Below are 288358 nucleotides of genomic sequence, written 5' to 3' on the forward strand. Positions count from 1 at the left end.
TCATCCTGAACTGCCTGACCACTGTAGCATTCAACAACATGGTGAGTTTTTTATTTTCAATTACTAATCTTTACTGCACAGGATACTATGTAAGATTGTGTGCATGTAGTGTGTCTTCTCTGAGTAATTGGTTAGCTGTCAGGGAACAAGAAAAAAAATCAATAATACCAACAATTTTTAGCTCTTAAATTCTGAATTAAATGTTTGTTGTATTAAGCACATGTCATTATATATACGGCTCTGTATGGGTATTTTGTTTTGATTGCATTTACTTTCTCAGTGGTTTCCTTATATTTAAAGAAGTTATCAAAGGCCCATTGCATTGTTTAGGTTTCAAAAGATCTTGAGTCCAACTATTAACCCAGTACTACCAAGTCCACCTCTAAACCACATCCTTGAGTGCCGCATCCACACATCTTTTAAAAACCTCCAGGACTGGGGACTCAACCACTTCCCTGGGAGCCTGTACCAATGCTTGACAATCTTTCCCGTGAAGAAATTTTTCCTGTTATCAAATCTAAACTTCCCCTGGCACAACTTGAGGCCATTTCCTCTGGCCATGTCGCATGTCCGTAAGGAGAAGAAACTGATTTTCACCTCATTACAACCTCCTTTCAGGTACTTAAAAAGAGCAAAAAGGTCTGCCCTCAACCTCCTTTTCTGCAGGCTAAACACCTCCAACTTCCTCAGCTGTTCCTCATAAGCTTTGTGCTCCAGACCCTTTGCCAGCTCTGTCACCCTTCTCCAGACACGCTCCAGCATCTGTGTCCTTCTTGTAGTGAGGCACCCAGAACTGAAGACGGGTTTCGAAACGTGGCCTCGAAGTGCTGAGAACAGGAGTATTATTCCCTCCCTAGTCCTGCTGGCCACACTATTTCTGATACAATCCAGGATTCTTGGCCACCTGGTCCACACTGACTCATGTTCAGCTGCTGCCGACCAGCACCTCCAGGTCCTTTTCCACCAGGCAGCTTTCCAGCTGCCCTGCCCCATTGTGTGGCATTGTTGTGACCCAGGTGCTGGATCCAGCACTTGGTCTTGTTGAACCTCATCCAATTGGCCTCAACCTATTGATCCAGCCAGTCCAGATCCTTCTTCCAAGCCTTCCTGCCCTTCAACAGATCAACATTCTCACCTAACTTGTTGTCATCTCCAAACTGACTGAGGGTGCACTTGGTCACCTTGTACAGAACATTGATAAAGGTAGTAAACAGGACTGGCCCCAACACAGAGCCCTGGGCAACAACCTGTTCTGTTCCTCCCAAAACTCTGCCACTTAGGGAGGAGTTCCTCCACCTGGTGGCACTTCCCACAGGGGTTCTGAGAGCAGGGCACAGCCCTGCAGCTGGCACAGGGATGGCAGCCTGGTTTCACCAGAGCTGCATCTGGGCAGCTGCATTAGCCCTTCCTGTGTGACCTTCCAGACTGATTACTTTCTGGAAACACATACCTGGCATAAATTGAATTATCTGGTTTCAGCTTAGATTAAGTGTTTGATTAGTAACTAAAATCCAAATGTAAAACAAATCGAGAATGACAAATGCAGTTTATTGAATCAGTAGACAACTGCTTTCCTGTTCTGTCTCCAATGCAGTTCCATTTGATTTACTAATTATATGCAAACTATTGTTATGTTGTGGTTGTTCGTAACAATTTTGGTATTTCAGCAGAAGTCCTTCTTGGTTAGAATGACTGAAATGGCTCAGTGGAGTAATTTGTATCATTACAGTTACTGATAAATTGTATTGCTACACAGTCTGCCAGACTGTTTGTTTCATATATGTTTGAGAAATAAAAACCTATTTATTTTCTGTGAGGAAATCTTGAATAAATTTAAAGCTTTGTTTTTTACCAAGATATGATATGGTATTCTTTTCTAACTTTACAAAATATCTTGTGCTGAGCAGCTGGACCTCTGTGCAGAAGGAGGAAAAATTTCTGACTTTGAAATATTACTAGTATTGGTTACCCTTCTAAATGCATAATATTATCTTATGGCCTTATTCATAGCTATAGCAGTACTAAAACAAGGGAAGATACATGAGGCATGAATGATGTGTTGTCTTCTTACACGGAAACAGAATGCAAATTTCTGGCATATTTTTCAAACTTGAATTATTTATACATCAAATATTATTCTGGCAAATCCTGATTAAACTTAGATGAATTCTCTTAATCTCTTCAAAAGTTTGCCCTGCAGTTTTTTGTAATCTTCCTGACTTCACCAAAATCTATGAAAGATAAGACTTCCATATACGGGACTGAATAAATATTATTTAGATCCCTAAATCTCTGTAGCTATATTGATATATATTCCTTTTTTAATCATAAAAAAATCTTATTATAGCTAGGAAAATAATGTGTTATTTTGGTGCAGAACCTGTTCAATTGGTTAATTATAAAAACTCAGCAATAACACAATAAAACATCTGATTCAGATAATCTTTTTTGTTCAGTGTTGCAGGTATGAAACCTGCACTGTGCAAAATACAAAAGATAAATTCACCCTTACAGAGTAGTAAAAGTCTGACCAAGGTACCTTAGTAACGTCTTCCAACTCAGTGGTAAGTAATTACACAAAGTAGTTACACTTTCGAGTGTGAGGAATGATGTGAGGGTCCTGAAAGTGGACGGATCTTCAAGGCGACATGTACTGTTTATGGCAATTTTAGAGGGACAGTAGGTGTCTCAGTAAGGCAGTTTTGTTGCAGGTGACAAAGCTTGAGTGATCAGTGTCTCTGTTAACAGCTAAGAGTGGAGTCTGCAGTGTTTGAAACACCTCTGGGAAATGGGAAGACTTATGGGCTACTAATAGCCTTTAATTGCTTGCACTGTTGCCATTAAATCCAGATGTTTGACAGCACTCAATTAATACTGTGTTTCTGCTATTGCTGATTTCCATTGGCATGCTTGTCTCTCATGCTGTACTGTGGGCTCATGGCTGAGGAAGTAATTTATTTGATAAAACCAAAGAAAGCTCTCTCTACAGGGAGTGGGATTCTCTGGGAAATCTATTGCCGAGCGCCATTAATTCTCACCTGCCATCATCACTTAGCCCTCAAATAGATTGTGTCAACGCTAATGTTGCAATTTTTGTTTTCAGGTGTGTTAGCTGACCTTCTGCTTGGGGGTAATGTAAAGGCTGGCAGAGATGTCTACTCACTGGGAAGGGTGTTAACTCAGAAATTATTTTTCTTTGGATAGCTAAGGATCATCTATTTATCTAAGCATGAATGAGTATTAAATTGGGCTAGAAATGTAATTGACAAATGTTATTGCTTACTACAGCATGTTGTTAATTTTGTCACAATTTAAATTATGTGCTACCAAGAAATTGTAGTGATGGCTGCATAATAATCCCTCCTTTAAGTATTTTTCTTCTATGCATATGTTATCTTTTCCTGTAAATGAGCTACCTTTTTTGTTCAAATGTGATGGCACTACCTATTGCACCAATTCTGAAATGACTATTTAATAGCAGTCACAAGTTTATTTTGCTGCCTTATAGATACTCTTTAATGACTTTCATGATTTAGTTTTCATTCTCAATTCACATTCTCAAATCCTTTTCACAAGTGGCATTAGTCAGGGTGCTAAGGATGAGTAAATGTCACCCAAGGTAACCTATCCAAAATTAGTGGTTTAGTCTAGATAGTTGCCTGGGGTCTCTCCTAGGCTGTGGAAATAGCAGCAAAAAAAAATGTTTTTGACTAAATCCCTAAATGATGAGGACAGATTACCTTACTCCCACCTCTAGATGTGCCACTCTCTCCAATGCTAGAGGAATCACTGGCATCAGGCTGAGATCAGGTGATTGATTTTTTAATTTTTTTTTTTTTTAATGAATGAGAGTCTTTTAAATTACTGTTATTCAATAGTAGGCTGGTTTTTTGTAGAGCAGAAATAAGAACATTTGGTTAAGCACAGAACTTATTTTTTGGTTGTGTGTGGCTTTCCAATATGAGTTACATTATGTAATATTTTCATCCATTTATTCTTGAATGAATAAAGAAATACAACCTCACAAGAATCCACCTGAAAGCAGTTTACCTCAGTAGGAGAAAATCGTCTTTCATTCCCTTTGGTTGTTCTCAAAACAGAAGTTAAAAAAGCCAGTCAGATCCACAGTATCAATGTTTTACACTACTCATGTTCTTTAGAATAGAAATATTAAGAATATTTAATTTTTTCACAGTCAGTCATATTTCTCAAAACCTTTTTTAGTCCATGCAAAGTACTCGAAGGCTTGTACTGTAATATATGGTGCACATCTGCAAACCCTGGTTTGTGACATTAAATGACAGCATCTACAAAGTATTCTTCATATGTCTTCTTTCTCCTCTGTGTGGTTTAAACAAGCGGTTTTTCTTCATTGAGGTACCTCCTCAGTGTGTGATTTTATGCTTTTGAGAAGAGGAAGGTGTTTGGTAGGCATTTTACTTATGTACTTTCCCCTTGGCCTGAAAGACCCCATTTACCTATTATGCTTCTGCTTTCCATCCTCCTTCATTTTCAGGAGCTAAGGACTATGGACAAAGTGCTACCAGTCTCAGGAGAGACTCCTTGAACTGCTTGTGTCTGGCAGCAAATACTTTTTCCTACTCTCTTTTCACTTCATCCCAGTAGGGATGATTCTTTCCCTAGAAAAGGATTATCTGGCTTACGAAATTTATCCTGTAGCCAGACCTAGCAGCAAGAGAATCGCCTGTCCTTGATTATAGGGACAGGAGAAATGGGTTTGCAGAAGACCAGAGCTTTTGCCATTGCTTCAGCCTGTTACATAACAGAATTCAGGGTTGCCTTTTTATGGCAGAAAACAGATTTTAAGGGGAAGCCCACATTACCTGTTTAGCAAGAGTAAATTTAGTTATAATACAGGAATAGCTGGACTTCAGCAAGGTAAAAAGACTACCAGATCTTTCTTTAAAAATCCTCCTTCTTAAAAGGCAATTTACTATACAGAAGTGCAAGTCTGGTAGTTTTCTGAAGTGCAGTGAACTATTTCTTAACACATAGTATTAATAGTCCTAAGAACCTGCAATGCAGAGTACACTCTTCCAGTAATCACCCCTTTTTTAATTACTAATATAAAGTAATACAAAATTTCACCTTTTACATTATTGCTATGTAATCTCAGACTAAAAAACTATTATACGCATTTTTCATAATATTTGTGTTTGCAGACCACTTCAACTTACAGGAGGAAATATTGCTACCAAATATGTGATATATTATTTGTTCTGAAAATTACATAACTTGACAGACTATATTAGTCAAACTACTGCTGATGTGGGATCGAAGTGCTTCATAGGCCTTGGAATGGATCTGGAAGGTGCTGGGCAGGAGGCTGTGCTGGGGCATGAAGTTCACTTGACTTCCATTTAGCAGATTCTTTTATTTTCTGGAGTTTCATACTAGAAAAACCAAGGCATGTGAAGACTACTTCTGTTTGGAAAATATATTCTGTAGAGCTAGGTTTTCATTATTAATATTTTATACTGGGATTTTTCTTACTGGTGCTTTTTGTCTTTTCATTATAGAGTGGAACCTATGTGAAAACATACTAAAGCAGTTGTGTATTGGTTATGAATATAGAACAACTTGTAATTTGGGCCTAAAAACTAGGACACCTTTTCAGTCTGTGCAAAATTAATAATTATTATAATTTTTGACCAACAATCCAGAAAAACCCATTTGTGCATAAGTAAAGGCATCCTACTTTTTCATTTTTAACTCGGTGTTTGTTTTGTTTCTATGTATTTTGTAACAACTCAAGCATAGATTGTTTTGTAACCTTCTAACTAGCAGAGAGGCAAGAAAAAAGGATTTATACATACTATCTAATGTATACCTTTAATGTATACAGGTGTGTTATGTGTAGTGTCCTATTTAGGTTGCAGTGCCTAATCTTTTCTAATCATTCTCTTCTCTCTATTTTCCATATTATCACAGTTTGGATACCAAATGTCACACTTCTGCAACATGCAACCAGTCAACATGCCTGCAACTATATTTAGCCATTTCACAAGTCCCAAGTTAAATGCATACTTAGTGAATGTGTTAATAAAAAAGTGAAAATAATTACAGGATAGCAACAGGGAATAAACTGAGGAGTGAAAGTCACACAGAGCCTTTTCATATCAATGTTCTGTCATGTTAGGGATTAAATGTATCGCCTTTATTGTTTGGCTGCACCATTCCCACAGAAGATAAGAATCTGCTTTTAACTGTTTCGTGCAGTTAATGATAGTCTTTGATGGTCTTCAAGGAATTAATTTGACGGTTTGATAATGTTTGCTTGCAGAGTAAAGCCTTCTAGCAACTGTAAATGTAGATTCCAAGTAAATTGTTACTGTTGTTTTGTTAGTGTCTTTGGAAAGGCACAAATACTTGAAGGTACTGCTTTAATTTTGGGCAGATGTTTTGTAGACTTTGTATCAAGAATAAATTCTTGATTGAATGCATACAGTCTTGATACATTGCATGTTTATGAAAAAATCCTTCAGTTGAAATATCAGCTGTAATTCCTCGAGTTCTATCACTGTTCACTGACTTTTATTTTGCTTCTTAAATCATTTTCTCTACAGTGGTTCTACCTAAAGGGACTATTAAAATTCAGAGTCATTGAATCATGCAGAGCAAGAATGTTTATGCATGTGCTGTGCAAGTTAATAAGCAAGAAAGTTTGTACAAGCAAAGACTGTCTTGTTTTATATGGATGTAGAGAGCTTTTTCAAAGCACAGCTCATTCGTTTCCACTTCACAGTAGAATCTATGTTGTGATTAATCAATTATGAAAGTATTAGATAAAAACTTCTAAAAAGAGTAATTATTCATTAATAATGTTGTTTTGCAACTTCAGATTACTATGCATTGAAAAATATAACCTGGAATACACAGTCAGTGAAAATAGAGCTGGGGGAGTGATACCATACTGCCATAGACTGAGAACTAGGAAAGCTCTGGAGAGGTAGGAAAGCTAAAAAAAAGAAAGCATCTTGCCTGATTAACATGTTTTATAACTTTTTGTCCTCACTAGGCAATCAACTTACGTTCATTTGAGAAGTGTGTTGTTTGTCAAGTTTGATAAGCATGATATACTATCATATCATATCATATCATATCATATCATATCATATCATATCATATATATCGTTATGATATACTAACAAAAAATAATAGAATGTTAAGGGTTGGAAGGGACCTTAAAGATCATCTAGTCCCAACCCTCCCCTGCCATGGGCAGAGACACCTCTCAGTAGAATCATAGAATCAGAGAATCATAGAATGATTTAGGTTGGAAGGGACCCTAAGGATCATCTAGCTCCAAAACCCACCTTGCCGTGGGCAGGGATGTCACCTGCTAGATAAGGTTGCTCAGGTTCCCATCCAACCTGACCTTGAACACTTGGACAACTTTTGGCAACCTCTTCTAGTGCTCCATTACCCTAACAATAAAGAATTTCTTCCTAATATCTAGTATAAATTTCCTTTATTTTAGTTTAAAACCATACCCCTTGTTTAATCACCATCTCCCCCTTTTTTACGCCTCCTTAAAGTACTGGAATGTCACAATAATGTGTCCACAAACCCTTCTCTTCTCCAGGCTGAACAACCCAAAGTCTCTCAGCCTGTCTTTATGGGAGAGGTGCTCCAGACCTCTGATAACCTTTGTGACTCTTCTCTAGACCCTCTACAACAAGTACACATCTTTCTCATGCTGAGGACTCCGGGGCTGGACACAGTACTTCAGTTGGGGTCTCACAAGATCAGAGTAGAGGGGCAGAATCACCTCCCTCAACTGCTAGCCATGCTGCTTTTGAAGCAGCCCAGGATGCAGTTGGGTTTCTGGGCTGTTGAGTGCATACTGTCGGCCCATGCCCAACTTTTCATCCACAAGAACCCCCCAAGCCCTTTTCTGCAGGGCTGCTCTTAATGAGTTCTTCTCCCAGTCTGTGCTCGTGTCTGGGATTGTCCTGAACCATGTGCAGGACCTTTCTCTTGGACTTTTTGAACTTCATGAGGTTCTCAAGCTTGTCCAAGTGCCTCTGGATGGCATCCCATCCCTCCACTGTGCCAACCACACCACTCAGCTTGGTGCCAGCTGAAAACTTGCTGAGGGTGCACTCGATCCCACTCTGTGTGTCACTGACAAAGATATTGAAGAGCATCAGTCCCAGCACAAAGCCCTGAGAGACACCACTTGTCACTGGACTCCATCTGGATGTAGAGCCATTGACCGTAACTCCCTGGCTGCATCCGTCCAACCAATTCCCTATCCACTGAATAGTCCACCCTTCAAATCCATGTCTCTCCAATTTGGAAATAAGGATGTCATGTGGCACTGTGTCAAAAGCCTTACAGAAGGCTAGGTAGATGGCATCGATCAGTCTTCCCTTGTTGACCATTGCAGTCACTCCATCATAGAAGGCCACCAGGCTGGTCAAGCACAATTTGCCCTTAGTGAAGCCATGCCGGCTGACTTCAATTGCCTCCTTGTCTTGCATGTGCTTTAGCATTGCTTCCATGAGTATCTGCTCCGTGATCTTCCCATGCACAGAGGTGAGGTTCACTGGCCTGTATTTCCCCAGGTCTTCTTTTCTCCCGTTTTTAAAAACAGGAGTAATGTTTCCCTTTTTCCAGTGACTGGGGACTTTGCCTAACTACCTTGACTTTTCAAACATGATGGAGAGTGGCTTGGCAGCAACATCACCCAGTTCCTTCAGAACCCTGGGATGCATCTCATCAGGCCACTTAGATTTGTAGATATTCAGTTTCATCAAGTACTCCCAAACCTGCTCTTCAGATAGAGTGGGAAAGACTTCGCTCCCCCAAGCCCTACCTAGAGTTTCAGGGACTTAAGAGATATGGGAAACGTGATGCCAGTGAAAAATAAGGTAGAGTCCTCAGACTTCTCCATATCCATAGTCACCAGTTCCCCCTGCTCATTTAACAGGAGACACACTCTCCTTGGCTTTTCTTTTTTGACCTATGTATTATAAATTCCCTTCTTGTTATTCTTCACTTCCCTTGCCAAGTCCATTCCATCTGTGCCCTAGCTTTCCTGATCCCATTCCTACACTTCTGAACCATATCCCTGTACTCTACTCAGGTCACCTGCCCCTGCTTCCTCTGGCTGTGCATTGCCTTCTTACTCCTCATTGTGAGTGCCAGATCCTAGCTCAGTCATATTGTTTTCCAGTCTGCCTTGCTTGAATTTTTACACATCAGGATGGCGATCTCTTGTCCTCTAAGAACTTGTGGATAAAGCAAATTGTTTGGAGTCATTAAGTGTGTAAGGACGGAATAAGTAAGGTTCATTTAAGTATATTAATACAATTTAGGTAGCAGTTATTCAATATATTGCCTGGAAACTTGGAGACTCGCCTTTGCAAACTGAAAACAGATTGGGATAGCCCATTTCCTAAAGAAAATCAGAGATTCTAGGATCTGGAAAAATAAAAAAAACACCCCAGATCCTCACTCAAAATGAGAATGGTAAGATCACAGCTAAGGTAATGTGGTCTGAACATTGATTGACATAAACCCTTATCAGGAATATTTATTAAAATAAATAGTCAGTCTCCAAGGTTTAGTGCTTTCATTGTCAGCAAATGAAGAAAATTTGTTCTTACATAGCAATCCCTCTTTCTTAGGCCTTGTAAATGTAAAAAGCCGTGTGCTGATGTTCCGCTAAGTCATGAGTGTCATTCCATGTCAGTACCCTTGTTTTTCTCTACTTACATGGCTTAAAATCAGTGAGTGAAGGTCATGAATAATTTGGTGTGTATTTGATATTTCTTGGAATGAAAATAAGTGTATGTCAGAAAGAAGGAAAAGAGTCTCTAAACCTGTAAGAATTATGTGTATCTTAGTAATCTTAATGTTTTCACATTGTTTCTTAAAAAGGACCCTTGTGACAGTAGGTTATGTTAATCCCACAGTGCAAATATTCAGTTTGTTTGTGAATGAGAACTAGATGGGTAAGGCTGAAAATTAAAGAAGTAATTTTTGGAATTTACTGTAATGAACACATTTTTCTCATGTAAGAGTCACATAAAATTACTGTATTTGTAGATGTCATCTGCATTATCTTCCAGGTTTGGTCTGGAAACCTGTGAATTTCAAGCAGTCTGCCCCAGAAAACAAAAGCTCACTGAAATACATAAAAATAACTTTTGTTTAAATATTAAATGTGCAGTAAATTGGTTGAAGCCTAACTCAAAATGGGATACTGGCACATTTTCTATCTAAAAAACACTGGTACAATGGCAGCATTATGAATCCATAGATTATTTTTGTTAAAAAATTGTATATGTAGTCAGAACCTTAAATTTCAACATTGAGAATTGTCATCTGGTTGCCCAGCTATTGGGATGTCTTGCATCCTACATAAGAAAAGACATTGAGGTGCTGGAGTGTGTCTAAAGAACAGCCAAGCTGTGAAGGATCTGGAGAATAAGTCTTACGAGGAGTGACTGAGGGAATGGGGGTTGTTTAACCTGGAGGAAGGAAGGGTCAGGGGGAGACCTTATTGCTCTCTACTACTACCTGAAAGGAGGATGTAGTGAGCTGGAGGTTGATCTCTTCTCCAAGATAAACAAGGGATAGGACAAGAGGAAATGGCCTCAAGTTGTGCCAAGGAAGGTTTGGATTAGATTTTAGGAAAATGTTCTTTATCAGAAGGGTTGTCAAGCACTGTAATGGGCTCCTCAGGGAATGGTTGAGTCTCCATCCCTGGAAGTATTTAAAAGATGTGTAAATATGGCACTCGGGGATGTGGTTAATGGTGGACTTGGAAGTCCTAGGTTAACGGTTGGACCTGACAGTCTTTTCCAACCTAAATGATTCTAAGATTCCATGATTTTGGAAACTGTGTTCCCAGAAGTAACTTCTCCAATATGGAAGTGAGAATCTACATTGGCACTTTAGGGGGAGCAATGTCTCAGGGCAGAACCCTTCTATATTAACGTAAACACTTCTTTAACTATATAATACAAAGAGGTGTTACATATTTAAAATCCTTTTAAACTCTGTGGAACCAAATACAGCAGTTACTAATACAATATTTTTTAAAGGCAACAAACCTCTGGTTTTTCATCTGCCAGGGTCTTTTGCTTCCTTCAGCACATGGCAATTCTGGCTCATTTCTCATTCTGACTCTTTAAGTTTTTGCTGATCATCTTATTTGCTGCTGCCATAGCTGAAGTCAAGCATGACCTAACTTTTCTGTGCCTTTCATGCATGCTCAAAAAAATGTTAATTTTTACTGATTTAAGGGTTTTCTTGTATCATTTTACACTGGGGTTTCTGCAGTTTACAAGAGGAGTTGCTGCTAGATGTATAATGTTTGGAATGTTATATTTCATTCATGAATCTTACTCTTCTTTGCATTTCTTCTCAAAATTTACCTCTATCATAAAATACACATATAACTTCTATCACATAAAACTTAGAGGGTTGCTAGGTTGCTCTTAAGTCTGTAGTTTTTAAGGGCATTCATAAACTTTTTTCTTCTGTGTCTTACCATTCTTGAGTCCAGAAGTGACTGAATTCACTTGTTAGTAATGCCAGTATTTTTCCAGGTTGTGTTTTGTCTTTCCTTGAGCATCTTGTTCAGCTGCTGCAGGATAAGACCTTTGATAGTATGGGGAAGGACTGGGGTGATGCTTTAAGAATCATACATACTTCATATTGAATAGCTTTACAAAGTAATTTCTTCACTTTCTATCCCTTTTAGTGCTATTACACTGTCACCATTTCCTTCAATTTTAACGTTCACCAATTTCAGGTGCACTCTCACCCTTGTTCAAATAGCAGCAATCCTTTGACTACTCATTGAAGTTTCAGAAGTGGAGCTTTGGCTGGGGAGTTGAGGCAGTGCAAGTCCAGCAAAGATGTGGAAAGGCAGGGAGTCAGATCAGTTTAGTTCCCCTGAACTCTTCTATAGGCAGCTGCTGCTACAAATGTGGAAAAGACCTCCTACATGCAAGCAGTCACTGACTCCCCTCTGCTGGTGCATGGCTTTGCATGCAAAATTTTGGAAAAGTCCTAGAGAGACAATTCAGTTGTCATTCTCACTTGTATAGAGATATTATGAGACACCTTAAGTTGTTGTAGATCAAGGATGAAGTCTGAAAACTTAGGAGGAAAGTTTTTGGCCAAATCCTTCAACCACAACCTGTTTTCGTAAGGCTGGCTGGCTTAGGGAAGAGCAGTGAAAGCTGTTCAGTACCTATTTGTGGAGGGCTGTGGCCCCTGCTAGCAATACCTATCCACTACCGCCTGAGTTAGATGTTCCTTGTGATCTTATAATTTAGGAAGAAGGCCATCTGGCTTTTACAGGTTCAATCTAATTTCCCTTCACATTGCCTTCTCTCTAATATAATAGGATTTAAATGTTTCATTGTAGCAAGAAAAAAAGCATGGCTGTCACACAGCACAGTAACCACTGTTCTCCTTGTCCATGCAGTTGTACTGTTGACCTGGAAATAATGACATAAATTTAAAACTGCAATGAGAAACACTGGAAAATACTCATGAAAACCTTTTAAATACTATGAGTGGTTTTGTGCTTGCTTTCAAGTGCTTAACCAGTACAGGTGTCAGAAATGGTAGGCAAAAAAAAATAATAAGGAAGCAAAAGAAATTATTGAGTAAAGTATTCTGGTTTCAAAATGTAGAACTGAAAACCACTTTGATTTAATTTTCTTTTGTTCTGGAATTAAAGACAAAAAAACTTCATATAAATTACAAATTCTGTGAGAATTTTAAAATATTCTGATGTCTAATTTTTTACTATTACTGCCTCTGCTCTTTACATATGTATTTCTTTTCTACTCTTAAATAATAATAATAATAAAAGGTCCCTCTGTGGAAAAAGAAATAGTACTGAATATTAAGTGAATTGAGCCTCACATCTGGTACTCATAAGCTACAGTATGAGAAGCCCTGCTGGGGCTGAAGGGATGTATTCCACCTCCCCATCACCCTTCCTGTCTGAAAATCTGTGCTATGTTAGCAGATCTACACAGACCTTGTTTGTGGTGGCTGACCTCTGCCTGCCTCCATCCGCACCTGTGGTATGTCTTTTGTCCTGGTATGTCCAACCCAGATGAAAATTAATATTGCTTGGGGCTGAAGCTCAGCTTTTTGGAGAAGGAGCACTTTAGAGTGTCTGTGCCAGTTTGGACAAATTTGGAGGAAAATATCCTCTGATAGAACGCAGGTTACAACCAGCCCTCCCCCACCAGGTTCGGGAAAAAAAGAAATTTTCCTCGAAGGAAAGTGAAAGAGATAAAACTATTTATTTAACAAACACACAGAGAAAGGATAATAATGCTAAATAATAAAACCTCTTGCTGTGGACAGAAAACCTGGGAAAATTTAGAGTCCTTCCGTAGGTAGCCTCTCCCCTCCTTCTCGGAGCTGGGACGGGGTGGGCCCTCCTCCAGGGCCTCCACCTTGGTGGAAAAAGTCCCGATGTGTTCTGATGTTGAAACAGGTCAAAAAAGAAGAAGGGGAAAAAAACGAAGTCCCAGGAAAACAAAAGTTCAACTCTCCGTCTCCCTCCAGAGAAAAAGAAAGCTGAAAGCTGGCTGGAAAGCAAGCAGTGCTTCCTCCTGCTCCTCTCTCTTTCCGCGGCAGAACGCAGAGGGGTTTTTTTATCTGTGTTCTTGAAAACAAACTGCTTTGAAGAGTTCCCTCAGTTTTTCTCTTCCCCCTTTCAGTCTCAGTTTAAAGACATAGGAAGGCACAAAATTAATTTCTGGGCATAGGGCAGTGATATGGGATACACATCATAAAGTCACCCCAAGACAGTGTCCTGTTGTCTGCTTTGCTCTTGTTGGTCTGAATGAGCTCTGGGAGAGACAGATTGCCTTTGCTCAGCAAGTAACATCAGAGTGGAACACTTGGAGTGTGACTGAAGGAAATGCCCCAGAAGAGCTCTGGTAAGTGCTCTTTTAGAGCACTGATGTCATATCCTGATGAAAATGAGTTTTGTGCTCCCCCATCTGCAATAGGGAGTGCACAAGGCAAGGGGAAAGCTTCCTCAGACCCAGTCTCCTCAGACCCCAAGCTTTCTGGAAAGCATGTACTCTCTCCTAGCATTAGAAGTAGCTACTCGTGTCCATGACACAGCACCGTTACTTGTCCTTAAAGTGTATAAAAGTAGACTGTTCTTAAATTAAAATCACGGAATCATAGAATGTTTTGGGTTGGAAGGGACCTTGAAAATCATCTAGTTCCACCCCACTTGCTATGGGCAGAGGCATCTTCTGCTGGACCAGGCTGCTCAAAGCTGCTGCCAAATCAGTGGCAGCACTTTTTCTCTTAAGGATCCTTGCAAGATTTTTCTGTCGCATACGCAGTGTAAACATTTCTTGAGGCATTTTTTTCTTTGGGCCAGGGCTCATTCCTACTAATCAGCAGTGCAGGTGGTGTGACAGAGGTCCTGTCTGTAGCTGTAAATTTTAATAAAGAACTCATCTCTTTATTTCCTCTGGTTCTCATTATGAAAATGAATTGGGTTCATGTATAAACATAAAGCTGTAGAAAAATTTCATTTAGTTTAGAAAAACACATAGCATAAGAACATGATCTAATGAAGTCCTGAATTTCATCCCTCCCCTATTCTTAAACTCTTTCATGTGTTCTTGTCCTCTGTTATGATATTTAAGTTACCAGTTTTGGAGGGTTCAGCCTATTTGGAGGGTTCAGTCACTGTTTCTTGAATATATGCCACTTATCACCATTTTGATACATATTTTTCATTTCTTTACTTTTTAAATTAGGACTGTTGTTTTCCCTTTTTATCTTTGTATGCTACCACGTCTAAGAAATAGATAAAAATACTTTATATTGATATGTTTAAGGATCTTTAAGACAGCGGTCTGTATTGAGAGCTACAACAATGCACAGATTTAATATCTGTGCTACATATTCTGTCCTATGGGAACATCAGAGTACAATGCTTTTGGTTTTACAGATAAAATAGGTTTTTTCAAGGAGTCAGATTGGTCCTATAATTCTGGTGAATTGCACTTTATTCCCCAAGTTGCTGTTGATGTGAATGGGAGCAAATTTTTTATTACCTGTGTTAGTGTCATTTTCATGCTGAACCAATGTATCTACGCAGTTATGCATTGGTAGAAAGCTCATAGAAGAATGTACTCCAAAGTTTGTCAAAGACAAACCACTTTCTTGCATTCTTCTTTTTTTTTCCTGCAGTAGCTGATACAGCTTTTATTCTCTTCACACAGTGCATCATAATCCTCCCATAGGGTTTATTTTTTATCACTTTGAAATCCAGAGTTTAATATCCCAGTTAGGGTCAGGTGCTTGGAGATGAGAAACTTTCATAATTTTTCGCCTGTGTAATAGTTCTGAATCTGCAAGTCCCTTCCAGAAAGCTTGTAACAGTATATATTCTCATGAGTGTTGTATACTTCTGTTATGGATGGTAGTGCATGAGTTTATTGTTTCTAAGGGTATTCTAATGTGCCCAAGTTGTATTTATATGCAGGATATGTTTTGCATATCAGACAAAAAAAATCCATATTTTGATGTTTGAAGTCCTTGCTAGGAATTCTTTTCTAAAAATAAGCATTTTATAGGGTACTTAATCAATCTTATGTAAAAAATGAGCAGTTTGATCTTGTCTTCACTGTACTGCAGTTTTTCTTCTGACACACCCAGATTTCAAACCAGCAATCTTGGTAGGTTGTTGAGTTTTTTTAATAGGAGGTAGGATGAGGAAACTTCTGGGTGTACTGTTTTAGCAGTGCCTTCATTACAAGATGAAAGATATTGATGAATGAGTGAACAAAGATTTGATTAGATAATTGTGACGGAACAAAACTGGCAGAATTGTGTGTTCTGCTTTGCCTGTGGGCTTTTCTATCAGCACTTGAACAACAAATCTGAAAAGTGACAGAATTAAATCTTAGCAAAATAAATTGAGATAAATTGTGTAGTCTTAGCTGGTTTGCAGTCCCTGATAATTTGCTGCCTGATGGAAGTCAGTCAACCAGTTTTCTGTTTTCCGAGGCTTTTTAAACATGAGATCCTTGGATGCTCACTCCATGGACAAATCCAAGGAAGTCTGGGAAATAACACTAATAAAAAATAGTTTCTTTTCAGCAGGCTATTTACTATAGGAAGAACTGTACTCTCCTGATAAAGGTTTGAAGCATGGAGCACCACTGAAAACCACAAGTCTAAAATGAGAAGGAAAACCAGAAAATTAAAAATATGCTGATTATTTATTTGGTTTTATTCATTTACTTTGCTGTGTGATTGTTTGCTCTTTTTTTATGCCTTCCTTCTAGTGGAACACTCTATCTGAATCATACATCATGTTCTGGAAAGTTCTGCTGCCTGATGGCAAAATTACTCAGGGAAGTACTTGGACCCTTGCCAAGCTTCTGCTTGGAGGTGAAATGGATTATGAGAGTCAACTATCACTTTAATGATCTTCTGTTTATTAGCAAAGAGGATACAGAAAGCACATTTTTCTGAATGCAGGGAGAACAAACAGCAGGCAATTTCCTTGCCTGAAATGCCATTGCTGCCTTTTCAGCCTGTCCTGTGTACTGTAGGTTTATTTTTTTGACCTCTGAGGACACTTGTGCAGCCACACTTCTCCCCTGGTTTCCTGCTGTCTGACATTTGCCTTTTGGTTGCTGGTGAATTTTGAAGGTATGGTTTCATGGTATGAGGTGTTCAATAATAGAGTTGTTAAAGGAATTTCTGTCTCTTTCATCATGCAGATCGAGTTGTTTTATTGCAACAGAAAGTTGACTTTGCTCTGGCAATCTGAGAGGAATATGGTGGGTATGGTGGTCTTTAATGGCACTGAATGGTTCAGTCTGATAGAACTGGGGCTTGACATTGCTAAGAATATAGTTTAAAGTCCATTTAGCTGCCTATGCCATATCCTGTCTTCAGTCATGAGTAATAACAGCTACCATGGGAAAAACATAGGTCTAGGGCTAAGCATGCAAAGAGGCATCTTGCTCCAAAATCATGGCACACCCACAAATCATGACACATCTACAACAGGGCATCCACAACTTCTATGTGCACCTTATTCCACAGTCTCACCACCCTCATCATAAAAAATGTCTTCCTCATGTCTGATTTAAATCTACCATTTTTCAGTTTAAGACTGTTGCCCTTTATCCTGTCACTACAGGCACTGCTGAACAACCACAATTCTCTCAGCAATTCTTCATAGAGGAGGTCAAAACTGTTTCAGGAGAGTCTGTGCTTAGCTGTATGTTGTCCTTAATACGTCAGCATTTTTCAGTGTATGCGAATTAGCCCTCAGCCTCACAGTTCCTTCTGCTTTTGTATGGGAAGAAATGTTGTTTCATGTCAATGTGTCTAGTGAAATTGCATTTTTCTTTAAGTGTGGGACATCCAGTTGTTTGAAAAGTGTCTCAGGATTTCTTTCTGCTATTCTCCTCTGACTTTAGTTTTTGCTTTTTCCATATTTGGCTCACAGTACTATAACACCTGTGCTTTCTATTCCCTGCAAATTTTCTGCCAACTAAAATGTACCATATCTTAATTTCCTTGTGCGATACAAAAGACATATGTATATCTTCTTTCAGAAAAAAAAAGATTTCTTGCATGAGTCTTGTTGACATTATCATCTGCTCCTTTTCAAAACAGCTGCCTAAAATGAGACCAGGAGAATACAATCCAAGGGGTGCTTACTTATTTCTTTAACTTTCTCATTTGATCAATAAGCTCAATAAATTAATATTTCTGATTCATCCTAAGTTCAATTTTGTCACTTTATTGTCAGAGATAAAGGTTTCAATTTGTTGGTTTTTTTGATGAAGGGCATGTAATTTATAAATTGAAAGTAGGACAAAGTTCTTAGTAACAAATATCTATAAAATGTAACCTAAGAGAAAACAGAAAAAAAAATAGTTTGAGAAACAGTAAAATGTTTTAAAGCATCCCTTGTGAAATGCTAAAATGGCTCAAAGAAGGTTCTTTAATTCAGGGATAAGAGTTTGAGTCCGCTCTGTGCTATTTCTAGTGAATGTTAGGTAGGTATTTGACTGCAGCAAAACCACGTATGTATTGAGCTATTGCAATTCACCTTCAATTCCTACAGAAACTGTAAATTGGTATGAGCCTACAGTCTGATTTAAATGAAATTTTGACTCTACTTTTACTGTGCTTCATAAGAGTCCCTAAAGTTATGGTGAAGGGTCAAAATATATTATATATTTAATGGTTGGAGGTGAAGCACAGCTACTGGTTCCATCTGTGAGGCTACAGAAAGAAGCATTCTGGTGCATTAGGTGATGGTGCAACTTGTGTTTCCTTACACAAACAAAAGGCTTGTGTAGCCTTAGGTTAAAATCAGATGTTTATGAAGGTGGTCATAGCTGTGCGAGAACTAAACGAGTTCCATGTCCCAATCTTTCCCCTCATGCTCCCTGCATTTTTAAGAAATTCAAGTTAGTTCACTAAATAATTACTCTCTTGATTTGCAGAAAAAGCTGATACTTGAAAAGGCTTTGAAAGTATTAAGTAGCTTATTTTTTCCCTTTGGAGGAAGCTCCGAGTCTTCCATTTACTCATTTAATCTGTCATTCCATTGCACCCAAGGGCAAAGTGTCATTTCTGTGTGCTTCAGTAATTTTGTACAGCACACAGAGAACAAACAAATATCAAGTGACTGAAGCCAAAGTAGATTTCATGGAGGCAGCTATGTTTCCTTTTCTTGCCATACATTTTTAATAGAGGTTTTCTTGATTGTAAGCTGGTAAGCAGACTTCTGCCCTGAAATTTATAAATGTGTTTATAATAGCAGTTGATACAAATCATAGGTCAGAACATGTTCTCAGAATACACTGGCTTTTCCTCAAATTACAGACAGTGGTTTCATAAATACCTGGATGCCATGAATGAACTTTGTAGCAAATCAAAACAATCTTCCATTTCACTTTTAGAAAATAGGATTTTAGATAATAATATCTGTAGTCAGTTGTTGTTTTAGAGCCTTTTACTACCCAGCATAATGATACAGAATATCAAAAAGATATCTTATAATTCACTCTTATTACTTAGTGGTTTTAAATTTAACTCAATAAGATAGTCCAGTATCTTGGTTATTTTAGAGGATTAAACCAGAGCTCTGAATCTGAGCTGAATAAGCTGTATTAACTGATGTCATGTTTCTGATAAGCAAAATGCTATGCTTTTTGACTAGAAGCTACAAAACATTTTCAAGGAAATAACAGAATGCCATAATATCCAAACTAGTTCTTGGGAGATTTGTGATACTAAAATTATAGAGTTTTTTATTGAACAGGCATGAGCACTGGCAATACTAAAATGAAATATGTAAGGCAAGTGAAATATGTAAGTTCATTTAAGAGAAGGAAATGACAATAATTTAAAAGTATAAATTATATATATTTTACTACACAAAAGATATAAACAAGTTGTCTGAGAAAGTCTAGTATCATTTAGAATAAATAGTCCCTATTAAGTAGTGCCAGATTGTCTTCTCCTGGCTGAAATACATGACAACCATTTATTGATCCAGTGTCATATTCTGATGAACAAAATAGATCTCTGCTATGTCCTATACATCTGAATTTGAAATCAGAAGAGAAACTGTACATTGCTATTACAACTCCTACCCAGTGTACATAACTGAGCTTATCCTTCCGAATAACTGCTGAACCTAGGCAGAGTTAGAAAGTGAGCAAAATACATTCTGGAGATGCATTTTTGGCAGCTGTTAAAATTTAGGGTGAGTTGATTTAAGATTGGTTTTGGGTTAATTTGAAGAACTGGAGCAGTTTTACAATTTAGAAACAAATTTAGTTTCTGTTGTTTGAATTCTGGACTACTAGCTTTTTTGGATTGATTATCTACTGTTTAAAAAATAAAATTGCATAGTTATGGCCAAATTTCATTACATTAGCTGATAATTAATCCAAACATTTGTGTAAATATTGAGAGCAAATACAATTCAAGGAAACTGAAATTTGCTTATTGTTCAGTCAAGATTTCATCATCTTGGTGCCTAGAAGCTTGCCTCTACTTACTTTTGCTCGGGGAGACATCTGATGAACATGATCTTTAATTAGTAGTATTCCTAAGCCATTTTTTGGAGCCCTCAGCATTATTGTAACACTGCAGGTTTCTTTGTACCTGGCATAATTGCAGGCTTTAGAATACACCATGATGCCCCTGTAAAAAGGTTTCCCCACCTGCTTTTCCAGCTGTAACCTTTTCATGTTTTTGTGAGCTACTAGCTTAATTTTTTTCAGCAGTCTTTTCATATTCGTCTTCTCAAATAAGCTTTTCCACTTTGGAAAAATGGATTTTCACTCCATTCCACTGTATTTTTAAATGTCCTGGTTAAAAATGTCAGCCTAGAAGGATCTTTCACCTTACCTTTGATTTTGTGTTTACAGTGCTTGCCACCTTAATTCTGCCTAGAATAAATTAATTTGAGTAGGGCTTTATAAATACTGAAGTGGCCTGAGCTGGCCCCTCCCATTTTAGGAAGTTCTGCCAGTAAGGCAGTAATTCTGCTGCAAATCAAGCGTGAGCTATTGAGATATTACTGTCCACTTGTTTCAGTGAGAAAAGAAAAAAACCTGACTTTTCAAGATACTTTTTTGAGGTGGGCAATCCAGAAAGTATAGACATTAAAGCAGTAGTTTTAAAAGAAAGGGTCGCTGAGAATGTTGTGGCATGGTGTGATAGAATGGAGAATAGGATGAGAGGTGTTATAGGAAGGGATTAAAAAACCTTCTTGTGTATATATCCTGAACCAGGGAGGGCAGTGGTGGAGGGAAGGATCAGCATCAGTCGTCCAATTTGGATTACAAGATATATGTAGCATGGAGATAATCAACCTCTGATTCCATTGTATTCTGAGCTGCAGTTTTTCCTCAGAAATGAATCCTTTGGGAAATTAAAGGCTGCACAGATCCTGTTTTTCAAGAGCCTTCATTCAATATGTTGTTTACAGATCTTCCAGCAAGTGGTAGCTTAGCTTCTTCTTCCAGTCATTTCTCTATATAAGAATATATATATAATAAAAAATAAGCAACAATGTTTTTCACAAAGGTGGTTGCTCACATCTAATTTTATGATACAATGCTTACACACTTGAGAATTGCTACATGATTTCACCAGCAAACATTTGGTGACCAAACAAAAGACAAAAATATACTCTTATCACTCACCAGAAATGAAAATGAAAGCATAAAAATGACATAATGAGAAAATTTGCATAAAAGTGGCATAATTAAACATTTGCAGAATTTCTGTTACTTTGTTACGAAACTCTAAAAATTATGTTAATGGTTTGTAGACGTACATTCATGGCATATATCTGGACAAACAGCATTTAACATCAAAGTTTAGTCCAAAACAATGCAATTCAATGTGTAGTGATAAATACAGTGCATGTTAGATGGATTGAACATGTTGCAATCAACATAAATAGCCAAATGCATAAAAGATGCTTCTTAATTCTTCATTTTAGTGTGTACTGCCTAACAAAAGAAGAAAGAAGAGACATAAATTGATGCTAATCCAAGCAGAGGATGAAATGGGTCATCTTGAAATATGGTTGATGGGCTAAAAACAGTCATTGTGAGATAGAAATGGGTGCAAAATAGTACAGGCTGCAGGATGCTATTTTGCAGAAATGAAGTAGAAGCATCAGTGTCAAAAGGCACACCCACGCATAAAATGTCTCCAGCTTCTGCACTTAAAATGTCTAAACTGCAAATTTATGGAATTACATAATCTTGATTACGTGAAACTGCTGTAATAACTGTTCACTGGATCACTAATGGGAGGACTTGACATAGGGTTGTAAGTCATTTTACAGTTAAAAATGCATTTTGTGGCTATCTGTACATTAATCTATAGGTTTGCATCTCTTTCCTGTGAAATTTTGCAGATTTGCACGTTCCCTGCTTTTCAGCCAGAGTTTGATGTGTGAAAATTTAGTGGGAAAGAGGAAACATAAACAGTTGATAAGCTTGGCTCTTCTGTCAGCTCCTCGCAGCACCCTGAGTGAGCTAAGTAGCCTATCACATGGTGCAGGAATGCTTTCACCTCCAAAGGGAAAACCAGTGCCAGCTTAAAGGCTTGTGACGACAAGGAGAGAGCAGAGAGCCTGATCTCTGCTCGGGAGCAGGCTCTTCTTTCCACACCAGCATGAGGATTTAGTAGAGCAATTTCATGACTTGCAGAGAAAACCTGATGGCACACTCACTCCTCGCTGATAGAGCAGCTTGGGCAGGATATGCGTAGGAGTTTATTTTAAGTAACTAAATTTAAAAGCTTTAGAAAAATTACAAATATTAGCCAACAGCTTAACCAACTGCTTCCTTCTTGAGAATACTTTCATGTATTTCCAGTTTAAACACAGCTTATCTCTGTGAAGTGAAATGACATGGCAACAGTGCTTTTGTGATACAGCATTGCTGATAGTCCCCTAATTTGGCCAGGCCAGTGAGAGCCAGTGAGCTTCTTGCTGGTCTCTCTTCCTTGCTTTCTTATGAGGAAAAGATGAGAGAGTTGGGCCTGTTTAACCTTGAGAATACTGAAGGGTACCTCTTTAATTTATGCAAATATCTGAACAGGGAGTGCTAAGAGGATGGAGCCAGGTTCTTCTCGGTGGTGCCAAGCAACAGGACAAGAGGCAACAGGCAGAAACTGATTCACAGAAAATTCCACCTGAACATGAGGAAGGATTTTTTTGGTGTGTGGGTGACCACACGTTGAAACAGGTTGCCCAGAGAGGTCGTGGAATCTCCCTCACTGAAGATATTCCAGAACTGTCTGGATGCAATTCTGTGCAATGCACTCAGGGATGGCCCTGTTTGAGCAGGGAGGTTGAAAAGATGACACACTGTGGTACCTTCCAACCTGACCCATTCTGTGATTCCTCTCCTCCCAGATTATGAAAGTGTCATGTGGGAGTTTGGCTGAGTTGTTTTGTCCTAATTTCCTGAGGTCAGAAATTTGTTCCCATAGGCCCTAAAATCTTGTGTGAAATATTCATTACTACTGAGGGGGGGCTGCCTCCTCATACCTGTCATGTTTGTAAGAAATGTGCTTCATGGTCTGTACAGGGCTGAACAGAATAGCTTTGCCCTCTGTTTGAGAGTGGAAAGATGCCCAGAGCACTTTTCTGTCCCCAGTCCCACAGGACTGCCCACTGGAGCTTGGTATGGGTAAAGGCAAATGTACACCTTGTTCCAGGAGGATGTAAAGTTGTCAAATCACACGTTTCAGCCAGCATATTGTGGAGGTAAGGAGATACTTGGTCCATCTCTCCATTGGGACCTAAGAGAGTAACAAGGCTTTTAACACAGGCCAAATCAGGACTTCAGTTCTTGGAAAAAATTACAGCTTTTTTTTGGTGGTGTGATTAAGGATCAACAAAGAGTGTCTAGTAGTTTTAAGTGGAAAACATTTTCTTCCTTCTCCCCTCCTCTTCATTTTTATTTGGATCAAATCATGTGTACTGGCTTCAGTACAAGTATGTTTAAGAGTTTCAGTTAATTAAGTTATAGGAGACATTATCAGAGGAATCTAAGAAATTTTGGAAACTGAAGCCACATTGAACTCATACATCTTTTTCTCTGATTTTAAAATGTATATTCTGTCTTGGTATACTAGACAGTGAATTATCCTCTTCTATGAAAAAGAGAACATATTAAAAATCTTATCAGAAGAGAAGGGCAAGGGTGATTTCAAATGTGTCTGCAGTTTTCCTGTCATTTTTCCCAATGCCATAAAACCTTCAATTAAGAATTATTATATATCTTTTCAAGTGTATTTCTGGGATATGGCTACACCTGCAAAACATACATTGCACTTATTTAGCTCAGTTATGATGAGATTTTAAAATCTTAATATACTGAGACCAGGTGGTTGTTCCAAATTGCTCCCAGTCAATATTTGGTGGGTTTAATTTGGAAATGCCACAGGGATTCATCCTACTCTTGTATTATTTCTGATCTATCACAGTGTTTGCTAGTGGGTGGCTGTCATTTGTTGACATGACATGTTTGTTTTACATGGGTCTGCTGATGTTATGCAACTTCATTTAGGCAGTTACATTGTCAAAAGTGAAGTGATAAAAGACCTGTGAGAAATATTTCTTATGACCTTTTCATTATCATAAAAATGTTTCTTTTCTTTGTTATCCTGTAATGATTCTGCAGAATCATCGCATTTTACATCACAGAATTCAGGTACATTTTTTCCTGCATCACTCTGTTTAAATACCAGAGTAATTGAGGTTTAAAGTTAACATTTATCAATAGATAGTCTTTACAGGTAGTGAAGTATATGCTTACACTTGTAATGGGAGTGGATGTAAATCATTAATATTGCAACAGTTCATTATGAAATGCTCAGTTTGCAATGTCAACCTTGCATACACATAACCCAGAAAATCAGTGACAGAAATCTTAAGGATGGAATTCTCTTCATAAATGGTATTTGGCTGTAGAGAGGTGAAGCAAGATCAGCTTTCCATAGTGCCATAGATGGCTGTGCTAAAAATACCTGGTCACTCAGTTACTCAAAAGCTCTTCCTGGAATAGTGCAATGAACGTGTAGTGCAAAAAATGGGTTTTCCCACACCGTGGGGTTGCTGAATTCTAGAACTGTATATACAGAGAAAACTTCCATCTCTGTATTTGTTAATAAGCTGTACACATATAAGAAATATGGACTGTGAATGGAGTAGTGCAACTGCCAGTCCTTGAAACTCTTCAAACATACATATACCTCTGTTCTGGATGGAATATATATGTACTCAGTTGTTGGGCATTCACATATTTGCATGCAGACCAGATGCTTGAACCTATATGGCCAATACATTTATTATCTAGACATATAGCAGCAGTTTGTATATATATTATGCATATCTTTCAAAAGGATGACTTTGACATATGACAGTATTTAGTTTGTTGACTTTCAGTAATGACTTCGAATTGCTATTCCAGAGCCATCAGTATACATACTGCATTCATTTTTTGTGCTTCAGTACTTTCAGGTGCAATATGATGTTTGTTCAGCTGTGCTTGCCATCTCTAAAGTACATTAATGTACTCTGAGAAGGCAAAGTGACTGGCACAGAAATGAGTAATTACAATAATGACCAGTTGTTATTCTTGTTTATTTTGAGGAGTATTTCAATTAATGGCTGAGTAAATGGCTACTTCCTATACATAGCTGGCATCTATATTAATTTCTGAGGTAAGACACATTTGATGTAATACCTGCACCCTTCACTTCACCTAGAGCTGACTCCTATATATGCCCGTTCTGTAACCATATGCCAATACACTGCTACTCCCACTGCCACCAGGCTCTGGCAGGTCCTGAAGCAACCTTAAAAGTGCTGTGGAAGACAGGGCAGACCGAAATTGCCCCATCCTGTGAGTCAGGAATGTTTCCATCTTCCCTTTCTACTCCTGTTACTTGCATTCAGCTTTAGTTCAGGAGCCAACACCAATGTCCTCCAAGTTCTATAGCAAAATAGATCCTTTCTGGATGAGAATCAGTAATGGATTTAACCTGCCTGTATGAAATAAGAATGGTGTTGAAAAAGTGGAACAGCAAAGAGTTGCAGTGGTATGTATAGGCAGAAAACTTACTTTGAAAAGCAGAGAGATAAGGCAAAATGGCAGAGGAAATTAGAGCCTGGCCACTGGGCTGGAAATATACTAAAATCTATGATGCTGATCAAGTATTCACTTGTCAAATGAAAAGGACCATGGATGAGTCTCTTGCTCTTCAGAGCTAAAAGGTATTTCAGTTCAATTGCATAAACTATGTTTAGCCATGTCTGATGAGTCGATACGCAAGATGTGGTAATGAAAATCAACATGAATAAAGAGTTCATCTTATTTTCTTGCCAGTCTTTAATGTTTTTGATCATCCTCTATTTTCCTATTGATTTGATGGCATGATTTTCCAAAATGCTTTCCTTCTTCCTGTTTCTCTTGGGGTCCATGGAGAATATGGTTTTATCATTTGCATAAAAAGGAATAGGAGGTTTTCATCTTTACTTTTATCTGACATGAAGCATTAAACTACAAGTCTTCAAGCTTCTCAGATCTTTTTTGGTCCATTTGAACTAGAAACCTCTTTTTTGGTGATCTGAAGATAAGTAAAGTTTGGTAAATGAAGACACACAGGTTTAAAAATGTCTTTCTGCTTGTATTATCTATTTTTGTACTAGTTTTTGTGATTTATTTCCTGTTTTGGAGGGACTTTACATAGAATTTTCAAGAGAAGGGAAAGAGACGGCACTGGAGGGTTTCAGCTGAAGTAGTGTTTCTGCTTCTAGACCCTGTGCATTGGGGAAGATTAGGACGCGCAGGATAAAGTTCAGGAGAAATTATTGAGAGGAAAGACTTCATTAACAATAATAGCTTAGTAAAAAAAGAAAATGAAGAGGAGATACTATATCCTTTACTTAACCAGGAGGTTAAGAGGAAGGCAACTTGTTTTTCCATTCTATAAAGGGTATGATAAAGACTAGCAGGATTGCTTTTCTGATACAAAGTTTTTGTAGGTTGGTGGATAAAATACCCATCTGCAGTTTACCCCAGGTTGTTTGTGGTTTTTTCTATGATCATGAGGAAGGAAGGGGCAAAGCAGAATCCAAATGGCAGTGTAAAAGAAGTAGATGTGGGAAAACCAGTTAGTTCTCTGAGGAAGAGGGCTGTTTGATAGCCATGTTTTTGCTAAGCAGGAAGACTTTGTGACGCCCTGGAAATCCAATTTTTAAGAACACTGTAAAAAATGTCTTTAAAAATTAATTAAGAAGTGAAAAAATAGAGTTTATAGAATTGTTTGGGACTCCTTGTTCTTTACAGTGATGTTTTATAAGTTTTGCAGTTCAGCAATATGCCAATCCTGTGTCTAGTTAGCTGTGAGGGCAGTTCACATTTGACTTATGCAGCAGAGCTGTCAGTTTGCAGCCAAAGAGCAGGGCAAGTTGTGTTTCCAGTGCTAATTCAGATTTGACATCTTATTTATACCTGGAAAATTCTGTTAGAAAATATTAGAACACAAATAATGCTGGCACAGCAGGGTTTTCAAAAAGACACTTGTGTTGAATTTCTTCCCACAAAGTTAGGAAATAAATGCATCTAATATTAGAAAACTCCATGCTAATTGTCAGAAAATACCACACTAGTTACACCATTCTTGAGCCATTGGTTTTCTCCCCAGGGAGAAAGAGATGAGACCTACTGAGCACTAACAGTAATGAGACTTCTTCAGTGACAGTAATTATGTTCCAATTTAGATAAAATTTCAGTGCACACTTGAAATATTTCCGTTTTATTGTCTGTGTGTATTTAAAGCAGTAGAACTAAGCATCTCCAAACACCATGCATTAAGAAACTGTAGCATTTAGTCTAACTCGTTTCAGTGTCAGTAGGATTCTATTGAAACTTTTACCTCAACTTGAAATATTAGAAAGTAAGTCCTTATTGATACAAAAGTATCTTACCCCTATCTGTAAAAATGGTTAACTTTCAATCTTATCAGTCCTTCTAGATGTTTCCATGATGCTATGGTTGGGGATGGAGGTATATGCTGATTTTTCTGAAGACCAAAAATATCTGATATTTTGTCCATCTTTTTGGGGGACCAAGTAGCACTCCCTAAGGGTCCTCCTATGGTTTCCTTGCTGCATTACTGTTTCATGGTGGGTGTCATTCTGGATCTCCCTTATGAAAGCAAAAAGGGTAACAACAGGGGTTTGCATAATTCTGTGCCCTTTCAGAAGACAATAGGATCTGAGGACAAGTGCAAAAGTAATTTCCCCTGCACAATTTTGAATTCTATATATCCTTTTCAAGCCTCCTTGGAATGCTTGAAAGCAAATCACAGAGGGGTATCCAGTTATGGTGTTAGTAGAAAGTCTCCAATCCTCTTAACTCACCTGCTATATTTGCTCCATAATTTCTGTTGCATAATGATAATTGTGAATGTATAATACAGCAAAGTACTTCTATTAAAAAAACAAATAAATAAAGGTAGGGATCTTTTCAGTGCATTTGAGTAGGAAAAAATATCCATCCTTTTACAAACAAAAAAAACCACAGTAAATTACACCTTCCAAATTAGTTTTCTCCACTCAAAGTAGAAATATATGTTATAACTGATAATTCCCGGGCACAACACAAGATTTTTCCAGGCAGATAAGTAAGCTTTAGATACAACACATGATAGTCACAGTGGACCTATCATAGTTTAAATGTGGAATAAAGTGAGCAATGCCAACTCCAGATATTCAAAAACATCCATCAAGCTCCAGAAATCCTTGGTTTATGTTTCTTTTTATTCAGCTGCTGGTACCTAAGTTTTGGGACTCCCTTGGATCTTGTTTTCACACAACTGATGATTAGAAGCTTCCTTTATTTTTAATGCAGAATGAGTTTCTCACATGCATTGTCACATACTATGAAATGTAACTGTGCTGTTAAACCAAACTGGAGGTTTTTTTCTAAGTGTGCTGAGGTGGCACGCCTTGAAGAAGCTCTGGATGTCTACTAAATGGAATGCGATTCTGTAGTACAGTTTATTTATAGTTCATCCAAAGATGTCTTGGAGATAATGGCTAGATTAATGAAAGCAGATGACAAATGCAATAGCATCAAATGTAGGGTGATGTTTCTCTTAAAAAGGTAAATTAATTACTTCCCTTTTATAGAGATCTTTTTGTAAAGCTCTTCAGGAAAGGAAGTCCTTCATAAAATTGATAGACTACATATATTTCACTTACAAATTAAAATAAAATTCTTAATAAATTCACTTTAAGAATTTTTACAAGATAACCTTCTCTAATTAAAAAATAGCACACAGTAGAAATCCAGACAAAGCAATATATCCTCTACCTGTCCAGCAGAAAACATTGAAATGCAGTATTGGGCCATGGGCAGAGGAGTAATTCACTGCTGAAAAGGAAGAAGAAAGCTTGAAGTTTACAAATTGTTTAGGGAGAACTTTCTTCACTCCAGGCCATATCTATGTAGACAGCAGATGCAATATTTTCATAGACAGAGAGGTGCATATATAGTATATTTCTGCAGGCAGAAATGGGGAACTTGATATGTCATCAAACAACAGCACGAAACCTTTTATATTACAGGATGAAAATAGTTATTGATGAAAAGGAAAATTGAAAAGATTGGGCTCCTGTCTTAAAATCAGGAGAAGGGTCTGAGAAACAGAGCTGCTGTCTCTTATAATTACAAAGAGAAGTTCGTTTTTTTTCCATTTCTGCAGTCTCTTTGAAGACCTTTGACCGGTGTTACGATCTCTCTGCTTCTCTGCCAGGATAAGCAAACAAATAATTACACTCTTGGGGGATTTTCTAAACATTGGATCCAGTTTTCTTCTTCTGTTTACTTCATACCAAAGTTACTTCTCTCAGTCCTTCAAGCTGCTTCTGGCTTAACTGCCTGCAAGTGAGAGAACAGGCTGTCATGTCTGATGATACTCTTAATACACACAAAGTTGTCAGAAAAAGGAGGCAAGGAGAATTTCACTCCAGAGCTGACATGATTGATCACTTTGATGTTTGTTAGCTTTCTTTAAACTACCCCCGGAAAATGACAACTCAAAGTCCAATTTAATACTCTCAGTGCTCGTGGTTCCTTTTAACAAAATATCCCTGTTAAGCCTTGTAGGACATGCTCTTAAACACATTTTTTTGCTGATTAGAGAATCAGCATGATACGGACACAGAATTCACTATTAATAAATTTAGTTCCATATAAAAATTTTTAAACCCTTTCAGTGTCATAAGACTTCAAGTCACATCATGTAACAAAGTATTATGCTGTTATTAAGTATAGAATTTTGATGTCTGAAGAGACTGCAGATGAGTTGGCAATTGTCCAGTTTCCATATTCTGCTGGAAACAGGCTAAACACTTTTTTATTCGTCATTATTCTAGGACTATGACAAGTCTACACCAGTATTTTCAGGTTTACTTTCAAGATAGAAGTAAAAGTAGCTTTGTAGTGGCTCATGTCATAGTGTCACAGGTCTTCGTTTTGCAAGTAAAAAAAAATTGAGCGTTATGAATGTTGAACATTTCCTGAGAGTCAAGTGGGTTTTATTTTATTTGCAGCTATTATCATTAATACTCAATATTTGCAACACAAATAATGGTTCTCTTAGGCAATGCAAGCCTGCTATTTATCCTTTTTCTGGTGGGATACCTTCTAGGAGAAGGGAGGATCTTGTATTACAGTGGGAAACGTTATATATTTTTCCTTAAGTGTTTTTGATTATTTAAAAAGATTAGGAAAATATCTTCAGTGAAAGTATAATCTGAGGTGCTTTTAAATTGAAGAAATGTATTTTGAAATGTCCCTTCTTAAAATTATTTCATAGTTGCAAAAGGGAAAAATCAAAGGATATGGCTTTCAGGAGAAGAAGAAATAATCTATGTGCCACTGATTCTGGATTGGACCTTCATATTTCCATCATTTAATATTCTCAGTTGCTCCCATTTATTTCATATACAACATTAAGATAAACAGCACAGCCAGAGCATGTGATTTTATCTGAACCAGAACTGCGGAAGAGACACAGACAGTCGTTCTTATTATCCCTGTTATTATGTACAAAGATACATTTGATAGGAAGCCCAGAAACCATAAATTTCAGTTCCAGCTCTCCTCCTAATTGCTGTTAATATTTCTATTTCCTTCACATTACACATGGTTCATATTTCTGACTTTGACAGTATCTTTCAGTGGTTCATTTTCACAAAATATTGGGCAGCTTCTTCAAGGTCACTTTAAGCAGGGCTGGGAACAGACTTCAGATTTCTATTGCATTGGCATTAAGACTCATTTGCTTTGCCAACCCTGCAACAGGAAAATATTATGGAAAATAATTTTTATATTGCAAAACATTTGCACTAAGAAGTGAATTTGGATGGTGTTATAATGTTCATTTTTCTATTTTTCGGTTAAGAAAACCTATTTTTCTGAAACCAGTTTTGTATTCATTTGAATGTGTATATTCAGAGCCTGTTATGGGATCTTTTGCCCATTTCTTATAAGGACATCTGCTGATGAAAGCTACTAAAAATGTTAACATTTGAGTTAATAAGCTTGTCGTTCATCTCATTTTGAAAGATGCAAAGTTCTTTAAGGACATGAGATGTCTCAAGCTATTTCTAGTCATGCATAAAAGCTGTTCCCTTACAGGTCCAGTCTTAATCCTGCAACGCTCAGTGTTTGAAGTGCCATTGCCATCTAAGTTGGTATCTCTAGGAGATGCAGTTTTGGTGAATTTGTGATTTTCCAGTTTACTGTCCAAGGTACTTTTTTAGTTCTTCAGTGCAGAAGCATCCCTTTAGTGTTGGCTGGGTTCTTGGTCCAGCCCAATGAAACCATGATTCCCTGCTAAGAGCTCCTGCCTCTGGAGGCATATTAAACTGACTGCCTATTTGCAGGGAGTGGCAAAGTGATTATTACTATACTTATATAGGAAATGAGGTAGAGAATTAGAAGATAGAGAAAAGAATTCTGGCTTGACCTTCTTTAAAGCCTTCATAATTTTTTTTTTTTGCCCCAACTCTTGATTTTTGGGTCTGACTTATGCTTAAATAAACCTGTCTTGACCATTCTCTTTTTAAAAAGCACACACAGAAAGGGATGGAGTTCAAAGATGATGTTATTACATCAAATGAGGCATTTTTATACCATCACTGGGCAGATTTAGCTCAATCTCCTTTCTGTATTAAATTAGGTCCTAATCCATCTTTCACATTACCTTTGACTGTTAACTGAAGTGGCCGCTTCAAGGGCCCAACTATACTCTATTCTCATGTAATCAATATAAACAAGTATTATTTTGCAGATTAGATAACTAAAATTAGGTAGGTTTAAATTCAAGTCACAGAGCTCAGCAGTCCCTTCTAGAACCAAACCCAAGGAGGTGACTTTTCCATACTCACACAAGAAAAATACAAGAAAGGTAGAACTCAAATACCCTGAGGCCATTGCTCATTACAAAATAATTCTTTCCCTTTCACAAGAGCAGATAGGAAGCTGCAAAATGAGAGGAGTGAAATTGGCACCTTGCAGTGAGTAGGGTCATCAAGATGATTAGGGTTTGCAAGGTGGGGAGGCTGAGAGCTGGGTTTGCTCAGTACTACTCAGAAAGGAGTGTGAATATATTGCAGTTTTCAACTTTACCAATTGACAAAGAAATTCCATTTTGATATTAAGGGAAATAATTCACAGGTAAGGTGGGATCAAGCATTGGAGAAGATCTCTGAGAGAGACTCTGGCATTTCCATCCTTGGAGATACTCAGAACTTGACTGGACATGGCCCTGAGAAACCTGATCTTACTTTAAAAAGTTAGCTTTAACTTTGAAGCTGCCGTTGCTCTGACCAAAGTGTTGAACCAGATGACTTTCAGAGGTCCCTACCAGCCTAGATTAATTTTATGACTCTGTCCCCTGAAGCTGCCTGTCTTGGCAGAGCAGAGCTTTCCTGCAGCCAAAAAGGAACTGCTCTTGTACAGCATGTCCCTGCCTTGCCTACCCTGGGCCACTTCCCCATGCTGGGCTCTCATGTTTTTCTTGATAAGTGTGGATGGGAAGAGCAGATGTCAGCTGAGCCAGGGCACCCTTCTGCTACTCCTGGGATATGATCAGCTCTGTGGTACAGCCATTATTATTTGGCTCCCTGTGCAACAGAGAACTGAATGTAAAGAGTCAATGCCTTTGAATTCATCACAGGAACTTTGATCTTTCTGTTTGAAAGTACTTTGACAGTTTCTTTTAAAACATCTGACAAAAATAGCTCAGTCTGGAAGCCAGCAGGTGTTTAGGCACTTTTTTTATTGCATATATTAATAAAAAATGAGTCATTTGTGTTAATCTGTGTTAGGCTGTTACAGATCTGCTTTGTACTGCATTAAAGAGATATTAGCCAGGAATATTCAACATCTCTATGAGGACTGCTTCACTGTGTTCAAATATGACATGGCAACGTACTTATGTCAATACAGATAAGGGCTTAAAAAAATGGGGAAAAGTGAATTTACTTTCAGTGTTCAGGCATAGACATATGGTGTCACACAATTAATTGCATTGAGAAGCAGGACACTCTGTTCTGGGCTGCTATAGACTGAGCATAAAAAGCTACAGAATTTGGCCCATAGTCTTGAGAAAAAAATAAAATGCAGATGTAGGTGAAACTTCTCGTATAAACAGCTGTGTCAAGTTCTATGTTCTCTTTTTATTATGCCACCAAATTTTCCAACAGCTGCATAGTTCTCTATGATACATTACCGTCCACTTGCTAGTCCAGTTTTCATTGTGCTTCCTTTGTGCTTTCTGGAGAGAAGGGAGATAAGGATGGGACAGCTAACATAAAAGCCTCAATTTTTACTTTAGTATTTAGAACAGAGAATAAAAGGTTGCACTTCAAAGGCTAGATAAATGTTGTTTAATGTTATTCAGCCACAGCACAGAATTACGTCAGTAGCATGTTTTCCAAGATGCTTTGTTGCATTTAGTGTGGATAGGCTGTAGAAAATATATAAAGACATGAAGATAAACAACCCTTCTTTCTCCCTGAGCATACCTGTCAACAGAAGGATGATTTAAGGGCTTTGCCCAGAGAAGCAGGGCCTGTGTGCTTGACACATCACAGGGAGCCTTGCTTTCGAAAACAGCGCAGTCTTTGATTTCCACTCCAAATATCTTGCAGTGTCAAACAGACAGATTTGGATTTGAGCTCCATTGCAAATATTTTGTCTGATCCAAAGTGCTGAAACTGACAGGGACAGATATACTTCCATGCAAGTATATACATACGAAATTGCACTGGCTGCACTTTATAGTGCTTTATAACTACAACAAGATGGAATTTTTTTCTTTTTCGTCCTATGATTTTAACCAATAATATGTTTTTTGCTGTTGTGTTTATGTAGATTCCTTATGATCAGAGAATAAAGGAGCCTCCTTGACTCCATAGCAGAAAACAAACTTTTCTAGATGCCTTGAAAAGTACTGAAGAAACTGAAGAAAATTCGTGTAAGAGCTCTATGTCCCATGAGGTGTAAAGTACAATATGTTTAAGGGAATTTAGAAGAGCTACATGTGCAGAATAATCAGGGATATTGTCAGTTTATGCTTCATTTACTTGATGTTTTTCCTTCATACTTTTTTTTAATTGGTTTCATAGAAAAGAAGTAAACTTGAAAGAAACATAATATGTGATACAGTGCACCATCTTTTCTCTGAAAACATGTAATTATAAAGAGTTTGCTTTTTTTGTATAAATTTTCTGGATTTTACATTGTTAAATGCAATTTTTTTGTATACTAATAAGGAGTTGAGATGGTGATTGTACAGGTCACCAGTCCATAGAAGAAAATCAGGAAAGATGAAACTGAGTCATTAACATTGCCTTATATTTACAGCTTTGTGTATGAAAGGAGAATTTTCTAACGATGACCTGATTCTGGCAGCATGTCAGTTTTCCACCATTTTTAACAAGTGGAACTCAAAATCAAACAAAACCAAAATGTACAGATTACTTAAATTTTCCTGTTTAAAATACCAGAGACTGTTTTCTCTCCAGCATGAATCAGAGGTTGAATTCAAGTGTACGGAACTGAGCATCTGTTACTATTTGAAGTGCTGTAAGTTATCCAGCCTGGCTTGAGGCTGTCGCTCCAAAAGGGCACAGCTCAGGTCTCACTCCTCGTTTGTACCTGCCAGCCCCACAAAAGTGTCTCAGACATTGTCAATGCGTAAAGTATCCAAACTGGCACAAGCTGATTTTGTTTAGGTACCTGAATCCTGCCTCTTACTGTGCACCTTGGAGGGCTGCAAAGGTACCAAACTGAATTTTTACTGCAGATTTCATGCTTAACCACCAGCAAATTTCTTCCCATATGTTGATGTTTTTACTCCAATTCCATGAAAGGTCCTAATATTTTCTTGTTCCTGCTATTCATCTGTCTTGATTATATCAACTGGAAGGGTCCTGTGGAAAGATCTTGGGATCTTGGGTGCAAGAACTTAGCTGTGGATCTGTGCTACTGTGCTAAAGTAGTAAAAATAGTAGTAAATGAGTGAAAAGACAATAAACCATTTGAGAAAGGAGCTCTTTGGTCTGATATTTGTAGATGAAGCTCTTGGGACTTAAGCTGCCCTAAACTGTAAACGTCAATACACCCTACGTAGGAGCTGTGCAGGCTAATTAATACTAATGGTGTTAGAAACAGTCAATCAATTACTTTTGTATGGAAAGTGAGTTTATGTTCTTGAGTACTATAGGAGCAATTTTGTACTTAATACATTAATTTCAAGTAAAAAGTTTTAATTAAATAAGAGGTGTTTGTGATTCTGATTATTTTGACCCTTACTAGCTCCACTGAAAGCACTTTTAGGTATTTGTATGACACCGTTTGTCAAGCTCAGCAGTGATATTTCCATTTTGGAAGAGGATAAAAAGGGACATATATTTTTATCACCCTTGCAAAGTTGTCAAGACAGTTTACCAGGTTGTGTGCAAAATCTTTTTCTTGCCTTCTACTATGATGATTGAAGAAAATGTTGTTTTCTGTCAGTGTCTCAGCCTACTTCTTTGTAACACAAGTCTTAAAAATTGTCATTTAACCTGTAGCTGTTTTGAGGAAATACATGCTGAAGTAAAACATTAAGATCTTCAGATGAAAATGCTATATTTGTCCTCCTAATTACTGTCATTGCTTTAATTAGTAAGATCTTGGCTTTGAGCTGTGACCTTGAGGTTAAAAAAATATTAATTATCAGTCTTTGAAAAATGCTAATTAACCCAGTCAACCATTAAATTGTTTAGATTACATGTGATAGTATTTCATTAGTATAAAATATAAACTCAGACTTTGTTAATGTATGAAATGTCATTTAAATTAGGCTTTACTCCTAAATAATATTTTGGATTTTAAAACAGGTCTTTTTCTCACTTATGTAGACATTCTCATATGCCTTGAAAAACATTTGTTATGTAAGACATTTTACTAAAATCCAAATTCAGCAGAATACTTGGGAATTTCAATTTCTTATTGGCACATTAGTGTTTGCTAGTTTACTGAATGGAGATCAGTGTTGAGTTCCTGTCCAGGCCTGAATGACCAGTTAGTTAATTGGTGTTGGAGCTTCTCCATGTGGTATGGAAAGACAGCCACAGTGCTGTCCTCTGTAGATTTCTTTGTGAGCTCTGGTGTTGGGAATGTCTGGACCATTATTTGGGCGAAAGAGAAGAGATTTTCTGTCAGATGAGAGCATCATTAAGGGATCTGTGGTGTGGGACAGCCTACGGGCACTGCAGATCAGGTATGTGCTCCACAGAGGATAAAAACTGTTAAATAGGGACTGAGCCCAACCAGAATTCAGCCCACAGAGAGATGGATTAAAACTAGTCTTATTCCCATCTCTAGAAGGAGTGCACAGTCCATTTCTGTACCACCTAATGGGGCAGTACAGAACCCTCTCATTGCTCTCAGTGTATGTAACAGCAGGCAGAAACTGCTGGGAGTGTTAGTCCTCAGAAATAATAATGTGCTATGTCTCCCCAAAGGAGCCTGTGTTCCTGTCAAGCTTCCTGGTACAAGTGCAGTGTGTTTGGGCTTGCACCTGCCTTGTGTTTGATCCTGTCTTCCCTGTAAGGGGGCCTGCACTTCCAGCACACCGCATGCCTTGTGCACCGACAGCTCACAGAGCTGGTGGGAGAGAATGGCTGGGGTTTTTTCTAACTACCATGGCAACTTAGCAGTTTAATTACAGAAATTACTTTCCTTTGCCCCATTCTTAATGGGGCAGGAGGGAGGAGAGCAGAGGGAAACAGGAGGAGAGGGAAAAAGTTACCTTAAAAATGAAAAATACATAATTGTAGTCCCTTCACTAGTAAGGGTATCATTTACTAAATAAACTATATTCAGAAATATGTAAGTTGTACATTTCCCTGCCACAGAAGACTGTCATATTAATTTTAAATTGCTGGAGGTTTTCAGCTGGGGGCTGTGAGAAGGAAGCCTTCCCATTAAATTTCCAGCGGTTAGGCACATAATTTGGTTAGCCTTTCCCTCTGCCTCCAGGAGTCACTGAGCAGCCAGCTTCAGCTGAAGTAAGCCTGTTTGTGCAAGCAAATCTTTTTTCTGTACACTTGCCTTCTGATAGACTTTGTCCTTAAAAAAAAAGAGATCCTTCTAGAGTCTAGGCTTCCTATTTGCATCATTAAAGAGACAAATCTAGCTGCTTTGCTTTTAGTGTCACTGTGGTCCCTGCAACAGAAATCAAAGGAGTGAGGACATGGAGCCTTGTGCCTTGTGACTCTCAGCTCAGTGCAAAGCTTTTGTCTGGGGCTGCACATGGGTTGAGATGTGCAGAGGAAGGTGTGGATGAAGACATTATAGCTGAGCAGACCCTGGTGCAGCATCTCTCAGGCAGGTATGCAGGTCTGCAATCTGAACACTGTCATTGTGGCTGCCAATTCTCTATGACCAAGAGAAAGGTGTTTTGCCTCCCCCAACTTTCCACAGAGCTGACAGACAAACTTAACTAGTCCTTTGGTGATTAGGGAGTGAAAGCATCAACTCCCCAGACATAGCCATTAGCATCTTTTATAGTGTCAAGTAAGTCAGTGGTGTGACGGCAATGTGACAAACTGTGAAAATGTCTTTGGTCCGCAGTGCAGTGGGATGGTAGTGGGAGTGCTGGAATGGAGGTTAATGCAGGCATGGTGCAATGTAGTGTTCACTAGAGTATTTCATCCTAGGAGGTATGGTGTAAATATTCTTGGATGATAAGTGTTTCCTGAGCTGTCCAGATTACCATAAACTATCAATATCCCCCTCTTACAGCAAACACAGATACAGGTTTCATCTTTCTGGAGCAGGCAGATTTGCATTTCTAACTCAGAGGAATCTCATTACTCTTATCCCAAAGACTGAGAAATGCTAAAACAAGACAAACAAAGAAAGCTTTCAGCCCTTTTGCAGTAAATGTTACTTTTACATTTCAAAATGGATTTAATTGAATGGAGGAAATTTAGTTCCAGAAGCCTAGCTATGCAACTGAAAGCAAGTGGGGTGATCCTACATTTGATTTTTTTTCAGCTAAAGCTTGTCAAAAGAATAATTTTGCTATGACAGTAGCTTTTTCAAATTAAGTATCTGCAGCCTTCTCTATCTTCCTAGACAAGAACAGCAGAATTGGAAAGTTGCAAATGAAATGAGATCAAACATCATTTGGCAGAAGGAGACAAGCTTGGCAGCAGTGAATGAATAGGATATTGATATTGTTCTTGGCATCATGAGTGGGGCTAGGAAAGGTGGGATGTTTGGGAGTCAGTGAAGATGTTGGAGATCTGTTGGTTTGTAGAAACATACACCCTTCATATGTCATTATCTATAGGGGGTAAGGATCTAGGCCTCTCCACCAGACTGAGGAATTTTTCTCATGCAGCCTGATGAATTTTGTGGCTTTTCAAGCATTGTTCTTCCATTTTTAAGTGGGGAATAGCTTGCCTTCACAGAACTTCTTAGGAATTTGATAAACTTATTACTTCTGGTAGTTACTGACTATGGAAAAGGATTGTGTGGTTTTTTCCTAGTGGCTATTGGTCTTCCTTTTCTTTATCTCTTTTTCTGAGATACACAATGGGGTTCCACATTCTTCTTATACCAAACAGAATATTATTAAAATAAAATTGAAAATATGGGATCGTGCACAACTGTACAATAGTTTATAAATTACGGTGTGTAATTCTTACTTTTTGCACTTCATTCTGTCTTCACAAAATGAAATTTGGAAAAGGCTTATTGGAGTTTTCAAATGCAATATTTCAGGAATGTAAAATAGTGTGCAATGTCATTCTGGTCTGAAGAAAATGCTTCTCCAGAGAAACCCATGTAAGCATTTCACCATTCATGTTCCTTGCTGTCCTTCATCTTTTTCGTAAAGTAATGCATTTCAGATTCTAGGTCTGTCTGCTCTAATAGGTATTTAAAATTGCAGCTGGGCTAGTGCCGTCTTACAGTTCAGTATTTTCTTTAAATGTGTATTGTCAGTGATATCTGAACAAATCAATTTCTTTAGACCTTCCATTCATTCTCTTCTAAATTATATTTAGGCCAAAATCCACATAAATAGCTTTAAATGAGTTTTCTTTTTCATCTTCTGTAGATATTGGCTGAGGCTAAAGTCCTGCTATATGTTATTTTCATTGTTACCATTAGTGACAAAGAGTCTCTGGAGTGCAAAGTCCAGGGCAGCCAGAATTAGCTGTGCAGACTCCTTCACCCATCCTACCTTAAATCAGATTTTGTAGAGCACAGATCCATTTAGATAAAAATATGATGAGTATTTTTTGAGGTTTGTTTCTTTGGAGCTGCTGAAGCGATTATCATATTTATATAAATCAGTGTTGATGAAAGTGTTTGAAAACTGCACTGTTGGAAATCATGACTAGTTGGACCTCACATACTTAGAGATTTTGGTCCTTCTAGTGACCATGTGCACTTTTGTAGTAGTACTATTCAAGAGTAGTTTGGGGAGTTTGCTTACTTTTTTTCTTTTGAGAAAAGTGGAAGTGTGTTTTGACTTGGATGGTACTCAAAAGGCATTTAACAATTTAGAGCTGAAAAAGATCTGTGCATGAGGGAGCTTTCCTTCCACTCTGTCAGCTGATCTCGTGAAAGTGTACTTTTAAAATCTACCATGACTCCTTTTTCTTTCTCTCAGAGAGTTTTTGGTTTGGGTGGGTTTGCTCTTTCATTTTTTTTTTTTCAAATTAGAACCAAGTTATATCTCTGAAGGCCTCAGCACAGGAAGGACGTGGACCTGTTGGAGTGAGTCCAGAGGAGGGCCACAAAGATGATCAGAGAGCTGGAACACCTCTGCTATGAGAAAAGACTGAGAGAGTTGGGATTGTTTAACCTGGAGAAGAGAAACCTCCAGGAAGACCTTACAGCAGCCTTTCATTACCCAAAGGCCTGCAAGAGAGCTGGAGAGGGACTTTCTACATGCATGCAGCAATAGGACAAGGCATAATGGCTTTAAACTGAAAGAGGAGAGGTTTAGATTAGCTATTAGCAAGAAATTCTTCACTGTGAAGGTGGTGAGGCACTGGAACAGGTTGCCTGGAGAAGCTGTGCATGCCACATCCCTGGAATTGTTCAAGGACAGGTTGAAAGGGGCTTGGAACAACCCTGTCTAGTAGAAGGTGCCCCTGCCCACAGCAGGGTGAGGGTTGGACTATATGAACTTCTGAACTAAACTATGTTGTGGTTCTATGGTTAAGCATAGACAGAACATAGAAAAATATTTTAAATTTCATGCATTATACCCTGAGGTTTCAGTTAAGAGCCAAGCTAGAGGGGACTGACAAGTAAGTCAGACTATTCCCTGAAAGCTGCTATTTCCCTCTGTATTCATTTTTCTTCCAATAGCAACATAATCTATAGTCAGACTAGGCTAATCATAGGTACCACAGCCTTTGATGTGCAAGTGCAAGAAATTAAGGAAGAAAATAATATTTTAGTAGTACATAAGCAAAATAAACAAATGAAAACCTGTTCCACAGTGTGACAGATGCGTGTTACTTTGATAAAGAATAGAAAAACAAAACCAGGTTCCATATTGTGAAAACAATACTCTATTGAAGAAGGTGTCTAACATCAGGAGCCTTAGAGCCTCTCTTGCCTAAGACACACCGGTCTTTCTCTTTTTTGTATTCTTACTGGAAATTAATTTTACTTTCTGTAATTATGTTCCGGTTACATTATGTATAGCTTCTGCCAGCAGCTAATTCACTGTTTTAATATTCTATTCCTTTCAGATATTTCAATACCTGCTGATTTTAGTCATTCAGCACAGATATCACTAGAGAGAATAAAGGAAATGACCTTTTGATAGAAAGGACAGTATTAGTTGCAGCTTTCCACTTGCTTTGAAAGACAAAGTGCAATGAAGCTGATTTCATACTCAGGTCTATGATAAAGAGGTTTCTTAATACTTTTTGGTGCTTTCTACCTACATATCCTAATTCTTGATCCATTTTTTTCTCTGACATTCAAGTGAAACTCTGAGTCTGTGGTACCGTGTAATGGGATGACATCATAACCATGTCATGCCATTTATCATAGAGTGGTGTACATAGATATTGTGTACTGTGCACCTTTAGCCTGCCTGGTTTCCCTCAATTTCTTTATTTTATTGCATTTTTCTGAATTACTTATTGACTATACCAATTTTTTTCTGTCCAAGTGAAATGCCTTTCTTAATGAGGTAGCTGAAGCAGCCAGTTGAGTCATCATGAATGTTCTTGAGCTGAACACTCAAACTATTGTTTTAATAAGAGAAAAGATACTCTTTTTGTTTCTGTTTTGGTTGTTCATGTGTCCATGTCCAGACACTGCCCAGGAGTGATGCTGGGGCTGCCTCTGTGAGGTGGCACTGGGGCTGTTCTATCATGGACAGACATGGTTCCAGCTGGCTCCAGCCAACGCCTCACAGGGCACAGCTGAGCCCCTCAGGGACATTGATTGCACCTCTACAATAACATGTTTAAGAAAAAGGGAAAAGTGCTGCAGAGCAGGTGTGAGAGAGGAGTGAGAAAAATGTGAGAGGAGAGACATCAGGGTCAGTGAAGCAGGAGGGAGAGGAGGTGCTTCAGGCACCAAGGCAGAGGTTTTCCTGAAGCCCATGGTGAAGACCATGGTAAGGCAGCTGTGCCCCTGCAGCCCCTGAGGGAGCACAGTGGAGGAGCTTTCCACCTGCAGCGTGTGGAGGCCCCCACACTGGAGCAGATGGAAATGGCTTGAAGGAAGCGACATTCCATGGAGAGCCCATGCTGTAACAGGCTCCTAGAAGGAACTGAGCCCATGGAGAGGGTTCCCACACAGGAGTAGGTTTTCTCACAGGAGTTGCAGCGCATGGGAAACCCACACCAGAGCATTCTGTTCCTAAAGGAGTGTACACCATGGAAAAGACCCCATGTTGGAGCTGTTGTTGTAGAACTGCAGCCTGGGGAAAGGATCCACATGGAAGCAGTTCATGAAGTATTGAACCTTAGTGGAGGGACTGTACCCTGGGACAGGGGGATAGTGAGGGGAGAAAGGAGCAGCAGAGATGGAGCATTATGACCTAACCACAAACCCCATTCCCCATTCTCCTGTGCCATTGGCAGGCAGGTAGAAGCATCAGGAATGAAGAAGTTGATCCTGACAAGAGTAGGGGAGAAGTATTTGTATTTTTGTCTTTTTTACTTACCATCCTACTCTATTTGTAACTGTCTATAACTTAAAATTATTTCCCAAGTTGAGTATGTTTTGCCTGTAGAGGTAATTGGTGAGTGATCTCCTTGCGTTTATCTCAAGCTTTTTCATCTTATTTTCTTCCCTTTTCCTCTTGGGGGGAGGAGAGAGAGAGAATGGTTGGGTGGATGCTTGAGTCAGCCAAAGTCAAACCCACCACAGTTTCTTAATTCTTCTGCAAAAATTTGGACTGTATCCTTCTAGCTGAAAATATGCTCTGCCTAACATAGCAGAATGGAGATTGTATTAAAATTGGGAAATTTGTATGTGACTTCAAGCCATGAAAATTGCGTGTATGACTCACAAGAAAGCACACTGTGGAAAGATTCTTAAGATGTTTGCACTGGGATACAAAACACTGTCAGCCATCTAAAATTAGTCCAGTGTTGCCTTTTCTGACTTTTCTGAAATTTCATCGAATCTACATGTTCTCTGGTTAGGAACATTAAGAAGACAGTTCTAAACATACTGCCACTTTTAATTAAAACATCCACTAGGGCATGTTATTAAAGTATGATCTGAATGTAATACCCTTTTTAAGTTCAACTTGCAAGTCCTTCAAGATTGAAAGGTACAAATAGTGAATTTGGTTAGGAGGTAAGGGCCTTGACCACCATGAAAGTGTCCTGTATGCAGACAGTTTCTTTTCCAGCTGGAATATTCTGTGAATGAAGTTCTGGTCAGTTGCAGACAATTTTTGATACAATGCCTGATCTGTATCCCTATCCTGGAGCTGTTGTCTAGGGCTTAAGCGAGTCTAAGCTTGGCTAAAGCAGCATGGTTTTGTTCTGTTTTTTTGTGTTGCCCACCCAAAGCTACTCTCTTTTACTTGTGGGTTTTTTTTTTTTTTTACCATTCTGTGTTGTGCCTTCACTGGGTGTTTTTCTAGTGGTAGGAACTTCCCTAGGATATTCACTGCTGACAAAGTGCTATTGCTAAAATGAAGTATGGTCTTGCTGTTGCTAGGCTAGGGAGTACACTGAACTCTGTTTTGAAGACCTTGAGCAAAGGAAGCTAAACATTGACAAACTGTGTGTGACATACATTTGTCACAAAATTAATTGCTGGAATTGCTTCCTCATTGTAACTCTGGCTCATAATTTCTGCATGGGCGCAGTTCAGCCATCATCATGTAATAATATAGGGCAGCTGGACGTCTGCAACACAGAGGGTAAAGGTAAGCACACTTTTGTTTCTCCTTACTTTGGCTTTACCACTGATTTTGTCTACTTACCTGCACCAAACTCTTCAATGGTAGTTTGTGCTACTGAGCAGCAGAAGTTTCATAACATTGCAATTACAGGCTCTTGTTTGGAGGGCTTGTATGCTGTGACACTAGCAGGATGTAATTACAACTCCAGTGTATAAGGTAGTGGACGTGAATCCCAAAGCATATTCTAGACTAGGATATGTGTATGCCAAATTATGTTCAGAGATGATAATACACCCACATTTGGGATCAATTTCCAGTGATATGAAATGCTCTTGTTTAAATACAAATAGCCAAGACAGACTCAACAGTGACCTGTACCACAAGTAACTTATAGAGACTGGCAGACAAAAGAGAATCTAAATGCAACCTTCAGTGCAATATTCCTGTTTTAGAGTAAGACTTATGTTATCCACTGTTATTACCTACAGTATATTGAATAAAATACTGCTCTGTCCAGAAACTGAAACCAAACTGGTAAGTTGCAACAATCAGTATGTAGGAGATATCTTAAAACCTAGATACAGGGTTAGATGCAGTTTCATTTACATCTGAGTGTTGAGGAAGGAAAATAAAGTGTATGTAAATTTTATTAAACAGAAATATTAGAAATCACCTTGAGGAGAAACGAACAGACCTAAGTGCATTTCTCAGTCTAGATGGAATATCAGATGTTCAGCTTGAAAAACTGAAAACAACTTGAAGAAAGGCTGTCAAAAATATGCACCCTTAGGGAGCTCAGAACACTTGGAAAGCAGTTTTGTGCCATGAGAGTTACATCAGAGGACATGAGATGCATTCTGAACTTGTTGCTCAGATTGTCAGGAAAAAAAGTTGAATCCGACTTGGGCTTGCATGTCAGATCCCTGAATAGAGTGCTAACACTTCTTTTTATAAATGTCTCCAGTGAAAACATGTTTAGACCTTTTTATCTGACCCTCAGCAATTGCAGGCTAGGCAGCTGTTGATAAATTCAGTGTTCAAAAACCTCCATCAAAACCATGTATGATAGGATAATTTGATATCTTGCTATTTATTTTCATTTATGAGTAAAGAAATAATCAGTCATTGAGTTTTTGCAGCCTTCCAAATAAATGGGAGTTTCCAGAAGGACTCATCTTCATTTCAACAGACTTTAGATAAGGATCAAGCAGATTGAAACACCTTTTAGTAAATTCTATCCCTAAATCATCAGAATTTATGATTAGCCAATAAATAAAATTTTCAAACAAGGGAGGTATCTTTGAAAACACTGCTATTGTTTGTACACTAAGAATGGTCATATTGCTAACATATAGTCTGTATTTACAAATTACTATTCCAGTTTTACCCCTGAGTTACTTATGTAGATAAACCCTAAACTGCCTCTATGTTATCTGTTTCAGTTTCTGAATAGAAGTCACGTCACTTTTCATTTTTGTCAGTAAAAGGAGACGAATTGTTAATATGGGAATTTTTAATATATTGCTAGCAGTGCTTGTGTGGAACTGAGTACATACATGTGCATCCTTTTATTAAAGCCTGCAGCATTTTTTCCTTGTCTTTTCAGTGATAACTAAAATGCCTTTCAGTTTTAGTTGGGAGTTTGGCATCTGATTATAATAAACTTACTAATATGTTGAAATAGTAATACTTATTGATACACCTATGAATATTCTGTATGTGAAAAAGGCAAAATATTACTTTCGCTGGGTAATTCCTGCCATGCTTTTGTGACACTGAAATTAATGAATTAAGTATAGTGTAAACCTTAAGATCATTGTACAGTGCATAAGACACATTAAAAGCAGCTGCCATCAAATAATCACTGAGCAACCCTTAGTATGGGAATTCAACAAAAAAAACTCTCACACAAATATGGGGCTTACAGTGCTAACAACATTCAGGGATGGTACCATCACCAAGAAATGTGTGCATGCAACAAAAATAGCCCAAATACAGACTTTGGGAGCTTTCTTTTGATTTGTACATTGCTGTAAACCCCTCTCAACAGTCCATATGTTTTCCTAACGCCCCATTCATTTGGCCTCTCTTTACCTGCCGTCCCTTGTCTGAACTTTATGTTTTTTCTTTGGCCTTTGTATTTCCTTTGTGCCTTCATTAGTCCATCGTCTTTCCTATGCACTGGGAAGTGGAATATAAAGAACATAAGAGCTTCCCTTTTTACCATGAAATCACTCAGAGAGCATTAATGGGAAGAACAAGTCTTCCCCAAAATGGAAAGAAAAGTTTTAGTGAAGTAACTACACTGTACTTATTTTAATTTTCCTGTGGTGTACCATTATACAAAATTCCCACTTAAACACTTGCCATCTCCAAAGGTTTTGCTTAACTCAGAAAGTATCTTCTATTACTTTCTTCTTAGATTAAAGTATTAGGTAAATTATATTATGTATATTAATGCTGTTATAGGAGACACAAATAAATAATGTGTTCTGGAGTGAAGCCATGATTTTTGCTTTTTTCCCCTTTGAAGAGCTCTCACTTGTGACAGAGCTCCAATTGTGGTTCTCTTTTGCCTTAAGATAGCAGCAACTTAAACATTGTGTCTGCATATGTTCACTGAATGTAGGCTTGAAAGACCTGTATTTGGGCCTGAGCCACTGAGTTAACTCATTTAATAGTATTGGCAGCATTGGAAAAGCCCTACCTAAGATGCAGCATGTGCCAAGGTATGTGGAGCACTGCATGGTATAGGTGGGTCTTGGTGTTTAGTTAAGCTGAGCAGCTGCTGTATTTTTTTCTTTGTAATGAAAACTAGAACTTGATTGTCCTTCTGATGGCAGAGTAATAAACCAGAGAAGGGCACTAGGTAAGCCACTATGCCCAGTGGCTTATTCTACATTCTCACTGGGAAAATTTAATCTGGCTTTCAGCCAGAAGCTCAAGAGAACCTAAAGTGAGAGTGTCACTGAATTGTGTGGAATAGGATTTTTGGGAGAGTGAAGGACCAAGAGAGACTAATGCTTAGGTTCAAATTACTTTTGAAAAAAACAACATCTGAAAGAATGAGAGTGCATTTAGATTAGCTCCCTGAAGTACTTTTATTTAAATATTTTTTGAAATCTACAGTAGTTTGTTCTGAGGACTTCATTATTAGAACCACTGCAATGTATTGGAAGCCCACCCAATTGCTGTAAATCTCTATTCAGGAGTGAAGAGATAAGGAAACTAATTTTGACTTGTTTGCAGAGAAGTATTCTTGCGCTGAATTGCCAATGACATTCAACTTATCAGCCCGTCAACCTCTGAAGCAAGGGAAGAGAGTATTAAAGCAGAATATATTGTCATTTTCAGATGTGATAGCATCAGCAACTTGGGCCAGTGTAGCTTTTCCATTTGTAAAGTACAGAGCATAAATGATTTCTATCCATTAATGTAGTTTAAGTTATACTTTAAAAGTGATTTTAAAATGATCTTCTGCCCAGGGCTTTTGATGGGCCCAGTGGTCTAATTTCTCCAAGCTTCCTTTCAACCATACAGCTTGAGATATGAATACTGTTTACTGTGATTAAAAAACATCAAAGCATTGATTGTCTGTCTCAAATTCCTTTGCCAAGCTAATTTGAATCATTAACAATCCCACTGGACTCACAATTAAATTGTTTCTTTAGCCTGCTTTTCTAATTTTCCTGCTCCTTGAAGTAATATTCCATTCTCTTCATTAATTTTTAACACTTTTCTAATTCAATCAATACATGATGTAAAATTTAACTGTCAGATTTGCTTTTGAAAAACTAAATTAAAAAAAAAAAAAAAGCCTGAAAGGGAATCAGAAATCTCAACAAGACTGTAGAATAATAAAAGCAGTAACTAATTTTCATTAGAGAAACAAATGGGTGGATGAGAGTCATTATTGCATTTGTAAAATGTCAATTAATTGAGAGACAAGCTTTGCAGAGGATAAACGTAGGAACATAGGAAGGGTCATGTAGGAACCTGGCACCTCAGCCCAGGGTAAAAGGCAGTCAATCAGTTTTCTCTGGAATGGACTAGCAGATAGTACCAGAATATCTTCCTCTCTGTCCTTCAGGGCATTTCCATTCCAGGAAGGTCAGTGGGGTTACAGAGATTTCAATTCTGTACTGCTATCAAAAGTATGCATAATCTTATACTTTGTTTCATTTTTTTCCTGTAACTCTTTGCTTGGGAAAAGAATGTGGAAAACGAAGGTGAAACCATCTGTGGTAACCTGCTAGTGTTTGATTTTTCTATCTTTATTATATACTTTATTATATACTGATTTAGATCTTGCCTCCAAAGGAAAGATTTTTGCCCTAACTTGCATTGGTTTTAAGGCAATTTAATTACCTTAATGAAGAACCTGTGTACAGATACCTGCTTTTGCTCTCTTCTTTTTAGTTTAGTACTAGCACATTTTCTTTCTAATGACACAGAGGTAACTTTAAGATGGATAAGAGTCAGCTAATACATACAGTGATTGCAATTCCATCAGCTCACTCAGACCTAAGACAATAAAACTTCTCAAACTATGCAGGACAGGGCCTGACATTTGAAATACTGTGGATCTGGGTCTGAGCAATGGTGCAGGAAATCTCAGGTGCCCATAAATAGCAATTGAAACTCTACTGTGAAGGTGTTTCATAGAGGTAGATGGTTTTTCAGCTTCTCTGACCAGATCCAGAGGGAGAACATAAAGATTAGCTTTGCCCACACCTGCCTTTTAGTTTAAAACCAATCCAAGAAAGAATTTGTGATCTATGAAATATTGCACATACATGTTTTATTCTGGAGCAGTGGGGATAAGACTATTAAAAATGCACAAGTAGTGTATATATCTCTGGGGAGCTGACCAAAACCAGAGAGGTGAGTGGAAACAAAATGCTTCTTTCTGCATCTAAGAGTGAAAGGAGAGAATACAAATGCAGTGAACCTTCAATAAGAAGGAAAGACAGACATCTGATGGTCAAAAAGGAAATTAACTGAATAAAGCAATCCCCAGAATACAAATCTCAAAACAAATGACAGGACTTATTTGCTATCAGAATCTTAAGTCATGTGTCTATTGTTTGCCACATTCCGTAGATACTGCTTCTGCTACTTGCCACATACTGTGTAAGTATATGATACAAAGAGCATATTTGTGTGTTGATACACATTTTCTGCCCCTGACTGCATTTTGGATTAGAAATGAAGTCTCAAAAAACACAATTATAGCAGAACAGTTCTGCTAATCCAAAATGGAAAACTGAGACTTTGATTTCTCATTCTTGAATATATCCACTTTCAGATTACTGAAGCTGTAATAATTATAATATATAATATAATTAAAGATTGCTTTCTTTCTTCTTGCCCCCGAAGATGCAAATAATGGATTTGTATGGAAAATATGAGTATCCATATGGTACGATTTGAAATAATGTTTTCAATGGAGTCAGTAACCTGTTACAGTCCAAGTCTAGCCATATGTAATTCCCCTTCACTAACTGAATTTGTCTTCTCAGAAGAACATTTGGTAACTAAATAGGCCTTTCCATCTGTCTTGAGCTCAAGGGCCTTCACAGTTTTAAGGACAGCAAATAGATGCAAGAGATGTGTCTATGGAAAAAGAAGCAAAGCAGGGCTGGAGTTTGGGTATTCACAAAATTGCTGTAAATAATGTGGAAGTGCCACGTAAACTGAGGGAACAACAACAAAAAAAAAAACTGCAGCCTTCAACTAAAAGGCAGATAATTTAAGTACCTAATGCCTGTGGGAATGGTACCTTCAAATGGTACCTTCTTTTCCCAGAAGACAGGGTCTAACAGCCATCTGTGCAACAAGGAGCTGCATATACAGATTATCCTATATGGCCCTATGGTCTTCTAAAGGGAGTTCATACCTTTCAGTGCATATCTTAAAGGATTCCCAAGACTCATAAGATAATTTAATACCTAATGTTATTTAATCTTTTGGCTAATGTGTGTACTCAGTATAAGGCCAAGGAATCATATATGTAGTTATGTCCTGTCTTCCATCTACATCATAGCTGACTTGAAAATAGCCTTGAACGGTCCCAGAAATGTTCTTGATGTATTTTATTGTTGTGTGGGTTTTTTTTTTTTTTAAAGGACACAGATGATACAAAGATTGTATGGGAGGGAGCATGAAGTCAATGGGGAATGTTTAATCCTAAAAATAGAATAGAATAGAATAGAATAGAATAGAATAGAATAGAATAGAATAGAATAGAATAGAAGTGCAGTATTTGTACAACCTAAGAAGTGACATGATGCTCTTATTTATTTATTCATGAACTTCCAACAATTATTTAAGAGTACTTGCCATGCAGCATCCATGAGTTAAGCTTCCTGAAGTTCCTAAAACTTGATTTCTTGGTCCAATACCCTGATTTCATACCAAAATAAGACCTTTAAAAAACATGAAGCTGCTGAACTTCAGGCTTATCTGTTTCTTTAATTTTACATCAAGTAGCTAAAAATGGTTTTGTTTCCTTCTTTCTATCACTTATATGGGTATATACAGATACAGAACTTTGTATCTCTAAAGGCCATTCTGTCTTTCAAATAAAGGCTTTTAAATTCTTCCTCAAGCCAATTTGGTCTATTGTAATGGTTTTATCATTTAGCCCTTCATTGAATAGCCTGCTCATATCCACTGTAGGAGACTTTCCCCAATATTGTTCAAGATTTACCAACTCTTTTCTCTTTCTGTCTTTACAAATCACGTTTCTGCTTCAGTAACACAGAGATGCTCCATCAGCATTTTCAGGTTTTTGTTTCCATTTTCTGTCTGGTCATTTTGTCATTTTCTGGTATCTGCAAGTAGAGCAATTCTTGGTAGAAAAATAAGCTATTTACAGGCATATTTGGTACTACAAGATGCAGAGAAACCTCGAATGTATTGGCAAAACTTAAAAAACATTTTATGGGTTAATTTGATATTTCTTACAAAGTGTGATACATACCAAGAAGATTTTGAATGACTTGAGTTAGTGTAGAAGAACAGCAGTCTTTGTAGAAGAACAGTATGTCTTTCTCTTTCTGAAAATGCTCTCTTTTTAAAGAAAAATAGGCATAATTTGGTTGTTTAGCAGGAATATCAGTGGCTCTTCTGTAGTAAAAGCTCTTTGTGCTTTCTGCCTGTGGTTGTCAGGTATTGGGCTGTGTTGTATTATAGTTGTCATTTACTGTGTTGGTTATGAGCAAAACTGATTTTATTGATAATAATGTTAAATGTTTGCTAGTCAAATACTGAGTATGAAGAACTTAATTGTATCATTTGTGAGGGACTGTCTGTATGAAAATCATATTACACAGGAGTATGTATCATCTGCATTAGCAAGACAGATGGACAGCTATACTGAAAATGGTCTTCACTGTCCTCCTTTGAAAGTTGTTTCATCATTTATGCATCCCTTTTGCTCTCATAGTAAAGGTAGAACAAACTTCATCCCATTCTGAAAGCTCTCTTATTTCATGATATATCAAACTCTCATTTAGAACTACTTATCTAAAAATTAATGTATTTCCAAATCGAAGTGTTCACTGCACTGTCTTTTTTTTTCTTTTTACTTTTTCTTTTCCTTTTTTTCTTCTTCCCTTACCAGTTTCAAGTAATTACTGGTGATATTTATGCTGGTGAAATCCATCACTTGGTGTTACTTTCCCACACATGGGAATTATTCATCCATCCATCAAAAGGTTTGCGTGGGTGATAATGATGTGCACAATAACATTAAGCTGCAGTAACTCTTTCCGTAGACTCTGACAAGTTCCTGGCTTACAAGTATTCATCACAGGCACTGAGTATTGTTTTCCAAAACTGCACAGAGCATTTTCTAAGCAGGGGGTCTTTACAAGGAGACTCCACTTGGGTAGATGGAGCTACTACACAAATTAGAAGCCATGCTGTTTCTCAGCTTTCTCCTGCCACTCTTCCTGCCTGCTGTGATAGTTTGCATTCGGTGCTACTTACACACAGCATTACAAATGCATCCCAGCCAGAGGCAAAGGAACAGAATGTGTGCAGAATCCATACTTCACAGAACTCTGTCAGGGTATGGGCTCTTCCAGTTGTGGCAATAATGAAACCCATATTCCTTGTGTTTAGTTTTGGGCACTTTATTGTCAAAATGACATCAAACATCAAAACAATAGATGAAGTTTTTTTCTTGCGCTTCAAGAGATTTTATGGGTGAAAAATCCTGGTAGGGAAACCTCCCAGACTTTAAAAGTTTCTTTTGAGGCACTGCTGTTTCAAAGTTAATCTCATTTGTATTGGTGAGGATTGATGCTGTCTATGGAAGTATGAGCATAAGCAAGAATGTATTGCAGAACTTAAATGAGGTAAAGAGCAAGTGGTAAGATGTGTTGTTTGGACTGTGAAGGGGATGACAACTAAGAAACTGCAAGATGAATATCAAGGAATGGCTCCTGATTTGGGGTTTGGGGTATTTTTCTTTTGCGTTTTTGCCTCTTATTTTTAAGACTGGGGGAGTCTGGAACGTGTAATTCATGTTACAAAACTGTGGCATGTAGGTAATTAATTTTAAGGAAATTAATCTAGGGTATTTCGGTAACAACACTAGGACTTTGCTGTTTTCTTTCTTCTTGGATGTCTAAACATGCTAGTCACTCAGACAAAAGCTTACAGCAAATAATTGCTTTTATTTTTACTTAAAGCTGCATCTCTCCATACAGAGATTGCTACCATAGAGCCTTCTCATTAGGAAACACTGTTTGAAATGACTACTCTCATATACAAGAGAGAGGCTTTAGGCATCCTTTGGAAAAAGTGAAGGGAGCATAAAGGATTTAAATATTACATGCTGCCTAAATTGTCTATTTCGACTGGTAGAGAAATTGCCAAGGCGTTATTATGACTAAATGCAATTCATCTAAGTTTGTATTCCAGGGAAGAGCGAATCCTGAAAAACATCCGCAGTGATCAAAGCTGACAGCATGATAATTTTAATTCCAAAAACTGAGGCAGCCAGAGCAAGCACTGCAGGTGAACAAAAATGCTGCAACTTCTTCAAGAAATGTTAAGTTTTAACTAGAGCAATTATTTGGTATGCCATTTAATGCATGAAGGAGAATTACTTTCCTTTGTGTAACACGTCAGTTGAGAAAGATTAAGTTTAAGATTACCCTTGGCAGAATTAATTAGTAAGATAAAAAGGCATTTAAGGCAAAACCTTTTCTTGAATCACTACTTTGAGGACAGTGAGCAAAATCCATAGGAGTGATTACACCATAAATTATAGGACTGACACGTAGTTACAAAATCTTAATGCAGACAAATACGTTTGATTTGATTTTGGGGGTGGATGTTCTGTTTCAGTAGGTGAATCAGAGAAATACCAAAGAACCTGTCACTAACAGGCTTCAAGAATAAACTATAAGACCAAGAAATGCAATGTCCAGCAGCAGAGCGTGCAGACTTCATGATTCAGTGGAAAGAGGGATGATGTAGTTAGGTGGTTTTCCATCTCTGAAAGCCCTGTCTGAGCACAGGTGCTGCTAAACCAGTGTCAGCCAGTGTTGGAAAGGCTGTTCAGTGAGGCTGTGTGGGCCCAGCCCAGCCAGTGTTTCGGCTTTTAAATTGCACTTCACATTTTTGAGGTGTTTCACCAGCTCTTGACTCTTCGATTCTCATACAATCCCTTGGGTATTTGTGTCTCAGAACACTGAAATAGAGGGAAAAATTTAGATTCTAGTTTTTCATAATATCCATCTCGTTTCCTTAGATACCAAGCTCAGTCACAGATTAAGTATCAAAATCAAGATGTGAAAATAGATACTTCTGGAAATACCTGATCATGTGCCTCCCCTGAAGAAAAGATCCCTAAGAATGCGGATCCATGGATTTCCCTCTAAAGTCATTGCAGATTGACAGTCAGTACCTGCTTTGTGCTCATTTGGCCCCCTTTGCCCTTTTCCTGGTATTTTTCTCATTTCACTGAAGTGTTAATCTTCAGCTCTGACCTGGAGAGGAATTTGGAGAATTTCCATGTTGCAGTAGCAAGGGATTTCTTGTAAAGATGCCCCCTCTTCTAACAATTTCTTCAAAGCTACTTGTTGTCATCTTGTTTGAGTGTCTGCTAATGAAAACTGACAGTCTGGTCCTCTTAATCATTTAATGTCACATCAAATATCTGTAATTAAGGGAGAAGAAACCCTTGCAAATGACGCATGTTTGAGGCTTTTTTTACCTCGTGTAATTTAAAACCTTATTTTTTACAGTATATGCTGTGTTTTCTGGTAGAATCGTCTCTTCCTTATTTTAGGGCTGAGTACAATAACTTTGTACATTTATGGTGCAATTAAATCTCTTTCTCATTTCATTTTTTTTAACATGCCTCTTATTTCCCCCCTCTTTTCCCATATTTAATTATATGATATATTTCTGTATACTGACTATGGATTTTTCACTTTCATTTCTCAAAATGTATGAAAAAATCCATGCAACTTTAAAGAACGCTCATGAATTTTAATGAAATAACTGCCAATATTTTGAATGTCTGAGGTGATATTTGAGTTAATATTGCGAGATATGACGTTAAGTGTCTGAAAACATTTTTTGGTTTCTCCTTCCCTCTACAAAAAAATCAGATGCACTATCTGCAGAAAAAAGAAAGAGAAAAAAACAGTCTCAGTATGTGTTTTTAAAAACATCTCAACCATTTATCAGCTTATTTAAAATACTCAGATGTCTCAATCAGTCAGGCCTCTATTGTACAAACTACTGTAAAAATACAGAGACTACAAATGCCTCTATTGTAAAGATCATACAATTTAGAAAATCAGGGTATTAATCAGCCGAGAGGCTGATTCTTTACATTATAAAACATTACAGGATTTTACATAAATTAACAGTGTGCTTTATTCAAAACCAAGTGGTGATAGGGAATTCATGAGTGTAACTTGCTCCCAACATTATTTTACTTGATAAAGTTTTCTTTTTCCTCTAGAAATCAGTATCACTTTTCTTTCAGAGACTTCGTGTGGTTTTTCGTTATGCATCTATCATTTCCACAAACCACTCTGAGACTTTGGGGTTTTTTTCATAAAATATCAAATCTTACTTGGTCTTCTTCATTGACCTTTATTTCTAATTTATATTCTTTACCATAGTAAAGTTCATGAGAAAATTGTTTTTTGACTCTGTGATAGATAAACTTTGCTTCATATCTTTTCAAAATGGTAATGACTCCAAGGAGTTTTAGTGTTAAAAGAAAACAGCATGATGGAAGAGAAGCAGCAAAAAAAGTTCCTTCTCTTTTGGAGATTTATTCCAAATTGAACTTTCTTAGAAGGACTTTTAGTTTCTCAGATGTTGTATGACCTTAGGATACTGGCACCTAGTGAAGTGTTTGGAGGTGAGAAGAAAATAACCTTGTCTGCCTAGAATTTAAAAATTACCAAATTTGGGCTGAATGGCAGCTTCCTCTCATTCTTCTCTTCAAAAAAAAAAAAAAGTTATGCGGTGAGAAAAATAATTTTAACAAAAAATCTATCCAAACAAAGTGCGAGGGTCCTCACCAAACATAAATATCTTACTACATGAATATTTTGGTTTGGAGATAATTTTGCTAGTGATTTGTTTAAATGCTAAAGCTAGAATTTGAGTACAAATTTTCCTGAGAAAATGCATTTTTACGTCATTTTCAGCTCACACTTTTTGCTGTTACTAATAACAATCCACAAATTTGAATTTCCATCGGAAATAAATAACTCATGCACAGCAGTAGGAACTTCCAGGCTGAATAGACTATCTGTGAAATTTTAGTTTTACCTTAGCCTCAGTTGTGTATGGTATCCTGCCAATCCTGCAGAGAACACTTGAGATTTAAATGAGTCATATGGTTCATCTACAAGGCAAAGCCAAGTACGTCTTCAGAAGCATGTTATTTCTTATTGTTCTGGTATGGTATCTGCACATTTATCAAATGCAAGAGCAAGCTCTTTTTGCTGTTCATAGACTTGGAAATATCTCCTCTAAGCTCCATAAATAGTAACAGTGGATCTATTTAGCACAGAAGAAAGTGGGAGTGTAATTAAGAGTATATGATAGCATTACAGGAGGAAAAATCTAGGCTGAGTATTAGGAAAATCTTTCTAATGTCATATTCAGTAGACAGGCAGCAATCTAGGATAAAGAGCCTGAAATGCCTTCATCTTTTCCTTTTTTTTTTTCTGTCTGAGAAAAGATGAGATACATGGTAAGGAGAAACCTGAATCAGAACAGAAGTGTTCAGTGTAGGACACAGCCAACTGAATGTTTAAAAAAGTTAGGTGCCTTGTCTGAGAACATCACTAGACTTGCTTTGTGATCAAGGAATGGTCATAGTTTGGAAAGCAATTCCATGTCTCATCTAACTGTCTTAGAAAGGAATAAACACTCCCTGGAGGAGCTGCGCCCTCTCAGTAGGCTCTTACAGACCTGTGATCTTTTATTTTCTTGCATTTGCAAAGCAGAAAAATTAAATAAATACTTGCATTACCTGCAAAAGTAAATATGCAACAACGTTGCTGAAAAATGATTGGTTAGCACTTGCATGATTTCCCAGTGTCAGCTTCTTAGATCCATTTTGTGATTGGGCTGCGATGGTTTTTTGAGATGTTTGATTAAGGAACTCTCCTGAGCAGTCACACTGTATAAACTACTGAGCTTTTTGTTAAGCATCTCCTGCTGCTTGTTTTACAGCCCAGAATCAATTTTTGTTTGCCTGAGAGCAGCCTGAGGCTGTTAACTGTGATGGTTTCAGGATATGCTTCATATGTGGTTTGCCCATCCATGCAATGTTAATGGCAACTCGTTGAAGAGAAGTAGAGCAAACAGCTGAGGATGGTAACTGTTTAATTCACCTGCATTAGTGACACAATACATAAAGGCTTTTAAGTTAATTACATCCTTTTCCATCATCTAGTACAGTAAAATACCCACGCTGAAGAGACACAAAGCTGAAGACTGAGGCGATTTTGTGAACCTTGCTTTTGGTTTTGTTCAGGCAGATGGAAAATCTTTGGCACTGATCTGTCTCTGAGCACACGGTGCATGTGCTGGTCCTGCTATGAACACTTTGATCATCTTGTAGGTTTTAATTTCAGTTTGAGGCTGTCTTACTCCAGACAAGTAACACAGTAAGTTTGATGTTGGAGAGTGAGAAAAGGAGAGAATGAGAAAGGCAAGTTGTGCTTGATTTTCCTGCCCCTAATCTGGGAATACAGATTAATTTCATTTCACTGCTGCAGAACCTGTGTTTTCAAACATCTTGACTGATCTTTCATTTGCTTCAGGCTGTATGTCTTCCTGATACAGAAGTAATGCACAGAAGTCCAAAGTGACTTTGAGTCAGTTTGAGTGTTCTAAACAAGGAGGGAAAACCTAACTGTCCCTAAACCCTGTGGAGAGAAGCATTTCAGACCAAGTTCTGCATTTTTAGGATATTTAAGATGAAAGAGACATACTGTTACATTGTAGAAATAATGAAGCTATCCATCTCAAGTCAATTTTCTACTTTTTGTCTTGTTATTTATTCTTCTGTAAAAGAAACAGTTGATTTAAATTAATTGACTGTGTATGCTGAGAACTTTTGATTACAGTTTGCAATTTTCTGTTGTTACTGTTGCAGTTTTGGATGCTTGCATTATTTTTTAAAATGTCCTGCAGTTTTTTAGCTTTAGCATGTCTCTTTGGACATTGATATGTTTCTTCTGTGCACAGACAACAAAGTTTAGGCTAAAAATGCATTTGGCTGTGCCTGGACTCCTGACACATAGTTGAGGTGGGTTTCATAAACATGAATATTTATAATCCCCTCTGCAAATATCCAAAATGTATGGTCCTCTTCCCTTTCCTGAAAATTTTCTTGCTTCCTTATGCTATTTTCTGTTATTGTTCTCTTCACAGCTGGGTCTAACCCCATCACAAGAAGACAGACCTCAAATGGTTAATTTTTACATACTCAAATCCTGCCCCAGCTGTACCTGTGGCTCTTACATTCCTAAAAGAATTTGCCTATTTGGCAGGTGGTGCTGTCATTAGAGCAAGAAGGAGATTGCTGGTCAGGTGAAAGCTTGATTCAGAAAGATACAGTTTATGAGAATTAGATCATTTTTTGTTGCAGAGGGCCTCATTGAGGGCTCTTGGTAAGAAGAGGCAACGCGTGTGCTTAAAAAGTAAGTGTTCATTCTCCATGTGCGATGTGAATAATTTTTGCAAAAAATATGTGACTTCTGTTTGAATCATGAGTATTGGCAAGAATGAGGGACATACTAGGTGAATGATGCAGTTTATTTTCCCAATGAACAGATGGCATCTGCATCTTTTAATAACAAATTTTGCCCTCTGCCTCCTTTGTAAAACAGTTGGCGTTTCGTGCAAAGCTTTTCAATTTCTGACTATTCATTGTTTTGAGATAAAATCTTTTTAGCTACTGAGGTATACTCACTCTTTTGCAAATTCAGAGGAAAGCAGAACGAAAGGAGCATGTTGCAAAGCACCTTCCTTAAAGCAGCAGCACAGATTACAGCAGCAGTTGTTTGTCCACTTGTCATTCCTTTTCATAGGTTCAAGCCTCAAGAAGTCACTTACATCTCAGAAAAGTACAGAATAGCAACTACAAACCTAAAATTCAAAAGGTCATAGACTACATTTGAAATAGAAATCAGCAGGATCTGTGGACATGGATTTCCAGCCTGTGTGTGTGGGGAGTGGATTTTTTACTTTAGTTTTAGCAGGTTTACTGGGCAGATTTCACAGGACTGTGGACTGGATGAGTGGATGGATCACTGTAAAATTGTTAAACATTAAGAAGTTAGGTATACTTAATTGTTTGTCACTTTTAGCCCCCAACTGTGATGCACTGATGAGAAAATGAAAAAGAAACAGTAACATAAGATTGTTTGGAGAAAGTGGTCAGATTCTGATACACAGAGTACCTCCAGATCCTGGGACTTTTTTCATTATCATTATGAATGTAGGATTTTAAAGGATTTGGAGAGTTACTGAGTAAATTCTTTTTCTGCTGCAAATAATCATATCTCTCACAGTTCTATTTTAAATGTACACCAGTTCAGAAATTATTTTGATCTTTTAAGCAAAGTGTAGAATACTGAGTTCTGAAACTGTTCATTAAGTACTCATAGCTTCTATCTTTAATGAATATTTGTGAAATAAAATAGAAATATGGCAAATACTGTAAAGCTATTTAATTTTTAAAGCCCCTCACAGTGGCTATCCTGTCAGTCAGTGATTCCTTTTATGGTTACCTTTCACTGGAGGTCACTGTTGTAATGATATTGCAGACCTGGCTAATTGTTTAAGCTTTCCTCTCAGTTTTAATGAACAGAGAACAAGAAGGAATGTGTGCATTGTTCTTCCTAGTGAAAATCAGAATGTGTCCTACAACATGGTAGCTGTGTCTCTAAGGTATGTCAGTTTTTTGTGAAAAACAGAGTTTCTCAGGAAGAAATAATTACCTGAGTATTTTACCTTGGTTGGTTTGTTTGTTTTGTTGGTTTTTGGAGTTCGGTTTTTTGGTTTTTTTGCCTTAGGTTTCATCTGAATTGAGAATTTAATAAAAAACTTCAGTAAGAATTTCAAATACTGGTTTTCTGGATCCTTTGGCTTTGACTTTCTTAGCTCCTGTGTCAACTGACTTTTCTTGATTGCTGAAAGATTAAAATAGATGATGAAAAACTCTTTAAATTCTGTCCCAATATAACTTTATAAAAGCATGCCTGAAGCTTAGTGGCCTTCAAAGGTTGACTTGTGTACTATTAGTTACGGTCAGATGGATCACGTGCTTTGTTCTCAATATGCACATGGTGTTTCAGCCACTTGAGTTTAATTTGAGAACTGTGGATTTGTGTTGGAGTTTTATTGTATTTAAGAATAAAAGAATTTCTGTTTAAGAAGGCAGGATATGAGGCTCAAAGGGAAGTCCTGGTTCATACAGTTATTTTCTATTGCCAACAATTATGCTAATAGAAAAAAAATATCAAGATTTGATGGTGAGTGAGAATGGTCAAGACAAAAAGGTGTTTTGCTTCGCTTTGCTTTGGCTTCTTCCAGGATGACATGCCTGCTCCATCTTTTGTCAAGATTTGATTATCTTTCTATATCACTGTGGAACAGAAGAGTTTTCCATGAACATGAACAGCACCCTTACTATTGCCTATCAATCTGGCTCTGCAGATGTTAGCACTGTTCAGCAGTTCCATGAGAAAAAACAAAGCTAGCATTATTAAGTTGGCAGAAAACATTGGTGGTCTAAGAGCTGTATCATTTCTTATATTAACCAAGGCTCTGTAATGTCTGCCTCGTTTTCTATATTCAGAGCCACAATCTACTGCAAATGATCATTTTGTCTCTCGGTCCGTAGATACAGAATAAGGAAATGACCTCTGTTTGCTGACATGGAAGTAACAAATTTCTGCCATTTCATCATTTTAGTAAAGTTCCTGCACTTCATTCTTTTGCCTGTTGCAGCGTGTTCATTTAACTGCATGATTTAAAATGGAGAGCATTTGGCTAATTAGCAGGCAGCTGTTCACTTAAGTAAATGACTCATAGAGTGATATTTATGGTGCATAACTATTTTTCAAGCCTGGAGAAACTTGGGGAAAAAAAAGACACAAAAGCAGATGTTTATGCTTCTACATCCATGAAAAATGCAGTGAAAACCAACTGCTGTTTTCATTTAATGGCATTTTTCTCAAAACTCAGTGATAAACTGGCAACCCCAGCTTTTAACTAATATCTTTCAAAATTAATAATACTGTAAAGCAAAAATCCAAAATATTTAATTTCCAGTACTCATGTGAACTAAATATGTAAAATGAATAATCAGACATCACATGAAGAGGCCTCAAAGTTTATGATATATATAGGCTTAATTAACACTTAGATTACAGGAGCTTGCAATTTTACTGAAGCCATTTTTGCTTTCCAAAACAGTTATGTATAACGCAGTTCAACTACAAATTGTAAAATATCAATCCCCATAAACATTATACAGATTCCATTTTAAAACAGCGTTACTCCAGCAAAATTCCTACAGTGTTCCCTTTGCTCTGCTTTGGGAGTTTATAACTTCACAGACTTTAGCATTTGGAATTAGGACATTCTGACATTTCCCATTAAGACTCCCTTGTGTTCATGCTTCTACCCATGAGCTGGTTTTCTCAGAGCTGAAGATATCACCTTGGTGCTTTGGAAATGGGTTGGGGGTTTCTCCCCTCTTTCCTCTGCTGTATTTTGCCTGGCATCTGTCCAGCGTGTCTCTCCTGCTGTTGAGTACTCTTCTACATCTCCTCTCATCTTTCCTCTGCCTGCTTTAATTCATGCGCTTCTGGGTGCTCAGGTCACTCAACTGTAGCTCAGGTACAGTTTAAAATCTGTTTTGAACAAAGAAAAAAACTATGAAAGAGAAAATTTTCTGTGTTCTCCCCCACTCTTTTTCTCTTTTAAAACTGGATAGTGCCAGCTGCTAATTTAAAATTTCTGAGATTGTACCAAGTTCTGAGTATGAAGTTCTGAGTCATTGCTGGGTGAATTAGGCAGGTGGACAGTTTTCTCTCTTCCTTTGTTATCCTCCTGCACCCTGCTTTCAAATTCTCCTGAGTGTTTTATAAAAGCTGCTGGTTAAAATACTCAGGTTTTAATTATTTTTAAAGGACTTCTTTCTCATATAAATGAGAAGAAACTTTAAAAATGGCATATGTACCTTTTATCACAAAATCTATTTTAAAGTTGGGTTTTTTGCTTGTTTTCGCTAGGACAAGGAGAAAAGAGGTTCCTTTATGTAAGCAGTATGCAACTTAAAATGTTAGAAATATTCTTATAGAATGAGAATAGAAACATTGTAGGATATGCACATATTAAATAATTATTATATCTTTAAAGAGGAACCTGAGGTGTATCAGTGTTTTGTGACTGTGGACTAATGGACTCAGCAGGATTCATCTGTAGTTTGTTTTGTTCAACAAAACCATTTCGAGCTAGACTTGATAGTCAGTAGCAAACACCAAGGAATTGTAACCAGACTGTCCAGCCCTCTGTAAATTGAAATTGCTTTACCATGCTTTGTCATTGTATTCTCTGTGTCTAGTCTGGAAAAATGTTTCAGTTCAGTTTGGAAATGAGGTGTACCAGAATGGAATGGAAAGGAATGTGAAACCTGGATTTATGCAGCAGAATTGGAGGTGTATTACTCTTTTATCACCTGATTTATTGCCTATTTTATAAATTCACAATCATAACCCACAGTTACATTTAATTACCTTGGCATATAAAATTGCTGTCCTAATTTTCTAAATAAAAAGGAAAAAGACAGCAAAAGATTGGAGAAGCACATGCTATTGTCAAGATAAAACCTTGAGCTAAACTACCAGCCTTCAGAAGCAGAATGACCTCCCCAAATTGAGAGTATTTTAAGATTTCACTTTTCATCTCTCAACAGCTTTGGAACAATTCCCTAAGTGAGACTTTATAGCTGTTGTAATGGTTAATCTATGTTATATTTGAAATAAAAAATGTGTTCTATATACAGCAAGATTTCAGCAACCTTAAAAAGATTTTAAAAATTATCAGTTTAGCACCATAGAAACCTCTCATAAAATGCAAGACTGACCTTGTGTAGTACATAGTGGCTTTTTCATTCCCCTGAATGTTACTTGACTTGGAAGATTGACACAAATCAGGCAACAGTTGAACTGAAAAATACTAAATAAATTTTATTAGAAATCTAGTTAGGTGAGTTATCCTTAGCAGATAGCAGAATTATCTGCTGAGTGCCTTGTCTACAACGCTGTCCAGAATGTGTCGCTTTTGGGGCTGTCACGACACACACGGACAGTGCCTCAGACAAAGGGCAAAAAGCTGCTTATTAAACAAAGCAGCCTCTTCTATATACCTTTTGTATGTTATCGTTATACCCATTGTGTATGAATTCGTTACAGATTCACTGGTTGCTAAACTACTACAATAAACTCATTGGCTATTATTAACTTCAATATATACCATTTGCTACCTATGGCAAAAGCATTCAAGCATTCAGAAAAATAACAGGTGCAGACATGTTGCTGTTTTTCTCCTTCTGTTGTTTAACTTCCATGCTTCTGTTGATACTACATTCTCATGGGTAAAAACTAATAACTGCTTATCTTCTCATGGACTTTTCTCACAGTCCTTCTCTAGGCAAAGTAACAGGCCTGAGCCATAATTTTACAAAGGCAACAAGGCCTTCATTTTATAAGTTTTTACTTAAATGCCACAAGAATGAGAGGCTCTCTACATACCACTTTCTACAGCTACCTGAAAGGAGGTTGTAGTCAGGAGGGAATCAGCCTCTTCTCCCAGGCAACGAGTGACAGGATTAGAGAACATAGTTTCAAGTGGCACCAAGGGAAGTTCAGACTGGACATCAGAAAGAATTTTTTACCTGAAGGCTGGTTAAGCATTGGAACTGGCTGCCCAGGAAGGTGGTGGAGTCACCACCCCTGGAGATGCTCAAGAAACTACTAGATGTGGCACTTAGTGCTACAGTGTAGTTGCCATGGTGGTGTTCGGTCAAAGGTTGGGCTCTATGATCTTGAATGTCTTTTTCAACCTTAATGATTCTGTGATTCTGTGATTCACCAGTTATTTCTTCTGACTTCATTTCTGTATTTTTTAATAGAAAGCATTAAGTCACTAAGATTTAATATGAAATACCACATCTCCATTGGAATGCAAAGGTATAATCTTTGCTTAACAATTTCTAGTAAATCTTGCATGTTCTTTTTTTTTTTGAAGGATAAATTCTAAGGCTTCCAGAAAAGAAGCAATATTTCTTCCATCTTATTTGAAATTTACTGCCTTTATGCAGTCCAGGCATGCATTCAGTGAGCTGGCAGCATGTAGAGTACTTGGGAACAGCTTCCTCAGATAAGCTTGCATTATTAATGAAACTAGATTGAGTTTGGGAAGGAGTGCACTTTCAGCTGTTGACACCTGTTGCTCCATTAGTATGTATCTAAACAAATCAAGATAAGAGTTTGTTTAGCACCAAAAAAAGGATTTATAAAGGAGAAAAACTAATCTGGTGTTTGGCTTTTTGTGGCAAATATAATGATCAACTCTGCAGCACACTTCATTCCAGCAATTTTTTTTAGTAGAAAACATATTACTTCTCATCCAAGAAAAATAAAAAGCTCCATAAGGTACATTTGAGATGGTGGATTTAAGCTCACAAATCCTTTAAAATAAAACACTACCATTTGTCAAAGTGGATTTGAATTCAAGTAGACCATGTGCAAAACATGTCATACAAGAGTAGAAAACTGCAAATACAGTTAAGTTGGAATAGGAAAAAAAAAAGAGAATTAAATAGTTCATATACTGAAGAGACAAAATTAAAGCATCTACTCAACAAGTGCACTGACTCTGATGTTTTATGCATACAGAGATTATGAGAATGAGATGGAGAAGAAGAGAGTCCTGGTATTCAGTATTGGAATATTATTTGAGGTAAATAAACAGCACCTAGAATCTGAAGAGGATCCAAGGTAAAAAGGGGACAATCTCCAGACTGAGTATGCAGAGACCATGGGAGAAGCCTATGAGCTTGCTCACGTCTTTCTCAGGCTTCAGTGCTTCTTATAAAGCCTTAAAAAAAGCTGAATACTAGATCTATTTTTTAAATCTGCATCTTCATAATTCACACTCTTTGTAGAAATGTTCTGTGAATTTACCAATTTCCAGTGAAGTTGCTTAATTGAGAAGCAGTACGCTGACAACTGAGTGCCTCCATGTCAGATTAAGCATAATATTCTTGCTTTCAAAGAGCAGTCTTCCATCACTAGATTAGACCAGTAGTTCTTCTAGGTGCAGTGACGCTGAGGGCTTTATTTATTTATTTATAGGCTAAGATTAATTAAATATTAATCACTTGAGCAGCCATTTAGGAAACACTAGGTTTGCTAAATACAGCATTGCTGTATAAGACAGGCAGAAGGCCTAAACTTTTATGGATCTGCCATCGAAAGTAATAAAGGATCAACAGCAATACACAAACCACAGGGTTTTTCAGTGCACAGATATCCTTGGCCTTGATTGCCAATATAATGAATTAAAAGACTTTCTTAATATATATGCATTCAATCTAGACCACGCCACTTCAAAATAGTGAGATGGCTGCTGGCAGGCAGAGCTCCAAAACCTAAAGGCAGTCCGTGAAGGGACATTTGAAGTTTCTGCTCATAGGTGGCAGGATTTCTCATAGGAAAAGAGAGCTTTCTAAAAATCAACTTGAAAAGAACTAATTACCAACAGGAATTGGTCCTTTTACATACACCATTTGGTGTTACACTGAGCTAGAGAACAAAAACACAGGTTTAAGAGTTTGGCAACAGGGAGGCTTTGCTCTTGTGGTTATTTGCAATGGAAAGCAGGTGCAGTTCCACTTGGCTGAGAAAGGCTCTGGAGAGCCACCAGCTAAACATTGCAGAGAGAAGTCTGTATTGCCAGAAACCAGGAGGGCTTGGGCTGCTACTCTGTGTTTCCTTTCAGCACCTTTGCATAGCCTAAAATGTCTCTTCCCCAAGGAAAGCTTCCCCCAAGGAAAGCTTTAGGACAAATGGCAATATTGCCTCTTACTGTCTGCTTGGAGAAATTGAGGGAAATGCATGATAAGAAGAGTTTCGTTTGCTTTTCCCTGGTGGACCTATGAAGTAATTCTAGAGAATAAATGATTTAATACAATTTCAAGCTATTGCCCAAAGTTCCAGCAAAACTGCGTGATTACTTTAGCCTAAGTACATGATTGATAGCTTTATTTGGTAAATCTCCATAAACATATTTCTGGGGAGTTGTTAAAGTGGTACAGGGATACACGTGTCTCGTCCCTCTAGCTCAATGGTGAGTTATTTTTATCTTTGATTCTGCTCCATGTTCTTCAAATGGAAAATTGGCTCCCATTGTTTTCCATAGCATTCTTTACATTTGTGATAGGAAAAGCATGTAAGTTCTGTGAAACGTAGCTGTAGGTGGTCATTGGGCTGTCTTTTTCAGCCCAAATGGTTCTATGATTCTATGAATAAACTTATTTTTCTCCTTTAAAAATAGCCACAGTTTTGTAATCCCTTGCCAAATAAACCTCAATTTTATCTAGTTTTAAGTAATTTATCTTTTTCTTCCCTTTGTACATCTACAGTAACTGAAGTGTCAGCCTCAGAAAATGAATTATTTTGCAGGCTGTCAGCAGTAGGCAATATCTCTCCTAGTCATGCGTACAGAACTGTTTCAATGGAAACTAGACCTTATGAAGTTAATAATTCCTTTCTGTTTGAGAGCAAACAGTGGACAGTGAGGACTAAAAGGGTTTTGAGCCAAGGGTCTGGTGAGCATGAGGAATGAGTTGATGACCTTTCTGCTGAATAGGTTGGATTCACACTGGGCCAGTATCTACCAGCCTAAAAGTTCACTAATATTTCAGCTAAACAGGGACTTTAGGACATGTCTACACTTGGATTTTGTGTTTGTCACATTCTGGGAATGTATGTTACTATATGTTCAATCATTACCAGAACTGCTTTGCAAAAAGAAAAATGTATTTTATGTGGGAGAGTGTATAAGCTGATGTGTAAGTATTTGTGTGTCATGAAAGGACTGTGTACAGGAAGGTGCTTCTTTTGGTAGCTAAACTGTCAGTTAACTCTAATAACAACAAATTAATATATTGAAGACTACATACTACGAGCCGAGACTGTTTTGTATTGGCAATTCAGGATCTCCAGAATTTTTTGATTGCAGTCTGTTTTAATAAAAACCTATAGCTGTAGGCTTAGGAGGAGACCCTCAAAGTTTTTATATCTGTGAAGTCTCTAGCTTAGAAATTAAAGTCTTTTACAAAAAAAAAATCTAAACCCCATTCAGTGCAGGATAAGTGCCTTGTTATGTTTGTCATTTGGAAGCTTCATTCCAAGACAGAGGAGAAAGGACAAGACATGCACTAGTCCCTACACCTTCACCAAAAATAAATGTTGTTCCCAGGTTTCTCTTTCACAGACAGAAGATTAGTTTTTAGATATCACATACTGACTGTGATATATAGAGATAGATATAGATGATAGAGATATATATATATATGAGCCTTTTGTCCATTTGGCAATAGTTGTAAGGATTTCTGAAGGTACCAGGTCCCATGCATGTGTAACAAAACACATGGCTTTTACACCTTCTTAAGCAGTATCTGCTTGTGTAGCAAATAACATGACTTTATTCTTGTGTAGCATATTGACTGACAGAAATGAGAACAAATCCCATTCGAGTTTGCTTTGGGGCCAAATGAGCCTCTTGGTTTTCTTCTCGAATTTTGAAATGCTGTCTTTTAGCTTCTGTAAGTGGAATATTCAAGCAGCAAATACAACGTGCTTCAAAATAAGTCAGAACACTCATTGCCAAATTCAATGGTTTTTAAGCCAGGCCTTTCAAAATAGAGATGTTGTCATAAATATTATTTTTCATATAGTGAATAGTTAGAACAAACTTACAAATTAACTTAGGACATATCTACCTCCACATATCATGCAAACAACCTTTGCTTTCTTGAGAATTTAGATATCTATAGGAAAACAATTTGTGTGCTTATTCAACTATCATATTTTAACTTTGCTATTAGTTTTTAGTTTTATCACTGTACTGACCATTTGTGAAATGCTAGAGATACATACTGCAAACATTCAAATTACCTCACATTTTTCAAATCTGAATTAATAGACAAGCTAACAATCAAAAATTGTGTCCTCCATCAGAAATTTAATCTTATCAAATTAGCAACCATTACCTCTGGGAGGTATTTTTCCCAATCAGTCTCACTAGAAGTATTGGATAAAGTCAAAACCTCACTTAAGAAATCAGCAAAGTAACCTTATTTATCACTGAAATAAATGCAGTAGTGTACCCTGTTTATTTTTATTCATGCTGGCAGACAGTAAGTGGCACAGTGTCAGGTGACATCAGTGTAGGAAAAACTCCAAGAATACAGCCGTAACATCTACTTTAAATATTACTTCTTTCAGCTTCTTTGGCCGTGACTCCATTGTTGAATTATTCAGGTACTGCTCTTGCTGGCAATACTTTTGTCACCATATGTCAACATTTAATATATGTCAGAAAAGTTAGGACTTATTTCCAGAGGAAGAATGTCAGCTTTGCATATAGCTGGGATGCTGAGTGGTCTAGAGGATGGTGGCTGCAAATCTTTTTTAACATCCTCGGGTTTTCCACAGTAACGTTAGTATTACCTGAGCATTTCTGTTTTCCTTTTAGGAAAAAGTTTAGGTGGTTTTTTTTCTGTGTGAAAGTAGCAGAAATTTCTTTTTAGTCAGAGCTCCCATCACAGTGAACACTAGAAATAGCCCAAGAGCTACTAAGGATAAAATTCAGCTTACACAACTGGAGCAAAACACAATTTGTATGAATCCATAATGCAAGCAGAGTTTAAGAGGTCCTGTGAGGTAACTCCCCATACTCTAAACTCAGAAGAGCAGGTTGACTGCAAATCCTAGTAAAGCACAGTATAATCACTTTAAACCTACTTTTAGTGGCAGGGCAAGGGGGAATGGCTTCAAACTGAAAAAGGGTAAATTAGATTGGATATAAGGAAGATGTTTTTCACAGTGAGGGTGGTGAGGCACTAGAACAGGTTGCCCTGAGAAGGTGTGGATGCCCCATCCAACCTGGAAGTGTTCAAGGACAGGTTGGATGTGACGCCTTAGGTTTTAACTTTCATATTTTTCAAATTCTGTACTGCCTAGTGTGTAACTCTGAAGTTTCTTGTAGCCTGTTAACTTCTGCTCTCTTGTGCTAGGTAGACATAACAAAGCCTCTCCAGGCCTGCTCTTCAAGGACACCTAGACTGTCCTAGGCCCAAAAAGTAGAAACCAAAGAGCCTCTAAGGGGGGGCAAGCTTGGGGAAACTACATCATTAACTGAAGCTTTAAATGGAGAATTAACCCTGATATGCAAATGAACCAAACTTACAAAAGTGTGAAGAACTCGTGACCTGTGGTCCATCTTGGGGTCCATTTTGAGATCAGCCTCTGGCCCCAGGGGGTACCTTTGAAGGCCTTTCAAATAAATACCTACCTTTATCCCCTTACTCTTGTCTAGTCTCTGTTTTTAGGCAGCCTCTCCAGGCATCAGATGTGGCTTTGGGCAACCTTGTCAAGTGGAAGATGTCCCTGTCCATGGCATGGGGGTGTGGACGAGATGAATTTTCAAAGTTCTGTCTGAGCTCAACTGTTCTGTGATTCTTTTATTCTTACACAATTTTGAAAGAGTATTAATAATAGCTCTGATGACCTGGTAAATTCAGATTGTGTGAGCATATTTTGTCCCCCTAAATTCTTCCAATGGATATTTTTTTTAATCTTGCTCAAACAGCAGATACCTAGTTTTAGAATTCTTATCTATTACTGTGTTTAAAAACAGAGAAGAAAGACAGGTATTTTGAATTTTTAAGTTTCTCTCTTTCATTTTTTGTGATTTTTTTTTTTATATTTCTCATTCCTCCCTACCAGCTCATCTTTCTCTTTTAAAGCCCATACATAGCCATTTGTCTGTTAGCCTTACTGTTATTGAGCCTTACCTTTGTACGTGTATCTACCATGTAGGTCACAGAGGGCAAATACATAGTTTCAAGCTACAGCTGGTTGTAAAATTAGCTTATAAGTATATATCTATGAAGTTCATGGCCCAGGATGCCAGTGGAAGTATTACAAGAGTGTAACGAGACCCAGTCTCCAATCGTTCTTAGACAACCTGTATTTTGTACAAAAGCATAGGAAAGACACTGACATCCAGTTTTGCTATTTATAACCGTCTGGGCACAGCCTGATATTGAAAAGGGCTTTAACTTTATTCCCTGCATCTGTCCTGAAAAATAATTTGGGGGGAAAAACTGTCATTCTTCTCTGAAATATAATGTTATTATGTTTCTAAATGTGTGAGTCCAATCAACCAACCTCCCATCCTGGGGAAAATAACTAGGTTTTATATCACATTTTGGCTTTGCACAGATTTCCAGGTGATATGCTCAGATGTTCATGCCAAGGGAGAAAATAGATTATTTCCTAATAAAATGCATCTTTGATAGAAATCTATCACTTACAATGCAGAGAAAGATTGAATACTTTAGCCCAAGCATCTTGACTTTTCCCAACTCCTTAACAAAAATTGCAAATATGTAAAGGATACATTCATTTTTTTTCTTTTTTTCCAATGCACTGACAGTTTCAAAAGCGTCACTGAAATTCATATGTGGCATTTTTCTAAGTGGTCACTTGTTATGCAAAGAAATTTGAATTTCGATTATGAAACATTTATCTTCTTGCATATATTTTTGCTTACATTATTTATAAAATATCTTCTGCCAAGAGAGGAAAGAAAATACCACTTTTGGAATCAATGCAGTGTTATTTTGTTATTCCTTAAGGTGTTTTGAATATTGTAAGTATTAATGATGTGTCTTTCCAACTCCACGCAAAAGTTTTTTAAAGCACATTTCAGTCATGAAATATATTATCACACTAAATACTTTATAGAGTGTCTGGCCCCATTGAAGCTGACAGCAAAATATCCTTTGACTTCAAGAGGCAAAAGAGTACAATTAATCTGGTGGGTTTTCAAGGATAACTTGAGTTACATCAGCAGAACACTGCAGATACAAGCCATCATATTTCTCCTGTTGTGATGACTGGTTCAGCTGGCAACTACTCAGGTTTATGTGGAGCTGACCAAAAGGCCAGGTTTTGATTCCATACACCATCAGGAAAGGCTAATTTCAAACGAAAAGTTAATGAAATTTCCACCTAGATTTCAGTATAAGCAGGTTTGCCATTTTCTTAGTGCAGTACATATAGAGGTAAAATAGAATATGGGATTTTTCGAAGCCTCAATATAAGATACTTGTCAACTTAAGTTTTACATTCTATAAATAAATAATTCCTTAGCCTCAGGGAGCACAGAAAACTAATGTCTGTCAGGTTCATAACAGCAAGTGACTTCTCGGGATGCTTCTCTATTAGCATTTTTCACCCTTCTTATCAATACTGTACATCTTGCAAGAGTACAATGTTGCAAAAAGTAGCAATACAGAGAAATAATGAGGGTTCATACTGATGCCATGAGGATTTTTTGCCTTTTCTTTTATACCCCTGTTATACTTTTTTTACAACTTCTGTATTCTTAGTGCTTTTTGCCTACATTCTTGGACTTGTTTCTTCAGCTGGGAGACTAAACATTTCAGAAGCTTCAGAGGTAGAGGATAGTGTACCCCAGACCTCAAGGTCCTCTCCAGAACACATTCTGTAAACTAAGATAGAACTATCCAGGGGAAGGTTCCTTGGGGAAGGAGGTTCACTCGAGCCTCTCATTGGGGAATTTTTGATAGATATGCTAATTAGTAAAACCTATAATGTTATACCCAATGTTGGGGGGTGCATTGCGGTGTGCATTTCAGTGCATTTGACCTGGATGTGTGCACCTAAGGAGCCTTAAAATAGATACCAAGGTAAAATCCCTTTTTCCCTTCTAACTGTGTTTGACTCTTGATTTTAAGACCAGGAAAAGGCATCAATACCAGCCATGAAGTGATTTTTTTCTTGAGTGTATTTTATTCCACATTCAAGTGAAAAGCCCCTTTCTTGCAAAACTTTAATATTCATCATTTGAAAACTAGAGTCTTCCCTTGAGCAAATCTGTAGTAGGAACAGGAGAGAAGGTAGTAGAGAAATCTGTACAGTGGGTAGGTGGCCTTGCTGAGATAGCAAAAGAAGCAGAGTGCATCAGGCCACTTTTACAATTGTTTTTAATTTAAAGAGTGAAGCAGCTCAATTTGGAGCTGTTTCCTTCCTTACAGAACAAAAACAGAAGGCTCATCCCACTGGCAGCAGGCAGTCTCAGTGGAGACCCAAGATCTTAAGTTATTGTTCACATCACTGTGACAAAAATAATATTGTTCAAGGTTCTTTATTATACCTGGTTACAGTATTTTCTTTTGTATATTTTATTAGAGCACAGTGAAAGCTCATTTGTGGGCTAATTCAGCTGCAAGCATTGAGCCAAAAGTACTAATGTATGCTCTGCACAGTAAATATATAATTATTTGCTGTTTCCTTTCAAACAAATGGCTTGGTCAGTTATGTCTCTAATTTAAAGAGATTAAGACACTTTAACATCTGATAGGAAACTAGAAATTGACAGCAAGATTTCCCTCTGCACAAAGTATTTCAGCATTGAAATATGCTGAAGCAGTAACTTACCTGACTCAGGAGGTGCATGCATACCAAAACTTCTGGGATTACAGTATTTTGGTGCAGTTGCTCTGATACTTCAAAGGGCTAGTCTCTCTGTCCTGTGCATTTTTCCACATTAAAAACAATGCTATTCCAAGTAAATCCTAGCAGTATAAGGGTGAGGGTTAGATCAGTCTTTAGAAGAAAGTAAAACCTTCTAAATTCTCAAAAAAAACCCCACAAACTTCACACCATCTGAACTCTAAAATTACACTTTTTGTGAATTTAGTGGACAACATAATCTGGTCTCTGAGTAGGCAGTTTGGCAACCTATGGCTTTTCAAGTGCCACTGAACACTGAGCAGGTAGGAAGAACACTGAAAGATAGCAAGATAGGGATTTCACAATGAAATAACAATTTTTAATCTTTCCAACTCCAATTATTTTCCTGATTACACTTTAAAATCTATCTGATTCACTTGCACATAGATTTTATTATTATTTTGTTCTTCAATGAGGATAGGAAGTTGTCATACTTTGTTAGGAACAGTTTTTGTAATGCAGAGTCGTGTTGCAGCAGTCTGTCAGCATGAACTTACTTGAGGGATTGGCCAAGGTACTTTTTCCCTAAAAAGTTTGTGATTTTATTAGAAACTGTTAGTAATTTGATGCTGCCATGGAAATTGTTGCAGCAGGGTGGGGGGAGAGCTGGTTTCTTAGTAATATGTTTGCACTTCTTAGTTCAGTATTCGGGCACGAGATGTTATTTTGTAATTTGGTAGAAGTAATGGTGTAGGTACCTGATGTAAAATAGCATTCATAAAATCTAGGGTTTATGTGTTCCCTGTGTACTATGCCTTGTTTCTGCATATTTATTACTAATTACATAATGAAAAATCTGTATCTGGGACCTGAACTGTTGGAAACCTTGTCTTTAAATGAATATATTTCAATACACTTACAAGTTTTTTCCAGTTTTTGATAAATTCATATACTGGATTAATATTACCTGTTTCCAATGATGCATGCACTCAGCTGCATGTGAAAACAGGAGCAAATATCTAGAGCTCACTTAAAGTGAGATGAAAAGTGAGATACAAGGTTATTATGTGACAACTGCTGTGGTATCGGGATGAAAATAAGTGATGTCCATAAATTTCAGTAGACTGAAAGCCTACTTGGAATATGCTGGGCTAACCTAAAAAGTAAAATATATGTTTATATAAGAAGATAATAAGGATGTTTTGGGTGATGATACAAGTTTTTGCTAGTAGCCTCATTAAAGTACTCACCTAGGAGATATGATACCTGGATGTTAGACTTCCCTCAGACACACTGTCTGTGTTGAGTACCCCAACTGCCCAGCACCTCCCTTTTTCTCTGCTGAGCTCACAGTGTCACTGTGCAATCAAGAATGCAAATTTTGAGGAACAGAGCCCCAAAGAAGCAATGTGAGGGACCAGCTGGAATGTTTGTTGAGAACAGGGACTGCAGGTTCTGCATTTTGTGTCCCGATTTTTTTCAGTGATTACAATGAAAGAATTCTCTTTAAATTGGTGTAAATACAGTTTAGGTTTGATTAGGTTTGACAGTTACCTTAATACTGCTAGATGCCAAAATAGTCTCTGAGGAGTATCATAATTAATTTTTTAAAGCGACATGAGCAAGTGTATGCTAAGAACAAAAATACTGGCCCAGGTGAGACCATCAACAGCTAAATTACTATGTAGGGCTGCACAGATTCAGTGGTGCTGCTTCATGGGGAATATTTTATTGTGGCAACAGTGCAAGTGGACTGACATGCTTGAACTGTTAAGTCTATTCAAATACACCAAATTATGTACCTTCTGGAAAAGACAACAAAGGCTTTGTAATAGAAATAGGAACAAGATTCATGAATGTATAGAATAAGACTCCACAGAGTGCTTCTTACTCCTATTGTTTTCTTGTACACACACATCCTCATGGAACATACAGCGGGGGGGCGGGGGGGGTGGGGGGAAGGAGAGAGAGAGAGAGAGAGAGACTGTGTGTATTCTCCTAAGTCTCCCTTATGTATGTCTCAAATCTAATTTTATGAGACAAATTTTCCTAGAAAACTTCTCAACAGCTGTGAGATATCTGAAGCTATCTGAAGAGGAGCTGGAAAAGATCTGGTCTCAGAGAGAGCTCCTTTGCTGTGAGAAAAGAGAATTTCTTACAAAATGTTCCCCTTCCGCTTACAGGGGTTTTCAGCAAGTTGCTGACTTGGGCTTTTCACAACAGTGCTATGATGGAAGCCAAAGCAATTTTCTGGCTTTTACTCCAGGAGGTGCTAAGTAACTGGAATCTGTTGTTAGTCATTCCTTGCTTGACTAATGTGTGTGTTTCTTAGTTTTTCACTCTTGAATGCAAAGATATGTTTAATTACTCTTATTCATGCAATCCCTAAATTTCAGTATCTCATTTATAGTTAGGCTGAATACAATAGAGATCTCTTTCTCTCATGCTTGGAAAGGAAATCTTTGCCTGGTCTCAGGAGAATGGACTGCATTTTGTGACTTTATTTAAAAATTACCCAGGAAATAAAATGTTTTCCCCTGTAATGGAGTAAAGTCATAACCTGTTCATATTAAGCTACCGTGTCTTTTTCAAATGTGCAAAGATATTTGCTTAATGTAACACTAGAGAAAGGGATTAGTTTGTGCTCTTCGTTTTGAAAGCTCTCTTTCTTTATCCAGTATTCTCTTTGAAGTAGTGTGAATAGCCCTTTAAAATGTGTCAAAAGTTATTCTGACTCAGGAGTGGACACTGACCCAGAAATGTAGTGATAATTTACAAACTTAAACACAATAGCACTTTCTTTTCATGTGAAATCCTGGCTCCATGCAACTTTTTAGCACAAATTTTCTTCATTTTGCTGTATTTCTACAGCACTTACTGTTTTTCCAATGGGAAGAACATCATCTATTATTTATCTGTAGCTTCAAGCAGCCTCTTTGCGTGTTTCTTTCAAATACGAAGCAGCCAGCACTATTTCAGCAGAGGAGTAAGTTTTATGGAATATAAGACTTCATTAAAAACTTTCCAAGTTAAATTTATGTATTTGTACTGACTTATTTGTAATGCTTGATTTTTTTATTTTGTTTTGCATAAGTAAAGCCTCGGTGCAGTACTTTAGGACAGTACACATGCAAATCCTTTTTGGATTTGGATGAAATTACCTGTTCTCTTCCCTGTAGTAGTGGAAAGATGTGTGTGCTGTCCTGTGACTTGAAACATAAGGAATTCCTTCTATGTCATAGGTCCTTAAAAAGTGAAAGCAAAGAATAATGCTGTAGTCTATCTGTAACAGAGTGTGGCATAATCGCATTTATCATTTCAGTCTGTTAGCAGGTGTTGATCCTCAGAGGATAATCTAGATTGGTACCACTGAAATTATAGGACAGGGATTTCTTATGCTACCCAGACAGAAAGGAGGTGTGGTTGGCCACCAGAAAAGAATATAGGCAATGACTGAAGTGACGCGTTTTTAGGTCGGGTGGGAAAAAACAATTTTGGAAGAGGACAAATTGAAGTGCTGAGTACCTCAGTTACCTTGACTCATGATGTTGCATTACTCAAGTGAAAGGCCTATCTTTCATAAAACACATTATATCCATTGCAATAATATGCAAAGAAAATGAAAGTGTTTTCTTGTGCTGCAACTTTACTTCAGCTGTTTACATATTTTCAAGATTCTGAGCATGGTCAGGTAGGAGCTGTTTCATATTCTCAGTGCCTAGAGACATGACTTTTCTTGATTTTGCTCCCTATATTCGCTATAATTCAAGATCCAAAATGGTCAACATTCAGTCTCATTCCAATGGACAATATCCTGTAGTTTATCAGTATTCTTTGTTACTATAAGGTTGATAAATACCGTCTCAGAAGCATTTGCATTACTGCATAGAAGCACCTGAGATATCACTTTAGATAGTGATGTTTTTAGACTGTTTTGTAAATTGTGTATTCTTACTTCTTTCTCTGTCTCAATCCTTCAGTATTAAATTTACAACAAGATACAGAGCATACAAGTGTGCATAGAGGAATAGCACAATAAATATTTTTTACAGTTAGAAAATGCCATTAACATTTCAAGGTTTTTCCCCTTTCACAATAAATATGATGCCAAACTTGTGCATTTAAGACTTTATTTAGAGATTTTGTCTACGCTTGTTTGGAATATATAGCATACCTCAGATATGGCTTGGTTGCTCATCAATAAATTCAAGTAAATTTTTCATACAGAGTGAAAAATCCATCATAACCATTGTGCATTTGAAATCCTTGTAGCCCTCTGTTGAGTCATTCATTCCCATACGTAATCACGGAAAGGTCAAGGTTAGAAGGAACCTCAGATGACCATCTGGTTCAACCTGCTGGGTCATGCCCAGAGCAAGGCTTGGGTTAGGCTTCCCAAAGTCCTGTCAATCTGTCTTGAATGTTCCCAGTGAAGGAGATTCCACCACTTCTCTGGAAAACCTGTTCCAGTGTTTAATTGTTTTCACAGTGTAGAATTTCTTTTCTTATGAAATTTACACTGAAGCAACTGCACCACTTGTGAAGCCCTTCACCTCTTATCTTACCAGTGGACGTCCTTGTGAAGAGAGTGACTCAGTCTGCTCTGTAACTACCTTTTAGGTATTGCAAGACTGTGGTTACATCCCCCTGAGCCTTCTCTTCTCTAGACGGAGCACAGCCAATTCCAGCAACCTTTCTTCCTGTGTCAACTTCTCCAACTCTCTCATCATCTTGGTGACTCTCCACTGAATTCCCTCAAATTTTCCATGCCACTCGTGAACGCTGGAGAGCTGGACTTGGTACAGGAGAGCAGGATAAACAGTGTTTCAACTTTGACCTAACAAGTGCAGGGCAGATAGGACGTTCCCACATCCCTCCACCTGCTGGCTGTACTCCTGTTGATGCAACATAGGACATATTTGCCTGCGGGTTCGTGTTCAGCTTGAACGTAAACAAGTCCATGTGCACCAGGACCTGCAGGGCTTTCTCCACTGAGCTGTTCACCACACAGTTGGGCCCCAGCCCATACTGCTGTGTGAGTTATTCTGGATGCAGAAGTTCACATTTATATTTGTTAAACCTTGTACAAATCTTCTTGTCCCCACCTGCCAGCTGGTTGATGTGTTTGTGTGGTGGCTCTTCTTTCTGGCTCACCTCCTTCCGTTTTGGTACGGCCCACAAGCTTGGTGAGGGTGCAGTCACTCTTGTCATGCAGATCATTCCTAAGACTCTGAATAGTATTGGGCCCAGTATCCACCCTGACAAGCCATCCAGTGGTAACCAGCTGACACTTGAACTTCCAGTCCTTGCTTGCCACCCTTTTAGTCAAGTGGGTAAGCTGCTTTTCCATCCATCTTGTGATCTGTCCAGTTCATTTCTTGCCTGCTTTCCCATAACAACTTGTACATGAGGCATCATGTTGGAGACACTCCATACACGCAGGTGTGTAAATGCAGACATACATACGTGTATAAAAAGGGAGAGTATATATCCCTATATACAGTTTTATCAATACTGTGTTACCATTATGGTTCTTTGGCAGAGGTGATAAGCTCTTGAATAATCCTTGTCAGCGAAAATTGTCAGTCTAGTAAGAAAATTCTGAAGATGCTTCAATTCTCGGTGTTTATTACCTTAAAAGTCCCTTAAAGACTCTTCATAAAACCATTACAATAGAAATATTTCTCCCTTGGTATTTTGAGAATTGTGCTTCCTTCATTTCAGGAGTCTAGTGTTGGAATTTTCTTTTTAAAACAGTCAAATTACAGTAAGTTTAAGCAGCTAAATCATCTTTCTGAAGTGCCTCTACTTGTTTTATTGATGCCTTAATTAATAGCCATTTTACTAAAATATGAAATCTAGAAATGTCTTTGTGGCAGAGTCTAGTGGATTCATTGGACAAAAGGATCTGTTAAAGCACAAAGTAATGGCAAAACAAGTTTTTTCTGTGCAATGCCATTCTACCTGAACTTTCCTTTTATGAAATGGCATTCAGCCCATTCCATTACTTTGTCTGCAGCACAAGCAGTCTGCTTCTTAAAGACATACAGTAAATTAGATCAGTCATTTTTCTGATTGTGAACCTCAGGCTTTGCCCAGTCAAATGCATTGTATTTTTGTTTGCCGAGACAACAAATGAAGTACAACATAAAGCACCAGCATGCTGTGGTATTAGAGATGCTCAGCAATAAAAATCAGTCAGCAAAGATGTTGTCAAACAAAAAGATACCTGCTGCTATTACCTCGAAGGAGGTAATATTTTCTCACACAGATGCTGCTAATGATGGCAGTGGTGTGTTGAGATTTTCTTCAATCTTTGGAGTGCTAGCAGGAAGGAAAGCTGTAATTTCAGAACTCTGAAGCTGGAGAGAACTGGACCTGTGGGTCCTTGCAGGTAAGACAGGAGGATGTCTGGCACTAACACACCACCTGCCACTCCTGATTTAGTAGACTTAGTCATGCTCAGTCTTAACAACACAAGAGAATGTAGCACTGATGCCTTTTCCTGGTCTTAAAATCAAGAGTCATACACGGTTAGAAGGGGAAAAGGGATTTTACCTTGGTATTTATTTTAAGGATCCTTAGGTGTACACGTCCAGGTCATATGCATCGAGATGCACCCCGCCTAGTCTATCTCTCTCCCCCCAACATTGGGTATAACATTATAGGTTTTACTAATTAGCATATCTATCAAAGATTCCCCAATGAGAGGCTCAAGTGAGCCCCTCTCCCCAAGGAGCCTTCCCCTGGATGGTTCTATCTTGGTTTACAGAATATGTTCTGGAGAGGACCTTGGGGTCTGGGGCACACTGATCCCTAGCTACGAAGCTTCTAAAATGTTTAGTCTCTTAGCTTGACAAACAAGTCCAAGAATGTAGGCAAAAAGCACTGAGAATACAGAAGTTGTAAAAGGTATAACAGGGGTATAAAAGAAAAGGCAAAAATCTTCATGGCATCAGCACCTCAAAGGGATTTTTAACAGGATATATTATAGAGGAATTCCCTCAAACAGGGAAGTTACTTTCAACTCCATTCTTTGATTGGCTCAAAGATTTAAAGTGCCTAATATTAATGCAGATGTTGTAGACACTGGCAATTCACATGCTCTAGAAGCTCTCAATGAATTCTTCAAAAGAAGCTTTGAAAATAATGGTCCCCTAGCTATAACAAAAATTCACAGCCCAAGTAATTGGTCAAAGTCCACTCCTACTTTTCAGTAAATGATTTTGAATGAGGTATAAATCCATCATTTAATACCTTGCTGAGCTTTCATCCAGATTTCATTGGAAGTTACTTTCAAAATCTGGACTTGCTTTGTTGAGATACAAAATTAATGAAAGTAAGACAAAAAAGCATTTTGTCATGTGTCTGCTATAATTTCCTTACAGATAAGTTATCCCAGCGAATTACTAACTTCTAGAACCTGTTTTGCTTCTCTGAGAACAAACTGGTGAGGCCCTCATTGCATGTAATAGATCTGATCAGAGCATGCATTGGCAATGATATTTGGCAAGCCTGTGCTCCCTGAGGTTACATTCTCATGTTTCCACAGTGGATCTGCTGCCAAAGTTGTAAAAGCTTTCAATCAGATGAGAATTGAGCTTTGTATGATGCAAGTCTATTTATTTTAAATTAAAAGTTGCTTATTAACCACCCTGATTTACTCCTGTTAAGCAGTGACTTACAATCCAATTATGCTGACTTGTGAGAAAAAAAATTTTGATTTGTATGATTTCAGTGGCAATATTCCATCATGCTCCCCGTGTGGTTTCCGCCTTTTTTTTTTCAATTCCAAGTGATGGTTTATTGTTGTGACCAGCCTTTAGAATAATGATTGCCAATTGCCTCAGAACCAGTTAGCTAAGAGCTTAGAATATCTGCAACTTGTATGACATTTTCATTTTGCTAATTTGGTAAGAAACTCTGTGGAATTTTTCCTGGGAAAGATCTTTTAAGAGGTTTTTGGGGTTTTTTTTACTTATATATGTAATAGGTGAGCAAATATAAAATTTTCTCATTTCCAAGAGCAGGTCAGATGGGGCTTTGAGCAGCCTGGTCTAGTGGAAGGTGTCCCTGCTCATGGCAGGGGGTTCAAATTAAATTACCTTTAAAGTAATTCTAACCTTTCTAACCCAAAATATTCTATGATTATATGATTAATTACCTGAATTCTATGATAATCAACTGATTTCTATGATAATCCAATCCTGTGTTAATCAGCTGATTCTGTGATGATCAACTGGATCTTCTAGTGGATCACTCACTTTCATAATCTGTCTTGGCACTGCCCTTTCTGATGCTTAGCCAGAATCCATTTGCCAGACACTGGTCTTCTCCAGAGACTGGCTCCAGAAAAGTGAATTTATTCAGAGACTGTTTTACTGTTATTCTATTACTGAAGAACTTCACTGTGTGACAGCAGATGTCTGCACTAGTCTTTATGCTGTTTGCTGCCTCTGGATGGGGTTCTGTTTTCTGGGGGAATAACAGTGCTGGAAGCATCTGCCCTCCTCACTAAGGACAAATAAAATTCCCATGGAAGAAGTTCCCTGTCTAAGGGAAAATGATCAAGTAGGCTTCCAACATAACTTTTCATTCCTTGAAATATATTCCTCTTTAGGAGAAGATTATTTTCATATCTAAACCATAACATTCGTTGGCTGTTTGCAGTCCTTGTTTTATCCCCCCACTTAAGCTGCATATTTAAATAATTGTCTTTGAAGGACTTAGGCCAGATTGAAATCATCCTGAGATGCCTCATGTGTTTCTGACCTGCCATCTAGAAATGTCCTCAGTCGAGCCCTTGTCTTCCTCAACTCCCAGGCAGTACCAGACTGAATTAATAACAAGTACGTTATTCTTTTTTCTGGCTCTGTGGACTTTGCAAGGAGAGACTTTGAATGCATACAATTATAATTTTTTAGTCATTCTCTGAGTAACTTTTGCTCTTACTATTATTTCTAGATAGCTCATGGCATGTCTTCAGCCAAACAGGATACCAGCATTTGATGTAGACGTGAATCTGTGAATTTAATCTGAGATACAGACTTAGTCTAATAAAGGACATTACTGTCTAAAAAAACCCAGTATTATTCCTTAAACTTGGGTAATTTTGCATTGAAATATGCATATGAACCTGTAAAAGGAATGGAGATCTAAGAATTTTCTCCTGATCCATTTTAAACAAACCTGAACAAATACTGTGTAGAGTCAAACATTATTCTTCAAATATTTTTCAATAAAATAATGAAGATGCATGAAAAGAAATATGTAAGAAATAGCTTGGAGGGAGATGAAAGAAAGACTTTTTTCTAACATTCTGGATCAAAATTTCTGCTCTAATTAAATCCCTGACTGCATGAGAGAGAGCTCTTGGAAAACAGGACCATTGACAGGCAGAGACAGAATTTTTCATTCTTCAATTCAGAGCTCAGACCACTTCTATACCCTTTGCAACAAAATCTTGTATGGGTTTTTCCTAGCAGCTGCCATCTGTGTTTTGGATTTTATTAAGTGAATTTGTTTCCCTGAACAAAACAAAACATCATTCAGGCTACAAAAATAAGTAGACAGGTGGTCTACATAAAAGATATTTTTCCCATTGTTTTCTATGCCACGATTTAGTCTAATTATCCCTATCATCTCACCCCTCATATTGTGATTTTTTTTTTCCCCAGAGGAAAGAAATAATGGCATTACTTTTTGGGAACAAAGAATTAACTTGGAAATCATGCAAAAAGCAACACTGCCCATTGGTAAGCCTTGCAGAAGTGCTTTGGCAACAAGAGAAAGGACATAAAAGGGCATCTAAAACCTGGTAAATCTGGGGAAAAAATAATTAAATTATTTTCAGGTTCTGTGCCTGTCCTTGAATTTTTCTGCCAGCTCATATTAGCTTTTATGACCATTTATGTTAGAAGTCTGAATACAAGATAAAGGCTCCTTCAGTTGTGGGGAACACAGCTCTGTGTGGGGCTGTGGTATAGTGCTGTAGTTAGGAAACAAGAAACAAAAATTGTATTTCTAACTTCTGAGAAAGGAGGGAGATTACTCTGTTGTAATATCATAGCTTAGCTTTTGATACTTCTTCAGTTTTCACTTCTTTCCTCCCACCCCACCCTAGGCCAAGTCTACCACAAGAATGCATTTCGCACTATCAGTGCCTGGCCAAGTTAGAAGTAATCAGCTCCAGAAGTGTAATTCTATTAAATATACCCATTATCATGCATCCTCAAAGAAAGTTTTACAGCCCATTACAGCCCACTCCCTTATATGAAATGGTGAGAATGCCAAGAGCAACCACTGAGATGAATTATTGTCAAATGTTTCATTTGGCTTTTAAAGAAAAAAGAAAAGAAAGCGTGGGCCAAGTTCTCAGACATGTGCTGTCTTTCATGCATTTAGGTTAAAATAAGGTGAGGTTTCAGGTGCTGTCTCTCAAACAATAAATAAAATACAACACTCAACACATAGTCCCATATACTCACCTTCTATAAATCAGCATTCTTTAAGTATTCATGCTTATATTGATTTTGTGACTGTTAACAAAAGAAAGAAAATTCTGTCAATTAAACGTGTGCAAAATGTCAGAACTGAGAGTACCTAAGCATTGTTAGGATGACCCAGAATAAATGAATGTGTAAATGTGTTGCCTATATCCAAGTCTGTTTGGACACTTTCACCACTAGTAATTAGAACAATCTCTCAACTCAGTGTCTCAGTGGAGTGGCTACGAAATGAGAATGACATTTCTAACAGAGCATGGGGTGTTATTATGTGGGAGACACTGAGAAACAAGCCGGGATTAAAACCAGAACAATTGCAAGGGGAGTTCAATTCCCTCTTTAGTGAATTGATCATCTTTGCAATCTATTTAGGTATACCAGTGAAGGAAGAGAGCATGGCACAGCCCTTTTGGTCACAGGACAGTGTCTTTGTTCTATTAGAGGACAAGCAGCTATCAGTGCCTTTGTTATAAAACATGATCCTATTGCGAAGAAGGGGAGGGGCAGACTGAAATCCTTCTGCTATGAGATAATTTCAGGGGGTTGGGGTATATAACTAGAAAACCTACAGGTAGTATACTGATGCCTTAAAGGCCTAGAAGTAAAACAACATACTTCCAAGACAATATTAATATAGGAGGCAATATAAAGGGTGGTCTTTACTGGAGGCCTCCAAGGGGCAGAGATGGAAAAATGCCCACCCCACATGGGGTTAATACAATTTTATAAGTTTGGCAAATTAGCATAATTGACAAGAACCCCCAGTTAGAAGCACAAATGATGAAGTAATTTCCCCCCTTTAGGTTCCACCTCTTCTGTAGCCCCCCTCTAGATAGCGACTAAACTTTGTTCATGGAAATGTGTCTCAAAGAGCTGGTTTCAACCTTGGCTCCCAGCAAGAACCAAGATAGGATAGGGGCCTTGGAACCCCCGGCGCTTGGAGCCTCTGGAATGTGTTTTGTCTTTCTGCCAGTCATGGCAGGGAAAAGGTAGGGAAAAGTATTGGACCTAGCTAGGAACTATATAACTATACAACAATAGTCTAGAGAGCTGCGAATATACATGAAGGAGATATAAAAGCAAAAATCACTCTGGCATCATATAAACCCTCCCTCTTCACAGGACATTACAGAAGTGGGGTACAATAAATTTCTGCTTCCAGCATAGCCTGAATTACTCCACAGTTCAAGTACTGTTGACAGTACAACTGAATTTAAACTCAATTGAATCTGCGCAATGGATCAGAGAATCTGGCTGAAAATGTTGATGTGTTAGATCCTGATAAAATGGGGAGGGAGGTTCTCAATACAGAGCATGAAAAATTTATTAGGTCACAACAGGGCTTTGCCTGATTATTTCATTTAGTCCTTGTTTCTCAAAAAATGGCAAATATGGGAGTATCTGGATATTTGTGGTATTGAAAGCTGTGTTCTGGGAAACATGTAGGACTAAATTAATGAACTGCATAAAGAGATGCAAAGCTAGAGAGAAGCCAGGGCCAGATTTTTTTTGTGGGCTTTCTATCAGTGATTGAGAGAAAGTACTGTATTGCCCTCTAGAAAGACTTATTGAGTACACCATAGCCAAGACCATATTGACTAAGATGAAGGTCAAACATAAGCACAATTTATTTTCTGTCTCTACTTCCCCAAAAGTTTAAGTTAGAATTTTGATAGTAACAAGTGAGAAAAAAAGGGAGAGAAACAGCCCTGCAGACACCAACGTCAGCAAGGGAGGAGGGGGAAGAGGTGCTCCAGGCACCAGAGCAGAGATGCCCCTGCAGCCCGTGGTGCAGCCCATGGTGAGGCAGGTGTGCCCCTGCAGCCCATGGACATCCACAGGGCAGCAGAGATCCTCCTGCTGCCTATGGAGGACCCCACACTGCAGGAGGAGGACATGCACTGGGGGAACCTGCAGCCCATGGAGAGAAGCCTATGCAGGATCATGTTTCCTGGAGCAGTCTGCACCTGAAGGACTGTACCCTATGGAAAGGAGACAGCTGGAGCAGTTCTTGTATGACTGCAGCCTACAGCGGAAGGACCCACAGTGGAGCAGGGGAAGAGTGTGAGGAGGTAGAGAAACCGATACAAACTGACCACAGGCCACATTCCCCTTCCCCCTGAGCAAGTGGGGGCAAGTAGAAGAGTTGGGACTGAAAGACTGAAGTTAAGATGACTTTTTTTTTTTAAATAAGCAAAGCAAATTTTCACTAGTTGTATTTATATTAGGATTCTTTCAGCTGAAATTTTAAAAGAATATTTCAAAGGAAAACTTCCAGTAACAGAAAATGTCAGCTCATACCCACAGGGGTGTGTTAAGGTTATAAGGAAGGTTTATAAGGTGTTTAGCAGTCTTCATAGAAGTACGAGGTGCTATATGGTCATGTATAAAACATACCATTGTGATGCATAGAGCTGTGGTACCACCTGTTTGACATGATGGCAAACTTAATGAAGTCAGCTGTAGTTCATACTGCATTCTTGCCACTATTTCCAAGTTCTTGAGCTGTGTGAAAGCCAGGGCAAGTTGTACCCATGTCTAATTCCCTCAAGTTCGTGAATGTCACTGTGGAAATGTGGCACAGCTGAGAGCACACGGCCGCGACCTCTTCCCACAAGCAGTCTACAAGTAACCGAAAAATTCAGCAACCTTCTGTTATCATCTGTCACAGTTCACTTCTCCTTCCTTTCCATTTATTCCTCAGTTGCAGCTGATAATATATCAAGATTTTTTTCTTTTTTCTTACAAACACCAGCCTGGTTTTAGGCACTATAAATATGCTTATGAAGTCTGGCATTTTTTCTGTAGGGTGAAAACGCAAGCCATTGTGGGTGTTGCAGTAATTTACATGCAAACATAGTTTTCCACAGCATTAAAATATGATTAATAGATTCATTTTTAGCCTAATCTCATAAAATTGATACAAATATTTAGTGATATAAATGTACTACAGTAAAAGTATTTTGTTGTCTCACTTGATAAGAAGGATGTTCTTTTTTTCCTTTTCCTTTTACACAAAGAATTTTTTCAATTAATTTCTTCCTCAAACTACCTTAAATGTAGTCTCCAGAAGTGGTAAAAGACAGAAAACATTTCTCTTTTTTCCTCCTTTTTTACTTCTGAGTTATAATATTGCAGATTCACTCATATTGCACATTCCAACTGTTGAAACACAACAGTAGATTACAGGCAATGGTACATTTCACTGCACAAGTCGCCATAATCCAACAACATATAATTTTTAAGAACTGGGATTTTCCTCCTTGAGGTGCAAGAAATGGGAGTTTTAAAGCATCCTTCCAAAATACTAGCTGCCAATTCTCATTAGCCTCCTACTAAGGGGGGTGTTCCCCGTTGTCACAATTTGCTTCACAGAAGGCCTTATGGAGTTCCTTATGATTGCATTGCGCCGGTGCTGTTTGAAAGTTGCCATGTCAAGGTTAGAGGGAGAACAGATGGGCAGCACAGAGTGCAATGAACAGTGTGTAAGAAACTGTGAATCCCATTTTTGGTCTGTGTCCTATCTTGTCAATACCTAGGAGTCCCTTCGATATCTTTGAAGCCGGTGAAGGGATCTGGTATTCTATTGATAATTTTGTATTCAGACCAGAGGTTAGTTGAGCAGTAAGTCCTTACTAAAGAAAGTCTCCCATAAACATACTACATACTTTATTGAATAATTAATAGCAATAAGAGAATGCTGAGCTCATGTTTCATTTCATTTTTGTTTATGTATAGATTATGGTGGTCTTGAGTGAAGGATGAAGTTGCAAGTTTTACCTTTATTCTGATCACTGACTGCTGTCTAGGGGGAAAAGACTATTTCCATTTTAGAATTCAAAACTGTCTGAAGGATTATCTAATGCTTAGAAAAACAGTACTTCCACATCAGTTGGGTAAATTAATATTTATGAAGAGGATGAGTAAGAACACATGTGAATGTGTTTGCATTGTCATGAATATGCCAAGCAGATATTTTCAAAATAATGTAATGCATAAACCACAATTATCCCTGCCTCATGTGAATACAGTATATGTGTACATTCTTAGAGTAGTAATTGTTAATGAGTTAAATGCATGTCCAGGGGGTTAGAACAAGAGGATTTTTAAGGTCCCTTCCAATCCAAACCATTGAACAAATTCTGTAGTTCTTAGAAATTGCAATATCTCTAATTCTTCCAGTGTCTTACAGTTTATCATGCATGGTCATAACACCTTAAACCCTCATGAAATTCACAGTGGCATCAATGACATGTTCTTTTATAGGCTTACAACTTCATCCAGTATATCAAAGGATTACTATAAATGAGCCATAAAGAAGCTGGCAATATAATTAATTTCATTCCATGGTCTGGTTTCAGCAGTGGAGCATGCATGGAAGTACCTTTGCTATAAATTATAAAATTATGCTTGAGAACACAATACGCAGCATAGCAAAGAGCTGTTAGGAAAATATGTGTATGTACAAAGTCAGAGTTTATAAAAGTGGTTACTCAGTCTCTACCAACAGCATCTTGCTATGACCTATTTAAACATACCTATTTTTGTGCACCCAATCTGGAGTGATCTTCATCCCAATATTTCCTTGTGCAAGCAATGACTAAGTTTTATGTGCAGGAACAAACAAGAGGGATGTGAAGGACTGCCAGAAGAGTTAGATTCCTATAATTAATATATTAAATCACAAATGTGTATTTTCATATTTGTAGATTATAAAGAGAATGCTTCCAGAAGATATTTTAAAGGTATTTTACTTGGAATGATTTTTATTGTATAAAATTACTAGTAGTTGACAGCAATGAATAATAACTGTAGTAAAGAATGTCATCAGTTTTGCAGGATGATGTACATGGCATTTTTTTGCTGAAGAGCGAGCCTACATAGTGATGTGTAGTTTCTTTTTTTAACTCTGGCTTGAGAGTTTATAAGGGAGGTACAATAATTAGAAATACTCTTTTACTGAAATTATACATAGGTAATTGTTATTTTCAGTTTCACAATGTAATCAAATTATATATATCAAGTCCAATTACAAGTATTAAGAAAAACATACATTGATACCTGACATGAAGATTAACTGGCTTTAAAAAGACTTTTCTCTGTATTAATTGAAAATACTTCTAGTTATACTATGTTGGGTAATAATGGTTTTGGCCTACAGGGGAGGCCACAATAGTATTATGCCAGATATATACATTGCATGTGTTTGCATTTACATTACAACTAACAAGATTCCTTCCTCTGAGGCTGCTCTGGCTCATTGCTAATATTTAAAGAGTTCTTGTTCAAATCATTCCTGTATGCTGGCAGTACAAAAGAAAATTCAATTAATATGCCAAAAAATGAAAGGCAAACACGAAATAAATGTTTTAAGCACTGTATTCAACTGTGTGTTTGGCATGAACATTTTGTCCTCTAGTTCACAAATATTTAGTATTATGAATTTTTATTTGCAAATAGATGAATTTGCATAGGATTATTCAAGTTAGCTTAATTAATTAATTATGTGTGTTTGCAGAATGATAGATGTATATATTAACCAGTATTTAACTTGCTATTTAACTGTTGTCCAATTTTATATTTTGCTTCTTGTCTGAAGCGAAACAAATGTACAGGTATATTATGTTATCTCCATAATGTATTAGTTGGAACCCTTCCTAGATCTCCGATTTGTAATATGAGTTATGAACAGGCATATAAATAACCATGTCAGCTTCAAAAGGAAGAATATTTTATATAACCATATTTATAGCTGATTCAGGACTGATGAAAGTTAGCTACTTAGTCAACTGCAATACAGGATAGTATAGTCTGACTTTGTCAGTATACTGCAAGTTTCAACACTAAATTTTTGATGGAATAATCTTCCATAAGGAAAATACATGAAAATAGAGTAAATTACTTGGTCATTTTGCAACAGAGACAACAGCCCTGCCAACTCTACCAGAATCTGCTACTAAAGAGAGAAAAGTTTGATAATCCACTGTGTGTTACTCACATAGTGTATTTTTTATGGCTTGGGTTTAATGTTTTTCTAAAGAAAATGAAACCTGAAATATCCAATTCCACCAGACTTGAAGCTTTCTCTTTCAAATGATACAGAACATTTTTTCACTAAAAGTTCTGGGGGTATCTTTCACTGGGTATGTCTCTCACTAAAGCCCTCTTGCCTGGAGAGGCTGTGGAGAGCAGGCTTTGCACAAATTGCTGCCATGCAGCCTGCGTGAGTTGTAACAGAATGAAAATCCCTGGTAGTGTCATCTGCTGGAGGGATTTTGCAGAGCTGTCAGTCATGTTTGCTCGACAGAAGGGAAGGGTATTCTTGTTTCACACCTCAGTTCATGGTCTCAGGGGTGTAATCACAGATCACATGAAGGGTTTCTCCAGGGTGGTACCACAGAACCTGACAAATGCAGCAGGCTTTTTCCACGGAAGTTGCCTGAGAACTAGCCATTGTTCCTTAGGTCTGGTAGGCTATACGTAGTGGAAATTTTTTTCCACTGACACAAAGCTAGACTAGATGTGCATGAACCATGTGCTTCGCTAATCCAGTCTAATGGCAGGAAGCCTAAACTATCCATATGCTCACTGTGGTCTGGCATTGCAGAAGCATGCTGACAATTTGGCAATGGTGACTGTTCCTGTGGGCGTCACTGAGACATTCCTGTTTCGCTTCTTCTCTTCAGTATCATATGATGTTCTGGGAAGCTGTGTACATTCTGTTTCTTCATGCTTCAAGGAGAATGACATTACAGACCCCAAAGTCCAAGAAGTTAAGAAATATGTACCACAAACTGTAACTGACCAGGAGGTGAAATGGGAAAGGTTTTCTTTGGCCAGTAGTTTAATACCACCAGCCATTTTCTTTGCTTATGATTGTCATCTTTATCTCTAAAGCAGCCAAGCTCTGTTAGCCATGGAGCATTTCATATTCCTCTAACTCCTCTTCATGTTTCTTATCACACTTGGTTGCATCTTCTCTTTCAACCAGAACATTACTCTTTAGAAACACGGTGCTGCTTATGTGTCCCTGAGAGTGTACTTCTGAGGGCAAATCATCTTAAAGCCAGGGAAAATCATCTGTGGGCTGAAGTTTACTTGGAAGAAAAGGGAATAATATCCCTTGTGTCATAAAAAAAAAAAAATACTGTGGAGTTCATTAAGGAATGCAAAGAGCTTGAAAAGAAGTCCTATTATTAAGTGTTCAGCAAAAAATATCTAGTTACTGACAATTAGAAAACCATTTGCCAATTATTCTAGTTTCACAAAGGGCATCTAGTCGGTCATTAGAAGAAATTTGAAACAGGAGCCTTGTGTTAAGTTCATTGCTGAATATTCCTGCAGAGTGATTGCGTTCCAGGCATATTTCATCCATGACATCTTGCTTTTAGCCATACTATTGATGACCAGTGGCATGAAAATTGCCAGCTTAGGAAAACAGACATAACTTTGTTATTCAGTGCATTTTTAAGAAAACTTCTTTCTTTGCATTCTTGCTCTCAACCTGTTTTCTAATCACAGCTAGTGCTGAGGAAAACCAACATGAACAATTCCTGGGGACTTCAGGCCATGGGAGAGTGGCAACCACAAAGTTCGGTAACAACAGTCTTACCTGCCATGTGAGAAGGAGTAGGCAGAAGCCTGTGACTACCTTGTCTAAGATTTCCACAGTTTGCCTATTGAGTACAACCCCACCGAACTAACCAAGCAAGAGGCTACAGCAAACTTGTCACTTTGAAAAGGGGGTGTCATAACCTCCAGGAGGAGGTTGAAGGTTGTGCTGAGGAACACAGACATCAACCAGAGCAGAATCACTCCAACCTGAGCAGAGAAATACAATATTACAACCTTCACAACTTCTCTCATAAGGTTTAGAATGTGTGAAACAAGGACTGATAAATTTTGACAGCTTGCTTTTCCAGATGTCAGGGATGGGTTTAGCTACTTGCAAGAATATGGGGGAAGTGGAATTAAAAGTACAAAAGATTTTTTTGTTTTATTACCTGCATGACTCTGGGATATTCAGACTTGCTATAATAACATGCTCTTTTAGGAGAAGATTAACAGATATGTTAATAGAAGTGTTTCTATTAGTACAATTTTGGATTTAGAACATCCATTAAAAGAACTTTACAATAGAATTCTAATCCAAAAAGCTTTCTACTACAACACATTCCAGTTTCTCAAACTTCTGTCTATGAAAAAAAAACAGGAATATTAATGAAAAGGAGATGGACATAATGTTTTTTACAACTGTCATAATTCATAGAATCATAGAATGATTTCAGTTGGGAGGGACTTTAAAAATCATTTAGTTCCAACCCCCTGCCACAGGCAGGGACACCTTTCACTAGACCAGGTTGCTCAGAGCCCCATCCAGTCTGACCTCAAACACATCCAGGAATGGGACATCAACAGCTTCTCTCTGGACAACCTGTTCAGTGCCTCACCACCCTCACAGTAAAGAATGTCTTCCTAATGTCTAATCTAAACCTACCCTCTTCGAATTTTCACCCTTGTTCTATCACTCCATGTCCTTGTAAAAAGCCCCTCTTCAGCTTCCTTGTAAACCTCTTTTAGGTGCTGTGAGGCTTCTCCAGGCTGAACAACCCCAGCTCTCAGCATGTCTTCATAGGAGAGCTAGCTGTTTCAGCCCTCTGACCATCTATGTTGCTCACCTTTGGACTCACTCCAACAGGTCTATGTCCTTCTTATGTTGGGGTCCCCAGAGATGGCTGCAGTATTGCAGGTGGGGTCTCACCAGAGCAGACGGGGAGAATCATCTCCCTCACCCTGCTGCCTGGGCTGCTTTGGATGCAGCCCAGGATGTGGGCTGGCCTCCTGGTCTGCAAGTGCATGTTGCTGAGTCATGTTGAGCTTCTCATCAACCAACACTTCCAAGTTCTCTTCAGGGCTGCTCACAATCAGTTCTTCACCCAGCCTGTATTTGTTCTTGGAATTGCTCCAACACCTGTGCAGGATCTTGCACTGAACCTCATTGAACTTCATTAGGTCCTCATGGACCCACATCTCAAGCCTGTCAAGGTCATTTTGAACAGCTTAACTGGGAAATGTAACTTTCTATAGCTTTGTGTATGACAGTTGTTTGAACATTTCATTGACTCATGATAGTGGTTTTGGTACTCCATATGTATCTTTAGTCTTTTCCCATATCCTTTTTTTGGCAACAGCTGTTTTCTTCAACTGGAGTAATCAGACACAGGAATAAAAAGTTATGAGAAGCGAACTTCTAAATGCTCAGCCCTGGTGTGAGTTCTATTTTTTTATGAGACCTGTAAGAATGTAATCATCTATGCAGGTACTGTGGTTTCCTCAATCAGATTTGAGTTCAAAATTTTATGAGAAAATGGCAGAAAATACAGCTGCGTACTCAGTCCAAATAATCACACACTCTCCATAACTAAAGGGAAAAAATGGTTTTTTCACACTTCCCAGTCAGGTGAGAATTAACAGAGGTCAAATCAACCTGAGCACATGGAGGAAGTTTCCCAGGTGTGCTGTAAGAGTAAAGTAGGAGGTGCTCAGTCAGCTCAGAGGATTCAAACTGCAGGACCAAAGGAAATAAATTAGATGTCTCCATCTGAGCCTGACAGCCATTCCTGCATCAGGCAGACCTTGAAGGCTGATGGCAAGAAACCTAAGATGGGATCAATTCATTGAGCTCCTTGGCTTTTCTAGGCTCCCAAGGAGTGTACTTGGGATGCCAGTGGATACTGAAAGAAAAAGAAGGCAGAGCTTGGAGGATGCGTGATGCCCTCTGTGTCTTTTGCTCTTTATCTTCAGATGCCACCATTTCCAATACTGTGCGTCGACAAGGTCCTGTCTGTGGATTGTGTCCGTGGTACCTTGTGCCACTAGAGCCAAAAAAGAGCAAAAACTAAGGTTCTTTCATGTCTAGAGAAGATTCAGCTTCTTTTATGGTTTTTCCCACTGTCAGGAAACATGTGGGATTTGCCTCTCTTTCCAAAACTTCTAGGGGTTGTACAAATCTTGTATTTCAACCTCTGCCAGTTTGAATTTGAAGCAGGGAGGCAGGGCAGGAGGTAGGGTGGTGGGTGGAAGAATGGGCATGAGTGCACAGATGGGGGATTGTATAAACCTTTTTACTGAGGAGGCCTGGCAAATAATGCTTAACAGATCATTATTGTTGCTGTACAACATCTCTTCTGTAGACTTCAAAGATGCACTTTGTAACTGTCTGAGATCATACTCTTAACTGCTCAAAAAAAACCATATAAACTTCCTTTTAAATCACAGTCTTATGGAACTAAAGAAATGTTAACAGACTTAGCAGGCCTGGCAGGTTTTTTCCTATTCACTTAGAGTAGAAGAGATCACAGACCTCTTCATGCTGCTTCCAGAGTTTTATTCTGAACTTTCTCTATGTATGCACTTGACCTGCAAGTCTCTTTTCATTCAGGAAAAGAGAGGAATGATTTTTTTAAAGTATGCAAGGCTCTTCTAAACACAGCTTTATTGTCAGCCAATAAAGAACTTACCCTAATAATGAAAAAAAAATTTTAAATAGTAGGATTATCCCTTTTTAACTTTCAACATATTCACTGTCGTGGATCTGGCTGAAATGGAGTTCATTTTCCCATAGCAGCTCTCATAGTGCTGTGCTTTGCATTGGTAGCTAGAAAGGTGTTGATAACATCCTTATCTTTTCTCTCACCTGTCCTGTTTTAAAGGGGAGTAAAAGAGAGGCTTGGGTGGGTGTCTGGCATCCAGCCAGGGTCAACCCACTGTGGTGGTTTTGGTGCCAAAATATGGGATCATGAGGATTTTGAGATAAAGATAGTAACTGGGAGAAGTAATAGGCAAAACAAGTACTGAACAATGTCAAAAAGGGGATTGATCATGAGCAATTTTTTTTGTAATTGTGGTGAATGGACAAGGGATGAATTTTGTGTAAATTGTCTGGGTTTTTTTCTGTGTTGTGATGATGTTAATTTGGGGTTTGTGGGGGGACTTCTGTTTTGTTTAGTTTGGTTGGTTTTGTTGATGTAAGGGCAGGTTGTGTGGTGAATGTGGATTTTAGTGATAATTCTTAAATATATGATATGCAGAGGTGAGGGGTGGAATGTTTTGGGTTTGCATGGCCAGGTTTTGGTAGCAGGGGGTCTACAGGGGTGGCTTCTGTGAGAAGCTGGGCCAGTTAGAAGTCATGGCAACACCTCTGTGATGACACATTTAAGATGAAGAAAAAGAAATTACTGTGTGGATTTAATTGCAGCCAGAGAAGATCAGGGTGAGAATATGTAAGAGGAACAACTCTGCAGACACCAAGGTCAGTGGAGAAGGAGGGGAAGGAGGAGCTGGAGCAGAGATTCCCCTGCATCCCGTAGTGCAGACCATGGTGAGGCAGCTGTGCTCCTGCAGCCCATGGAGGAGATCAGTGCTGGAATAGGTGGATGCCTGAGAGGAGACTGTGAACCCTTGGGAGGCCCATGCTGGAGCAGGGTCCTGGCAGGGGACTGCAGAGCCATGGAGACAGGAGCTCATGCTAAAACAGGATTTGTGATCCAGTAGCCATGCTGGAGCAGTCTGTGTCTGAGGAACAGCAGAACTGCGCCCCGTGGAAAAGTGACCCATGTGGCAGCAGTTTGTGGAGAAGTGTTTCCCGTGGGATGGGCTCATGTTGGAGAGGATCATGGAGAACTTTCTCCCTTGAGAGGGATCCCACGCTGGAGCAGGGGAAGGATTCCTTTCCCTGAGCAGCATCAGGAACAGTGTGATGAACTGACCATAACCCCCACTCCCTGTCTCCCCCCACCACTGGCAAGAGAAGGTAAAGCTGGGAAGGAGAGAGGAGTGGAAGGAAGGTGTTTTTAAGATCTTATTTGCTTCTCATTTTCCTGCTCTGATTTTGATAGTGATAAATTCAATTAATATCCTCAATATGAGTCTGTTTTGCCCATGACAGTATTTGCTGAGTGATCTCTCCTCGTCATTATCTCAACTTATGAACTCTTCATTCTATTTTCTCTTCCAATTGTAGGGGGGAGTGTTAAAGAGGCTTTGGTGGGTGTCTGGCATCCAGTCAGGGTCAAGCCACTACATTCACTCATGTAAAGATTAACTGGGTTTGTTGGATCTAAGTGTGTGTTCTTATTTGGTGTGATTTCAGTGAGTTTGTGGAGTATATGGGTTTTGTTCCTTCTTCTGTTTCACACTGTTCTACAAAAACTTTATATGGAAGATGGTGAAATAAAATTAAGGGCCTTCCTCTCCTCTCATCTTAACCACAGTTCTTCTTAAACCTGAAATAAAATGTAAGGAAGAGACAGGATAAAACAGATATATATCCCAATATTGCTGAAGCACACCTTATTCCATAGAACCTTTCTAGGATGGAAGCAAAGGAATTCAAAACGCAGTATTGAAGATCCCTGGACTCTGCCAACCACAAGATTCAACCTATGTCATCATTGTCTTCTGTTCTGCTGCTGTTTTACCTTCAGTAATTTAGATAATAATGAGGGATTTTATAGCCTCAAGCAGAACTAAACTCTACCCTAAAGGCTACTAGTCTTTTAAATAGTTTCAGAATATCAATGCATAAATATTATCATTGGAATAACAATAATATAATTAGTTTACTAATATCCTTTAAGCGGTTGCCATCTGCAAGGTAAAAGAAGTTTTTTAAAAGAAGCTAAAATACTTTAATTTAAAATAAGATTCATGCTCAAATAGTTTCAAAAGATATATTACTGAAACCAATGTTCTTCATTCATCTGCTGGAAAGTATTACTACCGAAATCATATATTTCTGAAACCAGCTATCCATGTTATCTCACAATATTCTTTCTTTGGATCTTCTGTATAGTGCCTTAAAATGTACACTCTGAAAGTGCACTGAATATTACAGTTGCAGTAATGCAGTTTTTCTAAGTGATGCATCCTGTTTCTTTGCCAGTGCTTACATGCATTGCTGTTTTGGCAGGGGTCAGCCTGACTGTCAGAGTAGATAACCACCACCGGGTCTGGCTTTACTGTGAACTTCCCAAGAGAGAGGGTAGACATGAAATTTTAGATCAGCTACTGTTTTATGGGGCTAGTGTCATTTTGTTTCCTCAGTATGGAGTTAACTTTGATAAAAAAGTAGTGGTGGAAAGTATGAAAGAAAGATAAAATTAGTTTACTTGAACACTGGGAGTGATTCTGAATTATATTTGTGAAAACAAAGGTTAACATGTCTAGTCTCAGTTAAATTCTTTGTAGACTGAGGAATTTGCAAGAACCAATCTGCATTTACTCATACAGCCTAACAACTTCATTGCACATCTGACAAGAGCTGTATCTGATAAGAAATGTATAAAGTAGACAAAGGCTGGATGGAAGGAAGTTTCTGGAGTTACTAAAGGCCAGAAAATCTACTTTCGGATGTGAATGAGAAGCACAGTCATTTTAGGTTAAGATATATAAGGGCATGAAATAGTTCTATCTCACAGCAGCAGCAGGGAGCGTGGCTTATGGTAAGGGCTTCTGAAAAGGTTCATTGAAAAATCTCCAGAGCTATTAGCTGGAAGTGGATACTGAACACATTTAGCTGCAGCTATGCATCAGTGGCTAATTATCAGAACAATTTTCCTGGAAGTGAGGCAGATTCTGTTACTTCTTAGCTTTAAAATCAGACTTGCTATCTTTCCACAAGGTGTACTCTATGTCAGCAATAAATTGTAGCTCCACAGTAGCATTTATGGATGGTTTTTATAAGCCTCATATTATGTATGAGGACAAACAGCATAGCCCCCTCTGGCTCCTCCTGAACTTACACAATAATGCTGACATTTAACATATGATGAACCTCATGTTCTGATGGGAAAGATGAGATTTCAGTCGAATAGCTGAAAGATGTAATAAAGTGAAAAGGCTGTGTGCTTTTCATTCAGGTTTAAGGGAGTGTGTCTTTTTAGTACGCTAATTAAAGTTTCTGTGAAACCACTTACCCTTCACCTTGAAATGAAATTAAATTGGGAGAAGTAAGCAACAAGGAATTAACCAGACATTCTGCATATATCACCAGTTTTATATATATAGTAGTCTGCTTATGGTGTTACTCTTTTGAAGAATCATTTTTCTGAAGTATTTTCAGTGCTACAGAACTATTGCACACTTGAATATTACTCCGCAGGTAGTTTTTAAAGAATATTAGAACTTCATTTAATTAAAAATAACTTCAAATGCATTACTTCAGTGATTTTTTAAATACTCATGACAAGATGCCTTGCAGTAGAACCTAGAAATAAGGCTTTTCAGTTTAGAGTGTGCGGTATTCCAGTATATGAGCATGCTATCATTTGCAATTATATGTAAAATAAATTCCAGGAGTTCCCTAAAGTGTATTTTATTTATGGTGGTTCTGTGTGATGAAGCAATGAGCTGTGAGCATTCTTTTCTAAAGTGCATTATTAGTAGTTTTTAAATTCTACCTACTTGATATTATGGAGAATACTTACGCTGTACTATTACCTTAAACCAGCAAATATTAAAAGCAGAGATTAATTTCATTCTGTACACTTTCCTGTTATTCATGTGGGTCTCACTCAGGAGCAATTCCATTGAGATCTATGAAGTTACATCAATTGGGGCATTGCTGGAAATAGTAACATGCAAAAAAAGGGAATTAAGCTCATACTTCCTCTTTCTCCTTTTCATTTAGTGCTTTCTCTTCAAATCCCCCCACTTGAGTTTTTCTGTATCAATGAATGCTCCTTAATACAGAAAAGTTCAAGTGAAATGAAAATATTCTTGACTATATTTTCCTTGATTTTGATTTCTTTACTCTCTATATATAAAAAAAAGTTTTAATTCTGTTCTTTATTATTGTGTTTCATGTCAGCAATGCCTGAAGTTTAGACAAGGCTAGTATAAATAGAAGAGTCTGGTGCTTTGGTATTCTCTCTGAGCCCCCAAGAGTGAAACATGCAGTGTATAAATGCCTAATGTGCTGATGGAGTCAAGCACCCTTCAGCAGTAAGATGTTCATTTACCCTTTTGTGTTTCTCAGCACAGTGATTTGTGATGAGCTTCTGTACAGAATGAACATAGTGAAGAGAAATCGTCTTCAAATCTGAGTTTCTTACAAACATGGATGTGAAGTACATGCATAAGCATTTTAGGTGGCACCTAATATAAGGGTACCGCCCCCATTCCTCACAGTGTCAAAGCCTCAGAGTGAATCCTGTTCAAACTCATCAAACCGATAAAAGATTAGTCACAAACGGTGGAAATAAAAAGTCACAGTTAAATTCTGTGACATTGCAAAGCTGACCTGTGTGATTCAAGCTTATAAGGATGTTTACCCATTTTTCTTTTTTGGGCATCCAACATTAGATTATTCATCATAATAATTCATTTAATCAAATAAATTTTTTCTGTTATTGTTGCCTATTCCTGATTTTAAAACTATTCTGAAAGCATTTTCTGAAGTGTTTAAGCCATGTTCACTGTTTAGAAAATATTTTTTCTATGAATAGTTTTTAGCCTGATTGCAGGGGTTCATTAGTTTGTATGCAGTAATTAAGTTTTGTTTTGATTTTACCTGTATATTAATAGAACCCTTTTCTGATTCTTATTGGATAGACATAGTTCCTACAATCAAATTCTTATTGTGTGCCATTTGTATGCATACCTCAACATAAACAAACAAAGTTCAAGATTAACTTCTAGAAAGTATTCTTTAATCTTTAAATCTGCTTTTTTCTAGGTATGTGCAGACCATTGGTTCAATTTATTGAAAAATGCACCAAAAAAAAAAAAAAAAAAAAAACCAAAACAAACCCCAACAACAACAAGAGGCATGAGCACAATAGAAACAAATTCCATGTGCATAAATAATAGCAGAAAATCTGAGATATTCTTTTTTATTATTTTTGTTTACAATCAGAATCATATCAAAAAATGAAGGTTACTGTTATTGGCTTTTTGTAAAACTTTTAAATTGTTGCTGTTGTAAATTAATAGATTAAATGTAGCTGGTGGTTCAGTGGTTTAGGTGGAGCTGAATGAAGGCTCAAAGCAGGAGATGAGAAGTTGTATCCTCTGTTCAAGGGCAGAATTGTGTCCCAGAGGGGGTGCAGCCACTATCTTGTGCCATGCCTGGGGAAGAACATTTTACCCACAGACTTTCTCTTCCTTTTGCTGTTACATTTTACTCTATGAGATACTTGATAACTAGCTTTTTATAAGTACCAGTAATTTTTTTCAGACATTCTTCATAAATATTTATTTCCCAGTTTGCCACAGCTCAAAAACATTTCACGGAATTCTGTGAAAAATAGTCATCTTTAAAAGTGGTTACTATTTCAATCTCTTAATAACTAAAGTCATGTGAGAAAATATTTGGAGTAAATATTTTCCTCTGAAAAGAAGTTTTATATGTTTCTTATTATTTTTTTATGCCACTAGAGGTGAAATGAGACAAGTTGATTTGAGCAAGAAGCTTAAGATTTCTGGCAAATCGAACTCTATTTCATAGCATTGCTATAAAACTAGAAATTTTCCATCTACTAGAAACATTTCATCTACTGTGTAACAACAAATATTGATCAGTTACTGTAGCTATCAAAGATAACGTGGCTAAAGTTATTTAACTGCATTTATATACCACAGCAAATATGAGGATTTGGTTAAGTTTTTAGTTGTTTGTGGGATTTTTTAAACCTTAAATTCATGAAGTTCAGTGCTATAGCCATGTTTAAGGAATAAACAATCCTGTTACTCTCTGCCTTTTAATCAGATGTTTCTTTTTCAGTGCCAAACTGAGCTCACAATTGCTGGTTTTTACTTTTAGATTGAGCTGAGAGAACAGGTTGAAATGAGAAAGATTAAGTTTTGATCTAAGCATGACTCTTTTCTACCAACCCAATGAATTTTCTCCCCTGCTGGCTGAGCTCTTTTATCTCACACCTTCAGAGAGGGCTTTTTCCTGTTTCTGCCAGGAGTCAGTTTTCTCCTGTAGGAGTTCGCTGGTCTTGCATATGAGCAGAACGTTCTTGGCACTGTATGCCTCTCCTCTTTTCCTACTGCCTCACTGGAGAAACCTGGCTTGGGCACAAAGAACCTGGAACATATCCATGACCAAGCAGGGTGATCAAAGTGATGACATTTGTTGATACAGTCAAAGCTCCATAATACCAAAATTACTATGAAGGGAATTTTCCAGGAAGTTCTTACTCATAGTTATGATGTGGGACAGTTTCACTGAGGCTTTGCATGTTCTTTGTGGTGGGCTAGTAGGGACAACCAGTGGGCTAGTGTGGTGATTAATAAGACCTGTATTGTCATTCTCTTAAAAGCAATGTGTTCACAGCTCTTACCCGTGGTCTTCACAGGACTTCTGTAGCATTTCCATGGAGTTTCTCCACTAAGACACTTTCTCATTAGTTTCTGGGCTGACAACAGATGTTCAGGGGAAGGCACCATTCAAATAGAGCTACCAATTGAAAGCCAAGATGGGAGACCATCTGCAAGCGCAGAGATTCTGGTGCTTTTATGTTTTTGTAGCATCCACTTTTGCTTGGAATTAAAATATCATAATGTACTTGGAAGAATATTTTTTCAAAGAAATCATCTCTATTTCTGCTAAATGAGGTCAGGGTTAGTAAGACCGAAGCTGTAAAAAGAGTCTTGTAAAACCATGTTTCATTAAATTGAATTAAATGATTTTTCATGGAGCAAGAAATACTTAACATAATGTTTCACTTGTGTGGATACAAAAATGCTGCCAGCAAGGATTTTCTTGCTATTTTCTAAGTCCGTGGGAGACTTTCTCTCTCACAGAAGAGGTAGTGGAGTTATGTAAACAATGAAACACCTGCAACCTTGAGAAGTCTTGTTTGTGGTACAGTAGAAAAATATTTTGACAATGGATGTTTTAGGATTTTAGCCAACCACCCCAAGGGGTGGCTGGTCCTTTGTCCAATTAGACTATGAAGAAAAAAGTCTATAAAGGAGTTTGTAAAATAATTAAATAAATCAATCTTGTTGCACAATTCCTGCCTGCTGGATCTTCTCTCCTCCTCCCTACGGCCGCAGGACACAGTGATAGACCATAGGGTTGCAGTAATACACTTGATTTCTAAATAGCAAGAAATAAAAAGCTTAGAAACAGTTTGAATCTTGAGATTTGCTGGTCAAGACCAGCAAAGTCATGTAATTACATAATCACACTGTCACTGCCATCATAGAAATCAAAATATGGATTCCCAGGTGTCTTGAGTGGAGTGTAGTGCATAGGAGTAATGCCAGTTCCCCAGCTTTACAGTGAATATTGCTCTTTCAATATATGTGTAGAAAAGGTCTAGAGAGCATGAAAACCTGTAGCTGAGGCAATAATGTAATACCTGTCACATTGCCATGCTGCAGGATTGCAAAACACTTAAAAAACTGGTAGAAAATGAGTTAATGACTCATGCAGATTGGGTTTGTGTAATGTTGGTGCAAGGTCTGATTAGCAGCTTCCATTAGATCCCTGTCAGTCACTAGTTGCTATAGTGGCTCCTTGACTTAGTCATGCTGGTGTCCTTGCAAGGAGGATCAAGTGCTTGTTTAGTGCAAGAATGTCCATTTTCACTATTTGACCATATTGAAGACTATGAATTTTTTTGAATTTGACAGGAAAAGTATCCATTGAATGTAGGGTAGATGATCTGCTGATCACCTCATTCCTACTAGAAGAATAAACCTTTGACATTCATGACTGACTGGCTTTCAGGAATCTAGATACATACCTGATATCTCTGTATCTGTGTTAGTCATTTAATGGTGCATGTTTTATGCCACTGTGATAGCCTCTCTATTTTTATCAGGTGCCAGTGCTGTAGAAATGTTTGGCCTGTCCCTCATACCTGCTTCCTTTTGTTATCCAGAGATAATATAAGACACCCATATCATATTGATTATCTGCTATTGATAGAAAGTAGTGACTGTAATCCTTTCATTTTAAGAAATCTTTTGTGAAGAAAGCAAGCAAAATAGAGTTGCAAACTTAGGTGCAACAGTAGGGTACCTAAAAGAGAGCAACCCAGGTAAGTACATGCTAACCTCATTCCCAATTTTGGTGTATCTTCCTTTTCATTCCCTTTTGCTGTTCCCCCAGACAAAGCATTCTGGAAATTCACTGCAAGTTCTGCTTAAAAAAAAAATATTAAGGTCATAAAGTTCATCATCCCACAGACTGAGAAGGTTAAAATGCAACATCAATGAGGTATATGCTTCAATGCTGCCTATATGACATGTATTAAATGATTCAATTTAATATCTTATCTTACTTGCACATTATACAGACATAATATCCTGTTTGTTTTCTTTCTGGGAGAAGAAAATGTCCATTGGCAGTTCTGAATTCACAACAGGCTCTCCAGCTGATGGGCTGTACCTTATCGAGTCAGACTCTGTCCTACACCTCCGGAAAGTAATGAGCAGTCTAATTGCACTGTATATTATTAATGACTGAAGCAGATCAGAAGTTTTTAAGAGTTGACTGTTACTTTGTGTGCAAATCAGGAGAGTGGAAGAGCAGAGAATCACAGTTTAGTATTTCTTTTTGTAGAGCCCAAGATCTTTGCGTGCAATCCTGCATATTGCCGGTCACACTGCTAAGAGGATTGAAAAAATCAGTCTCTGTGTCAAAATTTTGCTGACATACTGCTGCTAGAATTCTTTCAGACTTTGTAATGTATTTTGATATGACTCAGAGATTAATTATGTGTTAGGTTACTTTAGTGACTACAGATTTCGTGACACTCCTAGTGGCAAATCAACTTGCTTTTAGCCACAGAGATGAAGAAAGGAAAGCCAAGCCCAAAACTTTCAGGCACATACTGTCCTTGTACTGGCCACCACAGTTGCTCACCAAAAGCACATGGATGGAAACAGTAGTCAAATGTAAATGTGAAACCTGTCACCACAAATATATGCAACTAAAGATTGCTGGATGCAGACTGAAAAAAAACCCACCAATTTTTATTACACCATTGGTGGGATGCCTCTCTTCTTGTTTTTTTTTCTCTATGCATACCATTCACAAGGGCCTCCTCACAGATCAGCTAAAGCTTAATTATGGTTTTTTCCCCCACTTACTCCCACTTACTGATCTCCCCATGAACTTGGAATGAGTTGACTGGCCAATACATTTCTCTTTATGACTCCCTGTCCACTGTTCAAGATTAAATTATATTGTAAATATCACTTGCCTGGTGTGATTGCTGACACAGAAGCAAAAATTAGATGTTCTCTTGAGAGTTTTTCCCAAGGCACTGAATCGTTCATATTACATGCCAAAATGTATTAGGAGGATAATTTGAGACCTCATTTTCTTCTGAACACCTTTAATAAAATATTTTGATAGATGAATTTTAGAATATGTATCCTTTTATTGATGTCTAGGTTTTCATTAATGTGATGCAATGTAACAAAAAGGCCACACATAATGGCTGCAAAATATCAAGACCTTTGGGATAAAGCAATGTCCCGCACGAAGAGCATGTGGAAGTCTGATTCTCAGCATAACCATATTTTCCATTTGTTTGTAAAAGTTTGAGAACTGAGGAAAGGAATTTCACTGAGAACATTCCATAGTGTGGGTTTAAATAAATAAGCAAATTCTGAGACTCTTTGGAGTTCAGTATGGAAATCAGAACCTATCTTTGTTTACCAAAGAGCATAAAATGAGAGCACAGTAATATAAACAGTACTGCTAAGAAGCATCATTAATGTCCTCTCACTTCAAACAGTAACTCAGCATTTCTCTGAAAAGACTGCTGCAATCTGAGGTGTAAGAGCCAATCTGGTGTGGTTCAATTTGTGCACATGATTAAATGCCCTCCTCACTCAGATCTGCATATACTTGTAAACACATGATGTGTTTACTTGCCTTCCACCTCTGTCCCAGCACTTCAATTTCTGGACATGGCAGACACCTGAAGATTCAGAAGAGTCTTCTGACTCACTGAGTCGTATCTTAGGAGAACAGCATTCACCAAACAATAAAAAAAATCAACATCTCTCCCTCCTTGGTTTCTGAACAGACAAGGATATTAGACCCAAGGTGCTGTGGCCCTGATTATGCTTAATTAGGGTATCTCTATTGGTAACTTCTCTGTTGGAGATAAGAAGACTTCCCTGTGGTTGAGGAGGATTGGGTTAGAGAACATAGAGTCAAACCTGACATCCAGAAGTCCATGGGCCCTGATGGGATGCACCCATGAGTGTTGAGGGAACTGGTGGGCATCATTGTTACACCATTCTCAATCACCTTTGAAAGGTCATGGCAGTCAGGAGAGGTACCTGAGGATTGGAAGAAAGTAAATGTTACCCCAGCCTTCAAAAAGGGCAAGAAGGAGGTAACTACAGGTCCATCAGCCTCTGGGGTGTTGACCCTGGCAGGTGCCGACCAAAGTCGTTCTATCACTCCCCTCCATGACTGGACTGGGGAGAGAATAACAAAAGTCTCATGAGTTGAGATAAGGACAGGGAGAGATCACAAACCAATTACCATAATGGGTAACAGTCAAAACAGATTCAACTTGGGGAAATTAATTGAATTTATTACCAGTCAAAATCAGAACAGGATAATGAGAAGTAAAACGCCATCCTCCCACCTCTCCCTCCTTCCTGATTTCTGCCTTCTCCCCCCCAGTGGCACAGGGAGATGGGGAGTGCTGTTGCTCAAGAAGAGGAGTCTTTCCTCTGTTCCAGCATATTCTGCATTCTGCAGTCTTGTTGGATAAAGTTGGAGGGGCTCTGGGGCATATGAGCAAATCTCTTATAGGACAGAAGGTTGCACATATATCTAAGGGAAAGAATATGTTTCTCAAAGATATGTTTTGTGAATAAATTTGGAACACGTGAGTAGACAATATAGTTAAATGAAATTTGTAAAAAATAAGGTGATTTCTACATTCAGGGTTTTTATTTTGCATTCATTATCATTTTAATTACATAGGATTTAAATAGGCATTTTTCTAGCCACTAGGTTATTCCAGGAAATTGTTATGCATTAGGGACACCACATCAGGGACAAGGATGAATATATTTGTATCCTTCTTACCCAGGGCATCCTCAAGAAAACAAAAGCAAATGTAACATGAATGTTGAAAGTAGTAAGCATTCTTCAGCCTTACAATGCTGTATCTATTTAATGTCTCATTTATTCTTATGCCATCAAGTAGTTTTGGTCTGCTCTCTATAGAACTGCTATTTGCACTGTTTAATAACGTGTTCATCAATTGTCTTGCCCTATTTCATGAGTAATTAAATGTTCCTACTTTGGCCAAAAAATACCAATACAATAAAAGCCTTAATTGGCTTCCTCTAGCTACTCATGGCATGATCAGATAGCCCTGTCTCCAGCTGTTAATTGCACTAAACATTGATGTATAGGTTCAGCCAACACAATTACGGAAAATGATGCATATTCTTGGAAAAAATACCGATGAAATCAGAGAGTAAGATAGAAATTTTTCTAGATGTATATTAACATATTAAAACACGTTTGAGGTGTGAGTGTGAAAGTGATTTAGGTTTTGTGTTTGGGGAGATTTTGTGCAGAAGAACTGTCCACTAAATATTTAACAAAAGCAACACTCCTTTCTTCAATGTTGAGCATATTATACTTATTCTTTCCTTCCTGGAAGGTGCACTATGATACCTGACTGGGTTTTTTCCTACTTCATTGCGCTGTCAATACTGTGGCAGCAGTAATAAGGTAAAATGAAGCAGTTAAGGTAAAATTAAGCTATGTTCAAGTAAATGATTATGTGGGGTTTTTTAATCACAATTTTCATGATAAAATAAATGTTTTCAGTGCTGTTGCACAAGAAAAAAAACCCTCTCAATGCATCCAGCAGTCTAGGAGTTGGGAATAAATTACCACCACTCCTTTTTTTAACTCAGGTTGGTTTCTCCCTTTTGGTTTTGGCTTGATTTTTCTATCACTCTCTGGTTTTTGCTTGTTTGTTTGTTGCTTCTTTTTTTCCTCTTCTTTTAAATCTGATTTTTCATAATCCTGTGATCTTTTGCTTTCACAAGCATATTTTCTCTGTTATTCTCCTTATCTGTTCATTTGATTCCTTTTGAGCAGATCATCCAATCTATCTTCTGCTTTTTTCTCCAGTACTTCCTCAGAAAAGATCCATTGACAGCTCAGACTCAAAATAGGTGTAGAAATACATGCATTTTTTCTCCGAAACATTTCCATCCTACTTGCCATCCAAGCTCATATAGCAGTGCTTAGCCCATCTTCCTCCACAATTTTTTTGAAGCCTGTCGCTTTCTCTCTATACAGACAAATGTCACTTTTCATAAGCTTTTTCACTTTTTACCACTTCTTGCACATCCTCCTTAGCATCCATATTGCCGGTCCATCCAAAACACAGCTGGTAACATGACTGTTCTCATTGGTCAAACCATAGCTGCATCTTTTAAGTGCATTTTTAGTTTCAAGGTTTTCCACAGTATTCTGTCCCAGTCCATAAATCAGATCAAGTGTTTCCTGAGCCCAGCCACTTTGCTGTATCAGTATATTAAGGCTACATTTTCTTAACAATTCTGTGGCATCCCCTGTGCCCGTCATGACTTCACTATGCTGTAAATCATTGGTCCTTTTTGTTCTTTGCCTACATATACTCTTTTTTCTACAGTATATGAAAATTTCATAGCCATTCAGATAGGGAAAAAATGAAAATAAATCACTGTTTTAAGGCATGTCCCAGTTAATTGTACTCTTTCATATCTTTCTCCTATCTTTGAGGTAAGGCTTACATTTTTTTTATCTTATATGGCACACTAGTCTATTTTTAGCCTTAAGAGAATTTATCAATCATCCTAAGGACTGTTGCACGATTGCAAATCGTTTTAAGTAAAAATTAACTGGCTGAAGTTTTGTTTTCATAAGCCTTGATGTGTGAAAAATACTCATAGAGGGCAAAGATTGGGGTATTTTTTATTTGGTCTTTAGAAGTACTCTTCCTGATGGGGTATCTTTGTTCAAGTCACATTTTCAATTACCTAAGTAATTAATCTATTACTCCATCCCTCTGGATGTTTCTCGATTACACAGACTAATAGATCGTATTTTTAAAACTCTTGGTAGGGATGTAAAATTCTCTTTAGAAGTGCTAAGGATCATCACTACAGTATAATTGACAAGTCCAGCTCTCTGAATATATTATTTTCATGCTTTTAAAGGTGCCTTTAGCCATTCTCTTTAGGTAAATCAGTCAGCTATTCATTTGGAATATTTCAAGAGCCTTTTGTGGTATTTTGAAAACTCTTTTTTTGGAATTCAAGGTCTCTTGAAAAGGAACATTTTCTGCATTGCAGGGATCCAGTGAGGGGAAATTAAGTGCAGGACATCCAGATTAGCTTAGAAGCATACTGGAAAAAAACTCCTCTTTGGCTCTGTGCAGGTTCAGAAGAAAATATAAAATAAGTTCTGATGAAGTGCAGAGCATGCTCTTCCAGACTGACATTAACTTAATGCTATTTTAGAAAACTTCATTGTTACCAATTTGCCAGTAGGTACAATGTCTACAACCTGTTAAAACATGAAGTTTAGCTGAGGAAGCGCATAGTGGAAACCTGTTTGCTATGTATGTTTATCCTTACTCCAAGAAAGATCTCAAGACCTACATTTCCCAAAGTATTATGTGATTAGCCATGCCAGAAGGGAATAAAGTAGCCCAGTGAGTCCCATTTCAGTACAGTGTAAGAAAGTATCCTCTAAGGAGTCCTCTGCCCTTCCGCTGCTGAGATGGCACCATGAGACTGCTTTGCCACACCTGAAACCCCCTAATTTATGCATTATTAGCTCATAGGTTGCCTCCAGAGTTTTGCTAGAGTTGAGGGCTGAAACGAGGACATCTGGCCTCAAACAGAGTGGTTATTATGTTACTTGGGATGAAGATTTCCATTTTGAACTTGTAATCCAAATTCTACAGCATTGTGAGTCACTTCAGGGACAAATAACTGCAATCAAGAATTAAGTGTTACACTGTTATTGTTGTGTGCAAAGTTTGGCTATCCCAGTTCTTTTAATGGTAGGAGTATGTAGGGATATTTAAACACTGCTTTGTACACTGAAAAACTATTGAGAAGTAAATCAAGCCATGCATTAGCAGAATAAGATGATTTTTTTTTAGTGAGTAGGAGCCAGTGAATAGTAAATACAAACCCCACAGATATATAGGTTATTAAATAGTTTGATTTTGTTTTGACAATTAGTGTAATTTATTGTTATTTTATTCTTAATTTGAAAATAATTACGGAAATAATGTTTTGCTATTGTCTTGAGATGCTTACAGTCTAGGCAGACAAATGGAGATTGAATAAAAATATTCATTGAAGTTAGGGAAAAGTTTCCCATTAATTGCACCGTGCTTTGTGTTTGACCCGAAGAAGCCCAGACAGAGCTCCAGTAAAGAAAATATCTTTTTAAACACATGCATTTGACCTTGAAAACATGCAGATGAGCAGTTAAGGCATCCTGGGAAGCCCCCGTCCATGAATGTTTTTAGGACTGAGGTTTTAGAGTAGAGGTGGCAATACTTATCTTACTTTTCATATTGGAAAAATTTTTTTTGCATTTGTTTTGCAGCTAATAGAACAAGATAATTTTTCTTGTGTACTACTTAGGTATCCTTATCCCATGTTGGATGTGGGAAAGATTCAATGATAGAAATTCTGAGAATGTTTATTCCAATTACTTTTATAATAAGAAACAAAGGATGCTAAGCATGCACATGCTGTTTATTCTCTCAGCTTGAATATCTTACCGCTTCTGTTGTGTTTCATTCTTCTAGGCCTTTCTCTGAGATCTGCCTGTCGCACAGCCATACGTATTAGATGACTTTGGGACTCGTTTTACGTCAACGATGAAGGGATTATCTGGCAGCCGTAGTCACCATCACGGGGTTGCCTGTGACCCTGCATGTGACAGCCTGCCACACCACCAGGACAGGAAGCCATATTTGTTAAACCCGGTGGACCCCCACCCCGCAGACCACCCTTACTACACTCAAAGGAACTCTTTTCAGGCCGAGTGCATGGTGCCCTACAATGATCAGATTGCCAGCAGCACATTTCCCCGGAGGCATTACAGCTCCCACCATGAACTCAAGGACGAGTGTGCTCTGGTTCCCCATGGAACTGCCAACAAGACCAACCGCATTCCTGCCAACCTTTTGGACCAATTTGAGCGGCAGCTGCCTCTGAATCGGGATGGCTATCACACTCTGCAGTACAAGAGAACTGCCATGGAGCACCGCAGCGACAGCCCGGGCAGGATCCGGCATCTGGTCCATTCTGTCCAAAAGCTTTTTACCAAGTCCCATTCGCTGGAAGGACCATCCAAGGGGAGCGTCAATGGGGGGAAAGCAAGCCCGGAGGAGTCACAGACGATGAGGTATGGGAAGCGCAGCAAGAGTAAAGAAAGGCGATCAGAAGGTAAGCCCAGATCCAATGCATCGGGATGGTGGAGTTCAGATGACAACTTGGACAATGATGTTTGCATTTATCATGGTCCCAGTGGGGTCATGACCATGGGAAGATGCCCTGATCGCTCTTCTTCCCAATACTTTATGGAAGCCTATAACACTATTAGCGAACATACTGTGAAGTCCTCCAGAAGCAATAATGATGTCAAATGCTCTACCTGTGCAAACCTGCCTGTGAATTTGGACTCCCAGTTAATGAAGAAAAGCTCTTGGTCCTCTACATTAACCGTGAGCAGAGCCCGTGAAGTTTACCAGAAAGCATCAGTTAACATGGACCAGACAGTGGTGAAGGCAGAGACGTGTCAGCAGGAACGGTCATGTCAGTACCTCCAGGTACAGTGTGGAGAACTGGTTGCTGTTAACTGTGCTCTGCCTTGTCTCAGGTGTTTGTGGGGGATGGAGGTTTGCTCTGATGTCTCAAGTTTCCCCAGTGGTCACTGATCACTAAACAAGGGGTGCTGCTGCTAAAATTAAAAATATATCAGCTCTTTTTTTTTTTCTTTTTTTTTCTTTTTTTTTTTTTTTTTTTTGTCCAGAATTCAGGATTTCAAAGAAACTGTTCATTTTAGAACAGGATTTTTTTTTCAGGTGGAAAAAATAAGACCTTTATGTGTACTTTTTGAATTTATAAGGCTGTCACAGTAGGGGTATAGGGAATTTGATGTTGTAGTGCTTTCATTTAGCACTACAATGTCAATTAACTGAATGTTACCAGGATACAAATTCTTTGATTTCTGTAATTCCAATTTTGCTTTCATTTACTGCTCATTTTTTATGAAAGCTTTTGAGACCCTTTTGAGAAACTCAGGGGTACCTTAATACTTTCTCCAGCAGGAAAACAACCTACTTTTCTTTTTGCCATGGAATATAAATTCTCTTAAAACATTTATTGTAACGTGTCCAGATTTGTTTATCAAGCTATTCCTCTTTTTCATGGCTCTGAGTCAAAAATAAAAAATCAAAAGGTTGAAATTATTGCTTGTTCTGATTATACATTTTAGGAGTACATCACCTACTCCCTCACAAGCTGTTTGCAGTTAATACAGCGTCACTATTTTTCACCAGTATTGTATCTTTAAATGTCAAGAATCAGATGTCTCCTCTTGGAGCTATCATACTGCCGGTGAATGTTTGTGGCAGGAACATGGATCAGAAAAGATTAAAACTGTTTCATTCTTAGGAGAGCTGTGGATAGCTTTTATGCACTTTAAAGGAAGCACTTATGGCACATCTAAGTGTGTGTGTAAGATGGAACAACGTTGCACAGAGAAGAGAGAAGACCATGAGGAAAAAAGAGGTTTGCTAAGATGATTCGGTTTCATTTTAATGTAGTTGGACTCTTGTCTATTTGTATAGAACTGTAGCAAGTTCTCTCATATGGGTGCTTTAATGAGACAGTCAGCTTCCACATTCTGTTGTTTAAGTCAGTATGCAGAGAAAGCGTAGGACTGAGGCATCAGCATTTAAAAATTGATCTTAAAAGGTTTTATGGAGTGTCATGCAAAATAATTTTGAATACCAGCCTCTGGGATTCTAAGTCTTAAATATAAAGGAATGGATATGTATATTTTCTATTAATTGTTTAGGAGAGTGGGGTGGAGGAAGAGGGGGCAATACAAATGCTCGGCGTGTTTACAGCTCTGCGTATGGGGTGGGGAGGGAGAGGGGTTTCAAAATAGCCTCAGGTTGCAACCTTTTGAGGTTTTGTGAGTTTTTTGTGTGAATTTTGTGAGTGAGAAGAAAACATAACTTTAGGCTTGATTGCTGTGGTTACTTTGAACCCTGAGATCTTTTTGTTGGTATTTTTGTTTACTCCTTCAGCCTTCTCTTGGGTTTAGATAAAATAGCAGACAATTCAGTATGTGACCAGATGGCTAGAAAAGAGTGAAAAACTGTGCCAGCATCAGCTTTAAATGAACACCTCCACAGGGACCTTTAGATAATGTTTAACTGACAGGAATAGACTCCTGAAGTGGAATTAGAGGGCATTATCTGTGTCTGTATGAAAATATGTCCAACAATTGTCAAGGGCAAGAATAACTAAATTCTCACTTCGAGTAACTACATTCTCACTGTGTTTCCCATTCTCACTGGTAGTTTTATTTCAGTTTTCACTTAATTTTGTTTCATTCTTTCTAATTGGTTTGAAACTATTTTTAAAAATGGAGACTCTTAACCAGGTATCAGTTAGCATTGGAAGTAATATTCAAACAGAGTACAGTAGATTTGAGGAAGCAGGTCAGGATTATTCTTCTCTCTTGGCAGCTTGAAAGGTTGACAAATGCATATAGGTATTAAAAAAATCAGTCTATTTTGAATGCATCCCATTGCTTTTCTCTTCACTATATCACTTTTCTTTTTGCACTGCAAGCCCTTTGGGGCTTGGACTTTGTTCCCTTTTGAGTTTCCACAATGCCCAACACAATGGGGCACAGAATCTAATTGAGGCCTTTTTTCCATCCTGCAGTATAAATATATATTAACAGCAGAAAAGTTCTACTCTGTTAGTGGGTTGTAGAGTTACTCTGTGTATGTTATTTTCCAGGTGCCCTTCTCATTATTGTACCAAAAGGCTGGTGTCCTGTGTTAGAACAATTGGAAAGGCACAAAATGAGATGAAAGCTGCAAATCCACAACAACACTGAACAACTCTGATATTAATTTCATTATTATGACACTTCTTTGTTGCTTTCTTTAACTCACTAAATGTGAAATAGACGCTTTTATCAACTCACTTGTTATTTAAGTTTTTGTCCATGCTGCAGGACTTAAACTCTCAGGACATAAACTCTGATCCTTCAAAGAGCAGCTACTTGTTCATGCAATCTCTTCTTGTGACAGTATCTGAATTCAATGAAGGAGTGACTTATTTTCAACTCAGGGTACTCAGGATAATTTTCTTTATCCTAATGGATCTGAGTGTATCAGAGATCACCGGTGACATTGACTTCACATTTGTTTATAAGGGCTTTTATCACAAAAATATCTGCATGAATCTTCAGTGTAAAGACTTGGAAATAACAAACAATTATTTTGCTTGCTGTGATATTTTCCACTTAACTGTTCTGTGGAAGGAGTTGGCAGTACTTCGTATTACAGATGGGCTTATTTCTCATAATTTGGAATTTGGATCAAGTGCAGAGTCCTCCTGCATTGCACTGGCTTTCTTTATCCCATCAGGCTCCACTTCCAGCCCTGGTGCTGAGAAACAGTGTCCATCCTTGGAGTTCTGGAGGAGGCTTGGGTCAACACTGTGCATCCTCAGAAACAGATACTATCCTAGAATAGTCTAAAGACTGTCAAGCAAATCTTTGCCTCTTACCTGCATTTTGGCAATGGAATTGCATTTTTATCTTCTATTTCTCCTTTCAAGAGTGAGCAGCTGGATAGTAGAAAGATAATGTTCCTTTTTTGAGCTGATTTTTTCTTCAGGGAAGTGCTACTGTTCGATCCAGCTTTACAGTTGGACTACAGTGAAGGAAGGTGAGAAGGAATTGTTCATGTTTTATCAAAATGCTTCTTCAAAATGGTTTCCCTCCCTTGAAAGAAAAAATTATAAAGTGGTGGACAGCCTCTACTTCTCTGGTAGCTTCTCCTCTGGAAAAAATTGAAATTAAGCAAAGCTATCAAAGACAAAATGTAACCAGCAGTCCTTTGCTGCGAACATAGGGTCTAAATACACAGGCAGATATTTTTTGACACTCTTGTTTTCTATGAATTCATTATTTTTGGAGGTAAAGTGTATCAAATACACTGCAGAGTTTGGCTCTGATTATAGTTTCGCCATTTAATGTTCCCTGTAATTACTATTCCTGTTGTCCTTGGTTCATTTGTTAAGAGATTGAGAAAAATACAAAGAATTATGGGTTTTGTATTAATTTTCTTTTCTTCTTATGTGGGTCATTCATAAGTTTTCTTTTCATTGCAACTGATGAGACTCATCAGTTGTGTCAGACACTTGAGGCTAAGGTTGGAAATTTAAGTTCTGAAAACTGAGGTGCAGAAGGTGGGTGCAACAGTGCAGCCATTGAAGTTCTACATTAGCTTTTCTTTAGTGGGATACTGTGAGAAATACTATAAAAATACAAGCCAAGTTTCTGGGCGTAATGAGAATTTTCTGGTGCCAAAGGGTTCTTGGTTAGTACTGCGCTCAGTTTCCTGTGTGAAGGTGGCCTGTAATGTGTGCTGTTATACCAGGTGTAGTGCTAAGAAGCTCATCATCTGAATGACTTGTTTTCCAGTCTCAGGACAAACACAGTTTCTTAGGAGATACTGCTAAATCCCAGTCCCAGCCACCCTCTTTTTGTTGCCTGTGTCCATGGATGACCAAATAGACCTTAGGGTCAGGTGCTGATAAGGACCAGTAAGTGTAATGGGATCTGTTAATGTGGTATGTTACATTACAAAGCCTTTATCCTTACGACACAGCAATTTATGTTAGATCTGTTATACTGGGTTTGTCTACGCGAGTTTATCTGCATTTTCAGTTTGTGTTTTCCTCATTTATGGTGTTTGCATTTCAAATGCAACTACCATATTCAAATTAATCTTCCAGTATATCCTTGTTTTTATACACATGAAAGTTGTACTAACATCCATTAATATAGATCTTCCATTTTTCATGTATCTGATGACTTGCCTTTTCTTAGCTCATATTCCATAATACATTGTAAATTACTGAAGCACATGTTATTTCTTTCAGTTTTCCAGTCAGAACTACAAAGTACATGAGGTATAAGTTTCAAGGTTTTTTGCTGAACTCATGTGAAACATAATTCTTAATAAACTAGTGAAACAATTTGGACAAATGTAAAATACTGTCAAATGTTTTAATGTATTCTAGGTCAACTTCCAGGTAATGGAATAATCATGAAAACATTTGGAAATTCTTAAATGTTCTCAACTTTTAAAATGAACTAATATCTAATATTAATACTGAAAAAAATATTCCCAGAAAGCTAATTTATTTTGGTGTTTCAGTCGTGAGGTGGGTAATATGAATAATGGCTAAATCTAGGGAATTTGTGGAAACTATAAATAAAGCAGAAAACAGCTTATTTACAAAATGTATATTACTAAGAGATAAATACATTAAATTGGCATCTTGGTTATTTAGCCTTCCTGGAAACCCACCCAAGATATGATTGCTATACAAACGTGTAGGAGAGTGTTTCAGGATAGTCATCTTCCTCATCTTTGCAGTCCTTTAATTTAGCTAAAAAACAAAACAAACAAAGGAACCTGGATACTGTCAGCCGTGTTAGTGATCGTAATCTTGCCACTCATTTAACCTTAACAACTGGTGCGTTCTCATTTGCTTAATTGAAAGCTGTGCTGACCTTTGGTGTCTTGAGTAATGGGGGCCTCCTAAGGACAAAGAGAGCTGTTCTACAGCAATGCCAGCTGCAATTTTATCTGCCCATGTTCCTTAATTTTCTGTCCTTTAGTTTTATTGTCCTCCTGTAACTTCTCAGTATTGAATATACTGGCGCTGACCTTATTTTTTCCAGATTAATTTGAATTACTGTCAGTCCATTCTGTTAGCATCCCTAATGTATTCTAATAGTGCATCCATTAAGGAATGCAATTCTGGCAGCTGGAACCTGTTGGCATACTATTTGTAGGATTTAGCAACATACCTGGGTGAGACTACATTATATATACTGTTGTGTCAGAAATGCTTATTAAAATTATGGCTGCATATAACAGCCGGCATTTGGTATCTATTTCAGTTCGTTCATGGATAAGATTTGTTTTAGTCGTGGATCTGACTTTTTTTTCTGTAGCCTTAAATGTTTGGAGTGTTCTACTCTTATTCTTTTCAGTGGTTTCACGGGGGGGGGGGGGGGGGGGGGGGGGAGGGGGGGGGGGGGTGGAAGGAGTAAAGCAAAAAATCTTCAAGAAAGTCAAGTCCAGCAAAGAGGATAATTTCAATCTGCATCTGAGTTTGAAACCTTAACTTTTATAGTGGAAACACGTGAAGTACATGGGGAAGAAAACACTAAGCAGTGATACATATTCCTCAGTCAGTGCAAAGTAATAAGGAGTATTTCTCTTCATCCAGTTACTGGGTTGGGGTTTTGTGTTTGTTTCAAGAATGGAATTCATAGTACAGATCTTGAGTGAGGAAATACTACAGTGCCAGAGGAGTGGTTTGAGCTGGGCTAGCTGGCCACAGTTTTTATTCTGCCTTACAAATGCTCTTGTGGTTCTTGCACAGGTGAGCTTCTGTCACTACTGAATTAAGCAATAAGAACATCGATCTGTTGTATATTGTTTGTCCTTTCATCCTCTTACCCTGAAACTGTGCAATGCACTGTCTTCTTTGGGCTTCTGATAGATATGCATTTATCTCACCAAAGACTAAGCAATGTGTCATGCAGTTGGAAAAGGCATTGTGACAGTTCTGATGGGCCAGGGCTTCCAAAGACAGTCTCTGAATTGTGTCCAGGAGTCTTTTATGCAAGTAAGTTTGTGTCTAATTTTTGCTTTACTGACATAACCCAGCCTGCTCACCAGTTTGTTAGGAAATCTTTGAGGTTTCCTGGTCTGTAGCAATTCAGTTTTTAGCAGATGAGAGTTAAGAGTATGACCTTGATTTCATATCCTATGGGACACTACTGTAGAACATAGGTCACCATTTGGTGACATTTTGAGTCACTGAGAAGACACACTATGATTTTCTGAAACCAGGAAAGTTTCCTTACAGCCAAATGAAAGCTTCTTTCACAGGTGTATAGCATTGCTGTAATGCAAAGATTCATTGTGAAAGTTCAGTGATATCTGTCCACTGGCCACTAAAATGTGACAGAAGCCAACAGCCAGCAGGAGATGGCAGTTTCAGGGCATCACTTAGAGTTGCTGCCTGTGAGAACACAGCATTAGCAAAGCACCAGAGATTACTGAGTTACAGCCAGCCAAAAGAAACAGCATAAGGGCTGCTGCTCAAAATGCTCTCCCCACCACATCTGTTTTCTTCCAAGGATACAGAATCAGCTACGTGTTCTCCACCCACTAGCCAGTTTCCTGCTGTCTGCCTGGTAATGCCTGTGTGTGTAGCGAGAGAAAGGTAAAATGGCATCTCATCTAACAGTATTGCTTTGGATGCAAACCAGTCACTGTATGCAGGTGTTGAAGTGACTCACCACAAAAGAAGATATAAAGATGAAATGAGAGAATATTTCTCTATTGCTAGTCATTGAAAGTGTCCTTTCAAGGACCGGTATTCATGTTAGCAGTCATCCTGTCATCCTTAACTGGGCAAGAAACCGTATGTCATTATAACCAATGGCTTTGAATGCTTCAAGGGTACTGCAAAAGATGAGAATGAATGTCTGCCATCTGCCACTGGAGAATATCATCCATGAGTATCATTGAAGCAGTTCTAGTTTGAGATCCTGGCCAAGAGCCCTGATCTGTGACCTTCAGTTATGTTTACCTCAGCTAATGGATGTGGCAGTTGCTGTTTGGCTTCCTTTCTGCAGAAGGTGTTTAAGGGTGGCAAACTTGAAAGGCAGTGGCTGGAATCATTGTATTGGTATGTCCCTCTTCACGGTTGGTTGGATTTTTATACATAAAGCAGAAGGATAAAATTTACCTGGAATCAAGACATGGTAGTTTCATTTAGAAGACACGCATTCCTCTTCATAAAATGGAATGTGAATCAGATTGACAAACCAGTGCTCAAGACACCTTTTGGTGAATGAACATTGTAAACTGGAGTGGTTCTTGAAGAATTTTGTCTGTTGGCTGACTCTCAGAATTCATACTGGTTTAGAAGACTTTCCAAACTACTCTTATGTGAAGGAAGATTGCAGTTCTTCACCCTGTTTGTTCAGGTTTGATGGAAGGGGTGGGCACAGCATGGAGGAAGTAATGCTACATCTTGGAGAGGTCTTTGTTCTGGTGTTAATTCCCCTCTTGTAAAAAAATATGGAGATAAGTTAGCTAAATTAAATTAATTTATAGTAGAACTCTGGGTTCCTACAATGATTGGTCAAATAGTGCAAGCTAAAGCAAATGTTGCTGCAGATACTGAGCATATTAAATTTGTCCTAAATAAAGGCAACCTTCCTAACTGCCTTTTTGAGAACACTTGAGGCTTATTAAACATATATGTTTCTTTCTGCTTTCTAAGGTTTCCTCTTTTTTTGCATACTTCAATGATTCCTAACATATGCACATTGGTATAAAGAAATGCTACTCATCCTTATTGGTCTGATTAATTCAATATTCATGAGTGCTAGGAATAGGATCAGTAAGTGGAAGATGGCAATTGGAACTTCCTTTACAGCGTGCAGAAGAGGCATAATAATGGCTAAGACCAAATTGCATGGGTTTGAAAAATCTGCACTGAGCAGTCATTAGGCATTGTTCTTCAGTTGTGTGATTTCATTTCATTAGGTATTTGCATACTAATAGAAAGCTAAAGTTACAAGTCTGCTGCTGTGAGCGATGGTTAGCCACTCCTTCCAGTCCTTTTGTTTACTTCTGTAGTCATCCACATTGCTTTGGCAAAGCACAGGGAGAAGCTTTAATGATTTCAGCTGCAATAAACCAAAGCAAACTAGAGATCAATAATGAACTTAATTTGCTATAGAGACAGTCTCTTTGCTATTTCATCCAGTGAGGTAAGTTAATAACTATTTGGGGAAAAAAAGAAAAAAAAGAAGGAAATTAGATATTCTAATTTAATTATTTAGAAATTGTTTAAAATGTTTTCTTTACCTTTGTCATTATAGTCTGGGATTATTTCACATACTACAACATGTGAGCTTATGAAGTAAATGTTTGAAAACTGTGGGGCCAGTATACCTGTTAATTTAGTTTATTTGGGGTCCTAGACTATCTATTAAAAAATCCAGTTCCTTCATATTAAAAAATGCACTAAAGGAAATGACAAGTCAGTACAACCTGGCTAATGACAAAGTGTGAACACTTGCAGAGCAACATAAATTTAGTTAAAGATTGGGACAGGTAATCTATACGCTAAATGATGCTGGATCCAGGTGAGATATTGGCTAGTAGCAGTACTTCATCTTTATAGTCTGCTCTGTTTATAAAAGAATGTTGTATCAGCCATTTAATCAAAAGAAATAAACTGTTGTCAGGCTTAGTGTTCATGCATGTAACAATTTATTTCCAGGGGTTTGCTGAAGTTTTAAGTTTCAGTAAGCTGCATGGCTCAGAGGCCTTTGCTGAATATTTTTTATGTCTATTCAAGTAATAATGGTGTTCTGTTTTACTATGCTTTTCGTATATGTGAAGTACACTCTTGATTTTTAGGCTTGTAAAGATTTGTACATGAGCTTAAAGATCACTTAGAGAATGAAATGTTTCCAAGATCATTATTACTTTGATAGTGTGATTAATAATAGTTCTATTTTAATAGAAACAATTATGTTCATTGTTAGATTTGAGTTTAGCTCTTCTCTGTTCTTCATGAGAGCAAAAACAATCATGCAAGTGATGTTCCCTCTTGATATTCTGATACTGGAAAAATGGTATTGCCAAGGTAATTGGATAATATGATTTTCTTAAAAGCATAAAACAGCTTTATCTCAAGTATGTCAATCTTAATCCCATTAATCCTCTAAGGCAGCAGATACTGTGCATTTGCACTTGTGTGCAGTGTAGTATGTGACCTTGCAAGGCATAATATAGGCCATTCAAACAAAGTAAGAGCCTGTGGGAAAATCTGTGCAGACCCCCTGACTGAGGTAAAATAAGAAAGCTGGAGGTTCACATAGACACTTCTCCCAGCATTTTTTCCAGACTAGCAGAAGAAATCACACTACAGGATGTGTGGTACCATATGTGTAGAAACAGAATGTATGAAATAATCTGACGATTTTATTTTTGCAGGTTTTATTTTGGAGAGGGCTTTATCTTTTACTTTCTTCTCATGATATGAAACACTTTGTTGCGACAGTAAACTGCACTGTCGCATGAGCTGTTACAGCCATGTCTGTTACAGCCAATACTTTTTAGGCACCAAAAAAGCACTCTGAAAATCAGGTCACTTCTTTTAGTAGGTATTGCTTGAGGTATTTGACTATAGGCACAGCAGTATTAAAATGCTGACATTATTTTATCTGCCTGAAATGAAAGGAAATGCTGAGCTTTAAGGGTTGTTTGTCCTACTCAAATAATACACAGGCAGAAACCCTTTCATAAAAAGTATTACAATTGTTAATAGCCAAGGCAGAACTTGAAAATTGTTTCTTTACCCTGCAAATGCTCTTTATCAGTTACACGATGCCTTACAGTTTTCTCCTACACCAAATTCTGAAATTAGGGTTTCTTGCTCTTGTGAATATGAGATAAGAAAAAAGAAGAAATAAGATAAAGGTGAGCTGGATCCAAATTTTTTCCTACAAATTCGCTAATATACAGAAACATTACTGTAAACAAACAAACAATTAAAAGTAAAAACAAGATTTAAAGAAAAACAAACCTGACTTAAACACCTGCACAAAATCCCCATGGTCAAACTGTTTAACTAAAATAGCTTTTAAATCGAATATCCATTGCATTCTTTTATTGCAGCTTTATCTAGGCAAGTAAAGTAGTTTGTGCAAACACTCTGACTTCCTCAATGTGTTCTGTGAATTTGGAAGCGTATCTGGGTTGGTATTTTAGGCTGTTCTCTAAATCTGGATGGCTTTTTAACCACAGCCATCCTTTTCTCTTTGATGCATACAGGGTTTACCCTTAAACCCATAATATGGAAATGGAAGTTGGGTCACTTTTGTATTATTTCCTTTGGTTTTGTGCATGCAGGTGACTTCCAATACCCAAACCAGCCAGTGGGTTTGTGGCACTCACTGAGACTGCTTTGCCCTGGTCTCTGTGTGAACATCTCATCTTGCTTTCTCTGAAACTAGTGTTTTTGAAAAAGTGGAAAAGCTGCTAAAAAGGTAGTGGTTGTTTTTCAGTGATTGCTCACTTCACTGATATGAGCAGAGCTCAAACTGGAAACTTCCAATCACATCGTACAAATTGAGGGACCAGAGCAGTGCATTCAAACCTCAGCATGGTACACAGGGTTTGCATGTGTACATAGAAAGTTTTGGGGTAAATCCATTGCAACCAGCATTCAAAACCTGGCCTATTGTATCTAAATAATTTTGAGAATCTTTGGGATAAAAGGTCTTGTACTTATACGTGGGGTTATTGATAACAGAAGTCAATAATTCCAAAGTAAGTTTTTCCACACTTATCACTCACTTGTATTGCTCCTATAAACTATGGCATTAAATTTAACAGTGTTATCTATGACTTAATAAAACTACAAGTGTTCAGCTTGCCTGAATTATGGGCACTGTATGAACATTGTAACTTTTTCTCCCCTGACTTTTTCTCTGTTAAAGACACCAACCTTAACAATATACTAATATACTTTATTTAGTGCATTAAGGATTAATTCACTAATTTATCTTAATGAGAAAAAGCAAAGATCTTCAATTAAAGCATAATGAATAAAATATTAAACAGATCAAAGTGCATATCCTCTAAGAATTACCAGATTCTCTATATACTCTGACTTCGATATCTAATAGCTGCCTAAAAACTGATTGGAAATACACCATTACAGATTTTAAACTTCTGACTGAAGTCTGAGCATGTCATCAAAATGCCAGCAGAGCTTGATTTTACTAAACTTATCTTAAATTCTTTTTTGTATGAGTGATTTGAGAAATCAAAATTTTACAGTGACAAGCAGAAGCTGTAGGTTCCAAAATGTATGTGAGAGGTGGTATGAATATAGATTGTATACTCACTGTTTGATGATGTTCTAGGCCTAGAACTAATGCAAGAATAAGACCTGAAAAAAATTTTATACTCTATCTGTCATAAGTGGCTAAGGGAGGAGTGTAAAATGTTCTGTACTCTTCTATATCAAAAATCAAAACCTCTGATGGGTGTTACCTTCATTTGAAAGCATCATCTTTCCAGATCTGGTCCAGGCATAAACTTAGAAGTCGCAGAATAGAAATATTGCTCTGCTTTCTTTTTTTTTTTTTAATGTCGAAAAATACTAGAGCTGTTCATTTAGTCCTGTTCTTCCAGTAGATTCTGTTAGTACTTAGTACTCTTAGTCTTAGTTAAAGCTTTACCCTATCCTAAAAGAAAATTTCAGGTGGTTTTAGGTGTATTTATTCAGTACTATTCTATAGATGCACAATTCTGCATGTCATCATTCAATAAGAAAACTGGAGTTAGAACTATATTTCTGCTTTAATGAACTTAGATTCTTGGAGCCCAGGAAAATAAATTCAAAAATAAACAAAACAAACAAACAAACCCCCCTCCTCCCCTCCCCAAAACCCCGAAATCCACAACAACAAACTTTGCATGCTGCTGGAAGAATTGTAGAGCCATTAACTTAAGGATATGTAAAGACAACATGGAAATTTACTTTAAAAAGGCACTTAAATTCTTTACAAAGGAAAGAATTAGTTAAATAAAACATGGAGAAATTGAGAATGACTAAGTCCTGAGAAGGGAGACTGGGTCTTAAGAAAGAATATTGATAAAGGGGAAACCTAGAGTAGATATCCAGGATTAACTCTTCAGTTCTTTGAGGAAAATACTGAAGCTCCAAGAGAGTTTCAAGGCTGGACTTGACCAAGAGAGAATGGAGAGAACAGAACACAAGAGGAAAGAAGGACTGTTTGAGTCTGTCAGTTTAAGGAAGGCCCTAAATAATCATATCAGGAGTAGGAAAAAAAAAATCAATGAAAGAAGAAGGTTGGCAAGGTCTTGGGTTTTGAAATTGTCAGGAAACAAAGCAAAGACATAGGTTGTGAATAGTTTAGTTAATAAAATTAATATAGTTAATTAATTATAACTAGTAACAAGCCTATATGGGCTTAGGACCATTAAATATCTCTGTTCCTTTGTATACCACAGTGGTATACAAAGTGGCATACAAAAATAAACAGTTGCAGTTTATAGCAGTATAGATTGATAAAAGGCCATTAAAAAGGCCATAAAAATTTATTTGTATTAACAGTAACATTTGAAAGGCCTTACAGCCTCTGGACTTAGACTTCTGTTTGTAGTGGGAATCAACAGCTAAGCCGTTAGCAAGCATTCCAATGTTTTAGTTTTGGTTGTCTAAATAAGCTGGCACATAAATGCTCTGGCTGAAATCTGCAATGGGAATCACAAGATCCTCAGCAGAAGGTAAATGCTGATGAAGAACAAACTTCCCGTAGAAAAGATTATTCTAGTAGGTGAGAGTATTTGTAAGTTGCAAGACAAATTTAGTAACCTAGATTCGTGCCTCCTTATTTAATGTGGCTTGTAAGGTTTTCTGAGCATTATAGCTGTGGCTGGTTTATAGAATTGATTCACTGAGAGGAATCAGAGAAGCAGCAAACTAAAAAATGACAACTACTTGTATTTAAGCCTACCACAAAATGAGTTTAACTAAACCTCTTTTGCAGGTTCACCTTTAGATAAAAATGGTGTTTCTGCAAAATAGCTTCAAAGGTCCTGCTCCACTTCATGTTTTTTCTGCGGTTACAGGAAAGAGAAGGATGTTGGTTTATGTGGTCAGAAGCCACAGGAGCAGAGGAAGGGAGACAGTGGGTGGGCAAGAGCACTCCGCTCTTGGACTGTCCTTCGTTATGTCTCAAAATCTCATGAATGCACATTCCCACCATTCCAGATTTCCAGTACAAAGAAGGGACAGCACTGACTTCAGATCAAGAGAAATAATGCACATCATTAAGAAGAAGAAGAAAAAGAAGGGAATAAAGAGTTGTATGACTCAGGCACTCAGACTAACAGAATTCAAAAGGAGGCACACTGCAAGCTGCGGGTGTGCAGTTGCACCAATTAAGCTATAGAAGCGTTAGTAGTAAAATTTCACACTTGCAAACCTACTTTTGTGATGATTAGTACATAGCTTCACTAATCTGAAATGTATCTTGAGCCGAAATCATCCTGGTGAGCATTCCTATGTACACTCTGTCAGAAAACATTGTCATATAGAGATTTGTATTTCAGTTTTTGTGCCTCCCCAAAGATGTTCAATATGTTGAGCTGAACCAAACATACCCTGATCTGGTTTATAAATGCTTTGAATGAAAATAGCTAAAAAAACCAGATTTATCCAGCCCAGTATTAAACCTAACCAAGGCTTCTGTGTCAGCATGTTTGCTAGAAACTTCCCAGATAAGTAATAGAAAATAGCAAAGAACTCCAGAGATGCTTGTGACTATGCAGAGTGAGAAGTGGGCCCCCATTCCAACAGCAACCCATGGTCAAATGGGATTGAGAACAGGCCTTTGACCATCAGAGTTTTTGTTATGGCTCTGTTGTGGCTTACCAATAACACCTGGGAGGAGCATACTAATAAGAGAATTGTGTTTATCACCTCAGGTTCCTCAAGATGAATGGACTGGCTACACTCCCCGAGGAAAAGATGACGAGATTCCGTGCCGCCGAATGCGTAGTGGAAGTTACATCAAAGCCATGGGGGACGATGACAGTGGAGACTCGGACACAAGTCCAAAGCCATCTCCAAAGATTGCTGCACGGAGAGAGAGTTATCTCAAGGCCACCCAGCCATCCCTTACAGAGCTTACCACCCTCAAGTAAGTCCATGTTCTACCACATACAGCTCTCCACTAACACATGCATCTTCTACGTTTGTTTCTTCTCTTTACATTTTCTATGTTTTCTATTGGTTTCTTCTCTTTAGTGCTAGCTGCTGGTTCAGGAAAGTATTTGAACAAATGTGCTCAAGCATGCTTATTTTTGCATGGGTTTCTTTCTGAGCAAGAGTAAATATAGGAATGTTTCAGAATGTTATTCTGAAAAGGGACCTGCGCTATGAATTTGCAAAGTATTTTAACCTGTTAGTGTTAAGTGAGCATCCAGTTATGTACAGTAGGTCTGCTCTTTGAATGCTTTGCTAAATTACAGCTTTGGCCTGCAAAAGCTTTGCATAACTGTGTATTTATATATACTCAACATGTGAAATTAGCCCTAAGATAGTCTTTGCAACTCCAGAGAGCACCTGAGATTTAATTCAAAAGAACTAAGCCCATCTGAAAGTAGACAAACCCATGTTTTCTGCTCAGAATTGCACGGTATTTTGTGGAAAACCAAAAATTGATTTTTTAAAATTGTTTGTGAAAGCTTTATTTAAAAAGAGTCATGATTTTATGGTTTTCAAATGTCACTATTTGTTTTTCCTATATTTATGTTTTAAAAAGCCACCCAAATTCTCAGGAAAATTGTACAAATGGACAATTTTGTATTAGTGTTTTATTTTAATTGATTCTAAAATGGAAAGGTCCCTTAAAGCAAGAAAATAAATTATGTCCATAAAAGAAAATAGTGTGGGTTTAAAATCAACAACAATTCTGTCTGTCTTTAACACAATTCTTAACTATAATAGTGAATCGTAGTTCACTGGACCAAAAAAAACCAATTTTAGTATAACTTGCCTAAGGCTGTAGCTTTAAAATGGGGAGAAAAAAAAATTAAAAGGATCTCTATCTCTTCTAGTATCCATGATCAGTGACAAAAGACTCCTTCTGCATTTCCCTTATTAATTTCTTCTCCTTCCTTGTCCTCCTCTGCCCCATTTTTTCCCAGAGATCTTATCTGAAAAACAGATTTTAGAGAAAAGCATTTGATCCTTGTTAAGAATGTCATGCTCTTGACATCAGTGATGACTAGACCAGCAGAAAAAAGAAAGCTTACTGCAGCTCCCCGTAGCAGCCTGCCTGACTTTGTCTCAAGGGAAGCCAGGGATTGCTTCTTCTCTGTCTTTCCATTAGTGTCCAAAGGAGAAAGCAATCTCATTTTCTGCAGGGATTTTCATAATGTAGCTGGCCCTTGCTCAAGGGATCTAGTGATTCCTTTCATCATCCAGAAGACTTTACTACATCCTTTCCTGAGCCAAAACTCCTCCTGTGAGATCAGTTATTGCAACCTCTGCAAGGTGAAGATGAATGTTATTTACCACCACAAACTCCATCCAGCCATGCTTCATGCATGGACACACTTTCAGGCATGGAGCTTATTCTTTTTGAGTTTTTAGGAGCATGCTTTCCAGAGTTCCATAGCATATGTGAAGCACTATGCATCACAATGAGTGTATTTGCTCTTGGTCATTTCTGTTCTCTGTAGATACAGGATTTGCAAAAGAATAGAGATTTATGAAAAATCAAAAGTCCTGCATGTCACTGTTCACCCACAGAGGATGTTAGACCAGAGGTGCCAGGCAGCAGAAGCTTTTAGCTTTCAAGTCATTGTAATTCAGCAAAGTGCTTGTATAAATACTTAATTTCCCATGTTTTTTAATCCCTTCCTATTCGGGAAAGCTTTTAGGAATGTGCCTAATTTTAAGCTGCACTCTGTAAAATTCACATAAGTTTAGGAGCTGTGCAGAAGTAGGACATAAATCATAGGGTAGAAGAAGGAAGGGAAAATGGTAAATGGTAGTAAAACAAAAAAGAGGAGGAAGCATGAAATAACTTTTCTTTTTCAATGACTTTTCATCATAAACTGGGATGAAATAGAATTATTTATTTTAATCTATGCTGATATTTTAAAGAAATATCTCTTCCTGGGAAACCTTTCACTTTCAGAGACAATTTGTATAATACATAATTATGCAGTGCTTTCATTCCTTTCTGCTGAACATGATAATTTCTGGGGGTTTTATGAGAAACAGCTGAGTACTTGGTCTGGGAATTGAAGTCTTCTGTTAAGCTAGGTCTTTGTTTCCAGAATTCTTCATACTTTACTTAATAGTGTGACTTGACCTTCACAATGACATTAGTTTTTCATCCTGATTACTGTGAGAGTTGTGGTAGAGTTTCTGCAGGTGTGTAGGACAGAGACTTAACTAGGGTCCCTAACTCACTGAATATAGGTCATCAGGCAATTGTGTGATGTGTGGTAACAAGTTATTTCCTTGGCTTGCTGTTGACTTGGGTTCAATTTGCACCTGAATAAGAGCTTTGTGGAAATGAGCCAAAGGCTGCTCTAGGCAGCAGGCAGCCTTTTACTGTCACTAGTGGACCTTCTAGTTGACCTCTCAGGGTATTATTAACAGCCTAAAGCTGAGTGGTATTTCGCTCCTTTAATTATGGGGGTTTTCTGCCAATGAAGAACAAAGCACGCTGTGAGAGCAGTGTTTCTACAGCAGTAATTGTCAGGGATCTTCCTGATGCACTTCTTTCTGCTACTCCCTTTCTCAGTTTGCTGTATGCAGTCTCTAGTTGGCTGCACTTTCATCTCTGGCAGAGCAAACAAGTTAAAAACATGTTCCCTTTTGCTTTCACTGTTGTTTTTGAAGGGATTTTTCATCTTTTGGGACTTTTCCTCTCTGACTCCTTTAAGTCTAATATTGGTCTCACAACCCACACTGTTCCTCCCACCTACCTACCTACCACCGTTCATGTGCCTACGCTTCTAAGAAAGTATTTTCATTGTTACCAATGTTTCTTTTTATACAAGGAATAACCTTTGAACAGCACAACTGTGTCATATCTCCTTTACATAATACAAATTTATTTCCCTAGTTCTGCCGAGGATTTTTTCCTTGCTATACCGTACAATCTTCCTCCTACAATTTTCCTCCATTGCCATGGTTTCCATGTGGTTACAGCACATGTGTCAAATGCTGTGGTACCATTCTGGATAAAGCACAGCTTGCTGTGATTTTGAAATACACACCTCCGCTGCTGCATTCTCATTATCCTATCAGGAAGTAAGCAGATTTTTTTTCCTCTGTCTTTGCTGGCAGTATGCTCTTGGTGTTTAAGCTTTTACTGCCTAGATAAACTGATTCACCTGGAAAAAAAAAAGGTGGTGTTTTCTTGCCATTCCCGAAAAGCGGGAAAATCTTTCACTTATAAGTAGGTTGAAAATAGACTGGTTAGCAAACTTCTAAAGAAGGTGCAGGTGACAGGTAAGTGACAATTCTGTTACAGCTGAGCTTGAATCAGGACAAATTCCTTCACTATGTATATGTACCTTGTTTATGTTTAGCATGGTTTAGTTGGGAAAAAAAGTATGCAATTACATTGCTGTCCCCACGCCAACCTGTCACCTCCAGCTCCCAGTAACTTTTAAATCCATTGGCCAACTAAAAACAAGCTTGCTAGAGAGACTGGAATCTGAAAGATGTGAAGTTCCAGAAAACTTTATCAAGATCCGTAGCTGTATAAGGCAAAGAAGGATCTGCAGCCATCGCTTTTGTTCTTTTGAAGGACTATGGGCAAAGAAGCTGGTGGGTCAGCACAAAGAATAACATGATGGGAGCATTTTCCCAGCCTAAAAGATAAGGAATATGGAAGGGACTGGAAAACTCTGTTGAGGACAAGAGGTCTGAAAGATGGTTCCTGTCACAGAGGTTTTCTACTTCATTTTCTCCCTTTCCTCTTCTCCACTGCAGGCACATTCACTGCTTAAAATACAGATTCAGATTATGCTTCTTAACTCATTAGTGCTGCTATTGTGGGGACTTCATCCACTTGAACCTGTTATTTGGGGTTTTTTTTGTTTCTTTGTTTGGAGGGGGTTTTTACAACATATTACAGAACTTAATGGTAATTTATTTGTAGCCATAGATTTTGGGTTAAATACAGTTGCAGTATTTTGCTTTTGAACTCATATTTGATCATAAACATTTTTCTGAGACAAGTTGTACTCTGTGATCACTACTGAATTGAAAATTTTAATGATCTTGATACTTTGTAGATGCATTTGTAGAAGTTATGTAAAAAGGATAGAAGAACAGAATTGAGGTTTTTTCTTAGTAAATCTTTTTTTTCAAGTATTTTACTAGGCATGTGATGTTTTCCAGTCAACTGTGATTAGGAGAAATTCAATTATAAACACCAAAACCACTTTTTAATCCACACCAAGTTTCACCACTGATGATAAAGAGTGAATGTGAGGCTATAAGCATTAGGCTTTTCTCCTTTTTATCCCATGGTAAAGAATTTTTCTATATAACTTCCATCATAGCTGCATCTATTCCTATGCGTAGATGAGTGATGCTTAGAATAAACCAAACAATTCCTAACTTTAAAGTTTATCAGAGACATTGCAAAAATAATAGCTCAAAATAGGGGCATGTTATTTGTTTACACCCACACTTATAATTTTATGTGTTAATACAAACAGCGTAAGTACTTTCTACTTGTATGTTTATGGGAATCTGGAGATTAAATTGTTTTGAAAAGCAAATCACAATAAATGATCAAGCTCAGTTAAGTGGTGGAATCTGTTAGCAAGCTTAGTAGCAGTGACAAAAGCAAGAAGAAAGAGGTGTATCTGATTTATACTCAACTGAACTCAAACTTCTACATCACCTTACTGAAAACTCATCAAGTCACTTCCTGGAGGACAAACCATCAAGCCGGAGTCAACCTACATTACTAACCAAATCTTGACAGAGTTGCAGCACCAACTGTGCTAGGATGACTTGGAAGGAAAATCAAACCACTCCATTGTTACTTAGTATAAGACATATTTCAAGATAGGAAATCCCCTGGTCCTTGTAAATTGTAATTTCCTGAGGGAAATTATAATGGTTGTATGGATAATTTTAGCCTGAAACAGTGCCCAGGCTGTTGTGTCATTCAAGCAAACTGAAGCTGATGTCCTTAGACTACTCTTTACCATACGGTGCATCATAAATCCTTAGGTATAAAAACCATCCCAGTCTTGGGAATGAGTGCCTATTTACTTTGAGGTGTTTCTGTATTGCTATTATATACTCCAAAATATCCAGAAAAAAAAGGCATCATATAAACAAAAGCACACTTCTTTTTTTTGTTTCTTTTTCTTCTTTTTTTTTCTTTTCTTTTTTAATTGAGGTGGTGTCCTCATTCTGCTAAAGTCATCTGACCCAGATCACAGACGGGGGAAGGGAGAGGTGGTGCAACACCACATTTTCATTATGGTGAATATTTTTAGACACATGCAGGGAAGCTTGTTAATTTTCTTTCTTGCTGAGTGACTTCCAATTAGGAAACAATGACTTTGCTAATTAGTACAAAAGGAATAAATCTGATTAATCTTTTACTAGTGTTTTACAGTATGTTTTCAGTATAGTTGGTGTAATTGTTTCATGTTGCAGTCTCTTTCATTTTTATCAAACCTGTAGCTAGCAAAGGAATTTTTTCCATGTTCCTTGAGGTGTGTTTTGTTTCTTTTTTTGAACAGGGAGTTTTTAAAATTTTGCAGTAAAGAGAAAGAGAAGCATCTCCTTGAGTTTTGGACAGGCAGCCTAAGGAATAGTATTCTGGAACTATTGCTGGCCTAGGCAGTAACTTTCCCAGCTCACATTCACTGATGCATGATCTATTACTTTTTATTCATACTATTGCAATCCATTTTCTCTTCTCTCTGAAACTAGGGAGAAGCTGTTGGACACATTTCTCACTTTGCAGGCTTGTGTGTCAGGTATGATTAAGTTCAGTGAATAATTTAGAAGTCAGAAAAAAATTTGAAAGGCAAGACAATGAAAAATTATTTATTTTGAGGTAGTAGGTGGTCATACTTCTGCAGCCAATGGTTTCCTTATGGCAGCTGACATCTGTTTTGTGTATATGATATTTAAGGAGGAGAGGATATTGATTTGTTGGAGGAACTTGAAGCTTTTAATGAACAGTTTCTAGTGATGGATTTATAAAGCACATTCAGTCAGTTAAGGCTTAGTATCACTGACAAGCATGAGAGAAATCTTGTGCCCCATGGCTGGTTCCCTTCAAGGTTTTGTGTCCTCCATACACAGAAGTATGGATGCCTTTACAGCACAGAAATGAACCCACAATCATCTGTGGAGACAGGACATCCCTGTTTCGTTGCACAGGACATGGTTAGGATAAACACTCCTCCTCTCTACTTCTGTGGTGATCCCCACCAGTTTATCTCGCAATGAAACTGAGATTCCCTAGGTATTACAGTCTCACTGGTAGCAGTCATTGCTTATCACACTGTAAAACTTAACTTTCTGTTAGTCCACACCTAGCTACATATGCTCTGTTATGTCAGTGTTACCACATTGGTATAAATATTATTTCTTGTTTCTCTAAGATGAGAAGTGAAAATTTTGTTGTAATCTGTGACGTATTCTATTGTTGTTGTCCCACTTGTACTTTTACCTTTGCTTGCTGAAATTTGAGGCAATCATACTGTTACAATAAACTTACATGAGAATGTCCATAGAACCATAGAATGGTTTGGATTAGACAGGACTTTAAAGATCATTAAGTTCCAACCCACCCGCCATGGGCAGGGACACCTTTCACTAGACCAGGTTGCTCAAAGCCCTGTCCAACCTGGCCTTAAACACTTCCAGGAATGTGACATCCACAACTTCTCTGGGCCATCTCTTCCTGTGTCTCACCACAGGCAGAGTTAAGAATTTCTTCCTAATCTAAATTTGATTTTTTTCAGTTTGAAGCCATTCCCCCTTGTCCTATCACTACATGCTCTGGTAAAAAGTCCCTCTCCAGCTCTCTTGTAGGCCCCCTTTAGGTACTGAAAGGCTGCGATAAGGTCACCCCAGAGCCTTCTCTTCTCCAGGCATAAACATTGACAAAGAAAAGAAAAAGCCTATAACTTTTCTAGGCAAAATATGATTTTTTGGCAATACTATAGAACAATTTTGGAAGTCAGTAATCTGTGAAAGAAAAGCAGCAACCTCATTTAGATGATTGTCTTACTTGCAGACACAAAAATCCTTGTCCTGTATCTAGTCATCTGCTTCACTTGTACACAAGATTTAGCTTCATATGGAACATAGCTACAGATGAAAGTTAAGACTTCCAACATCTTATCTTCTCTCAATTAAATCTAGAAACATTTATGCATTTTACAGCAAATGATGTTGAAGGTAAGACTGTTATCACTTAAAAAGCAAAGCCTATCACTGTACTTCATGTATCAAATGGGTATATTTCTAGGGCTTGTGTTAAGAAGCACAGTTATAATTGCTGAACCAAAATGTGTTTTTGAGCCATCTCTTTTAGTGTATAGTCTTTACAGAGCCAACATGTGTGTTTACATGCAAAACTGATCTTCTTTATTTTTAGCCCTACTTCTTCCCACATACTTAAAATGCTGCCTCAAGAAAGGGAGTTAATAATGTCCAGTGGAGACAAGAAAAAAAAATACTGCCTAAGACTGCAAGGGCATACACAACCTATATGTTATGAGAATTTTCCTAGCAGTAATGATAGTTAGGCGTGGGAGTGAATTGCCAAAAGACATCACACCACTGGATGTTTTCAAGAAAAGGGTAAAAAAAGACTGTCAGGACAAATTTAGGTATCACTGATCCTGCTTTAGGGTGGAAGGAGGGACCGAATGACCTCTTGAAGATCCCTCCAGACCTATCTTTTTTTATTCTCTATCTGTCTTTCTCAGGCTATTGAATATACCCACTATCACTGTTCTTAATTCCTTTTCTTAGCTTACTTTTTAAATATAAAAATAAAGCTCTCATCAGGACCAAATTATTCCTGAAGGCCTGCTGTTGAACAGTAAATTTAGATATCCCACCCACAGCAGTGCTGTGCAGTTCTTTCATGTTCTTTAAATGTTATTTCATTGCTAGGGATTTGAAATCATGTTCCCACTGCTGCCAGCCATACCATGCTTGACCCTTGGTATGTGATCTTGTACTATCTGGTTTAGTTTGCTAAGGGGAGCTGAGTTGATGTATTGAATCTGCCATGCAGAAAATTCACAGGCGTAAAATGAGATGTGCGTTTGCAAAAAAAAAAATCAGTCTGGAGTCCTTAATATTCTACATAACAAGACAAGCAAACAGGCAACAATAATTAAGTTAATTATTCATAATGATTTTCTATTCTGATCAGCTAGAAGTGCAATCTTTTCTCACTGTGAAATGGCGGAGCCCTTTCGTATTAAAAATGGAAAAAGTTAAAATAATGTATATTGCTTTAGTTTTGATGTGAAAGTACAAGACAAACAGTGTTTCTGCTGACATGCTTTGGAATCTTCTGTTAATTTGCATCATATTAGTATGAGACAAAGAGAGATGAAAATGAAGACTTTTTCTGCTCTTACAAATAAAAGATACTATCTAAGTCATGTGATACCCAGTTATTTGTTTCTTCTATTTTCCAGGATTGTATTACTGCTAAAATAGAGCAACTTTCAGCTTAATTTAGTAATTCTCTGCTGGCTTGGGTGCAGGGTGAAGAGTGGGAGCATGGGGCAGCAAAGAAAGTATATGGCCCCTATAATACGTGCAACATCAAATACCACTCTGCTCCCTGTGACACGTGTGAATGAAAGTTCATCTAAAGAGACTTGACTTTAAAATCTCCTCTCCTCCTAATGAAGTTATAAATCTTTTCAGGAGTGGAGAAATGAGGGGAAATCCTTAAAGGCATTTTTACATTGTACCTGCTTTGTTACCCATTGTGCACCACACAGGCAGAGAACCATCATACAATCATTGTTTAATTCGCTGGCGTGAAAAAAAATTGTTGAAAGCACCTTTGCAGCAGCTACTGAATTCTTGTGAGAGATTTCTGTGGTTCCATCTGCAGCTGAACTTCACAGCAATTTCCCATTCCCCTCCAGAAGGGATGTGCTACCTGACCAGCCTGCACCCCAGCTGACCAGCAGCTTTGCCTCCAGCAAGCCCAGTGACTGCAGAAAGCACTAACTGGTTTTGTCATCCCCAAATGCCAGCAGCCACATCCACAGCACCCAAATCCTTCTCATTCTTCAAGTGATGTTGGGCTGGCAGACATGCTTGAGCTGTATCTGTGCAGCTCTGCACTGTGACAGTGATGTATCATGCTGAAGGTAATCTCAGGAGATTTCTGGACTAGTATGTAAATCTCTCCTGTTTTATATATGACAATTGCTATAGCAAATCTGTGCTAAGCCTTCATTACCCTATGCTTGAAAGCAAACCTTGAGTAACTACTTTTGGGAGGTAGTTCTCCTTGGGTTAGTCCTAAAAATATTCAGTTAGTATTTATTACTTTATCACACCAAAATAGTTATGATATAGACATTTACTAAAACTCTCTCACAATGATCAGTATCTAGTACTGTCTGCATAAAAAAAATTGGAAGATGTACTATAATGCCAAATAATATAAGGTTCTTATTTCATTTATTACTTCTCCTGTTTCTTTTACAAAGCTTAAAACTGCTACTTTGTTTTTATTGCATGTAAAGAAATAGTTTAGTTCTGAACTTTGCATAAATCTCAAAAATAAGGATAAATACATAATGCAGAAAACTTAGAAACACTCTGGGTGAAATGCTGTCAATGACACCGAGCTGTAGAAGTGATAAATTTATATTTATAAAAGATGAAATTTTAAGGGGAGACAATTTCTACTTTGGTAGAAAACTTTGATAGGTCTTTTCTTCCCTATCCTAGTGGGATGTAACCAACACATCATTAAACCATCCTCGTGAAGTTGCAATCAAAAACATTAGAAATCTCAGAAACACTGGCACTGCCTTGTCAATAAGGTCCACTCTAAACCTCTAGCCAAGGATTTCAGCCTTGCGCAGGATCTGTTGGACTCGTGTCAGCCATGTGGCTGTAAGCTGTGAGACAGCAGGGCTTTGGCAGAGAAACGTTGCTCAGACTTGTTTGAAATGCTGGTGAGTCAGGCTGTTCCACTGCAGTTGTTCAGTCATTTGCTGTTGGGTAGGATGTCATTTCTGAGCTGAGCAGTAACTCTCTGTCTATTACTTCCTGCCCTCCACCACTTCCCTGCCCCCTACATAAAGATCATTTGACTAAGGGCACAAAGTAATTGTTGTTTACCTGTGATGAACAAGTTTGAATTGAGACAGAGAGGATGATGCCTTATTCATAAATAAGATGTTAGACTGACAGTGGCTGGAATTAATGTCAGCACTACCTCACTATTTCTATTGTCCCTTTTCTCTCTCTTTTTTTTTTTAATAAGTGATTCCTTACTATTCCTATAAACCTCAGTACTTAGCTGTGTCCTTTCTCCATTAAAAGGGACAAGGCTTGCATGAAGAGCAGCACAATTACAGTCACTGCCCCTTCACTCAGTGAATGAATGTCCTCTCAACTATTTCTGTATTTCTACCTCCCCACTGCTTATTTTATTTCCTTTTACAATGAATTTCACACTTTGAAAATAATCAGTATGTAGCAGCTTCTTCTGCTTTCATTTATTATAACCCTCATCCTTATACATCCTCCTACTAGAATTTCATCAGTGGTCATTTAATTATTAATTTTTTTTTTTTTCCATTAGTGCAGTTACTAACATCATTCTTTTGAGTCTTTCACAGTTCTTTCATTCCACAGTTTCTCATCCTGACTAGAGCCAGTCTGTTGCTAGCACTCCTGGATCCTTCTCTTTGCATCCTTTCTCATCTGGGAGGCGTGCAGCTTGTGTTGAAAACAGCTCTGCCTTCCTTCAGCTTCGGTGTTCCGTTGCTGCCACCATACACGTGGTGGGTAGCTACACTCAGTCACGCTTCAAGCTATCTTTGGAGTGATTTCCTCAGCAACTGGGTTTGCTCCCTGCTCCATTTCTCCAGACAGAAGTTGCTGCAGTGGCTCAGAACCACAGCCCAGCAGCTGAGGTGCCCTTGTCACTGGCCAGCAGTCAGGTGGTCCTTGCACACTGATCCCTGTGTAAACACACGTGAGTGCTGAGGAAGCTTTATCCTATCAGCTCTAACTGTTCTTTCTCCAGAGAAGCTAATCAGATTCATTATATCTCTGTGATGACTGTGGTATCCATCTGAGTGCTTTGCCTCTGGCAGAAGATTGACAAGCCCTCATTTTCTATTGAAATTGCCTGTTATGACTATATTTCTTCCCCTGTTCTCGGAATCAGTATGTCCATATAATGGTAGTTTGTTATTTAATGTAACCAGTTCCCTTAAGGGCAACAGCGCAAAGAATAATAAAATAATCCATTTGAAGTTCATACAAACAATGAATCACCTGAATAGCTGTCTCTTTAAAAACAGGCCTGTAGTTTGATGCTGATGTTGTAGAGATTCTTCTTCTTTTGAATATGTTCCCAGATTATGTGTTTTATTTTATGTAAGTCCTTTAAATCAGGTACAAAATAGATAATAGTAAGTAATATGTAGAGGAAGGTTCTTTATTTTTAAGGAATATTTTTAAATAAAAGGATAAAATAAAGTTGACATGTAAAGTAAAACTTAAAACTTCGATTTTAGATTTTCTGGAGGTTTATTTGCATGCCTCTTTTACAACAGCTATCAATACCTCTTAAAAAATCTAAACTCTTTTCATAAATAGAATATTTATATTTCTAGAGATGAACAGTAAAATTAGTCTTGTTTAGTAGCCAAACACAGGTAAAAGTTGACTTATGAGTTGAATCATACAGTTTCTTTTGTGCTATCCTATATTTCACAGTTACTCCCTCAGTGCCTCTATCATGGGCAGCACGGAAGCCAGTGTGGGAAGGTTAGATATGATCCAGGTTAGATCTGAGATGAATGTAAATCCCTTGCCCTTCTCCCTGGGCTACCCACTGCCCCCAGTAGAGGCCTAAGATGTTCATTGGGATGGCATTGTGCTCCATAGGGAGGCATGCACCATTCATGAAATCAACACTGGGGTTTTTTTCCCTAAGGCATGAGACTTAATAGGGATAAGACACATAAAAATGGTTGTTGACTGTTTCTCTGATAGTCCTTGGGAATACTATGCAATTGGGATCTGGGTCCTCAGTGCTGGATTCTGCAGTGGGTTGTTTACAAGTCTCAAGTGTCTCAAGTCTCATTTAAAATCTGAGCTATCAAGGCTTTTTTCTCCTCTGGACAAAGTTGATACGAGGTTTTAAATGTCAGCCTCCTACCCAACACAATGGGATGATAACTTCTGCCATGAATTAATCAAGCTGCTTGTTAAAATAACATTATCTTGCCACTCTTCTTCCAAGTCCTTTTGAATTCAGACAAATGTAACTGCTTTCTCTTCCATTAAAATGATACACTAAGGTTAATTATAGTTCAGGATCACTCTAAGGTATGATTTTGCTGCGTGGTGTTTCTCAGGTTGAAAAAGAGCCTGAGGGGCGCACCTGGAAGGAGAGCCTGGCTTGAATTGTTCCAGTAGGGAAGGGGCGGATCAGCTGAGCAATTTAAATGGACTGAAATTGCAAAACTCTCAGATGTCATGCCCCTTGCTCTGCCAGAGGGGAGCAGAGGCAGTGGGACAGTGTGGCCCCCGCACCAGCGTGCTGTGCCTCCATGGCAGGAGGCCGTGCCCTCGGGAGCACAGGCCAAGGACATCCCACTGCTGCTGTTCCCTGCCTGGCCCCTTTCCAGCCACGGCTATCTGTGTGCCTCCAGCTCTGGGCAAGAAGGGATAATGGCATTCACCTCCTGTGCATCGAGTTGTCACGATGATTGATTCATTACAGTTAGTGCAGCAATTACAGAACCGTCTAAAGAGGCTGCAGGTATGGTAACACAGTCAGTGTTAGTCCCTGTCCCCTTGCTCTTGACTCCTGTTTTGTGCTCCTGAAAAGAGGCTTGTGGCAGCATTTCCTTGTGCTCCCTGAGATGTCTGGGAAGAGCCCCACCATACTGCGAGAGCAGCGAGGCACGGCATGGGGAGAAGTTAAATCATCCTCATGCTTCCCTGCCAGAGGAAGAACTGCAGAGGCTGTCAAGGCCCCACCAAGGAATAAAAGGGTCAGTTCTTGTGGTTCCTCCTCAGCTGTGCTTCCCTTCTCTCCTTTGCTCTCCCTGTGCCATGTGAAAACCCAGAGGGGGGCAGGCTACTCCCAGGAATAACACTAATTAATGTTGCATTTTGCTGTGTCTACTGAAATTCATAGGTTTGATCTTTTCCTAAATTGACAGACCTCCCATCTCTTACCACCGTGCAGCCCACACCCACCATTAACATACGTCCTAGAGGTGGTTCACATACTGTCACAGGGGGCATGCTGCCCTTCAGCTGGTCATACATCTCCTCTTCCCTCCACTACCTGCCCACATATGCTAATGCACAGCTTCCCACTCACTTCTCTATAAATTTTCTTTGTATTTGTTACTCTTCACACTATAGCAGAAGGGAATCTTAAAATGTCTTTTTAAATTTTTTTTTCCATAGGGAAGGCCTTTAGAGCTAGGAAAAGATATTTTAGTACTTTTCGGAGCCTGAGCTGCCATGGTGTGTGCTGCACAGAGAAGCAAGCACACCACACATTGAAAATCACAGTCTGGTTAAGTGGAGGGGGTTCCCACTGTATGCTCTGTTTGTGACTGTTCCTGGAAAACCTGTGAATTTTCTGATGAAAAGCCATTTGTAAGGCTGTGGGAAAGATTTGTCTCTGACATATTGTCTCCTGATTTCTCTTCTTTGGACAGGGTGGACAGCACCACCAATGGTTCTACACTGATGGCAGGCTAATTGACTAATAAGAGCCAGGGACAGTAAAACCCACAAGAGCTAGGGGAGGGGCAGTTTTCTACTTATGTCCCAAACTCTTCGTGTACTCAAAACAAGATTATCCATGAGCTTTCTGCAGTATTTTTATGAAAAAAAATTTTCTGCTGAGTTTAAGCTTGCCTTTTTCCTGTTTGGAAAGATAGAACTGGACCTGCTAACTTTGCAGAATTTGTCTAAGTTGAGGAAAAAAAAGTGACTCAGACTTTTCTGTTGACAGACCTTTAGCAAAACTCTAAGATTTGACCAGCTAAACATCTAGCAATTACCTATCTCATTAACTGCTTGCTTTTCTTCAGATAAAAACAACTTTTTAAATTTTACTTAGCATTTTCCTGTTACTGAATATCTTCTTATCAGTGAATAGTGAATAGCTCTACACACAAAACCCTGCTTCACATATCCAAATTGCTTCCTTCCTGCTATAAATGGATGTTTAGCATAGTAATCTGGAGTGAAAGGCGCAAGATTAGTAATGCAGCCACTGAGAGTGTGTTATTGTGTTGGGCTTTTCTTTGGTTTCTACTTTCAAATAGCTTTATCCCTAAAGAACATGGAAGTTACATTTTTAGCAAGTTGCTGGTTTCTGTACAGAAGGAAAGTACCACTTCAACCCAAGTACTGACCTGCCCTTTCTAGTCACCAAGAAAAAATACTTTGAATCACAAAAGGCACATAAAAAAGCTTTCAGTCCTACAATTTTTGTAATGATATGCTGAATGCTATGAAATTAAATTGCCCTATGAATCCTAATTAATTGAAAATCAGGTCCACTATTCATCTGGGGTATAAAAATCAGTATATATTCTAAGGAGACATGCAGCTTTTCTTTTTATGTTTTCTGTTTCTTGAGCCCTTGAACTTTGTGTTTGTGTGCTTTCTTCGCCAACTGTGAAAGCTCGATATTTTTTTTCCTTTAACTGGAAAGGTTTTGCAAGCCTTATGAGATGAGCCTTAAGAAAAACATAATGAATTGCAGAAGCATAATAAGTAGCAGTCGTTGGCAGCACTAGATCATTCCTCCCTCTAGTGGCTGGCTGGCTCCCGTGACAGTAAGTGGAGCTCTTTATTAACATCTCGAGGAATTATTCCCTTAGTATAGCTACTGTGAACTAACTTTTTTCTGGCTAGCACCCTCCAGCTCCCTGCCTGCTGGGTAATCCATGGTGCCCCTGTGTACACATCCATGGCTGTGTTATGTGACCAGACTTGCAGTTTTTCAAGGTCACCTCTACAATGTTCTCCAGCTTTTCCAATCCCTTCTGTACATTATATGGTATGATTCCCCGTAGCAGTTAGGTAAAGAAGGTCGACCCAGTTCTTCTGCATTTCTGTGGTCCAACATGGTGATTTATCACAGCTGATCTCTGATGTATACTGAATTGAAAAAGTGATGAATTTAAAGCAGCTTAGCGTATCTAGTCATGGTGCAACACTGTGTTTAGACAGTGAGCAGGGGACTAGTGCTTCTTCCATCTTCTTGGATATGTCAGTGCGTGCCCATACAACAGCAGGCAGCTCAGGTGTGTTCATATCATTAAGAACTGACCCATCCCTTCCTGGATAATTCCCGAAAATGTAAAGCTGCTGCAGAGTTGCTCAACCTAATTTTGCTCAGCTTCAACCCCCATGTATACTTAGTTGGAGGGACAGAATTCAATAGATTGACAAATTGGCCCTTACCCTGCACATCACAAGAGAAACCAGAATCCCAGAACACTGAGTAGACCAGTGTGTGGCATCCCACCTGCACACAAAGACATACTGGTGTTCAAATATCATCACACAAGTCTCTGCCCTGATGATCCTGACAATAAGAAATGGATTACTATGTTATCATAATGTTGTTGTTTTCCTAATCAAGGTGACAGAGCAATAAAAATACCTGCTGTACGTACAACAGCCATTTAAAGAAGAGATCCTCTGAGGAAGAGGGTACTTTCTCATACAACAAAATTAAATTATGCAAGTTTAGAGCAAAACTCCAGCCCTCCTCATAAGAGTTGTGAGGCTTTAGAAAGTAATAACAGTTTCATTACAGTTTGCTTAAAATTGACATTTTAGGCATTAAACTTTTCAATTAGTTACTGAAGTTTTGTTAGGGTGGAGATATCTTCAAGCAGTTCTGTCTTACCACAGCAAAACCATTGACTTGAGATGATATCATATCCATACCAATCACCATCCATACTCAATAATGGTTTTAATCAGAAAATATACTTCTTCTAAAGCACCCTTTGGCCATCACTCCAAACATTCTTTACTCTTTATTAACCAAGTATTCTGCTTTATGTACAATACCGGTCTCTGGGGCTGAAGTTTACTATTTCAGTTGTTCTGTGACCTTAGCCTCCAGTAATACAATAAAAATTTATTCATTTCCATCAAAGAAGCTCAGTTATGTTTTCTGACTTTAGTTCAGCATCACAAAGCCACCTACAGCCACAGAGGTTCTGTAGGGAAGTATTAACACACCTGTTTTCTGAGACTGAGGGTTTATATGACTTCTCCTCCAGGTCACACAGCAAATTTCAGTCAACAGTGAAATCTGAACCCATGAACCACCGTCAATTGCCTGCAGTTTTAAATGTCAGTAGATGGTATTTATCCAGAAAATGTAGAGGGTTTTTTTGGGGTTGTTCTTTCGTTGTGGGTTTGTTTTGGTTTTTTTCTCTTATGGTGTTTTAATCAAAAGCATAGATATTCAAGTATTTTCATCTTCTGAGCAGGACTGAAGGCCATCTTCAGCTTCACCATGTATCCTGCACCATAATATACCATGCATATTACGTTCTGAAAAGGAGAGGGGTTGTTCACTTAACTCATTCACCAAGTGTTTCTTTGTTTTGTAATTTACATGAGATAGAGAGCACACTATCAATCAGTCATCTGTAAGGTACTAGTTTTACCCCCTTCAATGCAAACGAAGACATTTGCACCTTTTTTTAAACTTTTTTTTGCTTTATTTTTTCATTGGAAAAGAGCAGTGTACCAATTCAGTAAACCATGTATTTCAATTCCAAGTATGGAAATTAAATTCAAATAACTATTTGGAAATACGTAAGAATGCCTACTGTTACAGGTCAAGAAGGCACCTTGTTAAGGCTTTCTTCCTTTAAACGAGCTGCACAACCCTTCTGAAGTCCCACAGCTCTGAAGGGCATCCACTCTTTGGAAGTATTTTTTACATTCTCATGGCCTCCATCTGAATCACTGTACTTGACACTGACAGTGTGATGAATGACATGACAACTGGTTGTCCATCCCTTTACTAACAGACCCTAAATGTTTCAGGGCATTTCTGGTTCAGGCTATTGAAAAATACCTATTTTAAAGAATTGAAAAAAAAAAAGATCCCTTTCAGTCCCAAGGAGGATTTTGCATTATTATGCAAATTTCTTAAGCCATTTATTTCTTTGGTTCTCTCACATTCAATAATAAAATTCGTTCTACTTTATCAGGATTTATTCTGTACAAGTTTGGCCCAACAACAGCCTATAACACAGAAAGCATATGTTGGGATTTTTTTATAAGGAGGCAAAAAAAATCTAAAAATGTGTGTTAAGCATAGTTTCACATTTTCAACAGACTTCTATTTATCAGAATATTTTCATAATGGAAATTGACTGCAGACTTCCACCTTGAGATATTTAGTTCTTTGGCCCTGTTTATAGGAGCATTGGCAACACAATTTTCCCAGACCACTATATATATACCTGAAATAACAGATTATCACCTCATGTTGTATCTCAGTACAGTAAGCAGGTCCTTTTGTAATTACCACAAGACAAAACTGGAAAGTTCTTAATGGAAAGAGAGAATATTAAAATATATGTGGATAACTGGGGGTTTGGAATCAGCTGGGCTTGTTTTGAGCAATTTCTTTTGATGTAAAAGCATGTGAAAGGAAAGTGGTAGCTTCTCCTTTTCCTCTGAGGAATAGCTCTAGTAAAGCTACATGGAGAGAAATTGTCCCTGCTCCTGGGGTATTGCTTTTGCTTTGTAAGATCAATGAGAAAAGGGAAAATCCCCCAGAGCAGCAGACTCCTGCCCAGATTATCAGTACAGAATTTTCCAGAAACCCTACTGCACACCATCATTTTTTTACATTACTTGCAACCCAGACATTACTTTAAATAAAAACATAGATTAAAAGTTACTATTTCTAGCTTCTTTGGTATGACAGGAGAAATTGCAGGGTTTTATCTTAGTCAGTTTCCCCAAAAATCTTTGCTTTTTTTATCAGGAAGAGACAGCTGCAAGTCATATCTAAGCTCCAAGCTGTACTTACCCAGACACACTTAGAGAAAATGGCTGTGGAGTTATCCAGGAGCTCATTGCTCTGTCTTATCACACCCCCACCCCCAACCCCTGTGCCTCAGGAGTAGCTGGATCCTATTTCAAGTCACCATCTTCCAGGTGTCTGCAGAGAAACAAAATGTAGTAAGTCAGAAGTACTTGCTTATGAAAGAAGAACAGGCAGGCTTTTCTTCAGGCATTTTAAACTGCTTGGTGTTCTTGAAACAGGAGTCAGCTAAAACAGAGAATACTGAAGTAGCCACTTAGTAAGAGGGCATCTGCAATCTTTCAAAATGACTCCATCAAGAGGAAAGAGAAGAGAAAATCCGTGGTCACCACCAGCATATCTTACGCTCCAGGTCAACAATTTGCAAGTGTTACAAGAAATAATGTGTGCCCACAATGGGTGAGATACTCACAGGATTTGTTAGGTAGTGTGTTTTGCCTTGTGGTGGATTTTGCTGCCTCAAATTTTTATTTGGATGTAGGGCTGTTACTCAGAGATGTAAGAAGGTGAACTCAGCCCCTTAGCTTAGTTGGATTTGGGATTTTTCCCTTCTCCATGGCAGACTTAGTAGCCTATCCTCCTCATTGCTTTAAAATGTGCTTGCTTTTCAGTTTCTCCAGTAGTTTGGCTTGTGTTGCACATCTGTACAGATGGTGTTGAATCTGCGGCTTTTGCTTTTTTTAATTTCCCTTTACTAGGTAACCAAAAGTTTTGAAGTGGCAGAATATTGAATAGGAAGTGAAAAATTGCTGCATATATAAAATGCATATTTTGGAAAATGCAGGTGGCTGCTTATGTATGTGTAGGTTTTGGAGTAATGTTGTTGACTTGCAAAACTAAGATATTTTCCTAATCTCACTGGGAGTTGTTTATGCAAATCTAATCTGGATGTTTGGCAATGTCTTCATAAAGGAGGTGACTCAAATGCAGATATATGACAGGGCTTACAGGCACATAGCCATGAAGTGTGTGGGTGGTCATTGCCTGGTTTCAATTCCAGGAGGACCTGTGGAGTTGAAGACACTGAAAGCTTAAAGTGCATTGCAAGTTTTCAGAAAAAAATTGCTCTTCAAATAAATACTGCAGTGACATTCACTGGAGCAAATACTTTCTTAGTATTTACTTAGAAAACATGATTTGTAGATAAATACTGCCCAATATGGTAACTTGAAGTAGCACGAGAGGGCCTTTCAGTTATGGAAAGTCTGCCCAGAAGATGCCTTTTAGTGAGCTGGAGCTCTATCCTCCCACTCCCAGGAGCAAGCCAGAGCTCCTGCATAAATCGTGGTGCTAAGCAGGCAGAGCTGGTTGTGCTGCCAGCTCAGCACACAGCCAGGTGACATTCCTGAAAAGTAACTGCTTTACTCTTGTGGTTTGGCAGAGAGCTGTAATTCTTTGGTGTTCCCACTAGCAGAATTAATCAAACTTTTAATGTATGAATGGGAAGACCTGAAAATTTAGCTAAGCAGGTGAGGTCCGAGCTTGTGGAGACTGTGATTTTACAAGGACTGCAACAGGGAATATCTTAGAGCAGCCTTCCAGTACCTAAAGGGTGTGTACAAGACAGCTGGAGAGGGACTTTTTACCAGGGCATGTAGTGATAGGACAAGGGGGAATGCTTGAATTACTAACATTAGAATTTCATCTGAGCAGACTGCAGATGACTTTTGAGTCTCAGTAGCAAGGAGAGGTGGCACTGAAGTAACCAAGAATGGAAAGTGATGTGGAATCAGGTGTATGAGCCTGGTCTTGATGAGGAGATCTACAGGAGTGGCTTCTGCAGGAAGGAGGGTATGACTTTTGTGCTGGCAAAGTAAGAGTTCATCAAAGCAGTGGTGGAGGGCTTTATAGGGAAAGCAGCCAGGGATTCATTCTCACCCCAGCAGGGTCCAAAGGGCTCCAGGCAAGGCTGTGGGTATGGCTGACCTGCTCAGGCCCTCAGGCAGTCTACATTCTTAGTCCCATGTATCTGATACAGGCAAGATCTTTTCCAGCTTGGGTAAATATATTCCTCTGTGCTGAGCAGCACTGGTTCCTGGGATCATAGCACCAACTCAAAAGAGGGTTGTGATGAAAAAGGCAAGAGACTCATGTCATGCATTTGGTCTAGGCTCAGACTTTGCCTCCAGCAAGGACCTCCAAAAACCCCTTTGAACATGTACCCAGTAAGATCGGCAATAGGGGGACAGCTTTCCTCAAAGGGTCTTCAGAGAGGAGAACTATTCTTCTCAAGCTGGCTGTTCTCAACAAAGTTATATCTTACCCTGCTTCTTGTGATAAGATAGGGTGGATTTGCCTTCTAGTGTAAACAAAAAATGTCTGGTTTTACACAGAAGCAGCTTACCCTGGCATCACTGGGTTGAGCTGGTTCATCTGGGTTGAACTGTTTCTACCTTTCAGAATCTCTTTTCACTCTCTGGGGTGGAAGAAACGAGTGTTCACAACTATTCCCACACACACACCCACACATGGCAATCAGAACTAGCATGTAGACCAGATTTCTGATTAAAGAGAATTGTATAATGTCTGTCTGCATCATCTTCCATCTGCTTTTCTTGCCAACTCAGTTGCATATGTGCCACATTTGTGCTGTGCTCTATTCTTTCACCATGTCTAGAAAGCAAGGAGAAAATATGGTATGTCAAAGACAAGGAAAATATTCCTTAAATACATCAGTCTGTGGTTTTTTTGATTGTACAAAGCACCTGAGAGGATCTTTGAGATAACAGGGAAGATTTGTTTTAATTTATACGGGAATTTTTATTCAGCAGTCATTTTTGTTTGCTAATATTTTAATAACTAAAGATTGCTCATGAAATAAATTCATACAACCTCAATACCTCCACATCCCAAAAGGAGAAAAAAAAAACCCCAAAGATTCTGCATCCTTTGGGAGGAAAGCAGGTTTGTAACAAAATCATAAAGTGGTCCCATGGTTTATTCTGAAGCTGGCAGTAGTCAGACGTGGAGGGTTTTAAAAGGGACTGGGCTTTTTAGAAACATTTTCTACCATAAAACATTGATCCAGTTCCTGCTGCCCTCAATCAAACAAACAGAAGCTCTTTGGCAGGACACCATGTGCTCACTCAAAAACTGCACAACAGCTGGAGATAGACATGTTAGAGATGCATGACACCTCATTGTGGGGACTTTTGGACTGGGTTTTTTCCTTTTTATGTGCTTTCCTCTATATCCCTATGAGAATCTGAAAAATCAGACAGAGACAAATACACCATACTGCAATTTCTGCCTCTTCTCAGCATGGGAAAAACTCTGTGTCACAGGCATGTCTATGCACTTTTGTGGCATGTGTTGGTTGGTCCCTGCAGCGAGGACAACTTGTGGTCTGGTAGTAGAAGCAAAAGGAAGAAATGCCATTTTTGTGGTGATGACATTGAACTGCTCTTCAGGAGATAAGCTTTTTACAGATATCTCCAATTTTTAGAATTTTCTTTCTCACTCTTGACCCTTTAGCTGGGTCGGGACTTAAAGAGAGGTTTGATTGGGGTTTTTTTTTAGCTTCAAGGCAGGAAATCCCCATGCCGAGGTTCACTTGTTTATAAACAAGAACATAAAAGGAGATCTTCAAACCCAGAAAAATCCAGGGTGGGGAGGGCAAATGCTAAGAACTGTTCCTATGCTGCCTTTGTCTCCTTCAGTGACATGACAGCTTCGTGTTCACCGCACCAAAAAGCAGCAGAACATAGGTGCCAGCATGAACAAATTACCCCAGCCTGGTTGACCTGTGTCATGACCAGGATCAGACAGATGCACATCAGCAAATTGTTCTCTACATCTTCCTCTCTGATGTCCTTCAGTGTTCACCTTGTGTCAGGCTGCACTGGATTATTCTACCTTCTAGCAACACTAAAATGCAAATAAAATTAAGCACAGAAATGTAAGTTGAATGTGCCCACCAGCCACGCCAGAGGTGGGATATTCAGCAGAGGATAATTAATCCCCGTGGAACCGAGCTGTCCATTGTATTCAGCAAAATTGAGAGCTGGGATACTTAACAGTAGTGGTGGCTTTGAGGTTTATTTTTTCTTGGTTTCGTGTTGCATGTGGTATGTTTTTGAGGTCTTCCTCTTCGTTTGAAGGCAAATTTTAGCGCACTCCTCTGCTGGCCTACAGAAGCATTCGGGACATGTTTCTGGATTTTCACTTTACTCTGCTTTGTCATTTTCTGTTGGCAGAGCACAGTACCTATCTGGCACAACACTGTGCTTTGTGCTATGATTCTGACTGCCGAACTTGGAGAAGACCATGCAGTCTTAGGACTACCTTTTTTTATGTTGTGTCTGGCCTAAAGGGAAAAAAACGCAGACATATTCAGGCTTGGTTTTCCCTTTTTTTCATTCAGAAATGAAATGTAATAAATGAAAGTGCTTTTTATAAAGAGCACATGTATGACAGAGTACATTGTGCATTCCTAAATTAAAAGGAAATATTTGAAACTAAAATTGCCTGCTCATGTAAATCCCTGTTGTGTATCTTCTCTTTGTCATTTGAAAGACATTTTCAAGGCACAGGAACTCTTCCAGGAATATAATCAAAGTTATTTCCCTGTTAATTACTAACACTGCATTTTGAACCCTTTGATAAAGAATCACAGAATCATAGAATGTTAAGGGGTTGGAATGGACCTTAAAGATCATCCAGCCTCCTCCCCCACCTCCATGGAGAGGGACCTCCCACTAGACTTGGCTGTTCAAGGCCTTGTCCAAATTGGTTTTGAACACTGCCAGGGTTGGGGCACCCACAACCTCCCTGGGCAACCTGTTCCAGTGTCTAACCACCCTCACAGTAAAGAATTTCTTCCTAATATCTAACCTAACTTTTCCTTTTTTCAGTTTGTTGCTTTTACTCCTTGTCCTTTCACTACAATTCCTGATGAAGGGTCCCTCTCTGGCTTCCCTGTAGCCTCCAGAGCAAAGCAACTGAGTCTAGCTCCTCTCACAAATGCCTACACCAACCAACTACTTATTCTGCAAATAATCAAATAAATGAGGGACCAGAATGTGGTTTTATCTGAATTAAATCATATAGATCATGTTAATATCATGTAAATACAAACATATGTGTAACAGCAAGTTAAAAATATTTCCTAACATGCATGTTGCAACAGTGGTAGGGTGATTAGATGTGCACATTTTAAATATTTTCATTTCTCTATTTGAATGAAAACAGGAGAATAGGCCTCAGTGTGTTCAAAATGTACAAAGCAGAAATCTCAGAGCAGTATGCAAAGATTTCATTGAAAAACCTACATGATCTTCTGGTTCAGATGCTTTACTAGACCATGTTTTCTGATTAAATGAACATTGTCCTGCCTCTCTGAGTTTCTCATGGAATTTCTGTAGCATTTTGGCCTCATTGGCGGGTATCTTGATCTTCTCTGAGGCACCGTGTGGATCAGAGGCACTTGCCTTCCTCTCCCCAGGGGAATATTTACTTATCTCCTGGGACTCAGCAGACTCCATTTCCACCTACCTCAGCTCAGGGCTGGCTCCTTCTCTTGTCAGTCCCCTTTGGAAAGCCACAACAGCAACCAGCAGAGCACCAGAAACACAGAGCACTCATCTCTCCCTGGTGCCTCTTGCTGTGGTTTTTGGGAAGCACATCCAGCAGTGCTTCGCCTCCCACCCTGTGTGGTATCAGTGTGTTGCTGTTGTGGCTGTGCTCCCATCCTCTGGGGTGAGGCCTGGGCCAAGGGCAGCGGTGTGGGGAAAAAGCGTGGTGCAACCAGTGTGAGGACCTGCCACTTGTGAGTGCGGCACAGAAATGATGGAGCGTGCTTAAGGAGCTAGTTTAAGAACCTAAATAATTCACATCTCACTTCTGCCCATTAATACATCCAATGCAGTGAGTGGAGCCAAAAGACCATTTTGTATTGGCCAAAGAGCTGTCCCAAAGTCTCAGTCTCTGGCATGTTGTACTTAGTTGTGGAAATTACGATGGCACAAACAGAAGTTTAGGTAATGCAGGGTAAATAAGAGGTGGACTTGAACCCTTAAGGAAGAAAAAGGTATTTTCATTTACAGGTTACTGGTAATAGTAACTCCAAGAAAATTAATTATTCATTCAGATCTTGCACATCATACATAGTCAGATTTATTCTTGAGTGGAATATTATCAAAATTTCCAGTGGCATTTCAGCTGTTCATTAAACTTTACTGTAGAACATAGTGACGATTTATTACACAGCTATAAAAGCAGCAGTAATCATTATAAATGCAAGACTTCAATGTTTCTTTCTCTATGTTTAAATCCTTTCTATTTTCCTTTTTTCCCCCGCCACTACATCCAGTGAAACCGAGATTGTAGCAATCAGTAAGCAAGGAGCCAGCCACCTCCTTCAACAGCAGCCAATTACCTCCTCTGGTTTGCACAAGAGCTGGGAGGGGTGCACAGACTAAGACAAGCAGCCACCTGTAAAATACGGTTCTGGATTTGTGTCAAGCTGGCCAGTTGCATAGTGAGGAACAAAAACAAAAAGAAGGCAGCTGTTCTGACGACCCACATCTGAAAAAAAGGGAAACATTTACTTTTATGAGGAATTCCTTTGTTTCAAGCAGAGTTGGGAAAATAATATGCAACACTAATGCATACAGAAAATTAATTTCTATACTCTTTGTGGTGGTTTTCCATGATACTTCCATGAGTACCTTGTATGATCTTTACTCTGTCTGCCACAGTAAAATCTTTGTGCTATGGATACTTGCATCTTGTTATATTGATTCCACTTTTTAAAGGGCACATGCCTCAGCACTTGCAGATTTCTGCCTGGCAATATCTGTGCATTGAATCTTGTGATGTGCTGCAGTCTTCTCGCAAGCTCAGCTAATCAGTGGGCAGCCACAAACCCCAGGTGACATATTTGACTAACTGGCAGCTAATCAAGCTTATTTGAATTTTGCACATCACATATTGGCAGCAAACTGTTCACATCATAATCATAAAACACATTTTGAATCAATCTAGGAAATGCATTTCAGGCAATGCTGATCAGTTTGCAGATCTGCAGCGTGGTGAAATAGCTCACATGCATCAGAAAAACTGTCTGTTGAATTATTCATTCTATTTTTTTTTTTAATTCAATAACAGGCAATAATTTTTTTTTCAAGAGTTACATGGTTAGTGTTAGTTACCAAAATGAAGTAAATAAATGTAACCATTACTAACAATTGTCTTTTCACCACTTTTTCTCCCTTTTTTTGTGTTGTTTGGAGCACCACTTACTCTGATTTCTAAAAACCTTCAGGTTTTGTCATGTGGAATCAAGTGATTGTCATGGGTTAGCAAAGCATAGTCTTGGAAGTGATGTTCTTGCAAAGGGGTGCTTACAGCTCCTCTATGACCTGACAGAACCTATCAGCTGGCCAGTTTGAATATGGACAATTCTTTAAACCACTTAAAATTGTGACCGCCTCCGTGATCCACAGTTAAGAATAGACACACCCCGGGCAGAGCTCTCTCTCGTTTCCAGTGCTGGCACAGGTGGCTGCGAGCCCCGTGTGGGGGCCAGCGGGCCCGGCCCAGGCCCTGCTTGGGCCAGGCTGGGCCAGGCCATGGCCATCCTGGAGCCGATGGGCCCTGTTCCACCCACAGAACCCCTCCCACATCCCTGCTGTGGGCAGCCGGAGCAACCCAGCTCCCCCTCTCCAGTGCAGCCAAGATTCAGCTGAAGCTGCACCGCTGTCCGGCAAAGATCATGTGACCAACAGCGATAAGCGACATTCCAGCTGCAAGGCCCGGGTGAGATTAACCCTTTTATTGCTGTGAAGAGCTGAAAACCTGAGGGAAGAGAAAGAGGAGATGCTTAAAGCTGAAATTCTGTTGTAAAGCTATGATGTATCAGAGTACCCGTCGTAATTTCATGAAGGCAGGGGGGGTGGAGCATTCAACTTGTACTTGTGAGCAAAAGCACCTGCACTGAGATAGGCAGATGCTGAAGCAGCTGTAATTTGATGAGAAGTTTGAACAGGGAGAGATGGAAGCGATGAGGACTCTTACTCCACATGGAAAGGGGAAGACCTCAGTTCCTAGAGATGCTCCCAGAGATAGTCCTAGAGATGAAGATGAGGAAGACCCTTTGCTCCCAGGGAAGGAGGAGGGCCTCTACTCTTAGAGGTGATGCTCCCAGAGATGGGTGAAGAGAACTTTTGTTTCTGAATGGCTCAACCTTAAAATGGTACCCCATTAGCTCAAGAGTGGACCCTCGAAAGCAGTTGTGGGAAAAGCTGCAAGTCGGGTGGAAGGGACTCACATGTGAGCAAAGAACCAGCCCGGGCGGCTGTCTCATTGTGATAATGTTTTCATTGCATGGACAAGAGAGACTCCTCTTCCTAAATGGACTGAACAAGGCTATTACAGAAGGGGTAAACAGACTGAACATCTCAAGGGTTGTCTTTTTACATTGTCAGTGGGAGAAGGGAGGAGGGTGGGGGGAGGAGAAGAGTTCTGAAGGTGTGGTATGATTTTATTTTTTTTTCCCTCTTTTGGGTCTGTTAATAAACTTCTTCATATTCTTTCAAGTTTGATGTCTGCTTTGCTTTTCTCCTAATTCTTATCTCACAGAAGGTAAACAGTAATGAGTATTTTGGACCAAACCACTACAGTGATGTAAGGAGTCAAAGAGTATGGAAATGGCTGCTGTACTGCACTGTATGCACAGTGAAAATGGAAAGCAAAGGCTTTCTCTTCATCTTGTGACAGGAGTATCAAGTAATTAACATAAGTTTACGTATTTTTATTAGGTAGGTAATTAGCTGCCAGAGAATATGGTATTGTAGAGATGGCCTCGATTTTCTTACAGTACTGGACCATTCAGAAACAGACCTAGTTTCTGAACTACTTAGGTGAGCAATTACACAATGGAATCATCCTCCCAAAATGCACTGACAATTACCAGAATTGTGCATGCCACTGGGAAATTGCTGATACTAATTATCATCATTAGACACTTGAATACAAAATATCTGCAAATGCTTCAGGAATGAGACATAAAATGGATTCTCTTCTTTCAGGTCAGCTGTGCATGTATTTCTAAAGACTAGGAGACAAAGATTAAGCCTGTAATTTGGTTACAGATTTTTCTTTCATATACCTGTAAACATCTCTGTGAGACTTACATTTTAAAATGGAAAATTTAGTTATTATTTTAATTAGTTTGCTTTGTGATACTTGAAGAATATTTAAAAATCAAAAAATATATCAAAGATTCGCCCTTTTGATACTTTATTCATTGATGAGTTCTTTCAAAAGACATATCCCCCAAGTTAATTGTATTTCATACGTGTGTATTTCATACACTTTTTGTGACTCACATCTTTATAGGATGCCTCAGATTGTGAAGACAGCACTTAGCCAGCACATTCAGAGGATAAAACACCTCACAGGTTGTTTCTAGCTGGAGGAGGATTGTTTCTGACTCTTAGCACTTATGGCAGGAATACAGCAGAGGTAAAAATTCCCTGGGGAAAGCGGGGGGGGTTTGTTTGGTTTTGATTAATTGTACGTCTCACCTGTCATTATATTGAAAAAGTAGGCAAAGTTATCACTTTAGAAATACAACTGTGGCTTTTAAACTTCTAATTTGACATCATTGTGTAAAGCTACTTCCCTAGCATACATTTTGTTAACTCGCGCCTTAAGCCAGGTCTAAAATAAAATTTAAAGCATATCAAACCTTACCGGGTGGCCTGAGTTGTTGGAATGATTTCCCAGGTTAAGGCATACTATGAGTGCATTTTGCATGGTTTGTACAATCTGCCTGCCCTATTGGCCTATACACCCTTGAAAGCCCCGTGAGAAATGGTCCTGTTCCACAAGTATATACACGAGAATGTCAGAGTCACATCACCAGCAGGATTTTGAGATGTGGACGTTCAGCTGATAAGTTTAGGATCATCCAGCTGATCTAACTGTCAGGCCTCCTCTTTCTTTATCCGCCTCCCCAGCTGGTTTTGGTGGTTGCTGCTTTCATCTCTGTAAGGCCACAGGGCTTTCTCTGCTGCTCATCTCAATAATTCCTCTTGCTCTTTTTAAATCAACTTGTGAAGTCATTTCAGTATTGTCACTTCAAAAGTCTCATATAGTGGGGAGGGTTACTGGATGCTGGATGCTGTCATTATCAGTACAGTGTAAAATTTTTCCATTCTGCTGTCAGTAAAGAAAATGAAAGTGATTTTGCCATTATGCTTAGACATGGTTTACAAAAACATGAAAAGAAAATCCTTTCCTTCCTTCTCTCTTCCTTCCACCAAATAGAAGGGTGGGGTAATCCAAATAAAAGTACTGACATGGTCTTTAATTTATAAATATGCAAGGAATGTGTGATGGCTTGTTCAAGTCATGCTGTTCCAGGTGAAAAACGTCTGGTTATTCTCACTCCTGGCGAGGCCATTTGGATTTGATGGAATATCTTTTTTCTTTCTTTTTCCTTTTCCCCCACCCAAAACTCCCAGGATATCCAGTGAACACTCACCAAAGCTTCAGATCCGGAGCCACAGTTACCTGAGGGCAGTGAGCGAAGTCTCCATCAACAGGAGCCTGGACAGCCTGGACCCTGCAGGGTTGCTGACGTCCCCCAAGTTCCGCTCCCGCAACGAGAGCTACATGAGAGCCATGAGCACCATCAGCCAGGTGGGTGATGTGCACCTGGGGCAGCCTGGAGAGTAGGTGTCATGTTGGATACTGCTTGCAATAGGAGAAACTTGATTTTGCTTTAAGTGCTACTCACCAACATTGTCTTTAAACAGGATTCTCTTAAGGATCTTGTCAAATCAAAAATTTTGAATGCCTCAAAAAAATATTCGTATGCTGAGTGAGATGCTAAAGGAAAATTAAGCAGTTAAAAGTTTGTATTCCACAATTTTATTAGAAGTTTTAGTTTCTTTATGCTATTTTATGCATTCTTTACCTTCAAACTTTTCACCTAAATGGTACAAATGTTGCAGTATATGTATTAGGCACAAAGATCTGTCTGTATTTTTGCCCTTAAAATCCTGTAAGAGATCTTCACGCTCCAAAACAAGAAGAAAAATGAAGTCCATTGTGAGAGATTCAGTTTATGAGTTTTAATGTTATAAAATAGCCTGTGCTTGCATTCAGCATGCTTGTACAGTTGAGTTCATAGGGAACAGATCTAAAAGAAGTGCAAAAGTGCCAGCACACCACAGGGCAGAGGGCCAGTAGTTAATCTGCTACTTCCTCTAGCTCCTTGGTATGATTTTTGGCTTGTTAGCTTAAGGGGATCATTTGGGTAAATCACTTGGATGAAAGAACTTCCTTACACTAGTCCAGAATTGCAGCAGACAGGATTTGTGGTGCCAGATACTGATCCTTTATGACTGGCATATCAAGTCATTGCACTGTCAAAAAAAGTGCGTGACATCAGTGACACCAGGACTTCAGCTGTGGCCATAACAAACACGTGTGCCGTTCAATATGGAGCTGTAGTTTTAATTTCTGCACTATTCTATATTTAGACACTTAAGAGTATTCACCTATGTATTTTGTAGTGAGGCACTTTGCATAGGGCATGGGGTGATGCTCTAAAAGGAGGGCCTGGCTATATCTAGGAGAAAACAGCACAGAAATTCAGGTCTTGGAGGCAACTACAGGAACGTTAAGTCAGGTTACTTCTTTACCTGCACACCTAACACACAAAGCTGTCAGCCAAGGAGTGGTTATCATTTTCCAACGTGAATAAATTGGTTTTTTGTTTTAAAAATGCATTCAGAGATACTTATTTGAGGATTGGATATTCTCTGCCATAGCAAGATTGTTCTTTCTGTTGTACAACCTACTACTCTGCCATGCTTTTTTAAATAGTTTTCCTTTGAAAAATATATGTTTTACTCACTGAGGGTTTTCTGTTATATGTACAGACTCCACAAAACATTTTTCTTGGTAACATTAATCCTGGGAAAGAATTTCTAATGGGGTTTTTTCTAGCATTCTAACATAGTCTTATCTTTTCCTGCTAACTTGGCCTTGTGCATGCTTGAAAACTAACAGAATACTCAAGTGATTTCCTACAGTGATAATTATTGTGCTTTAATGCCAAGCTCAGGGCTCAATTCTCAGTTTAGAAACATGAACATCCATTACTAATTAAGCCAAAGTAAATGGTTTCCAGATTCTTAAGACCTGCAGGAAGTTTTTCAATGTTCTTTAACCAGCGTGAGAACAAGTCTTTGTCACCACCTAGTGTCTGCTGCACAAAGGGTCTAAGGATTCCTTTGCATCTGCTCTCAGCCAGAGATGTAGTTTTACAAACATTTTTCCCCAGCAGCAAAGTTGGTTCTCTTATCAACCTCCCCTTCCCAAATGTTTGTTACCCTCAAGCTTCCCAGCCACTCAGGTTTTTATCACTGTGATTGCCTGTGGGTTGCATTGATAATGTACTGGGGTTAAGGTGACCTTTTTGGTTTTTTCCTCACCCCACAATAAAAGTGTGATTTGTATTTTACACGTAGTGATCACAATAACCAAACATTCAACCTCTGCTGTGGGCCCAGGGTGACATAAAACAGATGTTGCTATGAGGGCTCCAGGCCTCCCACCAGTTTGAGCTGGAGCCAACAGCTCAAACTCTGATGAATCTTTGCCCAAAGCCAATGTCTCCCCTTTTTGTACATTGTTTATTTTTCCCCCCTTGCCGCTATGGGATGTCCCATTTACCTTTCTTCATGTTCAAAGGGATCCTCTAACAGATGTTGCCCATTGTGCCACTGTAGCTTGAGAGGGTTTGTACCAGGTGGAGTGCAGTATCCGTGTACGGGATGCACTGACCCTGCCCGGTCTCTGTCTGCAGGTGAGTGAGATGGAGGTGAACGGTCAGTTCGAATCCGTCTGCGAGTCGGTGTTCAGTGAACTCGAGTCTCAGGCAGTGGAAGCGCTGGATCTGCCTATGCCGGGCTGCTTCCGCATGAGGAGCCACAGCTATGTCAGAGCCATTGAGAAGGGCTGCTCCCAGGATGACGAATGCATATCGCTGCGCTCCTCGTCTCCCCCGCGTACAACCACCACAGTAAGGACCATCCAGAGCAGTACTGGTGAGTAACACAGAGGGGAATCCAGAGGGGCGCAGAAAGGGAAGGTACTTCCGTGTGCACCTCCATCAGATCAAGCTTTTCTCTGCCAGATACCAAGCCTGTAAGAGAGTCTGTGTTTCACCAGGGAGCTGGACAGACTAATCTGCCTCAAACCACACCCAGACAAAGGCTGAAGCAGATGTGGTTCCTTCTGTGTCCAAGCTAATTTATTCTGAGCTAAAAGCACACAGAAGGGAAGTCCAAGGTCATGTCTTCTCTCACTGCCCTCCCCAAAAGAGCAATCACAATTTGGCAAGGCTGAAGAAAGCAGCTCTGGATTAGCAGCTCTGCTGGCTGCAACAGGCAGAGGAGGGTCCCTCTGCTGAGGTTTTCCACAAAGCTGAGCTGATCTTATAAGTTACTGGATGTGGTTTTTACTGTCTTGAAGAGACTGTTCCAGCTCCCTAGGCCCCATCTAAGATGTGAGAATGAAGAAGGGAAGAAGCAGTCTTCAGGTCAAAACATGCATGTTTGCATTTTGCTGTTACATTCTTTCTGCAGTTCCAGCTATTCAAGACTTGCTAGAGAGAGAGGTTTTGGTAAACATGAGGCTTCAAACCTTCCTTTTAATGTTTGAGGTTGCTTTTCTTTTGGAAATAACCATGGTGAATTTCAGATTTTGTCACCAAAATAGTGCTTAACGGGAAGAAAAACCAAGTAAAACCAAATTCGAAATCTGCCTCTCTCATTCAGGAAAGCAAGAGGCAGGAGCCATTACATGTACGTGCTCTTCTCTGTGGCAGGATGAGAGAGAGCCTCTTTCTTTTGACTTCTGTGCATCCATTCCGCTATTTTACACAAGCATCATTTACTATTCATATACTGTTCATATACTAATCATATTCTTGACTAATACTGACTATTATATGTATTTCACTGTACCCACTATCTCTTTTGCTGTATTTTTTCATTTCTGCTTTCTTTAAACTTTTGTCCTTTTGTGTGTTATCTCACAGGTGCAGTTGTTTATTCCTTGTAAGTCTTTTTTAAAGCCGCTTGTCAATTGTTTTATGTCATCAAAGAACACTTTCAATCCTATTACCAAGAATGTTCAGCTAAATTAAAGATTTTTTTCTAAAAGTAGCAAGTTTAAATACTGTTGGAAATATATTGGCACTACATCACAAACATCAAAGTGTTTTTAACAACTGCTGCAGAGCAGTTCTCATCTAAATCACTAAACAAATAGTATTCACCTGACATTTCTGCTGTAGAAATAGCCTTTGTGAGCACACAGGGTTTGCACCAAATCACAAAGACAGGATTTGCATAAGGTGTGTGCTACATCATTGTGTGGTATTAGTTTGTGTCAAATGTATACTGAGGCAAAAGTTGAAGGATGTGAGTTTTCAGGGATTTTTCAGTGTGCATTTGTCTTTGTTAGATCAGCTCGGGTTGGTTCCAAAGAGGGTTTTCTGTTCTGTGCGAATGGCTTTGATAACACTTTTCCTTTATAAAAACAATTGTGATCATTAATACAGAAGAGAGCAACTCTTTTTTCATTATCTGTATGTAAGAGGTTGTTCCTGTCACTTAGGAAAATTATGCCTCTGTCTGGGGATGATGGTGTATAAATGGAGAAGGTTGGCTGTTTGTGCCAGCCAAAAACACTGGAAAACATGAAAGAGGAAAATCTGTACCATAGACTATCTCTTGTTTATGGTCCCTTTTTTGTAGTGAAACCACAGAGGCCTGATCTCGTCTCTGGGTAGCTGGCTTTATTTTAAAAATTATGAACAAAACTGTGTTATTGAAAAACATAATCCAGTGAGTATGTCTTGGGTTATTGCTTCTGTAGTCAGGCCGTTAAAAGCAGAGAGGAATGATTTGCAGTGCTCCCTTTGGATGTGCATAGAAGCATTTAAAGACTGCTATAGGTACCTATTTTCTGCTGTGGGAATTTACTGAGTTACCTTTTCATTTTTTAATTTTGGGCTCCAAGGGCCCATCCCTTCCACTGGTAGCATTTCAGACAACTTGTCTCTTTTACTACCTGACTTACATACTACTATGTTTAATGGGGATTAGAATTGAATTATTTCCATTCAAAAGCATCTGTATCGACTACCTTGGTGTTGCCTGTGCCTGGCTCACAGAAGAGAAATGTGAAAGGCACTGCTGATGGTTTCTATTAATATCTGCTTCAATAAAATGGGAAATGGCACAACAACTAGGCAGACGTGAAGAAAGGAGAACAGTATCTCAGGTTTATCTCCACTGAGGTGATGTTGCAAATGCTTTTGTGGGAGACATGGGGACAGTTACGATCCAAAAATGGATTTAACATCCCCAAATGAGAGAACAGTCCTCCTGCCCCTAAAGCATCTCTGCCTGTTCAACCAAGAAAGATTCCTTTCATCAACATTAGCAATTCCCTCTAGGACATGGCTTTTAATTCACTAATACAGAAAGCTGTGATCATACGCTGATATTGAGAATCTCTTTGACTGCTGAAAGTCTGGGAAAATACCAGCTTGATGATGGTGGAAAAGACATCAGTCTGTTTACTGGATTCAAAATTGTTCCTCTAGAGCAATGATCCACAGCTTTCCAGCTCAGTTCTTGAGGATGTGCCCAATCTAACCATAAATCTGGTGCTTGTGCACTCACTATGGCACAGAGCTCACCTAAGGGTGGCTTCCCAGGTGGAGGCCTCTGCAGCCTGCACTGACCATAGCGCTGCTGTGGGAACACTGAGGGGTGACTGCAGCTGGATGAAACTGAGCCCAAGAGTAAAAATGGAGGTGGAGGAACAAACCCGATGTCACCAAAGGAGTGAAATGTTACACTGTGATTGGAGAGGCAAATCTTAACCTCACAAAAGTCTGCCACCAAAGTTCCTCCTGATGTCCAACCTAAACCTTCCCTGGCACAGTTTAGGACTATGTCCTCTCATCCTGTCTCTGGTTGCCCTGGGAGAAGAGGTCAATATCCATGTGTGAGTCAACATATACAGATAACGATGGCAACCACCAAACCACAGCTGAAGTGCAAAGAGTAGGGTTATTTCATTACCTCAGCAACATCACTGGGCAGCACAGAGACACACTGGGACACGGGCTGTGTTAGGCTTAGTTCATCCTAGGGAAGAGACACACAGGGGCACAGGATCTATTAGGCTCAGTTCATCCTAGCACCCAGTGATGGGGGGACCTACTGCCTCCCCCAGATATCAAAGGGCTTTGCACACATGCAATTTATCAAAAGCTGTGCTTTTTATGATATCTCACTTCCAGCAGGAAGCTCAAGCATGTCTGTGAGTATGTTGTCTACACAGGAATTCTACTTCTCAAAACCAGCAGAGGATGAATAACACTAGGCATAGTAAATGGAATTTTCCCACACTGACATTCTTAGCATTCCCAGCTGCAAGGTCACTTTGAGCAAAAACTATTCCCTCCACACCAAATCTTACAGTTTTAAGCCTTTCCTTCCAACACCTCACCTGGCTACAAATTCCTTTTATCCTTGTTTTTAAATGAAGGATTTTGAAATGAGGAAGAGAAAATGCAATGTTGACACTTTATATGGAATTATAAATAAGTTCTGTGTCACAATTTCATCATGCCTTGAAAGCTAGTCAGTTGAAAAGCTCCATTCACCCTCGTATTTGCTCTCTCAGCATCAGTGGTACACATGGAGGCAGCTGCATCCTGACTGGGGCCATCCCTGGGAGCAGGGCTGTGCAGGCTGGGAGGGAGAGCAGCTCTGAAGTGCTGACATATGTTATACACCATAGGCTGCACTAAAAATTAACACCCAGGTCATTTGATCTCTTCAGAGGAGTTTAATGAGCTGTGAGTTATTACATAATTTGATCCCAGGTTATTTGCAGATGCAACTGTTGTAGCTGAGGCTCTTTGGCCAACAAATACAGTTACTAAATAAGTAGCCTTTTAACAATTTTAAGTCTGTAAATCATTTCAATGAACACGAAGAATACAGTCATTAAGAAACAATGAAATGTTAAAGTAGTCCAAAGAACACCTTTCTCCCACACTTAATTGTGTCTGTCTTTCTAAACTTTGCCTGTGTAGCCGTGCATCATCCTTGGCTGCAAACAAACCTTATGACATTGTGAGGGCTCAGGCATGAGCACACTTTCCTACAAATATATAATATAGCATAATATACGAATATGTAATGATATCTCTCTGACAGAGCTCAAGTAGTAACATCAGGAAAAACTCTGCACTAGATTGCAATTCAGTACCTATCCTCTGTAGAGTTAGGTGAAGAGAAGTATCAGAGTTATCTGCAGCAATGCCATCTGGTGATTCTCAGTAATATTACACTTCTGCTTAAAAGCAAAATAAATAAAAATCCCAAGGAAATCGTGCTGTGTAGCCAGCAGGTTAGAGAAGGACAGAGAGTTACCACAGTATATGCTAATTATAGTCTTCCAGCTGAGCAAACCATTTTCCTTCCATTCATTGGAATGTCTGAGCAAGACCAGTCAGGTATTTTGTGGAAAATCTCTAAGGGGCTGCCTAGCCAATTAAAGTAAATGAATAAATAAATAAGCATATAAAATGCAAGCGAGTCTAAAAACTGACTTGTGCCGGGCAGAATTCAAAAATAAAATCAAATCCTGTGGATAAGGAAGCCATAACTGAGTGTATGCCAGGTGTGTGCAAGTCTTTTGGATTCCTCAGAGCTATCCTTTTAGAGACTGCCCTGCTCAAAAGGAAACAAAGAATTAGGATTTCACATGTGATTTCCAGTTGAAGCTAAGGTTGGTTTCTGGATCTGTACCAAAATTAAGATCTTTCCACAGAAGATCTGAAGAAATATAACTACATTAAGGCCTTCATGCAGATATTGAACCTTAAAATAAATCTGAAGATTGTAGAAAACTGTTTGACAAAGAATTTACATGGTTCATTTCTTCTCTTTCCTTGAATAATCCTGAAATCTGTTCTGCCTTTGGATCTGCTATCAAATTGCTTAAATCAGCACTTACAAATATTTTCCTTTACTAATGAGGAGCTGACCTTGGAGGAGAACATTGTTTCCAATTTCAGAGGTGTCTGACTGTAGCTAATACAAGTTTCATCTCGTCTATCCCAGTAGTCAGCTTGATGAATATTAAGCTCCACATTACACCAAAAAAAAACATTTTTATGAAGCTACTGAAGGTTTTTAATGAGAAATTTAGACAGGGTGAGAAAAGGACATTGTTTTGTAGGCCATGACCTAATTATTTTTTTCTACCTCTGAAAACATTGTTTGGAGGAGTTTACAGTGGTTTCCAAAGTTACAAATGTGTTTCAAATACAGGGAATGAAAAACCAGTATTACCTTTTGGTATTCAATCTTTGCTTACTATCCTTATTCTTTATTTGCTTGATATGCTTCTAAACACTTGGGCTAAGGCTCATAGTGAGGTAAGAATGTGAGAAAGACCTTAGTTATTCACAATTGCAGGCTTAAAATGTCTTGAAGGAGTATCTTGTCTTACTTTGTGAACACTTCCAGAAACATGGAACAACTCTGCTCTTTTGTTCAGACAGCACTTGTTTGGTCAACTTTTCCATTTGTCCAATTGGACATCTCCAAGGTTGAAAACAGGTACCTCATACTCCTGCCCCACCAACTCTGTCAGTGTCCATATGTCTCTCATGCTGGGGAGCACCACACTGGGCACACGTTTCAGATATGGCCTCACCAGGACTACACCTCCCTCAAACTTCCACCTGTGCTTTGGCAAAGCCTGGCATGCAGTCAGCAGTTCTTGGTGCAAGGATACACTGCCTTGTGCTGCTCAGCCTGCTGCTTTGCAGGACCCTGGAGGCCTTTTGTGATGCTGGGAGTAGGATGGCCATCAGACCTGTGAGCTGATAGTCTCAAATGAAATGGGAAAAAGCATGATTTTAGAGGAGAAGGAGAACTGTAACAGAAATCCCTATTGTTCTGTGCAAAGAGCTATTAAGTGCATTTCTTATGAAGTGGAGCACAAATAGAGAGGATGCAGGGATTAGTTACTTAAAATGTAATGTTTCATTATTTGTTAATCTTGCATTAATTTCTTCACAGATATGAAAAATCTTATGGAAGCCCTTTGTATATATTTGTAGGGAATGTGCTTAAATTCATTTTCCCATTAATTCGTTTCTTTCTATTATATTGCACACACAAAATGTGATAATCATTTCAGGTGTTCAGACTGACACAGTTCTCCCTAAAGGTGTACAGAGCATATTTGGATTTGAACTCTGCTTTAGTTTCAGACTAGGTGGCTATCAGATGCACCACTACTGGAGATTTTTGTAGGGATATTCAGGACCCCAGTTTCATGGAGACCCCCTCAGTGTGCTAAAGCAGTGAGAGAGTCCTGATCCCATGATTGTGTACCCCAGCCTGCTGGTGTGCACGTTCTTGTGGAAGTGCCCTGATGGGGCCTGCAGCCATGCCTGTGTATTACAGCACCTGAGCGTCCAGCACCTAGCTGAGAAAAAATGCCACTTGATGTACCATAACAAATGTACAGGAAGTCATTACAAGCAAAACAGTGATTTAAAAGTTGTTCTGCTGACTGAGCACTGCATGCCTCAAGTCTCATTAGCTGAGAATTACCATTTTTCTAACCCCATAAACAAGCGTGAAACCGCAGTGATTTTTCCACGATCCAAGAAGCTGTGGAAACAGTCTCTCCTGCTCAATGCTGCAAGGCAAATTTGCCCTTTGCCAGCAGCTTTGGGCTGGCTGACAGGTCTGCCTCAGACAGGGCCAGCAGTTTGGCTCAGGTCTGGTGTCCAAAGAGCAAACTCAGGTGCAGGGCAAGGCTGACGTGATTTCAGCACCTCTGACTCAGCAGACTTGTGCATCTGTGGTTTTGGGGACAGTGTTACCTGACTTGAAGATAGGAACCAACCTTCTTTGAGATATGCCTAGAAACACATCACAAGGAAGCAGGTTTCTCATAACAGCACCAGCTTGTAATTGCAAACTAATGGGTGGAATGTGCAGCAGGATAAAATTTTAAAAAAATTAAAAAATAAAATAAAACCACAGTCCTTTTCCATTTTTAAATGGTGAGAGGGCAATATAACCTTTATCCCAAAACGTTGCTCTCAGGAACTGGTCATTGCTCTAATTCTCAGAACTCTGAGAATTAGAGATACATCATTTCTTAGCTGAAGAGCAAATAATTAAATTTTGACGTTATGGAAAAATACAACAAAGACCGGAATCTTTCTTTGTTCCAGCTTATTTCCATTGCAGTGTTTTTATGATGGCAGTGACAGAAATGAGCTGAATCAGTAGCTGAAGACATGCCCCAATTTATATAATGAGATCACATTTTGAGTAATAATTCCTACCATTTTCCTAAAATAGGCTAATGTGCTTTTAACTATAGTTGTCTTTTGGGAAGCAGGACTTAGGCCTCATTCCTAAAGAGGCTATGCTTAATTAATACATCCAGTGTGTAAAAATAACTCAGTTTTTTCTTTTTAGTTTGTGCTACTGTGCAATCTCCAGCCATGTGCTGCCATTCAACTTCACTAAGTTCCACATCATTGTAAGACAAACGTCAATGTTTTGGTTTTCCCCAGGTATAATACTTGCAAAGCTCTCTTGAGCCATAGGATTTTCCAAGAAGTTACAGATGAGATACTTGGTGAGGATGAACTTTTTTGAGTGACTGAGTGATTTTTTTATTTCAAAAAACTAAGGATTTTTAATAAGTGTGTTTAATGAGTACAGCTCTGCAGGGCCCTTCTTGTAGTAGAGCAATTTGTTTGGAGCCATTATATTTCATCATGTCAGTAATTCCCATTTTGGAACGCAAATATGATGTATTAGGTACTGAATCCTGTAAATAGTTGCACATTTTCATGCTTCCTAAATATGTGTTTATGCAACAGTGTAACAGTAATTGGCTCTTTGAAGCTATGGTAGACTGTGGGGTGCGTACATTATTAACCACTTTTTGCAAGAAACACTGCTTTGTTTCTTTAATAATATCACAGACAAACCCAAAGGAAACGTGGCAGCAAAGAAAACGGCACATTAAAAATAAATTGCAGAACCTCTGAAGTATACACAGAGATGTGATTTACTCTTTTTATTTCTTGCTATTACACCAGTCTCACTGCACTGCTTCTTACAATGCTCAATAACGAGCACAAGGCAACTCAAATACTGGGATCTGGAAAGCACCTAATGCTATTTTGCAAAGAGAGACAGTCTAGCTGCCATCAGAATCTAATGGTTCCTTTTATGAAAAGCACACTGTAGGCAGATGTTGGTAATCTGTTCTAATGCCACAACCTTTGTCTGGCCTCTCGAGGGGGAAATGGATGTGTTGGTCTTTGGAAATTGTTTTTCCTTACTGAATTTAGCTCTGGTCAGATGGGAGGGTGCTAAATTGCATTCCACTTAAAATGCAGTAAGCCATCTGAGCAGAACAATTCCTAGTTGCTTTGATCAAGGATTTGCGCTAAGCTATCAGAGGAGGGAAATAAAAACCAAAAACCACTAAAAAATACCACAGAACCCTCTACTGTGACAGATCTCTTGCCTGCTCTGTTGAGGAAGATGCCTAATTTTTGTCTCTGCAGAGTCAAGATGATGGTGTCTCGATCACCATTCTCTTTCCTGTAAAAATTTTCAAATTAATTCTGTCTTTAGCTAAAGTAAAATGTAGATGGAAAGGTTTAGATGGAAGTCAGAATATTGTAATAGGATAGCAAAACAAATGCTGGCAGGCTATTTCTGTTTTGAAATTTTTTTCTCTCAATTTCTTTTAACTTTCTTCTGAACTTCATGAAGAATCAAATGAAATTATGTAGATCTGTGGCAGAAAAAATCAGCGTCTACTAGACCAAAATAACCAATCCGTGAATAAAACCCAACTCCTCCATGGGCCTCAATCTGACTGCCTCAGGAAGTCCTGAGAAAATCTGCTGCTTTCCATTTTGCATGAAGGGTAATTTGCACCCAAGTGACAGAACTGCTTGTCACCTGGCGCCATGGCCTTACACTGTCTTATCTCATACAGCCCCCTGGATGCTCATGTGACATTTTACCATTTGTCTCTTTTTTTAAAAAAAGGCGAAAGCAAAAGAAGAGGGGTTCCAGAGAGATGGAGGAGGGGTGAAGGGAGTATTGCATCTGTGTTGGAAGCTCTGATAGTGGGGTTGGCAGGGCTGCATGCTCTGATCTAGGTCAAGTCAGTTATTGTCTTGTTACATACTTCCAAGGAAGCTTGTCTTGCCCTATTTGGGATGTGGCTATGGGGAAGTTAGATCATGTTAGAAGTTAGATTAATGCACAGCTAAGACCAAAATGGTTATTGTCCTTTCAGAAAAAAAAAAGGAGATAAGTGAGGACAAGGAGTCATTAGTTAAGATTTCCAATACCTACAGCAACATACAGTCTTCCTAAATCTTCCTTTCCTGCATCACTTTTACCCAGATGTGTACAGTGTAATTTTGTGTAAATAGGCAGTTGTGTTTAACCTCACATCAGCTACCTGCAGGGTTAATGCTTAAACAGGCACTCCTTGTCTGCACAGACTCTGCAGCCTGCAGCACATCAACATCTGTTCCGGTGTCGCGTACTTCCACAGATTGCACAGGGCATTATGAGTAAGAACTCCCTCCCATAATCTGATTTATATTGCCAGTCATCCCCTTTCCTGGACTTCAAATACATGCTGCAGTCCTGAGAGCCTTTTTCTATTTCTGTCAGTGCTTACTGAGAAGATAAGTATCTCTCTAATGGAGGATGCTTACTGCTTCTTCAGTTGAGAAGGCTCTCACTGAGTGCAAAGGTTGGTTGTACGTCCTCTGAGTTTGTGTGGGATGGTTGAGTAATACCTGTAGGGTGAAGGGGTACTGAGCCTGAAAACATGGGGGTTGGATTTTTTTTTTTATTTAATAGAATACAATAGCCCACCCTACAGGTGACATGCACCACTGGAGAAAATGTGTATCTGTAAATAAATAGCAGTTACAGCAGTTTATTCTTAACGCTTTTTTTTTCTAATTCAACATTCCTCCTTTCCATTGAAGAGTTTGATGGTTAAGTAAAAAAAAGGTGAGAAGAAGTGATAAAAGGGGAAGGAGAAGGACAAAGGAAAAAAACCAGATTTTGAGTAGCAATGTAGGTCCAGAAGAATTTTGTAAAACAGAAATGTGGCCTGCACTTCAAAACTCATTCATTATGTAGAATCAGTAACACCTTTCCCTGTGTGAATAGTTGATGATGAGAAACAGATGCATAGAGCTTTTAACCTGAATTTTTCCAAGATACTTTGTCATCTCTTTATTCTTTCATCATGTGTGAATTGGTGTGTAGACTAGGTGGAGATGGTGCGCTGTCTAGCACATTTTATTGACGCTGTTTGAGCTCCCAGTGTAGCCAGTTTTTGACACTAATTTTAGAACATATTTTCCAGTTGTGATGAGAAACCAGTTTCCCTGCAGGCAGGAGATATAGAGGGACATGAGATGACCATCAAGTCAATGTTGTCCAGAATCCCTTTATTGCCTTCAAAGGCCTGGCAAAATGAGTGAATGGAAAATAATGAACATGACAGATAAGTAGGGACTGGATAGAAAGCTTGAATAGCTGTGGGAATTTTTGGGACTACAGCAGCACTGTTGGAATTTCATCAAATGAAGGGGAACGCTTTCCCCCATCTGTTTTCCAGATACATTTCTTTATATTATAAGTACAATATTGCAGATCAGATCAGCCTGTTAAGTTACAAAACTGAGACACGTCTTTCTTTTCCTGCAAGCTTTGCTTGCTGAACATCTGGTTGTAGAAGATGCTGAGTGTCCTCAGCTGCCACCATCATAGAACCAGTTCATGATTTCTGAATGCCTGGTGTCACAGAAACATCTGGCTCCTCTATTTCACTGCTGGTACCTTTACAACCAGAGGAGTCTGGGGCAGGAGCATGAATCCATTGGATTCCAGTTTATGATTTTTTTAGAAGATACAAATGTAAGTTTTTCTAGTCCCTTTTGCTGTTGAAATCTTAAACTGGGCAATCAGATTCTAGGGGATAATACAGACGTTGCTTGCAAAACAATTTCCAGGGTATCTTTTCAGATGCTAGGGGTTTTTTCCATTTTGCTGTAAAAAAATAAGATCCTGGGAAGTGTCAGTGAGGTAAATATTTACACTTCCCCTATCCTGTAGTAGCGGGCAAATTTGCAGCACAATAAAAACTGATTTTTTTACCCAATGTCAGGATTGTTTCTGTCACATCCATAAATGGAAGAGACTGAACGGGCAACTGTGTCTTTCCTCCTCCAAATCTAGCAAGGAGATCATGCTCAGCAGAATAAGATTGAGGAATACTGGGTGCCTTGCAGCTGTTGTCCATAACACCGTGTTGAGAATTGACCGCTGCCACAATATTTCATATACATGTGCTACATAATGATAAAAAAAGACCACCCATTGCAAACTAGCATGACTTCATTAAAGGAGTTGTTTCTATTTGCATGCAATCGTGTGCACCTCTCCCAGCCCATTTGTTTTCTCCTCCTCAGCACATTAAGTTTAGTACATGCGTGTCTTTCGAAGAACTGGCAAAAACTAGCTTTGCCAGATATTGCTGATGTGGAGAGGAAGCCTCACTCCATCTTCAGACCACTGCCTCTCCAGCAGGCGTGGAAGAGTGTCAGGGACTCTTTTAGGGTGGCATTCTGGCCAATGCTTATGCGGATGCACAAGGAACAAAGTATTTTTTATCCCAGGCCAAAACCTATGTAATTGAAGTTGTCAATTACCATCACTAATTTCCAAAAAACCACAGCGTGGTTCTCAAACAATGGAAGTGTAGTAATTGGGAATATGTGACATTAATCATGGGTGCAGGATTAGGCATACCCACCTGGTGTAGGCTTCCTTTTTCTCACTTTCAACATGACACTAACTAATATGGGGCCTGAAGCACTGTCAGCCTCTGACACTGAAGTGCGCTGGCTGCATCGGCATCATCTGACATCATCTTTTACATCTAATTTTATTCTCCTGAAAAGTCTATTATTATTATTATTGGAGCATGACAATATGCTTCTTAGGAGAGAGAAAAAAAGCCCAGGGAAATTATTAATTCAAGCTCTCAGCAATATCTAGCTCATTCATATTGTTATGAAAAACACTTCACTTGTAAAATAAAAGTGGTGCATGTTTGCTTTTTTGATAAAGTATCAGGAACTAGTGGGTATCTTTCTACTGGGGCAGTTTGTAGAGATTTTGCAAAATCCAAATTAGCACACATCTTCCTAAAATTGCAGTAGGTTACAAAATGGTGGCTTTTCATCAAATAAAGGAAAGTGTTGCATTTCTCAAATTAGATTAAATGAAAATAAGTTCACATTGCAAAAGTGGCAATGTCATTAAATAATTTTATAGAACAAGGCCTGCTATGTGCTGCTGATGCACACGTCATCTGCCAGTCAGCTTTCCACTTATACTTTAGCTGCTTTGCTGATTCTTATCAGTTTGTCTGCTTAAAATGTGCTTTTATAAAAGGCTTTTTATTTCATACACTTCGATTCATCTATACTCTCACTGCAGATTCCTATTTATCTCCAGTGAATTAATATTTTAATACTTGCTGAACTCAAAGGCAACTGGCATGTCTTCTCCTGGACTTGTATTTACACTGATTTCTCTGGTGCAGTCCCTGATGACTTCCCACAATAATCAAGACTGAGCTGTTTGCCATGCTTCACAGAAGTGGTTAGTTAATGAAGATTTGTATGGGGACAGGCTGAAGCTAATGGCATGGCTCATTTCCTCAATAAAAGCGGCTGTTTAGTAAACAGTATCTGATGACCTCATGACAATCATGTCAGTCACCATTTTTCCTAGGCCATTTATTCTGATTTTTATAGATAATGGCTCTCCAACCATTCTTTAATACTGCTTTAGAGAAAAATAATGATGTGTACATAGCTATTTTAATCACATAGATTTTTATCTTTCATATTTTGCTGCCTATGAAAAATGTAGATATCTTTTAGTTTGTCAGCCAGCAACACCCCTCCAGAAGTCAGACTACAGATTCTTCAGAGAGTATTCCAGATGCCCATCATTTATATAGCCACATTTTATATCTCCTAAAAGCATTACTGAATAATGTTACTAGTCTTCAACAGTCCCCTGTGCACATGCATATTAATCGCCCATGGCTGTAATAGTAATTTCCTCTAAATTTTGCCTGTATTTTAATTTTTTGGTTTCTCCCAGTTGCACCCTTCTGGTTAGCACGAAGAACTCTCTTTCAATTCCTAGTCCAATTTGTTATTGGACAAACTGGGCAGCTCCAGCAGAAAAGTGTCATTCCTGTCTGAAGAAGGGGAATGGGTTAAACACAGGAAGTGAAGACGAGAGGCCAGTGTTTCAACTCTGGCAACCTGAGAGATTTTTCTGGGTCCCTAGTAGTAAATCAGATTTTCTTTTTCCTTTTTTCCCTTTTTGTGTTTTAAAGTAGAATTATAGTGAGGCCTTCTCAGCAGACTGGATATGTGTGGCTTGTAGACATACAGCAGCTAACGTCACCCACCCGGTCATGAACTGTGAAACCATCATGTTTGCAACTTCTGTAAGGAAAGAAATGTGGATAGCTAGCACAGACTGAATTTAAAGAAAGATCATTGCTAATCTGCAAGCATACAATACCAGTGCTTTTTTTCTAGTTCTTTCTAACTCTGTATAATTCTCCTTCAGAAAAGCTGTCCCTTTTCACGGCTTCTTGCTTTTGTTTCCTTTTCCTCTCATTCTGTTTCATGTTGCTAGTTTGAATAATTATGTTACTGTTTCTGATTTTTGGAAAGGAGAAGCACTGAGATGGATTCCACTTGTATAGCTGGGCTCACAGTCCCTCTGTCACCAAATTCAGCTGCTGGCCCATGGGCCAGCAGTGCCCACCTAGCTGCTATTTCACTGCACTCAGGAACATCAAGAGCAATCCCCCCCTCTTCTTGTTAAGCTATATACCCTATTTCCTGTTGTGTTAATGAATATTCTGTATCTTTTATGAATTCTTATTTCATCTTATTACTGCCATCTCCACTTGCATAAGGCAGTAATGAGAAAGCTCCAAGCCATGTGTTCCTTGCATAAACAGAAGTTTGCAATCAGAAAAGTCCTGTTGTGTTAGTAAAAACATGAGAATTTGAATCACAACAACGTGACGAGGCAGAGTTCAGGTCAGGCTGGCAATGAACCATTACAAAGATGTTGCCTTACAAGAATAGCATTTGAGGTGAGGCTATCCTGCATTACAACTTGCCAGGGATGAATGCATGCATGAAATTCAGTGATTTTACTTCTTAAAATGAAAATTTCTGTTAAACAAAAGTTAGCAGGCTATTGGAGAAGAGCTGGTAGGGCAATCCCACTACCCCTTTCCACTATCTAACCTTTAGGGGAAAAAATTACCAGGTTTATAGAACTTGCTCAGCCTCATCTCCATTTTTCTTAACAGGATCTTCGTTTTACATGGACTAGATTGAAAAAGCAGATTATGCAAGAACGTTTCTTCTGGCCACTTGAGGAATTTAACAGCAGAGTAATAACTAATTCCTCATCCTGCATATAATTGTGGCAAATTCTGCTGAGAGGATCAATTTTCTCCATTTTCCCTTTATCTAATCATATTCAGCAGGAAGCTTTGCCAGTAATCTGGCTGGCTCAGTTCCACTTCATGATAGTTATTTTACAAAAATCTCTTCTTGAACATGTTGTTACAATACAGTACAATTACAGTATATTGTGTTCTTTCAACTTACAAATTTAAAAATGTAACATTTATGGCAAAAGTAAGGCCTGTGGCTCATTAAGATGCATGAACTGTGTGGCATAGGGTCAAGTTTTTTAATAACTGCATTTGCATGTGTTGATTTATTAGATTTGATGCTTTCAGGGAACCCTTCTCTTACTAATGGGTCAGAATTGGCCATAAGGATCTGCTCCAGCGCAAGATACAAAACTGTTAACTAGGCTTCAACTAAATACAATTCCTTTTACAAAATTAGGTTGGTAGTAACAGCAGTAGTTTGAATTAAGTGTGGTTCTGATATCTGAAAAGTTATGAGCTAATCCATTTTTGTTTCAATGTACTCTAACTGAAATGTTAAAAACTCTTAGTGCACACTGAAGGCAAAACTGTTTCCATAGCCAAAAGGAATTTTGCCCTGAAATAAATACATCCTAGATTATCCTCTTCGTATATCAGAAGTAAGCCTATTAATCTCATGTCTTTTGAAGCTGAGCAGCTGAGGATATCTGTGAAATCACAACAAAATCGTGCAGGTGTGCTTAGTGCTAGTTCCTCCATCTCCTGAGTGCCTGACAGGCTGCCATGTGTGACCTTGCCATGCTGTAGCTCGCAGCAGCCAAGGCACGACTCTGAATTTCACAGCTGCAGACAGTGCTGAGGACAGACAGTCCCCAGGAGTGAAGCTCAGCTGAGCGTGAACTGCAGCGCAGTGTGAGCTGAGCCAGGGTGCCCTTTGTTTTTCACTTTTCTGGAAATCATGCATCATCCCCCTCATCTGTGAAAATGAGAAATGTTCTCACAACGTCTAGAAAAACAGGAATAGTGGAATGCTTGGAAAGCCACAACGAGCCAGCACTGTTGAAAGTGAAACAGAGGACGTTATTGGCTGCACCTCCTGCTTCCAAGGAGACTGACATCTGATCCAGGAAACAGGGATGTGAAATGATATTTTTGATGTGGAGGGCTATTAAGATATTTCAACAGGTGCTCTACTTGAAATGTGCCTGTTCAAGTGCAGAGGTTTGCAAATTTGTTATTAACAATGCTTATTTTCCTGAAAACTGTTGTTGTGCCTCAGTTTTGTGAATTTTTAATTTGTCAGCTTTATTCAATCTTGAAAGATTTCTAAATGGATTTTCCTGTTTACATTCCTTGCATCAACAATTTGCATTACTTCCACCCCTAATTTAGTGCACAAATTGGTCCCAGGCAGAAAGTTGCAATATGAATCCACATTCCCCCGAAGGATACCTCCTTGTGCTTTTGACAAAGGATCATCTCAAACTGGAAATGGATAAATGAGAACTTTCTTGGAGGTAACTGCAAATGTGGGTCATAGCTTTCCAGCAGACCAGAGATGAAAATTAGATGTGGCTGCTTCCTCCCCTGACCCCATTGTTCTTCATTACCATCAGCAATAAGCCCTGCTAAGCAGTGCTGCAGCTCTCTGGCCTTTCACATTCACAGAGAGAGATCACTTTTTCGAGGCCTGAGAACAGCTGGCTTTACTTAAGCATATACGATCATGTTGGAACAAAGGGAATCACTTAAAGCAAATAGCTAATGATTTCCTCCAGAGATCTTCACTTAATGTATGGATGCCTGGTTCCCTTAAAGTCCTGTTTGTAGCAAACATTGCTTCCTAGTAAAGAGACCCAAGCACTTGCTGTCTTTCATGGTCATCTTTAAAAAAGAAAGATAATGCATAACATATTCAACAAGATTTTTTTCATCCCGAAACGAAAGCTTTCTCACTTGCTGAGGGGAAAAAACCTCTCAAGCACTAGACCATGGTGATGCACTTTGTTTTAAAAAATAAAATTGGAAAAAGAATGTTCAACTCTGGGGGCAGGTGTTTGCTTAAGCAAATTCTCTTTGGGAGCTGCAAGAGCAAATATCAGGAAGACAAAGTAGTCTCCCCATAGAATACCTATAAACTGCGTGTTGACTCTTGAGATAGAAAAGGAGACAGAATGGCATTGTTGTAAGCCTGGGAGTAAAAATCAGGATGGTAGTGACAGACAAGGCAAGAAGACTTAGGTGGCAAGCCACAGGAGGAAGAGTGTTAAACTGGGATCTCTAAGAGAACCCACTATGATCACAGGGAGATTCAGCTGGGACCAGCTGGGAAAGAACCTCAAGTCTGTTATGCTTTGAGGTAGATCATGTTCATCCTATTCCATATAGTGAGTTTCCCAAAAAGGCCCAGAAGAGCTTTAAAACTTAGAAAGATAAATTTTACTAGACTTTAACTTGAAGTAGTTGGTTTTTAAAACATGGGAAATTCAAAGTGACTCAACAGGACAGGATAGAAATAAATAAGACTGGAGAACATTTTGATGAAGAAGCTGTGAGTGAAAATTGCTCACGAAGGCAGACAAAAACTGCCTTGGGGAGCTGGATTCTTCCCTGCATTTGACAAATCTCCTGTGTGGTGTTAAACGAGCAATTTCCTGCAGGTGTTGGAAAGACACAGAATCACCGGTTGGGTTGAAAGGGACCTTTAAAGATCAGCTGGTTTCAACTCCCTACCATGGGCAGGAGCATGTCTGCCTGCTTTGGACTTGTTCCATAGGTCTCTGGCAGGAGATGCTTATTTGGTTGGTTAAGTGCTGAGGTAGAACTGAAGCCACAGGGAGCTCTCCTTTGCATGTAGGAGGTGATCACCTCCTACCCCCAATCTCTACTGAATTAGGAGCCATTTTGTGAAGAAATAGCCAATTGGGCTAAGTTAAGGCTTATAAGGGCTGTGATTTTTTTTACATTTTGAGTACAGGTCATACATTGAGAGCATCCTCAAGGAAATCTTATGTATTATGTGCAGATAGATGGCTATATTGATTATACAGGAAAATATGTAATATAGACTTCATAACTAATCTGTCCTCTGATTTCTCCCCAACTTCAGTTTAGTTTAAGTTATGCCTCTCTGTGTGTGGTTTCCTCTGGGATCTCCAATGTTCAGATTTTGTAACAATTTCTGTTAATAATGAGACTCTAAGTTATTTCCACTGTCATATGGAGTTTGTTTGTAACCAGAAGATGCAAATACAGCTATGCACCTTTGGGAGTCCTATAGTACCTGACTAGTTCTCAGGGAGGTTGCCCAGTTTTTCCAGTATCCAATGCTGATACACGTAGAGCACTTTTGTATGCTCTCTGTGTGGTATTTAATGGCCTACAGATTTAACCAATCATCCTAATAAAATCTCAAATATAAAGAAAGCTAGTACTTTTTTTTAAATGCAGAGACTTAAAAAGGCTGGAATCAAGTTGATTCCATAGGCTGCTTCCATTTTTCCTTTGAGTTGCAAGCCTTATTGCACACGAATTCACTAGAACACAGTGTAAACAAGGTCAAAAATCAATTATTTTGGGAAAGGTAGAAGTAATGATAGGTGATGTTTAAAAGAAAGACTTAAACTTTGCTGTTTCAAACATGTTTACCATTTCAAAGAGCTTCCAGCTTTAGCCTTAATACCCTCCCAAAATGTTTCCCCTTTAAATTTGGCTCTACCCCCAGAAATAATTTCCTTCTTGAAACTGAAAACAGCAGTGACAGCTCTTCTGCATGTTAAGACGTCACTACTTAAAATCTGATATCGCATATCCCTGCAGGCTCAGAGACTGGAGCTTTATATTGCTGCAGAAGGTTGATCTCCAGCTGCCTAATTGTTCTGTGCAGCTGCTTCTTTCAAATCCTTTAAGGGCCTGATGTATCAAAGTTGAAATTATCAATTTCTGGCATGAGAAGCTTTCATAAGTCTTACATATATATATCTATTTGGTTTTATGATTTTAAAGCTTGAGCCATAAAGAGTTGAGCATGTAGCAACTGTACAAGAAATTCTTTGAAAACTGAAGTTCAATTTTTTTTTTGTTTTTTTTCATAATATGTCTTCATTCAGAAAAGATGGGGCTTCAGAAGTCTTGATGCAGTGAAAACTTACACCCCCTGGCATTCAGTGAGTGCCTTTTGACAGAATAGTGTAATACAATACGGTGTTGGCTACAAAATATGTTTCTCACACAGCTGTCCTTTGCATTCAGTTACTTGATTTCAGTAATAATGAAAAATAGCCTGTCCAAACTAGTGTTTCATAACATGCTGTAAACAATATAATTTGATCTCAGCAGCATTAGGATGGTCAATTAAACAGAAAGTCAAGCCACCAGCCACCTGTTAAATCCCTTCACTATCCCTCCATCATCAAGAAAGCTTGCCCTGTGCTCAGGCTCTCCCAGGGTCTTTTAGAGAAGGTGAAAAGCCCAGAAGGTCACCCCAAGGGACTGCTGGGAGCAAAAGGAGACAGGAAGGCTTAGAACCCTCACAGAGAGGCTCGGTCCTGCGGCAAGCACTGCTAGAGCCAACCAGCTGCCGACAACAGAGTTGGTGCTACTGCATTTAATATCTGCTGAAGTTGTTGAATTTTGACAGATCTGACAACACTAATCGTGTGTTTGGTGTTAAAAGCTTGGGATTTGACATAGTGATAGACCTGCATATCTTAACTGAAGGTTTTAATGCTACTTTGAAATAGAAAGGAAAACATCCTCATGGATGAGGAAAAGGCCAAGGTACTTAATGCCTTCTTTGTCTCAATCTTTAACTGTAAGATCAGTTGTTCTCCAGGTACCCAGCCCCTGAACTGGAAGACAGGGATGAAGCAGAGTGAAGCCCCCATAATCCAAGGGGAAATGGTCAGTGACCTGCTGCATCATTGAGACACACACAAATCTATGAGGCTGGCTGGGATCACCCAAGGGTACTGAGGGAGCTGGTGGAAGTGCCCACTGAGCCACTTTCCATCTTTTATCAGCAGTATGGTTGGTACACAAGCAAACTTAGGTATCATGGTGTTACACTTTTGATGTCCTGTTGGTTCATTTTAAAATCCTTTCACATTTTAATTAGTCAGAACAGAAATGTGTAGCACCATGCAGGTAAGCATGTCAGCATCCAAAATCTAATAGAGTCACTTTTAAAATTCTGTCATTTTGGTCTTATCCTCTTTTTACATAATGTACAGAGGGGTCCTCAGGTCATAAAAAGCACTGACATCCATAGCAAATAGCAAGTTTCATATACCCTGCTGCAGGTTATCCATGATGTATTCCTGATTCACTTAATTTCTTCTAAAGTTGGGGGTTTTTTTAGAACAGAATTTAAGATGACCTTGAGCTTATTTTTGAAAAAATAACTACATCAGTGCCTGTTCCTGCAACCTAAACAAATGAAATTAGACCAAAAATCACATGGGAATTTAAGCCTTCATATTGATTTAGAATAGGAAAAGGAGTTGAGTTGGAACTTCTGAGTTTTAGCCATAAATGTAAATGTAGGATTAATTTTGACTGTCTCTTCTGAAGGGAAACTTGCCAAAGGCCGCTAAGCAACATTGTTTTGAATAATAAGCAGGTGCTTGCTGCGGTAAAGTTTTGCTGAGATTAGGAGTAAAAAAGTTAAAGGGACAAAGTTTCCAAAGTGTTTCACTCCCATATTTGTCAGTGGAGTGAATCCTAAAAATCCACTGCAGAAAAGAGGTAAACAGATGATGTCTGTGACTCAAAAAAGGGAGTGAGATCTTTGCCTGATATATAGACATACACTTATAGGGCAATATGGTTAAACTAGTTCATAAGCAACTGATAAACTGCTGTAACTTGTAAGGTATGCCATTCATCTTGTTCTACTGACTGCCTGGAAAAATAATAAGCCAATTATGCTTGTAGTGTATTATCTTAAACTCTGGCTGATGGCTTCTGCTGACATTAATTTTAATATTTTAAGGACATTTTTTTCTTCTTCTGTGGTTAGTTACACTATTATGCTATTTATGTCCTCCATGAACTCTTCAGGTGGGAAGAGTTAACTTTTTTAATACAGAGACATAATTAAAAAGAACTTTGTAGTTTCTTTTCTCATGTATCACTAGCTGTTTTAGAATCCACTTAACTACAAAATTTTACTAGTTACATATTCCTGTTCTTTGTCTATACAATCACTCTTCTGCAAAGTGAAAATCTTAAGACTCTACCCATACATGCATGCATCAAAAGACAGTTGCACTTGTGATAGTAATAACTTTCAAAAATTGTTCCATAAAGATTTTCAGAATGAACCTCCTTTGTTGGAAATATGTCGGGAAAAAAAATCATATTGTGATTTCTGAAATTTTGCTTCATTGCTACTGAAGAAAAAAAGATTCATTGCTTTTCCTCACCAGATTTTTACTATTTCTGGATGTGTTCAGTGTTGTGCATTTATGGCTTCAAATACCCAATTTCTTTACTTTTATGATGTATCTTCATTATTCCATTCCCACTTGTAAAACTAATTATGATAGTACTCAACATTGACATTGTATTTTTCATCCTTGCAACAATCCACAAATGAGAACAGTAAGGATGATTAGCCCTGTATCACTGATGAAAAAATGGAAATAAAAAGGGAATTGGAGCTTAAGTTTTACTCTAGACCTTCTGATTCTACTCTTGTGAGTGCTGATAACATTAAGCTTCCCATCTGAATACTAAAGTTTTCTTTTTCTCATAGTAATAGCATCTATTCTATAGTTTTAAATTTGTTTCTATTTTAATTTCTGTTCATTTAACCTCATTTCAATTAAGATCTTTTTAAATTGTTTTAATATATATAGTTACCTCAAGAAAATGTCTTTCAATCAACATTAAAGCGGTGATTTAGGAGTGAACGCACAGATTTTAAAAGTTCAGAAACTGAACAAAGGAACATATTTCAAAATTTAATAGTTGTGCTTGTCTAATCAATACACTGGTAACAAAGATTGGGAAAGTGATTACTTAATTAAGATTTGGCAGACCAGAGTTGTTTGTCATCACCTAGGTGAGGACTAAAGAAAGCAAGGATGGATGCTTTCTCCCTCTGATGGCTGGACTTTTGATCCTCCTTAGAGAGAGCAATGGAAGAGATTAGGTTACTTTTTTTTATATGCATTGATACATCTGCATGAAAAAAATTTGTGCAGCATCTTCCTAGGGATCTTGCTTGTAGCCGTGGTGTTATACCTCCCTTTTTTTCTGTTCACCAAATTAAACCTGGTTCCTTTTGACAGGTGTTTGCTGTCAATGTTTAGAATCTAAATCTTTGTGCAAAGAGTCAAGTTACCTGTTTTATATCTATCTGAAGTTTCTGGATTTCATGTGAGATGAGAAGATTAGCACTTATAGTTGATAACTTTATTTCCTAAAAATGGATTAAATCCTTGAGTTTCTTATTTTTTGCAACACAAATGTTTGCACTCATGAGAAAATTCAGCTGACATCGTTTTGGGAAATCAAAGAAATAAATGGCGAAAACAGCTGTAAGGAAATTAATATTTGGCTAGTTTGCTTGGAGTATAGTGAATTTCTCAGTCAGAGCAGAGTTTCTATCTGCTACAACCATTAATTTTGCTGATTTACTGTAAACATTTGAAATTATATAAGAGAGCCTAATTTCCTGCCTTTCTTTTAGAAATAGTACTGCCTGATTCCCACATGCAGCCCACTTCAGCTTGGAGTGTTTATTGGTACTATTTATTGTTCTTGTTAAGCCTGGGTGATGTTCTTTGAGCTACCACACATGTGCTACCACAGTTCACTGCAAGGAGGGACCTGCAGGTCTGTGAAGCATCCCTAAACATCAGAAGTTCAAAGCTGCTTAGGTTGAGAGATCATCAAGATCCCTTTCCTCAGACTCTCAAAACTGGGAAGTTTGTGTTCTGGTTTGTGATTCATGAGGTATAGGTTATAATCAGTAGGAAGAAAGTGCAAAATTATTTGATTTTGTACAAGAATGAGAGTTCCACAGGACTTCAGGAGCAACTTTAAGCCTCTTGTAGTGACAAGATCAGATAACAAGCACAGTGAAACACCAACCGGAGATGCCAGAGAGCTGTGCTGTTCAGCTCAGGTCTGTGTATCCATCATCCCCAGGGCAGCTGCTGTGAGTCAGCAGCTGACCCAGAGCCCAGGACTGATCTCTCACTCTGCCAGCTCTGATGTCTCAGGAGAGGGGAGATAGCATGTCTGTGTAGGACAGATCAACACAGAGGGGTTATGGATGGGTATTTCACCTGCCCAAGGATGGGGGGAAGCACCTCCCAACAAGGGCAAAAAAGTAAAACGCCCCTAGACGTCAGAAGTAGAACCAGGATCTGCCCTGCTGACAGAACAGCAGACCCTAGTCTCTGTAAAAAGCAAACCAGGAAAAATTTCTGTGCTTGGTCTTTTGGGAGTGAGTGAGGGAAACTGGCTGGGCTTGGACAGACAATACAAGGTGGTCTGATCAGCAGGTTGTGCTGTTGTATCACTGCAAACTGTGCCTCAGCACTCCCCTTGCTAAGAATTCCTGATGGCAATGTGCACATTTGCCAACAAATACAAAGGTCTTCCTAAGACCTTTTAAAAGATCTCTCTTTTTCACCTCTTACTCGTCATGTCCTGCAATTAATGCAGTTTATGTCACTTAGGATCTTACATCTGACCTGATGCGACTTCCATTCTAGTCATCACCTTTTGTCATTATTAGATCATTTAAATCAACATGCTGATCTGATTAAGTAATTCTAATCTCAACCTCTACCTCTGATTTAAGGTGGCAGTATCTAAAAATATATAACCTTACAGTAATGAAACTTTGAGTAGCCAGTAAGCATGTTTGTAAGTGTCCAGGAGCCAGTGCTAGGGGGCTTGATTATTACTGCTGAGGAGGTGAGAATTTTTCTTTTACTAGCTTGTTTTAATAGACCAGGAGAACATGTTCTTAAATCATTCTAGACGACTAAACTTCATTTTCTGTTTTATAACCCAAATAAAAAATGTCATTTTACTTGTTTCCTGTTAACTCTCCCAAACATCTTGTGCCTCTGCCTTGGCCAAACAAACAGTCCTCACACTGTTGTTCTGTTGGACAACTAGAAACTGTTTACTCATTTTGTTGACCCAGTTCCAGCCAAGCAGTAAATGTGGAATATGAAAAATTCAGACTGTCTTGATCAAAGTCAGAAGAACTAGGTTTTCTGTAATATTTAGTTGCCAGTGCCCAGAAAAATGGGTGTGAACACTTTCCAAAAGAAAAGCTTTAAAGAGCATATGTGATTTTGAGGATTACCATGTGCAAGAGGATTATTATTTGAGAGACAAAGGGAATAAGAGATTACAGCACATTAAAAAAGAGTTGGTTTACATCAAAGGTGTAGGTTGGTTACACACTTTGTATAATACAAGGCATTGGCCAGGGAGCCAGACAGTTGGGATTTAGATTGAGCTTTCAAGCTCTTTTAGCTTTTCTGATTTCAGCTCTATATATAGCAGTGTCTGAAATATGCAAAGATGTTTGCATTCAGAAGTGAATTAAGCAACAATAATCAGCTTACAGATTCCTGTTCTGTGATATGCTGAAGAAAATACAAAAAATCCAGACATTTAGGTCAAATATAAAAAGCCTCTGGGCTGTTTGGAGTGAGCATCCAGTTGAATGATCACAGGAGGAAATTTCTATTAAACAGCCCATCAAAATAGCCTCTTGTCTTTGGCGAAATGCATAACTCAAATGTTTAGTGTCTTTCATCTTGTCTTGAGATTTGTTTTCATCATCTGATTACAGCTGAAATCTGAAAAAAAAAGTATTGTGTACTTTAAAATTATTGTGCAATAATTATTTAAGACTAAAATTTTAGATTTTCTAGTAAATTTTAGATTAAGAAAATTGACAGTCAGCATATTATGTCAATAGATAGATAACGTCTAGTCCAAAGGGCAGGAGCTTAATTCTTTTGCATCTCATTTTGCTTCCTCTGCCTGCAGATGTGAGCTTGTAACTTACTTGTAGGTCAGATTTGAGCCTCAAAGCTGTGGCAGCATTCCTGTAAATATGTTTGCAGCTGAATGACAGTTCCACATTGTCTGTCCCAAGAGCTGAGCACAGCAATTCATTAACTCTGAACTATCATCCAGCCATTTGACATGTCCTTATGTGTATCCCAACCCTCTCGGGACTGGATTGGTAAGTTCCAGCGTTCATCGAATAAAGCATCCAGACACATTGCAATAAGTCTACTGTTGATGTAATTAAATAAATGCAGGGAGCATGTAAATGAGTCTTTGGCAGCATGAGCCCTCGGCAGCAGCGGAGTTCGGCATTCCACTTTTCCCGATGCAGCGATGTTCCCTTCCGACCTGAGCGCCGCTGGGGCCGGCCCTGTGGGTGCAATGGCCTTTCTGCCCAAAGTGTAAAATGCCATCGGTTAAGGAAAGAGTGTTCATACATCATCTGACAGGGTTTCCTTCCTCTGTCAGGGTTTCCCAGGGCTGTGGCTGAGGCAGTAACAATAGCAGGCAAACACCAGAGGGAGTTATTGTTCTACTGGAGAAAGGAGTGCCTCAGGACACAGTGTTTGTAAATAGTGTAAGGTTTCTAGCCAAAGAAAACTGTTCAGGTGACATGACTCTACAAAATATAAATGGTGAAACCATTAATTCTAATGATATTTGAAAGAGTTGGTGTTCTTCACCGATTTTCAGTGCTGACTCCAATGTACTGCTTCTTTGTACCAAGCAGTTGCTGCATAACACCCACTCACCCTCCAGTAAATTTTTTACATCTCTCCACAATACTAGAGCCTTGCAGTTCAGTGTATCTCTACACTGAGATAGCAGGCAATAGAAAAGTAACCTTTTTCACTTTGTTTATTAAAGGAGTCTTTTCTCCTGGTCCATCCACACAGGCCCATACTCGGTCAGAGTGCCTGTGTCTTGACTGGTAAAGTCCATGTACCCTCAGAGTCCTGGTTCCTCAGAGTCCTGCATGTGGAAAATGACCAGGCCGCAACCATCTCCCGAGCTGATCTAGTCTTCCATGGAAGGAAATCTGGATACCCAGATAGGAAAGAAGCAAGTGGGTTATCTACTTACTGGAGATAGGCTGCCCTTTCTGCAGCTATACCTGCATTTTATGCCTGCTAAAAGTCTGGCTACCCTCTGCCCATGAAGTTTCAGCTGGCCACGACCAGGAAAAGTGCATCCCCTGGGCTCTCCATACAGAGGCTCTTGCAGATGCTCAATTTACAGTAACTGTTTGAAAGAAAACACAGTCAGCCCCAAAGTGAATCTATGCCAGTATCTTCTAGAAGAACATTTCAATGAAAAAACTGACCCAATTCCATTACACTTCACACAATGCTGGGGCAGGTGGAAAGCTTCTCCAATTCACTGCTGACCTTCCAAGACAAAGGACTAAAGTGGCGAGTCACTGTCTGCTTCTTCCGTGCATGTAATGAATGCTTCTGCACTGACTGCTTTTAGTTTCTGTTATTGAAACAGTGCTTAACTTTCCACAGCCATTACACTGAGTGTCACCTGTGGAATATGAAGCAAAGATCAGCTCACCTGTCTTTTCAGCAGAAGACTTCAAAGTTCTTTTCTATTCTCAAAAGGGTATTCTGTAAAAATCACCCTTTCACTGATGAATATCAAAGTAAATCCCAGCTGAGCCCAATGTTAAATTGTATATCTCTGGCTTTCACAATGCTGCCAAGGTGAAGGATTCTGCAACAAAACTATTTTTCCTAACAGTTTTATTGCAGGTGTTTAAGATCTAATGGAGATGAGCCTATTCTCTTCTTAGGTGTGTCAGCTTTACAGAGCTCACCAGCACAAAAAGAGGATCTTGGCATTGTTACAGTGGCGAACATAGAAGACGCTTCATACATCCGGGTGGATGACTTGCATTGTCAAGATCTTTTAAAAGATCTGGGCGTTATTAGAGGTGGGTGTTTAATTGTTGATTAATTAAAACAGAACCATACATGAATTATCCAGGCAGTAAACCTTTTTCTTCCGATAGGTAAGAAAGAACCCTGAGAGAGCTGGGATCACACTCTTGCCTCAACTACTGGTGTAGAGAAGGAGAACTGTATTTAGGTATTTCATGACGTAGATAGATGAAAGTCTCAGAAATCTCTGTGCAGACCAGATGTTCGAGTAGGTTTGGTTTTACAACTCTGTTTAAATATCAGTATCTCAGCGAAGTCAGGTGTGATTCCTTGCTTGCAAAGTAATTAATTGCTCCACATTTTGAAGGTAAAAATCAGTATAAGTATAAATTTGATACTTCCTGCAATATGGAGAGAAGTAAAAGTTATTATAAAACCAACTTCAGATTAGGAAAATAAAACTCCCTGGGCTGTTCTCATAGTCAGTGTAAAGACAGAGGCTCTCTGCACACCTAAAGTTAGACTTTAGTGGTAGCATGCTATCTTCAGAAGTGATACTGTCATACAGTATCCTTGGTCCAGTTTCAGTTTCTTTCTACCTCCAACTCTGCTAATACAGCTGTTTTCCAGACCCGTGCTGTGAATATGGATTAATTTTTTTTTTAAATAATAAAAAAGAGAGAGAAAGGGGGGAAAAACCTGCTACCACTGAAGACAACTACCATCAAACCTTTTCCTTAATACATGCTCTGAAAGGAGCTGAAGTGATCCTTTGTGAACAGCCCATTCAATGGGGACATTTTCATTACAGACTTTTAAACACGTCCATGTGTCATTTGTGTGTGACTTGCTCACAGCTCCTGAGCAGTGCAAGTGTTTCTTCTGTAACAGCATTGTAGCACTGAAGTGATGGGAAATGACATTTTTTCTACAGCAGCTTTTATGATGAATCCTGATGTTTGGCCTGCAGAACACTGGCTTGCTGGGGAATGGGTAGAAGCTGCATAGGAGCTTGTGGCTGTAGCAACTGTCCTCCATTAAGTACAGGTATCCAAAACAAACTGTTTTATGGACCTGAAGGAATATGTTGTCATCACCCAAAACATAAAACCATGGTGAATACCTCTTAAGACCAAAGTGCAACAGCAGACATTGGAGCTGTCATATTTGCACTACAAACAGTTAAAATCTGAAATGCTAAGCATGACTTACATTCAAAACTAAACATTGTGATGTTACCTTAAAGCTCAAAAGGCTCTGCTAGGCAGATTGTAGGGACAGCAGAGGAGGCATTTGTAACATGAAGAGTCATTTCTCACTAGGATCTTTCAGGATCTGCGTCTGTGAAAAGAAATCTTCAATGGTAAGAACAAGGAAAAAAAAAGATGAACTTGCCCTTGGGAAAATATGGCTTGTAAAGCTCATATAGATCTCCTTTAATAACACATTGTTAGATACCTGTGCTTTTGAATGCCTCCCACCCTTTGCAGCCCTTTCATGAGGACATATAATCTATGATAAAATTTATTTTAGTCACATCAGTGCATGCCTCTGTATGTCAGACCACAAAGAGGGAAGAGAAGCACTGGAGAGTAGTCCCAGTGGCATCACAGGGACTGATTTCCAAGGGTAAAACTCTGAGTCACTCTCACAGCCATCTTTTATGTTTTCTTCATTTCTATCTGAGTTTGTTATATCAAGGTATTAAGACACTTCATTTGATGTTTATGGTCTTCTGAAACTGAAGCCCTTCTACCTCATCTGAAATACAACCTCTACATTTCTGCTACAGCATATTTTCCCTATCTCAGCTATGTTCAAACCCATTTAGCAAGGTAAATCCAAAGGATTTACATATTAAAAAAACTCCTCACTCCTTTGAGTCCCCTGAAGAGTTTATTCCTCTAAATTCAGTAAAGGATATTCTTTGGAAAATTTACTGGATGCCTTCAGAACTTGATGGAACTTTATCACTGTTAGCCTGTCATCAAAGTCATCAAAGTGTTTAATCAATGCCTGCTGATGCTGAGGTGTTAGTGTCCACTCTTCCCCTTTACTAGGACACCTTAGTTTCATTTATGCAGCTGAATTTGCTTCAGAAAAGTTTCATAGGCCTCAGCCCAGGATTTGCATGAGGTTACTGACTCAAACCATGTTCAGGTTAGTCAGGAGCAGACCCAGAAGCAGTTCTATTTTGCCTCTGCTGTGTCCAGACTAATCACTGTTACTCACTGGAGCCTGGATCCGGGTCCTTTGGGAACCCAAATTATGTTTAGCTTCTTTTGCTAAATTGGAGAAGCAAAGGTTTAAGTGGTCCACCCCAAATCCTGTCTTGGGATCTTTAGGGAGTATATTTATTACCCTAGTTCTCATGTTGGCTACGAAAAAAACAAAATATAAGCAGAACACACTTTTGTATATAAGTTTAAGGGATCTCTTTTTAGTAATGTGATGGCACAGTGCAGTAACAATCTCCATTTCCATCAGTCTGTTTTCCTTCATCCCTAAAATGACACACCAAACACACCCACTCCAGAACGTAGCATGATTCATATGAAAGTCTACCCTTGGCCAAGCCTGTGCTTGACAACTCTTGTGCTTTGCAGAGGATTATTTCAGGGGGCAGAGGAGAGAACAACTGAAGACTGAAGCTGTTTGTATATACACACAGATGTGTGTTCCTGGGCTAACATTTCCCTGCCTGACCTCAGGAAGACTAGATGAAACACAGCCCTAGCTGCTGAGCCAGTGAGGCTCTTTGAACTGATAACCGTGGCATGTTCTGTGATGTGGTTTGCCTGGAAACATGTTTGTTTCTTTTGAAAATACAAAATACCAAAATGACATCAGTTGTAGTGTGCACTGAAAAACCTAGGCTGAGATGGCAGGCTGCTTTAGTCCATAAATGATTGCAGATGTTTGGGTGAGGCTGCACCACACGAGGCTTTTCAAACATGTACTTTTGGGGAAGGAAACTAGGGACATATATAAACATGAACATATTTGTTATATATTGCAGCTTGTCAGCTGGTCCCATTTCAGATTGGCAATTATTAAAGATGTGCAAAAATAAGTGGGAACTATGATTGCTGCAAGGCATCTGGTTTAGCGAGTGTTTTCTATTTCTGACTCTATAGGCTTTCCTCCCTTTGTCTGATGCCAGTTACATACTAGACACATAGAACTGACAACAGGCTGAAGAAGAGGCCTAGGAGATATACTGCTGGTTTCTATTACCACCAGATTGCAAAAGCATATAGCCTGAGCTGGTTTTCCAGCAGGCTGAGTCCCAGCTCTATGTCCCAGGAGCCTGCTTTGCTAAGGAGGATCTGGATGGTACCAATTTAGAAAGCTCTCTAAGTATGTGATGCCCTTTAAGTGAATAAGTCATTTGCCAGAGCCACAGGCATGGGAACAGGATAGAAAGAAGAGCTACTAGGTGAAGAACTACTGGTATTAGGTCTTCCTTCTGATCTTCAAATTTGGGCTATTTGGCCCTGAATTCCAGAAGGAAGGTCCAAATGGTTCTTGCTGACACAGCATCAAGAAGGTGAGTGACAATGGCTGTTGGAGGCTGTGGACACCTGCTTCCCAACCATAAGAAAAAACAAGTCATCATGTGCCTTCACCTTCAAAAAGCCAAAGGGAGGCAAAGCCTGTCATGACAAAATGATTTTTTTGTGTCACCTCTTTGTGCCAAATTGCAGCTTTTTAGTACCTTGCCATGTGATAATTCTAACAAATCCTTCATCTGACTTGTTCAGTTTAACCCTCTATGCAGCTGTGGGCAGAGAGTGAGGAGCGCTTTGCTGCGGTGTGTTTCCAGTTGTTCTGCAGCATTATCTCTGTTATGTGATAAGTTCCTGTAAACCCATCTACTGACATGTAGAAACACTCCTGTGTTTATTACTGATGACAAATTAAAAATTAAGCTTCAAGTATTTACATAGCAGAAAATCTCATTGTTCACTTCTCTTAAAAATTGTCAACTACTTTTTCAAAGTTGTCCTTTTTAGGAAGCTGCAACTTTTGTGATGTGCAGTTGGAAGATGGAGAACATAATTTCTTTCCTGATCAGTGTTGTTCTTTTCTATTTGATGGACATTTTATTTTAACGTGTGGGTTTGATACAAGTGTGCCAAAAATGCTGAAATTGAATTGCAGAAGGCATGGGAAGAAAATCTGTTGTTTTTATGAAATGTGCAAAACTATTTAGATGTTTTGTTTTTACTCTGTGAGTTCAAGAAGCAATGATGCAAATAAATTAGAATAATTTTTTTTTTTCAATTAAATTAAAATCTACTAAGGAATTGCAAAGGATATCACATCAGACTAGTAAGTAAGCACAAAATTGAGACTCACAAGTGAAAAAAGAACAGTTTCCAGGTACATAAATTCAAAAAAACCTCTATAAATATTGATTGTGTGTGCTAGAAGGCAAAATTTAGCCAGTGATTTCAAAACTCATTGCTGGTATTCTGTTGTTTGTTCTTTTCTCAATACACCCAACTTCATAAATATGTTTGTGTTTAAAATGCCTTCTCAATGTCTGAAAGCTTGTAGGCAAAAAAAGCACAAAGTCTTTGCAGGTTCTGTCCACACGAACAGCAGCAGACAGCATCATAGATTTAAACTGGTGCCCCAAGTGGCACCAGGGACTAAGGGTTTCATCAAGAGCAGAGTTATTCATAGGAATAACTGAAAAATGGTGGGACAATTAACATGACTGGAGGATTGTGGTGGATGGCTAGAGGCTGTTTCAAAAAGACAAGAAGGGCAGAACTGGAGGAGTCTTGCTCTTTGTTATGGGGCACTTCTGATGTGTAGAAATCAACCATGGCAACTGTGGCAGCCCTACAAAATGCCTTTGGGTCAAGACCAGAGAAGTTCTCTTCAAGGGGGATCTTTCAGTAGGCAGCTTCTACTGACCTCCAAACCAAGACAATAAGACCAACAAAGCCATATTTGGGTCGCTTAAGCAAGCTCTGGAAGGTTAACAGAACCTGGTTCATGTGGGTGATTTCAGCTGTCCAGACATTTGCTGGAAGAGCAGTAGAGCAGCTCACATGTCATCCATCAAGTTCCTGGAGTGCCTAAGAGGATTACTTCCTCATATAAATGTAAGAGATGTGCCAGGCAGGAATGAGGCACTGCTGGACTAACAAACCAAGAAAACCTGCTTTGAAATATCTTGGTCAGTGATGGCCTTGGCTATAGTGATCACAGCATTGTGGAGTTTGGGATTTGGCTGGGCTTGCTGAAGGTTAGTACTACACCAAAGGCTTTAGACTTTAGAAGAACAAACTTCAGCTCACTCAAAGCTCATGTGGCAGGCGGCTCAGGGGAAAGGGAGGGAGGCAGTGTCTTCTGGAACTTGCCATGGACTAAAAACATGTGAACAGGCTGGAAAGCATCCAGAGAAGGGAAACAAGCATGATCAGAGGATTTGAAAGTCTGCCATATGAGGAAATAACTGGGTTTGCTTGGCCTTGAGAAAAGAAGGCTTAGGGAAGACCTAATCTTGCAGGGGACCCTGCCTGAGAGAAGCTGCCACTGCCATGCAAGTAGCATTAACACAGAGCAACCAGTACCTGATAGCAAGATGGAAGCATTACTGAGACAATAGAAGTGCTTGGTTGCATTAACTTTATTGCACCATCCAAACTCCTGAGTTAGTACTTCCAGTGTCTTGCCAGGTTGTACTCCCAGTAGTGATGGTGAGCATCAAAAGGAAGGGGAAACAACAGTGCAAAAGCTGTTGTGCTGCAAGGAAGGTAAAGCGAACTTTTGGTTTAATCATGCAAAAACATACAATTCTGCTTCATAGACCATAGCATGTTTCTGTGCTTCAAGTGATGAGACTTTCACATTCTGGCTGGTTCTGGAGTAAGATGTAAGCCTGGGTCATGTCCAAGCAGAATTTACCTGCAGTGATGGCAATAGCATGTTACACCAGCAAGGACTAAAGACATGCTGGAGGAAATTTTCTATACTCTGGTTGTTTTGGTCTGAGAGCTCAGGAGCACTGCTGCCTTCATGTTCCCTTTTCTTGGGCAACACCACAAATCAAGCAGGGTGGTCTCCACATCGCTCTAAACTAAACCTTGCTGGCAATTATTCTGAAACAGCTCATTCTTTAGTAAATGCCATCTTGATGGCATTTGATATATTGGACTGGAAGCTATATTAGGTTTGGAATCAGTATTCCTATTTCAATCTCCCAGTCACAAGAGGTAATAACACTTAAACATTTGGAGGAGGGCTTGCTTGGCCAAGGTGCTATGCAGACATGGTAGTTCTCCTGTAGAACCAATAGGTTTGCTTAATCCCCCAGTATGCCAGAAGGGGTTTTATGAGGCTTTGCAAGATGTAATCCAGAGGACCTCATGGGGTTTTTTCGCCTTTTTGTTCTGCCTTGGACAAGAAGATAATTTCAGATTGAGGCATCTGTAGCATATGTTTTCTGCAGAGCTGGTGATAATAGAAACGTTTCAGTGAGGTCCCTGTATGAATTACGTCACTTGTTTTTTGACTCGGCAATCAGAGAGGAGCTAGCAAGGAAGCCTGCTGTCAGTGCTGGAGAAAGGATGTAGGTCCTGGCGGCAAGCCCAGGCCTGCTCAGCAGATCAAAGGCTCTTCCCTTGGCTCCCATAGCAGCCGGAAAAGCAGCTGCCCAGTACCCTTTCAGCATCCTTCTTTCCTTTCTCCTCTGCCAGCGAATAACTTCTTTTTGCTCCCCACCTCAGCAATAGTCCCTTTTTTTTTCCCTTGGCATTCTGCCAAGCAAGGTCCTTTTAGGGAAAGTGCTTGTGTTTACTACCTGCAGATCCCAGGGCCAGCCAGTGGAAATGCACTGGGAATACTCTGGTTCTTACATGCTCCTCCCTTCTCCCAGATACGCTACCAGCTGCAACTTTAACCTGGAAGATGAGGCAAAGCTGAAGGGAACAAGCCATGGTTATAAACCGCAAGTCATTTTCTAAGCCAGCCTGATAGAAGATTTGAATTTGGAAAAGTGTGTTTTGTGCCAAAATAGCATAACAGCCATGCTTTGAAACTCTTCCCACTCACCTCCCAGAAAAATAAATAATGTGGCTTTTTTGTGGGCTTCTTCGTGGTGGTTTTTCCTTTTTAAATACATGACTGCCTTCCTCCAAAGCTGTTGCTTGTCAGTGCTGCTCCTCTCTGTCCCTGTTAACTGGTTCCTGACAGGAGGTTTGCACGCCATGTAAGGAGAGTCAAGCAGACATGTCAGAGAACTGCAGACTCTGCAAGAAGAATAAATACTGTGTCTGCTATTACACTGCTGTTTCTGCTTCAGTTACACTATGGGCTGGTTGATGGGAGCCTTTAAAAACAGCAGCACTGAGCTTCAAAGGCTGTGCAGCCTTTACATACCAAATTACTGCTAAATAGGGAATGAAAGCCTGACCTTTGAGTGCCCCGCTGGCGGTGTCTGCATCACCAGCACCTTTTCTCCTCCCTGGTTTTGAGAGTTGATCAGCCCAGTAGTGGTAGGTGGATAAGCTGTCCTGCAAGAGTCTGCTAAAGGTCTCGAAAATATTTTTGTAGTTGCTTTTGTAAGCACTGCGAGGCACTCCAGCCTGCAGTCACAGCCGCAATGTGCATACGAGATTTTCCCTGCTCAGTAAGGAGTCCCCGAGCTTGGGTTTGCTGACTAATCATCTGCCATCATCAAGATTAGTACGGGAGCAATGTTTTAAAAGATCTTTGTTCCCAGTGTGAGTTTCTAATGACTATTAAAACTGTGAGTGTTTGGGAGCTCCTCTGGGGAGGTCTTATCCCTGTGTTCACACACTGCTAATAACAACTTCATATGGGTTTGCCTACTACAAATTGCCAGTAATTAATAATATTCTATGTAGAAGCATCAGAAATAGTTAAAGCATGTGACTGCAGGCTGGCCCAGTGCCTAGCCCAGCTGCTTGGTAGACAAGTTTTTCTTTACCTCAGTTTCTCCTTCAGTAAAATCAAGAGAATATGAGACTTAGTAATGTTTGTCAAATGTTTAATGTTTATGGGTAGGTGGTGGAAACCATTGGAAATAACAGGTGCAGAAGCAGAACAGGTTATTTTCCATAGCTTTGCTTATTATACCTGATGCTTTTATAATGGAATCTCATTTTCTCACTCATTTTTTGCATAAATATGCCATATTAGACAGTAGTGGAACTGTTGGGGGAGTTGGAATAAGTGGAGAGAGTGAACTGCAGGATCATTATCACCAGAAATACATATCATTGTTTATTATCATACCTCTAACAAGGCACAATTATTCCTGTAAATTTTTTTCTCATTGTTGTCCTTAATTATTCTTCTACATGTGTCTCCTACCACCGTTTCTTTATTATGTGTATTGCAAAACTCCTCTTGGGTCTGGTGAGGCACCAGTACCACAGAAAAGCAGTGGAGCCCCTTGAGTATGTGCAGACTTTTCTTTTCGTCTCCCTTTTCTCTCTTTCTGCCTTTATTGGCTTCTTCCCACTTGCCTCTTCTGTCCTCCCTGTGAGTCCAATTTTGTCTCTACTATGACTGAAACAAATAATTTTCATGAAACAAATATAAAGAAGGAGGGCAAAGCACTCTTTTGTGTTTTGTTTAGTAGTAAAACATGCAGCATTATAAAATATCGAAACCCCAATGACTCTGTTGGAAAATTCAGGTAACAAGTAAAACAAGTGGATGCCCAGAGTAACCATGCGGATGCACCAGGCAGGATTCAGTTCAAGACCATGATGTGTCTTTATCCCAGGAGAGATATGAGATAGTCATAGGCCCTGGACTTCAACAGTTCTTAGAATTCTGGAAAATTAATCATTACAGTAAGTTTTTAAAGGATTTCAAGGAGTGGGTGAAGGAAGTAATTTGTCTTGAGAGGCCAGCTCAGTGCTTTCTTGATCTTTCTACTGTCCCGGTAAATCATTTATCAGGGCAAACTTTCAGAAAACTCCCACACAACCTATGCTACGCAGAGTCTCCCAAAAGAAATATTACTCTGCTTTTATGCTTTCCAGACCTAAAAAAAGAGAGGCTGTAATACCAGGGTGGTACAGGCCCCGCTTGATACTGCGAGGGCTTCTCTTTTCTGAAATATTTAGTGAATTGTTCAGGACTATGAGCATGTTCATTTCTCATTTAACCTTGCTTTTACATGTTTTGTTACTGTGATACCCAACACAAAAATCAAAGTAGTTCCACAGTGTGAGATCTTTTCTCTTTTGAATTAGTAAAATGGAATATAAGCTTTATTTTTTTCCCCCATTAATTGTTCTCGTTGATTTTGCTAGTTTAGAGCAGAGGTTTGGAAGGTTCAGATTTTAAAATATTAAGAGAAAAGAGGAAAAAGAAAAAGAGAAAAGGAGGAATTTCTCTCTGCACATCAGAGGCCCCCAGAAAATCTGGGATCAACCATACATGACTTCTGTAAGGATACATTTTAAGTTGTGTTCATCAGTTATGAAGTTTTCCCTGGTTTAAAATACCCCTGACTATTCACTGTCATTTGTATGCAGCATCAACTCCAAATCTGGAAGTATGGTGCATACCTAACAAAAATGATGTGTTAAAAAGGAATTTCTCTTCCTTATATTTTGAGTTTCAAACAGTTCAGCTGCAATTGATTCATTACAGGAATATTAATTTAATTCCAGGACCAGGGCTTTGAGATTTTTTTTAATAAAATGTAAAGATTGGAAATACAAATGGGATTCTGAGGAATAATGGATAATTTCTATTATTGCTTTCTACACGGCTGTGGCCATTTTCCCATTGTATATGTTAGCACGTGGTGAAAGGGAATAGTATAAGAGACACAAGGAATAACTTTGTGTTATTTTCCAGCAAGAAAAACAAATGCAGGTGTTGAAAAGGTTTTGTGTAAATGAAAAGTGTATGCACAAAGAAAGTAGCTACACATGCAAGAGAAATGTACCATTTTTTTTTTATTTGCACATAGCATGAGCTGGTGGATTTTAATAAAACTCCTTTTTCTTATTTATCTAATTAGCCACATTTCACATGGGTTGTGAGGGACCTGGAGAAATTCAAAAGAGGTAAAACAACAGGGAAGTGGAGATTATGGAGAGAGGAAGGGCTGAAGTGAAAAAGAAATAATCCAGGGGGAAACAGGCTTCATCTGCTATATTTCTCATGGAAAAATTGCCCTCACCCTTGCCAGCCTTCAAACTTGGAGGTTTTAACTGTGGACGCAAAATAAGAAACCTGTGGGTTTTTCATTCAGATGGGCTCCCTCTGCCTACCCACAACATCTGTGAAGCAGCTGTGGTGTTCTAAGCTCTCTCAAACCTAGAATTTTACAATTAATTTTCTGGAAGAGCTACTTGAAACAAAGTGACAAGGACCTATATAAAATACTCTGTAAAATGTAACTTCATGAGTGTCAAATGTGATGTTAAAAATCCCACCGTATCTATCCATCCCCCAGTTCACCAAGAAAATCTGATTTTCCTCACCCCAGGTGGTATTTACCTGGCACACAGACCTTCTCCTTGAGCCCTTACTCATCCCTGCTCTAGGGCTGTCTGTGTCTTCTGCATCCGTGTCTCAGGAAGACAGTGTTAGCTGTGTTAGTGTTTGCCAGCATTAAAGCAAACATGGCTGTAAAAGCACTTGCACACAGCAGCTACTTCAAACAAGCTGCTGTGAAGGAATTTCTGCTAAAAACAGAAGAGAAAAAAACTAGCTGGTATCTCAAAATACTTTCCCCACTGCAGCAGTCAGCTGAGGAGGAAGGTCAGGAGAGAACAACGTAAGGCTGTTCTCGCATAATGTGGGGTAAGGGGAAGAGGGTAAAAGATGCTGAAATATGTTCATAAAGGAGTGAAGGAAACCTCCAGACACACAAAGAGGAGAAGCTAATGTGCCTTCAAAGTACATTTAACGTGGGATTGCTGACATGTCATCACAAGCACCAGCATAGAGCTATTACATGGGTCACTGCAGGGACAGGGTTACCGTGCCCTTTTGTAATCCTGGTGGATTTATTTTATATTTAACTTTGCTGTTGAATTCCACTGTTTAGGAATAAGTGCTACAGCATTCCATTTTTTTTAATTCTCACCTGGCAATAGGACTTGTAACCCCAACTCCCCCATGCAATTTTTGTCTGAAAAATAACATAAAGTCTCTTTGAATAGTATCCTTCACTCTTCACAGGTATTTTTCATGGGAAGTTCAAAGAGAACTTTTCATTTCTCAGATATTCAGATTGTTTTTGCAGGCACTTTACAAAAGTTTCCATTAACAAATAAACAGTAAGAGTCAGGTGTGATGAAAATTGCACAGCCACAAACCGTCAGCACTGAATATGCTAAAATACAGTTGAAGTGAGTTGCTTAACAAGTGCTAAAATCTGACCTAGTTCCCTAAGAGGTGTTATAGAATAATGCTGCATAACAAAAAATACCAAAAAACTTTTTCCAAGCTTTGTTAATAGTAAAAGAGGTGACTATGTTCATTATTGGTTACAATTTTAGCCCAAGCTTCTTCTTAATACAGTTTCATACTCACAGCCTTCTATGGTCCAAACTATAGAGACTCTTCTTTCTTTTTTTACACAAAAAAAAATGTGATTTTAGGAGCAAGCAAAAAGAAAGCAAAAAGCAACAGCACCTCAAACATGTTACTGATGTCAGAAAACTTGCAGCAAAAACCAAACATCATATCTTCAAACTTCCAGTTCTCATGGCTGCATTTTGGCATGCATATGGAGGGAGGGTGTTGAGGCAAGGTCAGGGTCTAAACTGTATGTGCTCCAAGCATTTGCATGGGAGCTGGCAAGCCCTGGTTCACCTGGGATCCTGGGAAGCAAGACTCTCTAGGGATGTTTCCATTGAAGGAAGACACAGCATCAGCAGGTCAACAACTGCTTTTGTTGAGGACACCTGACCAGCAGCAGTCACTAAGTCCATCCATAGTTTCTCCTTTGGTGACAGTATGAAGAATATCCCAAAAACACCTGTGCCTGAGCTGTGCCTCCTCTGTCTGGGTACCTTGTGCATGAGGTCACAACACTGAGCTGTGCAGGTGGTTGTTAGGACACACACTCTGAACAAGACTCACCAACTACAACTCGTTAAGCACAGAAGGGATCCCAGTAGCTTCATGTATTTGACATTGATAGCCTTGCATCAATTCAGAGTTTATATACTTCCTCAGAAATTCTCTTACTAATTTTGAAAGTAGTAAAAGTAATGGATATTGCTTTCTGCATGTTGATAAATACATCAAAGAAAATGAACAAAATGCCTATGGCACTCGGGGCAGAACCCATTATATTTGAAGAAGTCCTTGGCATCTTCTGGAACAGGAGGTATCTTGCTATTTTTCTTTTTTTATTTTTAATGTATCTGGCTCATGAAAGCAAGGATCTATTTACAAACCAATCTGAACAAATAGCTCCAAAGACAAAAGGTAATTGCCTAATGATCGCCACTGTGATAGCAACAAAAATTTAATTATTAATGGTAAGACTTCATCTCCACCGTTTTTGCAGACTAATATGCCTTGTGGGATAGGGAATGTGCTTCATTAGGGGCTTCTCTTAAAAAACAAATGTAAACCATATGCACGTTCAGCTCAAGGTCTTACCTCAGAAATAATTATGTCCATAGCTACACACTGCCTGTTAGCTAAATGTCATTCAAGGTCTTCCTTGTAATATTAGAAGCATGAGTAATACCAGGTTAACCAAGTTCCTGAAAAGTATTTTGAGGGCTATTCTTTAAAGCAAACTAGATTGTGGGACATCACTCAAGGCAGAGAGAGGACACTGGAAACCTTAAGGAATGAAGCAGTCCTCTTTACATTTACTGTAGGGCTGTCTGTATGTTGTTAGGCACAGACCTTTTGCATGTGAATAAGAGTCACATGTACATGAAGAGAGAGTAAAAAAATGAAATTTGGGGGGAAATTTGTTTAAATGGTGCCTACACATTTGGGCTCTCCGAGGTTGAGGGTAGCAAGCCCACAGGCTAAGGTCCAAAGTTCCAATGAGACACAGAGAGGGATCACAATATTCAGAAATACAGCATTTTATTTGGCAGGAAATAAAATACAGAAGCACGAGTGTGTAAGCATATGTATTGTGTTAAGCATGTGTGTCAAGTCCTTACAGTTGCTGGTAAAAGGGGATTCTGCTATAAAGAAAGAACCATCTCTCTAGTCAGTTCTTTGGCAATTTAGCTACTCTCTGTTTCCTCAGATAGGAGAGAGATTCCCAGGGATTGCCCTGACACAGGGTTCCCTCAGACCTGGGGACATGGCCAATTGCAGTTTAAAGAAGCTTGGAGTGGGCATGAATAGAGGAAAGACAGAAGGGAAAGAGTGTGAGAGAGATGTGTGTGTGAGAGAGACAGAAAGCTGCTCTTTCTTGTAGGAGTTAAGCTGGGAAATTATACCTGTCCTTAGGTTTTATGGTGAGTGAAGCCCAGTGTTGGGTCTGGACCTGCTAATTTAACCCTTGCAGTGTCAGATCTGACCTTCTGATGGCAGCCACATGGCCCCGAGTCTGTGAAGTGGCACAGAGCTGGCAACTCTGCCTTGCAGTGTGGCACAGTCCCATATCAGATCACCCTATGTACAGGGCAACACTGAGTGGTCCTCAGAGGGATAGCAGTGTGTTATGCATCACAAGCTGCCTACTGTGCTGCCACAGTGACCCCCCATTCCCAGAAAAGCACCTGCTCATGACTGGTCAGTGTGGCTATGGATGTGCTGGAAAAATCACGGTGCTTTCTTACCACATGACATATCTGTACACAGGCACAAATCTGGATCTATTTCTTTTCAATTTATACCTGTGTAGTTCTGTTGACCTTGGTGGATTTATCCAGGTGTATGTCAGGCCAGAATCAAACCCTCTCCTCAGTGAAAAGGGAGTCAGAAGTTGGGCTCGTGTGCTAAATGAAACACATGATTACTAGGAGAAATGACTTGGCAAGAGTTGAAGCACCAGACATACAGAAAATGTTTGCTTTGAAATTCCAAAGACTTGACTGTCCCTTTGGTTTTTTGGAATGCTTTGATTTAGTCATGTGGGGTGGGAGCTGGCTGTAACCTTGCAAGGGCACTGGGAACAGTACCTCTTGTGCAGCTACAGGAGATGTGAAGGCAATTAACTGTCAGCAAGCTTCAGGGAGACAGCAGATGTATACGTGGTTAAGAGAAGTTTGGCTGGCTTGTAAAATTTATTTCCACCACAAGATCAAAAGTGTATAAAATATGTAATCCTTGGATGTGTAATGTATAACAGGACACAGCAGTGTAAGTGAGGGAACAGCAAATCCATTGCATGCAAATGGCTGAACAGTTTCACTCTTAATTACTTGAAAGCAGGAAAAAAGAAGGCTCCTGCAGTTTCTGCGAGTACAAATCACACATGCCCACAAGGAACTCAGGATTTGGTGCATTTTAATAATCCATTTTATGATTCATTTTCACAAGTAAACATTCCCAGCCAACTCTGCTTGCTTTTGGGTGCAATTTACAGGACAACCCTTGCATCAGCAGAATGAAATACTGACGCAAATCTCCTTGCTGTACTTGAGTGCTTGTCCGATTTACTCATGCACTCATCAGTTAAAGGTAGCTTGCGTACATTTTCTGCCTCTGCTTATGTCACTAGCTCAAGCATGAGTGTAGATTGTGCTCCCCAAAAAAATTTCACTGTCAGAAAAGCAGCCATGGGACTGGATGCTGTTCCCTTGTTGCCAGGGGCTCCTGCTGGACTCCTACCCCATTACGCATCCAGGACCAAAGCCTACATTCCTGGTGTACACGCTGTGCGTTGTTAAGGAGGTTTGCACCAGAGGAGAGAAAAAAACCACCTGGCTGAAATTTCCTCACAATAGCTTCAGTAATTCAGCCCTCTTCTGTAGCTTTTGTATATTGTTAATAAGTGGTTCCATTTATTTTACATTGTTACACTGGCATTTTTCTTAGCATGATAATAAAAGTAGGATGAGGACAAAACACTGATTACACACTTTAAAAGTGGATGTAACAAAAGGAAGGAAAAATTATTAATGCCATAAAAATGTGCTTATATTCCACCTTCTTAATGACCCAACTATGGAGAAATATTCTGATTCGATTTTTTAAAAATATGTGTTCCCACTGAGAAATCAGCTGCTTCTTTCTGATTTGCCTTAGTCTCTGAGAACAGCCGCATGCATAAACCTCACAGAGGATCTCTAATGATCAAATTGGAGGGCACGAGAAACATGCTGCCCAGGAAACCAGCACAAGCTAGACTGCCCATGAAAGTTATATTTTCTCTGTATGGGACCTCTTATCTGAGATCACTCAGTTGATGTAATCTGGGAGATTTTTGCTGAAGTGAGTTTTGCTGGAAAAAAGAATAGACAGGCTATCATCATTGTTGATTTCTAGACTCAAGGCGTGCTAGTGAGGCATCTGCCCATGCTTTTGAATCTCCTTTGACTGTGGTTTGGTTTTTTTACCAGGCATCCTAGGAAGGTGGTTGATGTCCCATCCCTGTCAGTGTTTAAGAGACATTTGGGCAATGACCTCAATAATTGCTCTAACTTCTTGTCAGCCCTGAAGTGGAAAGGCAGTTGGACTAGATTGTTGTAGGACCTTTCCAACCAAAATATTCTATTCTATTCTATTCCATTCTATTCTTTGGCATTCTGTTTACCTAACACTGCACTTCACTATAAGGTCATGGTGAACCCTTGGGTGAATAGAACATACTTTTAGAGCACAACTCTTATGAGTAGGAGCTGAGGGAGCTGGGATTGCTTAGCCTGGGAAAAAGGAGGCTCAGGGGAGACCTTATGGCTCTTTACAAACACCTGAAAGGAGGTTATAATGAGGATCATCTCCCAAGCATTAAGGGACAGGACAAGAGGAGATGGCCACAAGTTGTGCCAGGGGAGGTTTATATTAGACATTAGGAAAAATTTCTCCCCATAAAGAGTAGTCAGGCATTGGAATAGGCTGCCCAAGGAAGTGGTGGAATCCCCATCCCTGGAAGTGTTCAGAAGATATGTGGATGTGGCATTTGGGTATACAATTTAGTAATGGAGTTGGCAGTGCTGGGTTAATGGTTGGAAGTGATGATCTCAGAGGTGTTTTCTAACCTTAACAATTCCGTGATTCTATGAAAAGGTTTTAAACTGTGTTAGGAGGTGAGATAGGAGTTATGAGAAGCTGATTGCTTTTAAGAATTTGGATATTAAGGAATGAAAAAGAATTTTATTTTAATTGAAAACTGACAGTTTATTTATGGTGAATTCAGGTGCCGTAGCTGTGTCTCTGGGAACACTGCAAGCCCTCTGATGATGAGTGCTGCGAACAGCACAGTCAAACATGTCCACAGCAGACAGGGAAATTGCATTTCATACATAATTCACAATGTACTACAGCAATCCTGTAAGGTCAATATCTATTGTTAACCCGGAGGAAATCAGAGAGAAAAGAAACAAGCATTTGTTCTCCTGATCTTAGAAAGAGCTGTCTACAAACTGCTGATTTCTATTGCACAGCACTACACAAACAGCAAAGTGGAGCTCTTCTATGTATAGACAAGCAATGCATCTGAGACAGATAAACTCTGCAGGTAGAATAGTATCTCTTTGTCTCCAGATTTTCATCTCAGAGCTCAACAAAAATGGAGAAAAGAGACTAAATATAAACAGGGGCAACTTTGTGCAGCAACATGCTGAAGTTGTTTAACATTGGGATTCCTCTTGCCTAATTGGCCATCCAAAATTAGCCATCTGGGCCTGATGTTCAGTGCAGGGAGGGAGGCAGACATTGCCAAAGGGTAGTTCATCCCCTTCAAATACAGCTCTTGTAAGGAGGGTGGGATAAGTTACTTGACAGAGTGCCTGTGGTTTCCAGGTATTTATAGCCATTTATACAGGTTCTCCCAGATTTTTCCTCTTTTTGTTTTCTGGATATATTTGCTAAGTGGATTGTGAGTGTGCTTTGTATTTGCTTAGGATTTCCTTTTGCAGCAAGGAACTGAAATTACCCAGATTGTAACTGCTCAGCACACAGGAGCCAAGTCATAACTGAGATTTTCAGACAGTACTGCAACAGGACACAAACAGCATGTTGGAAAACTTCAGGCATTTTGTGCATACTCTGTGCACTGAGTAGGCACTTAGGTATTTTATCCTTCTAGACAAAGAGGGTGATATTTACTGTCTTGCTATAGAAAGCACAACAGCACGTGCACAAGAGGTCGGTGAACAAACGATGCATTGAACTCCAAAGCAAAAATATGGTGTCTTGAGAGTTTGTAGGAAAGGAGGAGTTCAGCTGTAATCACACCCGTTTGGGGAAGGCAGTGAGGCTCAGAAAGAGCATCTACAAGGCTGCAGTGTGAGGTCGGTCTGGGGAAGGGGCAGAAAGCTTGGAGAGAGGCCACAGTAGAAAACATAGTGAGTGTTTGTCCTGCAGACAGAGAGAGAGATGAGGACACCCCAAGATAAAGGGCTTATTTTCCTACAGGAAGCATGTTTCTGTTTGCCCAGATGATTGTTGGAATGGAAAACTGTCCAGGAACAGTCAGGACAAAGTCAGGAGAACAATGTGTGAGCAAGGGAGCAGGGAGTAGTATTTCTGTGAGCAGTGCTCACACGGCCACATATGGGCTAACAAAAACTGAAAAGGCAGCTATTGTCTAGCTGGATGTAATTTGAAAACCATCATTAATTAAATAATGCTTCCTTTTTTTTTCCCAGACTAGCTTGAACTGTGACAGAGTGTAATCTGTTGAATAATAAATATCCTTGTGTTTCATAGAATGTTCTTTAACTACATAATGATGCATGTCAAGAAGAAATCTGTGTTCTCCTCGGGCATCTCCAAAGTTGTTTAGATTGGCCTTTTTAACAAGGTTTTAATGTAATCACTGCAGAGAACTATCATAAGGTAATGGTGGTTTGCAGATGGTCTGGAGACCATATTAAAATAATAAGATCATAAACCAAAGAGTTAAAACACAGGCAAGAAGACTGCCAAGCAGGCCACAAATGTGTGGCAGGAATTTCGTTTGCAAACACAAGGGATGACCCACACAGGCCCACTGATGGAAGTTCCTATGAATTTTCACTGATTTCTCTGGCATTTTGCATCCACCAAAAACCTTTGTAAGATGTGAAGAGCTGGGAAGGCAATGTGTGGGTCTGTGTGCTTTATCCCATGGTGTAGGGCAAGGACGTGAATGCATTTTAGCAAAACCAGGGTCCCATCAACAGTGGGCAAGTGGAGCTGGTGAGTTACCAAAGCTGCCATATGCAGTGTGTCAGCTGCCACAAAAAACAAGTGTGTTGCATGTGATCTATTACCTGTTTATTTGAATGGACAGTAGAGTGCACTCACCTGCCTGCTTCACCTGCCGTTCTGGCAGCACGAGAGAGCTGTGAGAGGTGCTGCCCCTTAGGCTGGCTTACAGCTGCTTGGGGGCACTGGAACAGGAGTTCCTGGCATGCTGGTGATCTGAGTGCTTCTGAACATACAGTTAAATGCTCACTTAACAAATAGTCTACAAATAACAAATATCTTCAAATGCTGGTCCTTATTTCAAGTTCAAAGCTGTTATGTTTTCGTGAATTCCAAAGGGAAATATCTACTCTGTACAAATTACCTTTTTAATCCATAACCGACTGATAAAATATTTATAGTCTTTAAATTCTATTCAGTAGCACATCAAAAATTACATGGATTTGTGTGTTTCTCCCCTCCAAGGCTGTGCACTAAAATGAACACAAAATGGCTACTTTCCATTATGCTCTAGCCTCCTTGGTGACTAATGGATTCCATCTACAACAGAAAACAGGTCTGTATCTGCACTCTGCAAACAGCTTTCCTCCGAGCAGCCAGACAAAACCCACAAGTCTGCATGCCTTCAAACACTGGGATATAAAAACTAGGGAGATAATTTTATTTTCTAAGAAAAGCTAGCCTGAAAATAATTTGTGTTCTTTTTACCCTGTGTTAGACACAGATGATTAGTCTGAAAGGTAAAGAAAATTCTCTTCAAGCAGATGAACCTATTCATACTTAGATGAGCTATTCTTCTGCTTTGGCAACCTGTGCAAATGGTAATCTAATCATGCCACAGTATTAGTATCCAATATGCTGAAAACTTGTAATTCATAGCTCAAGGGGAATGTGGAAGATAGTTGAGAATCCAGTAATTATAGGGCTGGTGTTAGAATGAGCAGTGAAATAATGTGCATTATTTTGCTCATAAGCAGAATTTTTTTTATCCCATAGCGAGCAACTGAGCTGCAGGGTTTTTGTCTTTGACAAAAAGCTGTAGGACATCTGGTGCTATTAGCTATAATTCTCTCCATATCCCAGTAACACCTTTATAAAAATAGATGCGCATGCACGTACACTTACCTTAAAGCTAAAGAAAACTGTTTCAAGAAAAAACATTTCTGAGTATATCTCCACATGCTGTTCTGTGAAGTGAAGAACTGGTAGGGAACTAAGTTGCATTTGAATCCAAACCAGTTCATGCTGGGAACACTAACCTCTTTAACCTGTGGTGTTTACCTAGTTCACCTGTAGGAAAGGATCACTTGGGCAGCTTCATCCTCATCTAGAAAGGATCAGGACACTGGCCAGGCCTTTGAAGCTCTTCTGCTCATTTCCCATAGCATTTCAGTTTTGAGGTCTTAGCCTTTTTATTACTGCGAGTTCTATGTGTTTTTATTTAGTATTGGGATTTGAGTCTGCATAGTCAGTGTTGCAAGATACTTTGGGGCTTAACATGAAAGCTGTGGATAGACCAAATAATCCCTCCAGCTGAGGAAGCTGAGAATGCTGCCCAAAAGGAGCATCCCATAAAAAAACCCCAAGATACAAATCAAAGCTCAGGAGAAAAGTATACCTTGAATTTTGTTGCATCATGCAAGATGAGAAGAAAAGCAAAACTCCAAGGCAGAGTTGAAGATGAGCACAGCTTTGTATGTGTGCTCCTAGGTGGCTGTATTTATGTGTTCAGGCAAGTACAAGCACACAGGTATTTATTGTACTTGTGGGCTCCTCTTCCTTGCCCCACACGCAGAGCCTCGCCCACCTGTCACCCTGATGCACGTTATACAACGGGGGGTAAGATTTTCCAAACACTCTTCCAAGAACAATAATGCCATATTGTTTTTATTAGAAAACTGCATGTGCACAGTAACAATTCATCTAGCCTCTGCCTCATCCAGCAAAGTGCAAAAAACATTGTGCAGTCAGGAACATGTGTTAATGATGCAACTGATGTTAAAATTGTCACATAGGATGCATTTCACATGTGGCAGGCTAGGGAAAGTCATGGGAAGCTCAGTTCTTGACCAAGTGGCACACAGCAGTCTGAAGAATGTGACATATAGCCTTTTTAACCCAATTTTTCTTTTGACAACATGTCATTTATAATGGGGAGGGAGGTATTGTGTGCTCAGCTCTCCTTAGTGAGGCTAGTACCATAATCTAGGAGGTCTTACTTTTAGCTTGTAAAAGTGGAAGTGAGGAGAAGAAGGCTCTGGAACATTTCAGAGCAGCTTAGGACACAAACTGTAATGCTAACTTTAATTAGAGTGAATAGTGTTTTCCATCCTGAAGGACTCTTAACATGCTAAGCAATGGAACAGGCTCCCTAGGGAAGTAGTGGAGTCAACCTGCACAAGAGAGATCCCTGGAAGCATTCAAAAACCAAGCAGACGTGGCACTTCATGATATGGTTTAAATGGGTGGTATTCTGTTGAAGGTTGGACTTGATGGCCTTGAAGATCTTCTCCAACCTTCATGATTCTGTGATTCTGTGCCCAACAGAGATCACTTCCACTCGGTTGTGTAAACATGACAAGGTTTGAAATTATTTCTGTCCTGAAAGGTTTTGCACTTTTTCCTTTATCATTATAGGGTTGTTCATAAATAGAGATATTTGTTTTGCTTTATGAGTCTAAATTCCACTTAATGTGCTTAAAACTAGACACAAAGTAATTTCACACAGGCATGTATAAAGAGCATTAAGGGCATGCTTTTCCATCTTCAGATTTTAAACTTTTATATAAAGAAAAGAGTTTCTATATTTTTTGAATTATGTAAAAAATACTAGAAAATAAGAAAAAGGGAAAAAAAAATCCTAGACCAGTGACTTTTTACTTGGCTCTAGGGGGTTAAAAAAATTGCTCACAAGAAGAAAATAGGGAGGAGAAATGTGTAACAATCTTGTCCTGTTGAGATGACATTTTTCTCTTGATAAGCAGGTCAGATCAGCAGGTTTCCAGTCTCAAAGAAAACTGCTGTGGTGGCCTACTTGGCTGTTAATACATAGCACATTCAACACATGTATAGAAAATTCAACTGAATGGGATAACAAGAAAAATATGACTCACCCACAGGCCTAAGCGCTAAATTCAGGAAAGCTGCTAAGAAAGCTGCTCTTCACTTTTTGAGTATATTTCACTCCTGGTGTACGTGAATTAAACAGCAGTTTTAGACACAAAAGAATGGCATTGTATGTGTAATAAACTGCTTTTGAAATTATTAAAATATATTTGTTCATGCTTTTTCTAATCATTGCACAGGTAGGGGAGTCTGTGCCCTGAGAAATCTTAGATAGAAACAAGTTCATGCACACACTTTGCTGCTGGATTTTTTTTCATCGCCCAAGTCACTCAGCCAAAGTATCCTGAATATTGCCCTTTTTAGTCTTTAAAAGCTGAAGGGAGTCAGACCTGCCTGACCCTTGACAGACTCTGAAGAAAACAAAGGCTGTGGGAGAAGACTGCTGGCTCAATGTGCTGTATTTCTCTGCAGTAAAGTCTCTCTAACTCTGGAAATTCTCCAAAAGCACTGTGGTTATTCCACAATAGTTCTTCATCTGGATACCCTTAATCTCAAATAAAAAATGGGGGTATAGTGATTCAGTTTATACCACTTCCAAAATGCATAATTACTCCAGAGTAATAGCTCTTCTGGAAAGCGTCCAACTCGCCTCAACCCGTCCTCTCAGCTGGGTGCAGTGCAGCCGTGGATGATGCTGCTGTGACCTACAGCTATGCACACTCTGTGTATCCTCTTACATCTCCTGTGATAAAAAGTAAATGATATTAATATTGTTAATATTGTTAATATTGTTAATATTATTAATATTGTTAATATTGTAAAAAGAGCTGACTGATGTACTCACTGGAACTGATTTTAACCTTGAATTTTAATGGTTTTTCCAGTTCCCAGGTTGGTTGTGAACAGTCCTCGTTATTGCACACGGATTTGGTTTTCATTTGTTAACAGTTTAGGAAAAGCAGACCCTGGCCTGTGGATTATTCATCATCTGTCCATTTTAATTATTTGGTTTTTTGTGCTCAGTGATTGGCATTTGACAGTGATGCTGCTCAGACTCTGTAATTTGGTGAGAATAACAAATAATGAATAACCACATGTTAACCAGGCAGATAAAGGTGCTGGTGTTAAGGCAGACATTCTTCAAACATCCGTGCAAACAGAAATTGAGGTCATGGAAAGGTTTTCAAGCAAAGCAGAGATGAATGAAACAGCCTGAGTTGAACCAGGTTGAGAGTTGCTCTGCTCAGCATCCTTGGTTTTGACCAACATTTGCAGCTATTTGTATTAGTGCATTTATTTATTTATTTATTTATTTTTAACTGACCAATTTGGACAAGAGGATCCAGACTTGATTTCTTCCCCTTTCTTTCACATCCTGTAAGCCTGTGGTAGCATCTTCAGTCAGAGATTTGGGTTTACCCAGTAAAGTCTCAGAAATGGATTTCCAATCCAAAATAAACACCAAGTCTATTGGGGTAATATGTGGGTGTGATTAAAGGCTCTTATTAAAGGAATGACTAAGAAGAGGAAGCTTCAGGCTGGGGCAGGAAACTGTAGGGAGAAAACTCCAAACTTGGAGCTTTGGTTATAAATGTGATCTTTCCTGCATTCCTTGCACGGAGAGGTCTGGAGTAATAGCTACGTGCATGTGAAATTGTACGGATTAGTAGGATTCAGTTTGCAAAGATTTTCTATTTGCCTTGTGATCTTCAGAAAGCATTTATGTAGTCTAAAGACTCAAAAGGTCTAAATAATTTGAAGTGTCAAAATTTGTTTGGGCTTGTCTGCTTTCTCTTCTTGTGTCTCAAGTAGGTGTCCTGGGTCCACTTTTTAACTTAGCCAGCCCAGAAGGTCTGGGTTTATCTTTAAGCTAAGTCGCTACAAAATGCATTATTCATTTTTTTACGTTTTAGTAAAGGTGAGAAATGCTAAAATTATTTTGCTGTCTAGGGATTAGAGAAAAGGGAGGTGCTAATGATGAGCACGAATTCCAAGATCTCTTGCTAAAGTAAACTGTAAGTGGAAAATAAAATGAGTGGTTTGGAGAAAGAAAAGTTTATTCTTGTGGTTCTACACTGTGACAATGCTTCTTGCCCCTCTGGAAATTATGTAAAATAAACCCATGATTTTTACCACTGGAATGATACGGCACAAATTCAGGGTTTCAGGATCATGATGGCAACTTTTAAATTTTCCGCCTCTACTAGACTGATTTCTCTTTTTAATAAAAAAGAAATTAACAAAAAATAAGGAAAAAAGGCTGTTAGACTATTACCAGGCATGCAGTTAGTGTCTCCAAGGAAGATATGGGAGTTTGTGTCTGACACCTCCTACAAACTGTGAATCTGAATTTCCTCAAGGCCTGTATTACAGGCATTTCTTTAATAAATGGAGAAATACATGGAAAGAAATTACAATGTCTTTCACTCAAACCTTGCTTAAAAGTTACACAAGACTGGTCTGTCCTCTTTCATGCATGCCAGGGCTACAGTCTTTCTTTATCTAAATGTCTTCTGGGTGCTAATTCAGGACTCCCAACAATAAGTGATTTTTGTGCTCAGATTTATTGAACTTGTCTTATCTGTACACTATAATGGCTGTAAATGAGATGTCAGTATTTTTTGTGCTCAGGTCACTCGGGCTGATCATTAGGAATTTATTAGGAATTTTTCACACTAAGAGTATTTGCAGCTGACTTGTTGCATTATTACATAGGACTCTTGTCATAAAAACAAGCAAATAGCTGAAAAGACGAGGTCACTCATGTTGACCTCAGACCTGTCACTGAGCAAGGATATGACTTGTTTATTTGAATGTAAAATGAAAGGATAGAAACCAGGGTTTGGTAGATTTTAATTCCTCTCAACACCAAATATATATTTCAAACATATTTTTCATACACGTTCACCAAACAATTCAGTTTTTTCAAGTTAATTCAAGAAAAGTGCTGACATTCTCAAGCCTCTGTTTTGCTCTTTTACCTGAAATTAGGTCAAAGATAAGTATAATTTCTTGGGTAAACATCTTGTCTACATTTCCTCCTCATTTGAGTTGGGATTGGATTTTCCCCCACAGTGCTAGAGGATCTGCCCTGACAGGTGACTTTTTGCAGGTCATCTGATAACCTTATCAGCAGAGGCAAAACTTTTGAGCTGGGGCATAATTTTCTCTCTCAGGTGACAAGTCACTGTTCAGCCTGGAGCACAGACTTAGCTGTAATTTTCCTTCTTCCCTCCCTTCTTGCTGCTGCAAGTAGCTCTTGCTTTTGCTTTTGCTTTGGATTTTTTAGGAAATACACGAGCATAACTTGCTTGTTTTAGACATTCCTGCTTGAATTGGAACACCCCAAAAGTGATAAGTGTGATGAAAAATGCAGTACTGGCTGCTTAAAAACAAGTCAGTACTTCCCTGTCTGAACAGATGTTCTTGCTCAATAGGCACGTGATACTTTTCTTCCTGAAACCTGGTTTTCTACAGTATGTTCATAAGTATTTGTCTATGGCAATAACATAGTGTGCTGTTATACCTGCAGAGGTCTTTCAACCCCATAGTGTTACACTGAAATTCACAGTAAAATGGTTTAAATCAATTCTTGTGGTGCTTCATGACACTTCAGAGTAGCTAAAAAGTTGTTCCTATTGTTTTTGTCAATCACATTCTTCTTTTAGTTGATACTGGCTTTTATTTTCTTGTCTTTGGCATTTGTACAGTTTCTTCCCAACATCTATCTGATTAAAATATGGCAGCGCTTCATCATCACTGTTATTTGAATAACTTTTAACTCTTAGGCCAACTATTTAAAACACTCTTATATATCAAATAGCATAAAACAAGATTCTCAAAACTTAAATGCTGACTTTTGAGACAGTCAAAGTAGTAACGCCTTGATGGCACCAGGTACCGAGGAAAAAAAACTTAAACATATACTTTCTTTTTAAGAGTTTAAAGAGATTTGAGTTAGTTGCTGGATCAGGTGACAAAGTGCTTTCTGCTGTGAGCAATCACAACCTATGCTCAGCAGCATCATAAAGTAGTTTGATAAATGAAAGTAGGTGGCTTCTGTACCAAAAATAGTAAATCCCACCTCGTATAGGCTGTATTAAATGCTTTTGAATAGTCTGTGTCAGAGCAATGACCTTCTTGATTGCTTAAAATCTTCTGAACAACCTTGGGTTTGAATAGCATGCAAAACTGGTGTACCTACATTTCTGTATTTGCTGTGTGTACCAGTCCCCTAATGACTGGAAATATAACTGTCCAATATATGTATGCATGTGTGTGTATGTGTATATATATATATATATATATATAAAATATATATACACAGCTGTCTCATAGTGCAGAACTTCCCCATTGTGCGTCAGCTTTGAAAAGTTCATTAATAATAACACATTAGGAATTGTGTTTTCTGGTTTAGTGTAACTTTTTAAAAGTCCCAGCTATAAAAGTAAGCAAACCATGCAGGCACAACTGATCTCAAATACAGCAACACTTAAAACTGATTATGACCCAGAAAATTAAACTTCACAAATTCTTACTGGGTTAAATGATACTTACACAGTTTTCACTGGATTCAAACGGATGTAACTGATAACAATGTTTGCACACCATGGCATAAAAGGAAATCACTTTAAAATCATCGAACTGATGCAGTTAATTGCAATAAATTATTTGAAAGAATCACTCTTATTTCCTTCATTTTCATTTAAATTTAAAAAAAGACATTAACAGTTATATTCACTTCTAAATGTGTCCACATCAGGGGTGGGTTTGCAGCAATTTAAACTAATTAATTTCTAAGCCAATTTAGATGCATCACTAATCAAATTCTGTGAGACCAGCTTGATACCAATGTATGCAATAATACAGAATTCTGCTTACCCTACCTAGAGTTTATTAAGTATTCAGAAAACCACTGGGAGTGAAAACCAGTAGAAACTTGTTTTCTTGCTAACCTCAGCAGCAAACAAAGAAGGTATATTTCCAGATTAAGGAAGAGGGAACAACTTTTATAGACATTTTTTCTTATACAGAAATTACACTTTGAAATGTCAATACCCCAGCCAAGTGTTGCCTTTTGAAAGTTAGCTGCAGTGAAGAGCTTAAAAGAAAATCCTTGCCATAATGTTGAAAAGAGTGATGCAACACAAATACCTAGCTAACTTAAACACTACATGATCAGATTACTCAGAGATAACTGGCTTGCTTTAGTCTCCTCTAGGTTCACAGGCTGGATTCAGGGATTCAGAAGGGGAGAAGCCTAATTATTCTCTAGTCCAACCTCCTGTGACAAGAACTATACAATTTCAACTTGCAATTTCTCAATCAAATTTGTGACAAGCTTCTCGTAAAATGACTGACTGCTAAACTTGCTTTATCATCAGTCTGCCACCATGGAAGGATGAGACATTGGCAGCAGAAGCTCAGGAAGGACAAAATGCAGGTCTTCTTAACAAACTGTGAAGGAGGGCACATCACACAGTACTTGCTTCAGTAAAGAACAGATCTTTGCTTACATATGGGCTTGGTTCTGACCACACATCTGCCTTGATGTATCTCCATGTTTGATAGGGTTTAAGCCTCCTGGCTCCTCAGATATTAATTCTTCCTTCTGTAACTGAAGGGAGAGCATACATACAAGAGTATATTAATATGTCCACACCAGTAGTTACTACTATTACATGGTAATTTCAAGAAGTAACACCTGCGGTGACGTGCCCAAACACAGTGGGAAGTGTGGGCTCCGCTATGGCACACTCACTTCTGGCATGTTGAAAGAGCTACTGATACAGTCTGGAAATCAGGTTTTATATTCACAGTTTGGGTGAGGTTTTCAAGAATCCAGATCCAATTTAGAAATGTAAACAAGAGACAGGTTTTCAAATTATTAGCACCAGGAACTTGCAATGTGCAATTGTAGACAAAGTCTTTACATTCATCATTCGTTAGGCAAAAAAATAAGTGATGAGTTTTCCAGAGCATGCTCAAATTTGAAATTTTTTAAATACATCTAACTACTGTGACTAGGTACTTGCAGAGAGTTCAACGCCCTGTGTTTCTGAAAATCTGGGGTTTGGTTCTTGCACTGTTTTTATTTAAAGATCTGTTTACATATATGTGTCTGTATTTGGTTAGCACAACTCCACATTAAAAAAAAAAACCCGCCCATTTTGTTTTATCAACATTATTGCCAAGGGGAAAAGATGCAAATTATGGAATTCAAGAGTGCTGCAGTATCACATAACAAAGTGTTCTATCAAAGTGCCAGTGAAGTTGCTTCCTGGAAAATATATGGGAAAAGAGTCTGATTTCATTAAGCTGAATATTATTACATTTATTTACTGTTGCACATTCTTGATCTAAGAGGGATAAACTACCATATATCACAACATTTCTTTTGTTTTCCATAAATGCCTTTTACAAAATTCAAGTACTGATATTCAGAAAGCTTATTAATTTCCAACCACGGTGATTTTTATGACATATAAGTTCTGAAACATAAAATAGTTTTAAGTACCCTATTTTTATCTAAAATTATAATGTTTCATGTTTTCCATTACTGCTCCAATATGGGGGGAAATCGAGTTTTGATAAAGTGCAAAAAGCATTTGAATGGTTTGCAAGACCTAGTTTAAGCAACAGATCAAGCATCATTTCCCCAATTTTCTCAGAAAAAAAATGCTGTACATGTGAAAAGAGATGGTAAATAATTCACAAGCTAACTAAAAAAGACCATTCTGCTGTACTGCTTTTCTTTTTTCTTTTCCTTCAGCATGTTTCACTGCATGTAGAGGTTGATATTCTGTCAGAGACCTTCTACCATGACTGTACTAAAGCCGTTTGAATCTTCAAATCTGTAGGAGAGAATCTGTCCTGAACAGACTCACATCCATATCCTTGCAGATCTTAGGGGTGTTTTTCCAGATGCTTTGTTGGTAGTCAAAGTTTAGGGGAAGGCCAAAACAGTTTCTCTTATGACTTCTCTCAGCCTGACTGAACTTGAGCAGGTATATATGATACCTGTGTGCATATCGCTATAGATAGAGCCAAGTGCTAATTGCTTAACACCAGCAAAGTTCACAAGTTTGGGGAGTTAAGTATTATAAGCCATCAGTGATCCACTCTGGGTAATAACTTTCAGTTAATGTGAAATCTTTTTTCCAGAGATTCAGCTGTTTATAGACTCCTGACTTTTGGGCCACAGGAGTTGAATCGCTTAAGTTCTGTGCTGTTAATGTACTGGTCATTTCTGTAGACGGAGAAGTTCAACAGCAGCTGTGTAGTACAAGGAATGAAGTGGGTCTCCTAGGAAGCCTACATGCCCTGGATTTTGTCTGTGCATCCATAATTTGTGATAATATCCTAGTGATAAACTGCATTTAGCAGACACCTTTGGCTGTCTCACCTGTTCTCTGCACAATAATTCAGCTTCCCTGGGATAGCAATTAAGCTTCTGACTGGCATCAGCAGCTTCCAGCAGAAGAAATTAAAAGGAGAAAAAAATCTGCTGGAGAAATATTCACCTGTCATCTACTGGGTATGCACATGCAGATTTTCCAACTCAATTCATCTGAGATGCAGGATGAGCCATATTTAGTCTCACCTTCAGGAGATCCTTCACTGTATCCAGCTGGGAAGCTGGAGGCACCCTACTTGCAAACAATAATGTCCAGATTTATAAAAAGGTCACCAGCAATGGCTTTAAACCACCAAGTATGTGGGATATTAAATCTGTGGTGCTATTGCGTGCCGTAAAAATAGTTTAAATACTTTGTATAAATTTCTGCGGGATTTTAGTTTTATCTTTTGCCTGTTTCCTAAGCCAGTGAAGCTTAGGCTTTCTTCAAATAAGTTATCAGCTTGACGGTGAGGGAGGTCTGGAAAAAGCATGGCCTTGGCAGAATTCCTGATGGTGTAGTATCTAGATTTCAGTAGTTCTCATTTGGGATAATGACATCCATAACTCACTGTGGTATTATTCCCTCGGGCAGTTTAAAACTTCTTATAAAAATCTTTGCTTCAGTTTTGTAATAGTAAATTTCTACATCCTCCGAAGCCATCTGCTTAGTTTTTTATTAAGATAATGCATACCCTGTTTTCATACCAATTTTTTGCATGTAAAAATAACAATACAGGATCTGAAACCCTGCTTTCAAGCATTCCCCCAAATCTCAAAAAGATAAGCAAATAACTGTATGATTTGAGTCTAACAAGCCAAATCAAGCACTGTACCTCTAAACTCACAGGCTGCAGTACTGAAACTGAGGTCTGCTGATACCTGCCTAAATCCGTGTTTTGTGTGGCACTTGTGTGAGGTGCAAGGGCACCACTGCTAACACACCCATGTAACAGACAGTAAATCAGAAGACGGAGGTCCATCTGTGCAGCATGGCAGAATTCCTGCTTTTTATCCTAATACTTGTGTACAAGTTAGAATCATAGACTCCTAGAATGGTTTGGGTTGAAAGCAATCTTAAAGATCATCTCGTTCCAAGCCCCCTGCCATGGGCAGGGATACCACCCACTAGACCAGTTAACTCAGGGCCCCATCCAACCTGTCCTTGAGCACTTCCAGGGATGGTGCATCCACAGCTTCTCTGGGTAACCTCCAGTGCCTCACCACCCTTTGAGTAAATTTCTTCTTAGCATCTAATTTAACCTTGCCCTCTTTCAGTTTAAAACCACTGCCCTTTGTCCCGTCACTATCTGCCCATATAAAAATTCCTTCTCCCTTCTTCTTATAATGCCCCTTAAGATACTGGAAGGCCACAGTGAGACCTTCCTGGAGCCTTCTCCAGGCTAAACAACCCCAGCTCTCTGAGCCTGTCTTCACAGGAAAAGTGCTTCAACCAACTGATCATCTTCATGGCCCTCCTCTAGACCCTCTCCAACAGGTCCACATCTTTCTTGTGCTGAGAAAGTTGTGTCCTTTGTTGGTCCTTTCAAACTGTGGAGTTCATGCTTCTTCTCAGAAGAAATGCTATTATGTTACTTAATTTTAAATTTGCACATTCATTTAATCTTCTTAACCAAGTTTATGTGGGACTGCCAAGTTAGAAAGATATTACTGATGTGTCTCATCACTTAAACTGTTCAAAGCACCACATGAATTTGATCCCTTCACAAATACTAATCTGCCTTGGGGTTCTCCTGAGCACCCATTCACTCAGTTAAAAATTTGTGTTTGCATGCTGATGTTTGTTCCCAAGGGCTCATCTCCCCTAGTGAGCATGTTTAAACAACTGAAGTACTCTTACAATGAAACATTCAAATTCAAGCCTTTATTATTATGCAATCTGGGATTATTTTTTTTTATCATTAGACTTCCTTCTGAACTGGGTGGTTGACACTCCCTGTTCCAAATTCCTGTCTCATGAGCTAGTTGTTTGGAAAAACTGGCTAGGAAGACAAAAACCATAGGGGTTTTTTTGGGTTTTGTTTTTTTTTTTTTTTTTTTAATTAATCTGGAGAAAGTGGTTTTTTTCACTAGGTATTTGGGATTAAACTGTAACCTGAAGGCAGTCCACAGAAATAGGGTAAAGATCAAAAGGAAAAGGAGAGCATAAATTGGAGGACTGATTTACTGGAAACAGTGAGACTTATTCGAAGTGCTTTGGCTGTCTGAGGACTCTTGTGCATGACTTAACTAGTTTCTGGATTAAACCTTGCATATGCCCTAGGAGAGGAATGTGTACCTGCTTCAGCAGCATGTGCTCTCTGGAGAATACTGTGGAAACTAGTCTGTGTTATGTCAAACTGAGTGTTCTTAGGCACTTTCACTATTCAGAAAAAGATCTTTCTGATTAACTCCTATCTAAACAATTTTAATGATTCACGAGACTACTTTGACTTGACTCTCCAGTCTGATCAGTTTCCGTACAGAACTTCACTCCTTGATCTATGTCCAAGAACATATTTATCAGGGAAATTACACAGCCCTTTAAATTCACTTCCTTATGTGAATTAAACTAGCTTTCATGTGCAAAACCCCTTGAAAGTTCCCTGTGTGTGAAGTGAGGATTTCTCCAAATTTTTCACGTGTCCTGTGATCCTGTAGTCGTCTCCCTCTGAGTCCTCCTGCCGGGCAGTCTGTGCTGCAGGAAAGCTGGAGAGATGAGTTTCCTCCTCTGCCCGCAGGGGCAAAACGCGGCATGGATGTGCTCTCCCTGCACCGACTGAAGGCTCAGGCTCTCCTGGCTGGACAAAAAGAGCGCCAGGGGGTTGAGAATTTTTGGGGGGAGGACTCGTTTCCTTTTTCGAGCAGCTTAGCATTCAAAATACCGTGGCCACTTAAACAGCCGCAGATCCTTCAGGTTGCCCTGACACAAGCTGCCAGGTACTTGAGAGCACACGGAGAAGAACTGCTGCACAGAATGCCTTTCATTGTTGTGCCTCAGCGGCTCGGAGGGCTCGGCCCGCCCCGACACTGAGAGCAGCTGCCTCCGACAGCGGCGGCGGCCGCGGCATTGTTTTGTTGTGTTTCTGCAGGGGAGCGGCAGGAGCTTACATCATTTCCAGTAATGAAGTGCCTGGGGTTCTTTTATGACTTGCACACTCTGCTTCTCTGGAGCTGTACAGTATGTGCTGCGTGACTCCAGGAAACCGAGGATTTGTTTTGACTTGCTAAAAGAACGTTTTGCTATTTCTCTTTACAATTTCACCGTATGACTTGTCAATTCTCTCCCCCTCTTAAGAATAACTTCAGATCTAATTAGCTGAGTGCAAACATCTTTCACTGCAGTGTGGATTATACTCCTCATTGAGTACATTTACCAACAGAATGAAAGACAACTGAATCAGGCAATTCTGTATTTGTATTGCTGTGTCCAGGGAGCATGGTAGCTGTCAATAGACAGTTGCTATTGACTTTCTTTCTAGTGGGGGATGCCCAGTGATGTGGGGACCTGTCTTGTTAAGGCTTGCTCTTTGGTTCTGATGCTCTCCCTCCTACCAAAGACCCCTTTTCAAGTGTGTTTCATTATCATTTCCCTCTCTGCTATGTAAGAAAAATGATGCTTATGTGCCGTGCTGGGATGGACTGAAGGTGCTGGCATGTCCCCAGAAGTTCTACCGTGACCTTGCCTAGCATATTTCGAACGGTGCAATTTCTGCTTTGCTGAATTCCAAAGTAGCGTTGCTCACGAACCTCTATTAGACAAGTTTGGCACCTTTTTTCCCAAAGGGTTACCTGGATATATTCGTGTGTGTGTGCTTTGAATTCCTCTGTGCTGAATTTCAGTTTGCATTTCCACAACTCGGAGAACATTCTCCAGACCATGAACCACCTGGGGTGTTTCTGGGGTATCCTGACCCAAGCAGAAGCCTCCACAATTCTCCATGAGTCCTGGAGTCCATGATTGTGCTGCAGCAACAGCAGCTGATTTACCTGCATGTGCCGTCACAACAAATGTTTTTTGACAGCATCAAAACCAATGAAGAACAGCACGACATTCATAATCCCCTTTGTAAAACTGTCACCCTGTTAGTTCCAGATATAGATCTTGTCATGAGCACTTTATAAAACACCTTTAACCCCTATTAACTATTCACTTCCCCAGAGTTAAAATTTGACAAGTCCATTTTTAGCCATCTCTTCTCTCAGAGATGCCGTGGTTTCTGTTTGATTCTTCAGAAGTGAATCATAGTTTCAAAACCCTCACTACCTGAAACACTCTTTTTTCCATTAGCATTCAGAAACGTGTTTAACATGGGTTCAGACACGTTATCAGAAACTTATACTAGAATCCTTTAAAAAAATCCCATGTGATTTCATGCCCTGGAAACACCTTTTACAATGTAGCTATTACTACAGCTATGGGGAGATATGAGGCATATGGATGTGAGCTAGTCAAATTAATACCATAATGGCTTCTGGCTCAGCAAGCAGATACAGTGCAAACAGAGAGCAGAACAGCTGTAGTAGAGTTACCTTTTATGTGGGTGGCATAGACGTCTGCCAATTAAAATGATCTTATGAATCATTTCTTGCCATATGATTACTGTTAATAAGAATTTATGTTAACAAGTTTGTGTCTGAACTTTGCACAGGTTCATGCCTGCATTTATTTTGTTAAAAAATAGAGCATATCATGGTTGTTTTTTGTTTTTAATGGACTTTCTTTCCTCCCTTGAAAGCATTCCAGGACTTCAGTAATGCAGAGCTGCCAACTAACCCTTAAAGGAAGATGTTTTTATCTCCATGTAGTGCTTTGTGTTTGTAATTCTGTGTATACAGAACAATAGTTTTAACCTGGGAACCTAAAGCTGAGCTTCTAACTCCATATAGCGGCACTTACAAAGGGAGCATGGCCTTCAAAATATGAACTTTTGTTAAAGTCTTTGTTATTGCAAACATTTATACTTACACTTTCCCACTGACTGACAGGTTTTAGCTATTGACTTCATTGACACTAACACCCTGTGTGTAAAATCAAGTGATTTTTTTTCCAGAACTAATGTTATATTTATGGTGAGAAATTATGCTATATTTATGGTGAGAAATGGCAAAATGTTCTTTTAAATATGTCCTCAGCAACTTAGAAAGCATTTCAAAGTATGTTAGAAGTCTGCGCAACAAGTGAGACATTTTATAGAAAGAAATACACAAGTCCAAGCATGGTGAGTGTTAACAGACTTTGATAACAGATGGTTTGGGAATCTCTCTCTCATTAGAAAAATGTAGTGTGAAATTCTGCATATAGTAGGACAGGGTAGAGGGACAAAACAATTGCAATAAAACTGCTTGAAGTACAATTTAGCAAGGATAAGTGGCTGGAGACTTATCATCCTCATGAATCTTGTTTGGGAGCCATAAGCAGAACAAATGTTTTGGTGGAAGGACTTGTTCCCATGGGACTTAGAACAGTTAGTAGAAAATACACTGAGGAAAACAAACCTTAAAATACTTAAGGAAGAACTTAGCAAATAGATATTTTCTCCCCCTATTTGCCCTACTGGCAATTCTGCCACTCAGGTAGGAGGAATAGAAGACACTGACAGGAAAGGAATTTCTATGGCTCTTAGATTGAAGCTTTTGGGGGCTCTTTGGCCAACAGCCTCCTCCTCTCCTCTGCTCTGTCCATCCTTACTGATGCTTTGATATCACATTTGCATCCATTTTCCCTGCAGCATCAATAAAACAAGAACTCTCCTATGTTTTTTTCCAGTGTCATCCTGCATTACCACCTACAAGAAGACACCACCTCCAGTCCCACCAAGAACTACCACCAAACCATTTATTTCCATCACAGCCCAGAGCAGCACGGAGTCTGCCCAAGATGCATACATGGATGGGCATGGACAGAGGGGAGATATCATCAGTCAGTCTGGACTTAGCAACTCCACGGAAAGCCTGGACAGTATGAAGGCACTGACAGCTGCTATTGAAGCTGCCAATGCACAGATCCATGGCCCTGCAAGCCAACATGTAGGGAACAATACTGCCACTGTCACCACCACCACAACCATTGCCACTGTTGCAGTAGAAGACAGGAAGAAGGATCACTTCAAGAAAAACAGATGCTTATCTATTGGAATACAGGTACAGTACATGATATGGATTATATGCCTGCCATTGCTTTGGATTTCTATGTCTGTTTTACTGCTCATTATACAATGTTTTGTGTATTTCACTTCTTGTCCTGACAGGTACCTATGTAGAACTTGCATCAGCATAATCATTCTGCATGGTACTAATGATGTTTTCCTAATTTATCACAAATACATCAGATGCAAGGATTTGTTTGAGTCTCCGTGCTGCTCGTTATTCAGCTCTGTTAAATTACACACATGAGCACTAATCTATGAATCATACCACAGTGGGGGTCAGAAAGGCATGAATTAAATCATTGAAAGGGAATGTGTAAAACAATGATTTACATTACACTATCACCAAAAAAATATTTTCATCCAGCCGCACTGAATTAATTGTCGCTGCTTATTCATGCATTTCATAATGACTGGTAGCCACTTGAATGAGGCAGCATTGTTTCTATCTCAGCCTCAACAGCAGAAGATAAGTTCCTTCTGATTTGCTCTTGTTAAAGAGAATTACATTTTGTTACCTCTAGTGGAATGAAACAAGAAAACTAACCCTGCCAAAGTTCATTTCGTTTTACAGAAGGACAAGAGTAAATAAACGAGACCCATATAATCTGCTGTCTTAATTAATCTTTCCCACCCACCTACCCCCCTCCCCCCCCCCAAAAAAAATGCTGTGCATAGGACTCCCAACTATCTGCTTGCAGGATTAGCTTTTGAAACAAAGTACTTGAACTTAAAATCAACTGAGAATCAACACAGGTTTTTGACAGGAAATGAATCCCAAACAAATAGAATAGCAATCCACAGCTTATCGGCCTTCACAAGAAGACACGATTTTTTTTCTTGCAGAAGGTGGTTGTAAGCACAGCACTGTGTGCCTGGACAGGCTTATCTGATTAGTAAAGCCTAAGAATTTTCCCTGAAATCTCTGTATCAGCCTGACGAGATAGATGAGAGGTTCTGTGCTGAAGTATGCCATCCCTTCTCAGCTGCTGGAGAAGCTGAGACTTTTCTCTCACTTCATCTTGTAATGGCAATAATAACTATTGCCTGTGGGTTCAGTTCACTGCCTTTGTTGTAGACTTCTACTGCTTCACAGCTGTTTGTTTTGGGTATGTTCTTAAAGAAGGGCTGATGTTCAGTATTAAATGCAGGAGCAAGATCCAGGTGGGACAGGGACAGAGGAAAGCTCCTCTGTTACTTATTCCCATTCCCAGCCAAGCCTAAGGTGTAATTTTATTATTGTAATCCCTTATTTCAGCAATCAAAGAAACTGAGATCCCTTAGCAGACAAGGATAATGGGTGCAAGGCAATAATTTCCATGTTTGCAGAAGCCAAAATGAACAACGGTAATGTGAATCCTGGTTCTTGAGAGACCATCTCCCTGCTATCTCTTCTTAAGGTAGTGTTGCAAGTAACAAATGCTGCTTTAGAAAGGTATAGAGGCCTCAGTTTCCTGAGATCTGAGGAAAACAGAGCTCCAAATGCTCTTCAAGCCTTTGACAATCTCCCTCTTAAACTTTGAAGTTTGCAGATGACCAATATAAATCACATGAAATAATCATGAAAGCTGGGGATGGTACATGAGGGTCTGCCAAGGTGGGGTTTGTGCACAAACTAATGGAGATGCCTGAAGCTGGGATGCCGTGAAGTGAAACCTTCAGCAGTGATACAGCCTTACAGGATTCCTGCCTGTGCATGGTGCCACCCTCACAGCTGTGCACATCAATGAGATTTTTAGAGTCAGACAGGCTTCACAGATAAAAGAAAACTACTTGACTAGTCTGCTGTCTGATCCATTTTGCAGCATCGTTGCACAAGCAGTCATGCTAGTACAGCTGAAGGGGTAGTGTGGGAGTAGAAATACCTTAAGATAGCTGTCGATGCCAGAAATTGCTTCTCTTATAAACAACTGCCCTAAAGGAGGTAGGTACACTGTCAGTCCTCTGACTGGCAGTATAGAGTCGGTCTCTCTCCACAGAATAAGGGGAGCTTAGTTCAGGCTTAGTCTGAACTCAGACTGAGTATACACCTTAATGATAGTTTGACCCATCTCTGTAGAGCAGGGCAAGCTGCATTAGCCACGGGCATATTCTTCGTTTTCTTTCTCCTCTGTCAAATAAACCTAGTGTGCACTTCTGATGAACCTAGTGTGCCTTCTACACCCCTCAGTCACTCTCAGGACACTGCAAGCCTTTGCTGTAGATCTGCTGAGCAAACAAGGAAAGTTAAGCAAAGAAAAGCCCTTCCATCAAAAGGTTGCTTCACTCTGTCAGTTATGGGATTTAAGGCGTGTTTATCTCCCCAGAACCCTCAGTATCAGGGAAGTACCTCACCACACAGAACAGTTTCAGTAACTCCCATTCCTCACTGAGCACTTTTCCTGCATAGGCTGGTCAAGTGGCTCTCAGCAAGAAGTTGCTGGTGGAGTAGCCACCAACTACAGCTGGAGATTTTGCACACCCATGGGCAGTTTGAGTTTACAGGTCACTTCATGACACTGCTATTGCCCAAAAATTCTGTCTGCTGGAAAATGTTTTTCTTGTATGACTGTCCATGTTATATATAGCATTGGGAATTAACAACTACACTGATTGGACCCAGAATATTGTGATTTTGCTCAAAGACACACCTTAAATTTAAAGTTAAATTTTAACTTTATACCACTGGTACAAATCTCATGGAGATGTGGTATAAAGTTCCAGCCTGTGCTCCTGGGGACCACCTGTGTGTATGATGAAGCAGTCAAGAAAATGCATCTAAGACTTTTGTCTGCTTTCTTTAAATCTTATCTCTGCAGTGCTCTGATTTGAGACACTAACATTTAAACAAAATAAACACATAATTCTGACATGAATTCACATATACATGCACATACAGATAGAAGGTAAAATCAAACAAATGGTGGAGCACAGTACCTGAAGTTACAGCTGCTGAGATGTGCTCTGACAAATGTGAGCATCCAGCCTCCATAAAATACTGGATAAAATCCATCCGCATGTTGCAGGCTGAATATTGTCTTTCCAGAAATGCTTTACAGATTAGCAAGAATAATGAATATTCACTAATAACATCAGAAATTAACACACCACAGACAAACTATCTGACTAGATGAAGGAACTCATGATACAAGCTCTATGTGCAGACACTTAGTAGTTAAGGAGCACAGAAACTGCAAGTAGCTGGGTGATATCTCTGCTAAAGTACATTCTAATTACCTGTCATGTTTTGGTTTTTTTAAGGTTGATGGTGCTGAAGAATCTACCATACCAGGTGACAATAAAGTAACCAGTAAGTTCCAGTCCATTGGAGTGCAAGTAGAGGAGGAGAAGTGGTGAGTAAAAGTTAATCCTGTTTTTCTTAAGTAAATAATTATGCCGCAACTAATTTTTAAGAGCCCTAGTTCCTGCACACATGACCACATAAACCTGCTTCCTGGATGAACTGTTAGATCACCCAGCTGAAAAGCTGAGTCTTGCAAATGTTGTAGATCTTATTTTTCAGAGAATATTTTTCAGGACCAGTGAGAGAAATGGAAGAGAAGTGCCACATATTTTGAGGGCTAATATATTACAGGTAATCTCTTTTCCCCCAGAAAATCTACCTAAACAGTGTTGCAGCTGGAGTATTAGTCTCGGGATGGCTGCAGCAGCATAGAACTGATGAGGAAAAGTTTACCTTGTATTTCAGCAGAATAATTTCAGCCACATGTGACAGAGCACTGGCAGAGCCGAACTGAATGCTTTTACTCAGGTATCTCACCCAGACATCTCTTCAATACAATTGCTTCCTTGCAAAAAATTGTTGAGATTACAAAGCAAGCCTGTAAAACTCTGTTCTCCCTACAATCTGCAGTATACCCTGAATTAGAAAACAAATATACTTCAAGAAAAAAAAATTTAAAAGAAAAAATAAACTAGAGCAGCTGTCTTTATGGCTCATGGTTTTTTCTGATGACAAATTTGCAGTTACATTGCAGGGCAGCATAACTGTGCATAGCACTTGGGAGGCACATAAAATTTTTGAGTGCTTGACCACAACTGCAAATCTTAACTTCCTTCCCAAAACTGGATTCAGTGGCTGAAGAAAAGCCAGACTCTCCCCTTGCCTCTGAGAGTGCCGGCCTGCCCAGTGTTGCTGTGACTCCAAGTACCCACCCAAGTCTTCATTCTCTTTTCTCAGGCCGCTTGGGCACAGTGTGACTTTTGGATGCCGGAACCACTTTCTTGATAACTCTCAGTACCCTCCTGTATCACAGGCAAAGCTTTGGTGCAGTAGGACTTGTTAGTGAGGGAGGAGTTATCCATGCAATCTCTCCAGAGAAAATCTGGGTGCAGCAAATCTGAGCTGACAAAATTCAGGCCCTCTCTCCTTCTCTGGCCTGCTGACTGCAAGAGCCAGTGGAGATGTCCATTTTCACACCAGTTTTTTCCTACCTGTGATAAAAATACTCAAAAATAGCATGTTATCTACACCATTTTCAATTCAACCAAATCTGCCTGTAAAGCAGCAGAGCATTTTCCTGTGGTTTTGAAAGGCTAAAGTGATTTCAGAAAAAAGAAATGTGATTTTGCAATGACCCTGCTAGGCTGTTACCAAGTTCCTCATTAACCTGTTAAAACATCTCTCGCTGGCAGACATTTCTTTATGTGTTAGACCTTAGCCCCATTTACCCACAACTCTTCCAGTAGTAGATAAATGAGCACATTAGAATAGATGCTGAAGGATCATTTCACTTCAGCCTGAGCACAAAGGAAATAACTACCCCAAAAGCCTAACCCTCCCCACAAAGAAAGGAAGAAATGGCTGTTTGTAAATACCTTACTTCCAAAGTCCTCTTTCTACTGCAGTTTTTATTGCTCCAGAGAAAAAGGTAAGATTTGCCTGTGAGAGTCTGCCCTGAGCAAGCAATATTTCTGCATTACTTACTGACAGCTGTGTTTGGGGCTTTCCTTGCTGATAAAGTTGAGGTTGCTGCTGTTTGGAGCAGACGAGCAAGCAGCAATCTGTCATGGACTTTCAGAAGTAAACTGGCTGATAAAGGACAGCCCCTAGTCCTTAGAAAATGAGTGCACTCAAGACACAAAGGGCTTATCATCACAGTTGGGCACTCACACTCTTTTTTTTTTTTCCCCTAACACAGCAGAGCACAATGTATTGATTATCTGTTACAGGAATAGAATTGTAAATACAGTACATTCTTCACTGCCCCTGCACCATAACATCTGCAAAGCCTAAGAAAAGCCCTTTTTACCTGAATCTTTGAGAAGTTAATGTTTTTAAAAATATTCCAGACTTCAGAAATACTAAATAAATATAAAATGAGAAGAATGACACAGCAGAAAGGATAAATACAGTAAATTGATCATGTTTCCTTGACAGTTGAAGCTATTAAGTACTCTGTTACAAAACAAGAAAGCTCTTTGCCTGATGCACCAAAAGCCTACCACAACTTTCAGTCCTCTTCTTGACTTCCTGCTCTTTCCTTCCCCTTTCCCTCACCTCATGCGATTGTCATTCTCACTCTTGGGAGTCTTACCTCCTCATGTCCTTTTAAATATTCCTGCTTCTCTGTTTGCACCAAGTAAGCAAAACATTTTGCCTCCATTTCTTGATCTAAGTAATTCAAAAACAGACCATCTTCAGAGGACAGCTCTCTTTCTTCAGTCTTCCATCTCAACTCAGACCTTTCATTGGCCCTTCACTCTCTGTAACGTGGGCCTCCTGCCAAGACAAATGCCTCCATCTGCCTTCTCCTCTTGAACTGCTCAAAGGATAAATGTGCCTCCTGCTACCTGACCACATAACAACTGGTTGCATTGCTGGTATTCATCTTATCCTCAGTTCTTCATGCTGCCTGCTCTCAATAATCTTTTTCATACCCATTCACTACCTGCAGCTCTGTGATTTCTAACATTTATAAAGTACCTCTGTCCAGTCATTCTCTTGGAGAGAAATTGATATGCATTTCTTTCAACCTCATGATCTTACTGCTGTTAGTCTTTTATCTCTCACCTGACCTTCCCCAGGATGCTGACAAAACCCTAACCAAGATGTTCTTCCCCTTTTCCTTCCAGGGCAGTTTTGAAATGTGTACCTAATGAAACGGATCCATGCAATCTCAGGGCACTTCAATTTCTGTCCATTTCTGTTTGTCCTTTCCCTCTACCTGTAACTTCTTCTTGACCTCAGGGGACCACCCTCCTCACTTACAGAAGATAACTGAGTTGGTAGAAGTCAACCAGTTCTACTGAGGCAGAAAAAAAAGAAATAATATATTCTGCCAGAACAATTAGCATGCATTCTTTGTGAACAAGGGATTTTCAGTCCCACAGCTCTGTAATCAGTTTTAGCCTCTCTTGCAATTTATCTTGTCTGCCACAAGATCTCCTCCTATTACGCCGTCACCCCAAAAATTGCCACGCTCATTGTTCTAGGTGTACTATCAGCTGGTAATTGTACTTGATTTGCCATCACAAGAATTTTTGAATACTGAAACAATGGAGTAAGAACACTGCCATGGGAGACTGCAGTAGACAGATGGTCCTTCTCCGGTTTCTGGTTTCTGCGGCACCAAGAAAGGTGCCCCCATATCTTGATACACAAAAGTGTGTCTTACCACAAGATCTTGATACACGAAGTATGTCCTACCACAGCACACCTCTTGATACAGTATAAAGGGGAATAATTTGAAATAACCATGTGGTAACATAAAGCAAACAATCAAACAAAAATCCTGTGCTGTCTCTTCCAGGAAAAAAACTCTCCCACCTTTGGATTTTGTTACTATATAAAGCCATATTTTTCTGTTTTATTCATGTGGGGTTTTGGGTTTGGTTACTTACTGTCCAACAAAAAATACTCAGGTTTTAGTGTCTTCCCTATCCAATAGGCCAATCCTACAGTCTAACTCAAACTTCTCAACTCTGCACTCTTTAAGACTTTCAAGTCTGTATTTTGGGTAAGCTAAGCAGGAAGCACATGATGTGATGCTTGGGGGATGTTCTGTGCAGGGCTAAGAGTTGGACTTGATGATCCTTGTGGGTCTCTTCCTACTCAGAATATTCTGTGATTCCATGAACTACTTGCATGGCTTTTCTCAGCAGCATTTTCTGGCTATGTATGTTCTCCATGGTGGAAAGCACTCCAGTGAGAAATTCTGAAGGTCATAGATGCCCCACCCCTGGAAACATTCAAAGTCAGGCTGGACATGGCTTGGAACAACCTGATGTAGTTGAAGACGTGCCTGCTCATTTCAGGGAGGTTGGACTAGGTGACCTTTAAATGTCCCTTGCAACCCAGACCAGTTCCTCTGGCCAGTCCCACCCTGGTGGAACTCATTCCCCACACCTCCTCCCACCCTGTGCATGTTTGGAGGAGGAACTGCTGCTCTGGTCAACAAAAGGCAAAACAGGCCCTGGCTCTGGCAGGGCCAATCTCCTTCCCTGGCCCATGATCCAAGGAAACCCTTACAGCCCTGGTGGCTCCCAGACAGCTGGTGGGCTGCTGCAGGCCTAGCCTTGGCAGAAGGGGCCATAAATTTCTGATCACACTCTGCTGGTTGGCAATAGATTCCCTGCCCCAGACCGAGCCCTGGAGGGAGGCCGAGTGCTCCAGCCAGCATGTCTGCTCTGCAATGCAAAGGCCAAGAGTTGTTAAAAAAACAACAAAACAAATAAACCAACCAGCTTAAAACAGTGTGGCGAACAAAGATGAGCTGCTGTAAGGAATGGGGTTGGGGCAGGAATATTGTTTCTGCCATTAGAAGACATGGTACCATATCTGCTAACTCCTTCTGCAGTTTTTTTGGTTCTGCTGACAGCAGCTGCAACCTTAATAGAGAAGCCCACCACCAAGAAGGAGGACAGCCAGTGGGTAAAGAAAGGCTGAGTTTAACCTAAATGCCTGTGAGATTGACCATGCATCAGTTGCCTTGAAATCTAGATCTTTTCTGGGGTTTTGGGTTTGGAGGGTTTTTTTAGAAATGAATTAAGTTATCTAAGTTGAATTGTAAACATGTTTTGCAAGAGAAAGCAAAAGAAGACTTAGAAGCTGAGAGCTGAATGCTAACAAGTGACCGTGCTATTGTTCAAAACACATCGTTCTGTTGTTCTCCATACTGGTTTATCCAGTCTGAGGTTTCATGGCTTTCTGCACCTTAGGCCAGATATCTGCAGCAATTCTCTGAAGCTGTAATTACACCTTGTGCCTGCAGGGCACAGCTGAGTACAAAAGGGCCAAGCCTGAAAGCAGAAGAAGAAGCAAACCTCTGTTTTGAACTTTTTTTTTTTTTAGGTAGAATGTGAATGCCTTGTAAATGTTTTATATGGTAGAAGTATCAAAAACTTTGGCATTAGCTTCAACAGCTCTCCTCTAGTATGGAGTTTTAACTGAGAGCAAAGCAAAAAACGCTCATGTGGGACACAAATGGTATTTTGTAAGAGTAAAACATCCTGGAAGTGAATGAGGAAGCTGTGTCAGAGACTAAAATTACCATCTATTATCATCTACTCATTTTGTATAGATGAGTTGGAGGCAGGAAGATAGTAAGTGCCTTCCTGTATTTCCATTTTATTCAAAATGCATTTCCTTGGAAATATTTTTTTAATTTTGAATTGATGCTATATTCTATTGCCAAGTTGTTTTTCTTTTGAAGACAGATAAGTTACATAATCCAGCGCCAAGAAACTGTCAAGCAAACCTGTAGCATACTATTATATAGATTAAACAAAGGCAAAAAAAAGTAGGTCATTCTATTTCATTTGTTAAGCAGAGTCTGGTTTTGGTGGCATTAGTTCATATTGCACCCAGTGAGAGTACACTCCTGAAAGACATGAAATGTAGAGCCTCCAGCAATACGTCCTCCTGTCAAGTAGACTTTGATGTTTTCACATTTGGGTTTTGGCGTACACAGAAAAGCCAGGGTGTGAACTGAAAATACAAGTGGTCATCTGAAACAGAAGACTGTCAGAGTCTAGGGCACTGAAGAAAGCAGAAGGTGGCTGTGACATGGAGGTAGGGACATGGAGAAGAGCAAGCCTGGACAAAGGCATTTGCTTTTCTCACCAGTGCTGTGGAAGGTGTGGAAAAGTACACTGTGTACTAATGCCTTGGCTTTCAGTGAACCCTGACTAAATAACTAAAAAGAAATCCTCAGACAGCATGCCTGTGTGGGCACACATGTTTTGTGTGTGTGTGTATCTGTGTGTGCGTGCATGCATGCACTTCAGTGCAGATAAGGGATTTGTAAGGTGGTCAAATTAAAGCAATTTCTAAAAAACTAACATGGATTGGACAAATAGATTTCCACTGTAATGCCAGCCTAATGTTAGTGTCTTTCTAATCACTAATAGTAGTATAAGAGCTTTTCTCTGCCAGGGGCCCATAGCAGATACTTAGGAAAAGTGTAAAGGAGTGTGTGTAAAGGACAAAGGGTGTGAACTAAGTACTACTTCTCCCAGTAGACATTCCCAATTTAGTATTCTGCTGTTCAGGGACTTCCTAAGCCGATATAACATCTGTGTAATGGCTCTTCCTGCAAATTTGATCAGGTTCTCTTTGAACCTATTTTTACCTTTGGTTTTTCCAAGATTCTGTGGCAATTTAATTACACATTGTGTGAAGAAGTACTTCCTTTCACTAGATGTAGATCTTTAGACTTCTAAGCTGCGTTCCTCCCCACCGTTATTGCACTCTGAGAAATGGTAAAACATCCCCTAGACAGGAGTTTATAGATCTCTCATAGTCCTCATAAGCCATCTGTTTTCTAAATGTTTTCTCCTATGGAAGTGATTCCACCTCCCCAGCTACTCTTGTCCTCCCTTTCTAACTTTTTCTGCTGTATCAATCTGTAACAAAATGCTTTCCTCTGCTTCCCAAAGGATAAATACTACCAAGCTGAAGAATTCTGCTCACTCTTTATTTTTCAGTTTGCTGGTGCATATCATGCACAACTAGTGTCACAACCATGACTTTTGTATCACTTAACAAAGCCTGTTTCAAAAAAACTGCAAGCAACAAGCACTATGTTAAAATGTTTGTGTACACAATCTATTATTAAAGTTTTCCTGGGATGGGTATGCCTGAGAAGTTAATTTGAGCTTCCCTCTGCAGAGGAAATTTTTTTTTTTTAAATTGGAGGGCTTTTCTCAACTCATGTTTTGCTTTGCTCTAGTCCTCTCAAAGCCCCAGATCAACAGCCATTAATTTCCTCTATCAGCAGGACCTATTACAATTCTCCTTGAAGTCTGCTGCAGTCCTCCTGAGCTATGTGGATGCACCAGGTATATAGGACATTAAATTCTCCCCCAGCATCCTTCCATCTGCTCCCTCACCAACTGCAGACTAAATATACTTGAAGAAATTATGCTGTTAGTTGTACTTGTCTAACTGGCTATTGCTCTTCAGCGGAAGGTGGAATATAAACAAAAAGAAGTGAAATGGTGCCCAGCATCCCACTTCACCATCTTTTCAGCATTTTCACTGCTGCTTGAGCTCAAGCTAAAAACAGAACTGACGAGGGCAAAACAGCCAAAATATCACAGGGAAATGGGTCCTAACACTAGTTTCAAGTGTAGATGTGAGATTGGGAACAAATTGGAGGCTAACTACTAGCTGCATGAGTGCACAGACATCCTAGACTAGTAAGGAGATGGGAATCTCTCCCTATTCAGTTAAAAACTATGTTAATTCTGAACCTTAAATATTACTAATTTAAGAAACATCTATGTTAATTAATTTATGGTTCTACCTTCTTTTTCATCATGGGGCAAGACAGCTGTCTGCCTCACTTGTTTTCCACTTATGCCCTCCACAATTCACTGCTGATCAAATGGGTTCTAATTACCACCCCCTGCAACAGCATTAGTTGTCTTTCACTCCTTATACTTCTCTGTGCTCCTCCTCTGTTAGCCTTTTCACCTCAGGTGCCTTGGACTGCAGAATTTGAAGTCCTGTTTACATAAAGAAAACCTACCCCAACCCAAACCCCCAAACCTCCTCTCTCCCCTGCTCTTGCCTTCACCCTCAGAGTTGTTCTCGGCCCTAAGATGCCCCAACACAGGGGAACTCTGCAAGGTGAAAGGAAGCTACCTACAGGATAGCAGCCATCACAGTGAGGGTAACACAGACAGAGGCAGAACACTAGCTTTGGTGAAAAAGAGAATATCAGGTTGAAACTGAAGTTTGAATGTGAAAAACAAAATGTCTGGACACTGGTAATGGGCGCTAAAATTGTGAGAGATGGAAGATGTATAATTATGAAGAGTAATTATGAAGAAGCAATAAAAGTACTTCTATGAATTAAAAATACTTTTTTTGTATAAATGGGATATGCAATGTTACATATGTGGTAGACTCAGTGCTGTTACTATCTTATCGATTTCACATGTATGATTTTTAAATGTGGCTTGTGAGTTTGGATGTGTAACTTCAAAGGGGTGTGAATTTTAAAAATCAAAAGATAAACCACTTCTGAAAATTGGACCCCTTTAACTTTACATTAATCAGTAAACTAAAATCCTGAGCTACTGGCACTGTTAGCTGTTTCTTGGGCTGGCCTCTGGCTTTGTTAAACCACACAACAATTACAGGTCCATGTCTCAATAAACAGTGAGCTTGCATGGAAAAAGAGAGATGCTTGTTTGTTTGCTTGCAATGAGAAAAAAAACTTATGCTGATCATTTCAAGAAAAAAAATACCTGAATGTAGCACTGAGAGCTGTGACTGCCAGTCTTAGGAAGAGTGGAAGAATCTTAGTAAGTCCTTCCATACCGTGTTACCTAGAAAAAATTTTCTAAACATTTTCTGTTTGTGCTCTCCAAAGCTTCCGCAGGTTTACACGATCTAATAGTGTAACAACAGCTGTGCAAGCAGACCTGGATTTCCATGAGAACTTTGAAATAATTGACCCTCAAGAGGACAATACATGTTCTGGACAAATATCAAGACAGTTCTCCCGAGATGCAAGCACCTCTACCGTTAGCATACAAGGGTCAGGAAACCATTACCATGCATGTGCAGTGGATGATGACTTTGAGACAGATTTTGATCCATCAATTTTACCTCCTCCTGACCCATGGATTGACTCTATTACTGAAGATCCTCTAGAAGCTGTTCAAAGGTCAGTGTGCCCACGAGACGGCCACTGGTTTCTGAAGCTACTTCAGGCAGAGAGAGACCGTATGGAGGGTTGGTGCCAACAGATGGAGAGAGAAGAACGTGAAAACAACTTACCTGAGGACAGTAAGTAACCACACACAGTAATATTGCAACCGCAAAGACAGATTTAATATAGGTCAAATTCACTCCAGTGAATTCTATATTGTGCTCTTTCTTACTTAGCTAATGAAGCTACAGTCATGATTCTCAAAAGGACTGTATGTGTATGTATATAATAATCCTTATTAAAGCTGGCAGGGAATGCAAATGCTCGGCACTTCTGAAACTCCAGTGGTATTAGCTTTTGGGATTGCATAGTTCAACGGATAATTAGGAGAGTGTGGTTAGGGATCTTGTAGTATTAATGTTTCTTAACTCTTCTACTTGAAATCACTTCTCATAACCTTTGAATATAGTTTTACAGATTGTAGTTCCTTTTAATTAAATTAATATTTCAGTTGCCTTTTCAGATGGTGATTGGCATAAGAGTATTTAGATGTTTCTCCCTACTGAAAGAGATTTCAGTTATGCTTCCAAGTTGTCCTCTCTCTCTCTCTTGCCCTCTCCAGCTTCCCTACATCTCCCTTGCAGTTCTCATTTGTCTCTGATTGTCCCAATAAAACAAGCTCTTCATATTGTGTGATAAAAGACCACGCACATGCAAACTACATCTCAGTTGTCACCATTGTCAGCAATATTAACCCACCTGTAAGGTAATGGGACTGTCTAATAAACCTTCATTACTCAGAAGGGTTGAGGGTTGAGTTGCTCACATCTTACCCGTTCACTCTAATTAGGGCAGAAGGGCTGAACATGTGTTTCCTGGTCCAGAATTTTTTCTCCCAGTAAAAACTGAAGGTTTTTTTCCATTTATTTCTCATTACAAGGAACAGTACTATTGCTAGCTGTCAGCTTTTAGACAGAGGTAAATCTGTGAGCTTGCGAGCATGATCCTTGCTAATGAAGCTGTTTCAAATTTTAGAAGGGAGCTTCTGGGAAACACTAAGGAGCAGCTGCATATATAGAATTCAGTTTTTTACAGTATAGGCACACCTATTTTCCTGGATATACGAGTAATATTTTTCCAATCCCCAAATTAGCCTCTACCAAAGCAAGGACTTCAGCTTCAGAATTGCTTCTTAAAAATTTCTAGCCCTTCCTCTCAAGAAGAGAGATGTTTGAATTATTTTGAAATGTAAAGGTTTTGATTCATGAAAGGAAAGAAATTAGCACTGGAAAAAAAATCCTTAGAAATGCATAAGTTGTTTCTGCTGGAACTTTCCATTCAACCTAGTGAATGAAGAGGTATGATCTAGGTAGTCAGTTAGACACAATTGTAAGCAACTGGAAATTGATTTTTAATGGCAGGTATAAGATAGCCTGAATTTTAAGATATGCAAAGGTTTTATATTTCTACAAAATTTATGTTATATATAGGCTAACAGTTTCTTCTGAAGAAAAAATATAGGAGTTTTGATGTTAAAAGCAGGTCCAGATTGCTCAAATTCTAGAATTTTTGAATCTTTTTTTTCCCCTCACACCATCAATGCATTCAAAAATCTCTTTGAACCTGTATCAGAATAAAAGGGTTTATGTTGTTTCTGTAGTACGAAGAAATACATAAACCTCATAAACTATGAGATTTTAGATTGAAAAAGAAGTGTGAACACATAACAAATAGGAAACACACAACTTTTATAAGTCAAAGCCACAAAACCCAATTGCTTTCTCTTTGTCATAACAGCTTGGACTGGTCATAAGGAAAACATATTCTATGATGAGGGTGGTGAGGCACTGGAACGATGGTGCCCAGGGAAGCTGTGGATGTGCCATGCCAGGAAAGGGTTCAAGGCCATGTTGGATGGAGCTTTGAGCAACCTGGTCTGGTGGAAGATATCCTTGCCCATGGCAGTGGAGCTGAAACTAGATGATTTTTAAAGGTCCCTCTCTAACCCAAACTATTCTGTCATTCTATGAACTGATAATACTGGAAAAACCTATTAATATTTTATTTGTGTACCAACCTTGGTGCACAAATAAAGTAGTAGGAAAAGAACATGAAGTGAATTTTACGAGGCTGATAGATGCAGAAACTGCATATCTACGTAGAATTTTCTCTCAGTGTCTTGGTGTCTTTGATATGAGGCAGTTTTAAAGGGCTCTATGAGCTATCAGGTGGAGGAGTCAGTTATGGGGAAGATAAAGGAATGGTTAGGTTGGCTATTCCCAATGCCTCCTTACAGCACATATGGCATGTATCCTGGCACTTCTTGTGATCACTGGAAATGGCAGGAGGGAAAGGGTCACCTGGGTCTGGTAGCCACTGTTGCAGTACTTATTCCAGTGTGACGCTGTCAGCTGCTCTGGCACGTGTCAGCTGCCTCCCACAGAGGCTGCGCACGGCTTTCTGCTGCAGCTCAGCACGTCCCACTCTACCTGGTGCCAAGGAAAAGCATATGGCCGGGGCTGCTCTGCCCGCTCAGCAGTGCCAGAAACAAAAGCCTGGTTGTTACAAACCCTGACCCAAAAAACGTCTTTTTCATACATCTATAAACTTTAAAGAGAGAGAGGAAAGCAGGAGAAGAGGTGTGTTTGCTTTGCTTTCCCTAATGAAATATAACCAGAGCAGGGAATGCATCCTTTGTTTCCAACCTGACATCCCCAGCATGTGTTTGGCCAGATAACAAAATAACGAGAACGTGTGATGAGCGAGGTTTTCTCGATGCCATGGCAGCTGACAGAGGGCTCATCCCCCCGGCGCTCCACGTAAAACGATCCGCGCTTCCCTCAGACAATGCGGCCCTTGTGCGGAACAGCTGTCTCGGGGAGACGGCTCGCTGCTGTTTGACAGTAGCTTGTATGTTACATAGATACGTTGGGTATTATCTAGCTGGGAATGAATCTACCAGATGGGATTGAATGTTTCTAGCTGGGAAATGGAGTCTGCTGCTCTGTATAAAAACAAGCTGTGGTTCAGCGGCTGCACGATGAAATGCCAATATAGAGAGAAATGTGGCTTCCCTTCCGCCATGAATTATTTATTGTATAGTATATTCTGGTTTTAGCTGAAATCATTTTCTGATAAAGCCGCAACATGTGTGACAGGCAGATGAACACCACTCACACTTTAAGCTAACATACTTGATATGATTTCAGTGTATTTTGCAGTTACAGGGAGATTGGCTACAAACTCTAGGCCTCTCATAAAAAAAAAAAAAAGATGTTACACATCTGAGGCTAAACACCTTGTGAGAATTGATTGACACTTTGGATCAGTCCTCAAGTGAAATCAACAGTTGACTTTTTTTGTTTTTTCCTCAACCATCTGCTTACTCCTCCTACCTCTCTCCTGCAAAATTTCACATAGGCAGGGCCTCACTACAGTTGTTGGTTGATGACCTCACTACAGTTGTTGTTTTGGCTCAGGCCTCTGTTGTCACCATTTACACACAAAATCCACAGCATCAGACCTGGCTCCCTGCACGTCTCTGACCACTTTTTTCCCCAGCAGCGGTGGGCACAGGAACATAATCCTATGGCCTTGGCCTGTCTTTAGAGGTTGTTTTTTTTTTTTTGCTGTTGTTTGTATTTCACGTGGAGCACTGACCTTCTTGGAAGAACCACAAATCTTCATTTTGCCTCCCCCTGCACCCCCTCCAGAAGTTTCTCTTTCACATGGGGTTGTACTGGGGCTTTGGTGTAAAGATAACTATCGGAAGCAAACAGCAGGCCTGATTCACCACAAGTCAGGTGTAATGTGGGTTTAGTGGCGAGACAAGCCAGGCCAATCAAGTAAAAACTAAAAACAGAAAACCAAGGCTCTTACAAGACATGTCATTTTAACTCTTGAGTGTATATGGGCTAATCTGTGAATAAAGCCTCTGGGCTAGTCTGTAAATAAAGGTTGACCTCAAATCTGCAGGGACCTTACTGCTTAGGACCAGAGTCTTTGAAAATTCATCCAGTTCTGGCAAATTATGCAATGCTTACACACTCTCTGCTATTTTGGTTTGTTTCGATTGTTTCAAAAGAAAACATGAGTAAAGGCTAGACACGAGAGAAGAAAGTTTAGGAAAAGGTACATTTTTCATAATAGCTGTGCATGGCAAAAGAAAAAGAGTTCAGTCTCAGCCATGAGCAAGGAAAACCATTTGCCATTCCTCTGCGAGGCTTCTCCAAGCAATCCTGATCTTTGCCGTTCTGAGGAGTGAGCCAGCCTCATCCTGCAGTGGGCTGGAGAAGCCGTGCAGAGGGATGGTCACCGGCCTGACTATGTGGCCGAGTCCTGCTGGAATCCCCCCGGCTACATGCCTCTGGCCGTATGCCCAACTCATCCTTTTCTTGTTCTGGTTTTCTTTTCTCCCCAGAAGGGACTTCTCCATACACGAGGGTTTCTCAAAGGAAAGCGATTAAGGAAAGCTCTACCAGTGCCCAGAGGCTATCTAGGCAAAAAGTGAAATCCACAAGCAAGGAAACGATCTAGTTAGGGAAAAAAAAACATTAAATGTGCTAATAAAATCCAAGTAAGTCAGACAACACATGGAAACTGCTTTAATCCGAATGAACAGCATTTGCTCATGCAGACAGCCCTATTAATTTCAGTAAGATCGCTCCTGTGAGTATATATTACTCAAAGCAAGGATTGCTCCTTCCCTAGTTTGTTCCATTTGGCTGTTTTCTCCTTAATAGCTGAGCTTAAGACCTGAGCAGTAGCTTTAACTTTGAATTTCCTGGCTTTTGTCATGCTTGGTGTTATTTAAATGTAGGTCTGTCAACAGGAATAGGCTAAAATGCTGGTCCATCCTGGCTTGGAAATGGATTGTGACAGCTCTGTGGCAGGATTGCTTCATATGCATAGTGCCCAGCCAACATCTGCAACTCAAATGTCGGGCTGTGTCCCTGTAATTTCAGCCATTGTTCCTGCCACTTGCTCCTGGGGCAATGAGCAAGTCTCTGGTATTCTGTTCCCTAGCTTGGGCCCTGCCTATCAACCAGGTGTTTTCACATTAAGGGCATTTGATAGTCACAGTCCTAAAGTGCCTCCTTTGTCACTTGTTAGACCCTGGGGCCTGTCAAAGTTGAAATGCAAATACATCAGTTGGGGTTTTAAGGCCAAATAATGCTGCCCCTTCTCAAAACCCCCAGGCTTCTACATGATTACTTTTCACATCACTTCAGGTGGGTTCTGTTCTTTTCTTATATTTTGTTATCCTTGTTAAACACACAGTCACCTTCCCAGATAGAGCAGATGACAACTATTTTTTTGCTTGTGTTCACAATTCTTTTATTTTGTTGTTTTCCTGTTTCTTTTCTGATGAAAACATGGAGGGGGGAGATACATAGAGCTCTACAATTTCAAAACAGGTCCTATGCAATTCTTAGAAACAAGAGAAGCAAGAACTTACTGCTTAAACAGCACATAGTCCAAGTCTATTTTCAAGAATGTTTTAAAAGAAGAACATGTTGGGACATTAGAGACACAAGGATATTCACAGAAATGTGTCCTAGAATAATATTCTGTGACTCCTAGTTAAGAACAGTAATAGTGAGGAAGCATCCCACGGTAGCTGAATAACATCAAAATAGCTATACTGAAGCAGTTCTTCAAGAATAGGCATAATTGTCTATCTCTTAAAAAATGTTACAGCAGAGAACTGGATTTAGAAGGAAGGGAGGTCAAAGCAAGAAGGGAGGAAAAAAAAATGAAAAATTCAAACTATAAAAACAAAACACTGCAGTACACACACTTCTCCCTCTGGGGAAGGGGTGACAGCAAAGCACATGATGGATGTTAATAATGTTGCTTAATGCGTTACTGGAAGGCATTCAGATCCAACAGTGCTGACTGTGCTGTATAGCCCTGTATGGAACAGAAAGCAGACATGAATAACATTATACAGGTGTTTAAATCCATTATGATTGCATCTTGATGGGCCGGGATTTTTTGTTGCTTGGTTTTATATGTTTTCTTTGTATCCTATTAGCTGAACACATCAATTTAAATGTTTATGTGTTTTTCCTCCTGTACCCCATGTCCCTTGCTGTTAAAGATTTTTCTGATTCTTTTCTGATGTGTTTTGAGTAATCATCTTTGCAATTCCATTTATTTCCTTGGTATTTGGCTTCAAACCTTGCAGGCTTTTCTTCTAAGAAAGTCTGTTGGTCTATTTTTGCCTTTGGTTTTTCACTACACCTTGGCCTTTCTGTTGGGCACCAGAGATTTTGACTGAGTAAGCAAAATGAGCACTTTGCCTTGAAACTCTAAAAGCAACGTGGGTTTGGAAACAAAACTTAGGCTATTGATAAGGCTTTGTGCCTTCTGGAGAGATTCCTTTCAGGTTTTTGCATGCTTTGTTTTTTGTCCGTTTTTCCCCCCTAACTTCCGTGACAGAGTTGGTTGTTGACGAGTTGCACATTAACAGACCCCTTGCTTTTGAGGGGTGAGGAATCAGTGACACTTGACTAGATACAGCCGCAGCTACAGCAGAAGTGGCAACAATAGAGAACAGCATCAGCATGCATCCCGCAGTCAGCTGGGATGATGGTTTTTAGGCAAATAGCCAGTCACTAGGCAGCCAAGGACAAGGACTTCCTTTTCCCTCTGCTGAGATCTCTGAATATTAAGCTCTTCTTCCCCAGAAGAAAGGGGCACATTCCCATCCATCACCAACAAGTTGTATTTACACTTCTTCATTCTTGGGATGTGATTTCCAATTTATTTTGTGCATATTTCCAAGAAAAGCCCACCTCATCTCTTTTGGGTTTTTTTATCCCAAGAAGTTGAGACTGTTTTTTCTCCCCTTCTCAAGTCTTGGGAAGTGTCAGAGTGGCCGAGCTCCAGATGAGGCAGCTGTTCCCAAATATACTCAGTGGGAAGAGTTTTCATAACAATGGGAACCACATGAAAGCTCTCGGAGTAGCTCCTCCTACTATTGAAAAGTCCTTTCAGTTGAGTGGTTTGCATATTGGGTTGCATAAACGGCTAGACACACCAAGGGGTCCATTTTCAGCACTGTGCGCATAGAATTAGACACGCAAGCCTTGCTAACAATAATGAGAGTTGTGTGCAAAACTCCCTGCGCAATATGCTGAAAATATTCTGCTTAGTGAATCTTCCAGCTCACGGCTATTTCCTGGCAGTGCTGAGCTGAGTTCTGGGAACAAAATGAAGGTCTGGACTCTGTGTGTGTTCACAGAGCTCTCTCCTATAGGTTCTGAAAAAATGTGAAAAGCTTCTCTCTTCCCTCCCCCTTTTTTTCCCGCCCCCCTTTGTATGTCTGAAGTATAAATGAATTCCACATCCCACTTTTCCTTCAACAGCCTTAAGAAGTGAGCTTTAAGGCTGCTTGAGGAAAAGCCATTTCCCTTGATGGAGGAGAACACAGATTTCACATTACTGTGGGTCGAGTTTCAGTTTATCATGAGTATTTGTGCCAGTCTGTTTAGCGTGTGGCTACTCAATCCCTTGGAGAGGCCTTTCTCTTACCAAGCACTGAATGGTGGCATTCTGGTAGCCAGCACTGCAGCCAGTCACTGGACTGATGAAGCGCTAAAAATCTTGTTACATGTATTTATGTATGTATGGTTTTGGTTGTTTGTTTTTTTTTCCATTGTGGTAAGTCAAAATAACTAGCAGTATTTTCCCAGAGGAGCTCTGTTAACGCTGTCTTAGCTTTTATACAAAAAGCGCTCGAGGGATGGTGCAGAAGATGGCAGCTTAGGACTAGTATGTCTTCTAGGCTCTGCCAGCAATTCAGTCACCTTGAGCAGTCCACTTCATCTGCTTGTTTTTCCTGTTCCTCCTTCACCTTTCTCATACATCCAGGCTGTAAATTTGTCACGGAAAAGTTGCTGTGTCTGTTTGAGGGCTGGAACAATACAAATATCTCTGAGTAGAAATGATAGTGACAACTGTGACACAGTGCCTGCCATTCATGTTTTTCATTAAGGAAGTGGTAATATTTAAAAATTAGATTAAATTAATTTTTAATCACTTGTTAACCAGAGAACTGGGGATAGTAAGTTGCTTCAGCTGAGAGGAAAATCAGTGAAGGAGCCAGATAAATCTGTGATGCCATGCCGGTTTTTTAAAGGCAGTTTTGTTTTTTTTCCTGAGCATTGAAAGTGTCAAACAAATCGGTAGCTGCTTTCTTGCTCACAGCATCAATTCTTTCACTCAGCAGTTCCTAAATTCACACTCTCTTTTCTGGATTCACTGTCTTCCTGCCAGCTGAGGCTGTGTCTGCCTTTCCGCTGTGTTTCTGCATTCTTGCTTCTTTTTTCACACGCACAGAGGTACACACATACACACGTGTACATACACATGTACAAGTGCACACACACAGTCTCCCCCTGGACCAGAACTCAGCAAAGCCCCAGGGAGTCCCTGAATGCACCAGTCGATGCCTTGGGTTTGGGCAGTGTATTGCCAACTACCCCTGGCAGCAGTAAAATCCCAGTGTCTGAGTGAGGTTGAATGCAACCAAAACAGTATGAGCTCCTGCTTTATTCAGAGGCATTTACTGCGGGCTGTCTTCTGGTTCACTGCAGCCCTTCACAGCATTCGGTCAGTCCAAAGGGGCAGTAAGTACCCAGCTGTCTGTACAAAGGAGTCCTCAGACAGAGCAGGAGCTGTGCTAGGACTCTCTGACACCTCCCTCCAAGTCACCAGCAAGGAAGAGAGGCCGGGGTGTGATTGCTCCCTGAAGTACTCCCGGGCATTTGAATTCAAAGGCAGAAGCAGCCTTGGATTGTGTTCATGGAAAGTATTCAGAGGGTCCAAAAGAGATTAATTGGCATGCACTAAAACAATCATCCCCTTTCTGAGGCTCTGATCGAGCAACACCCAGCTACACCTGACAATAAGGCCTGAGTTGCTAAGTGAGGTGGAGAAGCAAACAGGGTTTGAGAGCTGCATGTCCTTGTGCAGGGAGCTGGGTTTTCATTCAAAGCGTGAGCCTGGGTCATAGTGATATGAGTGGTGACATCTCTGGTGAGCTTTCTATACAGCATGCATAAGCTTTTGGTTAGCCATATTTACACTGTCATTATAACCGGTTACAACTGGTCTCACTGGAGGAATGAGAGTAAGATGCAGCATTTTTTTACATATTTTTGCCTAGTGGAGATCTGACCTTAGGTTTATCAGCACTTCTCTTTTTGTGACTGAAAGATAACATACCTTTTGAAAGCCAGAGCTGACTGCAACACAGCTTTCTCCTCTCTTTTTATAGACTTTTAGTTGCCTGCAGCTAAGAAAGCATTGTGACTTACTCTTCTTTTTCTCTCAGTTCTAGGGAAAATTCGAACTGCAGTGGGCAGTGCCCAGCTTCTCATGGCCCAGAAATTTTACCAGTTCAGAGAACTTTGTGAAGAAAACCTGGTATGTAATTTTTCTGATAGATACTACTGTGTGCCTTTTACTAACCCTGTGAATAATCCTACATAAATTGAACTGATTTTCTGACCAACACAGCAGCTTTCCCAGTAAAGGCCTTGATATAAATTTGGGAGTAACTCAAACTTGTCAGAGTCATCATGAGTTTCACAATAGCTTGAGATTCTTAAAATAAAGGCAAAAAGCTTTGGGTGAACTATCAGGAGGCTCTGCTACTGACCCCAGAGGAGCAAGGGTCTGTCCCTTGACCCTCGAGTTCATGGGTACTCAGATGGGTACAGCATCTTAAGGTCTTTGAGGGTAGACCAGAAATCTCCTGAGTTCGGCTTTCCCATGTGTTCCTGGGAAACAAGCCCCAGACTAAAATCTGCCTCAGTGGACAAATGCAACAGAAATTGGCTCTGTATTCATAAGACTTCCAATTCATAACATAAAAATTGAAAAAGCCTTCTGACTGCACATCTTTGCAAGTAACAGCCTACAACTGGGCAACCTGCTAGTGTCAAGTACTGAAAAACTAGTAATTGAAGTGTAATCTCTGGTCTCCTTATGATTCTAAAAATATATACTTTATTGTTTTCAATAATTGCACCTTTCATGGTATAATCATCCTACCAAAATCTGTTGTCAGTGTGCCTGTGAAAAGCGCAAATAGAAATTTTATGAGGCAAGCAACTGAGTCTTTTGGGTTTATTGCTTCTGAAGAGGAAGAAAACTAAAGGCAAAGTAAAACTTGAGCCATGTAAAACATCATGCAAGGTGCTACTAGTAATTTATTTATTTATTAACAACAAAATTAATAACAGTTTATCAGTGTAGTCTGACAAGGCCGTGGCACACACGACACCTTGCTGACTGGTGTAGACTCCTCAGCATTTATGAAAAGCACGGTTGAAGTGAGTGTATGCAACATCTCATTTTAATTAAAGAGTTTCAGCTGGGAACCAGCTGATAGAGACACATCCTGTAGAAAGCCTTCCCTCATGCTAACCTTGCCAGTGGAGCAGGGACAGTTTCGTGTACGCCCACTGCATGCAAAAAGCATTCAGAGCCGTGGTGCACTGAAGGGACAGAAGGAAGGACAGGATTTCTTGGGTCACCAGCCTCTGGCCCAAGATGTGCTGAAGATGCTGACTGTCCAGATGTGCTCTTCTGAGCAATGCTCTTGGGCTGATGAGTTTGCACACACAAAGCAATGATCCCCACCTGTGTCCCAGTTTCATTCTCCCAAAAAATCTACATGTAAAAATGGGGTTACTGTGCTTCTGCATGTAGTCTTCTGAGCTTTTCACCCTGCACAGGCTATTCTTGACAAACAAACAAAAAAAAAAAAAGAATTTGGCCTGAGGTGTATAAGAGACAATTTTACTTGAAATGGTGTATTTTTGTAAACCTTACATTCTCAGAGTGTAGAAAAAGTGTTCACACATTGGTATATCACTATTTGCACATGCAGGAAATGTAAATTTGCACAGATATCACTTTTTTACAAGCGTGAGCATGGGGGGAATCCTTCCTCATGAGAGTGAAGAGGAGGCTGGCAATTCATTTCAGTGCAGATAGGATTGCCACCGGTTGTGCCCAGGAGCATCCCTAGGCAGCTCCTGCCACAGGGGCCCTTTACCCTTAGTCTGCTGGGGGTACCTGCTGCCTTTGGTGAGTGGGGGTTTGCAGGGCACAGCAGCTCAACACCGAGCCAGACTCCTCGAAATAAAACCCGCCAGTAAGTAATGCTTTGCTTTGCTCCTCTCTCTGGGTCTTATCCATCACTTGGATCTGCTCAAACCTTTGCTAGCGAGATTCATAACCATTTGCACGAATGCTTTACATTAAGAAGTACTAAAGCCAACGTGTTTTTTTCTTCTGTTGCACAGAATCCTAATGCACATCCACGGCCGACCTCCCAGGATTTAGCAGGGTTTTGGGATATGCTGCAGTTGTCCATAGAAAATATTAGTATGAAATTTGATGAACTTCATCAGTTAAAGGCCAATAATTGGAAACAGATGGATCCTCATGACAAGAAGGTAGAACACTGTAGATTTTGTATGCTTCATTTAAAACCCTGCACAAATACTGGACAGATTAAATAGGCCTCTGTGTTACAGCGCTGACGTTAAAAATGTGAAATGAAGCTCATATCAAATTAATTTCATTGTAATAACAATGTTTACATAATAATCATCTGGGATATTATCTGTAATATGTTTCAGGCATATTTTTAAACCAAATCTGTCTTTGTGAATCGGATAATGGGAATGTGGTACTTTGTTAAGCTTTACATTTAATCATATTAGACGATCAATCGTTGGAAGGAACTGCCTTATATATTGATTCTTAAAATTAAATAAATCACATTTACGGTTCATATTATTGCATACAGCAAGAGTTCTAGGTTTTGTTACTGAAAAAACTAGGGAAACACTGTAACCATCGCTGACTTTGGTAGCCAGATTACAAACAGCAATATCAAAAATATGCCTTCCAAAATCTTACATGAAGGAATTACATTTTTTTGTCCATTTGTTTGGGGTTTTTTTAGGGGGGGGGCTTTTTTTAAATGGGTGATTTCACAAACACATTCACTTTGCTGGTAGTGTTGTTTACCCGAGGTAACATAAAAATCATCTGGAGCTTTGGTCTTTTTTTTTTCTTTTTTTTCTTTTTTTTTTTTTTTTTTTTTTGGTAAATGTAGTCTTCTTCTGTCACCATAAAAAGCTACCACATCTCCAAGTGTGAGTCACATTTCACTTGACATTCTCATTTGGCACCATCATCTTTTTTTTTCCTCCTCACTATCCACCTCAAGACAAACAGCACTTGGGTGAGCCAAAATACACAAATGTCTCAGAAAATCCTTAGAACACAGACCCATTCCTAGAGGAATCAACGGTCTAATGTCACGCTCCTATAGGTATGTAATTTGGTGGCTGAATTTCCGCTGTGACTGGTCTGATAGCAATGAATACAGCCAACAGGTAGGGTCATCAGAAGGAGGGGGAGCATGACTTACAGGTACAGCGGCTCAGACAGGAGTCCTGGCTACCCCAACTTATGGTCAGCTGGCTGCCGATGACCAAAGTGGTGTTTTCTTTTGGACAAATAACCATAATAATATCAAACCCCGTTAATCTTGCAGCAGGAAGCTTGTACAGGCAGTGCTGGTAGCACTATTCCTCCTCCTCCAATCAAGACTAAATACTCATTCCTGACTTAGGAGTGCCATGTTCACACCATTTGTGCACACCTAGTGTGTTTGGTAGGGGAATGAATGGGAATGTGTTTTCCTAGTCCAAGGTACTGAAGGCAAGTCATTTTCTTATCTTCTTTTTTTTTCCAGTATCTATCAGAAAAGGAAGTTTAAAATGCCAAACATGCATGCACAGAAATGCTGGTATATGGTCTTTCATTAGCTTTTACAGTAAAGTGGGTAGGCTGAGTGTTTGCAATTGCAGCAGTAAGAAATGAGAGCTTTCCTTAAAAAAAATGTGCCTTTTCTTTGCTTCTGAAAAACATTTCAAAGAGTTTCCAACAAAAAGAAGACTATAACGGTTTAAAGGAAGTTAAGTAGTGCTGAAGAAAGGGACCTACAGTAGGAAGGTAAAGATTTTAAAGAATTACACTGTGTTCTTGTTTCAACAGCATTTGTCTATGATTTTAGATGAAACAGATCATCTCTTTTCTTAAAAAGGATTAAAAAAAAAAGGAAGAAAAAACTTTCTGCAGAATTGATATTTGCCTTTGGCCTTTGCCACTGGGCCCTTTTTAAGCAGCATAGATTAATCCTTGGATGGAGAGAAAAAGCAAAGTATGAATAAGTGTAACTAAGCACCTTTATATTTTGAGCCATGGAAGCTGTTGTGAGCAGCATGAGAGAAAACGAAAGGGCAGAATGGGACCTTTGTAGTGTGATAAAATCCCTTCGCTCAGAGACCGTGTTCACAGTTGGAAGGGGATGTAACTTAAAAGACAATCTAATTAACTTGACAAAGTCTTTGTGGACGCCTGAAATTCAGTTCTGAATACACTTTTCTTTTGCGGGAGAGATCCCTCTCTGAGGGTTTTTTTTGTTGGCTTTTTTTCTTTTTTTGTGTGTGTATGTGTGTGTACATGCACCAGGATATACATAAAAGTCCTCCTTGTTGGTCACGTATCCGGAGCTAGCTGCCACCGTGATGATTAATGCATGTTCTCTTAACTGTTTTTAAGTTTTTCCTACCAGATTTTCTATTTCTAGCTGAATGTAGCTTCATGCCTATTTAGCATGAGGCCAGAGTGTGTGAGCTTGGGCAGAGAGACCCAGAGTGTGGGATTTTTGAGCAGACACTAAACTGCTACGAAATAGATACATAAATATATGGTGTTTTTTAAAAGCTACTTAGTCTGATGCACCAGCTGCAGACAGCTAGTTCCCATCTGCATTTGGGAACGCCAAAGCCATGGCATCTCCGTGTTGCAGGAGCATCTAGCGCTATGCACGGATAGAAGAGGGTGGCCCAGGAGCTGGGGCTCTCCAGAGTTCCTCTGCTGAGAGCAGCGTTCCCTCCCGGCTACGCCAGTGGCAAGAGCTTGGTCTCTTTCCTAGTCCCTGGCACTAAGCAGGTAGCGGTGGGGGCCTCAGCCCTGGCAGCACCATCCCCGAGGAGAAGTAGCACGGCGGCCGCCCTCCCCTCCCCTTTGCCCTTGCCCTATGTTTATGAACCCTTGAGCACAAAAGCCAGTTGACTGAAGACAGAAAGGCAGATAAGAGCTAACAAACCTTAGGTAAAATGTGTGTTCTAACTACTGACATATCCTAGTTTTTCCCACTTTTCCCTGAGAAGCTGTATAATGCCATTAACCTTCTGCTTTGATCAGGAGAGAAGGGTCCCTCCTCCAGTGCCAAAGAAGCCATCGAAAGGTCAGGTGCCACTCATACGAGAACGCTCTCTGGAAAGCTCGCAGCGTCAAGAGGCCCGGAAACGGCTGATGGCTGCCAAGCGCGCTGCATCGGTCCGCCAGAACTCAGCTACCGAGAGCGCCGAAAGCATTGAGATATACATCCCCGAAGCCCAGACCAGGCTATGAAGGGATCCAACCGGGAGGACTCTCTCTGGCAAGACAAGCCTCATGTATAATCTGCCCCTCTAGGCTCCTGCTCAAGGTCACCACGAAGTATTTGTACCTCCTCCTCTCTCTCTCGCTCTCTCTACCCTCCTCTCCCCCTCCCCTCTCTCTGTACACAGCTGCCCCAATGCTCCCAGTGAACTCCACTGCCGTGGCGTAGTTGTCGGTCCTCCGAGAGATGTCCTCTAATCACCCTTGCTTTCTGAAGGTTCGCCCATGTCATCACGATGCTTTGTCACATGTACTGATGCTGCCACTTCGCCTCATGTAAACGAGTACGATCCTTTTTTCTTTTCTGTTTGAAACAAATAAATGCAGCGCTCAGACTTCCACACACCCACGCACCTGTACAGTAGATGCTCCATTTAACTTACTCATGATCTTTAGTTGACCTAAAGCTAGTCTGTTACCCAGTGTACAGCAATATCAAACTGTAGGGGACTTTGGTATTTTCAGTCATGCAGGGTGATCCTTTCGGACTCTGCCGTCTTCCTCACAAAAGATGAAAGGAGCTATGACTCGGATTCCCCTCTTTTTATTACTGTTTTTTTTAAAGCAGATGGCGCACTTTATTCTAAACCTCCGAATCACATCTTCACCTGAATTAAGGAGTCACACAAGGGGAGGGAGCTGGGGTGGGAGCGGGGAGGGGGGGAAGAAAAAAAACCCCACAGCTCTGGCAGGTGAAAAAGTGGAAGTATATCCCGCAGGTGAGATGGCGAGGGATATAAAAGATCCTGTGGAAAGATACCTGCACACTCACAGCTGCACAAACTGCCTCATTTTTATTTCATCAATCACTACTTAAACATTTCAATCAGCAGAAGATTGTAAATTCGATCTTCCAGGGAAATAATCTATTTTGAAAGGCAATAAAAGAGTAAAAAGGAAGGAGATAAGAAGCAATGACAGTTGAAGAGATAATATAAAAGAAGGATTTTCTTGTCCAAGTATTAAGAATTTTTAAAATTGTACTGTATTGTCAATTCCTCTTGTATTGTATTGTATGGATTATATTGGTTAAAAAAACAAAAAAAGAAAAAAAAGAAAAAAGCTTGGTTTTGTTGATGTCTTAATCTCGGTGGGACCATCCAATCTCATACGTCCACGCAGCCACACACGGACACCTGTAGGTGAATTACTGTACATGGAGCCTCTGATGCTTTTCCAGGCCAGGCTTGCTTTGCTCTATCCACAGCTGGTTGTATGCTACAGTTCAGACTGCTTATCACCAAACCGTCCATATTTAGGAGTAAATTTCTGATTCAGCCTCCTCTAAATAGTATAAAGTATTCACTTGAACAAGAACAATAGACTATTTTTCACAAGTTATGGGATCAATATGAACTTAATATTTTTCACGACAAGCCTTCCTACCCTGGCTTCTGCCATTGTTTTGCAATCACTAAAAATATGCATCCTAAGTAGCTCATTAATAGTGGGCGGAAATGGCAGATAATAGGGCTGGAGAGGAGCCTGAGAGGTCAACTCCTGTGTGTCTGTCCCCTCCAGCCACCTCTGGCTGGGGCAGGATCTTGTCCTCCAGCTCCTCTGATGAGGAACAATGCCGACCACGCTGCTACTGGAATCTCTTGTGCCAACATTAGGAAAGCTATGTCAGGCATGTTGCTGAAAGCGAGTTGTGTGCGTGCGTGTGAGCGTGTGTGAGTGCGCACACGCGTGCCTAGCTGGCACGTGCTGCTGCCAGCAGAATTAGCGTGAGCTGCTTTGGGTGACAGGGCTGCTTTGGGTGACAGGGCTGCTTTGGGTGACAGGGCTGGTGTGGGCAGAGGAGCGCTGTGCAGTCCCCAGCACGTGTGCAGTCCTGCAGCGACGTCTTCCAGACTCCTCTGCTGCTCCCTGCGTGCTCTTCACCCCATCTGCCAGGGCAGGGGGATGCAGGAGGGGAAGGCAGGCTGCTTTCTGCTCCCAGTGAGCACAGGCACAGGACAGCCCCACCATGGAGAGGCACGGGTGGCAGCCCTTGCTGCATGCCAGTGCTGGCTGGCTGTGCCCATGGCTGCTCAACCTGTATGGACAGTCCAAGCAGTGAAAAATCCCACTGCACATGTGGCGTAATTCTGCAGCTTGCACTTAAAAAGCGTTGAAAATCGTCATCGAGAAGTTAAGCTCTTGCTAAAACTCTTCATCGAGACCATGCCAGACAGCTTCTTTTCCTATGACATCATAGCCAGGTGCTAATTTAAGTTTATTCGAGAAAATAGGAGAGGTAATAGGTTCTGGCACCAAGTATTTTCATGAGAGCATACTAAAACCACTAGAGAATTTGCTACCTCTCAAAGCCATCGATATCTGAGCTATGTCTTTATAAACAGGGCACAAATATTTACTGCTGTGGTTTACAAGAAAAGGGCTAATAATTTAATATATAAAAGACTTTTAACTAGAGTAATCAGAAATCCAGTGTAACTCTAGAGTGCTTGGTGTTACAGGAGCTTCAAAAGGTTTGACCCTCTAAGCGTTTGAATACCAGTGTATTTGCTAGTTTTGAAACACTGCATTTAACTTTTAGCAGCAACAAAACATCACCGTGTTTGCAGTATGTAATAGTGCCAACTGCCACTTTTGAGCATATATAGTCATAGGAAGTATTACTTATTTGGAACTCATTTGTACTGAAGTATTCAAAGCAGTACCTAGGTGAGAGTCCACATTCACAACTGTGTCTCAGACTTACTTAGTTTTGTGAACGTTTTATGAGAGATGAGTTAAGACTTTGGTTGACAAGTGGCTACAGAAATTTAATCCAGCAAGTTCCCCCCTAAAAAAGCAGAAAAGTGAAGACTATCTAGTCTTGTACATTACAACTTACTGTATTTGTATATCATAGAATATTTTTTGTATCTATTTTAAATGACTTTATTCTTAGCTGAATGCTTGTTAATTCATTTGGCACTGGAGAGGTTATTATAATGTTTGCCTAGTTTTTTAGCAAAATATTAAAAATACAGCCAATACCAGAAAATAGAAAATAAAATAATTCTGTCCCTAGAATGCCACTAGTTAACCACTTGACTCATTTACCAACACTAATGCTAATATATCTGCTCCATCATCTGTTTTAGTATAATTTGTAACTATTTGTTTTTAGTCTAAACTGCCCAGTGTATGTTAAAAATGCCTATATTCTGTTTCACTTTGGGACTAAACTATTGTTGTTTTTTTTTTCTTGGGGGAAATTTTAGAAAAGGTTGGTTTTGTCTCCTGCTTCAAAAATAAAAAAAAAAAAAAAAAAGAGGTATTTATTATATTTTTTGCAGATGTTTCCATAAAATTCTCATAATCTTTTTGTAAAGAAAGATGAAGAAATGGATTAAAGATTTTTAATATTTGAAAAGGTAAATAGAAATAATTTATTTGTAATATATTTGTTTATTTATTGGTGTTCCCTTAATGCTTTGATGTGCACTATCACTTTAATTTAAACTGTATCATTGTGAATTTATTGGGGTTTTTAGGTTTTTGTTCAGTTTGGTTTTGTTTTTTTTTTTAAGGAAAATGGTCAAATGCATATTTTAAGTAGAATGTAAATCACTGGCCTACCTGCATTCCCAAATGTGATTTTAAAATGTTTTTGATTTGAAACAAAAGACACAAATTTGAAAGCCTTTAGACAGAGGAGAGTGTTTTTATGGCTTAACGATTTGGGTTTCCATAGGATTATCTATCTGGTTTGTGTGTGGACAGGAAAATGTAAATAGATGAATGTTTCCCATAATGTAAAAAGAGCAAATTAATAAAATAATTAATGCACTGCTTGTAAGAGCTGTGGGTTTTCAATGCAAATTCGTTCTTCCAGAGCTGCCAAGGCATTTCATTTGATGTGGTCAAGGATAAAAGCACGACAAGCAGAATGTTTCTCTTAAGCTCTCATTGCTTAAGACCAGCCCTGCAAAGTCTCATCCAAAGCATCCTGCTGAGCACCCTGGAAGTGTTCATCTGCACAGAGTTGCTCACAGGCATAAAAGTTGTCCTGATCAAGGCCTTGAGCCTTAGCAAAATCTTCAAAGGCACTTCTGCACGGAGCCCAGCCAAACCCCACTGAAGATGCCAGGAGTTATGCTGGGGACTTCAAAAGAAGTGGCAAGAAGACCCCAGCCTGATTGGTTTTCCCCTCTCTGCTTCCCTTTCATTTTCTACTTATGTCCCATGATGTCTGAATTTTGAGGGGCAAAAGAGATCCCTGGCAGGCATAGCTAACTTTCCCTTCACTGGAATCCTGCATCCAGATGGGGTTTTTTCCCACTGTGTGAAATAAAGACAGTCACCAAATCCCACAGAAACCTGTCCTGGATGATGATGTTCATGGTTATACCGGTACTTGAACAGGTCCTGATTTACTTCGTAGTACCTAGTGTGCCAGTGCTGCACCATGTACTCTCTGCCCATGCTTAGACCCTCAGCACAGAAAGGCCAGAAAGATTTATGCTACAGATCCATGGGCAGGGAAAATTCTTGGGAAAAATCCCAAGATGAAGGGATTTTACTTCACATGCTGGAATTTATGTGCTTGTTAGTGACTGATAAATGGATGCACCAGGGATGGGGTGGAAAAAATGCTTTATTACTTAAAAACATTTCTGAGGTGTCTGGTACCTTTTTGTAATGAGGATAGCTCGGAGGGAGTAAAACAGCACGTATGTTTCTCACTGTTCTCCAGCAGAATTATGAAGTCCAAGGCATGGCGCAACCCCGCCTTTCATGCAGGTAAACTTTATCCCTATTTATACTCAATGTTTCCTTCCAGATCAAATCAGAAGCCTTCCCCAGAAGCATATCTTGTTGCCAGTTTGTTTGCCAATGTCTGTCTCTCCTGCAAGACATTGTTTTTGCATCACGCAATAGGCAAATAATTCACTTCAGCCGTCAGTTTGGAGCATGTTCACCTATCAAATCTGATGACTTTGAGCTGACATTTTTGATAGCAATTAATGATAAAAATATTGGCTGCTCTGCTGCTACTGGTATTTGTTTTTGAGGTCATAGGTTTATACATGATTTGGAGTGCAGAGAGCAAGTGAATTTCTCTTTTCCCATTATGCATCACGTTACAGGGTTGGGTCAGCCCCACTTAGCCATGGTCCTGCACTGAGCAAACCTGAGACCAGCGCTCACAGCTGAAAGATACTCATCCCCTTTCCCTTTAGTCTGCTGCTATGCCAGTGACCTATAAAACATTGCTGTGCTGTCACAGTAAGTTTATACACAACATCATCCCTTCCCTGTGCTTTTGCACATGGGGAGGTTTTTACAGCCCCTCTTCTGCATGGCTGCTTGGCCACCGTTGTGGCAGAAGAAGGTAGCTGCTCTCACTTGATTCATCAGGACGCATTTGGATGCCAGCTGCAAAACATGACGTGACTGGCCCTTCCAGCCAGCAGCCAGGCTTTCCCACGCTTGGGTCCCATCGGCGGACAGCACCCTTCTCGGTAGTGCGTGTGGGTAGTGCGTGTGATTACAGCCGGTCCTCTATTGCTCCGTGACTCACATGCCCCACTCGCAGTGAGACAAAGGGGCAAGCAAAGGAACAGGGCTTCCTGGTAATTGTGTTTTTCATGGTTCTCTTCACTGATCCAGTAACAACATAATCATTGAAATTAGAGACAGAAAAGCTCTGCTGGGGCATTGTGTTAACACTCTGCCAGTTCCAGATTGCGATCTACTGAGCTGTGGCAGGTAAGTCATCACCTCCCCAGCTCCGCTCCACCCAGAGGGAAAAAAAACCACACACTAAAGAACTGGAAAAAAAAAGAGCTATATTAAAAAACAAGCTGAGTTGTGACACTGCCTCCGCCTATTATGAGCTACTCCTGGTGCAGAGGCCTTCATATCATATTGATTCTTCACTTAACTATCTGTGACAGGGTGACAAGCTTTTCCTCATTTTCCACCAAGCAGAATGGAAACAGTTACGGAATTTGCCACCTCTGTTCAAAGAGAGGGAAATACTGGGGTGTTGCAGAGCCTCTGAAGAAGGCAACAACTGCACGGCCCCTGAGCTACATGGACGGTGACACTGCCATATTTCAAAGCTGTCAAAGGTTTTGGGAGAGGGATGGGCCTTGCCTTGAGTTAAAGAAAAGCAGTAGGACAGAGTGTGACGGATGTTTTATGGGTATCAGATATCTCACCAAGGTAAGATAAGTCACTGTGTAAACAACCATGTGCTGAGGCAAACACCTTAGTTTGGAGATGGTAACTAGGGTGCTGAGATGTTGAATAGCAAAAGATAACCCATTCCGATGTAACTAGCCTATTTCCCCAGTGGGAATGTCCAACCTATCACTTATCCCTGGCTTCAAACTAGAGAATTATCAAAGTCATGTCCCTAAAATGCTATATCTTACTTTCTCCTGTTGTACTGACTCTGGGTGCTCACAATTGCAATCTGGAATGGCTTTGTGAGTGTGTGTTCAGGACTGTGATCATCCCTGATTTTTTTGTAGCACTGAAAATTTACTGCATTGCACCAGTTGGGCTATATTATTTGTTATCTTACAGCATGTTCTTTCTTCTTTTTTTTTTTTTAATAAGTGGTTGTAATAATAACTCACTGTGCTCCAGCCCTTTTGTCAGTCTTCAGAAGAAAACTCCTATCACCTGAAAAAAAAAAAAATACTGGAACTTCTTCATTTTGTAGATTGTTCTGGTAAATCTTGGCTAAGCTAGGCCTAAGGGGAAGGAAATTGAGATAACTGATGCACTTAAGCATGTGTCATTCCTCATCTCTCCAGTCAATAATTGACAACAAAAGGGGAAAAAATAAATCATACGGGTCAGGCAGCTTACAGATGATGCACTAAAGCTGAGATGGCATTTTGCTATGCTGTGGGACAATCACACCTGTAGCAACAGCTGAACGGGGAAATCCCTTCCCACCTTGGAGCAATGTTTCAGTAAACAGCTTTTAAATATGTGACATCCCTTCCTAGTGCATCAGTACCACCATGACCACAATTCCACCATTTCCACAAACCCCAGAGGTAGCATCAGCCCCAGGGCAGTATCATGGTGCCAGCTGAGGGCAGGGAGATACAAGCCCCTGGGCGACAGCAGGCCTTGCACAGGGCAGGGCATTGCTATTGAAACAGCGGCAACTCTAGGGGAATGTGGTGTGGATTAAACACAACCCAAAAGTAATCCAGGTCATATGGCTGCTGCTTCCATGAGGTAAGCAGTCACAGTGGGAAAGAAGAGTTTTAAAGGGTGACTTTTCTTTACATCTTGCTATCTACTGTTTTAATCCAGCATAAGAACCAGACTTTGAATTTTAATGAAGTTACACAATTGCATTTGCAGTGTTGGGAAGGAAACCAGACTTCATCCCAGACTAATTGCCAGCTATAAAATTTAGTAGAGGCATACATAAAGACAAACCTGTAGCAACTTCAATGGAAACATGTTCGTGTGTCAGTCTTCAAGTGAATCCAGAAGAGCTTTGCCTAAAACACACGAATTTTAAGTCGTGATCCTCTGCAAGAGGATCCTATGATCTTGCTCACTGCTCTGATTCACCATATAGTAAATATTGCTGTTACTTAAAAAATGTAAAAACTGGTGACTTACATCAAAGAGGCTGTATGACTACACATAAAAGAACATCTTTGACAAACAGAGGGCATGTATCGATCTGAAAGACTCCATTAAGTACTCTTTTGTATTACTAACCTAATGCTTCAACTGACAAGAGGTTTCCTTTTGTTTACATCTTTCCTGGCAATAGCATCATGACAACTGCAGCCTGTCTGCAAGAATGTACAGGGACCTGGGAACCCAGCCATACATTAGCAAACTGCAGTGTACTCCACGTGTTTCTCATCCTTTGCTTAACAACCTTGTGCTTGTAAAAAAAGCTGCTTGTGTGCTGTACTGCATTCATTGTGATGATTCATGTCTATCAGCATCTGCCAGTCAAGGCTGGGATTTCAGGTAGGAAGCAGCCCACCTCCTGTATTTTCTCTCTGAGATAAAAATTTCTTTAGTGGAAGGTGGGAAATAAAACCAGGAAACCAAGCCAAAACAAAGAAAACCTGGTGAAGCATGCAGAGTTTGTCATTAAAGTATAATCCAAACAGATTTTGTTTGTCAACAACAACAACAAAAAAAAAGGCCGACAGTTGCATAAGCCAAAATAACAATTCCGAAATGATTTTTAACTGGAACTGTTTTCATGTCGAGTAGCACGTGTGAGCTTAACGCTAATGGTTCGAGGCCGTCCCAAGTGTCGAGTGGTGAGATTGCAGGTGCTGCCACAGCATCCCTGCCACATGCATCAGCAGTACTTGCCACTGCCAGGGGCTGTCAGCTGCAGTGCTGGTGGCCAGGAGGCCTCCCCTGTGGCACATCCCTCACTCAGACGGTACAAGGGCATTTAGCCACGTGTTTTCTGCTTTACCTCACACTGACGCCAAATCCCACCAGAGCAGGTTGAATGGGTCTCCTTAAACACCAAAATTACACTCAAACACCAGTAATTACACTTGCCTGGGATGTAGGCTTATCTTTGAACTCACACAGCTTTTGTTAAATTATCTTTACACCTCACCTCTCTCTCTGTCTCTCTGATTTTTCAATAGACAACATGAAACTCTGCTCTAGCACCTCAGGAGGCAGTGTATTTGCTCTGGACTTCCAGCATTGTAACTGGGAGCAGAATTTGGATCTGTTTTTTCTTCCTCTCTTAAAAGGTCAGGGAAACATGAAACCGCAAAAGGCTAATTCTTCTCTGTGTCACATTTCTGTGAGCCCAAAGGGCAACATAGCAGTGGTATTTTTAATGCCTTTTTTCCCCCCCGACTTTTCAATCCACGGTTCTTGGCACGACTGGTGACAGCTCACACAGTAACACACTTACTCTCTCATCGTTCCTTCTAAGTTGCTTCTGATGAATATTGGGAGCACCAGAAAGGGTCCCAACCACTGCAGTGCACGTGTGATAAGCAGGGGGAAGAGCTGGGGGTCATATCACAAGGCTTGGCCTCATCACAGGTTTTCTGGTTCTGGTGCATGGTCACAATCCACAGTATTCCGCACACACACGCTTCGTTATCGTTAAACTGTAAATATTGCAAGAAGGTATTCAGTGTGATTTAATATTCCTATTAGTGCCTCCAAAGGCCCAACAAGAGAAGCTGCACTCTGCTGGGCTGAGCATGGTGTAAATATTGATGGTTTCTGTCTTGCAGTGTTTACAATCCAAGAAGGAGCCCTGCACCAGAGCTCTCTGCTACAGTTTTGTTATTTGTCTTCAGAAATGATTTGTCTGATTTAAAGCATCATAAATGAGCATGTCCTTTCTTTTGCCACTACGAGTAGAGCAATTTACTTTACTTTGCTGTGAAGGAAAAGTTCTAGACCTAAATATTTTATCATCCTAATCAAGAATTAGTCTTTTGATATAAACCTAGAATCCAATACCTTTTCTGCAGCTGTAACATGCTACAATAAAATATGATCTCGCAGTTCCCAAACCCTTGCCAGGTAACAACGATTCAGCACAAGCAGGGCAAAGCATCACTTTGCTCCGCTGAACAGGGACATGCTCTCAGGTAAACTCACTCTAAGACCTGGTAATCGAAGAGGCTGCTCCCAATGCTGCCACACTGACAAGACACAGATATGTGGCAGTGGTTGTGGAGAAACCCACACCAGGAATCAGGTAAGTTAACATCACACATGTATATAGCAGGAGCAGGCACTACAGGAATGGCTTTTGGCCCAAGGCCAAGTGCCTTGCTGAGGGTGCTGGTGTTTGGAAATGAAATGACAAGTTTCTACAGCTGCAAGAGTCAGCACTGACACACAGCTTGCTGTACACTTACTCCAGCTGAGGATAAAACCTCTGCAAGGGAGTTGGGAGCTGTGCTATGCCTCAGAATACAGCTGGGCGCTGCTGCCATCCATCATGCAAGCATAACTTCTTCAGAGTTCAAAGGCAAAGTTGCAAAAGACTTGTTATTCCTCAGGGTGTTCTGGAGATTTATGTACCGTCATCTACCTGGGCAGTGGGAGATGTTTACCTGTCTCCTGTGTCAGCTGAGCTCAGGGAGCAGTAACGTGATTACAACACTTGAATGCTCAGAAATGCTTTCTGGCTCCTCATATCTCCTCATCTGATCTCCAGGACACCTCACCACTGTTAAAAAGAAAACACCACGAAAGCACCACCCAGCTCCAAACCATCTGAGGTGTGGGCCCAGAAGCAGCTCTAGCACTCTCCTTTTCCCCTGCTAGTGCAGCCTGCAATTTCATAAATGATATTTGTTCTTCCCACAAGCCTTACCTCATCTGGAGTCAGGGGGAGGCTTAGAGTCAGGGGTTTCGCCAGAGGCAGGTTATACCTGCAAACAAGAGAGTGGACATGGAAGGACAGCCTCCTGCCGCCACCACCACCGCGGCAGTGCTCATCAGAGCACCTCAACCAGAGCCGGAGGCTGCGATTTAAGCGCTCGGCCTCTCCCTGCTGCCCGCACGGGGAAGCTCGTACCTTGTTATTGCTGCCCCACCGCCGCACGCCCAGCGCCCCGGGGCCGCCGCCAGCGCTTCCGTCCGCGCTGTGCAAACACCGCTGCGCCCTTTCTCCACACGGATAATAATAGTGCCGCCCTCATTTCCCGCTCCCGGGAGCGATGGTGTGGGCACCGAGCGGCAACTACAGATGGTGGCCCAAGGTCTGGTTAATGTTTCAGCGCTTTGAGCCCATCACAGGTTGCACTTTGAGCCGTACACAGCATGTTATTGGCGGTCCTGGTGTTTAAAGGGGTTTTTCTACCGACAGGTCGGGTGCCTGACACCAGAAATTTCATGTCTTGTCAAAGCACCTGATCTCCACCTACACTGGTAAAAAAACAATAAGCGTTCTGTCATCAGCATAACCTTGATTTCCACATACTTTTGGGGTTTTTGCACGTGAGAAGAGGCTGCGGCATCACCAAATGCCCTGTTAACAGCCAACGGGGCAAAGTTCTTGTTTCCTTTGTAGTGAAAAAGTTCAAGGCCGGATTTTGATTATCACAAGGAGTAGTAAAGTACATAGAGCAGAGATCGTGCATTGGGTAGGAATTATCACCGAAGTGAAAAAACCAAACAGAAACAGCAAAACAAACTCCTGCCCAGCTGATGCAGCACTGCCCCACATTCTGGCGTGCGCAGCCCCTGTACCTGTGCAGCATACACAGCCTATGGAAAAGGCTGGGCTGTGCTCTGGATGCGGCACAGCCTGCCCCGGCACAGCACAACACCACAGCACGGCTGCCAGGGGAGCCCTGCCAGGGCAGCTGGGCAGTGATGGGCTCATCCCACCCTTTTGATGAGTAAAGTAAAAAAGTAAATTTTGTAAAGTAGCAAAGTCCAGTGTCATACCACTTAGCTTACACACCAAAAGAAAAAAAAAAAAAGAAAGAAAAAAGAAAAAAACAACAAACAAAAAAATAAAGAACAGAGAAGGTATCAAAGAACCTCTACTTTTATTTTTTATCAGGATCTGTTACCCTGAGCCATGGTTAGGATGTCAAGCACTCTTGTTTTGAATGTGGTGTTGATGATGGATGCACTTCCACACTACACCAAACCTTCCTCTTTACAAGGGTTTGAGTATTCCTCTGCAAATCTGGGAAAGAGGAAAATTCACATTTTACACAAAATTGAAGTCCTGCCTGACAGCTCCCCATCTGCTAGCCATGTCCCTGCTGTGTTGCTGCTGTTGTCCTGCCTTGGTTGGGGTCTAGTGCAGGCTTAGCTCCCCTCAAGGTTCCCAAAGAAATTGTTTTGTGTCTTACCATCAGATTGATCCACCCATGCAAATATCCCCAGCCGGCAAAAGTCTTGGGGATTTAGAGGCAAAACATGAACACTGCACTCGCAGTGGTGGTTTGGAGAAAAATGCAGACGAAGGACCGAGCTTGCAGACTCTGCCTGTAAATGCCACCAGCGCACACAGGGGGAGATCTGAAAAAAGCTCGCCGCTCCAGACTTGCACAACTGGACGGTGAGCAGAGAGGGGTAGGAGCCGTGGGAACTGGCAGTGGGGTGACACGGGACAGCGCGGGGACTGCCAAACTATTCAGCTGCAATCCAGAGACTGACAGTTGCGGCAAGAGCCATCTTCCCCCCACCCCTGCAAAACATTCCCTCTCCTAGAGATTTGCATAACCCTGTGCACATTTCCTGCAGTCCTTGGGCAACGACTGGGGTTGTGGTTCAACAATTTACAGGATCAAAGGCAAATTATGATCCTAATGCTGGAACAGTTAAGTTTTTACATGTGGGCTTTTTAGGTATCATTTCTCAAAGATCAAACTCCAGCGTATCCCAGGGAAGTAAGTTTAGGCAAACCACAGAGCTGAGGAGCAGGCGGGATCACTTGTGTTTTTTCTTATGTATAATCAAAATGTTTTATTAGGGTTTTCTAAAAACCCATAGCTCTCATTCTGTACCCAGCCTGTGCTGACTGGCTGCAGTTTCAGATCCCCAAGGTGGATCTCCTGGGCTGCCTTACAGCAGGGGATTTCCTAGGGCAGGAAGTCCATCCTGCAGAGAGGGAGGCTCAGCCAGTTCTTCCTTCAGTGGCAGACAGGGCTGAGGGTTTTACAAGCGCCTTGCATGTGATTTCCCTGCTCTCTGTCCAGGCCCCTGGCAGCAGGAGAGGAAGCGGCATGTAATGAGCCCTAGGTAGAGGGAGCAGTTTCAGCTCTGAATGGCAGCTCCCCACACCCTAAAACAAGGGAACCACCGGCGCCGGGAAGGCAGGCATCTGGGGCAGCCCACTTCAGCCCAGGCTGGACGGCAAATGCAGATGAGGGCTGGGGTAAGGCAAGGACTAAAGGCAAATCTTCAAGGAAATAGTGGATCTGAAGTCAAACTCCCCCTGAGCTCAACAGGCCTCACGGAGCGGCTGGGTCATGCCACAGATGAGTCATTTCTGCCAGATGGGGAGAGTCTGGGCAACACAGGCATCAGCTGGTCCATGCAGCCCTCCTTGCTCTTCTGACCCCGTGGAAGGAAACCTGAGCTTCTGCATCACTGCATTTCAAAAGCAAAGGAAATTAAAATTTTCACAGCGGAAATACCTCTTGCTTATCAGTGTAAATATGAGAGAAATTGCTGCAGCCCCCCATACCTCCTTCCATGCCTTCTGCTTATTTAAACTCACACTGCCACATCAGAGGAAACTCAGAGAGTGCTGCTCTTCAGCTGGGCTTCACATGCTGCCCTCCCCAAGACCACCAGCACTCCGTGATCACATGCAGGTGAAGGAGTAAGGTGCTGCAGGACCAAGTGTGAACTCTCCCATGGGGAGACCTGAATGTCTGCATTCCCATCACCTTCTCCTAGGGTCCAAGGAGATGGTAAGGGGTGTCACTCTCCCTTCAGAGGGTGACTGGGACATTCCCCTCTGCCCCAGGTGTCGTGGACACAGTAGCAGGGGTCAAGGTATGTTTGGTAGGGGAAGGGAGGCGGAGGGACTGATTGCTTTACAACAGAGAGTATGTGCTTTGCAGATGCAAATCTATACACTAAACCAAGATATTTACAGGAGGTGTTTTCCATGTACCACCAGCTAAGGAAGAAAGACTTCTGAGGAGGCCTTTGGAGAAAGCTGGCAGCACATCACTGGAAATACCTTGGCTGAACACAAGCCAGCTGAATTTAACATGAAGAATGAAGCAACTGCCTAAGCAGGGTTTAATACAATAACCTAAACTAACCTTTTAGTTCAGGTTGGCAGAGGAATGTCTGCTTCACACCTCACCAGGAGAAGGCTCATGGCAGAAGAGCCAGGACTCTGAAAGCACGCTGAAACTAGCAACACCAGCCACTCAAAACTAAAAATAATCCTTCCATTTTTGAAAATGCCCATTGGATTTTATTATTAATTGCTTTTCTCTTTGGCTTACCCCTGTCACAACAAAGAAAGCAGAAGTTAGAAAAAAGCTGAGCTATCTACACAGGGAAAATGTGCTTTCTCTCATGAACTGAAGTTGATCTGTTTGCATCAGAGCAAGATTTGCTGTTGTGGTTAGTGTAGTGAAGTAGCGGAGATCAGATGCCTTTCAAAACCGTACAAAACTAGTCAAAATATCTCTAACCTGGTTTAATGGACTATGCATGATATTGTGTAAGCAGTCTCAAACAGGGAGAGAAATGATAGAGGGAGAGTTCAAACAAGGAATCAGACTAGAAGTACAATGGAAAACAAAATAAAACATTGGATATAAGGTCAAGCAATCAGAACATTCCAGACTAGAAAAGGAAGTGAAATTACAAGCTCTGGCAAAACAGCTGAATGCTTACTCAGGAAAATTACAAAACTCTAGTGATCCTTACTATCAGTTATGTGTCTGCTATCCAGAACAATTTCCAAGACAAATTCATAAAAGCAAGCCAGGGGACATCACATTCTTCTCACATTGGTCAAGTGATATTGTTTATTTCTTTAATATAAATACCAGGACCAATACATGTATAGTATCCTTTCATGTATATATAGATAGGGCATAGATATAAATATATACACACAAATTGTGTTTTGATAAACTCTACAAGCTGATGGCAAATTATGATCAAGACTGTCTTCTCCATCAACAGCTTCTAGAGGACAGGCTTCTAAAGGCCAAAAGCCTCCACCGAAGCACTAAAATCTATTTGCCAATCAACAAAAAAACAATTTTGCTCCTGCAAATGAGCTAGAACATCAGAGGAAAAGTTGAGATAGGGAAGAACACTTGGTTTATGCTAAAACTAGATAGGATGCACCAGTTAAAGAAACCAAATAATTTATCCCTAATGGAAGCCACTCAGGCCCTAACTGTTTAGTTTTGGGGAGGAAGCAGAAACAAGTATGGAGTGTGTGACACATGATTTCCCACAGAGCTATCAGGCTGTAGGGACTTCAGAGGCAGGATCAAACATTCTCTGTATACTTACTGAATACCATACTAATAAAACTAATGGCCTCACAGTTGAGAATTGTTTCTGTACTACTACATATAAAAATGAGTATTCCCAAAAAGAAGGTGAGTCCTGCCAACTTGTGAAATGTCACTGATGGAGGAGCTCCAGGGCATTATTTCCCCATCAGTGTGGCAACACTGCAGGGATGGAAAGACTCCGAGAAGCCATGCAAACATAGATATACCTAGCGCAAAACCCACAGCTCTGGGACTGACCCACACTCGTCGTAGTCAGGTCAATCATCTTCATCATCAGCTAAATGATGTGATGAAAGACTCATAACAAAAACCACATGCAGGGTTTATATATGCCCAGACAAGGGTTCTTCACTCTGAGAGGGTCATGTTGTTACACAACTAGAGATAGGGCTGGGTGCCCAAGGCAGACACTGCATAGGCTGTAACTAAAGAAAGCAGCCACAGCCCTGGTCTGTGGTCCCAGAGAATCTGTTCAAGAATAGAGAGGGTTAGATGGCTGTCAGCTGCTCTCATTCAACTCACAATCTGCCACCTGTGCCCAACCCCCCCCTTCATCCCTCCAGTGAACCAATTCAAAGCACTGCTACCTCTGTGCGTTTTTACAGGTTTATTACACATTGTGTAAACAGCTGAAAGATCAACACCTTGTTTGTCAGTAGAAACACATGGAATTTGGCAGAAACCCTGCTATCCAGTGGGACACAGATTAGCTGGAAGACAGATGCAACTTATTCATGGCTGCGTCAGCTTCAGGGACTGTGATTCATGTTGCACAATGAAGCAGCACTGCAGCGCTACAAAGAGCTGTGAAGTCGGCCTGTTGGAGAAAGCCTGCCTGCTCTGCAAATCTGTGTAGCAGGACTTGAGATTCCTGCCAGTTGTAGTCCCGTACCTCACGCCTCATCTTCCGAAAGAAAAAGGAGTCTAAAGGCAAGTAAAGCCACTTTCAAAGGGAAGGGTGAGCAAAATGGCTTTGAGCTGTCAGTAGGAGTGCATGCAAAATGTAGATGGAGAAAGCAGCCTGAGTTTTTACTTTGTAGTGTAGCTAGCACAGGTTTATGTGATTTTCTGTGTGTGCAGAACTGCAGGCACTCATTGTCGTGACAGGGACTGGAATAGACACTGAACCGCATACAGCACACATGGGTGCAATTATCATGTCTGGAACAGCAACAGCTCTAAGTGACATTTTGCTAGAGTGAGTGGCTAATCTAATCTCTTCTCCTGCAGTCTGAACACTGGAACTCATGGGAGAAGAACCCGCTGAACCAGTGAAACAGGATAGAGACGTAACAACGCCAGCAGTTGATGAACAGGAGACTTAAAACAAGTAATGTCCTGAAAAGTGAACATGAGCTGTATTTGTGCCAGTAATCCCTACTGGGAAAAAGCCAGGCGGGAAGTTGACAATTGCAAGATGCCAAGTAGAGAAAGGGAAAAAAAACCACTAAATCACTTTTAAAGAGAAGTACAAAGTACTCCAAGGGTTCTTAAAAAAACCTGCATAAGCGCTGCAAGAAAAATGGCAAATGAAAAGAGACTTTGACAGGCAGGACACAGTTAACTGCAAGTGGCCTGAATACCATAGGTGTAAAAGTGACACTAAACAGGGTCATGGTGCACCTGGACTCCCAGCTGCGCTGCACCTTCTGTGGGCTGGGCTTCCCGCTGCAGCCTTACCTCATCTCCAAGGGGAAAACTGATTATTCCCCACCACACACACTGTCCCTCCCTGGTTGCTGCTTACTTTCTCCTGCTTCCCCTTTTCCAGTGAAGTTACCACATGCCCCTGCTCTGCCTGGGCAGCAGGATCCCACGGTTAGCAGAACCAGCATCGCCCGGAAGGGTGCAGCCATGCAAGTTAGCCCAGCTTCCAGCTCTCCTTGCCCCATTCCCTCCCCCATAGCACGAGGCCAGCTGTTGCAGCTCCAACGGTTTTACAGCCATGCACGCTGACCTCATGGCACAAGCTGGGAGACATGTGGGTTACCACAAGCCCCCCTCCACAACAGGCAGCGAGACACCACCCCCTCCATGCACGCAGGCAGCGACGCCAGGCTCAAGATTCCCTCCCTATTGTAATTATTTTTGCTTGGCGCAGAGATTTATCACATGCAGCTGCCACAACTTGTTTACAAGACACAAAAGCCATGAAAACAAGGTTGACGAAGCCTGTGTGTGAGCTGTTTTCCCTGGCATGAATTTGTCATACCTCTTAGCTCGCTGACGCCCTGGCTGGCCACACGGTCTCCAATAACACATGGCAGTGCCTTCCCTTCAGCTTTGGAGTAGCCAAAGTAGTGTGTGTTTTCAGTCAGAGGTTGGCTTTTTACAAAACTGCTTCGCAAGTAGGTTTATCACTGCTGCAAGAACAGCAAAACCACCCATGCTGTCTCATTTTCTTTTTTTTTTTCTTTTCATGGCAAAACAAGTTTCACAAACAAAATTTTTTGTTTACTTCACCAGGGATGTGTGACCAGCACGTGAAGGCTTTGGTTTGTTACTAGGACTCCTACTCAGTTCTGGATCCTAGCTCCACCCACTGCCCTACATCTACCTACCTTTGATAACTTTATCTAAAATTACTTCAGGTTTATGCTCAGAATAGATTTAGGTGAACTTCAGAAGCCTGCACCAAAACTATCAGTGCTAGATTAGAGGAAAGCAGAAACTCCCTTTTGAGACATTTTAGTGGGTACGCAATATGAGTCATTTTCTTCCTCTAAGTTAAACACCTCAGGGTAGGGAAAAGCTTTTACATGGTGTGGTGTCAGGTGCTACTCAGCCACAGGCGTTTGACTTACGACTACAGCCAAACTTCTAGTGTAACCTTAACACAAGTAATAATTTAAGAAGTATATAATTGGCTTCAAGCAAAAGTGGTCACCAGTGAAGCTCCCGGGGTAAGTCAGTCAGCAAAATGGAAATGCAGTGCTCATCACACAGGCAGGACTTTGGTGGTCATTTACACTAATGCCACTTTGTGTGGCATAATGGTAAATGAAAACAGCAGAAAGACCACAGGCTTTTACTTTCAATGAAAACTGTTAATCTGAATAGCAACAGCTTTCTTCTGCATTCTATTTTCATTTTCAGTACTGCAGCTGCTATAGTGAAATTACAGAACTGGTCAGCTCAACCAGCAAAGTTTTTTCTTTCTAAACTTGCTGACATTTTTTATTTTAAAGAGCAAAGTAATGAAGAGTAAAAATCTCTGAAAATGCCCTTTAATGATCTGAGTGCCCTACTTTTTCTTCACCCCACAGAACACCAACAAACTACTTTGAAAAAAGAAAACAAAAGAGGAAAGTGTCGAGCAACTCAAATCAAACAATGTAAACATATTTGTGAGGCTGTTTTTCTTTCATCAGTGCTTGAAGCATGGGGGTAAGGAGTGTTGCAAGAACATTCCTTCCTGCAAGAACAGGAAAGGACAAGGCATCTTCCAAAGCTTTATCAAAGATGACACTCCACTTTGGGTGTGTAGCACCCCTTAAGATAAATCACCTACTCCACAAAACCATATCTATTAACCAACTTTTCCCTCAACATGAACCTCACAGTTACAAAAAAGTACACTTCTCTTTTACAATTAGTCATTAAAAAAGCCTAACCAAATAATACATACACAGGTATCCCAGGAAAAATAGCTCAGAAGTATCAAGTACAGTGTGTCCAGAGACACTACACAAAGCTCTTCTGTACTCACCTGCAATTCCTTAAAGACAGAGTATACAGCCATCTCTATGTTCAAAATTATTTTCCAGCTTTATTTTCAAAGTATTTTAAAAAATAATTCAATATTCATACAGTATATTAGGATAACTGTGTTAACAAAGCTGATCCAGTCATAACTAAGCCAGTGTTTGCTGTTTGCCATTTTGATTTTAAACATGAATGTTCAAGAAAGGCAGAAGTTCAAAATAATTCAAAAGAGTACTCCAGAGAACAAAGAGAGTATTTCTGACACTAGAAAACAATAAAGGCCACAGAAAACAGAACGCATACACAGAGTGGTCGGAATATTGCAGTCTTCTTTCTACTCATAATGATATCCTTAAATTCACCAACTCTCCTGCTCTCAAAGCCCTCCCCCAACATCCCAAACAGACAACTGGTTTGTTTTTAAGGATTAGCCGGAACCAATTTTTTACCCTGGAGGTCTCTTATTTCACTGTTGTTGGAAGGATAAGGGTGGGCGACTGACATTCAAGTAAGTTGAAATGTGAGCTGCAAGTCTTCACATTTTTCAGTAATAAGTCATTTTGATAGCAAAGTCCTTTTCTGAAAGGTAACTTAGATTCTGCTGGCAAAAATACACCCCAATACAACAGGGATCTCTTCTAAATCTTAGCCAACCACCTGTTAAAGTATCTCACAAAGATCTGGCTCCCAGAACTCAGATTTCAATGCAATACAGCCTACTTTATTTCAGTCTACTAGAATTACTGAGGAAAAACCTTGTCACTGCTAGTCCAAGTAAGGGTAGAAGCCCATGCCCTCCCCCGTCAAAATTTGTCACCAGTCATGTCTAGGAGCTGCATCACAAAGATCTGCAAAGAACACTTGTCCCAGCCCCTCTTGTGGCCTCTTCCTTTTATCTTCAGATCTTCCCCATGGGCCATCACATTTCCCAGCCCTAAAATATTTCAAGGAGCCAAAAGCTGGAACTCTTAGAGGGGCCCAAGGTTTTCCTCTGAAATTTAGTCAGAGTTGCCTACATAGCTCCTCTTGGCCCCTCAAAAAAATTTCACCATAGCAGAACACAATCAGGTAACTTCTGGCCCACTTTTCAGCATTCTTTTAAACATCTGGTTAACAACAACTGCTAGCATAGCTCTCTAAACTGACCAAAGTCAGTGTGAGCTCGAAAATATTTCTCACTTCGATTTATTTCAAGGGTAATTGGTGTTTTTTGCAAAGCTTGCATTCAACAAAATACTCTGTATGCATCGCTTTTAAAGAAAATATTTTATTATATTATGGGAAAAAAGCATGATCATCCAAAGTTTGTATTGTTAAAAAAATTGAAAATTTAGACAGCGTGTTGGTATATTCCGTTCCACATGGGAATGATAAGAAGACTCTATATCATTACTAGATATTGCACAGTCTGAAAGAAACAAAACAAATCACATGATCTTGGGAAACATCTCACATTATGAAAAATCTACAAAGAAAACATTAAAAAAAACCCCAACAAAACACACAATCCTTTCTTTCTACAGTAGCTTTAAGTTTATAATTCTTGGAATGACCGTATTCCACTGAAGACCATCTCAGTGACAGGAAGCTTCATTTCAGCAATCCCCTTGTGCAAATAAGATTAATAAAAAAAAAAAATAATAATAATGCAGTGAAGTCTTTTGATATCGTGTGGGTGACAATAACCACACAGCTGTTAGATCCCTGCCTGGTAAAACAAAACGGGGAAGGAGAAGGAAGGGGATTTAGGCCATAAGTTTCGCCTGCAACTCCATCTCTGCCGCCCTTTTGAGTGCAACATCCACCAGTAGCTGAAATCCACTAAAATCCTGGTTAAGGTCTGGTGGTGTTGGAGGAGGAGTGTTAAAGAGCCCACTTTGTGTGTTTGCACCAGGTCCCAGTTTAGATGCGTCCTCATGGCAGGAGAGGGCGTTATCTGTGAAGCCACCAGCCGGGGGCTGCTGCAGGTCCGTGGTCTGGCCTACATCAGCTGGCTGGCAAAAGTGGAAAGGGGCGTCTTTCAACGCAGTCACAGTCGTGTGGCAAATCACCGACGGCCGAGCCAGGACTGATCCCGGGGAAGCCGGCTTGGAAGAGGACACAGTCTTGCCAAGCGGTGCGGCAGCGGGAAGGAAGGCAGTCTCCTCCAGCAAGGGAATGTAGTTCTTTGTGCTGATGGCAGACTCCACCAGGCCACCCTCGGGAAGCTTGGTCCCTCGCCGCGAGATAGTGAACTGATTTGGGTCTTTGCCATCCTTCCTCAGCATGTCAGGTAACAGCCTGCGGCGTGCATTGATAAACCAGTTGCAGACCTGGGAACACAATGACATCTTAATTTATACCTTCATTCATTCCCAACTATGTGTCACTAGAGCGGATGGCTAGATTAATGAATCCCTCCAAGCAGTTTCCCTCACTGCATAACAAAATAGAGACCTACTGACAAGTTCTGACACGCCTGGCAAAGGCCCTTCCCTTGTCCCGGTGCTCTAGCACCAACTCCCTGCTCCTGTTACAGAAAGCCCCGGGACATCTGAAGTCCAAACTAGGGGTTTAGCTTTTAACTCTGTGCACACACATTAACCTATTGGCTATTGTTCCCTAGCTTAGGTTAATTAACAACAGGAAAACCTTTTCTCTCTGAAGAGAGCCACTCCTCCCACAAATAGTTACTGATTTTCCTTGTTCAACTGACTGTGTCGACAGACATAACATGAATTACCTCATTTAAGTTTGTCCTTGTTTAAATATCAACCAGTTTCCTGGGCGATACAAGATAGTTTATAGTTTAACGTCTTTTTTCTGTTTACTACCTAAAGGAAGTTTTCTTGATGAAATTGCATTGAGAAAATTTTACTTTATAGCCAATTATGAAATTTGCAGTAATGAATTAATATGGAAAAATAAAGCCCAGGAGTCAACAGGAGCGCTCCCTATTTAGCAGCTCCCAAAACCAAACCCTGGTTTACCCAAATTCTCATGCAGCCACCTTCCAACAACACGGGAAGCAGCAACGGTCAAAAGCTATTATACCAAAGATGATGACAGAAGATGAGAATGATGCATCCAAGGGACCTCACAGATGCCAGTGGTATCCCAGGATGAGAATCCAAACTAATCACACAAAAGCTTCACCATACCTGTACTAACACCCTTGAGTAGCTCTATCCCATATAGGTTGTTCCACTGATCTTAATGGCAGTGATCATACATATAATTATATATGTGCATGTTCTACTGGAATGAGCCTCAAGCTGCTGATTTTAGAAGTGAAGAATTACATGTTAAGTTGTGCATCTATCACCATAAAATCTCTGTTGAAAAATAAATACATTCTTCTCACAATAAATTACCTTGTACAGACACTTTATGTCTTTTGGGGCACGATTCTGCAAAAAATTAGCATGCATACTCCGATTTGTGACTGTCTGTTCTCCCAGAAAAATAATTTTATTCCCAATAAACAAAGATCATTGTAACACATCATCAATCTCTATCTCTCCTTACAAGTGCCATCAGCAAGAGAGGAGCAATAAAAAAGGAAATCTCACATGCAGTGTAAACATTTGTATCCATGACTAGACCACAGGTGAATCAAAACAGAGAACGGCTCCTTTAGAAGGGAGAACGACTTTTTAAATACCTGTAGTGTGGAAAGGTGTGTTTGTCGGGATAACAGCGCTTTTTCTTGCTCTGAAGGATAAGCATTGTATCGGTGCTCATAGAGCCAGTCCCGAAGAATCTGCACAGATTCCTTGGGCAGGTTGCCACGTCTCCGCCGTTTGCTTGAGCCAGCAGATGAGGAAAGATCCAGTGGAACATCCATAGTGTCATCATCCTCCGTTTCACTGCCTGATATTGCAACTACACCTACAATTGTAAGACAAGAACAATCAGCCTCCTAAATCCATAAACTACTCGGCTCCAGCACTGTACGGCACAGACATTTTATATCACATTAACTGTCTTTACTGTTACAGCCTCTTGAACAGGAGGTTCGTCCTGCAGCGTTAACTTGTCATGCTGCAGCTTTTCTGTCAGCTGAACAAAAAGTAGCACCAATGATCCGTTCCTAAAAGAATTCTTCTCTGCAAACCTTCGTTTTCTTGTTCCCCTGGCAACCTTTTATCTGCTGCACGTTATCAGATAGCTTCTATCTAATGAGAATATTGTCCAAGTTTGCTTGCTATGGTATGCATCCAGCGCTTTTTTCAAGGATAACTATCCAGTGGCTGGGCAAAAAGGTCAATAAGCAAGAACTTAAAACACCTAACGCAAGCAATAAGTTATTTAATTACTTCTTAACATGCTGAATTCTTTCCTACTGGGAGGGACAGGTTGTAGATTTTGAAATGACTAATTATATCTATTAAGAAAAATGAATGGAAGAAGGAAAGAAGAAAGGGAAAAACTGTTTGCCCCCACCCCTAAGGAGATTTTCACTTACGAAGGAAAAGAAAGTGCAGAAAGAGGGAAGAATCAGGTGCCTAAGAGTCCACCGGTTTATCAGGAAATGGACTCTCATTTAATTGCATTGTGTATCAAAGAACTGTGATCATTTAAATGTTCCAGTTTTTATCCTGTTTTTTCAACTTCATGGTTTTCATCTCATATTTTTATCCAAAGAAACATGTGTTCTGTGCTATGCTTATTATAAGGGCTCCAAATGTACAAGTTAACTGCATACCTTTGCCCTCCAACACAAAGGAAGGAACAGATTTCAAAATCTGACTATCCCTTTATATATCTATACCACACTACTAGTAACATGAAGCTATGTAGGTAGGTAAATCAAACAAACGAGCAAGTACTCAATAGTTAGGAAGACTACAATTCTACTCCTTTGGTAGGATACACAAGTCACTAGTTCTGTAAAACACAAAGAAAACCATGCTTTTAAGTACTCACCAGGTTAAACTCACCAGGAATTTTAGGAATCTTACAAGCTGTATACAAGTCCAAATAAGATACTACCCATGTTCAGCTTGTACAAATTAATAGTCATTTCAAGTGCACTCACACTGGCTTTCAGAAGCAGTTTTATAAACTATACTAGAAGGAAAACAAGCCCCTAATCTTTTTGTCTTTTGAACTTAGATCAGCTGGGTGAGGGAGTGGAAAGGAAGAAACTTTCTCATTCTTAACATCAAAACTAAAAACCTTGATAGTAAAAGCCAACTAAATGTCAAAAGTAAAATTTTATGTGGGCAACCACCCATAATTTAAAAATTCTATTTAAGGAAACAAAGTAAGCCCTAAATGACAAGAAGTGTACCTGTGAAAATACTAAACTATATAAAACTATGTTATATCCATAAGTAAAGGCACAGAAGGAAGTAAAGCCCTTTAAAATAACCAACCAACCACCAAAGCCTCCACCACCACACAAAGAAAGATAGAAGGTATGTCTGTGCAAGTTTTCCTTAATACTTGGCAGGAGGGTAGGGAGAGAAACAGAGAAGGACCTTTCCTCACACTTCCAAACTTCAGCCAAAGCTGACATGGTAAATTATTCTTTCCTTCCCCTTTTATGAATAGCTCGAACATCCTTAGTTTAAGTTATCCAATTTGAAATGCAGTTTTGATACACAAGCATTCCCAACAGCATGATCAATCTGCAATCTGTCTGGCATAGTTACTTCAGTAACTTACTTGGTATTGTTTTCATTCTCCCAATTGCTGATTTATGTAACTGACAAACACCAAACTAACATACCAAATTTTTCATCTGATGATTAGCTACATAAATTATCCAGTCATGGAACAGGAACAATAGGACAATATTTAAATAACCAACACAAGATAAACTCCAAATGATTTAAACAGTTTCTTAATTCATGTAGAAAGTATGTCAAAAGTTTGCTTTAAAATTATTCCAAGGAAACCACTTTGTCATAGCTTCATGGAAAGTGCTGTTATGCTTGCAACCTGGCCTGAGAACATGCCTTGCACCATGGGCTCCTGGAGCCATGAGGAGCACTTCTGAAAACAAAGATCCTGCACAGACAACAGGACAGCTCTGCAAAGCAGCTCAGCCCTTTTAAATTGAATTTAAAAACTAGCTAAAACTAGCCCATGCTATTCAGACAATGTTTTGAAGTGCGCTGTTCTTGTTTGTCAGAAACCAGAACTGTTGCAGCACTTCACTGGGTTGGGTTTTTTGTTTGTTTTTAAATATAATGGGCAGTAAGGCAAGACCTCGGAAAAGAGTGAGAGGCAAACAGCAAGGGCTGGAAACAAGAGGGAAGGAGAAACTACTCCTATGAAAAAGTTAGATGTCTAATGCTTTGCAAGCAGTATTTACATGGCATAACAAAAACGACTCCAGATACGCACCACCCAATCGGAGGTAACCTTTCCAGGATCTACCACACAACTATAAAAGAGTCCATGGACACCTCTCTGCATTTCAGAAAACTGACTTGACAGCAAAATCTCTCCTAGAACTGCTGCTTTTTTTTTTCACCTGAAGAAAAAGAAAAGTTACAAGATACTGTCAGCAAGCCGGCAGTATAAAAACATTTCTCCCTTTTCAAGCAAGATCTTTTGCTAAAGTAAAAGTTGCCATCTGACTAACAGTAACCTACCTAGCAAGAAATGAGTCACCAGCAGAGCCAGCCCTTTGACCCACTGGCTTAGTGTGTCATATTAATTGACACAGTAAGTTAGTGACACAAAGCAGGTTTTGGTTAAGCAGGAAACCCAGTAGAGTACGACTTGTGCTCATTTAAATGAGCTCATTTAAATAGCTGATCAGCCCTCTGAACTCGTGGCAGATCTCTCCAGCGCAGCACAGAGCTAGCAGCAACAGGAAGTCATGGCTAGAAATCTCGCACTACCCCAGCTGATATTTTTTACTAGAGCAGGAGCCACATTGTTGCTGTCAAGGCTCTGTTTTCATTAAAGCATTCCTGCTGATTACAACCCAGCTTTGTTTTTCCGTCTTGTTAGTAATCAGCCTATTCGCTGCTGGTTTCCTGTTTTAACAGGGCCCAACTGAAAAGGCTCCTGGCCACGCTCCATGACTGGACCATTGGCTTACTGTTATTTACACCCAGAATAAAGGCCTGTGGACACGATGAGTAGCCCCAGCTGACCTACTAATTTATTTTGTATTAAAAGAAGGCTAGGGCCAGGCTATTTTATGTCTCTTTCTAAATACATTTAATCCAAACAAAAAAAATTCCTGCTTTTATAGAACTAAAATTAAAGCAGCACAAGTTCATTTGCAGAGAGGTCTGAGAAACAACAAAAAATCCCAATCCTTCACTTCCACATCACCACTTAAAAGAGTGGTCCACGCTATTAATGACCTAAGGACTACATGATCAGCATCCCTTCTTTATAAATTACTTTATCCTCCTGGCTTCCCAGCTGAAGTCATATACATGATTGATTGCACTGTTGCATTGTATCACAGCCCAAAGACTTTACAGGTCCTCCCATAATCAGCTCAGGGAAGATTACACCTACGCTGTGGAGTCTAGGCTCAACACCCAACCGTTAGTTGACAGCTTGAAACAACGTGAGTAAAAGTACAGTGATGACTAAAGCTGATTTCAAAACAAACTACTGCCGCTTAAAAAGGCGTGCTAAAATACTTTGAAGGGGAGACAAATACTTGGAGAGGCTGAGACAAATAGTTAAGCAAATGAAAAATTTAGGCTATGAGGGGGGAAAAAAGGCACAAAAAAAAAAAAAAAAAAAAAACAACTATCCCATTGTGTCGAGGAAGAGCTTCACAGAGGAAGTGGCAGAAGCCAATTGTTATTCAAAAGAGGACAAAGTATACCACAAGGAACAATCTCTGCCCTCCACAGAGGGGATGGACAAAAATCACCTTAAAGAAAACCTCCCACCTCTTAGGGTTCTCTGAATTTCTTAAGTGAGATTTTTTTTTTTTTATGAGCACTGATAAACAGAACCAGTTCCTATTTAAGGCCCCGATCCTGTTGTAACCAAGTTCAGTAAGATTCTTCACATGTATAAACTTGAGCACATGCCTGTGCCTTTGCGAGACTGTGTTCTAAATCAGCTCATTAACAAGCCAAATAGGTTCCATGTGATTGCTATCACGTTATTATTTGTAAATGAAACTATCTATAGAAGAGTCTTGAGGTTTAAATCCACAGTCTGCTAGCTTAAAAAAAAGCATAAAAAAAAAACCAAACAAAAAAACCCTCAACAAAACTAACCAACAACAAAAACACAGCATCACAGACAAAAAATTTAAAACTCGAGACACATACAAAAATAACCTAAAATATAATGCAAATTTTAAAAACAACGACAACAAAAAATAAATTAGTTTAAACTTATTCATAAGTGGCAAAGAACTACAAGGATACAGAAGGGAATTTCCAATAAAAAAAACCACCTCTTTCCTCTGAATGAGTTTCATAATTGAGGAACCAGCCTATTTGTTTTCCTCTGTACTTTACAGCTTGCACTCTATTACTTCTAAAGCAACTCGACTTGGCTGTACTATACTTTTTTTCGTCTAAACGCGATTTTTCTAGGAGTGCAAGCAAGAAATCTGTAACAAAGTCACTCTTTGAAACTTCTTGAAAGAGCTTCAAATGCCAGGAGGTCACAAATAAGTACAAGCCCAACCTTTATTAAAACAAAGGCACCCTAGCCCTAACATCTTTTTAAAAGTTTCCGCCTTTGTCTCCTCACCTTTTAATTTGTGCCACGCAAACCCCAGGCCCATGGCCCCTCTCAAAAGTTCTCCCTCCCGCCTGTCACCTTTCATTGTTTCCATTGTTCCAGCCCAGGATTTGCAATCCTCAAAGCAGAGCTTACACACACACTCTCACACACAAAGCCCTACACATGCATACCTAGAAACTACGTCAGCGTTTTCCACACACATTTATTTCGGGGGTGGCAAGAACAACAGTTGAAAGTGCAGGGAGTTTGGTATTTCACCAACCAGCCGCTGCCCTCGGGGAGAGAAGTCTGAACAATGGAAGCAACAGCAGACAGGAAACCAGCTCACCACTGCTGAGCAAATAGGCAGCATAGGAATGTCCTAAAAATAACTGGGCTAAATTAATTCAGCGAAACTATATTAAAAAAAAAAAAAAAAGGCGGGGGGGGGGGAAACAAACCACAAACTGCTCCCAATAGGGTGAAGACTCTCGACCTACCTAAGACGGCTGAAACATTTAAAAGCTAGCGCTGCTGCTGTCTCTGGGCACAGGGACTGAGCTCGGCGCGCAGCTCCGGCTGTGACTGGGATCAAGCCCCACTCCGCTCCCGCAGGACGCTGCGCTCCTCAACACCACCCTGCCTGCTCTTTAAACTTCGCCTTTGTAGCTCAGTTCCCTTTGTGTGCGCTCCTCTTAGCCGAGTGGCATGTCCAAAAAAAACTTCTGACGAGGGCTACAAACCATATTAGCACACACCATGTCTGCAACAGCCCAATGATTTCACGAACTACATATGCATTAATTGCTCCAAGGATATTAACAATGAGAGAGGCTGCTTTACTACAGAGCCGCAGGAATGCATAATAGGGGGAAAACAGCACAACTCTGGAGTACTGAACATGCGCACTGCTCCCCTCTAACCCTCCACTTCGGAGCATTTAATGGTCTTTGAATGCAAAACACCCTTCAGCCACACCGCCGACTGGCAAATCGCAACTGAACAGACACTGCTTTGCTATGAACTTCTTCCCAGCCAGCGCAGGAGCGTTAGATCCGAAAGCACGCTCCGCGTCTTTGTGGCCAAGCACTAATTTAAAGGCACTTAAAGCACCACGAGCGCGATGAGTAACGATCCTCTAACTGTAAAGTTTGGCTGTTTGGAAGTGAACACAAAGAAAACTTCAACAGCCTTATGGTTACGGGGGGGGGAAGTCTCCCTCCTTTTAACCCTGAGTCAAAACTTTTGTACTTCTTGTTTCGTTCCCCTGTTTTAAGGGATAAAAGGAAGAAAAGGCTTCAACTTTCAGCAAAACAAGGCGGTCGAGGGCGTGGAAGGCGTTTGAAGCCCTCCCGCCGATGCCCCCCCACGCCTTAGCCCCACGCTGCCGTCCCCGCGAACAAAGAGTTGCCGGACGGCCCCGCTTTCCTCGCCCCAAGTTGGGAAAACCACCCGCACCCTCGTTCCCCTCGCAGGAACGGTGGGGTTCGGTGTGGAAAAGAGTTGAAAAGTGTTTTACGGGAGGGCAGGGGGAAGAGGCTCGACGGAGGGGGCGAGAACAAAAGTTGGCGGAGGACACGAGGCAAACGGCTGGACATGTTTTTGACAGGGAGCCAGCGGCGCAGAGAGACGGCCGCCTCCAAACAACAGCCCCGCATGTTTTGTCTGGGAGCAGAGCATCCACTGCAATCTTCCACGGGATACAGGCCAGGGGGTGGGGGGGGGGGGGGGGAGGGGGGACACACGGGGGACAAAACGGCCGAGAAGGCAAAGGGACTCCGGCTGGCTTAGCGACAGCCCCCCCTTCCCCCTTCCACCCCGGGTAGGGGCGCGGGGCACCCCGCTTTGTCCCAGCACCCCATCACAACTACCTTTTTTACTTTTCATCTTGATCGCGAGGACCGAGCCGATCGCCGGACACCCCACGCACCGACCCAAGTTTTTCTCCCTTCGCCGGACGCTGCTTTCCCCCTTTAAGCTCGGCGAGGAGGAGGAGGAGGAGAAGGTCGATGAAGAAAGAAGAAACACCGCCGCGGAGCCAGGCGCCCGGTCCGCGGCCGCGCTGCTGTCAGCGGGAGCCGCAGGGCTCTGCCTCCCCAGGGGCTTTCTGGTGCGGCCGGGGTGGGCTTCCCTCCCCCCTTCCCTTTGTTCCCTTCTGCTGGCGATTGGCCCCGGCCTGTTAAAGTGAGGAAATGCACGGGAGAGAAAGGTACACAGCGCCCGCCCTCCCCCACCTCCCCGCAGTGAGTACGGGAGAGTAACCGTGCGCTGCACTGGCACTCGCGGCGGCGGCTGCCTCCTCCTCCTCTCTCCTCCCTCCCCTCCCGGGTGTTGAGGCTCTGTCAGACGGGAGGGGAGGGACCGGCCGGAACGGGGGGGTGTCCGCCCGTACCCGCTCGCTCATGCACACACAACAGCAGCGGCGGGGGGAGCTCTCCGTGCCTCCCGCTCCCTCGCCTTTCTTCCAGGCAGACGTTTGATCATTAAACTGGAAGGAGGAGAAGGAAGAGGCGGGGGTGGGGGGGAGATTTTGACAGCTGCCCTTGACTAGCCTCCTCCTGTTGCTGCCGGACGAACCACCCACTCCTTCGCGTGAATAGAGGAGAAGAAAGGAGAGTACGTACGGCAGGGGAAGGAAAGGAGCCTTCCAAAGACCGGCGCCCCCCTCCCGACAGCCGAGCGACCCGGTCGGCGGGGGCTGTTCCCCCCCCATCCCCTGTCGTGCTGAAGGAGCCCCGCCTGGCTGGTGCTGGCCACGCACACCCCCCACCCACCCCCGCGGGGAAGGCGAGCCCCGTTTCTGCGGTTATTTTTACATCAGTTCGTAAAAGGTTGTTTTTCTCCCCTTCGGTTCCCCCCCTCCCCAGCCCGGTAGATTTTGCTGCGGCACATGATCGCAGCTGTAAAAGAGAGAAGTCTCACAGCTTGACTCATCCCTCTCGGGCGAGCACGCTCTGCAGCAGCAACAGTTTCTTTTCCTTTGGGATGGGAAACGTGGGACCCGCCAGCAGCTCGCTCCAACTTCCTTGCGAGCGTGACGGGGTGGAGAGGTCTCCCCCGGCACAGGCGGCCTTAGCGGCGGGTCCCGGCACTCCCCCCCCCCCCCCCCGCCTCCCTGACAAAACCAGGTTAAAAAAAAAAATCAAAAGTGCAGAACACCCAACCGCGGTCTGAAGTGTCACGGGCAAAGGTTTCGGCGTGGAAAGTAAAAGAAGCTGCCTGGCCGCGGAGCAGGCGTGCGGGTGCGGCGTGCATTTATTCCACGGGAGCGTGTTTGTGTCACTCCCGCACCGGCACGTGCGGGGCTGTTCCCGGCCGGGCAGACGCGGGGGTGAGCAGCAGGCGCCTTAAACGTCTGATGAAATAATGGATTCCTACGGCAGAGCAGGGATCATTCCCTCCCCACCACCCTACACCCCCCCGGCGGCGCAGGCATCCGCACAAATCCGCATTCATTGCACAAGAGAAGCAACAGCGTTTTAACAGAAAGCCCTCCCCGAGTACCTTGTAACTATTTTTATGTGGCGTAATTACAGCGGGAGATAAAACAGCTGTTACATCGCGAACGGGGGATGTGTGATGGGGGAGGGCAGCTGGTGAGTCACGCCACTTAACAAGGACTCAGTGTCGGCTGCTCTGCGGGGCCGGAGGTTCGCTCCAGGATGGGTGACCCTTGAGCGGCTGCTGGGCGGCGTGTCCGGCTGTCGGTCAGCGAGGCGGGCCGGGCGCGGCACACTGACTGACTGACTGACTGACTGACTGACTGACGGGCGGACGGCGCCGCGGGCCAGCGCCGCGCCAGGCGGGAGCTTGTGCGGTCCGAGGTCCCGCCGGCGCCGCGCAATCCGGGCCATTGCCCGCCGGCCGCGTGCCCTCCGCCCGCCCTTCCCGCCGCCTTCCCCCTCCTTCCCGCCGCGGCATCGCCGGCTGAGTCCAGGGGGTGCGAGAACTCGGTGCTGCTGCCCCGCGTGGTGTCAGCCCGGGAGGACGAGGCTCGCTCGGGACCGGTGTTTTCACCCGAGCCATGCCCCCGAGGGACTGGTGGCTCAGGGGCGGGGGTTGTGCGCGCACGCCGCCGTATGGCTTTATTTTGGCCTTTACTGTTTTGTTTTTGTTGTGGAAAAGCTCTGCTTCCCAGCTGTGAGGGCTGGCTCTTCGAACTGCTTGTTCCGAGCGTCCGGGCAATGGTCATGCCAAAAAAGCAATTATGGGAAGTTAACAAAAGACACGTCAAGGATTCAAAGAGATTTCCCTCTCTCCGAGCCGCCTCACGCCTGCTCATTGTCCTTGGGACCGCCGGCAAATCTGTGAAACTAGCTCTTCCCTCTCCTTATTTTTCTCCTTTCTTTTTTTTTTTTTTTTTCTTAGAGGTTTGTTTGAGTTGTTTGGGTTTTTTTCTTCTTCTTTGGCAAGGTCATTTTTATAAGGAGAAAAATAATAAAGATTTATTTTCACACTGAGCTTAAGTTACCTTTTTTTTTTTTCCTTTTTAAGAGCTTTAGATACAGCCTTTCTAGGAAAAGATCAATTTCGACTTTGCGTGGCAGCTTTTTAGCTAGTAGGAGTAGGCACTGGACCAGTGGGTGTTCTTTCCTAGCTCCCGTGGTAGAAAATGTGTGGAGAGGCATTGTTTTGAAACAAGTTACTCCATGGATGCAAGTATGGAGGGGTATACCCATAGCTGGGACCGATGGGAAAGACTGAAAGTGGGTTTGTGCAGTTCACGTTGAGGTTGTTGCCTGGGGCAATATCTCAGGTTTGTCCACAAGTTTTGGCTGCCTTTACCACCTGAAAATTCTTGATACGTGTTCTAGGTGGTAGTGGGTTAAAGTTTGCAAGAAAGTGGTGCAGTGGAAGAAAACCCCCACAACTTTCTCTGCCTGTAAAGCTTCAACACACCTGAAACAAGGCTGTACCTAAAAGAAGGGCAGGTGATTTGCCTCAGCTCAAGTCTAATGGATAGATCAATTTGATTTTATAACAAATGACCTGGTGGCCTGCAGGATGATCATGTGTCTAAGTACTGGCTGCTGCTTGCAAGCAGAAGTAGAAAGTATGGAAGACAATATGTAACTTTCTGCAGTTTTTATTTTCCCTTCGTGTGTTCGTGAGGCTGTGTTTTTAGAGTTACTTAATGTGCTGGAGCTGCATCAGCACTGTTAATTGTATCTCACAAGCAGTTCAAACTGCTTCACACTGAGCAACTTTGGCATCTGTGCAGCTCCTTGGGTAGGTAGTGGTGTACATGTGCATCAAGATATGTCTGTGCCAACAGGTTGGAACAGCTTGGTTTAGCTGGAGCAAGTTCAGCTCTGTCTGGACCCATCTGCACAGACATGCTGTAAGTGTTTGTAAAACTGGATTCCAAAAGGGAGAGAAATTAAACTGGAGGGGCTAGATTTTTAATTACTCTGTGATTGTCCAATGTCATAGGTTTATCAGTTTTCAGTGGTGGTGTGCACATGTTTCTGTCCTGTCACACTGCCACGCGTGATACCTTGCACAGCTCGTTGTATGTTTCTTACTTTGCCAGTGCTTTGCTTTGAGGTGCTGGGACTATGTTTGCCTAACTGCTGAAGTCTCCAAGGCAATGTTTTGAGCTTAGAAACTATTAAAGGAAGTACTCTGGGAAACCAGGACCTAGGCAAATCAGGCTTGTGGACGTTTGTAATCTTGGTCTTTTTATTCCAGTTTCCCATTTATAAACTAGATAACATTTTACTCCCCCCACTCCCCCCCCTCCATCCCCGAGGTTGTTATGAAAATAAATCCATTGACACTCAGATGTCATTTAAATGTGTGTGATGACATTTATTAAATTGTAGTCAGAACAGAATTAAGTAGCACAGAGTTAAGCGTGTTATGCCTATGACAGTAAGAATAAAGCAATGCAACAGGTGAATAAATCTGTGCATGGAAAAACAGGAATCACTGCTGTAGGTCACAGCTATTCTTCACCATTTCTAATCCATGATGTTGACTAGTTTCAATGTATCAGAGGAAAAGGAGAGGCTACAGAAGAGAGATGTGAGGTAATGTTTTCCAAAAAATGTCCCATCCAAGTTTTTAATAGTTCCATACAAGCACTGGAGGAACAGTTTAATAGAACTTCAGATTTTATTACTGACCTAGCCATATAGTCTTTATACTGGTATAAAAGTTTAATATCTTCATAGAATTAAAACTTTGTAATGGCATTTGGTGGCAGAGTAGCACGCTGAGTTGTGAACTACATAAGAATGCATTTCTTTTCATTTTTTTCTTACCTATTTCTTTTAATAGCCTATTGTGCTTTGAAACAAACAAAAAAAATCCTACAAAAATTCATGTTTTGGTACCATTCATTATTTTATATACTTTCAGCATGACACTCTTTTGACAGAAAATTTGTCACTCTTTTCCTATGAGAATTACTCCCAACTTTTGCTCATTGCCTTGGTTTTGTCCCAAGTGTATTTAATCCTACAGTATTTGGTTTTTCACTAGAGGTGACTTATGCTGCTTGCAGTATTTCAAACAAGCTTATGCCTCTGATTAGAATATGTATGTATTTGATATTACTTACTCCCTGACCTATTTTTTATGGAATCCAGCATGTTAGGCTTTATCTTTGGCTGCTGCTGTGTACTGAGTGGGGGGCTCTACCAGCTTTGGAGGTTATATAGCTTGTTTGAAGTTTCTCTTCTGCATGATTTCATATCGGTGCTGAATCTTTTGTCATTGCATTGTTCACTCATGTAACAGAAGTCACGCTGAACTTACTCACAGATCTCCCTTTACCCAAATACATTTTTTATGTCTGCAGACTCCATCACTATTCTTTACCTGTCCCCATTTCTCCCTCTCTCACTAGTCAGAGTTATTATGTTAAAAAACACTGGACTAAGTAGAGGATGCAGAAGTACCCTGCTGTCAACCTTTTTCATAATGAAAAAAAAAAAAATTAATCTTACAGTTTGGATTCACTTACTCCAACCAGATATTCATCCATGACACTTGTTTGCCTTTTTTCCCTAGCAGTATCTTAGTTTCTCCAGTAGCTCCTTGCACGGAACTTGTATTAACATCTTTTTAAAATCTGAATAAATTATATCAACTGGCTGTACTCTCACAATTAGAGCTCCCTTTGCCACCTTTGTGCAAGGGCAGAAAGGGTAAATCTAAGTCATGAAGACAATTCTAAGATTTCAGAATTTCTGCATAATAGACTCTGCAACCTGAACACACTTTTTACTTGTTTTCTGTGTGCATTCTTGTGGTTATCAAAGATCAAGCAAGAGCAAAAACCTCAGGAATTCTTTACATAGACTCATAATGATTCCTGACTGGTACAGCATCATGTTTGCAAGCTTTTGGTTCTCAGCAAGGACTCTAGGATGCACTCAAGGTAAGGGGTAGCACTTAGGATCCCTGATGAGGACCAGCTGCTGGAGTGATCTGCGCTTGCCACTGGGGTTTTCAGACATTTACTGGCAAAGAGGAGGAATGGCTGCTCTGGCAGGTTGTAGTGCTGTCTCTCTCTGGGGCCTCCTTCAACAATTCCCTGTGCCAGCCCTTTGCTCCCTCATCTACACAGGGCCCTCCCCTATGTCTGCATTTAGTGCATAAGCATATGGAAATAGAATAGTAGTATTAGTGTAGAGACAAGTATAAGTATGTTCAGTGATGTTAGTTATGATTATAAGACAGTGCAGAAACCTCCTAAGTAGTGTAATCACTTTCACTCTGAGACTAAAATCTGTGTAGCTTCCTCTGGGAAGTGGTTTGTGAAACTTGCACTAATGTAAATGAAGTTTTGTTTTCATAGTTTGAAGACAAATCCCTGTGTAAAATTAAAGATTAAAAACCAAAAAAGTGAGTTGTAAATTTAATCTTGCTTGGAGTTAGAGTCTTCCCTTTCAGGTTTTAGCTTAAAAGTACAGGAACAGACCTCATGTACTCCTTTCAGTGACGCAGAAGTTATAATTTCTGTCTACCACAGGCACATCTCATAACTGCTTTGTCCTCTTGTCTAAGAGGGGTGCTCTGGCTCTGTTTTCTTTTGTAGTACACAAGTGAGTATAACAAGATCAGCATGACAAATGGCATGATGTTGACAATCTCGGCTTAGCTCAAAAACTTGGGGCATGCAAGGAAACAGATCCCTCTTTCCTGAAATTCGAAACTGTGGATGCAATTTATGCAATCAGGTTTTGCTTATCTGTAAGAAGGCAAGCAGGTAAATCAGGTACAGCTGACCCAAAAAAAAAAAAAAAAAGGTAGTTTTAAGTTGTTTTGTTTTAATTGTGGGATGCCTAACTTGCTTTTACCATAAACTGATGGTGCATACTGAAGGAAGACAAGGCAGGAGGTTTACTGCAAGACACCCAAAACAAGAGTGACCTTGCTTAGCTGACTTAGTCTAGTATTTAGTTGGACAATCTCCACTTAGGGCTGTGCATCAGCAAACTATATCTAACTGTACAAAAATCACTGTATAAAGCAACAAAAACAAAGCCTAAAGGTTATCTGCACTTGCTAGCTAGTATTTTTTTCGGGGTAGAATATTAATTTTGAACAAAATAACTATTTTAAAAGAATAATAGCTGCATCTGGGCACTTTTATTCTGTTTAGTGTAGTCTGCTCTAAAGGAAATAACATTATGGCTAGCCAAATATTTGCTTGGTTGAGTCTACACTTAAAGTTTGTTTTGTTTTTTAAGAATTGTATTTCAGGAACATTGTCTCTGAAGTTATTTCTGTCCTTACAAGACAAGGTTAAATTTGACTTCCAGAAGGATAAAAAATTTAATGGTAGTGAATAAAATATACACTAATTGCCTGGTAGAAGAATAAATGATATCACTAGTTTAAAAGAAAAACCTAACTTGGAATATTTGTTATACCTGTGAACCCGAAGGAAGTAGTAGAATCACATCTTAATACTTTGGGAAATAGCAAGTTTTTGCTAAAGACACACTGTCACCATTTCCTGTCACTGGGGTGAAAGGTTTATGTAGGAAATAAGAGTGCCTTCTGGGACTGCAGAATTTCCATGCCTTTTTAGCAGAATGTAAATGTGGGTGTTATTTATGAGGTATAATAGTACAGAAAAAACTGTTCAGGTACATAACCTCTTGTTCAACAAAGATTGAAAGGGATTCAGACTAATTAAAAAACAGTAGGATTTTATGACAGGTCACTGTTAAATTGAATTTAAAATATATATACTGAATTTTAAAAAGCTTTTACTGCTGTCTCTGCTGTACCTGCTCTGAATATATTCTGGGAGCTTTGTTTTCAAAGTTGTCTGATTTGTACACCTATAGGTTTTGCATCCACTTGATTGTTTTTGCTGCTGTTATTGTTTTGTTAATTTTCAGTGTTACACAGTTTAAAATTAGTGCAACTGTAGAGTTGGAGATTAACTTTTTACAAGGACTTGTAGTGATAGGACAAGGGGGAATGGCTTTCAACTGAAAAAAGAGCAAGTTCGATTAGATATTAGGAAGAAGTTCTTCAGTATGCCTGTGGTGAAACGTGGAACAGGTTGCCCAGAGAAGCTGTGGAAGCCTCATCCCTGGAAGCGCTCAAAGCCAGGCTAAATGGGGTGTTGAGCAATCTGGCTTTATGAAAGATGTTCCTGTGCATGGCAGGGGGATTGAAACTAGATGATATCTAAGGTCCCTTTCAACCCAAGCCATTCTGTGGTTTTAAATGCAAACAGAATATTCTTGCAGAATTATGGATGTGTTAGTGAGATTGACTGACCAGTCAAATTTACAGCCTTATGGGACAGCTTCTTCAATTGAACATATAAATAAGCTGTTAATGTTATAATTTACAGAGCATTTCTGTCCGTTGAAAAGTTTCAGTGCCTGCTTGAGAGGCTCAGCCTAAAGGAGCACGTTTGTAGAATTAGGGATTACTGTATCTGTTTTATGAGTGATAGTAGTGAGCTGATCTTTTCAGCTGGGTGAAAAGGATGTTTGATGACAAAAGACAGGAGTTAAGTTTTCACTGCCGGAAGAAGTTGTGCAAGGTTTTTCAAGTGACAGGTACCGGGTGTGGCATCCACTACCTTTCTATAAAACCCTAGACACAGCCTGAGGCCTTAGTCTCCTTCAGGCAAATGCATGTTGTGATGGTTTAGGACTGACTGCCTGCCTGCAGTTATGATTTAGGGCACCAAGGAAGATCACTAAACCTGCATGTGGCCCATACAAGAGGGAACATTACGAGGTAACAAGAGACTGAGAGACAGTCTAATGAAAGTATTTTCATCAAGGTTTTGCTGGTTTTTTGGAGTGGATCACATCAGTTGGATGGGGGCTTCTGCTCCTTCACCCTCAGTACTTTTTCTCCTAAGGAAAATGTCAGTTGTCAGTGCTTGATTTTGAAACCCCAAACATGAATGTTTGCAGACAAAGGAGGTTTGGGCAGAGGAGAGAAATGGGAATGCATGCTGTTTTTTGGTGGTGCTGACATTCTGAGCCTGCATGGAGCTTTCTGCTCTCTGTGTATATTAACTATTAAGACACTAAAATCTATGTTTTTCTGCTTCCCATTGCAGTTAAGAGGTGTAGTAAGAGCTACCATCCTACTACAATCAAATATTAGAATCTGTTATACTTACTCCACCTCTGTACCCCTCATGAAGTGTAACAAAATGTGATCAGTCCAAGTAGGGTTATTTGCCTCCTGAGGAGCTGGAATTGAATCACCTGAATGCTATCAGTCTTATGACTTGCCTGACTTGAGCTGTTCAGAGATAAACCTCAAATGTGGAACTGTTTGATTAACTGGTTAATCCTGAAAAGTGTAGCAAAAGGCAACAGCCTTTCGAATGCCTTTCAGTCTTTCTGTTGTTTGCAATTTTGCAAGGTGCTAATTGTCTTACCTGTGCCATCTATTTCAGTCTCTTGCAAATGTGCCTGCAGGCACAAAATCTAGGAAAGCTGCTTGTAGCAAGGTTCTGGCTAGCATTTGTGTTCTTAAATTCATGCTAGTTTAAGACTGACTAACTTCTCCTTCGAAGACAGAACCTTTTAGCCTTCAATGTAACCAAAAATGTTTAAAGTTTAAAAAACCCCTTACATATTTTTGACTTGTTGGCTGAAAAGTAATTGATATTGTACCAATGTGTGTGTTCTCACTCATTTCACTAGAAAAAACTGCTTCCTGGTTCAGTATTAGATAAATCATGTATGCCCACAGTAAATTATAGTGGACACAGAGCACTATATAGCTGTATACTGTCAAATTGTTAACCTACATCTACCTAGTCATTGTTATCATAATGTGCTCAAGTCATGCTAAAATACAGAAGTGCCCACCTGTGAGTGATTGTCGTGTGGGTAACAGGAGCCATGTGCCATGAGCAGGGCATTTTTTTCGTTTCCCGCTTTGAACTGAAGTTTTTTATCTGATTCTTTAACACAAACCACATATTTGAGAGAGACAAAGATAAGGATTATCACTGTCACATTATGTAAATGACAGTACTCTTGGCTTGGTGATTAATCTGGTGGTAGTAAGCATAATCTGCCAAAATGTGATTTTTCAAATTGTTTGGTGTTTAGAAGTGGAATAGCTTTACATTGAATAAAGATTAAAACTCTAACAGCTATTTTGCATTCCGGATAAGAGTGCTGAATGACTTTGTTACTCAGTATTTTTTTTTAATGCAAAAGTTTAAAGCTTGTTCTATGCTCTAGAGATCAAGTACTGTGAGAAAACTGCTGTTAAGTTGAAAACTTTCTTATAGTGCTGTACTGTTTCTTGCTGTACTTCATAGTAACAACGTTAATTTATATAGTGTCTTGGTATGAAAACATGATAATTGATCCTACCAAACGAAGAGAATAATAACATGGAATGTATTTATCTCATATTCTTTGCTGCCTTAATATACCCAGCACTTCACACTGATACTGCTCTGTTTGTATGGATATGTTCTGAGCTAACAAATATGCATGTGCTTCTGAATGTATATATATGCAATACAATAACCTCTCCCAAGCTTCACTGTTGGTGTAAATCTTTGAAGAAAATACAAAGCAGACGACATTAAGCACTGTTTGCATACACCTGTGTAAATATGCACACAATGCTGTTAGTTATTTATATTCCTTGTTGTCTTACTACACTAATAATGATAATAATGCACGTCCAGATGGAAGATACTATTCTGCAAATTTGGTAACAATAGTATTATTTTTGGAAGGCTTAATGAATGGAATGCCTAGCAGAAATGATCGCTCTGGTGTGTGTGTTGTGCCAATGTCTGCTGGGAAATGATAAGCCTCTGTAAAAGTTCTCTGTAGACTGGCCAAAATTTAAGTCCTGTCCAAGTGACACATGCCATGCTAAATTAACTCTGAGCACTGGTAACAGTATGATCTTGTCATTGTGGCATTCCTGCTTCACTAACTAGCAAGATGTAAGGCTTAGTGTTGATGGAACACTGCACTAATACAGCCATACTACTTTTCACTCTCAAACCAACTTTAGACTTTCATGTCCACATACCATCATGTTACACATGACAATTGCTAAGAAAGTCATGCTGATGATTATTTTCAGCAATAGCACCTTCTGTTAAGTGGCTAAACGATTTATTAACTGCTGCTTCAGAAATACAATGTCCCTGACAGAAATGTCCATTATCCTTCAAAAGTATAAAATTCAGTACAAGATAAGACTTGTTGGTGGCCCAGTGTCAGGAGCAGTTTAAGGCAGCAGCAAGGCAAGCAGGTGTTGGTGAAGATAGATAAGCAAAAGACCACCTGGGACTCTGAACAAATGGGGGACTCAGCATTACTCAAGTGGCCACAGTTGGGGTTTAGATGGTCTTACGGATTTTGAAGTGAGACTTTGGCCTAACTCAGATTCATGGAAAAACTTCCATGGACTTCTGTGAGGCAAGGTGCTATAACTTGTAGTTCTGCTAGCATTCAAAGATGCTACACTTCTCATTAATTTAATTTCTGCAGTATGAAAGGACCTGACCAGCAAATTAATAAAGTGTAACTTGCTTTGACAGAGCCAGAGGGAGATATAAAAGAAATATACCGGAGACAGAAGAATGAGATGTGCAGCAGAAGAAACAGTGAGGCTGCCCATGAATGCCTGGTGATGGCATATTGTGCTTTGCTGTCAGTCTGTTGACTCATGCACATTTCAAAAGAGCTCTCAGGGGAGCCAGTTACAAGAGTTGAGTAGCTGCCTGATGCATTGTAAATCACGGCAGTACATTTTTTTTTGTTTGGATGGGCCTTGAGTGTGCCTAGTGCTGTTCTGAAACAGCACCTGATGGCACTGGAACTTGGGAATTTCAGTAAAAGTGGGGCAGAGGGAGAAGGAAAACCTGCCTTTCAGATGGGATCAGTCAGAGCTGCTTCATTGTTGGTGTTCTTTAACATAGTGTGTTGCTCTTGTTCAGAGCTGAGAATGCAGCAGCAGCAGCAGCCATGAGCTTCCTGGAAGTTGAATAGAGATGAAACCAAAAAGCTTAGTGTGGTCTATCTCCATGGCCTGTCTCAGGGAAGTTGTACCCGTAAGACTTTGTCAGAAAACAGGGCAAAGGCTTCAGAGGGTCAGGTCAGGGGTGGTGCTGCCAGGTGCTGCTTTAGCGTGGAGTTTCCTCCTAGGAACAAAGAAATGCTTCCCCTCTAAGGAGCAGGCAGCAAAGGGTAGCTGTTGGCACTGAGTGAACCTTGAAATGTTACAGCCATAACACTGTAGGAGAACAAGGTCAGGAATTTTAGACAGGGTTCCTGGGGAAAGGAGGTTTACACAACTGTGTTGCCCTTGTCTGTTGGTCTGCCTGGGTTTCTCAGTAAGCTTAGAAGTTGTAGGACAGTTTCCGATAAATTTTACAGAATTCAAAAGAATGTCTCTGCAGAAGGAAAGTCAGTGCCAGGAGTTCAGTTATGTTCTTAGTGACAAACCCATAAGAGGGAAATTTTGAATGCCCCAAGCATAAGAGAAAAAGTGGTGAGAGTTTGTATCTTAGTTGAAATGGGGTAATAAAAACATGAGACACAAAGCAGCAAGTAAACATGAAGAATATTTCACTCCCTGTGGAATTATTTAGGCCTTTTAAATGGTGTTTGATGAATCATTTGTGTTTTTAAAACCAGAGTAGGGATGCTTGCAGTTACAAATCCACGTGCATAACTACAGTGATTGCACAGATGATGAGTGACTTAGTAACACCAAATCTGATGTCTCCTTGATTTCTCTCTGAAAACAATCAATCCTAAACCTAAACCAACCAATCAACAGCAACAGCAATAAAAATCCACCACACCAAAACAAATATTTGTCGTGGTGAAGTTAGTTTTGTGAAAAATGCTAAACCAATAGCTTGGTTTGTCTGCCCCTAATTAGAGTTCAATTTCTAGGGTCCAGCACAAAAAAATAGATAAGTTAGTTGTCTTCCTCTTCTTTTTATAGTAGATCACCTGTGGAATTTAAACAATGGGTAAAGGATGACAAGGCTTTTATTTCAATGACGGATATTGCTGGAAGTATTTATTTTGAGTAAGTAATGGAAATCAGTTCTCTCTTACACTACTTGAAGCAGTGGCTGTTCCTATAAACTCAAAGCACAGAACTGCCTATGGAAGATGTGCAGATCAAAGAGGATATGGTTATGAAACATTAAAATTAACCATAATATGCAAGTCAGAGATTATCAATGAACCTCTGGTGCTGGCAATTCAGGAGCTCCCAGGGCTGTGTGGGGTTTTGCCTCTTGCTTTGGCACTGAGCATGAAGGAAATCCCTCTTCTCTTTGGAGTACCAAGGTGATAATTTTGATGGATTTTAAAGTTACAGGAGGGAATATTTGCAAGGAATATCAGCCTCTCATATTTCTTTACAAAACACAAGAATTTCTTTTAGATATCCTTACTTAGTTCAGTGATATCATGATTTCCACATACTTACTCAGAGGACAGCACAGGACTCCCAATTTATTAACAGTTCTTTCCTGGCTATCAAAGCTTGTAGAGTTGATGATCCTGTTTTGGTTTTTTTGTTGATAGCAGTGATTGCAGCAATAACAGCTTGAAAAAAATTACATCCAGCCATGCAGACACAACATAACCACCCATGTCCAGACCTAAGATTTTAACCTGGTTTTAGGTGTTGTCTGGTATTTGCAGTGTCAGTGTCATTGCAATACTTGCACTTAATAATTTACAGAACACTTGAAATACATCCAAAGTATGAGAATAGCTGTCATTAGAATATGCAGATTAAAAGTCAAGGGACTTGATTTCCCTATCTGATACTGAAGGACTCTGCACAGGGAACGAGCAGTGGTCTTTCCATATCTGTAAAACCAGGAGGGCTCTTACTGTAGGGCAAATGCTGGGGAAAAGGTTCTCTCCAGTTAACATAATGCCATTTGTATAACCACATATATGACCAAGCTCACAAGTTTGCTTTGAGCTGTTTTGTTATGCGTACTCTGACTTCGTGTGAAGTTGCTGTATATGCCTAATGTTTTCTGGGTATTGCTGTCTGGGAGGGTGGCAGCCATCAAGGCAGCTCTGAAGTCAGGCCAAAACAATGAAATGGTGCCCCATGTGTTACCTGCAGACTTACAAGTGGTTAGTAGGTTCTCATAAGAAACTGCTTCGTTGGATAGACAGAGATTAGTGGTGACACCTGTGCTTGCCACTTGGGCCTTAGACAGGGTTAAAGGCTGAAAAGCTATAAAGCACAACCTTGCCTCTGAGGAATAGAGGGAGGAGATGGTGAGCAGAAATCTTTGAGACAAGAGCAGGGAGCGATGAAGGTTCCTGCTTTTGGGCTGTGTGGTTTGCAGGTTGACTACCAAGAAAATTGGCATCAGAAGTCAAAATGTATTTGGATGCCTCAGACACTTTGTGGGTGCAGGTTTTACTTCTCCTAGGAAATGAGAATAGGGGTTTAGTTTAGATGGTCAGACAATGTGAGTGTGCATGTGACTCTGAGTTCAGGCCTGTTGTCTGTTGTGGGTCAGTGACTTCTCTGCTGGCGTATCTGCTTTAGTATGACTGAGGTATGGTTTCCTGGAATGGTTCTGCAAGTGCTAGTGAATGGAGAACCTGGTGCAGAGACAAAATTTGAACTTCTTTTTGTGATTATGCTACCTGGTCCTCCTCTGAGTCAGATATGGATGCCCTAGACAAAAAAAAAAGCTTATTCTTAGCTGAGCTGTGGCTTCCTTGATTGGTATATCAGGGGAGCTGAATTAGTAATGACTTACATATCTGAATTCTTGTGAGGCAGGTGCTGTCTGCTTAATGTGTGCCATACATGAAATCCCTATTTGTGCTTGGTCTTTGCATATTAAGTGCTTAAAGTAATTAATTTTGAGTTAATTATTTTTAAATTGAATGTTACAATTAACCCATCAGCCCAGGTACAAAAATCCAGTTCCATTATCAGTGTTTCCATTTGTTTAAAGTTTATTAATAGAGTTGCACCCTTCCCAGTTAAAATTTACCCAGTTAAAAATCACAAACTTGCCCCTTTTCAAGCTACAAACCACTGGTACACCATAAGAGTTACCTTTCCTGTATTTACTGTATACTTTTACAAGTGTTCTGAGGTGTGTTGGATGTATTTTAATACTTTTTGTAGGTGTTTCACTTGCATTTTGATTCCAAGGCCAAACCCCCCACCCAGTCTTAATAGCCAGCAGCTATTTTTAGCTACAGAGCCATTACTCTGCAGGCAAGTACCATGGCAACCTGAATACCTGAATTTTCATGAAGGTATTGTATTCCCTTATCTCTAACTGATACCACCCCCCTTGACAACGATGAGCCATTGGTGGACAGAGATGATCCATCAAAGGGAAAGCACCAATCGCCTTGGACCGAAGGGGCGGGCTGTGGGCGGACTGGGGGCGGAGCAAAAACTATAAAAAGAACGAAGCAAAGAGGTGGGCCCTGTTCTCTCTTCCCCTCTTGCTCTCTCCAGACCAGCTGTGGGAGATGTCGGTGCTGGGCATTCAAAGCCTTACCCCTTTTAAGGGGCTTTTAGTAATTTTTTTAAGTCAACCCAGCACTGCAAGTTTTTTTCTCTACCTGAGGTCTAGTGCTGTCTCAGCCAGAAGATCTCATATCCCTGCGCTCCTGGGGCATACCATCTACCAAGCCATAGGATCCCAAATTTTTATATATTTTTTTAATTTCTGTAATTTTTCAATTTTTCTGTTTTCAATAAATTAATCTTTTTAAGAGTTGTCTCATTTCTTACAATGTGTACCCAAAGCCCCAGTGTCAACACTGAGGGGGAATGATGTAATGCCACCTTACAGCCACAACCATCCCAAGATCATGATCTCACTTCCAATGAACAGTTTGAAATAGTTCTTTGCCATTACTATTCTACCAACAGATTTGTTAGTTAACTAATTAACTAATCCCTTGAGCCAGGTAAGGAGATTAGGGTGGCTCTTGCTGGTAGAGCCTTTGTTGGGCCAAAACCAGCAAATAAGATGTTTTGATCATGCTGCTGGTGGTATCTAATCTCAAAGTCATTTTTAATCATCTGTGGAATGATCATCTGAAAACCCAGTGCAGATGTAAAGATTGCAACAGGAGAAAGGAGTGGGAGGCAGTAAGCTGATAAGAAGGGAGTTTTGGCAAGGATTCCCATGTGCTACTTGAATCTTTAGTTGTACTTTCCAAGTTCTTCTAGCTGTTATTGTGAATAATAGGCTTGTGAGGCCTCAGAATTCTCTGGCCTTTCATGAGTAGCATGGATGTGAGTCCATACAGATTATTGTGGTGAATTTCATAGATTTAGAAAAAAAATTGCCTCTCTTCCTCTCCCCACCCTGTGTTTATATATCCCAGTAGGTCTCTAGGTTAGTAGCAGGGTGAAAAAATTTTTTTCCTCTTTTTTCCCTGTTCTCTGCCCTTCTTATTATTTCCTCCCTTGCTATGATTTCCCTCTTGCTAGTATTTATTTGAAGAACATCTATGTTATAAGAAGCACAGTTGTTACTGCTATTTATCCTGTAACATGAAAAGAATGAATTTGAGTGTAAAGTAATATTATATTTCATAGTTTGGGGGCTTATTGTTGAGGATTTTTTAAGTTTCAGGTTATTTAATCAGAGGCATGGAGGCTTCTTCTAAGCTAAGTACACACCATTTCTCTACTATTCAAATATCAGTGCTAAGTAATTACTGAAGGCT

The 288358-nt window shown here is 39.8% G+C and overlaps 2 protein-coding genes across 4 annotated transcripts; one reads left to right on the forward strand and one right to left on the reverse strand.

The window, feature by feature from the left end:
• Positions 1 to 108300: 108300 nt before the first annotated feature.
• Positions 108301 to 243424, forward strand: DLGAP1 (DLG associated protein 1; the record flags this gene model as incomplete). Of its 2 annotated transcripts, none has more annotated exons than XM_082296477.1 (10): positions 108301 to 109254; positions 123316 to 123530; positions 152171 to 152348; positions 154525 to 154769; positions 215786 to 216197; positions 219443 to 219534; positions 228025 to 228443; positions 237650 to 237741; positions 239631 to 239783; positions 242614 to 243424. In XM_082296477.1, the coding sequence occupies 10 exons, from the start codon at positions 108301 to 108303 to the stop codon at positions 242821 to 242823; spliced, it is 2970 nt and encodes a 989-aa protein (XP_082152603.1). In that variant the 3' UTR covers positions 242824 to 243424. The 2 variants fall into 2 exon arrangements, with proteins under 2 accessions (XP_082152603.1, XP_082152604.1); XM_082296478.1 differs by having other exon boundaries at positions 154525 to 154765; positions 215824 to 216197.
• Positions 243425 to 262394: 18970 nt separating this feature from the next.
• TGIF1 (TGFB induced factor homeobox 1) lies at positions 262395 to 272585 on the reverse strand. Of its 2 annotated transcripts, none has more exons than XM_082288351.1 (3): positions 272042 to 272585; positions 265162 to 265388; positions 262395 to 263830 (listed from the first exon to the last, which is right to left on the reverse strand). In XM_082288351.1, exons 1-3 carry the CDS (start codon positions 272055 to 272057, stop codon positions 263264 to 263266), a joined length of 810 nt encoding a protein of 269 aa, XP_082144477.1. In that variant the 5' UTR covers positions 272058 to 272585; the 3' UTR covers positions 262395 to 263263. The 2 variants fall into 2 exon arrangements, with proteins under 2 accessions (XP_082144477.1, XP_082144478.1); XM_082288352.1 differs by having other exon boundaries at positions 267855 to 272585.
• Positions 272586 to 288358: the final 15773 nt, after the last annotated feature.

Source organism: Coloeus monedula (genome assembly GCF_965178545.1).
Source record: "Coloeus monedula genome assembly, chromosome: 1".
Taxonomy (NCBI): domain Eukaryota; kingdom Metazoa; phylum Chordata; class Aves; order Passeriformes; family Corvidae; genus Coloeus; species Coloeus monedula.

Bases quoted from the DNA above. Each gene is read 5' to 3' on its own strand.
- TGIF1 (XM_082288351.1), bottom strand. The intron at 263,831-265,161 runs GTATTTAAAAAG...TTGTGTTCCCAG, and splicing joins CACACCTTTCCACACTACAG to GTCTGCAACTGGTTTATCAA.